General features: G+C 38.4%; 14 protein-coding genes, 3 long non-coding RNA genes and 16 pseudogenes across 19 annotated transcripts in view; 15 read left to right on the top strand and 18 right to left on the bottom strand.

The window, feature by feature from the left end:
* Window positions 1-1,141: 1,141 nt before the first annotated feature.
* Window positions 1,142-3,210, top strand: LOC129376755 (tripartite motif-containing protein 16-like; annotated as a pseudogene).
* A 3,589-nt stretch (window positions 3,211-6,799) lies between these two features.
* LOC129376751 (tripartite motif-containing protein 16-like) lies at window positions 6,800-8,970 on the top strand (annotated as a pseudogene).
* A 733-nt stretch (window positions 8,971-9,703) lies between these two features.
* Window positions 9,704-11,165, top strand: LOC129376759 (zyxin-like). The gene is given in 2 exon segments (XM_055056332.1): window positions 9,704-10,414; window positions 10,417-11,165. Coding segments are annotated over 2 exon segments (900 nt in total). The 5' UTR covers window positions 9,704-9,855; the 3' UTR covers window positions 10,758-11,165.
* Window positions 11,166-11,616: 451 nt separating this feature from the next.
* On the top strand, window positions 11,617-14,199 carry LOC129376465 (tripartite motif-containing protein 16-like; annotated as a pseudogene).
* Window positions 14,200-15,041: 842 nt separating this feature from the next.
* LOC129376752 (tripartite motif-containing protein 16-like) lies at window positions 15,042-20,218 on the top strand (annotated as a pseudogene).
* An 831-nt stretch (window positions 20,219-21,049) lies between these two features.
* On the top strand, window positions 21,050-22,394 carry LOC129376757 (E3 ubiquitin/ISG15 ligase TRIM25-like; annotated as a pseudogene).
* Window positions 22,394-23,768, top strand: LOC129376760 (tripartite motif-containing protein 16-like protein; annotated as a pseudogene).
* A 2,477-nt stretch (window positions 23,769-26,245) lies between these two features.
* LOC129376763 (SH3 domain-containing protein 19-like) lies at window positions 26,246-50,417 on the bottom strand (annotated as a pseudogene).
* A 2,328-nt stretch (window positions 50,418-52,745) lies between these two features.
* On the top strand, window positions 52,746-70,120 carry LOC129376769 (FHF complex subunit HOOK interacting protein 1A-like; annotated as a pseudogene).
* Window positions 70,121-78,632: 8,512 nt separating this feature from the next.
* Window positions 78,633-80,814, top strand: LOC129376655 (uncharacterized). 2 transcript variants are annotated; one of them, XR_008607790.1, is made up of 4 exons: window positions 78,633-78,724; window positions 78,843-78,928; window positions 79,805-79,927; window positions 80,475-80,814. It is a non-coding gene; the product is annotated as an uncharacterized LOC129376655 (long non-coding RNA). The 2 variants fall into 2 exon arrangements; XR_008607789.1 differs by having other exon boundaries at window positions 78,639-78,928.
* Window positions 80,815-83,435: 2,621 nt separating this feature from the next.
* Window positions 83,436-92,024, top strand: LOC129376635 (uncharacterized). The gene is made up of 11 exons (XM_055056225.1): window positions 83,436-83,621; window positions 84,835-84,885; window positions 85,976-86,035; window positions 86,364-86,497; window positions 87,733-87,793; window positions 88,499-88,522; window positions 88,894-88,973; window positions 89,057-89,147; window positions 89,233-89,337; window positions 90,328-90,516; window positions 91,270-92,024. Exons 1-11 carry the CDS (start codon window positions 83,588-83,590, stop codon window positions 91,401-91,403), a joined length of 963 nt encoding a protein of 320 aa, XP_054912200.1. The 5' UTR covers window positions 83,436-83,587; the 3' UTR covers window positions 91,404-92,024.
* A 4,125-nt stretch (window positions 92,025-96,149) lies between these two features.
* Window positions 96,150-97,115, bottom strand: LOC129376437 (uncharacterized). The gene is made up of 3 exons (XR_008607770.1): window positions 97,036-97,115; window positions 96,883-96,960; window positions 96,150-96,228 (listed from the first exon to the last, which is right to left on the bottom strand). It is a non-coding gene; the product is annotated as an uncharacterized LOC129376437 (long non-coding RNA).
* Window positions 97,116-112,256: 15,141 nt separating this feature from the next.
* LOC129376738 (uncharacterized) lies at window positions 112,257-118,438 on the bottom strand. The gene is made up of 4 exons (XR_008607812.1): window positions 118,351-118,438; window positions 117,820-117,890; window positions 116,575-116,922; window positions 112,257-115,050 (listed from the first exon to the last, which is right to left on the bottom strand). It is a non-coding gene; the product is annotated as an uncharacterized LOC129376738 (long non-coding RNA).
* Window positions 118,439-129,522: 11,084 nt separating this feature from the next.
* Window positions 129,523-132,715, bottom strand: LOC129376427 (zinc finger protein OZF-like; the record flags this gene model as incomplete). The annotated part of the gene is made up of 2 exons (XM_055056065.1): window positions 129,523-130,949; window positions 132,286-132,715. Coding segments are annotated over 2 exons (1,344 nt in total), but the record flags the coding sequence as incomplete, so codon positions are not given.
* A 4,206-nt stretch (window positions 132,716-136,921) lies between these two features.
* On the bottom strand, window positions 136,922-142,285 carry LOC129376423 (gastrula zinc finger protein XlCGF26.1-like). Its single transcript, XM_055056062.1, has 2 exons — window positions 141,831-142,285; window positions 136,922-138,194 (listed from the first exon to the last, which is right to left on the bottom strand). Exons 1-2 carry the CDS (start codon window positions 142,153-142,155, stop codon window positions 137,029-137,031), a joined length of 1,491 nt encoding a protein of 496 aa, XP_054912037.1. The 5' UTR covers window positions 142,156-142,285; the 3' UTR covers window positions 136,922-137,028.
* Window positions 142,286-145,992: 3,707 nt separating this feature from the next.
* On the bottom strand, window positions 145,993-146,845 carry LOC129376430 (gastrula zinc finger protein XlCGF49.1-like). The gene has a single exon (XM_055056067.1). It carries the CDS (start codon window positions 146,739-146,741, stop codon window positions 146,220-146,222), a length of 522 nt encoding a protein of 173 aa, XP_054912042.1. The 5' UTR covers window positions 146,742-146,845; the 3' UTR covers window positions 145,993-146,219.
* An 8,836-nt stretch (window positions 146,846-155,681) lies between these two features.
* Window positions 155,682-160,374, bottom strand: LOC129376422 (gastrula zinc finger protein XlCGF57.1-like; annotated as a pseudogene).
* A 3,038-nt stretch (window positions 160,375-163,412) lies between these two features.
* On the bottom strand, window positions 163,413-167,763 carry LOC129376424 (zinc finger protein OZF-like; annotated as a pseudogene).
* Window positions 167,764-169,536: 1,773 nt separating this feature from the next.
* LOC129376429 (gastrula zinc finger protein XlCGF49.1-like) lies at window positions 169,537-170,216 on the bottom strand. The gene has a single exon (XM_055056066.1). The coding sequence runs from the start codon at window positions 170,210-170,212 to the stop codon at window positions 169,634-169,636; it is 579 nt and encodes a 192-aa protein (XP_054912041.1). The 5' UTR covers window positions 170,213-170,216; the 3' UTR covers window positions 169,537-169,633.
* A 475-nt stretch (window positions 170,217-170,691) lies between these two features.
* LOC129376463 (gastrula zinc finger protein XlCGF8.2DB-like) lies at window positions 170,692-171,699 on the bottom strand (annotated as a pseudogene).
* A 7,645-nt stretch (window positions 171,700-179,344) lies between these two features.
* Window positions 179,345-180,684, bottom strand: LOC129376462 (gastrula zinc finger protein XlCGF8.2DB-like; annotated as a pseudogene).
* A 9,075-nt stretch (window positions 180,685-189,759) lies between these two features.
* On the bottom strand, window positions 189,760-190,834 carry LOC129376426 (gastrula zinc finger protein XlCGF8.2DB-like). The gene is made up of 3 exons (XM_055056064.1): window positions 190,670-190,834; window positions 190,508-190,586; window positions 189,760-190,427 (listed from the first exon to the last, which is right to left on the bottom strand). Exons 1-3 carry the CDS (start codon window positions 190,767-190,769, stop codon window positions 189,779-189,781), a joined length of 828 nt encoding a protein of 275 aa, XP_054912039.1. The 5' UTR covers window positions 190,770-190,834; the 3' UTR covers window positions 189,760-189,778.
* Window positions 190,835-203,693: 12,859 nt separating this feature from the next.
* LOC129376425 (gastrula zinc finger protein XlCGF57.1-like) lies at window positions 203,694-205,971 on the bottom strand (annotated as a pseudogene).
* An 8,720-nt stretch (window positions 205,972-214,691) lies between these two features.
* LOC129376421 (gastrula zinc finger protein XlCGF26.1-like) lies at window positions 214,692-220,812 on the bottom strand (annotated as a pseudogene).
* A 1,973-nt stretch (window positions 220,813-222,785) lies between these two features.
* Window positions 222,786-225,379, bottom strand: LOC129376428 (gastrula zinc finger protein XlCGF8.2DB-like; annotated as a pseudogene).
* Window positions 225,380-226,612: 1,233 nt separating this feature from the next.
* On the bottom strand, window positions 226,613-227,623 carry LOC129376773 (gastrula zinc finger protein XlCGF57.1-like). The gene has a single exon (XM_055056342.1). It carries the CDS (start codon window positions 227,563-227,565, stop codon window positions 226,927-226,929), a length of 639 nt encoding a protein of 212 aa, XP_054912317.1. The 5' UTR covers window positions 227,566-227,623; the 3' UTR covers window positions 226,613-226,926.
* A 10,107-nt stretch (window positions 227,624-237,730) lies between these two features.
* On the bottom strand, window positions 237,731-239,672 carry LOC129376461 (gastrula zinc finger protein XlCGF71.1-like; annotated as a pseudogene).
* Window positions 239,673-243,231: 3,559 nt separating this feature from the next.
* On the bottom strand, window positions 243,232-245,226 carry LOC129376771 (gastrula zinc finger protein XlCGF8.2DB-like). The gene has a single exon (XM_055056340.1). It carries the CDS (start codon window positions 245,162-245,164, stop codon window positions 244,472-244,474), a length of 693 nt encoding a protein of 230 aa, XP_054912315.1. The 5' UTR covers window positions 245,165-245,226; the 3' UTR covers window positions 243,232-244,471.
* A 4,498-nt stretch (window positions 245,227-249,724) lies between these two features.
* On the top strand, window positions 249,725-251,927 carry LOC129376460 (gastrula zinc finger protein XlCGF57.1-like). Its single transcript, XM_055056087.1, has 2 exons — window positions 249,725-249,740; window positions 250,098-251,927. Exons 1-2 carry the CDS (start codon window positions 249,725-249,727, stop codon window positions 251,369-251,371), a joined length of 1,290 nt encoding a protein of 429 aa, XP_054912062.1. The 3' UTR covers window positions 251,372-251,927.
* Window positions 251,928-259,851: 7,924 nt separating this feature from the next.
* On the top strand, window positions 259,852-260,723 carry LOC129376545 (gastrula zinc finger protein XlCGF8.2DB-like). Its single transcript, XM_055056148.1, has one exon. It carries the CDS (start codon window positions 259,944-259,946, stop codon window positions 260,688-260,690), a length of 747 nt encoding a protein of 248 aa, XP_054912123.1. The 5' UTR covers window positions 259,852-259,943; the 3' UTR covers window positions 260,691-260,723.
* Window positions 260,637-262,300, top strand: LOC129376542 (gastrula zinc finger protein XlCGF8.2DB-like). Its single transcript, XM_055056144.1, has one exon. The coding sequence runs from the start codon at window positions 260,699-260,701 to the stop codon at window positions 261,710-261,712; it is 1,014 nt and encodes a 337-aa protein (XP_054912119.1). The 5' UTR covers window positions 260,637-260,698; the 3' UTR covers window positions 261,713-262,300.
* A 2,709-nt stretch (window positions 262,301-265,009) lies between these two features.
* LOC129376543 (gastrula zinc finger protein XlCGF7.1-like) lies at window positions 265,010-270,986 on the top strand. The gene is made up of 2 exons (XM_055056145.1): window positions 265,010-265,269; window positions 270,111-270,986. The coding sequence occupies exons 1-2, from the start codon at window positions 265,194-265,196 to the stop codon at window positions 270,905-270,907; spliced, it is 873 nt and encodes a 290-aa protein (XP_054912120.1). The 5' UTR covers window positions 265,010-265,193; the 3' UTR covers window positions 270,908-270,986.
* A 2,952-nt stretch (window positions 270,987-273,938) lies between these two features.
* Window positions 273,939-275,533, top strand: part of LOC129376546 (uncharacterized) — a 7,963-nt gene continuing 6,368 nt past the window's right edge. For both annotated transcript variants that reach the window (XR_008607779.1, XM_055056149.1), the window contains exon 1: window positions 273,939-274,196. Coding sequence is in view for 1 of the 2 variants with exons in the window: in XM_055056149.1 (XP_054912124.1) it covers window positions 274,121-274,196 (76 nt within the window). In the remaining variant the exon portion in view is untranslated. The remainder of the gene's footprint in view (window positions 274,197-275,533) is intronic.

Here is a 275,533-nt window from a genome sequence, read left to right as displayed (position 1 = left end):
TCTGGGAAATAGAGAACACATTTACATTGTTTTAAATTTGTAACAAGGTTAATAATACAACTTTAGTTTTGAATTTGTTTCATTTTTCATTAAAGACTATTTAAAACCATTTTTAAGTAATAATTTTGTGAACTGTTCAGACTGTAGATACGGTTTCCAAATTAATTATAAAAACTAAGAAAAAGCTATTAGTGGGATAAATATGTACTTTTGGCTTCATTATCTATAGTTTGGATGCTTTCTAACAGTTTGATTTTTTTTCATGTCTGCAGATGACTTTTTGTGAACTGATTTTGTTTTTGATAAAAAAAAATCACTATTGTAATAGGTTTGATTTTATTGTTTTTTTTTGATTAGACACAATCAAAACAATTGTTTCAAAATTATTTCATCTTTGTGATTCATGTTCACTGTATTATTCTAGTGCTGCTTAGAATTTGAGCAAATCATGTTTAAGTATCTATTATCAAATTATTATCAATTATTATCAAATTTACATCCAGTATTTGGAAACAATAAAAGCTCTTTTAGCTTTTACGATCATTTTTTTTCTTTCCATGTCTGATAATACATTGATGGTTTGGGTTTTAAACTGTTAAAAAAGATTAAACTAAATCCAAAGGAAACAAAATCATTTCTGTTCATATTTTCTGGTTGGGTTTATGAACCTGTTTTACTAGAATGAGTCACTGGAACCAGTGGATTATCTCTGTTTGTTAGGAAGCTGCTTGTTGGGATGACAACTCTGGCTCAAACTGAACCGCCGGTGTTTACAAATTCAGTTTTCAAAGTGCTCCAATAGGTCAGTTATGGCGTTAGATAACCCCATAAGAGACCTCGGTTCACTTATGAAGTTATGGTGTAAAACTTTAGGGTGCTTTTCCTTCTGCTCCCAGAGGTGCCAGAGAAACCAAAATTACAGGACGTGAAGCCGGGGCAGCCTACTACCTGCATGAAAAAACCAAAGATTTAAATGATTAGAACACCTGTAAACACTGTCTCATATTCAGGGAAGAAAGATCCAGTATAACCAGTTCAACCACTCAAACATAGAGGCAGGTTCAAACAGCACATTTCCTGGTTCTTCCCCTTAAACAATCTGAAAGACAAAGGATCAGAACATTCAGCGTCAGGAAAAGTTTCAGGAGCACAGCAATTAGAAAAGACGAGGTTTTGGCTTTTTCTGTCGAAGTTTAATTTGATTTAAAAGATCCCAGTGTTACTCAGAACTGAAATGGAGGAGCCAGGAAATCAGATGGATTCCATAACATTCTCTTGTTCCATCTGTTTGGATTTACTGAAGGATCCGGTGACTATTCCATGTGGACACAGCTACTGTATGAACTGTATTAAGGACTTCTGGGATGGAGAAGATCAGAGGGGAATTCACAGCTGCCCACAGTGCAGACAGAAATCCAAACTGAGGCCTGTCTTGGTGAAAAATGTGCTGATGCAGATTTGGTGGAGGATCTGAAGAGAACTGGACTCCAAGCTGCTCCAGCTGATCACTGCTATGCTGGACCTGAAGATGTGGCCTGTGATGTCTGCACTGGGAGGAAGAGGAAAGCTGTCAAGTCCTGCTTGGTCTGTTTGGCTTCTTATTGTGCGACTCATATTAAACATCACTATGAGGTGCCTGCACTGAAAAAACACCAACTTTTCAACCCCTCCAAGAAACTCCATGAGAGCCTCAGTTCTCTTCATGATGAGATGATGAAGATCTTAATGAATGAATTTGAAACGGTCTCGGCTGCCGCAGAAATGACTGAGAAGCAGAAGAAGCTCCAGGAGAGTCGACAACAAATCCATCAGAGAATCCAGGACCAAGAGAAAGATGTGAAGCTGCTTCAACAGGAGGTGGAGGCCATCAATGTCTCTGCTGATAAAGCAGTGGAGGACAGTGAGAAGATCTTCACTGAGCTGATCCGTCTCCTCCAGGAAAGAAGCTCTGATGTGAAGCAGCAGATCAGATCCCAGCAGGAAACTGAAGTGAGTCGAGTCAAAGATGTTCAGGAGAAGCTGCAGCAGGAGATCACTGAGCTGAAGAGGAAAGACGCTGAGCTGGAGCAGCTCTCACACACAGAGGATCACACCCAGTTTCTCCTCAACTACCCCTCACTGCCAGCACTCAGTGAGTCTACAGGATCATCCAGCATCAAGATCCGTCCTCTGAGACACTTTGAGGACGTGACAGCAGCTGTATCAGAGCTCAGAGACAAATTACAGGACATCCTGAGAGACACAGGGACAAACATTCAACTGGCAATAAGTGATGTTGATGTTCTGCTGTCAGAACCAAAACCGAAGACCAGAGCTGAATTCTTGAAATATTCAACAGAAATTACTCTGGATCCAAACACAGCTCATACACAGCTGTTATTAACTGAGAGGAACAAAAAAGTAACAATAATGAAACAACAACAATCTTTTTCTGATCATCCAGACAGATTTACATTTTATGATCAAGTTCTGGGCGTCCAGAGTCTGACTGGACGTTGTTACTGGGAGGTGGAGTGGAGAGCTGAAGCAATCCATGTTGCTGTTTCCTACAAAGACATCAGCAGAGATGGGACTGCAGATGAATGTGTGTTTGGATTCAATGACAAATCTTGGGTGTTAAGTTGTTATGCAAAGGGTTATACATCTTTACACAACAGAGTTAAGACTCCAGTACCAGGTCCAGTTTCCTCCAGAATAGGAGTGTACCTGGATCACAGAGCAGGTATTCTGTGTTTCTACAGCGTCTCTGAATCCATGACTCTCCTCCACAGAGTCCAGACCAGATTCACTCAGCCGCTACATGCTGGGATCCGACTTTTTGATCTGGGAGACTCTGCAGAGTTCAATATAACTGAGTAGAACAGCAAAGAATCGCAACAAAATACTTAGCTATGACAGGTCAGAATGAAAAATACCTTTCATTTTCAGTGATTTTCAAACAATAGAAAAAGAAAAACTTAACAGTATTTCTGCTTTGAAATATTCACATTGAAAACAAAAATCAATGAAGAAAATGTTTTAATCTGCAATCATAAGTTAATGTAGATTTTGAAAAGTGTGTAAAAATGAATTGTTCTTAAATAGGCTACATGATAGGTTATATGAAATAATGTTTTACTAAAATTTAATTTAACAGGTTAGAATTTATGATTTATATTTTCATGTCAAATATTTTTTCTTATTTCCTCCAATGTGCAAGAGAGAAGCACACAAATGATATGAAGACATTTTTCATTTTAGTAAGTTTATACTTTAAATATTTTTTCTTGTTGATTTATATTTTCTGACTGTATGCTAATAAAAGTCTCCACAGAAAGAAATGAGTCTCCATCTTGTTTAAAAGGCATCAACCTGCTAAAGTACAGACACCACTTCAACATTTCCCAATACAACCAGTTGTAAAACTGGCATGTTAGTTATTGCAGATCAAATTTGTCATGTAAAGTCAGATAGCATGTTAGCTGTAGCTAATAAGCAAATATAGCTAGTAACAGAATGTTTGGCTAAAGGAGGCTAATGCAGCCATTAACTTCTTACTTTTCTTTCACATACAAGCCACTCCTAGACCAGTTCTGGTTCTCCTGGAGTTTTATTGCCTTTAAGAGTTTTACTGTTTGCTACATATATCCTCAGAGAGATTTCTGCAAAGCCAGCAGCACAATGCAACAAACAGTCCGGTTGCTACATACACCTTAATGAGGAGTTATTGCTGCAAGGCAATGGCTTGATGTAATCTCTTGGGTTTTCTTAGAAAGAAAAGTTTTTAACCAATTTTACTAGTAAGCTGAAGTTGACTAAATGGATGGACTTTTTATATGTGTTATTTAGTAAGAGCAATGCTGTATATAAAATAAATATACAGAAAATGGTCAACTGGAGTCCAGAGTCTGAAGTAAAATGTTTAAAACACAAGAAATGATGTGAGAAATGCAGCAGCTGAAGTCTTTGCAGATAATTTGCCCCTCCCAACCGCAGCTCTGGGTTAAACTCCTCCTTTGGGTTCAACACCGAGTTTCAGCTGTGCTGCTGCATTTCCTGCTTCCTTCGTCTCACTCCTCTGAAAGCTTCAAGATCAGTAGAATCACGCAGTTGATCACAAACTGCTGCTGATCAGTAAGTAACAAACTGGAGTTTGGCTGCTTATGGGACAAATCAGGAAGAAAAACCTGAGACATTCAGAGTTTTTGAGAAGGGAAAAGACTGAGAGGAATCAGATCTGTTTGGATCTACTGAAGGATCTGATGACTATAACCTGTGAACACAATTACTGCATTAACCTCATTATTATAGTTATTAACAACAACAATAATAATAATTCATTTTATTGATGACACCCTTCGTATTTACTGAAATCTTCAGTAAACATGTTCAACAATCAAATGCAAATAAAAACGCAAGTATGATAAAGTAAAACAGGAACCTTACAGATTAGGTATTAAAACAGGATGTTTTGTTTAAAGGAGAACATGGAAAAACACTTCATTCAAAGAAAAAGCAGCGTATTTCGGTTGAGGTACAAGTTGATTATGTTGAGCATGGTGAGTATTAGTGACTTTTCAGCTTTGTATGTGTGATTAATTTGCAGTGTGGACACAGAGCAGAATGGGTTTCCATTCCTGCATGTCCTGCAGTTGGTTTGCTGCAGGACAGCTGACTGAGACCAACTGCAGTCCTCAGGAAGCAGGAGGGACCACACTGCTCACTCTGAACAACTTTTGAAGAGGAATTGGAGTTTTAAAAGTTGTCATGAAAGTCTCTAATTACAGAAAAAATTAGCTTGACTGTTTTCCTTGTTGCTCTTTTGAAAAAGAGGGTCTGAAAATTTACTAAGTATGACAACAAAGTCTCTAAGTTGTCAACTGTGTCTCTTTGGTCTTGTCCAGAGGTGCACGTACTCCCTCCATTTAGCCGCAAATGATGCATTCCCATGAAGACAGTGAAAAGGAGATTTTGTAGATCTTAGCAGGGACAGCAAATCAGGATGAAGAACAGAAATTATGTGTTTCATGTCAAGGTACTCTCATTAGGGTCCTGGTAGACTGTTCTGCATTATCGTATTTTTTGTATGTCTTTCCTAGGAATCCCAAAGAGAAGTTCATTACAGTAATCAAGTCTGGAGACGACGAAGGCATAAACAAACTTCTCTACATCTTTCCCAGAAGTTAAAGACTTCTGGGAAAATCAAAGGAGAAACCACAACAGGCCCGGTGAAGGAAACAGTTCATACTGAGTCCTGCTGGTGAAAAATCTGAAAAAGACTCCAACTTGAACCAACTGCTTCAGGTTTCTGCTAACCCTAAACCTGCCCTCGTCATGATGAGGTGATGAAGATCCTCCATAGTACTGATCAGGATTGTATCTGTTATTTCTGCACTATGGCTGAACTTAAAGGTCATGAACCAGTCCCAGCTGCAGCAGAACCAGAACAAATATTCTTAAAATATTCACAAGAAATCACTCTGGATCCAAATACTGTGAATGGGTTTCTGATATTGTCTGAGGGGAGCAGAAAAGTGACAAGAGGGGAAGAACAACAGTCTCATCCTGATCACCCAGACAGATTCGCTGGTTTTTGGTTTCAGGTCCTGAGCAGAGAGAGTCTAACTGGTCGTTGTTACTGGGAGGTGGAGTGGAGAGGAAGATTAGTTTATGTTGCAGTTTCATACAAAAACATCAGCAGAGCAGAAAGATGTAAGGAATGTTTTTTTGGACTTAATGATAAATCTTGGTCATTACGTTGTGACAGAAAAAGTTACACATTTTGGCACAATGACATTGACACTCCAGTACCAGGTCCAGTTTCCTCCAGAGTGGGAGTGTACCTGGACCACACAGCAGGTATTCTGTGTTCTACAGCGTCTCTGAAGCCATGACTCTCCTGCACAGAGTCCAGACCAGATTCACTCAGCCGCTACATGCTGGAGTTTATATTTATCATGGCTCCTCTGCTGAGTTCATTAAGATGAAATAGTCAGCAGTGATCTGAGGTGGCTGGGCCCAGATTTAGTGAGACATAGCGGAGTTGATTCTCCCTGAGATTCCTCTATTATTATTAACTATGATCAGAAGTAGAGCAATGGTGATCATTTCACCATCAGTGGCATGACGCCACTGAAGCACATCTGTGCTTTATAGACGCTAACTAATTTCCAGGTCAGCAGAACATTAACTGATGTAACTAACACTACAAAGTTTTGTAGAAAATGTTTTAATGACATTTGTATGCATTAAAATGTTATAAAAATCTGTAGTTTCTGCCTTATTGATGCTGAATGCCAATTATATATCTTTTTCCCCATGCAATAAATTCTCTGTCTCAAATAATGTCAATCTACTCTACAAATAAAAATCTTATAAATTGTTTCTTAGAGACTTAATGAGTCGAAGAACTCATATTTATTTCTTTAATTAAAAGAGAAAAGGGAGAGCATTACAATAAGCAAATCAAAGCTGAAGTTTGTATGTTTGTGTTTCCCTTAGAAAACCAACCAGTTCAGCAGGTTAAAAACATTATGACATAAATTGTTTCCTTCCTCAGGCAACACAGATAAAGGTGTCCAAAACTTATTCAATACTTCATTAGATAACCCCAAGTTACCCAAAGAAATTAGATAAATCTTTTTAACAGTCAAGTGTTAAGATTGGAGATGAAGTTAGCTCCAGTAGGCTGATGGTGCAGATTTAAACTGATTTTTCACATGGATTGAAATATGGCATGACGCCACTCCCATCTTGAAAAAGAAGGCAGTTTAACAGTTTATTTCCTGGTTCTTTCATTTAAACCTCAGACAAAGTCCAAGCCACTGCATTGTGAATTTGAGGAGTCGACAAATCAACCTGCTGAAGCTCGATGAGAAAAAGACAAATTCTGGTTTGGCTTATTCTGAAGCACATCTGTTTGCAAAAAAGGAAAGAAATACTACAGACGTTCAAGGTGAAATGGCACAGAGGCGAAATCAGAAAGAGTCAGCTAAATACTCTTGTTCCATCTGTTTGGATCTACTGAAGGATCCGGTGACTCTTCCCTGTGGACACAGTTACTGTATGAACTGCATTAATGACCACTGGGATGGAGAAGATCAGAGGAGAATCCACAGCTGCCCTCAGTGCAGGAAAGAGTTCATACCGAGGCCCAACCTGGAGAAAAACATCATGTTAGCTGATTGGTGGAAGATTTGAAGAAGACTGGACTCCAAGCTGACCACTGCTATGCTGGACCTAAAGATGTGGCCTGTGATTTTTGCAGTGGAAGGAAGAGGAAAGCTGTCAAGTCCTGTCTAGTTTGTTTGGTGTCTTACTCCCAAAAGCACCTTCAACCTCACTATGAATCACCTACGTTTAAAAAACATCATCTGGTTGAAGCATCTACTGAACTTCAGCAGAGGATCTGCTCTCGTCATGATGAGGTGATGAAGATCTTCTCGTACTGATCAGCTGTGTATCTGTTATCTCTGCACTATGGATGAACATAAAGGCCATGAAACAGTCCCAGCTGCAGCAGAAATGGCTGAGAAGCAGAAGAAGCTCCAGGAGAGTCGACAACAAATCCATCAGAGAATCCAGGACCAAGAGAAGATGTGAAGCTGCTTCAACAGGAGGTGGAGGCCATCAATGTCTCTGCTGATAAAGCAGTGGAGGACAGTGAGAATCTTCACTGAGCTGATCCGTCTAATCCAGGAAAGAAGCTCTAAAGTGAAGCAGCAGATCAGATCCCAGCAGGAAACTGAAGTGAGTCGAGTCAAAGATGTTCAGGAGAAGCTGCAGCAGGAGATCACTGAGCTGAAGAGGAAAGACGCTGAGCTGGAGCAGCTCACACACAGAGGATCACACCAGTTTCTCCTCAACTACCCCTCACTGCCAGCACTCAGTGAGTCTACAGGATCATCCAGCATCAACATCCGTCCTCTGAGACACTTTGAGGACGTGACAGCAGCTGTGTCAGAGCTCAGAGACATCGTACAGGATCCTAAAGACCCATGGACAAACATCTCATTGGCAAAAACTACAGTAAAGGTTTTGCTGTCAGAACCTGAACCAAAGACCAGAGCTGGATTCTTAAAATATTCACAAAAAGTCACTCTGGATCCAAACACAGCACACAGGAAGCTGTTTTTATCAGACGGAAATAGGAAAGTAACATCAAAACTTTCCTCAACTTCTGTATTACGGTATCATTTCAGTGATCCAAGCAGATTCACTGATTATAATCAGGTTCTGAGTAAAGAGGGTCTGACTGGACGTAGTTACTGGGAGGTGGAGTGGAGAGGAGGAAGAGTTGCTGTAGCAGTTTCATACAAGAACATCAGCACAGAAGGAAGGTCAGATAAGTGTTTATTTGGATTCAATAACAAATCTTGGGCATTATATTGCGGCAGAAACAGTTACACTTTTCATCACAACAACATTGAAACTCCTGTACCAGGTCCAGTTTCCTCCAGAGTGGGAGTGTACCTGGATCACAGGGCAGGTATTCTGTGTTTCTACAGCGTTTCTGAATCCATGTCTCTCCTCCAGAGTCCAGACCAGATCACTCAGCCGCTACATGCTGGGGTCCGACTATTTGATGAGGCAGATTTTGTTGAGTTCATTAAAGTCAAATAGAGTCAGAACAGCATAAATGAACCAGTGAGATATTCACACCTAGGGGCAATGGGAAGAAGCCAGAGTACCCAGAGACAACCCATCCATCCACAGGGACAACATCCAAACTCCATGCAGAAAGACCCCGGGACGGGAATTGTACCCAGGGCCTTCTTGCTGTAAGGCAACAATGCTACGAACCATCGCACTGTGCAGCACACGTGATAAGACTAAACACAAAAGAAAATATTCAAAGTTGAACTGGGCGAAGATTTTAGCAAGTCAAGACGCATAACTCTGAGGGAAAGCTCATTGATGCAAGAGTAATAGAGAGAAAAACTGGTTTAACACGTTCTAATTATATAACTTCTTTCTCAATGCAACTTTTAAGAAAATTAGTCATCATATCCCCACATATCAAAGTGGTTCTAAATAATGAAATGCATTTTACTGTATTTGAATATATCTGAGAGGATAGATTATGTAGTTCCAAGTCTGTTTGCCTTTTGAAAAGTGCCTTAAGACATCTGTTGTAAATTTCTCCAATTTTAATGCGATGAATAAAATGAAATTAAATGGATGGATATGTCCTATTGACTTCAAGGCATCAGGTATGTAATTTTTCATCAGTACCTCTTCAGTAACCACTACCTTATCAAGAAGTTCACTCTGCAAAAACAACCTCTGTCCTCTAGAGTACTGATAACAGCAATAAAAGCCACTCCCATTTGTCAGGTAAACAGTAGGGAGTGGCTGGTTGTTCATTTCCCTAAAGGAAGAGTCACACAGTATTACTGAAACTCTGCAGCAGAAACATCAGATGGATTCTGCTAAATTAACTTGTTGTATTTGTTTGGATCTGCTGAAGAGTCCGGCAACTATCCCCTGTGGACACAGCTACTGTATGAACTGCATCAGGTCTTGCTGGGATCGGGAAGATCAAAAAGGAGTCTACAGCTGCCCTCAGTGCAGGAAAAGTTCACAACAAGGCCCGGCCTGGTCAAAAACATTGTGCTTTCAGAGTTGGTGGAAGATCTTAAGAAGACTGGACTACAAGCGGCTCCAGCTGATCATTACTATGCTGGACCTGAAGATGTGGCCTGCGATGTCTGCAGTGGGAGGATGAAAGCTGTAAAGAACTGTCTGGTTTGCTTAGCCTCGTTTTGTGAGAAACACATCCAACCTCATTATGAGTCTTTTACTTTTAGTAAACATAAACTTGTTGAAGTTTCAGTGAAGCCCCAGCAGAACTTCAGCTCTCGTCATGATGAAGTGATGAAGATTTTATTTGATAAATTTAAAAGAGATCCAAATGCAGCAGAAAGGACAGACAAGCCGGAGTTTGAAGTAATGCGACAACAACTCAAGCAGAGACATCAGAACCAAGAGAAAGATGTGAAAGTGGTTCAACAGAAGATGAGGAGCATCAGCGTCTCAGATGATAAAGCAGAGGATACCAAGGTGTCACTTCCCTCCTCTAACAAAAAGAGGGTGAAGAGCAGACCTTTATCAGTGCCGATACCGCCTGGTCCAGACCCAGTCCCAGGTGGTGGTGTCTCTCCAAACATGAAGAAATTGATCAAAAACTTCAACAAAGATAAACCAGCACCTGTTCCCACCTCCATTCCAACAAAGATTTGTGGTAAATGTGGCAAGGATTTGTCCAGCACTCAACCAGCTTTGAAGGCAATGGGCAAAGTTTTCCACTTCAGCTGTTTCTGCTGCATCAGATGTCATCGCCCCCTGCAGGGCTTGCAGTTCTACGACAAGGAAGGCTCACCAGAATGTGAAAGTTGCTACGTGACATCCCTGTCTTCCTGCTCTCAATGCGGAGAGAAATCACTGACCATATCCTGAAGGCCATGGGAAAGTGCTTCCATGTCCGGTGCTTCCTGTGCAGCACCTGCTCCTGCATGCTGGATGGACTCCCATTTATTGCAGGTGAAGTCAACAAGCCCTACTGTGAACAGGATTACCACAAGCATTTCTCTCCTCAGTGTGAAACCTGTAAAGAACCCATTGTTCCGGCTGCGGGCAGTGATGAAATGATAAAACTGGTGGCTCTGGGGAAGAACTACCACATCGAGTGTTACCACTGTGAGGACTGTGATCGACCATTGTCAACAGAAGTAGATAAATATCAAGGTTATTCTCTAAATGGCAGGGTTCTGTATTAAGTGTCACAGCAAGAGAACCAGGAAGTGATTGACTGATGTGGGATCTTTAGGTTGGACCAAATTTAAAAGCATGATTTCTCTTAACATTTTTTTTGATAAGTTCATACAAGTTCTGCACTGAATAAAAACTGGTTTATTGCAGATCTTATATAAGTCTTCCAACCAAGTTTGTTGTTAGAAATACATAATGTTTTAAAGCACTTAGCAGATTTTTTAATACAAATACTTGTTTTCAAATACACGGTCAAATTCAACAATATGTGTTCAGATGAGGCTCATTTGTCGAATTAAAAGTATCATTTTGACAATAATCCTTAATCAGGTGTTAGACATACTTTTCATTAAGTCCATATTTCTGTATTAGAATTTGGTTTTGCCTGATGTAATATTCTAATCTTAAATGTCATGTTTTTTGTTTAGCTGTAAGTATAAAATCATCATGATCAAGAGAAATAAAGGTTTGGAAGAATCATTCTGTGAGTAATTAAAAACAACAGTTAGAGAACTGAAAATTATACTAAAAGTATTGCAGCATATTTTAGTTGGTTGTCAAAAAGACCAACTGGATGAATATATGGTACTTAGAGTGACAAAATAATGAAGTAAACTTGAATATAAAATACATATTTCAACAGAAAAAACTGACATCCAAATATAAGTGTTACGCACCATAAAATCTTTCAAACCAAAACAGCAGCAGGTGGTTTATACAAGCTGAAGCAGTGCAACATACTTCCAGTAGCATTGGCTTTTACTTGATCTGTAACATTAACACACACAAATTACTTTGTGAGACAAATAGAACAAAGCCTGAAAACCGACTGAATACTTCTGGAGATAGCAGGTGAAGGTAAGATAAATGTATATTTCTACTGTAGACTCAAACTTGTCTTTGACTTGTCGTAAAGCAAACAGTCACTCCCCTCTCTGCAACACAAAGTTCAGATCTGACAGTCGACAAGTTATTTCCTGGTTCCTCCCTTTTAAAGGTCAAGGCTTGGTAGAATTTCTGTACTGTAAAGAGCAGGACCTGACAATTGCTGAGTACGCAGAGCAGCGAGGGATAAACATGGATTCATCTAAATACTCCTGTTTCCATCTGTTTGGATCTACTGAAGGATCCGGTGACTATTCCCTGTGGACACAGCTACTGTATGAAATGTATCAAAGACTTCTGGGATGGAGAAGAGCAGAGAAAAATCTACGGCTGCCCTCAGTGCAGGAAAAAGTTCATGCCAAGGCCTAACATGGAGAAAAACATCATGCTATCAGAGTTGGTGGAGGATCTGAAGAAGACTGGACTCCAAGCTGCTCCTGCTGATCACTGCTATGCTGGACCTGAAGATGTGGCTGTGATGTCTGCAGTGGGAGGAAGAGGAAAGCTGTCAAGTCCTGCCTGGTCTGTTTGGCTTCCTATTGCCAAAAACACCTTCAACCTCACTATGAATCACCTGCGTTTAAAAAGCATAATCTGGTTGAAGCATCTACTAAATTTCTGCAGAACATCTGCTCTCGTCATGATGAGGTGATGAAGATCTTCTGTCGTACTGATCAGCAGTGTATCTGTTATCTCTGCACTATGGATGAACATAAAGGCCATGAAACGTCCCAGCTGCAGCAGAAATGGCTGAGAAGCAGAAGAAGCTCCAGGAGAGTCGACAACAAATCCATCAGAGAATCCAGGACCAAGAGAAAGATGTGAAGCTGCTTCAACAGGAGGTGGAGGCCATCAATGTCTCTGCTGATAAAGCAGTGGAAGACAGTGAGAAGATCTTCACTGAGCTGATCCGTCTCCTCCAGGAAAGAAGCTCTGATGTGAAGCAGCAGATCAGATCCCAGCAGGAAACTGAAGTGAGTCGAGTCAAAGATGTTCAGGAGAAAGCTGCAGCAGGAGATCACTGAGCTGAAGAGGAAAGACGCTGAGCTGGAGCAGCTCTCACACACAGAGGATCACACCCAGTTTCTCCTCAACTACCCCTCACTGCCAGCACTCAGTGAGTCTACAGGATCATCCAGCATCAACATCCGTCCTCTGAGACACTTTGAGGACGTGACAGCAGCTGTGTCAGAGCTCAGAGACAAACTACAGGATGTTCTGAGAGACTCATGGAGAAACATTGAACTGGCAATGACTACAGTAGAGGTTTTGCTGTCAGAACAAGAACCAAAGACCAGAGCTGAATTCCTAACTTACTCAAAACAAATAACTTTGGATCCAAATACAGCACATCAAAGTTTGTCATTGCTTCAGAGAAACAGAAAAGTATCGTTAATGAATCAGACATATCCTGATCATCCAGACAGATTCACTGGTTGGTCTCAGGTTCTGAGCAGAGAGAGTCTGACTGGACGTTGTTACTGGGAAGTGGAGTGGAGTCAGGACTGGGAAGTGGAGTGGAGTCAGGGAGAAGGTGTTGAAATAGCAGTTTCATACAAGAATATCAGCAGAACAGGAAGATTAGATGAATCTAAGCTTGGCTTTAATGACAAATCTTGGGCATTACGTTGTGACAGTAACTTTTGCACATTCTGGCACAACAAAGTAAGTACTTCCATTAAACGTCCAGTTTCCTCCAGAGTGGGAGTTTACCTGGACCACAGAGCAGGTATTCTGTCTTTCTACAGCGTCTCTGAATCCATGACTCTCCTGCACAGAGTCCAGACCAGATTCACTGAGCCGCTACATGCTGGACTTTGGCTGTTTAATCATGGAACTGCTGAGTTTATCTTGCTTAAATAGAGTAACTGAACATGCATAATAAGACGTTTCTATTCAAACTAACAGCTCAAAACAGTTCATCACTAAGTATCCACGCATCCAAAGTCACACTGAGAAGCTGGAATTAAATCCACAATTTTTTTTACGTTACCTATAGCTCCAGTCCTGATGACATGATGACAAGACAGTGAAGCTAATCGTAATGAATTTCATATTAAGATCATTACAAAAAGAAAAGAGTTAAATGTAAAAACACTTAGGACATTCAAATTGTCATTTTTAACTGGCTGGACTATGCAGACAGTTAAGGCAAAAAATATAAATAAATTTGGAGACACAGACAATCAGGGCAGGAGTTGTGTAAATGTAAATTTCTGTGTCTTTCATGTCACTGATTCTGAAGTACGCAAATTGAATTCTATCTTTTCCCACAACAAGGACTTTTGTATGTGGGTTAAAACTTCCAGATTCATAAACCACAATGTTTTTTGGCATGCTGTACTTTTGAACCACTAGTCTCACACACAAGAGGTGCAGGTGAATCCACAGCCACTGTTCTGCTGGATATTTACTTAAAGGAGGAAAAGGAGTTTCATCTTTTCACTTTTGCCAAATGCTTGTCAGAATCATGTCAGCTGCCTTATTAACTGAAATGTTTTGTAACTGAAATGTTTGTAAGATTGACTGAACTGAGTATTTCTGAATATGATCGGAATCTGTTTGTAATTTGCCTTCAGGTTTGTTGTGAATCAGTGCTATTTTATTAAACTGAATTAAATTGACTGATGAAGGAAACATAACCTGTATAGGTGCCATCTATTCTGCTGCACTAGGTGATGTCAACACAATATAGCCAAACATTGAGATGATATGAGGGTTTATTAATAAATTTTCTTCAGAAAGTATTTAAAAGTTACAATGAGATATGCTGTTTCCAGGAAATGTTTTTTAAAAACAGTGTGGATCTATCTCTCCTTTTTTATCGATTAAACAAACTTAGAAATACTAACTTATGGATAAAACTACACAGATCCTAATTTAAATACAAACTTTTGATTTTAGAGACAAAATTCAGAGTAGATTGAGATTAGTGTGCGACCAAAATTCAAAGATATTTGATTAAATTTCCTGCAGGTGTTCTGGATTAGCAGGCTTGCTTTTGTTCTCTCCAACATACAAACACAGGTTTATATTGCATCAATGTGGCCTGCCTTTGGTCCTGAATAAAGTCTTGATTTAGTAAATAAGGAGGCTCTTTCCAGACACTTTTTGTAGAATAAATCAGTCCTAGAATATGAAGGCGACCAGGTTATTGTGTTACGTTTGTAGTGCTGCAACAGGACAGGTGGAAACAGAAAAAGACAGATTGACTGTACTGAAACTGGCAGGAAGGACATTCTAAAACGTATATTTGCCAATGCAAACAGTTATTTTTCTCTGTCTGTCTCTTCCCCCTGCTCCGTTCTCAGCACTCTTCTTGTTTGTGACTCACCCTGACTGAGTCTAGTTGGGCAGTTTGTCATGCAACAGCAAGCGAAAGCACAGAGAACGGGGAGGGACTTGGAGTTGTCTGACAGATAAATGTAAAATGCATTGCAAGTAGTTAAGAAGTGTTTTAACTACAGTGGTAACAGCAATAATAATTAATTTAAGCTTCTTTTCAAAGGAAAGAAAGAATATCACAGAGAATTCCCTCAGACAAATCCATGGCACAGACAAGGGGTAAGTCCAGACAAATCTCTGCAAAAGGCGGTTGATGTTTGTTAAAACCTGAATCCAGGGCGACACCAAGATTGCTAAACTTATTGCTTGACATGTGGTTTCAGATCTCTGAGGTTTGGAAGAGGGGTGTGTAATTTTTAAAACCGACTGTGTCGAAAAGCTCTGGCTTAGACGATGAATAAATATACATAATTGCATAAATTATTAACAAGTTTTCTAAAGCCCAACTACATTTGCAGCTAATTTTATTTCAGAAATATTAAATACTTAAATCGAGACTATTAAATTGCTCAAAAGGTGATCTACTTTTCCAAGAACACAGATAAGAATTTAAGACCTGACGCTTCTTCCTGTGACAGTTTATAGCTCCGAGGTTTGACTCTGAGAGGGAAACGTTTGATATGAGGAACCTGAAAGTTGAGCAACCGTGTTGATAGACGTTGACGAGGCAAAGCAAGGAAATCTGATGGATTCTGCAAAACAATCTTCTATTTAAGTGGATCCTTATGCTCCCTTAAATACATTGTCTATGATCCCAGAATCAATAATTCAGTTTCCTTTTGCAAAACTATGAATAAGCCAGGAAAAGCTTATTCTTTTAGCTGGAATGGAGGAACTAGCTGCATTTCCATTACAAATGTATGCAAATCTTGGCCTGTATTTTGCTAATCTTTAAATTTTTTGATTTTATTTTATTCCATTAAATAAGAATACATTAAAATCGAATGGGAATAAACTAGTTCCCACGGTAAGTAATTAAAAATCATGGCAGTGATGGAAGTACACAGTTACATCAACTACATTCATAATTCAGTCATGGTGCTAGTGTTCAGCATCTGTCAGACATTGAGTGTCATTTTTCAGAGGCATTTTGGAGAAATTGAAGACAGCGATTTACAGAAGAGCTGTGGATTCACAATGACAACAGAAAAACAGGAACTGATGACTTCTATGAGACTCAGAAGTGAAGTGTGAAGAAGTAAGAATAAGAAATACAGCAGCAGTCTTATGTGTTTGTAGATCCTCCCAACAATGGCTGTTACGTTATTCCTCCGATTAAACACAGTTCAGCTGTGTTGCTCCATTTCCTGGTTCATTTCATTTCACATCTGACAGCTTTATGACCGGTAGGATCACTGAGCTGAACAACTGCTGCTGATCAGTAAGTAACAAACCTGTTTGTTCCAGCAATGTTGTTTGGCTACAGGAGGAATAGAAACTAGAGATTCTGTGTTTTTGAGAAGCAAAAAGGCTCAGAGGAGATCAGACGTATTCAGGAAAATTGATTGCTCCATCTGTCTAAATCTACTCAGAGATCTGATTCCTATTCCACATGGACGCAGCTACTGTGAATTGTGTTTAAGACTTTTGGGACACAAAGATCAGAGGATCGACGTTGAGCTGCCCTCAATGTAGGAACAGTTTCTATACTGACAGAGTGAAACTTGAACAGAACACACGTTATGTCTGTGAAAGAAAATCCTAAATTATCCCAACACTTATTCAGAGCAGTGATTTCAAAAGGAGGGGCAAGAAAGTTATGCTCTACATGCTGCAGTCTGAGAATTAGCACATGAACACAAAAGTGCAGATGCGGGTTGAGTCTGAAGGAATAAATATTTCTTTCAATGATTCGCATGATTTCAGGCGCAAAATATTTGCTATGCTCACACTAAACATACATCTCATTTGTAATCCTTGTTTTTCTTTTTTTAAACAAGCACAACCTTTGGGAATTACAATAGGTAATTTAATCAAAAGACGTATCCCAGCTAGAATAATATGGTGTTTTACACATTCTGGGGCAGAACTATAGTTCCAGCAATGTTGAACCATTTCTCATTTCTTCAATTTGTGCCCATTCTTCAGAGAAAAGCAGCCTGGTTATTCCAGTCCAAAAGCTGATGCATGTGCTGCTGGCGCTGCTCCTGATCACGCAGCTCTGGGATTGTAGATGTCATGTCTACTGGTACACTGGTGGTTAAGACATTGTTTGGAGTTTGCTAGGTTTGTTCATTGAGTAATCAGTGAGTTCAGTCTGTCATTCATCAAATTGTTTGTGTACAATACACTGCATTGAGAGGCTTGTATGACTTCTTAGGTGGTTGTGAAAGATGGGGAGGAATCACACGGGATACATATGAAGACTGATCCAGCCAGGGCAGACAGGAAGGGAACCTGTTAAAGTCACAATCATAGAGAAGGGATCTTGGGAATCAGCGAGTAAAGAAATAAGAGAGAGCAAATGGATCATTCATACATCTGGGCTATAACTTGGAGTCCAACCTGAACCAGTTTAGCAAGTTAAAGACAAAGTGACTCAAGGTAACATGAAATTTCTTCTTGTTTTGAGTCCTCATACATTACAGATGAAACTGTCCAAGAACTTTAAAATACTTCGTCAAATTACTGCTTAAAAAGTTACTCACAGAGGATTTATAGAGTCAACAAAGAAGTCTGGAGATTAGCGCCAGTTTATAGTGGTACTAATCAGCTCTTTAATGACACATGCAGTTTTAATCACTCCCATCGTTTGAAACATTGACAACCTAAAAGTTTATTTCTTGATTCTTTTATTCTCAGATCAGTTCAAGAACCAACAACTTAACCTGTTGCAAATCAGTGAGTAAAGAAGAAAGAAAAATCTTTATTGGCCTGTTGATAAACCAGGAGGAAGAAGAACTATAGACATTCAACAGTGAAATGGCACAGCAAGAAAATCACATGGAATCAGCAAAATACTCTTGTTCGATCTGTTTGGATTTACTGAAGGACCCAGTGACTATTCCCTGTGGACATAGCTACTGTAAGAACTGTATTGAAGAGCACTGGGATGGAGACGATGAGAGAAGAATCCACAGCTGCCCTCAGTGTAGAGAGACTTTCATACCAAGGCCTGTCTTAAAGAAAAATATCATGTTAGCAGAGTTGGTCGAGGATCTGAAAAACACTGGACTTCAAGATGCTCCAGCTGACCACTGCTATGCTGGACCTGAAGATGTGGCCTGTGATGTCTGCACTGGGAGGAAGAGGAAAGCCGTCAAGTCCTGTCTGATGTTTTGGTGTCTTATTGTCAGAGTCATGTCCAACCTCACTATGAGGTACCTACACTACAGAAACACAAAACTCGGGGACCCCCCAAGAAACTCCAGGACAACATCTGCCCACATCACGAGGAGATAATGAGGATCTTCTGTCGTACTGATCAGCAGAGTATCTGTTATCTCTGCACTATGGAGGAACATAAAGGCCATGAAACAGTCCCAGCTGCAGCAGAAAGAGCTGAGAAGCAGAAGAAGCTCCAGGAGAGTCCATCACAACAAATCCATCAGAGCCAAGAGAAAGATGTGAAGCTGCTTCAACAGGAGGTGGAGGCCATCAATGTCTCTGCTGATAAAGCAGTGGAAGACAGTGAGAAGATCTTCACTGAGCTGATCCGTCTCCTCCAGGAAAGAAGCTCTGATGTGAAGCAGCAGATCAGATCCCAGCAGGAAACTGAAGTGAGTCGAGTCAAAGATGTTCAGGAGAAGCTGCAGCAGGAGATCACTGAGCTGAAGAGGAAAGACGCTGAGCTGGAGCAGTTCTCACACACAGAGGATCACACCCAGTTTCTCCTCAACTACCCCTCACTGCCAGCACTCAGTGAGTCTACAGGATCATCCAGCATCAACATCCGTCCTCTGAGACACTTTGAGGACGTGACAGCAGCTGTGTCAGAGATTACATATTTACTGGAGGACATTCTGAAAGACACATGGACAAACATCTCACTGATGATCACTGAAGTGGATGTTTACTCTCAGAACCAGAACCAAAGAGCAGAGCTGCATTCTTAAAATACGCACAAGAAATCACCCTGGATCCAAATACAGCAAACAGATTTCTGTTGTTATCTGAGGCTAACAGAAAAGTCACAGCAATGAAAGAAGAACAGTCGTATCCTGATCATCCAGACAGATTCACAGATTCTTTTCAGGTTCTGAGCAAAGAGAGTCTGACTGGACGTTGTTACTGGGAGGTGGAGTGGAGAGAAGGAGGAGTTAATGTAGCCGTTTCATACAAGAACATCAGTAGAGGAGCTTCAAATGAATGTTTATTTGGAGCCAATAACAAATCTTGGTCATTTAGTTGTGACACAGACAGTTACACATTTTTACACAACAAAGTTGAAACTCCAGTATCAGGTCCAGTTTCCTCCAGAATAGGAGTGTATCTGGATCACAGAGCAGGTATTCTGTCTTTCTACAGCGTCTCTGAATCCATGACTCTCCTGCACAGAGTCCAGACCAGATTCACTGAGCCGCTACATGCTGGTGTTGGGCCTTTCTTTAATGGGGATTCAACCGAGTTTATCAAACTCAAATAGGGACCCTGGGACATCAATCAATATTTTGTTGGGTAAGGATCAACTTGATTGTAGAAATTAATGAAAAAAAAAAATCTCTATTGGATTTCAGAGGTTGGAAATTCAGCTGCATATGCACAGTGATAAAAGTGGCAGGTTTGTTTTTGTGACCTTGAGTTTTGAAAGGTGCCCTCAAATAAAATATATTATTTTCTGCTCGTCTTCCTAAAGTTTGATTTTGATCAGTAGATATGATCGGAATTGATTTCTCAGAAATTGTCAGGAAAAACAAGCTCACAAAGTAACGAAACAAAAAAATATATTTGCCCACGTGTTTTAGGTGTGGAAACATTACTGTACTTGAAATTGATACCTTCAATATACGCTGGTTCAATATTTTAACAGAATGGTGACTATTATCTTTTTCTATTATTTTGTTCTGCTAACTAGTGATCATTTCATGTCTCATAATTATAGCTACTGACTGCTGCACACGATCAGGCATCAACCATTTTAAAAGACTTTAAACCACTGTTTTAATGAATCCATGTGTTCATGATTAAATGTATGCAGAGAATCACTAAGAATATTCTGAGTATTTTATAAAATGTGATCATTCTGATTTCAATAACTGATGGTGAGCTAATCTTGAATAAAGATGGTTGAGACAACTTGTAGGTTTGTTGGGTTGATTTCTTGGTGCAACAAGGACAGTTCACAGCCTCTGCTCTGCTCAGTCACATACGAACTCTCAAACATTCCTACTCATCCTTGCACAACGGACTTCCCCTAATACACACTAATACAAAATGCTGCAACTGAAAGATAAAGAGGCAAAACTGTCTCACAGCAGGTAGCGAAGACAGATCAAGAGTTTTATTTTAACAAATACAACGATTGTACAGCAGCTGCTTCTTTACTTATGTAGTTGAATCACTTACAGTCAAGACCAGATATTTACATATCTGGAAATGGCTCATCCTTTTATCTCACTACGTCTTATATCAGGTCATTGGCAGTACCGAACAATGAACACTAGGTGGAAGCAAAGGACTGGACATAAATTTTTAAGACCCATGATTTGTACATGCAAACATTCATATGTTTACGATAAATACATGCATCTTTGTATGGAGTTGCACTAATAAATGACTGAAAATGTATAAAAACTTGACTTTTTCCAAATGGTTGTCATATATGGTATTTCGCAATAAAACAAAACAGAATATTTATCATGACTGGGGACATATTTTAGTAATTAACAGATTTCTCACAAAAATAATGAAAGGATGGAGCCTATGTAACCCAAAAAACATGGTTATACAATGAAGCTGAATTAGTAAACCACAAAACAGATTTCCCAGAAGAGGAAGTCCCTTTTCTGCCTCTGAGAAAAGGGAGGAGTTTTTGATGCAGGAGGAGGAAACCTTCCATCATCTTTTCTATTGGTGTGGCTAAAAATTGTTTGCTTTTCCTGGTTACTGCCCTTTTACGTACTGACACGTTACAGACCAGCTGCGCAGCAAATTTGCTTCCGGGGAAACGAAACCTAACACACCGTAACTGCTCACCAGAGGAGAAATGGCGCAGCAAGGATATCAGATGGATTCAGTGAAATTCTCCTGTTCCATCTGCTTGGATCTACTGAAAAATCCAGTGACAATTTCTTGTGGACACAACTACTGCATGAACTGTATTGGAAGCTTTTGGGATGATGAAGACAAAAAAGGAATCTACACCTGCCCTCAGTGCAGACAGCCATTCACACCAAGGCCTGTCCTGGTGAAAAACACCATGTTAGCAGAGTTGGTGGAGGATATGAGGAAGACTGTATCACAATCTGCTGCTGATGATGACTGCTGTGTGGGACCTGAAGACGTGGCCTGTGACATCTGCACCGTGAGGAAGATGAAAGCTGTCAAGTCCTGCCTGTTTTGCCTGGTTTCTTACTGTGAGAATCATCTTCAACCTCACTATGATGTCCCTGGACTAAAGAAACACAAGTTGGTGAATCCGTCCAAGAACCTCCAGCAGAACATCTGCTCTCATCATGATGAGGTGATGAAGATCTTCTGTCGTACTGATCAGCAGTGTATCTGTTATCTCTGCACTATGGAGGAACATAAAGGCCATGAAACAGTCCCAGCTGCAGCAGAAATGGATGAGAAGCAGAAGAAGCTCCAGGAGAGTCGACAACAAATCCATCAGAGAATCCAGGACCAAGAGAAAGATGTGAAGCTGCTTCAACAGGAGGTGGAGGCCATCAATGTCTCTGCTGATAAAGCAGTGGAGGACAGTGAGAAGATCTTCACTGAGCTGATCTGTCTCCTCCAGGAAAGAAGCTCTGATGTGAAGCAGCAGATCAGATCCCAGCAGGAAACTGAAGTGAGTCGAGTCAAAGATGTTCAGGAGAAGCTGCAGCAGGAGATCACTGAGCTGAAGAGGAAGACGCTGAGCTGGAGCAGCTCTCACACACAGAGGATCACACCCAGTTTCTCCTCAACTACCCCTCACTGCCAGCACTCAGTGAGTCTACAGGATCATCCTGGATCAACATCCGTCCTCTGAGACACTTTGAGGACGTGACAGCAGCTGTGTCAGAGCTCAGAGACAAACTACAGGACGTCCTAAGAGACCCATCAAAAAAAATCTCGCCGACAGCCTCCAAAGCGGATACTTTACCACAACCCAAACATACATCCACTCATCCTATTTCTAATGAACGTATCCCTGGTGGGGACATGACGGACAGGTCGAGAGACCCACAAACAAAAAACTCACAAAAAGCCTCCAAAGTGCCTTTTTTAACACAACCCCATCCGTCCATCCATGCCTCCATTTTCTAACACGCTTATCCCTCGTAGGTTCCCGATGGTTGCTGGTACCAATCGCCAACGGCCAACAAGTGCAGGGTGGGATACAACCTGGACAGGTCACCGGTCCATTGGAGTTTTACCACAACCATTTCAACCAATGAACACAGCGGCCGTAAATTACCGTGAATGTTTCTTAAAGTATTCAAGGAAACTCACACTGAGTAGAAACACAGCACACAAATTTCTGGAATTATCTGAAGGCAACAGAAAAGTAACAATGATGAATGAAAACCAATATTATGAAGATCATGAAAGACAGATTCACTAGAAGGTGGCAGGTACTGAGTAAACAACGTCTGACTGGACGTTGTTATTGGGAGGTAGAGTGGACAGGGAGATCAGTCGCAATAGCCGTAGCTTATGATGACATAGAAAGAACAGGGGACACAGACGAGAGTTCCTTTGGTTTGAATGAGAACTCTTGGGCATTGTGTTGCCAGCCGCATAATTATACATATTGTGAGGTCAGTTATAATGTGGATATTCCTGTCACATTCCCCTGTTCCTCCAGAGTAGGAGTGTACCTCGATCACAGAGCAGGTATTCTGTCTTTCTACGAAGTCTATGGATCTGAGATGACTCTCCTCCATGAAGCCAGAACCATATTCACTCAGCCTCTATATGCTGGGATTTGGCTTACACGTTCAACAGGAACCAGTGCAGAGTTTATTCAGTTAAATTAAACTGAAGCTGAGCAGCTCAGTTTAAATCTCTGGTTTATTCTAGATCATCTTAAAACTTTATCATTTCAAATGTTGAGAAGTTTATCAAGATGTAAATACATTTTTCATGGTTACTTTTAAAATTTTCAAAAATAATTTCTTGTTAACTGATAAAATACTGATTCTGGAAGATGAAAATTTTGGGGTTGTGAATCAATGGTGTGGCAAGTCCAAATGTAAATGAAGCTAAATATCAAAGATAACATCTTGGTTTTAATTATTTCAAAGTGATTTAGTAATAAATTTTCATCTTGGAGTTGTTCATATTAAACCTATAGATTTTGTGTTTTAAATTTTAACTCATAGAAAGGCATTGTTGTAATGGCACGGTGACATATCTTGAGCTGTTTGTCATTTATCTTTCAACCAGGCAAACCACAGAAATATGAAGAATCATTTTATTTGTGTGTTTTATTTGACATGATCAAATTGTGAATTTTGTACATTAGTTAATTTAAAACTGATTTTTTCTTCTCATTGGTTTAGGTACTTTTTTTAAAACTGATTCACCTCTAGAAATCCAAAGATTAGATTTTATTCTTCAAAATGGTGTTTTAACAAAAATAAGACCTATACTGAATTGTTGTTTTCATAAAGAAATTAGTTGACCTTTTCTGTAAGACTGTATTGCAGACATTTAAAAAATAAAGTCATTTTCTTTCCTTCAGTGTGAAGTTGATTTTAAACTTGATACAAAAATGTATAACCACAAAGAAATAGTTTAGTACTGCAATCATTAATAGTAAAATATCAGACTATTTCAAACATAAGAATTTAAAATGAGTTGTATTGGATATGGTTGGAGGGAGATGGAAATGAGAGGCTGAAGAGTTTATTCAACATAAGACAAATACTACAATATTACACTTTCTGGTGCACACAGAAAGTATTCACCATGCTTCACTTTGTTATATTACAGCCTTATTCTAAACTGTATTAAATTAATTTCTTCCCTTGTAATTCTACAAATACCCCATTTTTGACAGTGGGAAAAATGATTGCTCCTCTGACAAAAGTAAAAAAATAAAAAATTCAAAGATATTTTTTTTTTGTCAGGTTAAAAATCTGCAAACTGAATTTGACTTTGTTTTGATGGAGTGACCAGTAAACAGGAATGCGCACAAACTTTATGTAAACAATACTACTACTAATCATTATATTCATCAAATATAAAAAGTCCAAAGTCCTGAAGGTGTCTCCACAACACCCTGTTCTGTCACGTTCATGTAATAAATTCCAGTTCCAATTCCATGTCCTATTAAAGTAAATGTAGACAATATGACAATTCTACCAACTCAATCACAAAACTGAGAAATAAAAGGTACTTCTGCTCCTGCTGTCCAACCCACAGCTATAATTAAGAATATGTGCCTGTCGTTGCTTCTGATCCGATACAAATAGTAAATCTCAACCCTGAGATGAGGTGTTTCCCCCGAGGCTTTAAAAACAGAACCACTGATAAAAAAAAGAAAAAAAAAGAACAATTTGGACAAATCATTAATGTAGAACCACATGCTGATCTCCAACCTTCCATTCATCAGCAAAATAACTTAAAAAGTTGTTTTTTCAATAGATAAATGGTTTATCAATGACCAATTGATTTGACGCCTTTCAGTCCGATTTCCGTCCACAGTACTAAGACTGTCCTAGTCAAAGCATTCAACGACATCCATATAAACACAGACTGTGGAAGAACCATTGCTTAGCTGGATTAGACTCTGGTACTTAAACTTAACCGGAGAGGAATTTATTAGTTTCAATAGAGAACAAATAGAAACCACATGCGGGATACTCCCAGGTTCACTCCCAGAACCCCTCCTAGTCAACATATATATATATATATGTTCCCATCAGGTCAGGTTGTAACAAGAGATAAGTTTTGTTACCATAACTACAGAGAAAATACACAGCTCAAATGATGATGTCACCAGGTGACTCTGAACCCATCCAACCATTTAAACAAAACTAATGAAATCATCTTGGGGCCTAAAGAAGAAAACATGAAGCGTAAGATTCAGTTATTACAGTGACCAGACCTCAATCTGTTTGCAGTGATGAACTCTGACCTGAATCTCCAGTCATATAAAGACAGTTACAAAGACGGCCTTCTATCCTCTGAAGAACATTTTTAGGATTAAAGGACAAAGGTCAGTTATCACTGAATGATTTACCACTAAATTACTTTAAAGTCAAGTTGTCATATTTAGCTTTCAGATCTTCTGAGTCAAGTCTGCTCTGCATCCCCAGAATAAGAACACAGAGAAAAAGCATTCAGTTTATTTGCTCCAGAAACTGCAAAAATCTTTAAATCAAGGCTAAAAAAAACTATTTCTTTAGACAGACAAGTAACAACAGGTGGACAAGTCACACTAGTCTGACAAGTCGAGTTTAGGGAAAAACTCTGATTTAAATAAAGAATTGACAAAGCCTGTGGAAGAGGAAGAAAACTGACTTTTATTGGAAACCTTTAAGACACTTCTCAGACACTGAATTGAAATGGCACAACCAGGAAGTCACGTGGATTTTGTTCGATCTCTCGGGATCAACTGAAGGATCCGGTGATTATTCCCTGTGGTCACAGCGACTGTATGAACTGTATTAATGACCACTGGGATGAGACGATGAGAGGAGAATCCATCTGCCCTCAGTGCAGGAAAGAGTTCATGTCAAGGCCTGACCTGGCTAAAAATAATTTAATGAAGTTATGAAAAAAATAAAATAATTAAATCTGATGTTAAATCGTATTTCAGAAAGGGAGCATCACAGTGAAAATAAAACACGGTAGTGGCAGTATGATGGTCTGGGCTGCTGTGGGATCTGGATAATTTGCTGTAATTGATGGAACATGAGTTTCTTTTTGAGAAAATCATGAAAAAGAAAACCCTTACAAGAAAAAAGAAGCACAGCAATATTTTAAGAGGTGATTTTAAGTAATGTAATTGCTTTCAATCATAAAAATATAATTTAAATACTAGAAATAAATGGCTTTAGAGCACGTAGAAAAGTGTTGAAATCTGTTTTTTTAAACTCCAGATACTTACCGTCAGACAACTATTTTCTGAACAGTTCATTCAGCACATTTATGCATCATTTAAACCAGCAAATGGAAACAAAAGGCTTTATTTTGCACAATCAATTAACAGTTCAGTTAAAGTGAATTATTTGCATATTTTGTATTTACTGACATAATTGCAAAATGAGAATAAAGAAAGAAGAAATGAGGAGAAGGATCTTTGAAGCAGTGATCAAATCCCAAGATGGCGTAAAAACTGAAGGTCGATTCAGTCCTGCTACTGGAGGTGAACAGTGAATAAAAAAGAAAAATGATCAAGTCCAGAGGAAATAAAGAAATAAACTATCAACAGTCCATCAATGTGAAATCGTTTCCGTTAATCTCAGATGTCTAAAACATACAGAGTCTCTCCATCTCCAGCTAAGTAACAATAAAAACTATCCAGGCTCATTCAGGTCCTTTAACCACCTGGCAATTAAAATAAAATAAAATAGAAATACTGGAATGGGTTTATTCATGTTTTCATCCAAAAATGCTAGATAAAAAACACAATGCAGGAAACATTCCTGTAGTGTCATCAAAAGTTCAAAAATCTGTTAAACTCATCAGAGGAATGAAATGTAGTTTTTGGGCACAATCCCACTTTCCGCCTACAACTCCCAAATCCACTGCTCATCAACCGGCTCCACCTGCGTCAGGATGTCACCGGCCTGCAGAAACACAAAATAAATCTTTCAAAAATGATTTCAGCAGAGGATTTAATCCAACAATAATTTTAAGTCGCACACCTTCAGTGTGAGCTCATCCTCGTTCTCTGCTGTGAAATCAAACACAGCTTTAGCCGTTCCTTTAGCTGCAGGCTGCTGGCCTGTGATTGGCTGAGCTGGTGAGGAAAAATTAAATAGATAAAAAACAAAAGTAGCTTTTAAAAAGTCTACAAAAACAAAGTTTTTCTCAATAAAATATCAACCTGACACATTAAATTGAGCTTAAAAGTTATCTGTAAACTCAATTTATTATTTTATTTTAATTTTCTTTATTATTTAAAGCTTTAAAAGCTTTATAAATGAGTGTATTCTCGTACCCTGACTGGGTTGTGTGAAAGCAGCAGGAAAAAGTCCCTCCCTCCCATCCAGTCGTCCTCTCCTCCACTCTGCATCGACATGCTCTGTCACTTGAATCAGCGCCCCCTTCTGGAAGGACAAGTCGTCTGCAGTCTGACCCGGAAGTCGAACAGAGCCACAACCCACTCGTCCGTCTGTTTACACAAACAGTTTTAGTTTTAGAGCGTTTATAATTTCATAAACTGACTAAAATCAGTGCTGCTTTGAAGGAGAAACTGTATCAGACTTTATTATTAAAAACATGGTTTTAATGACACATAAAGTGATGTACATAGAAGATATAGCTAAACACACTCACCTTTAAATCTGATGGTTGTTTTAGTGTTGCTGAGGAAAAATATGCACAAAAAAAAATCAGGAAGATTGTTTTTAAGGACAAAACAATGTAGAAAAACATAAAAATTAAAGCAGAGAAAAAAACATGAAGCTCACAACAAAAACATATTTATTTAGTTATACATTTATATAACGTTCAAAAACTAGAAGTTAGAATAGCAGACAGTAAATACAATTAGTAACAATTCTCTGTTATTGTTCTAAAAAATAACATTTAATAACTTCTACAGTTTCTACACTCTGAGGCTTTAATTACACCAAGAATGTTGTAGAGTTTTCTATGTGAACATGTTTCTGTCTGGTGCTGCATTATTCAGATACTGACCTTAGAAGAAAACACGAAGTCCAAATTGATGCTTGCTAGCTGCTCTCTCCCTGTCTCTGCTACGTATCTAATCCTCACCGCTCAATCACAAAAGTACACAAGCATCACAACAGCTTATTTATCCTCCACTTCTACTTACAATCTGAAATGGTTCCATTTTCTTCAAGTCATAGAATTTAAACTATGATTTTTGTGTAGTGATATTTTGTTGCCAGTTTTGAACACATAAACACATTTCCTTCCTTTTACGCCTAAAAAGCAACAGAGAAAAAAACTACAGAAAAACTTTCTACTGTGCCACGAAGGTTGTCTTGTCTTCTTCAATTACAATTAAGGCATTTTTGTTAAGACTATCCTAATAATTGAGGTACCTTAAGGGAAAATTGGGACAAAAATTAGCATAAGAATGTTGCTGTGTGAGCTAGGATTTACCAACTTAACTCAGGTGAGAGTAAACATTCATTCCAGTGATTAAAGTGTTTAACGTTGAGGTAAAACTAAAAGAGTGAAAGCTTTCTTCGTCTCACCAGAGCTTTCCGTTTCTCCAGTCTCTGCTGCCTCCTGTGTAGAAGTTTCTCCTGGCGTCGGCTGTGGAAGGGGCTCCACCACCTCCATGAAGTTGAGTGGGAATATTCCCGTCCGGCCGTGGATCCGGCCCCGCCCCCACTCCTCTCCAACCAGCTCCAGGAGGCCGATGACGTCGCCCTGAGAGAAGGTGAGCTCGTCGTCGCCCTCTCCCTCGTAGTCGAACAGAGCGACGCATCGCGGGCCGCTGCAGAGGCAAACAGCACGTCAGGTTTTTACCGCTTTCAGCTTCAAGTCGTTGAATTGTGAGCAGCGTTTCTCTCCGACCTGACAGCAGGAGGGTCTGGCTCTTTGAGCTCAGCAGGCTGGACAGGCAGAATGGACTGAAGAAAAACAACAAAAAAACATTTAAAACACGAGACAACACCGACTGAACATTCTCATTACAACTTCTGCTTATTACTCTTTAGATTCCATGTTAATGTCAACTTATTTATGTAGCACATTAAAACAACAGCTGTTGACAAAAGTATTGCACAATTCACCAATAAGAACAAGAAAAATACATTTAAAAGTAAAGTTTAAAATGTTTATCATTATAAAAGGAACTTAAACTGAATCAAACAGCAAAGAATAAAAATGGGTTTTAAATGTAAATATGATGGACTCCCTGTTGTTTTGGTAAAAAAAGAAATTCTCATTTAAATTCATTTATTTTTTTAAAATGTAGCGGAATATTTTCTTCATATTAAGAAAGGAGCAAAAATCTTGTCTCCACATGTGGTTTGTCTCATTTGATGTCTGTGTGAATATGCAAATAAAACCCTGGAGAGTATCAGTGAGCAGAAAAGACACAAATAATTTAGATTATCTAGAGGTGGATAGAGAAACCAAAAACTCAATAGCCTGATCTTTACTCAGAAACAAGTAAGAAGAAGCTGTGAAAGTAATTACTCAAGTAAAAAAGTTCATCTGCCACCTAGTGGTGTAATTTATACAACTCTGGCTCTTTAAGGAGTGAATGATGATTTAACTGGGAATACATTTCTTTTTATTTAAACTCATCCTCTTGAGATGATGTTTTCAAGATGTTTTTAAAATATGAACACTGATCCTCAGGTGGCTTTTTGTTAAAGTATAAAAAAAATAAAACCAATATATTTAAATGGATGACCCGAGATCTCTTCCTGCTTCAAGTCAAAGTGTCAATCTGTTATTTTCGGCTCAAAAACTACGTCCAGAAGCTGTGTTGGGTTTTCACCATCTGAGAGACGAAGGTTTGTTGAAATTGTCTAAAAACTTTAAATATTTATTCAGTAAGATTGCAGGAATTACACGTTTTAAAAGGATTAAATAAAATCTGTCTGTTTGGCACCTGGAAGTCGGACTGGTTGAGGTCTTCTATGGCCGTTTTGGACTCGCCGTCCAGATGTTGGACCGTCTCTGGCTGGGTGTCCAAGTCCAGGAGACACTGAGATGGGCTGGTGTCGGCCGTAACGCTGCTCTCATCCGTCCCTTCCCCTGCCTGCTGCGACTCAGCAGGAGCAGGACTTGGATCGTCAAGAACAATCAGGACTTCCTGTTTCTGGAAAACAAGTTTAAGTGACTGCAATACTCTGTGTTTTGTAATGATTTTGTGTGTCTGTGTGAGAATACCATGTAGCTGTTGAACAGAGGGTGTCCAGGTTTGGGGCGAGGCGGCAGAGGCGGTCCTTTCTTCGACATCCTCTGAGTCTGCGTCTGATTGGCCGATGAAAGCTGCTCAGCCGGTGCAGCTTTGGCAGCAGCGATCTGATTGGTTGAGGAGTTTATTGCTGGGGGAGGCGGCCTGCTGGGGGCGGATTTGATTGGTGGAGGACGAGAGGGAGGAGCTTCACACTTGGCGGACTTGGAAAAGACAAGGAAAAAGACAAAAGATGAATGAAACAGTCTGAACTTAAAGGTTACTTTAGAAAATATACAAACAGTTTATACAGTTAATATGACACAGATATTGTAATTTAATGTCTAACAGGGCAGGAATTGTACCAGGTGAAGCTAAATCTTCCACTGGAGGAGATTTAAGCAGAATATAGACACAAAGATAATTTTTCATCTTAAATGCAAAATGTACATAACTTTGGTCGAGTTAATTACTGTGTGTTGTTCTTTTAGCAAATTGTCCTTTTTAGAGATTATATATTCCTGTAAACAATTAATTAATTACTAAATTAGTTAATTCAATAATCAAGTTTTCACAATTAATCGTTTCAACCCTACAGCCATGTTCTCTATTCGTTCACTCAGAAACACCAAACCTGCAGTCTGGGTTATATGTGAAAGTACTGATTAAATGGATGATATAAATAGTATATCAAACACAGATCTGGATGAAATAGAAACTTTCTGCATAAATCATCTTAACAATATGTCATCTCCATCCACAGAATGAGGCCTTTAATCAAAGTGTTTAGGCCTAGTTATCCAGTCTTTTCTTACCGCTGAGGGAGAGTCGGTCCAGAAGACGCTGGGTTAGCAGCGATGCCAGGTTCAGGTTTGGCCTGGGGAACGGAGGCTTTCCTCACGGCGGGGCCGGCGTCGGGGGTTTCGGCGGTCCTGGAGGCTTGGTGGGTGCAGCAGGACTGACTGCTGCAGGTTTCAGAGCGACTGGGTTTGGATCTGGACGCGCCGGTGGTACTGAAGTTGGTTTGGGGGCCAGACTAGGAGCTGGAGAAGGAAAACTGGTAATTAATTATGATTATTCATCATATAAATACTAACCTAAGATGAATAAATCTGGCAAATAAAAAACTTAGATCTGTAGCTACTTTTATTACAGTTAGTGTGGTGATTATCACATCTTCAGTTTTTTAATTTCTGTGTTGCTACAATCATCTCTGATAGGACATTAGCGCCCTCTATTGGCCTTAAATTCTCATGCAACTGTTGCATGCAGTTTATACAGATCCATCAATATTTCAGAATATTATTTACTCTTTATATAGATTATTTAAACAGATTAGATCAGGCTGGTGTTTTCACAGGAATTAAAACTACGGACCAGATTATTAGTTGCTAGTTGTGTGTTGCTGGACGCCATTTTGCTTTCATTCTTTGTGGCAAAGCTTCACAGAATATTCCTGAGATTTTTCTGTGTGACAGAATGACAGTTTCTGCAGATTTGTTGGATGAACTTTCATGATGTGACTCTTTAGTCATCCCACTGAATCCCAGAGGTGTTCCATTATTGGTTTGAGATCTTGGGACTGTGGAGGTCATCGGAGCACAGCGAACACTTTGTTTTGAAACAGCAAAGAGTTTTAAACTTTGTTGTTTGAGTACACTCAGAAGAGTGTACTCCTCTTCTAACAGTGCGCTGACAGAAGAGGAGTCTTCCCTTTCTTCATTAAGGGAAGAAAATGGTCAGCAACTCTGAAAAGCTTTGTTGTTTAAAACGCTATGAGTGTTGGAGCCTATTAAGTATTTGATGAATTAATAATCAGCTAAATAATAAATGTTACTGATCCAAATTGATGCTGATGAAATGACAGCAGCTTTGGTTGCTCTGACTGTTTCCTGTGAAAAAATGAAATGGTTTTTCTATCACTAAATAAAATGTTGTATGAAGAAAAACTGGAGAATATTTATATTATTATAAGTAAAGCTAATCGATCAATCTCCTCTCTTGTTTTCTGAAACTCTGACATGTTTTCAGAAAATGGTTTTGTTTATATTAGATACCAGATGTAAATGTGTTATTCTTTCAGCAGATGGCCGTCTCTGTATCCGTTTCCTCCAATCAATGATTAATCGATTGCTAAGTTAGTTGACTATTTTTCAAATTCAACTAATTGTGATTAATTATTATTAATAATTCAGTCCCATTAATAAAAGTTTATTTGAGCCAAATGTTGACTTTCTGTCATCAAATCAGAGCAGGTTGAAGGCAACTTTTATGTTTAGCTCGACTTTGTTGAATGTCAAACCAAACATAAAGGTTTCCTCTGGTTTGATGATGGAAAGGCAACATTTGGCTCAAATCACTACTTATTAATAGAAAGTCATGATTTCCAGGATGAAACTATAGAGACATAAGAAGTGCTGATTCGGTTTTATTTCTACCACGAGGCATCAACAAAGATCCCCTCAACATGCATCTAACTTCAGCAATAAAACTGCTGAAGACAGCCAGCAACACACACCAACACATCTACACACATCAAGCACACAACAACAGTGGGGGCTTGTTTCTTCTCACACAATCATCCCATTTTTCTCCCACAAAGTTTAGATTGCATCACACAGGCCTCCCTCTTTGAGCCGGACCCAAGCACATCGTCACATACAAACACTTAGCACATGAAACTCTCCACAAGTTTGCATGTTTCTGCCACAAAACAAATGAGCTGCATGTGTGTCTCTAAGCTCTCAAACGCCCCATTGTGTCGCAGCTACATCCAGATCAGTGTCTCAGAAACTCGGACGCACAGCAGGGCCTGTAGTCTTACCGCTGGCTCTGCGAGGGGAAGTCGGTGCTGCCGGTCTGACGGTGGAACGGATACTTCCTCCTTTCACTGAAAAAGGAAATAAACACAACATGGAAAAATCATTCAAAGTGTAACTAATCCCTGAAACAGTTGTTGTTTTTGCTGCTATCTATTAGCTGTTCACTAGGTTCTAGGTTCACCCAGCTAACATCTCTGCAGACCACACACATTCTGGACACAAACTAGTTAAACTGCTAACTGGAAATATTAACGTTTCTTATACAGCTATAGTGACAAGAGAGAAAGAGAAAAAGGCCGAACCAGCGTTTATCAGCAACAATAAGGTACAAAGCTCGCCATAGACTGTCTCCAACCACACCACACTGTGCAACCTCACTCGTAAAGTTTGGTTAAACATAATTGTCCTTGAAGGGTAAGTTGCTGCACACTCAGCAGGTCCACACATAAAACCAACAACAGCCTCATTAACAATCTTTAAGCATAGAAAAGACAAAGTCTGCTTCCAGACTGTGTCTGTCTATCGGTTCGTCATTCTCATCATCTTGACGGTTCAAACTTGACTCATCAAGTTGTGTTGAAGCTTTCGTTAATAATCTGACAAAATAGAGATCAATAAGATTGTCAAGAGGAATGCCAGAGATTTTATTGCATTCTTTAATAATGTCCTGCAAACTATTTATAATTCCTGACTGTTGAGTTTGCCAAAACAAGCCCTCCTTTATCACCCATCGATAAATGAAGGTTCTCCTTGTCTGCACTAAAACCAGGAGAAACAAAAACAACATTGTACCGCATGAAGTCGACAATAAAATTAGTTTCCCTTGAGTTAGGAAAACAGAAGACATTTATACATGTAGCCATTCTTATATAGAATATAGATAAGTATTTTTATGTTGCTAGTTCAGGTTTATCTTGCTGGTCAATAAGGACTTCACTACTGAACAACAGAAGTGCAATAACTGCAGAATCATTAAATAAACATAAGTAAAGCAGAGTAGATTATTATGCAAATACCAGCAGGGACATAAACGCATGTTGTCTTTGTTGGGAGCAGAAATAGTTATTGAGTCTGGGAGGAGGACATACGATAACTGTACACTGAGGATGCAGCCGTCTGTCACTGCGGTACGATGGTAAATAAATGTGGCTTTTTGATACTCGCCGCATCAATCGAAGACTAAAACTTGACCTCAAGTAACGCTGAGGCAGCAGTGCAGAAGAAGCAAGAGATGTGATGCTCATATGTTAGCATCAATAATAATCATTTTAATATCAACAATTTTGTTCTTGTTGTAAAGATCTGTAATAGATTAGCTTCATCATTTAGTTTAAATTGCTCTGCTGATCTCTGATTAAATATCCAGCTTAGAAAGAATACCAGAACTTGGGAGATTGATGCCAATTTTATGATTTTAGTCTCTTTTTTAAACACTATTATCATCAAAAGTAAAAGAAAAAAATTTTTTGCACTGTAACAACTTCAGAGTAAACAGTGGTGATGATAATAATCTCACATGAAGCTCATCTGCAGGCCATTGTGGAGTTGAGTCAATAAACTTAACTTCCTTATCAGCAGCAGTTGCTAATTCAGGCTATCTGGCAGCGTAAACAGGAAGAAGGACACTTCCTTCTAGCAAATATTTGGAAAAGACAATTTAGCAGATGCTAATAGGCATGAAGAGTTTAACAACCACATCAAATTAACCAGGCACGTTTTAGAGCTCATCCTCTATCGCTGCTGGGCAACAGTAATGGAAAAAAGAAATAAAAATCACAAACCTGAAGCGTTAGCTGGAAAACTAAAACTCACCAGTTTGGGTCACAGTGTTCTGCGTAGCTTCATCTATGCTCTGCTGCGGCGCGCCCAGGCTAGCTCTGGGCGACCGGAGGCCTCTTTGGGGGTCCTGTGTTCAGGGGGAAGGAGTCGCTGCTGATGGAGGACGTGAGTTTGGGTGGAGGCGGTCTGGGTGCCGGGACTGGGGCGCTTGATGGCAGCGGTTCTGTAACAGTCTGTGGTTTTGGAGTTATGGCGGGCTTTTCAGGGGTTTGGGTAGATTTGATGTCTGACCCTGGATCAGATTTTGATGCTTCTGCAGAAGACGGAGCTTCAGGGTTTGACTCTGCTGTTTCTACGCTGCCTGATTCCACAGCAACGCCTTCGTCTTCCCAGAATACCTTGCTGGAGGGTTTGGGGGAGGGCGAAAAGCTTTTGGGCTTTGGGGAGCGATGACAGGTGGGGTCGATTTGGCCAGTTGCCCCTGGAGACGAGGCCGCGGTCGAGGCTCTGGTCTTTTTGTGACAACAAAATCATCAACATTCCCAGTACTGAAGTCTCCACAGCTCTCATCAGAGACTTGCTGCTCGAACGCTTGTATCCTCGCTCTCAGAGTCGCCATGTCCTCTTCCTTCGGTCCGTCCTCGCTCTCTGATTGGCTGCGCTCGCTGTCGTCGCTGCAGTGATCAGGGAAGCCCCAGTCGTCGGAGCTGAACGCCTCCAGCAGCTCCTGCAGGTATTTCCCGTTGCTCCCCTCTGAGTTGATGGCGTCGCTGGCTGAACGCGCCGCTAACGTGGCCAAACCGTCCTCACGCAGCTTAACCAATGTCTGAACTTTGACCTCGTCGCTAACTGGCTGGCGAGCTAGCCTAGTGCGTGGGCGTGGCCTGGGGCGCTCCAAGGGCACATCTGGAGATGGGTCAGACAATGCTGATGCTGAAGGCAACTGCTGGTCACTGAGGAAGTCGGAGCATTGCGTGTGTGTGGAGGTGCGTGTTAGAGGTTCAGGATGTGCGTTGGTAGCTACGCTGTTCGTCTCAGAAGAGCTAACAGTTGATTGGCTGGAGGTAATGATGACATCAGCAGCATTCGGAGGTCTGGAAGTGCAGGAGGGGGGAGGCGGCCGGGGGGCCTCGCTGATCTTCTATCTGAGAACAGAAAAAACTCAGTTTAATAATAAATATTCAATCTGGAACTCCTTCCAATCAGCCTCCTGGTTTACCGCGAGTCTCCTGAGGGTCGGCGGCGGGTCCTGGGTCGGTCTGTGTGGCGATGGTGGTTCTACAACCCAAAGGTGAGGAGGAGGGGCAGGAGGAAGGAGAACCTGCTCCTGTGTTTCTCTCTGATCACCTCCTCATACGAAGGCGGCTAAGAAAAACAAGGGTTAAAGGTGACCTATAACCCTTCATAAACAGATTAGGACAGATTTATGATCTACACAAAACACATTTATCACACGTTTACACAAAATCAGCTTAGATAATGAGACTTTATTCTGGTCAGTTTAGCCTATTTTGAGCAGTTTTAGGCCGTCTTGTCACTTTAAGTCCAAATAAGCTGCTGCTGGTCACAACCCCCAACTTAACGTTTACACTCACATGTGAAAATGGCTGCAAACAGATCCAGAGTGATACAATCGGACAGAATTATACAAGCATAACCAACAAAAATGCAGCAAGTGGTTTCTGGATGTTAAGTCAACAACAAAATACTTGTCACTTCCAGCAGCCATTGTACAGCGTTAAAACCAGCCGACCACAAACAGGACAGTTCAGTGGACTCTAAACATCATTACTGTGAATCAACATTCTTATGTTAAGAAATTGATAAAAAAATTAATTCCCACACCTACTTCATATTTAGGTTGCCGAGCAGTTAAAACACAGAACACCAAGAAAGGCTGTAATCGAAACACACCAGTAAACAACAGAAGTGCGTTTGCTGCTAAATCTCCTGCCATGACGTAGAAATGGACTCTAAAGTCGTCGTGTATCATCCGAGCCTCACCTGAATCGTCGGAGCGATCGTGGCCCCCCAGATCTGCGCAGGCGGAGGAGGAGGTGGAGGAATCCCCCCAACGGCTCCAGGAAACCAGATGGAGCGGCTCTGCTGCCAAGATGGTGATCTCTGGTCGCCTAGAAACCGACACACAACAGGAAGTCATAAAGAGAACGACGAGGCAGCGATGCACAAATCAATCAGTTAGTTTATAAAAAGAACAAGGAGTCGGTTTGTAAAGAATGGCTTCAGCTAATTAATTTAATTATGTGTCTTTCTATTCAAGCAGTGGAAATAGTTTCTGTTAATAAAGATCAAGTTATCAATAAGAAAAAAATAGATCCTTTCTCATAATTAATATTTTTCTCATGTGGTTCTGGATAACTACATGTCTAATGTCTCATTTTTTTAGGTTCCACTTAAAACTATTTTACTATAAAATAAAAATAAAACAAACTGAATCATGTTCTTGTATAAATCTTTTAAATATTTTTTATGACAGTATCAGGGATAAACTAAATTATTTAAAATACAAAAATAAAGTCATAATATCAGTAGAATAAAGCCTAGAAGAGGCTCAATTTTCCTCATTTTAATGTATTTTTAAGTAGGAGTTATAAAAAAAATCACTACTTCTTTCTCCTAAAGTTGCAACTTTATTCTGATAATATTATGACTTATTCATACTTTGACCTACTGTTGTATAATATGATTTAATTCTTTTTTTTTCTCTGAATATTTTGACTCTATTCTTGTAATCATTTTTTTCTAACTGGTCCAAATATTTTATCGTAATTTTCGGAAACTAAGACTTTAAACTTCCTCCATGTTTTCTTTCTTTTCAGGCTCTATCAAGTTTGTGATGGGAAGGCGCTTTAGAGACGAGGTTCATCTTGATACGGTTAAATTTATCCTAAATTATACAACTACTAAAATTATATTTAGGAATATGTAAAGACTGAAAAACTATTCATATTTAACAAACAGTAATAAATGACACTAATTAATCATTTATGTCTGTCTGACCTGTAAAAATGTCAGAGATGTCTAATTATTGCTGCTGCACACTGCATTTATTTCAGCTCAAATGAATAATAATTATCCGGGAGTTTTACCTCCTGTCTCTTTCTCTGTCTCTGTCTCTCTGCGTCTCTGAGACAGACGTGGACCTTGAAGCTGATGAGAGATTTGAAACAAAGTTAAAATAAAGCAACAACAAAGCTGAAAGTTTAATATGAATGATTCAAATAGATCAACCCCAGATTGTTATTATGGTGAACCTGAACAATGTTTCAAAGCATGAACCAACGTCTTTCATAACATCACCAGAAATCTAAAGTTCGTAGAAAAATACCTCAAATCCACAGGTTGGATTTAATGGTTTTTATTTTCTACAATATTTCATTTTACTGAACATTAATTAAAAGAAAAGAATTTCAACTCAATCACACTTTACAGAACAATAAGCTCAGCTAATTATTCAAATTAGATTAAAAAGAAACCAATTGCATCAAGTAAAAACTGATAATCTGCTTCTATTCTTCAGCTTTCATTATGTTTTTATGTGTTTTAATCTTTTTATACTTTTTATTCAGTCTTTTTGGCATAAAGTGCCATATAAAACAAAACTGACATACTTGTTTTAAATTGGACCAAGCTTCAAATAGAAAACAGTGTCTGAAATAAATCCAGACCTTTTTTTCCTCCCTTTCTTTCAACTCTTTATGTTTGGATTTATAATGCAGACGGGATCCGTTTTATTCAGGTCCAAACAGCTGCATTAAAACTGTAAGATACCAGAATATGAAACAGATGTCTAAGATATTTATAGCTTTACATGAGATGGTCCAACATCAAAACTTTGACCTGACACACTTGGAAAAGCTTCAGGTTTGCAGAAGCAGGACATGTGATTATTTAGGATAGTAGAGCCCTGTGTGACATTTTTCAGAGAAACGTGAGGAAAGCAAGCGGAAGCAAAAGGTGGGAAGTCGTTACGTTATAAACTCTGAGCCTGGTTTCATTATATCTGAAAAGGTCACACTGGATTTTTTCCATCATTAAAAGCAACATTTTTCCAGATTACCTAAAAGTTACGCAACTCGGTAAACAGTTTAAATGGAAAGTTTGCTTTAGTTTGGATTTCTGGAGTGGAGGTTAAATTTCTTTAGTCAACAGCATGTAACCTGGGACCAGCTCTGATCAGATCAAATACTGATCAATCTCATTGGTTCTGGTCCAGAAAATGAATCACTGTTTATGGCTTTTAGACATCCACCATGCAAATAATTATAGTTTGATTAACTCAGTTATAGCTTCAAAAGTTCAGACAAAAAGTTAGCTAAATCAAGTAAGTCTTCTATTTTATTATCGTTTTTTTGTTATTGACTTGACTTAATTATCTGACAAAAGAAAAACAGAATTGGAAAGTCAGATCTGAAAATAAAAGATCTGTATCGCCCAGAAAAAGCAAACAGTTTCTTTTCTAATCAAAGTTAAACTTTGGCTTCATGGCTGCAAGTGTTCATGTTTCTACTTCACAGGAAATGGTCATAAAGTTTGTCACTTACTTCTCTTGATGACAGCTCTGATGGACGAGAGAGGACCCTGGCTGCAGAGACAGGAAACAAAGTTATTCCACCTCATTCTTTCGCTGTTGAAAATATTTTTATTATTTTTATTGACAAATTATCCTCATATCCAATTCTCCAGGACTTAGACTATAAACAAGTCAATTTCCGAAAACAAATGCTAGAAAAAAACTTGACCTTTGCAAAAAATAGTCATTCTTTAATGTTTAGAAACAAAGCAAACATCAACCAATGAGGACAGATTAAATATTAATTACCTAGCATAACAAGAAATACACAAAATTCATACAGCAACAATTACCAGCCATCATAAAGTTTACGTGATTTTTTTCTGCAATAATTAACATTAACATGAAAACAGAGCTTAAAGTTACCTGGACACTAAAATCAAACTTCAATCATCAAACAGGTTTAAACTGAGCCAAAGTTGTTGGTTTTTAAAGATAAATATTCTGAAGCTGAAGAAAAACAGACAGAAATCATGGAGCCATCACAAGATAACAGATCTTCCTGGACCTTTAACTCTGGTCTCTTTTCAAGAGTTTCCCCGTCAATAAAAACATATTTACACTGATAGAAACAAAACAATTCATTTACTGTTCTTCTTTATATAAAAAAATATGTGTACAGCTTAAGTTATAAAAAGATAAATAAAACAATTATAAATAGGGATGCAAATAATTAATGGACTAACAATGGTTTATAAACGTTCCATTAGATTAACTGATCCTACAAATACAACATTGTTTCAGTGTTGTAGTATTTCTGCCATCCAGCAGGGGGCGTGGCTTCTGGAGCCAGCCATGCAGAATTAAAGATGGCGGCGGGGCCATACCAGAACTGCAAAGAGAAGCGGCCCAGACAGAGTCCAGTTTGGGACGTAGAGTCCATTTTGAGATATAAGTTTCCATAAGTTTCACATTAATAGTGACAACTTCAACCAAAAGTTACTGATTTTATAGGAAGCCGACAGAAAACATGATATAAAAAGACACAATGACAATAATCATGGCTGATTTTGTGGTCTTCAAAAGTTTAATAGTTTGAGAAAAACACAATTGTTTGTTTTTTCAGTCAGTATTTGACACAACTGACACAAAAAGTTCAAATATAAGGACGTACAAAATGAATGTCATGGAAAGATGGAGGACCGACCAGTTCTCAAGACCGTTAGTCGATCAATTAACTCATTAATTGATAACTTGCATACCTGATTAGAAATAAGTAATTGCAGTAAATGACGTTGCATTAATTGTTTATTTCTGAGGGTTTTCGTGCTTAATTTCAGTGTAGATACAGTTTTAACAGTTTTAAAGCCTTTCCCTCCATTACGTCATGTTTAGGCATGTCTGTGTGTGAATAACTGACAGCAGAGCAGACCAGAGTTTATTAGCAACTGCTTAACCATATTTTAACAGTGGGGTTACATCAAGATTACTCTCAAATTAAAAACTGTAATATACTCTATTGTTTGGCAGCCGATGTAAAGCAGAATCCAGACTTTCACACCAATTAAACAAACAGAAAACGCTCCATTAAGCATGTTTACCATTTGATGCTTCGCCACTTGTCTATAAATTAAGGCTCTCATTCTGAATGTTCTGAAGGTTTGGTTTTACAGGACAGAAAAGCCATTTCTAATTGCTTTACGATGCAGTTTAAGGCTCTGAGTCATCCTCTGTGGGGTTTTATTTTGCACTGGTTCACTTCTGCACTCAAAGCTGCCTTTGTTTAGCACTTTTAAACACATTAGCTGAAGGCTGAAAGCAATTACTGCAGCCAAAGACTAATAAAACCAAGGTAACTTCATTAACACGTAAAACCAATTAAATTTATAAAAAACCTGATCGATCAGGTTCCCCTGTTTTTTATTGAATAAACAAACACAAGCTCCTTTAACCCAGTGACTTTTACAGGTCGCTATGCCAACCAGGCAACAGACTAAATACTTTGAGGAGTGTGTAAGAAGCAGAGACCAAACGGGAGGGAAGTTAAACGTGGAAGTCTGCAAAGAAACAGGAGAAAAGTCTGAGCTGCAGAAAAACAGCAGGACGACTTCAACTTCTGGACATCGAGGGAAGTTTTATGAGAAGAGATGTGCATAAAACTGACATGATGACACCGTCGTAAACATGAAGGAGTCTTTATGAATGCGTACAAATGTTATGATGAAGTGTCATTGGTAAATGATGACACTGTTAATGCAAAGTTGTCTAAAGTTGCATTAAAAGTCCATTAAAAGTGTCCGCTTTAGATTATTTGGTAAATAATGACAAGTTCCAATAAAACTTTAATTAAAACTGAAATTCGCTAAACAAATAAACTTCATTCTTACAAAGTTGACTGTTTTAACTTTTCATCATAAAAACACAGAAATGCAAAGTCATAGAACACAGTCAACCATTAAGATTTAAAGGAAGTCAGAGTTTTGGCTGTTTTGCAGTTTTCTGGAAGTTTGTTCCAGATTTGTGATGCATAAAAGCTAAATGCTGCTTCTCCATGTTCGGTTCTGGTTCTGAGGATGCAACCAGAAGTGTCTATTTACCAAATGACACTTTATGACAAGAATGTAAACATTCATGAAGACTCCTTCAGTCAGTCTTATGCACACCTTTCAAATGAAGCGTTGAAGTTTTTCTTGAGCCAAACCTTCATTTGGAATGATCAAAAATATTCAGCATCAAACAGAATCTCTGCATGAACCAGGCAGTTCTCTGCATGTGGGAGGAATAAAACACACTTCCTGCTGGCAGACAGTCAACCTGACAGGTAGAGAAACCTCGTACCTGTGGCGATGCTCCGGCTTACGTCTGTCAGGACGACCTGAGGAGGAACACAAAGCAACATTTACTTTTTTAAATCTGGAAACTGCAACAATTAGCAGCTAAATGAGCGTCACAATTTTAGAAAAACATATGCTAATAAAGCAATATCAGATTTTTTTTTTTATCAGATCCAATTTTCAGCACCAATCAAGTTTGGTCTTTGTTGTCCAATTTTCTCAAATATAAAAAAATGGACTGATGATATGCAATATTAATACTACTGCTATGTTATATTCACCAATGTTTTATTTTATCTTTATTTGATTACTGAAATATTTGTTTCAACAGGCCTAGTTTTGAACCATGCGATTCTTGATAGTTTCAACAAAACTAACTTTAACAGAGTCTTCTTGTTGCTTTGCATACCCAACATTTCTTGCTATTTTTCGTTTTTTCTAATCTGAGCTTAAACATCATGTTATCCAGGAATGTTAAATGTGTTGTCATGCAGTCTGGTAGCTTTGCAGCGTAGAGAAAAGTGATGAGCTCATCTAAACTTTGTTTTCCACCAGATGAATTTGCTTTTATCTGCCCACTCATGACTCCGGCTTTAACATGGACGCCACCCTTCTTTCCTGCATAAAACAACACTTTTTCTCATCTGTTTTCGTCATAATTGGCATTTTTCCTCAAACAAGATAACAAATAAAGACATTCATTAAGGTGGAAAATGTTACTCAACTTTCACCTAAAGTTACAACATTAAAATGTATATATGCTAATCAAATGAAGCGGTTTTCTATTTAGTCTTGTAGCAAACTATCACTTTAGATACATGTTAAGCTGTTAACACAAAACAGTCTCACATTTTTTAAATGTAATGATTAAAAAAAACTAGAGAGGAAAAGATTTTCCTTTCTGGATGTGAACGTTTCCATTGCCTACCTCCTTTCCACTGCTTTTCTTCACTGTCCAAAGAGTAAACTAGGTCAGCTTGATTTCTCTAAGAATCTAAAGAAAACTGACTTTAAAGCCTAAAAAGTTGTTTTTTTTACTTCTTAGTTTTCTTCTCGTTTTGCGATTTGAAAAGTTGAAAGTTAATCCCCTCAGGCTTGTGTCTGCTTTTCCTCTAATTTCCCAGCCTCTGAAACTCTAACCGGACCGCCTGTCAGCTCCGGACGGCTCCCCCGATTGGCTGGGAGCTTCCAGGAAGTGGGGCTGTGATTGGCTGCAGCGGGATTCTGCAGGAGTCATCAGGGTTTTAACGCTTCCAGATGTTTGTGTTAGCGATGAGCTGGAGCTGCGTTGCAACACGCAGACGACTAACGCAGCAGATTTTACATCGCTCGTCATCGAGATGCTTTCTGCTCTCTCAGTTGGAGGTCAGAGGTCAAGGTTGAGACATTTCCAGCTGTATTTTGCATTTTACATTTACCAAGGGGGAAATAATTAAAAAGAGTTTTTTAAAAGATTTTATTTTAAAAGAAAATGACACATTTCTGATCACATTTTCACTTTGATCTCTAAATCCAATGCGACTTATTTTCTTAAATTCTTGTTATAAAAAAGTCAAATACTTGGATTTAAGATGCATAACCTTAAAGCTTCTAATTATTTAGTCAGTTAGCAGCTTTCAATAAACCAAAATTCACATTTTTAACTTCTAACACTCAGACAGACATCTGTTGGAAAGGTGAGTTGAATGTTTTAACATTTGGCCAATTATTTTCCAGCATGTTTCTGATAAAATGGCTGGAAAATGAAGCTTAGCTCACAGCGGCTGATCAAACAGTTTTCATAACAAACCGCCCCTAAAGAAAAAACCCAACTCAAATACCAGAACAATTAATGACGCAAGCGCGTTAAAGCTTGAACTCTGCATGCAAACAGAGCAGAGCAGAAAATATCTGTTGTTTTATAGTTCAGTTTTAATCTTTCACTGTGTTGCTAAATACTGGAGTCAGCAGAAATAAAAGTGGAGATATGAGAGCGCTGATTTAAAACAGATTTGCAAAATAGCAATGATGTAAACCGAAGAGCATCTTAATGGAGCTCAGATTCTTGTGATGCGTTAAAATCTCTTGTGGTAATAATGAGCTGGTGCAGAAAACCTTCACATTTTATCTTTATGATGCATTAAAATGTTGCATTCAGTTAAATACTCACTTTACTAAACAGAATAAAGAGTCCTTCTTGTGAGAGAAGAGAAAGAAGAAGTTTTCTTTCAGCCAGGCTTGACCAAGCAACAGGTAGGGGAGGGGAATCAGTGTGTTAATTGATTGAATCTGCAGTTTCTCAAACAAATCGATTTTAACTGATGAAAAGTTTTAAAATCTTTTTTTCTGACCACATCTCTTCAGTAGAATGTTATGTTCAGTATTCGCTGATATTTTTCTGGCACTCCAATAGTGACGCGATACCAGTTGACATTCGAAAAGCAGCCAATCCTGGAGGCCATTTATTTTCCTGGGCTCTGATTGGCTGAAGAGGAGAAATAAGGAAGACTTTGGATGTCAGCTTCTGTGGCAGCACTAAGATGGTTTTCATTGTATAAAGCAAGAAAGTATATTTGATATTAATACACACGCCTCCTCTTTTAGAGGAGGCGTGTGTATTATTTTGTAAACCATTCAGTGTGAAAGGTCACAGTTAAAAGGTTTACTTCAAGGGTATTTTAATGTTTAATTTAATTAGCTATTATTTTTTGAATTCTATTTTCATCTTGTGTTATTGATAATAAAATCATGTCTGCCTCTCCAGCTTGTCTGGTGATTATACTGTGAAAACATCTCCGTTGACGTCAGCAGCTCATGTTTCCTTCCTGTCCTGAAGGTCCGACATCCATCCCGTTCAGCTGCCAACAACAACAGGCTGCCAAAAGCACTTTACGAGAGTTTTACATAAATAATCGCATAATTAACAAACAAAACGGTGAAATAGCTATGAAATGAAGTTTAATAATATATTTCTGACCTGGAAGGATAAAAACAAAAGAAAAGGTTTATGATATAGAAGTATTTGCTGTTTTTTATTTATTTATTAAATGTCTTGTTTTTGTTGACAAACATGTTCGACTCCTAAAATATTACTTATTGTGTAAAGTCAAAACAACAATCAAAACTAGTGTTAAAGTAATTGTAGCTTTTGTAGGATTTTCTTTCCAAAAGCTATGATTGTTAAGCTTAATAATATTTGAATATTTAGTAAAATAGTCAAAATAAGGATATTTTACATTCACGATAGTGTATGATGCCCATCAAGGAATAAAAAAATACAAATAACTAAAAATTAAATAAGTAGCAAAGCCGTCAAACAGTTCAATTACTTGCAAAAAAAATATCAAATCTACTGAAAAAAACAAAGCAAAAACACCAATAAATTTTAAAATAAGACTAAACTAACTTACAGATATGTTTTCAGCAAAATATAGATAAATTTACTTAAGAAAATGTCCCTATGCTGAAAGTGAAATAATCTACCAGTGGAACAAGTATTTTTTCATTTACTTAAATTATTTATTTAAACAAGCTTCTATATCTTTCTGTTAAGTTGCTTTTAAGTTGGTTTATCTAAATTCAACTCTACTAAGATATTTTTTGCTCAAACCTGGATTAAAAATACCAGATTTTGTATTTTGCAGTGAATAAATTGACAGTACAGTGGAAAAAAAACATTAAAACTTAAAACCATCTGGCTTCATATATTATTGAAAGCAGAGATTAGATGCATAATGAATTAAATATATTACAGGCTGTTCAACGGTAGTATTTTTTAATAATGTTTAAAAGATTTAATATGTTGTACAGAACGACTGAAAAGCTGCAGCAGGTTGTGACCTGGTGGTTAAAAAACAAGCAGCAGCTCCAATCAGACCCACTAGTGGGTCTCATTTGCATTTGGTTTTGTCTCTGTGAAGCAGGTGAGACGCTGACCTTCCTTTATTCATGAGCTTTCTAAGCCCCGTTATACAACCCGGTACTCAACACACTTCCACAACATGAATACATTACAGCATCACAGCTGAGGAAAGTGACTGGAGCATTTATGCTTTGTGCTTTTTTCTCTTCAAATTAATGTTTAGGATCAAGAATTTATTCTCCAAATTGCCTTTGCTGTGGATTTTTACATTCACAAAAAAATTCTAATAAATGCTCAGATTTTTGCTGTAATTCAAGTTGTTTCTTTTTAAGCTCATTAAAACTACTAATTAATTGCAACCTCTGTCAGACTTCTGTGTGCACGGTTTACGGGCCCAAAGCAAGATGCGTGTGCAGAAGAAGAACTCTGACGTCACACAGCAGCGCTCTGTTTACGGAAGTGATAATGGACGCCGCCATCTTTAAAACCAAAATACTGGTTCCAGTCAACGAGTTCAAAACTGTATTTTTTAAAAATATTTTTCTTTACCTGTTTCTGCCAGGTTTATGTTTTATTTAATAAATGAAAGTTAAATTGAACCTGATTTTACATTAATTTGATCTTTAACTCAGGTGAAACTGAATGGCTCTCTTCTCTATTGAGACTTTTCACAGTTCTTCACAGTAGAATCCCAAACTTTCTGCATTTTATTAAAATTTTAGGTGACAGACCAACACAAAACAGTGCAACACTTATTTGCTTTTTTATTTTTTAATTAATTAGCAACGTTTACCTTCAGCCACTGTTTAGATCTAGATCTGTCTTCTTCTGGTATGGAATGACATAAAAATGCGACATGACCGTTCAGACTGCAGGCTTTCAAATCGATCTGATTCATATTCACCAGGTCAGCACAACATATTAAAGTGGCACAAATCTGATATTTTAAGGGTGAGTAGATCTGAAATGGGCCTTTGAGACTGCCCTAAAAAAGTCAAATATTGGTTAAATTTTTCCTGCTGCGTGACTGTTGCCTTGGTTACTGTTGTATTTTGGCTGGCAGGAGAAATGTTTGGACTAGACCCACTGAAACTATTTGAGTTCTAGTGTGATTCAAATCAACATTTTCTTCTTTTTTTCCTGTTTTTAACTTAATCTGCTTCAAAGTGAGTTGGTCTAATGTAGTGTATTGGGGTTTTTATATATATTTCTTTTACATATCTTCATTTATATTTTCTGTTTCTTTACAGCTTTGTTAATCATTAAAGTTTACTAAATCACATCTGAAACATCCATATGAACAAGCAATAAATCAATTAATCACATGTTAAATTAAAAAACTCAATATTTTCCATTTGCATGATTTTATGCAATTTTCTACTAAAAGTTGGATGATAAAAATCTTCAGCCTGCTGTTTTGGTCTGTACCAGCCATTTTTAAAAGATTAATTTTATTTGTTATTTTTGTGGTTTGTTTATTTATTTTGGATATTCGGTTCCAGTGTTAAATGTTCACTGAATTGAAAACTTATTGATCTCTGGGAATGTGAATTGTTTATCGTAATAACTTCTGGGACAGTTTATCGGGACAAACCCAGAGATATTCAATATGTTCTGACTTAAAGGCTGATAGAATCTGTAAAACTGATAAAAATCAGTTTTAATATTCAAACAGAGCTATTCTTTTAACTACAAACTTTTCAACATAAAAGTTATTTCTACCTTTCTAAAGAAGAATACTTTGCAGACTTTGAGACTAAACACCAAGGCCATTGAATTCGGGGAAGAAATAAAAGTCTAAAACTGTCACTTTATATCAAGGAATGAACAACCACCATATTTCTTAGTAAGTTATAATTTTATAGTTGAAAATAGCAACATTATGACTCTCAGTGGTTCTTGATGGTTAAAGCCGCCGCCACAACACTTTAAATCCTGCTGACTTCCAAACCAAAGTGCTTTAAAAACAACCTCAAGGAGAAACAAAACAATGACAACGACATAAAAATGGTGTCATGGTGGAACATAGATATTTAAAAACCTGGTTACATGTGTTGTGTGCAATTTTTCTACAGCCACAACCACCTTAACCACAGGTTAGGTTGTCATAGACAATAACAAACAACAGTCTAGAACAGGTAAAAGGTGTAAAATGATGACCTTATGTTTCTATGATTGAGTCCAAAAACATTCTGCCAATCAACAACATATGCATATAATTAAACAGCTGTTAGTGTAGGAGGAGAAAGCGGTTTCTTAGTTTGGTTTGGGCGAGTTTTGACCTGTACAGTGATATGACTGTTGGGTTGAATCAGTCCACACCCACAGTGAAACCGCACGGTTTACCCACTCTCTCTGAGTCACCGAGTGCCGAAAGGAAGCAGCTAATTCAAACATTATCCTCAAACAGATTTATAGTGTGATAATATCAATAATCCTGTCAGATGTTTTCCTTATGCAATACCAGATTAAACATTTGGCTCATGTAATTTCAAACAATAACAAGAAACTTGAAGCTAACTTATTGCAAATGCATATTTGTCCAGCAAGGCCTCCAATATTTACAACTTAAGAGGATAAAAATAAAGAAAAACAAACATTTTTGGTCAATGGACTAAATTACCAACAACTGGGTGATTAAATCACTGAACTATTACAGATCTGAGCAGACATTTTACAGTCGGAATTTCCTGATAAAGTAAACATCAGAGTTTGGTAGAGTATCAATAAGTTGTATTCAAATAAAACGTAGCCACCCAGGATATTCCTCAAGTAAGAGTAAAGAAGCATTTTGTGCGCAAGTACAGAGTAACATTTGATTTCTTTTGATTTTGTCTTTTACAATGATATCAAACGAAACAAAGTCATGAGCAAATTCTGGTCATTGTAAAACTAAAATTACAAATAAGTAACACAATTATAAAAATATCAAATTTTAAGCAGATAAAACACTACATTGAACGCCACAACCAACTGGGAACGAGGGTTGAGAAAGTGTACAGAGTTTAAAGAACTTCCAATAAATGGTGCTTATCTATATTCATTTGACCTCCAATGGCAACAACAGCCTCAATATCATTACAACAAAGCTGGTGTAGAGACAAGAGGTCTCACTCTGTGATAAACTGTAGGGCTCAATCTAAATTTCATAGATGTTTTTCTAAAATGTGTTTGTTTATTGACATATAAGTGAAGTAAAAAAACACAGTAAAGTCAAACTACCAAAAGTACACCATTTTAAATAAATGTAGGCAGTTCCTACATATCGCTAGTAAACATATGCATGAAATTATTCATCTACTTGTTTTTATTCTCATTGAGAATGACCTCTCTATTCTAGTTAGATGTGCCTTAAGAAAATGTGAAAATACTAGCTGAGTGTCATTTTGTTTCTCTATTATTGTTTTAATTGTGAAAATACAATTTATAGAAACAAAATTGATCTTTGTCCGAATAAAATGGACAACAGTCTACAAAATTACATTTACTGCAGCAACTAAATAGAGTAAATGTTTCATTTTCTTTTCATAAATTTTACATGTGAATTGTGGACTATAATTAGATTATTAGAAAGTCCTGAAGCATTGCTAACAATGTTCGACTAGTTAGCAACATAAACTTCAAAGTGGCTCAAAAATAATTTTTAAAAAGTGGTTAAATACTTTCTTTGTTAAGCCTATTAACCGTGGGAGGTTTTAATGCTTCTGTTTCCTGATGGTGACGCATTAAAATGCCGACATGTCAGCTAGAGATGAGAGGAAGATCAGTTTTTGTCAGCAAGGTTCAATATTTCACAGTCATACTTCAAATTTCACAGCTGAAACTACAAAGGAGCCGCTCATTTAAAGAGACAGCGCACTTTAATTCAGTTTTCACCCAACATGTATTGTTATGGTCACTAGTTATAGAGAAAAATTATTTGTTCAAAAGAAGCTTACTCGGTTGATTTTATACAAGCTGTATTGAAACAACGAAGCGTGAGCAGGTGCAAACAGGGCAGTAATCTGAGCATTTCTGCCCTTATTTACCTCCGGAGCTGTTCGGCTGTCGTCGGACCACTTGATCCCGGGTGTCTCTCCGCAGGTTTTCCTCCTCTTCTTCTGACCGAGCTTCTGCCATCTTTAAACCCCCTTTCTACGTCTCCGAGACTTAAAATTTTTTCTCCTTCCTGTGTGAAAAATGAGCCCCGGTTCAGCGCAGCGACGTTTCCATCTCCCCTCCGCGGTTCCTCGTCGCTAACATCCACCACAACACGGCGTCGACCCGGGACAAGTTCACCCACGCTCCGACAACTTTCCAGCCCCAAACGACTTCCAGGGTTGGGTAGAAACTCTGCCTCGGTGCTCGGACGTCATTCACGGAGGAAGAAACTGCATAAAATAAAAACCTGCGGTTGTTGTCCGGTGGGGACCGGATCCGTTCCGCTTGAAGACTTTCCTCAAGCTTCCCTGTTTCCCCGCGAGCTCCTGATACGGAGCCGCACGAGCTCCCACGTCATGACGTCACCAACTGACAAAAAAAAAAAAGAAAAATGGAAGTGACAAAAGGTAATTCAACTGCAGAGGCGGTGCCAGCTTTAATGGGGCCCAAACCGAAACGTCATTTTAATTAGGGGCCTCCTAAATTAAAATATCAAAGAGTTTTACCATTTTTAATTTTTCTTAATTTTAGCGTTTTAAAGAAATGGAAATAATTCATAAAATGATTTAGTAATTTTTTTTTTTTTCAAATCATCTTCTTTCAGTATGAAACTTCATGTATGTGTCTGTGCCTTTTTGGTTCAAACAAGCTTCCTTTCCATTAGTGAAGTCATTCACGATGGGTAGAGTATCCAGAAAGTTTATTAAGTAACAGTAGTGATACTTCGTAATAAAAATGCTCAAGTAAAAGTAAAATGTGAAGCATAGTAAAAAATATTCCAGCTTTCAAAACTGAATAGCCACAGGAATAAAAAGTGACAGTTGTAAATAAAGAGAGAGAGGCTAATATTCCGACCGATTCTGCAGCTACAGTCTGTACAGCTTGGAAGGAGTAGACATGTTTCATTTGTTTTGCTTTCAAGCGATTAAAAAAAAAAATTCCTTTTTTGCAGAGATTTTTTTTTAACAGTAAGTTGCATGAAATACGAGCAGCAGAAATTGTTCAGCTTCAAAAGTGGTGTGGAATTATGATTAGGATTTCCATCTCTACACGTTCTATAAATTGTTTCTAATTTCTAGATGATTTAAACGGACATTGGCTTAATTTTACCATCCAGAAAGAAATAGAGCAATTTTAATGTGGGTTTATTATGCAAGTGTCTTGGGCGCCCCCTGCTGGCCACAGATCTCATAGCAGCACCTAATGTTTTGCACCTTACCTGGAAAGTAATGACTTTTATCATTTTTCAAAATGTCAAACTTATTTTATCATGTGGTATATTAGTCCACACTAATCAGTTTTTCTCAAAATACTTTAATATCAATCATATTTTAACATTATGTTAATTTTTGGACATTTCTAACAATAAACCATTTAGAAAAGCTTTAGTGACAAAAACGTGGATTGTTTTCTTAATATTAGTCTAGAAAAAATGTTTTTTGATTTTAATTATGCTTTGTAAATGTAAACAAGCTTTCACTAAATTGTTTATTATTCTTTTTAAAAAGTGCTTCAAACGTTACTTTTAATAATAGGCCTTCAAATGTAGACAGTGAAGACCTTACTGGGGGAACAACCAGCAAATAAAATAAAAAACAACTTTGAAAAGCGACACAAGCAGCATTTCAGTGAAAAAAACTTCAGATGTTTAAACTTTACTGACACACAGTAGTTGCAGTTTTAGGTTCTTGCCAGAAGATGGTGCTGTTGCACACAAAACAAAGCGCTGAATCACGTTGCAGTTTAAATTCTCAGGAAAACTACATCTGGCAGTTGTTAAAAAATTAAAAAAATAAAAGGGTTTCAGATTATTTTTGGCAAAAGAAAAACGTAAATAGCCAAAATAAAGACAATTGATCAATGATATTATTGGTAGAGGACAGTTTATAGAGCCAAATGCAGAACAAAATGAGATGACAAAACAGATTGAGAGCAAATGAGGGACAAGAATGAACACAATAATCACAAACCAAATGTTAAACTAAGTAAATAAACAATCAAACGGATTAAAAGTGAAAATTAATAACAAATTTTTTAATGTGTTTGCAACTTTCAACCATAAAACAAAAAATAAAATAATCTTGAATGTACATTTAATTTATGATGAAAACACAAACAATAGTAAAAGTGTAACCAAAAAATGATACAAATAGAAATCTAACAAAGCATATAATTATACAAGTACGTAAAATTAATTAAATCTAGAAGTATATTATGGGCGATGGCAACCTAAGAATATAATATTATAAAATAATAAGACATTATTGTAATAAAAACATGTCTCAGAATAACTGTCAGTTCTAATTTTAATCATCTGCATCAAAAACACAAAAATGTTTATTCTTATTAAGGTGGCGATATTGTGACCAAAGTTGGATCATGTCATTAAAAAAACTATTTTAATTGGGTATAAGGACAATTTTGCATGAAACTGTCTGAAAACCTGTCTGATATACTCAATATATTTATATAAACAGTTTTACATTCCAACTGAAGTCATAATTTCTCTCAAATCAAAGCAAACAGTCTGTTTATGATTACAGTACTACCCGAGTGGGCGGGGCTTCAATTCGAAGTGGGCGTGACCTGTTCGGCCAGTGGGCGTGGCTAACGCGAGCCTCTCTGCAGCAGCAGAATGAGTGACTGTTGAGCCGCTTAAAGCCTCAGAAATGACACAGCGCCCAGAAACGGCGGAACCGCAACAAACCTCTGGAATTATGAGCGTTTCTGGATTTTAAACGGCCTGTGGGAACTTTTAAAAAAAACATTTTTATTTAATACTTTTAGCAACTTGGAGCAACAGACATCCGACCGCAGAGGTAAGAAACATCGAGCAGCTGTTACTAAATCACTCCGACAGACTCCTTTCTGAAAACGACAGGCAATTAAATGTACACAGCAATAAACACGCTTTACGCCATTTAAATAAGCCTATAAAGAGGTAAATAAGAATAAAACAGCAACAAGTATCAATAATCGATAGATGGATCCAGAAGGGTCACATCTCTTCAGTTTGACGTGTTTAATGTAATAATATCCAGGTTTGTTTTGTTTTAGACAAAGCAATGCTGATCCACCTGTTTCTGTACCTGTGTGACGTAGGAGGATTCACTGACCTGAACAAACATTAAACAAATAAGTTCTGCTCTGAATGCTGCTGCCTGCAACTCAACCAGAATCAGGAAGAGGAGATGCTTCTCAAAAGATTAAGAAACTTTTTATTATCTTTTGACATCAGAATTTCAAATTATAGAATCAGTACGTTTTGATGTTGTTCTATCTTTAAAATTAGTAATTTTCTGTCAATTTCACCAGCTTTACATGCTTTGACTTTTTTTCTCATGTAAACACAAACTATCTGATCTGCTGGATCTATAAATAAATATTTAATTTCAAATCAAAAATGACACAATACTTTATTGTCGTCTTCTTAGTTCTGATTGTGGGCTGAATTGGAGTTTTATATTAGGTGAGTGTAGCTAATTATTATTACAAATATGGGTTTAAAAGTTCCTCAACACTTTTAATCACAAATAACCCAACAAATATGTTTATTTTTATTTTATAGGAACTGCTAAGGATGCCAATAAGTTTTATAAACAACTGATTAATATTTTTGTAACATGGAGTTTGTTTCCTCTACAAATAAATATTATAAGTTGTACAGATTTTCATTTAACTGAGTGAGAGCAGGCCGCTGTGATAAAATGAGGAGCATTTAAGACTTTTTAAACATTTTTACAAGGGCTGCAATTCATTTTTTAGAACATTATTTAAGTACTATTAATAATATTTGAAACTCCAAATGCTTAAATCATGAAGGGCGTAATTCATACATTTAAATGGGGTTTAGTTAAAACAGAGTGCATTTTAATCCATTTAAATAATATTTAAATTTATCTGATTCAGGTCTGTTATTAAAAACATTTAGCACTTCCATCCAGAGCAAAAGCAAGAGGATAGTGGAGACAAAAAACTGATTTAACATGAAAGATCCTCTAACAGAAACCAGTGATTGTTACTTTAAATTCAAAATATGAAACATAAACAAAATGAGCCTCTAAGTTAAAGTAAACTTCAAATATAAAAAATGTACCATAAAACACAACTTATTGGAGCTCAGTGCAAAACACAATACAAGAAAGTAAATGAATTAATGTGAAGAAAACTGAGCTGCAAATAGATAATACTGTAAAATAAAATATAACAAATAAGCAACATTAAAAAACTTGGTAAAAAATGATAAAGTAATCGTTGGACTTTAAGGGAAAGTTGCAGTAAACATTCACATTTCCAGCTCTGATTTAATGGATCAAATAGTTTTCTGCACATCTCAGCAGTTTGTTTAGAGCTGAAGATTATAGAAACTAAATATTTCCTCCTGTTGATTATTCCTCCTGGGAACCCAGAGTGAGCTGACTTTGACTCCAGTTTCTATCTGTTTTAATTAGAAACACTTTATTATGACAGTTTTCACATTTATTGATCTTTGATTGGGTGAAAATGGCTTCCAAACATCAATATTATCATTTATCACAATAATTTTTAGGACAGTTTATCATCAAGCAAAATTTGTTATCCTGAGAGGTCTAAATATGGGTATTAATGAAAAGCATTCTGAGAACAGAACCCTGAGGAACCCCAGATATGATCCTAGTTAGCTCAGATTCATAATGTAAGTAAATGACACGTTTTCACACATAAAGACCTTAAATTCAGACGGTTAGGGTCCATAATGTTGCTAGAACTCTTCATATAATCAACTAAAGCTCCACTTTTTGAATCACTGCAGTTTAATTAGATTATTATCAGCACAAGCCATAAAACATTGTATTAAACAGGTCAGAGGAGAGTCCAGGTTTCTGTGTTTGGCCGTTAGTTTAATCTCTGAAGGCATGTGACCGTCTGACTGATTCGGACTCAAACACAGAGCGGGTTTGGGATTAAACATCATCGTCTCATCTCAGATTACTCCCATCTCTGTCTGCAACAGAAACACACACACCGCTTCTTCCATCTTTGTGAGGACGGCCGCTGACCTGATGCATTCCTCAGCCCTTATCTCAAATCAGACTCAAACCTTAAAGGGATGATCAAGTTTCAGTTTGGTTCTGCCCTGCAAAAACTCACCAAATATTTTGAAATCGGTTTGTTGGTTTGCAGAGGGAAACAAAGTATGAATCCTTTCATAATTGTATGAATAACAGATGATCACTTCATTTGTTTTCGTGATATTATCTGGATTATTTGCACGTTGCGTGTGCAGTTAGGATTTCAATCAGCGAGTTTTTGTCCTCAGACACACCACCCATTATATTAGAGGTAATGTGAGACTTGAACGTCTGCAGCCCTGTTGGCTCGCAGGAATGCAGTCCAGTCGGTTTGCGAGGTTTCTGAGTCCGACCAAACAATTTTCTGCATATTTTTTAAAATACTTTTATTTTTTTATGTGATCCAGCAACAAGGGAAGCTGATTATATGCTCTTTAAGGCAAATTTTTAACAGCAGACTTCACACAAAACATGCTCAGACAGAAACACACACACTAACACACACAACCTGGGATGACCAAACAGGAAATGTGAACAAAATCCAACTGTTTATCCCGTCCACACAGATTAGAGCCCAGATGGTTCAGGATGAATTAGTCTGACTTTTCTTTTGGGACATTTTGTATTCAAATAGAATGTGTCGACAAAAGGCTTCATTTTAAATGTTATTGCTCCTTCCTTTAAGCTTTCTTGGATCATTCCTTTCCTGCAGGATAAAAGGCGTCATGTTGGCTCCTCGGCGTCTTCCCGGCAGCTGAACAGAGGTAGGATCGCTGCGATATCTTCGAATCCTCTCTGGGTATTCCTGGAATTTCCCGGAACGCCCAGGGTGGGATGCAGACACGTTGTCCCTTTTTCCTGTTTGTATGTTACTGCTGATGGCCGGCCTGTTCCTGTTTCAAACATAAAGAAAGTCACTTTAAAAGATGCAAAGTTGAGTAAAATAGACGATATTATTAAGCTGCTTATCAGTAGATCATAAATTGTTGAAATCCTTGAGTCGTCTCAGCAGAGCTAAAAATATATTTCATTGTGATGGATTTTGAGAGTTGATTTTAGAAACATGGTGGATTGAATTAAACCAGAAGCTGCCTGATGGGAAGGAAATCCATGTAAACAAACTGCAACATGTGGACAATACATGGACGCTCTCACAGTGTGAGTCGACTTCATGCAAACAAAGATAAAACTAACTTTTAATGTCTTAGTTACTGCTAAGGATGGCCGCTGATTTTGGAGGACTTTATTTAAAAAGGGACAATCTATGACTCAAACATTAATGTCCCCGTTTGACGCGCTGCAATGACCTCATATCTTCAGTCCATTTTATATTTTATCTTTGTGTGAATCTGTTTGATGTTCATCCAACCATCCATTACACAGAAATGCCTCGATTGTGGAACAATAAAGGACATTTGTGATCTATTATTAGACGTATTTGCATGTTTCACCAAATGGAGATAATAGAGACATCGTCATAGTAAAACTACATGCATGGATGGTAGAGAGAAAGATTTCTGATTTGCTTTTCTGATGGAGAATTATTCTGGTTCAGCATTTGCAGTCGGCCTTTACAGTGAAACATGTTTATTGTCCGTGTTGTTGGTGACCCGGCGGGTCGTTTGCGTTTTTCCAGGAGTTTCCTCTGCAGCTCGTTGAACACAGAGGCCGACCGACCCGGTGATGCCTCCAGGTTCTCCTGTCAGAACCAAACGTCCTCCTCACTTTCAGCTGGAAGATGGGTAGCCGCCTGACGGCGCGTCACAATGATGGCCTCGGTGGTTATCGGGGGCAACCGGAGGAAGTCCGTCTCGCTCAGAGGGGTGGACCCGGAGACCTGCATGATTGTGTTCAAGAACCACTGGATGCAGGTAGCAAAACTGATCAGCTTTTAGTCTTTGACTCCGGTTTGTCTCACCGTGGCTGGCGGACGGTGTGTGAATCAGTGTCGTTTCCTGGGTCGTTTGTTTCCGGGTCGTTCTGACCCAAACTCTGGCCCGGAAACACAGAATCCTTTTACAGCAACAGCAGCCAACGTCTCTGGCTGCTGTTGCCAAGAAAACCCCACATGCACTCAGTATGTGTGTGTCTGGAGATCCAAAAGTCACAACACAGAGAAAAAATTTTTGCTATGCTTATTTATTTGCTCTATTTTGCTAATTTATTTTTGTTCCATTTTAATTAGGGCATTAAAAACTAGTTTTCTAGTTTCTAATGAACAATCAGTACATTTTTAATAATGAAAACTACCTTAAAAGTAATTTTTAAGCAAGATATACCAACTTGTTTTAACTCAATGATACCTTAATATTGATGAAAATCTATTTATTAATAAAATCTGCTGGTGTAACTGGTACTTTTTCATCAATATTAACAAATTATTTACATAAAACAAGCTTCTATATCTTGCTGAAAAGTTACTTCAGTTGGTTTTTTCTTCTTTTTTGTGTGCCAAGATATTTGCTCTAGAAACTAAAGAAAATACTTGCAAAATGTAGATTTTTGCAGTGAAGGCCACATGGAAATGCAAAACTGCTTTAATCAGACTTTGCAGATTTGAATTAGACTCCAATGAAATGAACTGAATGAGATTTTATTGTATAATGAATGCAGTGACATCACTTTTTACCTGTTGAATAAATAAAGTTTGATAAACTTTTTTTTCTCTGGAAAAACAAACATTTGTTTAAATTATTCTCCATTTCAGTGCAAAAACACAAAATCCTACCAAGTATTTTTTGTGTAATTTCTTGTGCAAATATCTTAAATAATCAAATTAATGTTCATTTAACTTTTCAGCTTGAAATAATAGCTGGTTTTAAGTAAGTAATTCCTTAATATTGATGAAAAAGTACTAATACAGAGAGTACTAAATGATGGGAAAATAAATGAAATAGTCTGGGAGTGAAAGTAATGTCAATATTGAGGAATTATTTACTTAAAAAAAACTCATACTTGTTGCTGAAAAGTTAGTTTTATTTTATTTTAAGGGCACTGAGACATTTGTGTTGAAAAGTAAACCAAAGATTTGTGTTTTTGCAGTTTTCCTATTTATTTTGTATCAGATTTCTTATTTTTAAATTTAGAAATTTTATGTTGATGTCCTGCTGCTCTCTGTGAAGGTGGTGAAGATTCTGGAGAAACACGAACCGAGTCGCAGCTCCTCCAGAGCGCTTGGCTTTCTGTCCGGTCACCAGGGCAGCAGCAGCAGCAGAACCATGCAGCTGGGTCCGATCCCCGCCGACGAGGCCAGCGCCGTGCAGAACTACGTGGAACACATGCTGTTTCTGCTGATGGAGGAAGAGGCGGGGCAAGGTGAGGAGGCGTCACAGTAAAACAGTAAACATACTTTGTTACTGAGCGTAAGGAGATTTTTTGTTCAACTTTCTGCTTTCACTCCCTTCATCTTTTTACTATTGCTCGAAACTTCCATGATGAAAAAAAACAATGATATGGAGTCGTATCAAATCGAAAAAATCCACTTCTCGCACAAAAGGTGTATTAAAGTGTAACTGTCCAGCAAAGCAGATTTCTCATGTTGTCTAAATGGCAATTAGAGAACAACATGGATGGAGACTTTAACCAGAGTAACAGAGGAAAACACTGAGAGACGCAAAACATTCCTGATCTGAAGCCTGATCTAAAAAAATCCTTCCAAGTTTTTCTCTCGAAGAGCGATTAGTGATGAATGTGCCGCGTTTTGTGCAATTTAAATTATCCTGACTGAGATTTGATTTGAAGAAAAACAACTTTTTACTTTTTGCACTATTCAAAACTTGAGCTTTTTACTCATACTTGAAAAAAACAGTGCAACCTGTACTTTTACTACAGCATATTTTCATACAAGTATCTCTATTGAAGTGTTGAATGTGAGTACTTTTGACCGCTGTGGTGCCAGGAGGAGCCATGGGTCCCATCCTGGAGTTCGTGGTCCTGGAGGGCGTGATGGAGCGGCTGTTCCTGTGGAGCCTGAGGAGGCAGTTCACTGAGGACATGAAGCTGGAGCAGCTCAGGATGTACCAGATGCTGCTTTCTCAGGCCAAGCAGCCCCTGCTGCACCACAAACCGGTTCTGCGGCCGCTCATGATGCTGCTCACCTCCTGCGCTGGAGCCGCAACTGGTCAGTTTATAGTCAAAGTATTAATCTGACAGAAAATGAACATTAAATTCTGCTTTACTTCACTTGTATCTCCAGCTGATAAACTATCCTTTTAGATCAGCGTTTCTCAAACTAGAGGCAGCTTTAGATGAAATATGAAATCCACTTTCAGAGATGGTTTAGCAGCAGCAGTTTAAACAGCTGGATGTGTTGCTAGATGCTAACTCTGTTCCCTGCAGACACCGGCGGGTGGTGGAGGCCGAGTGGTCCAGCTGCTGAACCAGCTCTGTGTGGCTCTGGTCAAAAACCCGTCGGTGCTGGAACTGTTTTCCACACCAGTCAGGACCAGGGAGCGGCCAACTTCCTGCTCTTCTCCCTGCTCATACCTTACACACACAGGTAGGAGCTAACGACGTCCCAATCAGAACTCTGTTTGTCATCAAAACGATCCAAGTCATTTTAGATGATTCATTTACTGATTCTGAGTCTCAATAAAAGATTCTGAGAGTGGATGTTCAAATCTAACATGGATGGATGGATGTTTGTCTTTTGTCTCTAAACAAAGTTTTGAACCAACAAATTACTCCTTCTGACATTTTTTTTTCTTGCATAGCAGTTAGCTTAAGCGCTAAGCTAATGTTAGCATATGAACTTTCGGTTTTTATATAACTTGTTGATGATTTGGCCCATAACACATTTTAATGCAAAACAAAACGTTATAAAGTTGCTCTACTTGGTGAATATGGATGGATGAACGGTTGGATGATAAATAATTGCCGTTTTCAGTAAACAGGTTCACTGAAAGATGTAGCACAGTTTTAATGCAGAGCAGTTAGCTGAAATACTATGCTAATCTTATTTTATCACATGCTGCTTTTAATGTGACTAGCATGTTTTCTTTACAAAATATTGTCAAAATTCCACTATTGTTGAAAAAAACACAATTTTGCAATTGTGTTGTTTCCACTAAATCAGAAACAATTAAAATTGCACTTGAATAAGTTTGTTCATCTCATCAATAATTCAAAAAACGTCATGCTCCTCCCACTTCCTGTCGTCTTCTTCGTCTTTTCCGTAACGTCAGATGATAGATGTTCAGTTGTTTAGGAAAACATGTTAGTAAAATTGGTTATTGGACAGAAATTCAGCAAAAACTCAGTGAGAGTCCAAAAGAAACCGTTGAAAATTGTGAAAAAATTAATCTAAGAACTACTTACAAGTGGTGACAGAAATGTGTGAATGAAGACACATTGTTGGTGTAAAGTGATTTCAGGCCGTGTTTGTGTTTCAGGCAGGGTCTGGTCGGCCAGCAGGCGCGAGACGCTCTGCTGCTCATCATGTCTGTCGGCCTCGGAGCCTCGAGTCGCTCAGCACATCGCAGAAAAACACATACTTCTGTCCTGTAAGAGTTCACACAAACAACAACGTCATTATATAAAAATCCTTCAGCACCGATACTGTAAGTCCTTGATGGTTCATGTCAAGGCAACAGCAAAATGTTTCATGGCCATTTCTGCTAAAATAATCTCAGGCATTCCCTTCAAATTGTTTCAGACTGAAGATACTAATTCATCCTTCACACCTGTTAGAAAAAAGCTAAACTAAAATAAAAGTGAACTCAAAGCTTAAGATTCAGTCCCATTTTCTTGCTCTTTAGATCAAAACTCTCACTAACAGAATGTTATTGGTGATTATTCAACAGATTTCCATGAATCAAACGGCTGTTCATATGAATGAAGAGCTTTCCCACATTCATCTCCCCTCTGCATTGTAATCTCATTATCACGAGTTATATAATAAAACTAATGAGCTCGTAATGCCTCCTCAGAGACTGAATGTGTACAGAGAGGGAGAAGAAAACCCGAGGCAACTAATGAGGGAAATCCAAGGAGTGACAGCAAAATAAGAAAATAATAGGCTGAAGCAAGTGCACATTAAAAGTTATCATGGTCTGTGGTCTACACAAAACATGTTCATTTCTTTTTTTCTTGCAGAAATCATTCTTAGGTAATGAGATTTGTTTCAGAACTAGCTCTTTCATGGTCACTTTAAATTCAACGTTTACACTCGCACATGAAAACAGCTGCAAACAGATGCGCAATTATACAACCATACATCTTTGAAAAGCAGAAGTAGAGCCTCCTGCACAATCAACAAGAATGCAGCATGTGGTTTCTGGATGGTATGTCGTCAACAAAGTTCTTGTTTTTCCAGCAGCCATTGCGCAGCACAGATAGAGGTAAAACCAGCTGACCAAATGTGCTGGAGTTCCATTTGGGTTGCTAGTGCAGTGCTGAAAGGTTGAGTAAGAATATGAACATTTAAGATGAATTCATTTAACGTTGTGAATATAAGAGAAGTTTCATAAAAGTGAACAAACTAAAATAAATGAGTCAGGAGTTAACTGTGTCGGCCATGTTGGCTCCTTGGTCACCAGTTTGTTCCTTTAGTTTCAGGAGGAAACAGAGGCTGAGGGTTTATACATGACAGCCAGCGGCGGTTCAAGCTGCTCTGCACGTGCCACCTGTGAGCGTGTCGCAGTTTTCCAGCTTTAAGCCCATGTGACCAAACTCTGACCTCAATCTGTTTGAAGAGAGCAGATTAGTAAATCAGCCAGGGATTGGGCCGGCGGGGATTAACAAGGCTGCGCAGGATTGGACGGCTGCCTGATTTTTAACAAGACTCCAGATTGCAGCTGTTTACCACTGATGATGATGATGATGATGATGACGTTTAGACTCATGTGGATGATGAATCTGTCTTTTCTCTCTTTTTTTTAGTGATCCTTGATCTGTGTTAGTAAAATATAAAATCCTTGAAAAATGTTTTGGCTGGTTTATAAAACGTATAGGAGCAGAAGTCCAGGCATTATTTTGACTTTTAAAAAGTTAACCAAGAATTAAAATTAGCCAATCAAAATAATCCTGATTAAGAAAAAGAAAAGTGTTAAAACATGTTTAATTTATCAGTATAATGGGTTCAATAAAATGAAAGAACTTTTCATTTATATTCTAATTTTTGAATGGGTTTATTTAAAATATATTCATTAAATTTAGTGTGAATTATTCCCAGCCTTTATTTGTTGTAAATTTGTTTCATGGATAATAAAAACCTGAAGCCGCTTCAGAAAGCTAAGAGAGATTTTTCCCGCTTCTCAGGATAATTTATATTAAAAGTTGAAGGATAATTTGAGTGTTTATTTATAATTTTCCCTAAAAAGTTGAATATATTCCCTTAAGCATCTTTTCCAGCCATCAGTTTTTCCTTCAATCTGCCCTAAATCTCTGCTAATCTGCTCAGGAATTTAATCTGCATGAAAGCCTCTGTGTGTTTTTCTGATTCTGTGGGTTTCACCTGAAAATACTGACAGGCCACAAATAAACAGAAACACCAGCATCCAGTAAAGACTCTTCAGGATTTTATTTGTTGACTACATGTTGATGTTTCTGAAGCTGATTGAGAGTCTGGAGGAGAAGAAACGCCGTTTTATTTAAGCTTCAGACCTGAGAATCGAGGTTTAATCGTAAAATGCTGAAGGTTTCAGGCTCTTCATTCAGTTTGTGACTTTTCTGCATGTCTGAATTTTTTTGTTTTTGTGTTTCTGCAGGTTCTGGCCACTGGTCTGTCTGGTCTGTACTCATCTCTCCCAGCCAGGCTGCAGGTTTACAGTGAGGACTGGCACTGCCTGGAGTCTGCAGACTGGCAGCAGGTGAGAATCTGTTACTAAAGACATTCAGCGGCCTCTGCGTTGTAAAGAATAAACTAATACACAAGGACAGCTGCAACTAACCGCTGTGTAGTACTTTATGATGCAGAATAATTTAATTTGTAGTAATGGAGTAAGTTCAATGGCAGTAAAAGCAGATTAATTGACAGAAATTTCTCAAAATACCTTATGTTGTGTAATATATTGAGATTATTTAGCGACAACAAAATGTGTGAATAATTGAATATTATTTTGTGTGAGCAGGTTCCAGCTCTAGTTCATTTCCTGCATTCACTGGACTTCTGCAGTGCCGTCACCAAGGTGAAAACCAGAACTAAAACACTCAAATATTCAGATATGCACAACACATTTAGCCTCATGACGAGGCTCATCATGCACATAAATCGCTTCATATTCAAGAGGGCCACAGTTGGAGCTCATATCTTCAGTTTGTCCCAGACGTTTGGGTTTTATAAGCTGCGTTATGATGTGACACCAGGTCACACTTCGTCTGTCCATCTTCCTCAGGTGGCTCATCCCTCCATCCGCTCCCAGCTGCTGAGTTACATCTACAACGGATTCCTCGTTCCTGTTCTCGCTCCTGCTCTGCACAAGGTAACAACATCTAGGCAAGGAAATTACAACAAAAAAGTACTAATTCATCTCACAACCAAAGGGCTGATTACTACGGAAGAGGATTAGGGACACTTATTGGAATTATGAGATTAAAGCCAGACCTCTGAGAAAAAGGCACAAATACTAAGGAAAGAATTTGACATAAAAATGTCATAATTCTGGAAAAAAAATCAGAATTTTATAATTTTTTTGTTGGCCCCAAAGTTCTTCCATAGATTACTGATTCTGCACACTTTGCACATTTACTGTGCAAATGGTGGGGACGTCTTTGCTTGGCCCAAAAGACGTTTAGAAAACACAAGAAGTATGAATATTTCATTCTGTCTTTCATTTGCACCTTGGCAGAAAGAAATGTCTTCTTGCGTCAAAATCAATGTCTTCTTGTTTGATAGCTGACTTTTCTTTTTATTGCACTTGGATTCAAACTTTGAGGATTTAGACAAATGGCAGCAAAGATGTTTTCACCACTAGAGGGCGCACAGCAGAGGAGTAATGAAACAGCATCTTATTTGTCTAAAACATTTTGTGATTTCTGAAGTTTATTTTATGTTTTTGTTTTACTGTTGTGTCATGAACATTGTTCCCTTTACTAATCCAGAGAAATGTAAAGTCTCTAACGTGTCTCCAGGTTATCAAGTATATTTAGATTAAATTTAAATCAAAACCAGCTTTGTTTGTCCCTGTGGTCAGCTGACCCTGGAGGAAGTGATGACCACCACTGCGTACCTGGACCTGTTCCTGCGCTCCATCTCTGAGCCCGCCCTGCTGCAGAACTTCCTGTCCTTCATCCTGCTGCATCGTCATGACAATGTCCACATCCTGGACACGCTGGTCAGCAGGGTCAACACGCCGTTCCAGGTAACACACTCACAGTTACCGCTTCACATCACCTGTTGCTTCTCTAGAGCTGCAACTAATGACTAGTTAAAACTTTTCCTCTAAAATGCAACATTTATGGGATTTCTTTGTGTAATTTTTCATTTAATCCTCTTTGTGTCATTATTGTGTCATTATTTTAGCCTTTCTAAAGAGTCTGTATAGTTTAGTTAATAATAAATCATTTACTAAATCAGTTGAGGATTATTTCAGTTACTCAAGATTAACAGTTTGAGACCCGTTTCTGTTTACTTTCAGTTAGGAACTGTGTCTCTGGCCCTGTTCAGGACTCTGATTGGTCTCTTCTGCGAAGACGTTATGCTGCAGCTGGTGTTCAGGTCAGTCAGGCGGCCATTAATGTCTTTGTTCATGTAAACATGTTAAAAAGAGAAGCTTTCAACTAGTTGTAGAGCAGACGTTCTCCTAATTGGCCACAGGGGGCAGTAAAGAGCAGGCTGGCTGTTCCACTATGCATCCTTTAAAAGTCTTAAATTTATGTCTAAAATCAAGGCCTTAAATGTCTCACATTTATTGAAAAATTAAGTTGGTCTTAAATACTGAGAAGGTTAGCTACTGTTACACCCAGCTAGCTACCTTTACACCCAGCTAGCTACCTTTACACCCATCTAGCTACCTTTACGCCCAGCTAGCTTCCTTTACGCCCAGCTAGCTACCTTTACGCCCAGCTAGCTACCTTTTACGCCCAGCTAGCTACCTTTACGCCCAGCTATCTATCTTTACGCCCAGCTAGCTACCTTTACGCCCAGCTAGCTACCTTTACGCCCAGCTAGCTACCTTTACACCCAGCTAGCTACCTTTACACCCAGCTAGCTACCTTAATGCCCAGCTGGCTACCTTTATGCCCAGCTAGCTACCTTTACGCCCAGCTAGCTACCTTTACACCCAGTTAGCTACCTTTACACCCAGCTAGCTACCTTTACACCCAGCTAGCTACCTTTACGCCCAGCTAGCTACCTTTACGCCCAGTTAGCTACCTTTACACCCAGCTAGCTACCTTTATGCCCAGCTAGCTACCTGTGCCCAGCTAGCTACCTTTACACCCAGTTAGCTACCTTTACACCCAGCTAGCTACCTTTACACCCAGCTAGCTACCTGTATGCCCAGCTAGCTACCTTTACACCCAGTTAGCTACCTTTACACCCAGCTAGCTACCTGTATGCCCAGCTAGCTACCTGTATGCCCAGCTAGCTACCTGTATGCCCAGCTAGCTACCTTTATGTCCACTAGATACTTGGTTTGCCTCACATGCTATCTTTTTTGCCTCCCTAGCTCCCATTTTCATTTGTTAACTAGCTTTTTTGTGTCAATCATGAGCAGAAAGCTGGGTTCACAGTTTTTTCTATGCTTGATTGTAATGCAAGTTCCCCCAAAAACATCCCTTATAGTTTAAATTGCATTGAGGGTTCCATAAAGGATTTGCTCACTGAAACCAGATATGTTTTTTGTCCTCAGGTATCTGATCCCCTGCAGCCACCTGAGCAGGAAGCAGCGCTGCTCCCTGAAGCAGAGAGACTGCTACTCCTCCAGCGCCGCCTCCTTCCTGCTCCTCCTGCCCTCCTGGTGCCCCATGTACCTCAACAACAGACACTCCGGCTCAGAGCACATCCACTGGCCTAAAGCAGCAGGTTGGTGTGGATTTAAAACATGAAACATGAAGAAAAACCGATATGTTGACTGTGATTCTGTGTTTGTGTCAGATCTGTCAGTTTCAGACAGCGTTGGCTACAGCAGAGGGTCAGACTTCCTGATGGATGTCAACTACGTTCATTACCTGTGGGACGCCCGCCAGGCGATCTCCACTTCCTGCAGGTGAGTTGGTCTGACCTGCTTCTGAATGTGACTGAGAATAGAAAACTGAAGAGGAGTCATTTGGATTTGTCATAAAAATAAAACCAAAAATACAAAACATTTAAATTTTCTTTGTTGGCTCCTCAATCTGTACTTCATCAGGAAAAAAAAAAAAGCAGTAAAATAACATTTAAAGAGATTTTTAAAGCAGAAAATTGAACTTTCTTTCATTTTTAATAGAAGGAAAATATAGATTATTCATAAAAATGTGACAAAATAGTAAATTAGCTTCACTTTGCAACTTTTTAGTTGACCAGTTAAGGTCAAGCTGAGTCTTGTGCAAAAACTGAAAAATATTTTTTTAGTGCCATCTGGTGGACAGGTGTTGCTATTACATCCATTACAATGTAAAGATGAAGCAGTGAAAAAAATCTAAGGAGTGTTTTTTATAATCTATACATATAAACAAATTCACTGCTGTGTTAGAGTAGCTAATCTGCCACAGCGATCACTTATCAATAATCCCAAGATAAACACCAAGCCTGAAACTGTAACAGTCTGAATGTTGTGTTTTCCTAGTGGAAAATGTTTGAGTGCATGTAGAAGAATCATTTTTTGCCGTCCAGGATTGTGTAAAAAATAACATGAAACCTGTTTATATTGTAAAAGCAACTGCTGAATGCAGAAGCAACATGATTTCCAGAGCTGACTGAGGGAAACGTCGGCGTGTTTTATGCATCCTGGGTGTGTTTTGTCCCCAGAGCCTGCAGGTTTTGGTCGGCGGCGTACGACGGCTTCGACCCGCCGCATCAGGAGTATCGCTCCGACACGCCGGGAGACGACCTGGAGGACGAGGACGAATTCATTCAGCGGACAAAGAGCGACTCCATCTGCTCTCTGGTCGTCCTTCGCCCTCCGTCTGCCCTCTCCCCTACGCCGTCAGATACCGTCTCCACCAGCAACCAGGCGGGCAGGGCCAGCTCAGCCATGGAGTTGGAGTGGGACGACATCTTCGCAGAGGAGGAACTCTCTTCCTCGTCAGCCATCTTTAACGTATCGAATGGCTTTGTGGAGTCAGACGGATGCAGTTTTTCAGCCGCTCCTCCACCGCCGCTTCCCCCTCGCCACATCCAGGAAATGAGGCTCACCGCCACCAAGCTGGTGCGCGGCGCTTACGTAGAGGAGTCCGAGTTTCAGGACGACGTCATCGTCTACGATCTGGTCGCTCAGAAGGACACAAAGACGGCTCTGCTTGAGCGGATCAAGGCGGCGAACCGACAGCCGCGTGAAAGCTTCTCGAAATCAGGCAGGACGGTGATGGAGACGGTGAACAGCATCATGTCGACAAGGAGGAGGAGCGAGGATGGAGGGAAGGAGGAGAGAAGAAGGAGTGAAGAATGTGACAGGTCAGTGAGGAGGAAAAGCGACGGATTTGGAACAAGGAAGATGGAGAGCTGCATGTTGTTCTGAACGGCTTTGATGTAAAGAATCACATCATCAGCGAATTTGATGACTCTGATCAAGAAACTGAGTCTTTTGAACAAAACTGCGTCCAGAATGACATCCCGGCTTTTAACGGTCACAACCAGCCGGCGCGTGAAACCGGCGTCACTCCGTCTCCAGAGACAAACAATCTCACAAACGGACATTTAGAACCAGAGCAGCTTCGAATTTCAGCAACAAAAACCCAAAACTCAATCCCTCCCAGCAAACCGAATCTCCAAGAACGACTTCCTGTCCCAGTACTATGAGCTCATGCTCTCTCTAGGGGTGGAGCCTGATGGCGATGACATCACAGACGACATCAGTGCGTTCAGGAGGCGCGTCCGAGCGCTGAGGCAGAAACTGTCAGAGGAGGAGGAGGAGCAGCTCGTCTCTGAGTTTGGGTTCAGCTCCTCGCAGGAGGAAGCAGAGCAGGAAGGAGACGTGGACGCCATGGAGGAGGAAGAGGAGAAGAGCGGCAGGCGAGGAGGTCCATTCACAGGTTTGTTCTTGCAAGATGGGAATTGAAGGCGAAGAAGTTATTGAGTTAAAACAAGCTCTTATACATGACTGAAAAGTTATTTAAAAATGAGTTTGAACGTATTGCAGGTGAATCTGGACTAAAAATACTTGGTCAGTGTTGCGATTGTGATGCAATGCGATTCAGTGGAACTGAAGTTCTTTATTATTTCATAATTATGATTTATTTTCAGCCATTGTTTCGTCCAGATTTCCTCACTTTTCTCTTTACCTGTGATCTCCAACCATTCCAGGTCCCCCGTTCACCGTCTTGTTGTCCCGCCTGGAGAACCTTCTGGAAAACTCCATCGCCGTCAACCTGCTGGTGACGGGGATCCTGGCCCAGCTGGCGTCGTACCGCAACCCCTGCTGAGGTCCTTCCTGCTCACCACGGAACCACACGACCAGCACAGCGTTCGGACCTTGTACCAGGTAGCAGCGGCGCACCGGGCCCAAGTTTCTGAAGCGGTTCCAGACTCCAGCGCTGTGTCAACCGTGTCTGCAGGTGTTGGCGTCGGTGCACGCTCAGATCGAGCGCTACGTGGAGAACAGACCCGAATATCCTGCTCTGGTCACCCAGGCCTGGAGGTTCCTGCTGGCGAAAGACCAGGATGGAAAATTTAGAGGTTAATAAACACAACATCAGAACATAAACACATTCAGTGACGCTGCGTTTTATTGGTCCATTTGCCTTGACAAGCAGATCAATTTAAACTTACAATCTGGAACAGATTTAGAAAGTATCACCTGCTCAACAACCCAGAACAAGAATCAAATATGGAGAACCAACATTTAATTTTATCAGAACAAGAATCCAGAGAAACTCACATTAATTCATAAATCATGAACAGTTAATTCTAATTAAACGTGGAGGGTCAGTAATTAGTTTTATAGTTTTCTATCTTATGTTTGTTGTTTTCTTTGCATTTCCTTCCATTTTATGTTTCTGAAAATGTGATGTATAAATAAAATTACCTTTAAAATGACCAGAAATGTGATTTTAAGAATTTATTGAAAGTATTTAACCAAATACATTTTGAACCAGTCCCCATTTATTTCTAATTTTTCTTTCAAGTTGTTTTTCAGTCTGAAACTGTTTTTGTTCTGACATTAAATTTATCTCATTTTCGGTCCATAACTAGGAATGTTTTAGTTTAATAATTTTTATTCTGACCTATAAATAGTTGAATCATAAAACAAATGCTAAGCTAATTATTTTTTATTACAGATATTTTAGCACACTTTTAAGGTATAATTAGTTAAATCTGAAAAAGAAACTATAATAAATTTGAGTGACGGGAATTTAAGCAGTGATGATGCAAAATCCTGGTAAAAACCTTCATTCTTGTGAAGTTAGTAATTCTTGCATACTAAATAAAAAGTACTAATTTCACTTAAAATATAAGAAAATGTATAATTAGTGAAATAACCTGCCAGTGGAACGAGGATTGATATAGTCTCATATTTTCTCGAACCTTTCCTCCCAGAGGCGCTCCAGTCTCCGGGCGGAGACATCATCCTGGATCCGTCTCGACCCAACGGCTCGGTGAGGAACGCCCTGCCGTTGCCCCCCCTCAGCGTCTCGCCCCCCTGCCCCACCATCCCCCCTCCGGCCCAGAGCCGAGTGTTCGCCATCGTCCTGTTCGCCGAGTTCCTGAAGGAGCTGGCGGCCATCGCTCAGGAGCACAGCGTGGCGCTGGACTGCTGCGCAGAGGAATGATGCAGATCGAAGGATCTGATCAGCTTCATCAGCAGAGAGCTTCATCACAAATCAACCTGCTGGTTTATGCAACTTATCTGGACAATTTCAAAAGATTTTACAGTCATTTTTCTGCCTGACTGCACTTGAAAATGTTTCCCCATGTGAAGATAGATTATATTTTAAATATTTGGATTTTATTTTGAAGATGATTGACATTAAATTTTGTATCAATTTGTGGAATATTTGAAAATCAGTGTCTGTGCTTCCTTGAATCTTTTTGCATGAGGTGAGATTCAGTCTCACCTCACTATTTATTTTTATTAAATTACAGCAAATAGCGACACAGTGTGGCATCACCTAAAATTACACCAAATGCGTTATGATAAACAACTGAGGTAAAGTTAACCTCAATGTTCTAGTTAATAGGAGAATTACAACATCTTTAGGTGAGGAGTACGTGATGTTTGTTCACAGAGAAGCTTATCATTAATGCTGCATGTTGCAGCAGAAAAGTGTTGTTTCCTAATAGCATGATAAACAGGCAGGAGGTCAGGCTGTTATTGCTTAACACAAAAAGTTTATCTAACATTTCACATTGTGATATCTGAGTGTAAAATTTCTTCCAGTTCTTGCAGAAGTTTAACTGAGGGAATCAATTATGAAAATGCTGCTCGGCTCAAAGGAAATAAGCAAAACCGCTTTTGCCTGATTGAGTTGCAAGGTGTGAAAAACAATTTCAGGAGAAGAAAAGTCTCAGAAAAAAATTACAGACACAGCGATAAAAGCAGAACAAGTCTTTTGACTTTGTGAAACTGTAAATTCATAGTGTAAATGTGTCGGTTGCACAACCATATGGGGCTCAGCGCCTCGCTAAAGTCACACCTGTTGAACTCCGGGTTCAATAGGTGTGAACCTTTGTGACAGAAAAAAACCACAAGATTTTAGACTGTATCAAACTGTGATGTTGAAACAGAGGGAAAGTGCAACAACTTACTTTTGTCTGTTCAAACCTCTGAAACAAACAAACCTTATTATTTGCTGAAATGTATTTGTGGTCTAATTGAGCTCAAACGTCGAGAAAAGCGGCGAACCGTAACTATTGCAACACAACAAACAGTGAAGATTAGTCGTTGCACTTTCAAAAAGTAAAATTACAAAGTGGAAATTTTTCATTGACAAAATCATAATTGTCCTTATAAACTTCACTAAATCTCTTACCAGCTAAATGAGGATGTTTTCACAGGATGCTGTTGCTATAAACATCGTCATGTGCGTCACTGGGCCCGAGTTCGTGTGAGAGATTGTGTGGGTAGATATGAAATGGCAACTGGAGTGACAACATCCTAGACACTGGATTTTCCAACCAACTCAACTTGGTCAATATGATCTCATAACAAGATGGTTGCTATGAGAATGAGACCATGTTCGCCTGTCGGTGTGTGATTTCTCCAGAGGAGAATCAAGAACAGAATGTTTCAGTCTGATCTATCATACTTCCTTGAACGGGTTAGGGTAGATCTATGGTCTAAGTGAAGCATAGTTACAAAATCCTTCTTAGATAATCAGATTGTAGTCTTCATCTCCTTTCAGGGTGAGATGTTTTAGAGCCTCTTGTCACGTTAAATTCCTATAAGTTTCTGCTGGCCACGCCGCCAACTCAACGTTTACATTCACATGTGAAAATATCTGCAAACAGATGCGCAATTATACAACCATACATCTTTGAAAAGCAGAAGTAGTGCCTCCTTCACAACCAAAAGAAATGCAGCAGATGGTTTCTGGATAGCAAGGAAACAACAAAGCACTTGTCTTTTCCAGCAGCCATTGTACAGGGCATGCAGCAGCAGAACCAGCTGACCAAACATGCAGGAACTCTTTGCAGGGGTTGTGATGTTACAAATCAACGCCACGTTAAGATAAAAGTCAAAGTCGCTCATTCTGGGTTGCAGTGAGGGGATTTTTGCCCAGACATTTTCCACTAGAATCAGTAGACGAACCGTCTTTTTCACTCAAAGTATATTTATATTTAAATATGAGATTTCTTTTCACTGTTCCTGTTTCCTCCACTTGAGCAGAAAGCAGAACATCACAGAGGAGATAATGCTGATTAAAAGCCACAAACATCTAGGAAGGAAGACGAAGTTCGGTGCTGAAAACAGGTTCCTGTTTCTCTCCGGCTCTCTGTGCCTCTAACATATTTGTTGACATATTTGTTTGATGCAACTTTCAGTTCTTCAAAGTAAAAAGTTGGTGAGATGTTGAATTTCTGAAGAAACAAAGTTTTATTAATGCCAAAACAACAGATATTAATCAAACCTGTTTATAAACAATACTGTGCTTAGATTAAAAGAAACATAACAACACAAATCCCTTAATCCACCGCAGATTATTTCACTTATAACAAGACATTTTTCCCACAACATAAGTTAATATTAAGGAATTACTGACTTAAAACAAACTGCTGAGTCTTACTGAAAAGTCAATTTGTCCTTTCAAGTGTACTAAGATATTTGCAGTAGGAACTAGACCAAAACCACAGCTTCGTCTGATTCATGGTGAAATGCTACAAGTAGGGATGTTGTGATTATCATAACAGAACCGACGTTTTGAGGATTATTTCGTTATTTCAAATGATTCACCGCCTTGGAGCTTCAGTCCTCAGTCGAGTTTTCGCCCCACAGAGCGCACGGCTCCTCCAGACTAGTGGCAGCAGCAATTCACTCTGCACGTCTCAGCTCCTAAAAACACTTTTAAACGATTGCATCATGGAGAAGCATTGCTGCAATGGTGGAAAGTGTAGGAGCTTCTTAAAGAGACAGAGACCTCAGATACGGCACTAAATTGAAGTCAAATTTCTTTTAAGTTATTTTTGACACATACAGAATTATTACTACAACTGAAGGTAAAATGTAATTATTTGATTGTGCTATAAAATGTCTGGAAAATATGTAATAACCTTGTTTAAAGTCGTGGCACCCAGATGAAGTCAGAGTCGACACAAATGGATAAAACCTTAAAATTATGCAACTGCTTTGTGTTCAACACAGTAAAGTATCAGATTGAACAGTTTAAAAATTCAGGAAGTATAAACTTTTCCAACATGTTCTGCAGTAAATCAGTCACATACTTGCAGTACTTTTCATGGCAGTCGGCTCAAGATGATGCACATCTGATGAGGTCCTCACGCTGCGGTTAGCCAGTTCCTGTATTGACGTTTGACTTCGTCGGCTGACTGTGAAATGTTTGATCACTCCTCATAAAGCCACGCAGCCGAGCGCTGCACCCGCCGCTGCACCCGCCGCTGCACCCGCCGCTGCACCCGCCGCTGCACCCGCCGCCAGCTGGAGACGACCAGCAGAGGAAGACCAGACCATGAAGGCGATGCAGGTTTTCCTGCTGATCTCGGCTCTCGGTGAGTTTCTTTCAGGTGTTTGAAAGTCTTTACTCCGTCTTTAGTGGCACGTGTTTCATTCTTGTGGTTCTGGAGGGCGGGGAGCTGAAAAGTGGCTGCTGCTGCTGCTACTCTGGCAGAGCTTCATCAGTTGTAAACGACACGGTGGAGTTACAAATTGGAGGAAAATTAATGACATGATTCAAATAAACCTCTAGTTTATGGAAAACAAGAAGGAAAATTGAGAACAATTGTTTTTTCTAACAGAAAATATATAAAAGATGCTTTTTTTAATCATTATTTTGGACAGTGATGTCCAAAATCACCAAATTAAAATCACTTCTTCTTTATTTGTTTTTTTACTTAAAAATGCAAAAATGGTTTTCTTGTTAATTATTTTCTTTTTTCCTGCTCAGCAACAAATTAACATGTAATATTTTGAATGAAATGGTCAAAAAAAAGGATCTTAAAGCTGCACAGTTTCTAAAGTTGTTTGTCAAATTATCAATTTTAGTTTATTGCCATCAACAAAAGAAAGAACCGTCTCATTAACTGTCGGAGTCTGTTTTGGTCTTAAATGTTGCTGGAGATTTGTGGCCCCACTTACTATGACATTAAAATAAAAGCAAAAATAAATCAAAATAATAAAAAAAGAACACTCATTTTCTATTAAATATATAAATATGTCATTAAAAATCTCATAAATTGCGTCCAGCAGCCACTAAAAACGACTGAAAGGGCCTCAAATGGCCCTCTGACCACACTTTGGACACCCCTGATTTAGAATAACTTGGTTTTTTTCATGTTAATGAGCTGATAATTCACATAAAGTGTCGTGAAAAAGTATTTTCCACTCAGAGATTTGCTTTAATATTTAAAGCAAAACTCTAAAAACTGTTTTTAAATTCTGATCAGTTAAAGAAAAGAAGCTAATCTGACTGGTTGCTGTCAAGATTTTGAGTGTTTTGACAGATATCTGGAGAAATTTAGGTACGAATCACCTGCCTTTGTCCAGACTTTGACTAGGCCACTCGAAAACTTCTGATTGTTTGAGTCATTTGGACGTGTACCAACTGGATCTTTGTGCCAAAACAATGTTTTGGTTTTGTTCCAGCCGTTACTGGAAGTCGTTCAGGTCCTGAAGTAGCAAAGCAGCCCAGAGCATGACACCACCACCACCGTGTTTCATTCTTGGCATAATGCTCTCTTCCTTAAATGCAGTTAGTTTTATGTCAGATGTAACGCGACACAAACCACAATATTTTCTTCATCTTGATAAAAGAGTCCCACTTCCTCTTACATTTTATTTCTCTGTTGTTAGAATCTTATTTCTAATCGATATTATTAAGGAATCATTTGCTTAAAACAAGCTCAGATACGTTGCTAAAAGTTACTATAAGTTAGTTTTGTCTTATTTCAAGACATTTGCCCTGGAAAGTAGATCACAAATGCTTGATAATCGAGAGCTTGCAGTGTGGAGATCATCAAGATGTTTGCTGATAAATGTGAGTCGGAGCGTTGTGTTTGTTTTTGGGTCAGCAGAGGATCTGGCCTTGAAACTCTCCTGTAGATGGTGCTTTTGTTGGTTACTGTTCATGAGCGCTGCCAAAGGCCTGACGTGATCTGGATGTTTTTTTGGGTTACTCTTTGACATGTCAGGGGATTTCCGTTTTAGAAAACCATGAAATTCTGACAGATTAACTCCAGACCTCTTGGTACACATGAACAGAGTTCCTGACTTATAATCACTGCAACTGGAAATCCAAGCGCATCAGGAGGAAGTTGGACATTTTTCCGCCCACTGACAAATTTGTCCGTTGGAGGAGTTGTTTAATTTCACTGTTTATATTACCGGGGCAACAGTCAGTGGTTTCTGTCACTGTGGAGAAAAAGCTTCATGAATTAATCTGTCTGCAACGAGACGATGTGGATTCTCTTCATCTTGTTGAATATTAACTAAGCTGAATAAACATGAAATGCACGGCGCTGGTGGAGTTCCCAAAAGCTGTTTTCAAGTAAAAGTAGCTCTATTTCAACAAATTTTACTCAAGTAAAAGCAAACAGTAGCTGCTGAAGAAATGACTCAAGAGTGAAAAAGTATTTGGTAAAAAGTATTGAGAAACTGATGACTTTGTCAACCATTTAATATTTAAACGTTGCATCATCAGATGGACCAAAATACAAAGTTAAGTGGAAACTTTAGTATTTTAAGGACAAAATTATTAATAATTTATGTAACTGACAAAAAATAACAAAATCAGGGAAAAGTAAATTTTTCCAAATAATTTTTTTTTCAATAAAAATCTTATGAAACTTTGACAAAACTGCAGGTGTGTGTCTGTTTCTGGTGAAATTTTGTTTGTTCTTCGTTCAGAAACTTTATTCAAGTAAGAGCAGAAATACTTCACAATAAAAGTCGTCAAAGTACAGTGTGGTAAAAATACTCCTAGAAACACATTTCCTCAAAAAAGCTCCTCAAGGAAATGTAACAAATTACTACTTAATTCTGAACATGTTATAGTTTTTAAAAAATAGATTCTGATGGAAAACATCACCAGCAGATAGTTTGTGGGTTGTGGGTTCAGAAGAGTGAAAGCTGATTGACTGATATGTGGCTCATTAAACCACCTTCTGCTCAGAATAATAATAAAAAATGATCTAGCTTCAATTCATTTACAGTAAAAGTTAAACTGAGTGCAAATAACAAAAATGTGATTTCAGCATTTAAGAGCACAACATATTAGCTCTGTATATAAAACTACAAGATATTGTTTGTTGTTTTATCAGATTCTGTAATAAATATTCACACCTTTTCTATGCTTTATGTCTGACTTTGTGTGTTTATTCATAAACAAGCTGCTAGATTTAGGATTTAATGAGATGTTAAAATAAGAGCGAGATGAGTTTATCTGGCAGTGGATCAGAAACATCAGCAGCTGTAGTTTTGGTAATAACCACTCAGATGTGTCTGGTTGCTTCCTGCAGGAAGCTGGAGGTGAAGAAGTGGTGCTGAAAACCACAAATACTAGAGAAACAAACATGAAATAAACCAACATTCTGCTGCAATGTTTCCTTTAATCTCCTGACATTTCAACAAGAGTTCTTGAGTTTCTTTAAAAGTAAATCTGGTAACATTTGTATGGTTTGTTTTGGCCGTTTTATCCGTAGGTGTCGCCGTCTTTTCACAAGACTACAGTTCTGTAGATGATGAAGATGATGGAGATGTTGGAGACGAGATTTTTGGAAGCGGTGAAGCAACATTAGAACCACCAGCTGGAAACGACTCCAGCATCCTTCCCTCCTCAGGTAACCTTGACCTGCTCTGCTGAAACTCACAGAACCTCCTGCTGTGGTTATTTTGATGCATCAGCGCTTCATTAGTCAAATGCACAGTAGTGGAGGGTTGATGATGTGGGCCTGTTTTCCAGCCACAGTGTCCTAAAGAATCCCAAACAAAGTAACAAATAGTTGAAGAATCAAGATTTAAGATTTTTACTGCAAAAAGTCAAGAGCTAATCATGAGGAGTTTCTACACACATTATCCAGTTTCACTTGCACTTAAAATCAAATGAGATTAAAGCAGAAAATGTAATTTCCTGACAACCAGATTCCTCATTAAAACTGTGATTTTAATGACACTTTGGATTCCAGCTGACTGGTTTTCTTCTTCTCCTTTCAGCTGCTCAACACTCACCACAGAGAGGAGATTGTCACCAAATACAGCCTCTGCCTGCTTCCTATAATTTTAAATTTGTGCATGAAAGCCTGAAAATTTTAATTTTCAGAGTTAAAGAATATTTTACCCTCATTGTTTTGTCCTTTGTTGAAAAGGGTTTTGATGACTAAAGTGTATTAAAATAATCCAAGTAATGACAGTATTTCCTCTACCATGCAATGTTGTCCATTTACTAAGGTTGATTCTGTTGGGAAAATAAACTGTAAAAAATGTTCCTCTACACTTTGGGATTCCATTTCCTTTCATTTGTACAAATAAAGATCTAAAAACTGTGTTAAGCATTTTAACTCTGTATTGAAATCCAAAACAATGTTTCTGTCAGTTTCCACCAAATTCGTCGACTGAGTAGTTTAATCTCAGTTACCTAGCAACCCCACCGGAGTTCCACCAGTTACCTAGCAACCAAAGCTGAGTTCCAGCTGTGTACAATGGCTGCTGGAAAAGACAAGTGTTTTGTTGCTGCCTTTGCCATCCAGAAACCACTTGCTGCATTCTTGCTGATTGTGCAGCAGGCTTCACTTCTGCTTTTCAAAGATGTACAGATGTATGATTGTACATCTGTTTGCAGCCATTTTCACGTGCGAGTGCAGTTTAAGTTGAGCTTATTTGGATTTAAAGTGACAATGATTTTGTGCAAAATAGGTAATGAGCTTGTTTTGAATAGACCATAGAGCAAAAATAACCTTTTCAAGGAGGCGTAAGAGAAAACCTTGAGGTTAATACTTTGTAAACCAGAAATAACTTCCTGTTTTCAAGGCTAACATGAGTCTCAAGTGTCTCTTGATCTCAGATACGCCTCAACCTGGTATGAGGCCCTATAGGTAGATGGAATTTGGGCCCACCTTCTGGTTTAGAGCGTCACCACGAACAGGGTTTGAGTAAAGATTTGGTGGAAAGTTAAGGACAAATTATAAGAAGAAATAGACATTAGCCACTCTGAAACGGGAATCTGTTATCGAAAGAGGAAGGTGACAATATGCAGAGCGTGCCAGACACACACAGCAGACAGAGAAGTGTGTTTCAACAAAAACAAGATCTCGGAGCCAAGGCACCATTTCCTTTCAGTCAAGCTGCTTGGAGGTGTGGATAATTATATGAGGACTGGCTGAATAAATGAGATCCTTCCAGAATTTTTCTTCTACATCAGATCCAACCCGTGGAACAAAATCACCAACCATATTCAACAACAGACCTTCTGCTTCTGCCTTCAGACAAATCGCCAACACAGCGAGTCGTGGTTGTCTGGAAATCCTCAGAAATACAATTCAGCTACATAAACCGGAAAGAAAATATGAATAAATCAGAATCTGGATCAGCAGCACTTCGCTGGTGAGACAACCTGAGACTTTTAGTGTCACTTAGAAAGAAAGCATAAAGAAAGGTGGCGAATCTCACTTAAAGAGATTTAGCCAATAGTAGCCACACATGTGACATCAGCCACATGTGTACAGAATGTTCTCTTTGCTTCAGAGCAATAATTTCTGTTTCCTGTCAGCTGTTTGGTAGCTCAGTGCACAAGCCAACAAGCCAACGCCCCCAAGACAGACATTGTTCTGATGGGATTCTGGATCTTTCAGATCAGTTTGAGAAACGTCTTTCATCGTGTCAGCTGGGTGCTGCTCTTTGTCTTTTACACTTTGGTATGTATAGACTCTGAAACTGTTGCATCTATAGACTTTGAAACTCTAGAGGAAACCAATGACTAGAGTCTTGAACTAGTTCCCTGTTTCGTTTTCACATGTTTGGTGACCATTAAAGTCGGTCAGGAGAGCGTTTGAGGAGACGCGGAGAGCCGGACGAGACGATGGAAACGTTTTATGTTTTTCTGCTGATCTCGGCTCTTGGTGAGTTTTTTTCAGGCGTCTGAATGTTTTTATTCCGACTTGTAGCTTCATTGTTTTGATACGAGGAGGTTGATGGAAGAGCTGCTGCTGCTGATTTACTGTTCCAGTGTTTCTTTGTTAGGATTTGAGCTCAGCTGACACAAAATGGGTCGAATTTGAGTTTGAGAGGCAGAAGTTAAGAATCAATGGATTATTAGTGACTCAAACCAGCCAAGTTAGTTTGTAACAAACAGGGAAAACAGCTTCTGAGTTTGGAAAAATAGTTCAGATTATTTTATACGGGTGAAAAAAAAGAAATCTTTTTGCTAAATTATTTTCACAGATTTTTATTTGCATTTAAAGTTTAAGTGATTTTTTTTCCACATGCAGTTTTGTATTGAAGTATCTTCCCTTCGCCGAGTTCTGCTTTTATGCCTTAAGCCTTTCACAATTCTCAGAGAGCCAGAGAAAACACAAAACGCCTTTTTCAAATTCTGCTTTAGGTCAAGCCACAGCATTTTCATTTTCCAGACTTTGAGTAGGCCACTCTGAAACATTCTGATGTCATCAAAGAAAAGGAACGAAGGAACACAGAAACTAACAAAACCAACTCAAACAACCTGAGAAATAGGAAAAGGATCATTTAAGAAGAAAGAATGTTACAATGAAAACTAGAAGCACATCAGCCACTGCATCAGCTCAGGTTCCTTTTCTGATTAAAGTCCTGCATGTTTTAGTTTTGGTCCCTGCTACAGTTATTACTTTCTGTTAATGTCAATGTTAATTGATCCAGGGTGAGAACTAAAACATGCAGGTTTACAGACATGCATGTTTAGTTTAGTCTGCAGTTGTGCAGAACTGAATGATTTTAACTTGTAACTTTTACAACGTCTGCAGGTGTTGCTGTTTCATCCCAGCCAGACGATGAATTCTATGATGATTATGATTTTACCCATTTTTATCACTTCAATTACACATACTTTGGGAACATATTTGACAGTGACTCTGTTCCCTCTACAGGTAAACTCTTTTTGATCTGCTAACAGAAATATATACAAATTATTTTAATTAGATTTTAAATTAATTTATTCTTTATTCTGTTTCTATGTGTTTCATATTCTTATCTTACTGGCCATGCATGTCCTGATCTAATCTTCATAAAGTTTTCCCAACTTCCTGATTTAAAAATGATGCATTGATTCACATGTGAATGAAAGTCCTTCATTGGCTAAATGTGGGATTTTCAAAGATGGAAAATCTGCACAACAGTAACTGAAATATTAATATAGATATTCGAGTTTCTACTTTACTCTGAACATACTTACACAAAATCTTCAAACTGTGATTTTTACTGAGTTTTATAGTGCAATAAACACTGAGTTATAAATATTTGCGGAGAAAACTGAAAGATGAAACTGTGTTGCTGTGAAACAGGAAGTAGTTCCCTCCAGTTCTCTCCAGTTTCCTCCAGTTCCCTCCAGTTTCCTCCAGTTTCCTCCAGTTCCCTCCAGTTTCCTCCAGTTCCCAGCTGAATTTTGATGGTTTTCTTCTCCTTCTCTCCATTCAGCTACCGAACCTTCTCCTTCTCTCCATTCAGCTACCGAACCTTCTCCTTCTCTCCATTCAGCTACCGAACCTTCTCCTTCTCTCCATTCAGCTGCCCAACCTTCACCACAGAGAGGAGCTGTTGTCACTAAATTCAGCCTCTGTCTGTTTCCTGCCATCTTAAATTTGTGCCTGAAAGACTGAAAATAATGATGATAAAGAAGAAAAACTTTGTTTGTTCAGGTTTTGTTTGTTAACTGTAACCCTGATGAAGACGTGTTAAATAAGACAAACAAATAGTGTTAAAATAAACCAAATAATGTTTATTATGCAACTATGTAATAAACTTTAAATAAACAAAATATTCTGGGTCCTTTGACATTTATTATGTATTTGTTTTTCTTTGTGTATTTTTGAGGACATTTTAGATGTTTTAGATTTTTCTCGATGTCTTTAGACTATAAACATATTTTTTATGCAAAAAAAAAAACACATTTTTGGTGCCAAAACTGCATGTTTTTTGAAAACACCAATAGTGAACATTTTTATTTGTTACTATTTCAAAAAGTCATATTTTGGTTTTTGAGACGTTTAATTAGTGAACCATTTTTTGCAACTTTTTCAAAAACTAACATTTGAAATAAAACCGTGGAAAATCATTTAATTGTGAAAACTGCAGACATCAGCGATATTATTTTGTCACATTTTGCTGATTCTTCTATAATGCTAACTGTGATTCATTAAACTGTGCAGCTCAGCTTTGAACGACCTTTATGACGTTCAGAGAGCAACTGAAGGAGAAGACATGAAGGAGAAGTTGAGGGTATTGAATAATTAAAGCTTAAAACTTCTTTCCTTTTGCATTTAAAACCTCTTAGTGGAAGTTTGAGAGGCAGAAGTGAATATTCCTCATGCACACCAGTCTGGGCGTTATAACTGGATGAAGTTCAGGATTCAGCCGCTTAAATCCTCTTCGTTTCGGCTGTTTTTCAGTTTTCTGAAAATTTGTTCTAGATTAGAGGTCAGAAAAAAAAAACTTCAGTTTGTTTCTGTTCAGCTGGAGGAAGTTATGGCGCCTCTATGCATTTATTTTTTCTAAGTTTCTACTAGTTCATCGTTACCTGGTGACACTGTGATGTAGAGCTGCATCATCTGCATAACGACGGCACAAACACAAAATCTCACCAAGTGTTTTTAATTTGAGTTCAGGTGAAACATTCTTGAAATGCTTGAAATGAGGAAAACTAACTTACAAGTAACTTCTTGGTAATACATAGGAGCTTGTTCTGGTTCTGCTATGCATCCCCAGAACCAGAACCAAAGCATTCAGCTTCTATGCAACATAAATCTGGAACAAACTTCCAGAAAACTGCAAAACTGCTGAAACACCGAGTTTCTTTGAACCTAGACTGGTTAGAGCTGCTTTTGAGCCCTAAGAAATGAAACCAACATTAACTTGATTGACTGCTTTAAGCTAATTATTCTATAATATTGATGAAAAAGTACCAGATAATTGAAAAGTTTAATTAATGGTGAATAAAATGTCAGCAGAACCAGCTCCTAAATCTTGATTAAAATTTGTTTTGTCCTATTTCAAGTGATAGAAACTTGACTGAAATACTTGCTAAGTATTTATACTTATCCTGTTATTTGTTGTAATCTGAGCCACGATGTAGATATTAAATATGAAGGGCCCGAAGGTGAAACCTTGCGGTACACCGGATGTGAATTTCGGCCGCTCCATCCCTCTTCTTTAGGCAATACGCTGTTTTGCAACACATTCCAAGTTATTTCTAAATTAAATTTCTTGTAATTACACTTCTGCCGTATGAAAAATGTTTGTTTTATGGTTAAACATTCCAGTGTTTCACATTTCTATACCTGCAGCTCTGCATATATCACAGGATGGATCTGGATTTCCAGCCTCTTCTACCAGGTGACGCGGTTTCACTCATTGATCGTCTGATTTTAGTGAACATATTATGACCTCAGAGAAAGTTTTCTGCAATTCTTGGTTGTCTGGGCATTTTTTTCTCATATCTCATTTAATTCCCCTGTGACATCAGCAATACCTTTCAATCCACAAACTGTGCCTTGCTTGACTCTTTCTCTATTTCAGGCGTGGAGAGATGGCACGGATGGTGAAAACCCAAAACCCAAAAGCAGTTTCTGTTTTAGTCAGACCAGCCTGGCCGCCAAAATGCCTCAAACCCCCACTTATCCCCTGTTCTGATGCTCAATTTAACCTTCAGACGTATTGACCTTTTCACTACGTCTAAATGCCAAAATGCATTGAATTTGTTCCATGCTGACATGTATTGAGGAGGTGAAAGTGGCTGGAGAGCTGCAGAAACCTGCAGAGTTAACGTTCATCTGCGAGTTGCAGGTCGGAAGCAGCTTGAAAAGGGTCGACGCAGAAGCAGCGAGAACGCAGAGCTACTGCTGCATCCTGTGTGAATGTGGCGCTCGCTCTGCGGCGGGTGACTCAGTTCCTGAAAACCGAGCAATACCAAGAGTGATTTACAGAAAGACGCTCAACGAGTGTGGCACACAGAAGAAGATTCAGAGTGATGTTTGTTTTTCCTTAAGAAACACAGGTGGGAGAAAGAGGGGAGGAAGAAAAGGTTAAGATGGAAGAAAAAATACAAAGAGTGACAGATTTAAGGCACATAAAGTTGTGTTTTTATTAGATTTTTTCTCTTTTCTGCAGATATTGGCTAAATTCTCAATGAAAAATAATAAAAAGGTCCAAAAATAATCCACATTTTATCCACAGTTCCTCGTCAGAGCAAAGAGACTTTGTGAAGTCAGGCCTCAGAGCCCGCCGGCCAAATTTAAATTCTTCAAACCGCAAAGTTTAACACATGCGACAAAAACACTCTGCGAGGTGAAACAGGGCGACGGCGAGTAAAACGGGTGAGAAGAGAGGATGGGGGAGGGCGGGAGAAACAGACAGAGAAAGGAAGACTTTTAGAGCTTCAGGTCTAAAAGTCGAGGACTGAGGAAGGAGCTTAAAAGAAAAAGGAACAAAATAACTCCAATAAAAAAGGGAAACTACTGCTGCTTCGCTGATGATTACAGCTTTTTGTTGTCAAAAGAAGAACCAATCAAGTGAGGGAGACGGTTTGAATCAAGATGATGAAGCTGTTGGTGCAGCTCTGCTTCCTGAGTGAGTTCACTTCAACTACTAACAGACTTTTCCTCCCAGCTCCGGTTTTAAATCTTTACTGATGAAAACACAGAGATGCTCTCTGAGGCGACTACTTTAAAACTTTTGCTTCTTCAGTTCAGTTTAATCAAATGATTAAACAAGTTTTTATCAAATGCTACAAGAATGTTTGTTCAAAATCAGCTTCTGGACATAAATTAGCCATCATAGCTGTTTATTTACTCACCAGAAAAACCTTAACTTAGTCATAAATCTGCATTTGCATAATTTCCACAAGCTAATTTAGTGGATGCCTCCCATGCAGGAAGTAATGCAAAGCCAGCAAACGCCGCAGTGAGCTCAGGTTTCCGCCAAATGAACTTTTATTTTTTTTCAAATGCAAAGTGATGTCAGTGCAAAAGTGTAATATTTGCATATTTTCTGCTTAGGAATTAATAACTCAGGTTTATGATGAGGTGTGTCCAAATTTACTGAAAGTTCATTTTAATCAGAGCTAAAATGATCAAATAAAGAACATGCAGCGTTATTGTGGTCCTGCTGATTAGGCTGCAGCTTTAAACTGAGATTTAATTATAGTTTAGGATTCTTATAATAAAAAATCTTCATTTGATGATTAGAATGAAAAGATGCAGAAATTTACTTTAATAAGATCCTATATCTTGCTGAAAAGTCATTTTAAGTTATTTTTGTCTTATTTCAAAACTAATGGGATTGTTGCACTAAAATTAGACCAAAAGACACTGAACCTAATGCTAGGTTGTAGTTTAGCAACGTTATGCTTAGATAAGTGATGCTAACATGTTTTCAGTTCTAAAAGTTTAAACAAAATGCAGAGAATCAGCAGTGATCTCACATCTCAGTGTGACGACAGCTGCAGCTGCTTCTTGTTGCTTTGGTTTAAAAGTTTTCATGCTAAATGTTAGCAACTGTGCAGCTGAAGGTTTTATGAGCTCTGATCATCCCGTGTTGCAGCAGATGGAGCAGAATCAAGATGTGATCAGAGAAGCTGAATGTTTTCTTTATTCTCAGACTTTTATCACCTCTTTGCTCTCGTTTGTTTTCTCACACATCTGAAAGCAGCTGCAGCTTAAAGAAAACTCAGTCATCTGTTATCAGTGAACTGCATGCTGCTCACATTATGTTACTTTATGATTTAAAGGACAAATTCAGTGTTAAGATGTTTCTTTTTATAATATTTATCTTTGTTTTGCAGCTCTAGCAGCTTCTGCTGTTTCACTAATGACGACACCTCCTGCAACTCCAGGTAAAAACTGACTTGATTTATCATGAAACATATTATTATCCACATCATGTGAGCTCTATATACATAATACACCAAATAATAGAAGTAAAAACTACAGATGCTGAAGAATTATATTTGGTTTGTGACTTTTCTTTCTTAAAACATAAACTCTGTAAGGTGGGATTTGTTCTGAAAAATTCACTGTATAATTTTGCTAATTTATTAAAAGGCCTTTTAAAAAATTACATAAGTTTTATGAATGCTTCATAAAGGCCTGATTGACATTTAAACGATTTAGAAAAGTCTATATTTGTTTCTTTCTGGGTCACAGCCCCTGTTGGTCAAAACTGAACTCATTTTCAAATTTAAAGGTTATTTTTTTAGCACACAGTGAACAAGCTACTGTCAAAAATAAGAGTAAAAAGTATTTTGTAAAAGTTGACTCAAGTATTGAGCAACTGATCAAATGATCAGTCATTTAATATTTAAAAATTAAACCATCAGACGGACCAAAATATAAACTTAAGTGGAATTTTTGGCATTTATGGATCAAAATGATGATAAATCAAATAAATAACAAAAAAAACGGAAGAAACTTTTTCCAAATCAGTTTCTGTCAATGAAAACAGAAACTGCAGGTCTGCTGTTTTCATTCAGTGGGTAGAAAATCCAGACATTTTACTCAAGTAAGAGAAGAAATGTAATATGTGATAAAGTTACTAACGTTAAATTAAAAATACTCCTAAAACTAAATGTAGCTGAGGTTCTACCTGTTAAACTGCTTCCAAAGAGACGCAATCGTTGCTGCAAGCATCAATTTTTTTTACCTTATTCTGCTTCGTTTAATGAATTTCAGATAAAGTATGCATTTTGTATTTATTTTAACATTTAACTTCTTGTCTCATAAACTCTTACATCCTGGTACTTACAGACTCCTGTCCCAAAGGCTTTTCCTGTTAAACATTAGAATAAAATCTCCAAACTTAAATTCTGTTTTTAATGTTTTATAAATCTGACCATTTCTACACCATCACTGATCTTAATTTAGAATGTTCTAGTTTTATTATCTGTTTATTTATATTTATTTTATTGTTTTCTGCATCGTATTTAGTTCCAGGAACTCCCTCACAACGAAATGACACAAACACGACCCTGGATGTCAAGACAAATGGTAAAAATAAATCAGATTCTTATTCAACTTTTTCCTCTTTCCTTTTCTTCTTCTATGTTTTTTGGTGGTTGGCAAACAACGAAATTGGTGCTTTACCGCCACCTACTGGTGTGGAGTTTGGAGCGGAGCGTCACTGCAGATCACATTTGTGTTGTTTTTCCTAAATAAAGTTAAAAAAATATTCTTTTCAATTAAAGATCAAACTAATTCCAATACAGAACCTGAACTAAAGTATTTATGTTATTGACTTAAAGTGCAGGAATGTTTTGTTTCTCTGGATTATTAGAGATTTGAGATTATTCTTCACTTTTTGTCTCCTTTATATTAGCCACAGATTATTTATTTAATCCGACATCTGAGATGGAGATTAACGGAACCATGAAGGAGATGAACAACGCCTCATCAGCATCGACTTCATCGCCCGCGGTGCATCAGGGCCCAACCTCACCATCAGTAACCACGGTAACAGTCCCCAGTAATCCCAGTGGTTTTATCCAGCGGCTGCAGCTCAAACCAAAACATTCATCAAAGTCAGAAACAGAAGACCAGTGGATTATTGCTGGGGATTAGGAACCCCAGTCACCTGTTAATCTGCATGTTTCAATAGTTCATTATTAATGTGATTTAACCGTGTTGGTGCTGCTGCAGATATCTGCACTGTAAAAACACAAAATCTTACCAAGGATTTTCAGTCTAGTTTCTACTGCAAATATCTTGGTACAATTCAAATTAGAGAAAATTAACTTATTAGAGACTTTTCAGTTTAAGTCGGTATTTGCTTATTGTTGATGAAAAAGTACCAAGTCTCTCTGGCAGATTATTTCACTTATAACAAGACATTTTCCCATATTATAAGAGAAATAATCTGCCAGAGGTTAATGGAATAATTTGGTTCTAGAGCAGAACCAAATACTTTTTCTAAAAAATAAAACATGTTTTCTATTAGATTTTAAAAAGCTCTGATGATTTGAATCATTTCAACTGGAAATTTTTTCCAATTTTCTGCACAAATCTGTTTAATTTGCCTTAAAGTTAAACATAGACATGAATTTACATGATTTATTTTCCTCCTTCATTGCTTTGTTTTTACTAAAAGTGCAAAATTGCTGTGTTAGAAATTCTCCATCTTGTGCTACATTGAGGACAACGTTCTTCAGTCAGAGGCTTCTACAAACATGCTGGAAGACAGACTGCTGCAGGAGCCGCATCTATGACTCTATGACAAAACAAATATTCTATTCAGGATTAATAAATGAATCCAATCTGTAATGTTTTACACACTTTTTCAGTTTTTTTAACTTTCTGTAAATAAAAAAGATCAAACTCTGACCTCCATCTGATCCATTATTGATGTATCAACTCATCATTGACAACATGAACAGCATCAATGAACAAAGTTTGGCCAAACCTTCACATGAAATGCGGATGTGGTCATTTGGATGCTGCTTGTTGTGTAAAGTTACATAAAACGTTTTTTATAAACAGTTTTAGCTGTGAGCTTCATCAAGCCGCTCCAGACAAACAGCAGACAGGAAGTGATTTTGGGTTGGAGTGCAAAGCTCAGAACAAGAAAAGCTTCAGAAACACAAAGCCGGTTCTCAGAAATCCAGGAGAAGAAACATTTCAAACCACCACATGCTTCCAAATATAATGTTAGAAGGAGTTAACTGATGGAGTTTTTGTTTCCTCTTTGGCAGGAAACAAAAGCAGAAGCCAGCGAAAGGTCGACCTCCTCAGCGACGGCAGCATCAGCAGCAGGTAGCTTCATGCAGGCTGCAGGTTCACGCTCTGCCTCGTTTTGTCTTCCTGCATCAAACCACAGCGTCTCACACGCCTGATTTCTGTCTAACTGCTCACCAGCAGCCACAGCAACACGTTCAGATGCGCCATGTTTAATCCACCAAACCAGAACGCTAACGGCCACAGGACAAAAACAAACACATCTTCACCACTGAGCTGCCATTTTCAGGAGGGAGATTCATGATGACCGGCTCCAATTTGTTCCTGAATAAAGACACGTCTTTTTTTTTGTTCAGTTTCACTGTGTGAATATCCACAGAAGTAAATTGTTAATGTAAGATACATTTATTTACTGTTTTTCTGTAATGCTTTCTGCCGTTTCGGAAACATAAGGAGCTAAAACAACACAAGCTAAAACAAACCACAGCAGAGAAGCAGAATGCTGCTTCTCCGTGTTTGGTTCTGGTTCTGAGGATGCAGAGCTGGTTCTGGGAGGTTGCTGTGACGACAGCAGCAGATCTTTAAGCCGTTCAGTGATTTATAAACTAATAGTTTTTTAAAGTGTGTTCTCTGAGCTGCAGGGATCCAGAACTGGGTCCCTGGCTCCCTGAGCCAGATCCAGAACGCTGCTGCTGCGTTCTGGATCTGGGCACAAATAAAGGAAACCAACATTAAATCAATTTTCTCCTGAGAGAAAAACTGAATCTAATGTGTTTCTTTCAGGGTCTCCAGGCAGTTCATCTTGGGGTAAGTTCACTTTTTTTTCCTCCAGTTCATCTTGTTGAGTTCATCTTCACTCTTATTCTTTTTAAACTCAGTTTTTCACTATGAGGTGAATAATCATGATTCCTGCAGGGAGATTCATCATCATTCTGTTTTTAAAAACAAGCCAAACTAAAATAGATGCTATTAAAACTGTTCTTCTTGACTGCAGATGTTTTGTTTCTATCATGTTGCTAAGTTTCTAGCTCCCCCTAGTGGTCACTAGAATACAAGGCAAATTGACTCAGCATAATGTGAATACTTCCAACCATCCAAATAAGATATTTGTTTATTATTTGTTCTGTGTTTTAATGTAAAATGAGGCCAGTCAGGACGTAACGTTTTGTTCTCGGCAGCTTACATCCTGCTGGTGTTGATAATCATCGTGATCGTCGTTCTGTGTGTCATCCTCTACATGCTGCGCAGGGCGTCCAGGGTGAGAAACAACAAATAAATCCATGTTTCCCTAAAGAAAAACGATCAACATTTAAATGTTTTCATTGCTATTTTCTTTTCCAGACGTACTCGTTTGACCTCCAGCGACCTGCGGCCTCCAGCAACGTCTACGAACCAACTGGCACCTTCGGCCAGGTTTACCTGGACGACCTGGGTAACAAACTAACGCCATCTAAATGTCTTTAAAAGTCTAACAACCTGAGAAACAATGTTTTTGTTTGTTTTTGTTTGTTTCTCAGACCAACCGGTTAACAAAGACGTGATCTCTGATGACCTGTCCACCACACCGGTACCCAACGGCACCGGCCCACAGCCGGAGGAAACCGCAGACGGGGAAGAGAACGGTACCAATGTTTGGAAGTCTAAAGTATTTAAATAGCAGGATTTTCAGCAAATACCTGCATGTTTAAAGGCGCAGATTATTCAAAATGAAAATTTTTTCATCTGGGTTTCCATTGCTTCTAAAAACATCCCAAACAGAAACCCAGATGATTTTTGGTGTTTGGAAAATGAACGGTTCCAAAAATCTCCCAATTGTTCAGTCACACTGCGCCCCACATGGAGCTCCAGCATATTCTGTCAGCTGGTTTTGCTGCCGTGCAATGACTGCTACAAAACACAAGAGCTTTGTCTTGCTGTATTCTTGTTGGTTGCACATCAGGCTCCACTTCTGCTTTTCAAAGATATATGGTCTATTTGCAGCTATTTTGACGTGTCAGTGTAAACGTGACCAACAGCAGCTTATTTGGATTTAAAGCCACATGAGCCTCTGAAGCAGCTCATCCTGAAAGGAGATCAAACTATGCAGAACTAACCAGACTAAAATCTCATTACTTAAAAATTATTTTGTGCAAACAATTTAATAAACATGTTTCGTATCATCAATCGATCAACCCTAACCTCATCAAGGATGCATAATTAGATTCTGCCTATTTTAGCTCCTTTCAGAATCAGAATAAACTGAAAATGGCTGCAAACAGATACACATTTGCACAACCGCACATCTGTGAGCCTGAGGAAGAAGAAATGGATGGTGAGTCAACAACAAATCACTTGTCCTTTCCAGCAGCCATTGTACAGCGCAAACGTTGGTAAATCCAGCTCAGTAACGGCACAGAGTGACCTAACAACCAGGGGTTTTTGAAAGAACTTGTTTTCCAGACACCAAAATCCATTAATTTCTTGCGTGAAAAGAGTTCAGACTGATTTTGGAAGCAGTAGAAACTAAATGGAAACGTGAAAAGTGAGTTTTGCACAATTTTTCCCCTTCAAGGTAACATTTGATGATCCAGATCCAGGTTTGGTGAATTCAGACATTTACTCCTTTCCTGCAGCTCTTCAGGATCCACCAGAAGCAAACGACCCGCAGAGACCTTCGTCCTCCTCCTCTTCCTCCAGCCGCAGCTCGTTATCGGGAGGCGACCAGGAAGAGAAGAAATCCAACCAGATGAGCAGCAACAACTTGTTCTTCGACGCAGTCGAGGAGACGCAGCAACAGAACGGAAACAACAACAACAATCCATGTAAGCTCATTTAAATAATACACAAATACAATCAACAGGTGCTATAAAAACTATTTCGGTGGAAAAAACATGTTGACTCTTTTCTAAAGTATCAAAGTTTCCCGGTAGCTTCAGTATTAGAACAACTTTAAAGGATTTAAAACTTTTGTTTTAATCTGGAAAAAAAGGAGCAGAAGCTCCACTAAAAATGGAAAATAAAAACTTTAAGGTTAGTTCCACATCAATTCAACATATTGTTATAAATTAGGCTTAAATATCATATTTATCTATAATATTTGAAAATTAAAATAACTAATTAAAGTGCAGTTTTAAATATTAAGTTTGATATCATTTTATCTGCAAGCAAAAGGAAAATGTGACATAAATGAAAAACTTTGTGTGTGAAAGTTTATATGTTCAAGTATTTTTGGCTCCATTTGAATTTCAGACACTTTATTTCATAATGAGGAAGTAACACGTTGCACTGCTGAGTGGGTTTCAGTTGATGAAACTTCGGCCAGTAGGTGGCGCTCATCCACACTCTGCAACCCCAAAAAACCCAACAATCATCTTTTCTGGACTTTAGCTGCTTTTTTGTATTTTTTAAGTAAAATTTTGACCTTTTACTTTGAAAAATTAGTTTTTATGTTTGACTTATGAATCACTTGTAAAAATAAATTTTTTTGCTTGTTTTTTCTGGAAGATTTTTGAGTTTAAATAATTTTGTTTAGAAACATATTTATCTCTCTTTTGTTGCATTTTCTCCTTTTGTAGCCGTTTGCTCCAGCGACCCGTTTGTGGAAATAAACCTTGACGATCCGGCCTGGTCCGATCAGCTCCTCACTTCTCCACCGGCCTCCTCGGTTCTCCCTTTCTCTTCCTTCTGCTCTTCCTCCTCTTCCTCATAGCACCAGAACATTCACACTGAGTGAGACTGGATGTCCTTCCACCACAATCAGCAGAAGGTCTTTCAAGGTTTCTCTCTCTTCCCTGCTTACTTGAAACAAGCTGAACTCAAAGCTAAACCAAAGTTAGCTTGAACTGTTTTGACGATGAAATGTTAGTTTTTTATTAATTGAAATTTTTTTTTTTACAGATGATTAAAAAAATCTAGAAAACCTGCAACTTGCGGCATCTGATCAAATCAAACTGTTTTAGTTTATGACAGTTTTTATGGCTTCCTGTTTACACGTTATCGTTTCTCAAACTAAATAAACTGTAAAGACTAGAAGCTAATTACCGTCAATATGTACAATTTTGTAAAAACTTCTTATTAAATCTATATTTTGTGCCTCACATGATAACAGAAACCCAACAGCTTTGAATTTCAAATCTAATTCTGCAGAATTGTTTTTGGTTATTATGAATAATTTCTTTATTGTACAGAAGTAAAAATATGCAGCTACTGCTTTAATTAATGCTCTGATCCAAACTGATAAGAAACGTTTTCTTAGTCCTAACTTTATTACGTTCATGGAAATGATGTCATTTTATCATTAACTCTAACATGAGTGAATCAAACTTCCTGTCAGTGAAGCACATTTTGTGTTGGTTTTAAAATAAAAACATTTTGTGTTGGTTTTAAAATAAAAACATTTTGTGTTGGTTTTAAAATAAAAACATTTTTTGTTGGTTTTAAAATAAAAACATTTTTTGTTGGTTTTAAAATAAAATTGTTTTGTTTTAATAAAACATCTTTCTGCTTTAATTTAAATCCTGTTATATCACGTTATGATTAAGTCTGTCGAAAAGTGACATAAAAACAGTTTTGGTTTAACTTTGGCTAACAGTAAATAAAAAAATAAAACAGCTCATATCTTTTACTTCGTATATAGCAAACCAGTGGGTTTTTTTGTTTATTCCTGTAATATTTGCATTTAGTTTCCACAAAAAATGTCAACAAAAGTAAGTAATAGTAATGTACTTTTAGATCAGATGTTTTTTTGTCATTGGGTTGGAATATTTCAGTTTTTTTATTTTTTACATAATTTTCCATCTCCTTTTTGTTTTATCTTTATTTCTATTTTGAATCCTAACAAAATGGTGATTATTTAAAACATTTTGTCTATTTTTAGCTGACATGATAATTATCTTTTCAACAAGTCGTGCGATATCAAAAACCTTCCCAACGCCTGGAAGTTTCATGTTCTGTGTGCTCCAACATTACAGAAGGGAAATTTACTGATGTCCCTGAACACATCTTGTATCAAATGAGGTTAAAGCTAACCTCATTAACCTCGTTTAGATCAAGAACTTCCTGCTTTTATGGTAATTATTTATTTGGACGTTTACCACATTGAAATCTCTCATCTCTGAAAGACGCGCTGCTGGTGAGATACTGATTACTCATAACTACCCCACACAGCCACACTTCAAACAAACTGAATAGTAACTTTATACTTATCCTGTAGAAACTTGAAAATAACTCGGCGCTGTAGAGTCACAGTGAAACTCCAGGTGCCTCGAAGAATCACGAGGTTGTCACAAACTTGTCTCTCATGCAGAGATCATTGTTTCCTCCTCTTCAGCTCAGATTTGGCTCGTACTGTCCAGCAGGTGTGACGACTTTCACTTTCTAAATACGTAAACTCTGTTTAAATTTGGCTGGAGTTGATTAATGCCTGAACTGGTTTATTCCGTCCAAACAGTTTCCGTAAAAACTAAGAATCAGACAGGAAGAGATGCATCACGATAAACTATTTCTGTTCCACTGTAACTCCAAACGAACCAGATAATTAGACTTTCATCTAGTGTCACAGTCATCGTGTGTAAAAGAGAGATAGAAACAAATCATTAAAAGAGTCTGGATTTTCCTAAAACTTTTATAATAGGAAACGTTTTTACATTTAACTAAAGTTTATTCAGCATTTGAATAAACCTTCTGGTTTTTCATTCAGAGTGAATAAAGACAGACTGATAAGAACTGACATCCCAAGATGCTCTGCAACTGGAGTTACTGAGAACCTTTATATTTCCGCCTCAGTTCGCCTTTTATTTTGCTTAATGTTTCCACAGAGGCCTTATTTTTCTTCTTTTTGTTACTTGACATACAGTTAAAATTTTGCTGACCTCCAAACTGAACGGAGACCACAGAAAATAAAAACACATGGCAGCATCACTGCAACCTGAGCCGTCCTCCTCACACCCACCGAGGCTTTATCAGCTTTCAGATGACAAACGGCTTGTAGTGCCCATAAAAAGGGGAAAGTCCCCCACTCCCTCCTGCACATTCTGCAAGTCATCTTCACACTCCCACATAAACTGACACCTTCTACTTTCGCTTAAATTTGAAGTTTCAAAGATTAAAATTAACTATATTTTTCTTGAGTGATACTTTTAGTCTCCACATGACAGAAACATAACATTTTATCAAACATATTTATTTAGTTTCAAGTGTAAATATTTTCCTTTTGTCAACAACAAATCAAAATACAGGAAATAATCTAAATTCTCAGGCAGAAGAATTTAAATTATTTTTGTTTGACAAGACAAAAAGGTGACAGAAAGGTCATACTTCTTAATTTGATGCTTTTTGATTACAAAGGCTTTATTTTATTCGATATTACATTACAAAAACACAACATTGTAGTATTCTAGCCATTTTATTTCAAATTAACCTTTTTTTAACTCATAAAACACGGTACAATTACCCTGTTATCTTTAACAGGGTAATTTTTGCACCGGATGCAAAAATTACATCCGGTGTACCCCAAGGTTTTGTCTTTGGACACCTACTATTTACTATCTGCATGCTCTGAAGAGCTCAGATTATAACAAACAAATCACATCTGGCCCAAAAATTCTTGGTAAGATTTTGTGTTTTTGCAGTGCAGCAAGCTTTACACACAATGTGACTTTATGGTTTAATGAAATTATGAGGTTTATTACAAGCCTGGCTCAAAAATACTGAACATCTTCTTTGAAAAACATCAAGTAATTTACGTTTTCTAAAAACATGGATGGTACAAAATTAATAAAGAAGTTACAATAATTTCACACAGAACAAAATCAACAACTATACAGAAAATGTCTGTTTTTGTCATAGTGGATGCAATAAATACGACTTTGTGTTCTTAATCAAGTATAAGAACGTAAACCTGTAATGTGATTTATGACTTTCCAGAGTCATGAAGTGGTAAATCACTCATGCATGTATGGAGTTACTCATCATCCATCATCTGCACTGAGCAAAGGTCCAACTGGACTTTCAAAATAAATGTTTCCAGCAGCCCAGCAGTGTATTAAATATCAGTCTGAGCTTGAAATGTGTTCTTTGCTCTTCAGACTTTCACTTCAGTGCATAAGTTTGTGTTTCACAGAAACATTTTGTAATGTCCCACAGAGCCTGATCTCTGCTTCACTGCAGATGGAAAACTAGAGCACAAAAAAATGACAAATTAACTTTACTCAATAGTTTCATGACGTCAGTGACACGTTTAACCCAAACATCGAGGAACCAGGTCAGTTTGCATAGATGCATGGATAAATTGACACAAACTGATTCACTCAGCGTAATCATTCAAACCATCTGCTAAAATAAGAATAAAAAATATTTTCAAATATCCTCCTGCACTAATGTAGCTCTTTATATGGTGGCATAAAAGGGCTCAAGAGAATAAAGTCAAGAAATTACACCAATAAAGTTGTAACATGATGAGAATAAAGTCAAAATATCACTTAACACTTTTTGTGTTGTTTTGACTTTGTCATTTTATTATTTTTATTTTCTTAACACTTGATTTTTATTGACATGCATTTAGCTGCAACATGCTAACTTAGCAGCCCTAAAAGCTAATTGCTAGCTTACCAATTGGTAACTGGAGCTTAAAATTAAAACAAATAAATGAGCAAATATACAAAACAGTACATTTATATTATTTTACCTAAACAGCTTGACCACAACAACAAAAAACGAAACTAATTCAGCACCAAAAATCCACCAATGGCTAAATCCACAATTAGTAAAAATGAACAAAAATAGTAATAGATATATTCAGATTCAAAATGGAAATATTTTTTTAATTTGACCAGCAGATTCAATCAGAATCAAACTTCCTGGATCAATACAACAATATTTAAAACCTGACAGGATTCTGAATCGTTTTGCACTCGGCTCCAACAGAAACTTGTGTTCTGGAGAACAACAGGTACATAAAGTTAAACACCTGTGGATCACGATGTTTCCGTGACAAGCAATTAATTTAAAGCTGTTTTCTGTGGATTTTCCTTATTGCGGAGAGAATCAGCAGAGGATTCAGTTCATTATTAATGTTTCTTCCACTGCAGGCAGAATATTATTTAGTGTAACAGTTTCCATTACAGCCGCTGTGGTTGGTCTCTGTAAACGCAGGCTCTGTAGCACTCAGCACAAAAACCACTACAAAGAAGCTTGTGGTGGCAGAGGGAGTACTTTTCCAGGAACAGCCACTCCTCTGAAACTGGGATGATGAAAAAATGTCACCATGAGGCCGAAGGCGGAGAGAGCAACCTGAAAAATTTCCCTCGACATTCAGAGGAGCGACAGACAATTTTCTATAACTAAACTCAATATTTTTAATGTTTCTGGTGCAAAACTCTTACTGGTTTTGAATTAGAGTCACATTGAAAATTACCTTCGAGATTGAACAAAACGGTAAAGAATGTAAAGTATTAGAGCCACAAATACAGCAGCGACTGAAAGTGTCACAGCCAATCTAATGGTTTGGTCCGGTCCGGTTGGAGCGAGTTCAGCATCTGCATGGAGAAAAAGCATCAGAATAAAAACTAAAAGAACAAATATTTATGCTGTTTTGTCAGGTTTCCAAAAAGATTAGGAAAAACAACACAAACATTGGTGTGACTTTATGAACGCTTCCTTAAATTGGAGAAGTGGATGAAACAACAGAGCAAACTGGTTATCCTGTCACTTTAAATCCATATAAGCTGTTGCTGGCCACGCCCCCAATTCAACTTTACACTCACATGAAAATGGATGCTAACAGTTTAAAACAAAAAACCGGCTGACCAAATCTGCTGGAGTTAGGATTGGGTTGCTAGGTATCAGCCGCCGTCGTTTGTTCAGTAGAAACTCAACACAAAATGTTCAGAAAATAAATCTGAGCCTCCGTTATGAACAAGCTTTCACTGCATAATAGTTTGGTGGCAACCTCTCAGTTTCATCCGCCGTTGTACAAAGAAAGAAACGAAAAACAACGACTCATCCCAACGAGTCTGGAGCAAAATGTCCAGCGTCCAACTCAGAGTTTTGGACGCGTTTTTCAGACTGAACGCAGGACAACGTATCACCAAACATGGTTGGGTTGTTTAGTTTGAGCTCTTGGGATGTTTTTAGGAGCAGCAGAAACAGAAGTGGAAGCATGAAAACTGTATCAAAGTTCACAGACTCACATGGAGGCGTCGCGACAAAAAGTATGTTTCCTGACGGATTGTCATTTCCTCCAATCGTAACGTTCAGAACAAATTGTTCTGCAGGGGAAAAAACAGTTCAGTGACATTTCTTTTCTTGTTTGACAAAAACGTCTTGTGTTTTTTTTTTTTCACCTTTCATTTGAAGTCTCCATTTCTCTGTGACGTCATCGAAGTCGGCGTTCAGGTAGCAGGTGTAAATCCCAGAGTCTCGGTTTGGACTCTGGACAGATGGAGTCGGATCTTTGCCTCCTGGGGAGCGTCTTTGTCCAAATGGACCCGTCCTGCAAACTGCTCATCAGCCGGAACCAGGGAACCTCCGACTGTGTCGAAAACTATCTTTACCGAGTCCGAGACAAATTCACAGATCATGTTGATGAGAGTCCAGTTAGTTTTCATGTTAGTGCTCCAATCGACGGTGATGTTGTCGTTTTCTTTGGCTCTGTAGACCATCGAGCAGTTCGTGACGCTTCTCTTTTCAAAGGTAAGATAATAAAGAATAATTGAGTATAAAAACTGACTGCAGAGATCACAGATGTAGAGGAGGAACTTTATCGCCTGCATCATGTTTCCTGCAAGAGAATGTAAATAAAGGTTTGTTTTACAAGTTTAAGATAAAAAATTTTTATTTTATAAATCCTGTATAATAGGCCGGCTGTTTCTGGAAGCACGTGGCCATAAAGTTACAAAATATAACTGAGGAATGTCTTAAAATCAACACAAAATGTAAATAAATATATCCTTGAACATAATTTGTAATACTTTATGCGATAACATACATGCAATTATTAAAAATACAAAAGTTGCTCTTTTTAAAAGTGAAAATGTAATAATATGGCTCAGTGTTTGTGTTCATCTTAATCAATATGCTTCTAATAATAATCATAAATTATATTATATATTTTACACTTTGATCAATTAATACCAAATATTTGGTCACTTAGTTGACTAAACAGTTCCTCTCCTCACCAGTGGGGGCGCTACAACAAGAACCAGAGGAAGGAAATAACATGAAAACCTCTGAAGAATAGACTCAGTGCAACAGTAGGATTTCTCTTTGGGACTGGCTAGCGCTAGGCTAGCGCTAGGCTAGCACGCTTCTTTTGGCTGCATTTACCCAGAATGCCCTGCGCAGTCCACTTCCTGCTTTTGGAGCCATTTCTGGTCTGTTTGGCATTCACACATTCACTCAAACAGCACCGGAGTTCACTTATCCTCCTCTGACTAACTCCACTTTCTAGCAGGATTGAAACGGTTAATCAGATCACAATTAACTGATTGTTGAAATAACCGTTAACTAATTTAGAAATCAATTAATCGTTAACTGGAGTATATAGACCCTAACAAAAGATAATTAGCTAAAATAAAACAACACAGTCAGAGCAGAAATTATGACAGAACTGTACAATAAATACAAACATTTTGCATTTAAGATAAAATAACGTTTTTGTCTGTAAATGCTTTACCCTAAACTCCTTATGTGGCTGTTTTAGCTTCACCTGATATTTCTGTAAAAATCTCAGATTTAATCCAAACAGTAGTCAGATTACAGATTAGCCCAAAGCTCTATTGATGTTTATTCAAGCAGGACAGGCTGAGCTTTTCACATGTTGATGTTTGAAGGATTTTTTAGCAAACCCCCCCTTCTTGTTTTCTAAGCTCATTAAAGCCTCTTGTTGCAACAAACATATTTGTCCTTAAAAGTAATAGATTACTTTAATACTTACATGTATGAACGGTTTCTGCAGCTCTGTGGTCGCAGGTGTCTCATTCATCCGTCTGTTCAGTTCCCTCAGGATTTATCGCCGGCCGTTTGCACTTCCTGTGCTCAATCTGAGCATGAACAGATAATTTATGGACCTGCAGAATAAAAGAACAGAGAATCAAAATTTCAAAACGAGAATCGAGATTTGGTTGGCTGCAGTTTCTAAAATGATAAAACTGATCAAATGTTGGAGTTTCAACGTTAAACATCCAGGAAGTTTAAACGACATAAAATAGTTTTTTTTTAGAACGAACTGAAAAATGATCCAACAATTAACAGAAAAAAGTCACTGGAACAAATATTTTATTCATAGTTTTAAGTGAAGTTAATTTGGAAACATTTTCTTTTTGCCTAAGTTTGTTATTTTTGTTACTTATATGAATTATTGCCATTTTGGTTCTTAAAACACCTAAATTTCCACTTAACTTTCTGTTTTTCTCTGCATGATGACGTAATTTTTTAATTTTAAATGACTTTATCAGAACTTTTTTACCAAACACATTTTACCCTTTTAACTTTTACTACTTTAGTAAAAATACTTTGAAGTAAAGCTACTTTTATTAAAGTACAACTTTTGGCTGCTCCATCCACCAGTGTCTAAATTAAGACTTGATCATCATTTGTTCTTGTTTCAACATGTTTAAAAATCCCAGAGTTTTATGACTTAAACGTCTATTTTAGAAGAAGCAAAGAAAAGAGGAGGATCAACGCCTGCAGTAAAAATCGATCAAAAAGCTCGTCGCCACATAAAGGTCAGTAAAGGTTAAAGCTGCCGCCACGTTTCCAGTTTTAAAACCCGTCACTGATGATGAGTCAACACTTAAAATCTCAACACTTATAAAACAAAATTTACAAAGCAGGTCAGAAACTCTGGATGTAAAATAGTTCAGAGCAACAAGACAACAGATTATCACCAGAAAAATGTTGCTTCAATCCAACGTTTGCTCTTTTACCCAGAAACAAATATCAATGTTTTAATGATTCGCTAATTTGCTGAATCTACAGAAATCAAGACAACCAGAGAAATTTAGATCTGCTGTTTACTAAATAACCTGAAACAGAACTTTATCTTTGCATCCCAGCTGCATTTTCTTTTTAATACTTCAGATTTGCTCTACAAAAGAGAAATTATTATTTTCTGCACAGAAAAACTTAAAGTGGTACAAATAAAGCACCAATAGAAGCATAACGCTAACGTGTTAACGTTGGTAAAATCAAATCGCTGCAGCTGTAAATGACAGAATGGATTTTTTAAAATCAAAATGATCAATTTTTATTGCGATGATCAATGATCATGATTTGTGGTTCTAATTTAAAAGTATCTAAGAAATTTGTATGATTTTTGTGCTCATGTATGATGTTAAACATTTTTATTAATCATGGGTCATAACTTAAGCGGCAGTCACTTAAACCAAAATCTTTTGAGAAAAATTTGCAGGAAAAATCTGAAAAAATGTGGGAGTTTGTAGATTGTGTGAATTTTGTTTGAGTTTTGCAGATTTGTTGAAAATCTAGAGGGACTTAAAGATGTAATATGGAGTCTGGAGGGCCACATAAAAAGCTATAACGGGCCACGTTTGGCCCCCGGACCCTGAGTTTGACACGTGTTGCAAGTAGATGCAGCAGAAAGTCCTGAAAGATTAGTTTTATTTTAAAGTTCCTTTAAATAAATCTCCTTGTGTCGCAAATATTACTGGGAAAATAATTAAATGCAGCTTTAAGTCCACATGGAAAAGGTTTGTCACGTGTTACAGACGCCCTGCAGTCACGATTCACTCTGGGAAGAAAGGATGGAGCATCTATACAGGCACAAATTTTAAAAACATCAAATCAAATCTAAATATTTTCTGTATTAATTTTGAACCAATTTTTAGTGTTTAGAGTTACAGCAAAAGGAAAAACTGGACAAAATTCAGACCTGATGTCAAGCAGATGATCAACAGGTTTGATTTAAGCGACGTTCAGGGATTTAATGTGTGTATTAGTTATTAGTTATTGATTAAATAGTTGCAGTTTAGGGAATAAAGAGTCAGATTTAGTAGTAGGGTTAGGTCGATATCTCTGTTCTGTTTCTAATTTCTGAGTAAATCTGTCTGAAAACACGTCAGTCTGCCTGCTAAATATTGGATTTATGTGAGTTAAAACTAAATAAAAACAGAGAAAACAGATGGAATAACTTTAATTTGGAGGACGGTCTCAAACCTGAGTGAAGTTGCCGCTCAGTAAATGACTTCATTTGCCATTAATATCAAATAATATACAAGTTAAAACTGATGTTTAAAAATAAACAGTGATAGTTTGCAAATTATTGATAAAATAATGAAGAAGTTTCTACTTTTCTGTTTTTTAATCCCACTTTCCTTTATTAAAACTATTTAGCTGCAAGAAAACCTCAGTTGATGCTTATTTACTCTTTATTAATAACTGACAAGGAACAGAGTTTAAGTTTTGGGCAAAGATCTTCATCTGTGAGTTAATAAAGGAACAGATGATGTTTCTGCATGTGTTTCCTATTAGAGGAGAAAATCCTTGCAGTTTTTCTTCATGTTTCATCTTAAACTTGAGGAAAATTATCTTCTGTCTTCATATTCATGCACACAAACAGCAGGGAGAACTTTTCAACACTTTTATCGATGAATGACGCGACGTTCCATGCACACTCGGATGAATTACTTCCCATTTTTTGTTCTAATCACGTCGCATCAACGGCGCCTTTCAAAACTCCCACAGACGCTTTAAATGTACCAGAACCATAATAATGCGTTCAATCTGCAGCTGAGGCGCAAACTGCGTCTAACATCTGCATTTAAAGTGTTTCCTGTTCATTTAGCAGGGTGTTAAGATGAGGAAGTGGATATTTCCAGTCTTACCAGAGCGAGCAAGACGCAGTCAGGAGGGAGATGATGGAGATGATTCTGCAGCAGAGACAGAAACTAAAACAAAAAAACAAGTAAAGCATCGTCTGATGCCAACTTTGCCTTCAACCAACACGCCTTCACTTCTGGAGACGCTGGTACGGCGCGCCAGCCAATCAGAGCCGAGCATTTAGCGCGCGCTGAAATGTGGAAGTCAGTCAGGGAAAGGCCGACTGAGTCACTTCAGTGTATTTCTCAGAAAACTTCACCGCAACATGAATAGTCTGACAGATTAATGCGCCAAACTGAACAGCTTTTTCTTTTTTCGGAAATATTGTCAGAAATATGAGACGTGGCAGAATCCCACGGTCCCACGGTGCGTGGAGAAAACTGACCTGCTTCTGGTTCCTGCTGAATCAGAAGACTTTGAAACGAGACGCCTGAACGTGCAGAACCTTTAACGGGATTCGGACACTTCGGACTTTCTCCACATGTTAAATGGGGAAGACTTTAAGTGATGCACCAACTCAAATCCATCAAGTTATATTGTAAGTCCCCAAAACCACAACCTGGTTCAACCAAATGGCTTTAATGAGTCAAGGGGTCGTTATTGTGTAATTAAAGCTCATGAAGGCCTCAACCAGCAGCCATTGGTCATTAGACTCATTTAGACTCATTTAGAGTCTATTCTGCAGAAAACAGGAAGAAAAAACAACTTTAGGCTCCAGAGCAGAAGAGTTCAAAGTTCATTTTGGGGCAACTTAATCTGAGTTTTAGAATAAAGCAAATATGGTTTGTTTCATAGGTGGTGAAAGTCAGAAAGACACTTTTTCATCTCTTAGAGCAAAAGTTTTAAAGACGAATAAAACTTTTTAAAAATGTTCCCGAATGAAGATTTTGCATTTATCTTAATTTTGGATGAACTAGGCGAACAAACATTTTAATAAAAAAGCTAATTTTACAGCAGAATCAACCCCACAAATTTAGAAAATAATGCAACCTTCGTTTTTTATCTACATGATTTACTGGTTTGTTTTCTACAGAAATTAGACTATTTTGTTGATTTTCCTTGTTTGTCTGTTATTGAGTAGATAAAGTAAGAAAATGTGCGCAATAATCATATATATATATATATATATATATATATATATATATATATATATATATATATATATATATATATATATATATATATATATATATATATATATATATATAAAAAAAAAATTCCCTTCTCACCCACCGCGGGTGGTTCTTATCCTCTGAGCTCGGGTCCTCTACCAGAGGCCTGGGAGCTTGAGGGTTCTGCGCAGTATCTTGGCTGTGCCAAGGACTGCACATTTCTGGACTGAGATGTCTGATGTTGTTCCTGGGATCTGTTGTAGCCACTGCTCCAGTTTGGGGGTTACTGCCCCGAGGGCCCCGATGACCACAGGCACCACTGTGGTCTTCACCTTCCAGGCCCTCTCCAGTTCTTCCCTGAGGCCCTGGTATTTCTCTAGTTTCTCGTGCTCCTTTTTTCTGATGTTGCAATCACTTGGTATTGCTACATCTACCACAACGGCTTTCCTCTGATGTTTATCCACTATGACAATGTCTGGTTGGTTCGCCATTACCATTTTGTCTGTCTGGATCTGGAAGTCCCACAGGATCTTAGCTCTGGCGTTCTCCACCACCTTTGGGGGTGTTTCCCACTTTGATCTCTGGGTTTCCAGTCCATATTCTGCACAGATGTTTCTGTACACTATGCCTGCCACTTGGTTATGTCGCTCCATGTACGCTTTCCCTGCCAGTATCTTGCACCCTGCTGTGATGTGCTGGACTGTCTCAGGGGCCTCCTTGCACAACCTACACCTTGGGTCTTGTCTGGTGTGGTAGATCTGGGCCTCTATTGCTCTGGTGTTTAGGGCCTGTTCCTGGGCTGCCAGGATGAGGGCCTCTGTGCTGTCCTTGAGTCCAGCTTTTTCCAGCCATTGGTAGGATTTACTGATATCAGCCACTTGGGTTATTTGCTGGTGGTACATCCCATGTAGGGGTTTGTCCTCCCATGATGGTATCTCTGGCACCTCAACCTCCGTTCCCTGTTGTCTGAGACATTCACTGAGCACATTGTCTGTTGAGGCTTTGTCCCTGATGTATTTATGGATCTTAGTTGTTTCGTCCTGGACAGTGGTTCTCACACTCACTAGTCCTCTGCCTCCTTCCTTGCGGCTCGTGTACAGTCTCAGGGTGCTGGATTTGGGATGGAACCCTCCATGCATTGTTAGTAGCTTTCTGGTCTTAATATCTGTGGCTTTTATCTCCTCCTTTGGCCAGCTAATTATTCCAGCAGGGTATCTGATTACTGGCAAGGCATAGCTGTTTATCGCACGGATTTTGTTCTTGCCATTGAGCTGGCTTCTCAGGACTTGCCTTATTCGTTGGAGGTATTTAGCTGTGGCTCCTTTCCTTGTGACCTCATCGAGGTTGCCATTTGCTTGTGGTATACCTAGGTACTTGTAACTGTCCTCTATGTCTGCTATTGTTCCTTCTGGGAGTGAGACCCCTTCTGTGTGGATGACCTTCCCCCTCTTTGTGACCAGCCGACCACATTTCTCTTATCCGAATGACATCCCAATGTCAGTGCTGTAGATCCTAGTGGTGTGGATCAGTGAGTCGATGTCTCGCTCACACTTGGCGTACAGCTTGATGTCATCCATGTAGAGTAGGTGACTGATATTGGCCCCATTTTTGAGTCTGTATCCGTAGCCAGTCTTGTTGATAACTTGGCTGAGGGGGTTCAGGCCTATGCAGAACAGTAGCGGGGACAGAGCATCTCCTTGGTATATGCCACATTTGATGGACACTTGTGCAAGTGGTTTGCAGTTGGCTTCAAGGGTGGTTTTCCACAGCCTCATCGAGTTTGCAATGAAGGCTCTCAGAGTCCTGTTGATGTTATACATCTCTAAGCATTCAATGATCCAAGTATGCGGCATTGAGTCATAGGCTTTCTTGTAATCAATCCAAGCCATGCACAGGTTGGTGTGTCGGGTTTTGCAGTCTCGGGCAACTGTGCGGTCTACGAGGAGTTGGTGTTTGGCTCCTCTGCTATTTACACCGATACCCTTCTGTGCCGTGCTCATGTGTTTATCCATGTGTTTGCTTATCTTGGCCGCTATGATGCCTGACATGAGCTTCCAGGTTGTGGAGAGGCAGGTTATTGGTCGGTAGTTGGGTGGGACTGGACCCTTTGATGGATCCTTCTGGATTAGGATTGTCCGCCCTTCAGTTAACCATTCAGGGTGAGTCCCACTTTGTAGCAGCTGGTTCATTTGGGCTGCCATTCGCTCATGGAGAGCAGTGAGTTTCTTTAGCCAGTAGGCATGGATCATGTCAGGCCCTGGTGCTGTCCAGTTTTTCATACCTGAGACTCTTTCTTGGACATCTGTCACAGTGATGGTTACCGGGGCTTGCTCAGGGAGGTTGCTGTGGTCCTCTCGTAGAGAGATCAGCCACTGTGCATTGCTGTTGTGGGACGCCTCCCTTTCCCATATGCCTTTCCAGTATTGTTCCGTCTCCAGCCTTGGTGGGTCTGCTCTGTTGTTATTGTTACCCTGCCATTGAGAGTACACCTTAGCTGGTTGAGTGGAGAAGAGCCGGTTAATCCTTCTGGATTCATTCTCCCTTGTGTATCTCTTTAGGCGGCTGGACAAGGCTTGGAGCCTCTGTTTGGCAGTCTCGAGTGCTTCAGGTATGGGCATCTGCCTGTACTTTCTGGGTACTGGTCTTTTCATTGCACCCTTGTGGAGCTCTGACAGTTGGCTCACTTCCCTCCTTGTTACCTTGATTTTAGCCTCTAACCGTCTTTTCCATGGTGGGTATTGGGTCTCATGGTTGCTCTTATAGCCAAGTATCTCAAGGATCACTGATGCTGAGTTGTAGATCAGCTCATTGGTTTCTGTTATATATATATATATATATATATATATATATATATATATATATATATATATAATATATATATATATATATATATATATATATATATATATATAAGCAGCGATAAACAGCTATGCCTTGCCAGTAATCAGATACCCTGCTGGAATAATTAGCTGGCCAAAGGAGGAGATAAAAGCCACAGATATTAAGACTAGAAAGCTACTAACAATGCATGGAGGGTTCCATCCCAAATCCAGCACCCTGAGACTGTACACGAGCCGCAAGGAAGGAGGCAGAGGACTAGTGAGTGTGAGAACCACTGTCCAGGACGAAACAACTAAGATCCATAAATACATCAGGGACAAAGCCTCAACAGACAATGTGCTCAGTGAATGTCTCAGACAACAGGGAACGGAGGTTGAGGTGCCAGAGATACCATCATGGGAGGACAAGCCCCTACATGGGATGTACCACCAGCAAATAACCCAAGTGGCTGATATCAGTAAATCCTACCAATGGCTGGAAAAAGCTGGACTCAAGGACAGCACAGAGGCCCTCATCCTGGCCGCCCAGGAACAGGCCCTAAACACCAGAGCAATAGAGGCCCAGATCTACCACACCAGACAAGACCCAAGGTGTAGGTTGTGCAAGGAGGCCCCTGAGACAGTCCAGCACATCACAGCAGGGTGCAAGATACTGGCAGGGAAAGCGTACATGGAGCGACATAACCAAGTGGCAGGCATAGTGTACAGAAACATCTGTGCAGAATATGGACTGGAAACCCAGAGATCAAAGTGGGAAACACCCCCAAAGGTGGTGGAGAACACCAGAGCTAAGATCCTGTGGGACTTCCAGATCCAGACAGACAAAATGGTAATGGCAAACCAACCAGACATTGTCGTAGTGGATAAACATCAGAGGAAAGCCGTTGTGGTAGATGTAGCAATACCAAGTGATTGCAACATCAGGAAAAAGGAGCACGAGAAACTGGAGAAATACCAGGGCCTCAGGGAGGAACTGGAGAGGGCCTGGAAGGTGAAGACCACAGTGGTGCCTGTGGTCATCGGGGCCCTCGGGGCAGTAACCCCCAAACTGGAGCAGTGGCTACAACAGATCCCAGGAACAACATCAGACATCTCAGTCCAGAAATGTGCAGCAGTCCTTGGCACAGCCAAGATACTGCAGGACCCTCAAGCTCCCAGGCCTCTGGTAGAGGACCCGAGCTCAGAGGATAAGAACCACCCGCGGTGGGTGAGAAGGGAATTTTTTATATATATATATATATATATATATATATATATATATATATATATATATATATATATATATATATATATATATATATACATGTGAACGTGCTGCACATGTGAAATGTCACTGGTGTTTGTGACTCTTTGCCCTCACACCGCTGCCTTCCTGTTTGCTGATTTTATCTCCAAATTCTCAGAATAATCTGATCCCATTGCAAAAACATTTTTTAAATGTTCCCAGCAGCAGAAATAATCACATTTTGTAGGTTACATAGCTGTAGGAAAGTCAAATCAAGTTGGATATTTAAATTTGGCTTAATGAGTGTTTTATCTGTTAAGCTTTGCTTTGTTGTGTTTTTACTGGAGCTTTTCTAGTTTTTACTGTGTTTACTTTGACTGCAAACTGACACAACTGCCTGAACAAACTTCCAGACAAAAGCCTGTTGTTAGTCAGAAGCCAACAGCAGGATTCAGATCTGCTGCTTACAGATTTCTGGATTTAAACAACCATAAAAACGCTGTAAAAATGACTCGAGTCACAGCTATTATTGAAAAACCTAAATTCACCCAGAATTCATAGTTTAAAATAGATTCATGTTAAGAAATGCCCACAATGATTCACTCCACTCATTCTGTCTTACAGACAAACTGTCTCTGTATGTATGTGTGCATAAAAATACCCAGATTTTACTTTTATATATAAATCCGTTTGCAAAGCCAGTTTTCTTCATATAATAAACTACAAATAACTCAACAGAAACCAAAGCGCAACATCAAAACGAGATGCGAGAGGAAAAACAGACGGAGATGAAACAACAAAGATCTGAAACTTGCAAAATGAAAACTGTCCTGTGGTTATTACTCAGTAATGACCTGATGTGGAGCCAAATCTCTTCTGCTCGTTAAATCAATCAGCAGGTGAATTAAGGATGTGAGCTGAGCAGGTGCCTCCATCTTGAATTTCCTCTCCATTGTTTTAATGCTGATTTTAACGGCACAGCTGAGTTTATGTGGAGTGAAACATAAAATCGTCCTTTTTGCACAGTGACTGTGGGGCAAGTTGTTAAAATGTTCCTTCTGCTGACTCATTTCCACATCGTCATTCAGCTAATTGAAGGTGAGCGAGTGAAACCCAGACTGAAGGACCCAGACGGCCTCAGCTAGAGCGACGCGGCGCCACAGATCTGAGGTCAGAGGTCAGAGACCAGAGCAGCTTCAACTGACGGTTTATCTTTTTAAAACACAACAGTTTTATGGATGAGGGCCATGAAAAATCACAACATTTTAACTAACATGATAAGAATAAGATTGAATTATTCACATTTTAACAAGGTTTTTTGTGTGTCTAATTTCTTGTGCAAATATCTTAGTAAACTTGAAATAAAACAAAAATAACTTTTCAGTAAAATAAATTATCTTGCTTTAAGTAAATAATTCCTTGATGTTGATGAAAAAGTTCCAACACTGGCAGATTATCTCACTATTGTGAAAAAGAAATGAAATTGTTCTGGATGATTTATGAAACTTTAGGGGTTTTTACTCAGCACAGAAAAACCATGTCGGCCAGAATGTTTCTGGTTGACCTCTGACTTCTCCGTGTTCCAGATGCAGGTGCAACACCGACTGCTTCATTTACAGAAATGAACTCAAACAGAAGATGATTAAATATCATCAGATGAAGATTCAGTCTGAAAACTGTTTTGAGTCTCAGTCAGATTAAAATCCGCCGAACCCGTCAGAACTCTGCAGGATTTATTGGACTAATGAAGTTAAATGATTAGAAACTTCATATAGTTTCTTTAAAACAGAGAATTTAAATGGTGAAAATGTTTCAGATGTTCCTAAATGTTCACTCAGTAAATGTTTAACAGAACTCAAAGAACCTGAACTAGAAAAAGAAAATTTAAAATAACACAAGACAAGATTAAATTGTTTCAATAATATTAATTGAGTCCCGTTTTGATCGGTTTAAATGTTTAAATCATGAACCTGACTGGATCTGGACGCTCTGGGCGTCCTGCCGTGGATCTGGACGCTCCGCGCGTCCTGCCGTGGATCTGACGCTCCGGGCGTCCTGCCGTGGATCTGACGCTCCGCGCGTCCTGCCGTGGATCTGACGCTTCGCGCGTCCTGCCGTGGATCTGGACGCTCCGCGCGTCCTGCCGTGGATCTGACGCTCCGCGCGTCCTGCCGTGGGTCTGTGGGTGTCAGTTTTCCTGTTTCAGCTGCAGAAGTGATGAAATGATCCGCTTGTTCAACAGGAATAATAAAAGCGGAGGAATCACAGAGGATCCGTTTGACGGATTGGATTTTTATGTTGAGAAGATTAAATGAAAAAAACTTCCCTGATTTAATTTCTGAGCTTAAAACTTTCTGATGACGTTCCAGTTTTATCTTATTCATATCAGTTTATTATCAGGAGATGATCGATATCTTACGTGAAGTAGATTTTTCTTCAAGGAGAAAATGTTTTATTTGCATCATACAGTGTATCATAGTGAAGAAGCTGCAGAACAAACTAACTGTGTCTGCAGGAACTCGCTGTTTCTCCTTCCCTGCATGGAGACAGAGTGTTTAGTTTTTACTAGACATGATGGTGAATGAGCGTAAAATGCTGAACTGTTCTGTCTGTTTGTTTTCCTTCATTTGGTCCTTTAAGATTAAAACTCCACCTCTGTTCGCAGAGAGAGGTGAATAATGTAACTGAGTTTTAGAGCAGATTTTGATTTTCGCCTCATGCTGTGTATTTTTTGCTCTCCGTCTGCAGATGTATTAAAGATTGTTTTTGCTCCCTGAATTTGGACTCGATCTCAGTCTCTGCATTAAAGTTTCTCCAGAACAGAACCTGAGATTTCTCTTACAGCTGACCAGTTTTTACATGTCAACTTTTCAGCTAATTGTTTCCTGGTTTTTACAATATTATGATCTGAATGAGGATATTTATAAAGAAATGCGATTATTAATGGTAATCTTCATGTTTAGCAGCTTCTTCAAGCCTGTGGTTTAAATTACAGCTGAAATGAATAAAAACGGTGAAGAAAATCAGCCAAAGTTGTTAAGATCTTCAGAAAACTCCAGAAATCTGGGAAACAATTGAAGAAAACCGTTTTAAAAGAGAGTCTGGCCTTTAGTGGAGGTTTAGATGATATCTGAACTATAACGATAATAAAACTGAAGAGACATTTAGGAAGGAAAATGAGGTTTAAAGTGCAAAGGGATTTACTGGCCGTGTTTGTTCCTGGCCAGCAGAGGGCGCTGAAGATCACAACATGCTTTATGAAATAACTCGATGCTTTCATTCATCTGATGTTTATTCACGCGTTCATTATTTTAGCACATTTTCTGTTTCAAAAGGAAAACATGTAGCTTTCCAGTGACCTTGGGTTCGATTGAGTTCAAATATATTCTCAGTTTATTTTATTTGGCTAAACAAATAAAAGCTGATTTGGTGCAGAAAAGTTTGGCTTTTTAGCAAAAAGTCAACTTTTAGTATAAGTAGACATGATTCTACCTGTTATATAAGCTCAGTTATAAAAAAGACTAAAAATGTTCTTATGATTTTACAATGTAGGAAATTATGTTGGCAAAAATTTCACCCTTATTAAAAATAAAAAGTTTATTTCTGCATTAACCGTCTGTGCTGGTCAGAGATTTATCTTTCTTTGGTCGCCTTGTTTATACAGTCATGGTGTTTTACTGCCATTTAGTGAACATTTAAAATAATAAACATCACAATAAATCTGCACTTTGTACAGAAATATACAGAAGAGGATTAAGAAAAGCAAAAAAATTATAATTACAATTCAGATTCTAATCTCAGAATTCAGTTTTTTCTTTTAAAAATTAAAAACTGGTTAATAAAATGAAAGCAGCATATATAAACACACTGAGCTTCTGGATGCAGAGAAGAGGTGGAGCTATACTGGTCTGATCACTGGTCTGATCACTGGTCTGATCACTGTGGGAACGAATGAGAATCTGACACGTTCTCTTCTCATCCAATCACAGGACGAGCTGCTAATGCAGGAAGAGGAACTGATGGTCCAGTTGGACCAGTTCAGCTTCATCCTGGTCCAGTTCAGCTTCATCCTGGTCCAGTTCAGCTTCATCCTGGTCCAGTTCAGCTTCATCCTGGTCCAGTTCCAGCTCAGAACTGGTGTCTCTCAACACCATTTATAAATAACTAATAAAACATGTCAGATTATCTGTTTATGGGCCGAAAAGATGAAAAATAAACGTCGGTGTGATAAAAACAAACCATGAAGGTTCATTCCTGCTGTCAGAGAGACAAAGGAAAGAACAGCAGAACCAGTCGGATCACTTCACTCTGATCCCTCCGTAAAACCCAAACTGATCTGAGGTCAGATTTAAAACTGCTGCTGCTTTAGGCTGATCCAGATACAGAGGAACAAACAGAACAAGTGAACTAAACGGGATTAAAACATTTTTAATGAGAAAAATCTGTGATTTCTCTACGTTTGACACATTTCGGGATCACAATGAGATTTTCTTGGTCTGATAAAGTATATAAATGATGATGCAAATGGCCTTTATTCATTAGTAGCTGGCAGGAAGCAAAGTTTAGAGAAAAAGGGGAGTTATGCAGTTAATGGAGAATCTGATCGCAGTGGATCAGGTGGCTTTAGGAAAAGTTAAGATTTTAACAAATAGAAAGACGATCGTCTCAAATCAAGTTTCATTTCAGGAGAAACACCAACGCAGACGATGATGTTTCATCATGTTTTGTGTTTCCACTCCTCTGTTCTTGGCTGCAGCAGCAGCAGAATGCAGCTGAACGGATAACTGGGCGTCAGGAGCAAATTAAAAACCTGCTGGACCAGATTCAGCTCAGAACGAGGAACAGAGACGTCGATGTTTCACTCGCCATCAGAATTTATTTTCATCTGGACTTTCTGATGACAACGTTTGGTTTGTCTGAAGCTCAGCAAACTGCAGGATTTATTTATTTAACTTATTAAATAAATGAAAATGAGCCTTAAATATAAATTTGTTTCTATGATTTTTGCTTTTTATTGCAATGAAGCTAAATCATTTGAGTCTGAGAGATTTTGGTGAAAATCACAACAACTTATTTGACCTACTATATTGAAACTAAATGTCCTTAAACTATCCAGCTTTAAAAAATAGCATAAAATTATTTAGATTTTCTGCACAAAAAAGATTATATTTGCATTTTTAAAAATATAAACTTTGGGATGAACTGGAGACCAGACTGTTAGAAATAAACAAAGTTAAAATAAGTTGCCTGCAGAAAAAATCATGGCTTTATTTAGTTCATTGGTCTCTTAATTTCACACACAAGCAGCGCGAAGGCTGCTGGGTTTAGATTCATATTTACTTTTAGTTGTGGAAACTTTATGCAAATTTTACATAAAAACAGGAAAAACATGAAACCAGCTTGTTTCATTTTCAGTAGAAAATTGGATTTTATGTTAGCTTAAATTCAGAGACAGTGCAGGGCAGCACTCTTTAAGAAATGTGTTAAAATTTTAATTACAAAAACTTCTTCCAATAAAAACTTAATTTAACTTAATTTGTTCAAGGAGTTTTATTTTAACAGCACAAATCAAATATTTACATGAATTTATTGCAGTACAGCAGATTCAGACTGAAACAAAAAGTTAAAAGAACGAAGTTTAACAAAGTCAAACAGTAAACAAAGAGAAAAAAAAATCAACCAAAGGAACATTTAGTTGGATTAAATGAGAAACAGATATAAAGTAATGATTATACTTTTTTTTTACCCAAAACCATAAAGTAACATGTGATTCTTTAAAGCCCTAAAAATAAAAGAACCCAGAGAGAAGCTCAGAAACAGAAACATCATCCCGGAGTAAATCTTAGATAAACTAAGATTTAGTTTATCCAAGATAAACTCACCTTCATTATTAAGGTGAACGAACTTATGAAGCATTTTGCAGGTCGCGACGACCAATCAAAACGCTTTGTGCTGCAGCCTCACTCACCTGCTGCACCAGTGTGAGAGTGAGTGTGAGAGTGAAGGACTGAAAGCAGTATGAAGTGCTTTGGAGTCCTCTGAACTTGATAGTGGAGAATACCACAACAGGGATTTACCAGTATCACTTTCCATACTGGCAGCAACCTGCTCTTAGAGCCTTGCTCAGGGGTACTAAGAGTTTTTTTCCTGAAACTTTTCAGAAAAGTTTAACATTTAACCAACTTATTCTGAAAGTCTTTTCAGAATAAAAGTTGGTTGGCCCATCTGGCCTGCAGTCATAGTAAAAAGAACTGTACGTTTGTGGAGAGATGTGGGTTTTTCCTCTTTCCTGTGTCGCTTCTTTCCATTGAGGACGATGAAGGTTTATTTCATAGACACTTTTCATGTCTGACATTATCCTGGAGTTAAATTACCAGCCAAACCTACCATGACTTTGTCTGTGAGATCTTTAAGATCACTGTTTTTTTCTTTTTTGCATTTTTGCCGAACTACTGTTGTATACTTTAGTAGAACATCTCAATGTGTGGCTCAGTTAACACTTTCTTAGTGTTCTTGACATTTAACATGCGTATTAGAGTCTGTAGCGTCTGAGATGAAGCTCTTGGGTATTTTGCCGTTTCTCTAAGGGCGCCGACACGTTTCACCCAAAGCCAATCAGTCGAGGTGCAGTCACGTTGTTTCAACGCGTTTGTACTCATGCACATCTTCCATACAACGGCGCAGATTCTCTTCAGTTTTTACAAAACGATCACAGAAAGTGCCACAGTTTCTGCAGACGGCCTCCTCCGTGAATAACGATACGTTTTATTAAAGAATTGTAAAAATGCACATAATTCTTCATCACGACAGATAAATATTCCTCAAAAGTAACCGTGTCACCTGCAGATACAAAAATCAGATGGTGGAAGCGAACTGGTTGAAGAGAAATATAAATATTGCTGTCTGAATAAATTTGAGGATCATAATCATCTTCAAACAACCTGATGTGGCAGAACGTATTTGTAAAACTACCCATTACTATGTAAATAAAAAGCTGTCTCTTCATTCAAAGTGTACTTCTTAAAATCCTTTGACATTGATGTAATTTGACGCTATGCATATAAAAACTACTTTGATTTGATTGATAATATTTAAGCACACACCTGTTATCTTTAAGTTTTGTCTTGAATTTGACATAAGTTGGTTAAATGTTTCATGTTGTTAATATTTGTTTCCAACTGTGGAACAATGGGATTTAAACTGCTTGGAAGTGGAAATTTTTGTCTAGATTGCAGAACAGCAATGTTTTCTTTTCTGAGGTCACTGCTAATATTTTTCCATGTTTGCAATATGTTTGTTTACTGAATATTGATATATGAACCCTGTTGTGTTTGCGCACAGTTGCAGTTAGATATATACATTTATATAAAAGATCGTTCTTGATACTTGATCAAGAACGATACTTGATGTACATCAAGTACATCAAGCCCTAAAACTGAAAGCAGGTGTACTTTCTTTTTACCATGACTGCATCTCTTTTTGACCAACATTATGCATTCATGCATCATTTGTAGGTCTGACTTTTTTTTTTCTTTCACATTCACTGGAAATGTCGCAGTTAAGAAATCACGAAAATGTGTATTTCCATCACTACTTAGGCATAATAACGTGAACACTGTTTTTTCCCAAGAACAGAGTGCAAAACGACCACAGTTTGGAGGTCGATAGTGTTTTCTTGGTTGAGTGTGTAAAACATTGTGAAAGTACTTTCTGAGTGTCAGTAGAACTGTAGCTCCATGAAATACTGTCGTTGGACATCACATGAATGTTTGTGCAGGTTGCATTTTTTTATCTCATGGAATAAATAATGCGTTCTCTGTAATGCTATTAGAAGCCAGAGATTGAGCTTATTTTTTGACTAAGTCTCTTTAGCGTTATGCTATTTGTAGGTGCTGGGAATCAGTCAAACTACTGACACAGAGTGCTTTAAACCCCATGAAAATGGGGGAGGAAAAACGGTTTATAAATAAAACCATAGAGAGAAACACGGTCCGTAAACCAAAAATACATCAAACAGAGCTTCCACCACTACAGCTGTTTGAACATTGAGTGAGGTAGGTGCAGCTGAAGTGGTTAGGTGGTGTGAAGCTACATTGGGTGCTGAGCTTCCAGGAAGCTCACTGCTTGAATGCTTAGCTTTTCTTTTTTTGTTTTAGAAATGTTCTCCTAGTTCAGAGGAGACATTGTGAGATAAGTTGTCTCTCAGACAACTGATCAACCGGGTAAAGTTGCAAAATGTAATGATGATGCCTATTACCACAAGTAAACCAAGTGACATACACATCCCAATCCATCCCCGTTCTGTTGGCTTTGGAGGTCCTTCTTGAGTTTGATGCATGACAGCTGCAAAAAATGAAACAAGAAGGAATACATTGTTGCTGTTTTTACAAAACACACAGATTGTTTGTATCAGGAGACACAAAAATAAAAAGATACTGACACTATATTGACCTCCAGCAGCTCCAAAAATGACTCAACCCCAGCAGCAAATTTGACTTGTTGACAAAATGTAAAATCATTCAGCAAGAACTCGAACATTAAACTGATTTGATCTGAATTAGTGAATTATTTCTGCTTACAATAGCAGCTGCAGCTTTGAACTAATTTAACCTCCTGAACATCAGAGCAACATGTCACCCAGGGCAACCAGCCATCATGTGACTGAGAAACAAATCCTGTCACACCTTTGTGTGGTAAGAGGAACTGTTTTACCATGGACTGACTGCAGTAAGGCAAATAAACGCTGAAGGGATCAAAGTCCAAAAATCAAGATTAACACCAGTAAAGGCACAGCTTATTTTATAATTTTGCTCAAACTATAAAATAAGTCAAAGAGGGTCAAAGGTTGGGTTCTGTGAAGACTCTGGATGCTCAGGCATTGGAAAGCAAGATGGAGGCATTTAAGTAGAAAATCCAATCAGAAACTGGACCTTAACCTGGACAAGCTTCTCTCAAAGTCAACAAAGGCTTGGTTTCAGAAAATAAAACATGGCTTAAAAAAATCTGACTTTGCAATGCAGTGGCTTGAAATTGGGCCTCTGTCTCTTTAAGAAGCTCCTGCTCTTTCGGACACTTTGCCTTCAGAAAGTCATCATAACATGGCTCCTTTATAAAGTATGTCAGTCAGCCTCACGTATGCGATGCTAATTGTGCTAATGGAGGAGAAACAACTCTTTGTTACAGGTAAAGCATTCATCTGCCGTCATTGGTAGCTATGCTAACTAGCCTTAGCATTCACAACAGCCTATGCTAGCTGTAGCATAGCAGAGAGCAAGGCAGGGGATGAACAGCACCACCCAGGTGATTGACAGCAGTAAGACACGCCTCCTGGCTCTGATTGGCTGTTTCCAGTTGGGACTGAGAGCACTGGGAGGAAGTAATTGTCTTCCATCTCACACCATACTGTCACAAAATGGTGGCAGTTGCAACAAATGTGAAAAAAAAATATTCATAAAAGTTAGATACCTCAGCTTTAACCCTTTAACAACATTTTTACCAGTAATGCACTGAGATGTAACTCATATAATGAGCCCAGATACACAATTCCACTGGGTGTTTGGTAACAGCTGCTGGCTAATCTGAAGGAGCTGCTTTGCTTTGATCAGTTTTGTTTAATTCATTTTTTGTAGACAGCTGATAGTGGTTTTTCTCTGGCAAACAAAGCTCGAGTATTTGTTCATTAATTCAGGTTTCACCTGAATATTGTGACATTATCTGTTACATGCATCAGCTTGTTTCCATAAAGAAGAATTAAAACGAGATTAAAGATTTCTAAATGTATCTTTTGTTTGCAGGTGAATATGATACTGGTTTACCTTGGATTATATTGGTCACGCTTTGATTTGCATGTGTCAGTTTTTAGCTTACCTCCAACTACAAGCTCCATTTTTGTGAGGTTACTTCTTCCTTTACTGACAACAATCAACTGATACCATCCTGCGTCGCTCAGCCTCAGGTCAGACAGGAAACACTCAATCCACCCATTCCTGTCCAGCTGGAGGTCGCACTGGAGTCGACCTTTGAACTGATCATTTATATACGGATCAGGCAGATTTTTGCTGTCATACAGATAAATGCTCCTCTGTGACTCTATGACCATCAGATCGATGTACAGTGAGTCAGAGGTAGAGTTAACTGGAAACGAAAGTGTGACGTTTGAGTGTTCCTCTGCCTGGTATTGTTGCTGAGTGTTGTTCACAGACAGCAGAGGCCTTCCTGCAGGAGTCAGAATGATAAAGTCAGCTCTCATCATTATATTTGGAAAAACTCTAAAGTCTCTAAAGACGAGGAGAAACTGACTTTAAAACCTAAACAACAAACCCAAAGTGGCCACCATGCTCTCTGGCTTCATACTGAACATTTTATGTCCAAGAAAACGTTCAACACAATTTATGTGGTGCTTAATAGTGAAGTGCGCTGGCAGAAAAACTCCAAAAGAAGCATTTCAGGTTTTCAGTAAAATCTGAAATCTTTACTCTGATTCCCATTAATAAAATCAGTAGACTCCAACTGGCACAATGCAAAAACACAAAATCTTACCAAATATTTTTGGTCTTAGTGCATTTGAAACATGACAAAATTAACTTACTAAAAACTTTCCAGCAATGTAGGAACTTATTTTCAGTAAATAAATCCTTAATACTGATTATAAGATAATTACTAGTTCCACTGCCAAATTATTTCATTTACAGCAAGACAATTCTTCCATAAATGAAATAATGTCCCTTTGCAACTAGAATCTTTTTCATCCATATTTGGGAAGCACTGATTTAAACAAGCTTCAATATCTTACTGAAAAGTTACTTTTAAGTTAGTTTTGTCTTGTTTTAAGTGTATTAAAACATTTGCACAAACATGTAAAACGATCAGATGAGACTCATCCAAAGTGGTGAAATAGTCTCTCACTGTCACAGATACGTGACAAAAATTGCGTCATTTTGTTCGCAGAGTGTCATTTGTGTGTCTACTTCTCAACGCCAGTTCCAGGTCGAACTATTTCATTAATTTATAAACATATTTGAAGCATTTTGCGATGCTGATAAGGGTGCTTTATAAATAAAAGTAATTGATTGATTGAGGTTAAAAACAAATCAGAAGAAATCAGTTCCTCACCATCGGCAGCAGGACACAAAGCCCCGATCAGCACCGATAACAACAAGACAATCCTCCACATTTTTATTAACCTGCAAACAAGAAATTAGATGTTAATTTTATTCACTTTGAATCGTGTTTTAAAACCTGCTTCCATTTTATCTGTCATTAAAACGACTAAATGTTCAGTTTCACTTTTGTTTTCGCTCAGATCAGGTCGAGAAATGACGGATATATTATGAGCTGCACATTAAATAAATAGAAAAATAAACACTAAACCAAAATGAAAAGAATTTTTCCTTTGAAAAGTTGAATTACCAAAAATACAAACAATAAAACAACATTACACAACTAGCGATTTAAAGACATTACAAACATTTTAGCATCAGTTATGATGAACATTAAAACATACACAAGTCCAGGAGAGCAAATTTAACCTTTCCACAAAGCAGATTGTTTACATAAAGATCAATTTATGAGAAAGGTGAGCAACAACTCACATAAAATTACTCAGAGAAAAATTTCCAAATTTTACTACATGACTCTGCTCACCTTCGACGATTAGTTAGTTTAGTTACTTAATTTTTAGGAGTTTCCTCTGTAAGAATTAAACCGAACTCCTCGGTCCGTCGATGCTGATCTGCAGTAGGGAAATGTTTAGATTGCTTCCTACTTTGACTGAGCCAAAGCCACACCTCCAGGAAGCTGCCTTTATTCCTGATAAAGACAGGAATAAACGTCTTTATCAGGAATAAAGGCTGATAAACGTCTTTATCAGCCTGATAAAGATAAAGACTGATAAAGACAGTTATTAAAGTGAACAGATTTTTATTTGTTCACCTTAAGAACAAATAAAAATCTACTTTATTAAGCAGATTTTAGATTCTGCAGCAATGAAGGTTATGCTTTAGGCTAGAAAAGTCTGAGGTTTTAATGCAGCAAACATTTAAATAAGTTTATACATTTTGATCTTTTTAAAAGAAAACAAAATGCTCATAGAAGTAGTTCAAGCAGAACTACTGCTTTATAATCTCAGAGCGCCACCATCTGGTCAAATTAAGCAAAATGTTACTGAAGAAACAAAAATAATATATCATGACATAAAAAAAGATACATTTCCTGAGATTATTTGTTAATAAATATAGATTGGTTGAAACTGATCACATCTTCACCAGCTGGTGCAGCGTTAAGGTCAAAGGTCATCCTTCTTGACCTGATATGACAGGTCCAATAATTCAATGCATCTCAAGAACGACAAGGTTTGCTTGACTGGTTCTGGAATCGAAATAAAGTAATGAAAACTGCAGTAATCTAAAAATCTACGCACTTTTCAGAGACAGCAAATAAAAATAACAGAGAAAAATGTAATATATATAAATGCAACAATGTTGTAAATGTGAAGTTTGTCAAAATTTGTTCTTTGACTTTATTTTTTATGCTTCTTTAGTCTTTTATTGGTGCTTCGGGTTTTGTGATGTTGCTCCCCATATTAACCGTCTCCTTCCTCTGTTGTCTGTTACTGTGGAATCTATCAGAATAAGCTGTGTTTTCTAACTAGACTCACCACTACAAGAAGAAGAAATTTGTTGACAGAAAGGGGAACAGATTCTGTTAAGGAAGCCTGAATCAGAAGATATGATTCAAGCACTTATAAAATATAGACAAAGAGGTTAAAAGTAGAACAAAAGTAAATCCAGTAGTGCAATAAATTACCTTTCTAAAGCATGATAATGATGGTGTATTCAAAAACACTTATTTTTCTTAAATCAAAATACGATGAGGCTTTTTTGTCAGCTCAAATTTTGTAACATTGAGGAAAAAAATTTTTTAAGTTACAGGAGAAATGTTTTTATGAATTATTCTGATGTAATACTGTCCTGGTTGTTTGTCCTGTTTGTCTATGTGTTGTATGAAAATTGAATGTTTTCATACAGCTGTTGGTAATTACAAGGCTTATTTTTGTTTATTTAAATCAGTTTGATGAGTCAGAAACAGCAAAACCACAAGAAACCTGAAAGAAAATGTTGCTAATCTGAAGGATTATCATTTTCTTGGATTGCTGCCAGTGTGTAACTGGTGTCAAGACTGTCTAATCTTTCTCAGTGTTAGGAGCCCACCTACCAGTAGTGGGATCACCAGAAGGGTTGCCAGGCCTATTGCAGGAAACGGCATCACAGACCTCCCAACGACAGATGCAGAAAATTCATCAACTCTGTGATAAACTCTTCTTAACGTTTTCTTAAAAGACCCAATAAAAGTGGAAGAATGTTCTGAAGTCTCCATAAAATCATGGGGAACTTCTTGAGTTTCTGTCACCTCAGCCAAGGCTCGATTAGTGATTTGAGAGATTAGTTCCCTCATCTCGTCAGAAAAAATATCCAACCTCACGATGATTGAAGGATTTGTTTCTGGTATTTCAATCAAAACAGGATCTGCTAAAGTTAATGGGGTGCTTTCATACAACTTTCTGAGTCCTACAAATGTTTTACCAGTGCTGATAACGTCCTCCCTGGTCAGTGACTTATCTTCTCGTATCGTTTCAGTATAAGAACTCGTACTAGGAATCGGTAGGATTTCTTCAATACTTGGTTCTGGTTCTGTCAGGGTTCTGCGGTCCTTTGGTTGGTCTACCGTACGGTCCTCTGCTTGGTCCAACCTATGGTCCTTTGGTTGGTCCAACCTGTGGTCCTCTGCTTGGCCCACCCTACGGTCCTTTGGTTGGCCCACCCTGCGGTCCTCTGCTTGGCCCACCCTACGGTCCTTTGGTTGGTCCACCCTACGGTCCTTTGGTTGGTCCAACCTGTGGTCCTCTGCTTGGCCCACCCTACGGTCCTTTGGTTGGTCCACCCTACGGTCCTCTGGTTGGTCCACCCTACGGTCCTTTGGTTGGTCCAACCTGCGGTCCTCTGCTTGGTTCAAACAGAGGACCGCAGGGCTGACCAACCAGAGGAGTTCTGGTTGGTCAACCATGAGGTCCTGTGGTTGGTCCAACCTGTGGTGCTGTTGCTGCCAGTGAAAAAGGCAGAATATACATCTTCCACAGTAGAAACAGTCAGCTGGACCACGGGGAACATATATTCCCATATCTCGAAGAGTTTCGCGAAGGAAGCGATCCATCGGTCTGCTGCGTCTCACTGTGAGGTCCTGTTCTGCCCAGTGGAAGAAGCAGAACCAACCATCTCCACAGTATGAACAATCACCTTCTTTGGGAAAATAAATGCCCATGTCTCGAAGACTATCGGTAACAAAGCGATTCATTTTGAGAGGATTTCTACCAGATTTCTGTTTGTGCTTCTCTGATAAACAGATTCCACAAAAATGGAAGAGTTGGAACACTGACTGCCTGTTATCTCACAGCTAATCAAAGCAGTTTGACGTTACCTAGCAACGTCAAACTCTTGGTGTAATTTCAAAATAAGAGCATTTTAAACTGAACGTATTTGATCTGACACAATCAACTGATTCAGCTCAGGAAAAATGATCTGCAGTGTGTCGGAATAATTGCTGACCTTCCTAAATAGCTAAGTTACAGTTGAACTAAATGAAATTAGCAGGCAGGTTAAGTCCATGATGTATGCTGACAGATCTGGTTCACTGTTAGTGTTTTCCACCTGAGACTCCTGAGGAAATGATGTTAGAACAGTTTTCTAAAAGATACACCATTATTTTAGGAAGCTTTTTGAATATAATCTGGTGTTATAATAATCCAGTCACAGAGATTATAGAACATCTTCTTCAAGAGATCAAAAACTTTCCAATTGAAGTAAAAAGTAAAACAACAAAAATGATTTAAGAAAAAGCAGCACAAGCTGCTCTTCATCCTGACTGATGCAGAGTTGCTTCTCTTTCTCTTTGAAACTGTTGATGTTCTGGTTCCTCTTTATCTAAACTGGAGTTCTCTTCCTGGTTGCTGAGGTCATTGAGAACCTCTTCCTCTTTACACACACAGTTTTGTAGAAAATATGGACAAAAAGATGAAACAAAAGCAATAAGATATGGCCTGGCATAAGGAAGATTTACTTATATATTTTTAAAAATTAAAAAATTCCCTTCTCACTGTTGGAATAAGAATTTTAAAGTAGCACAATAGTACATAAGTTAACTTTTAGGTTAAGATAAACTTAGATACAGATCCAAACTGGGACAGCTGGTGACTCTCTGAACGCAGAGGAGTAGACAGAAAACAGGCCTAGACTCCTTGGATCTCTTTACATAGGGAGCCTGTCTGCCAGGCAATTAACAAATTCCTGAGCATGGTTCAAAAGTTCACTAGGATCTTAAAACTTTTTATAAATAATTTTATCTATATTAGAATTAACTATATTTCTTTAAGCATGTTTTGAATTAGTTACTTATTAGATCCAAACTTATAGTCATTATTTAGCATTACATTTTGTGCAAGCTTGGTTAAAAATACAAACTACTTTCTTGTGGAAACATTTTGAGGCAGAGATAGCGCTGCAGCTGCAACTCATATATCAAACTGGACAGCGGCTGGTACGAGAAGACTGGGCCATATATCTGCTTTTGGGGCTCCTTAGCAGGAGGTAATAAAATTAACATTAAGACAGCCCACACAAAGGAAAAGAACACACCTCCTAATACATATATTTAAATGAGGAGAATACGCAGTCTATAAAAAATGGTTTGTTTCACAGCAGAAGTTGAAATCTCTTTGTGCTGAGTGAGAGTTTCCCGGAGGATGCATCTTCTGTTAATCTTTTGTCTTTTTACTCAGTTCTTTGTCTCTGTTTTGTCATGTCTTGGACTTTTGGATAATCTAGGGTGAGATGCTTGTTGTAACATTCTGAATTGCATTGAATTTCTCTGGATAAAACTCTGAATATCTGAAGTCTGACGTCGTATGATTGCTCTTTTCTCTCTGCACACTTACACAGACACATGAATTCGGGACAAAGAATTAATTAACGAGCTAAATCAAGTTATTCCTCTGTTTAATTCTTAACATCACCCACCGCGGGTGGTTCTTATCCTCTGAGCTCGGGTCCTCTACCAGAGGCCTGGGAGCTTGAGGGTCCTGCAGTATCTTGGCTGTGCCAAGGACTGCTGCACATTTCTGGACTGAGATGTCTGATGTTGTTCCTGGGATCTGTTGTAGCCACTGCTCCAGTTTGGGGGTTACTGCCCCGAGGGCCCCGATGACCACAGGCACCACTGTGGTCTTCACCTTCCAGGCCCTCTCCAGTTCTTCCCTGAGGCCCTGGTATTTCTCCAGTTTCTCGTGCTCCTTTTTCCTGATGTTGCAATCACTTGGTATTGCTACATCTACCACAACGGCTTTCCTCTGATGTTTATCCACTACGACAATGTCTGGTTGGTTCGCCATTACCATTCTGTCTGTCTGGATCTGGAAGTCCCACAGGATCTTAGCTCTGGCGTTCTCCACCACCTTTGGGGGTGTTTCCCACTTTGATCTCTGGGTTTCCAGTCCATATTCTGCACAGATGTTTCTGTACACTATGCCTGCCACTTGGTTATGTCGCTCCATGTACGCTTTCCTGCCAGTATCTTGCACCCTGCTGTGATGTGCTGGACTGTCTCAGGGGCCTCCTTGCACAACCTACACCTTGGGTCTTGTCTGGTGTGGTAGATCTGGGCCTCTATTGTTCTGGTGTTTAGGGCCTGTTCCTGGGCGGCCAGGATGAGGGCCTCTGTGCTGTCCTTGAGTCCAGCTTTTTCCAGCCATTGGTAGGATTTACTGATATCAGCCACTTGGGTTATTTGCTGGTGGTACATCCCATGTAGGGGCTTGTCCTCCCATGATGGTATCTCTGGCACCTCAACCTCCGTTCCCTGTTGTCTGAGACATTCACTGAGCACATTGTCTGTTGAGGCTTTGTCCCTGATGTATTTATGGATCTTAGTTGTTTTCGTCCTGGACAGTGGTTCTCACACTCACTAGTCCTCTGCCTCCTTCCTTGCGGCTCGTGTACAGTCTCAGGGTGCTGGATTTGAGATGGAACCCTCCATGCATGGTTAGTAGCTTTCTAGTCTTAATATCTGTGGCTTTTATCTCCTCCTTTGGCCAGCTAATTATTCCAGCAGGGTATCTGATTACTGGCAGGGCATAGCTGTTTATCGCACGGATTTTGTTCTTGCCATTGAGCTGGCTTCTCAGGACTTGCCTTATTCGTTGGAGGTATTTAGCTGTGGCTCCTTTCCTTGTGGCCTCATCGAGGTTGCCATTTGCTTGTGGTATACCTAGGTACTTGTAGCTGTCCTCTATGTCTGCTATTGTTCCTTGTGGGAGTGAGACTCCTTCTGTGCGGATCACCTTCCCCCTCTTTGTGACCAGCCTACCACACTTCTCTAGTCCGAATGACATCCCAATGTCAGTGCTGTAGATCCTGGTGGTGTGGATCAGTGAGTCGATGTCTCGCTCACTCTTGGCATACAGCTTGATGTCATCCATGTAGAGAAGATGACTGATATTTTCAGTCGGTATCCATAGCCAGTCTTGTTGATAATTTGGCTGAGGGGGTTCAGGCCTATGCAGAACAGTAGCGGGGACAGAGCATCTCCTTGGTATATGCCACATTTGATGGACACTTGTGCAAGTGGTTTGCAGTTGGCTTCAAGGGTGGTTTTCCACAGCCTCATCGAGTTTGCAATGAAGGCTCTGAGAGTCCTGTTGATGTTATACTAAGCATTCAATGATCCAAGTATGTGGTATTGAGTCATAGGCTTTCTTGTAATCAATCCAGGCCATGCACAGGTTGGTGTGTTGAGTGGTTGAGTGGAGAAGAGCTGGTTAATCCTTCTGGATTCATTCTCCCTTGTGTATCTCTTTAGGCGGCTGGCCAAGGCTTGGAGCCTCTGTTTGGCAGTTTCAAGTGCTTCAGGTATGGGCATCTGCCTGTACTTTCTGGGTACTGGTCTTTTCATTGCACCCTTGTGGAGCTCTGACAGTTGGCTCACTTCCCTCCTTGTTACCTTGATTTTAGCCTCTAACCGTCTTTTCCATGGTGGGTATTGGGTCTCATGGTTGCCCTTATAGCCAAGCATCTCAAGGATCACTGATGCCGAGTTGTAGATCAGCTCATTGGTTTCTGTTATGGTGTTGGTAGGGATCGTTCTCAATGCTGCATTCACATTCTCAATGAGACTTTCTGATGGTATTTCACTCAGCCGTTGTAATTGGCACCGAGGACATATAAATATATACATACACACATACAGATATACACACATATACATATATATATATGTATATAAATACATACACACACACACATATACATATACATATACATATATATGTATATAAATACATACACACACATTCACACACACACACACACACACACACACACACACATATATATATATATATATATATATATATATATATATATATATATATATATATATATATATATATATATATATATATATACACACACATATATGTATATGTATATATATATATATATATACATATACATATACATATATGTATATGTATATATGTATATATACCCGCAGTACCTAACACCATAAATAGTTCATATTGAATGGAATGTTGGTTAAGGCTTGCATTAACAACCCAAAGCTGTACAATAAAAATATAAATGTACAATTGAATTTATGTATATATATATACATATATACATATACATATACATATATGTATATGTATATGTATATATGTATATATATACATATTTTACTATACATACATGTTTAGTAAAATATATATGTGTATATATATGTACGTAAAATATGTATGAAAAATGTAATGTTTTCATACAGTTGTTGGTAATTACAAGGCTTATTTTTGTTTTTATTTAAATCAGTTTTATGAGTCAGAAACAGCAAAACCACAAGAAACCTGAAAGAAAATGTTGCTAATCTCAAGGATTAGCAACATTTTCAGTCTAGAAACAAAACTGAACCAGTCATTGACAGCATTTTCTTGGGTTGCTGCCAGTCTGTCCCTCGTGTCAAGACTGACTAATCTTTCTCTGGTTGGTCCAACCTGTTGTCCTCTGGTTGGTCCAACCTGCGGTCCTCTGGTTGGTCCAACCTGCGGTCCTCTGGTTGGTCCAACCTGTGGTCCTCTGATTGGTCCAACCTGCGGTCCTCTGGTTGGTCCAACCTGTGGTCCTCTGGTTGGTCCAACCTGCGGTCCTCTGGTTGGTCCAACCTGCGGTCCTCTGGTTGGTCCAACCTGTGGTCCTCTGGTTGGTCCAACCTGTGGTCCTCTGGTTGGTCCAACCTGTGGTCCTCTGGTTGGTCCAACCTGCGGTGCTGTTGCTGCCAGTGAAAAAAGCAGAGCTTACCTCTACCACAGTAGAAACAGTCAGCTGGATTACGGGGAACATATATTCCCATATCTCGAAGAGTTTCGCGAAGGAAGCGATCCATCGGTCTGCTGCGTCTCACTGTGAGGTCCTGTTCTGCCCAGTGGAAGAAGCAGAACCAACCATCTCCACAGTATGAACAATCAGCTTGTTTGGGAATATAAATGCCCATGTCTCGAAGACTATCGGTCACAAAGCGATTCATTTTTCAGAGGATTTCTACCAGATTTCTGTTTGTGCTTCTCTGATAAACAGATTCCACAAAAATGGAAGAGTTGGAACACTGACTGCCTGTTATCTCACAGCTAATCAAAGCAGTTTGACGTTACCTAGCAACATCAAACTCTTGGTGTAATTTCAAAATAAGAGCATTTTAAACTGAACGTATTTGATCTGACACAATCAACTGATTCAGCTCAGGAAGAAAATGATTTGCAGTGTGTCGGAATAATTGCTGACCTTCCTAAATAGCTAAGTTACAGTTGAACTAAATGAAATTAGCAGGCAGGTTAAGTCCATGATGTATGCTGACAGATCTGGTTCACTGTTAGTGTTTTCCACCTGAGACTCCTGAGGAAATGATGTTAGAACAGTTTTCTAAAAGATACACCATTATTTTAGGAAGCCTTTTGAATATAATCTTCAGGTTTACGAATTAGACATACCATTCATTAAACTCATTATTTGGTGTTATAATAATCCAGTCACAGAGATTATAGAACATCTTCTTCAAGAGATCAAAAACTTTCCAATTGTTGTTTAGTAAAACAACATTTTTGTTTTACTAAAACAGAGAGATTAGAAATTCATAGAAGTTAAAGACTCGAGCAGCAGGTACTTGTATATATCTTGTATACAAGTACAAATGTATTTGTATACAATCCACAACTTGAGATCTACTGTACTACACCTCCATTAGTTCTCCACCAGATGGCGTTGGGGATCTCGGTTGGGGGATCATTATCACTCCAACAGTAAAGTGTTAACCTTGTGGTAACCCCCAGCCTCCTAGAGTGTCTTGCTTTCCTTTTAGTGATCACTAGTTTTTTTGTGATTACCTGCTGAAGTCTCCCAGATGGAAGCCTGGACCCCGGCTCTTGTCATTTTCCAGAACCACATCAGATCAGTTGCTGTAGACGAAACGTCTGGACAAGTTCCTTTCTGGCTGGGAAGCCTGGATCGTCTCAATCCTGTTGTTACTGAACACCTTGCAGCTTGAAGTTTATATTACGCAAAGAAAATAAAGAATCCTGCATGACACTGGAGTGTCATCAGCCTTTATGTTGTGATAAATTAAACTGCCTTTCTGACTGAAACCTTCCACAGGTCACACGTGACAAAGGCTTCTAACGTGTGTGAGTCCTCATGTGATAACGTAAATTAGATTTGCCTCTGAAACTTTTTCCACAAGTGGCACAAGAGAAGGGTCTCTCACCTGTGTGAATTCTTATGTGATAAGTTAAATTCCTTTTTTTACTGTAACTCTTTCCACAGGTCACACATGAGAAGTGTTTCTCAGCCGTGTGTGTTGTCATGTGAGTAGTTAGGATAGTCATGTTAGTAGTTACAGGATAAAACATTTCCCACAAGTATTACAGCTGAAAGGCCTCTCACCCATGTGACCTTTGACATGTATGGCTAAACCACCTTTTTGAGCAAAACCTTTCCCACAGATTACACATAAGTAAGGCTTCTTCTCTGTGTGAATTCTCAAGTGAATGGCTAAAGTATGTTTATAGGCAAACCTTTTTTCACAGGTTGTGCATGAGAAAGGCTTCTCACCTGTGTGAATTCTCATATGAATGTTTAAACAAGACTTGGTAAGGAATCGTTTTCCGCAAGCAGTGCATGACAGAGGCTCCTCTCCGGTATGACCTTTCATGTGAAAGAAAACACAATTATACACTGTCATAACTTAATTTATTGTGGAAAACAGAGTGCTATTAAAGTGATCGGTCAGAGGAAAAGATAATTTAAACTATTAATACATTTAAATGAAGACTTGCAAATAAAAGTAATTCTTCATTTACACATAAATGTGAAATCCCACATTCAAGCAAACATCAAACCAACAAAAAACAACAAATGTAACAGAAATGTAGGTGAGATGTCAGATTAATGGTCGTTACCATTTGACTTGTGCGCCACATCATATAGTACAGTATCGTTATGCTTTTAGTCCAGTGTATATCATACAGCATTCTGAGATACCTGTGCAGCAACGGTACATAAAGTAGATTCAGAAAACATTTTCTCAAAGTACAAATCATTTCTGACTCTACCAGTGCAAAAAGTAACAGCTAACATGTATCCACTAACCAAAATCATGAAAATAAAACAAAGTATAAGGTCAACAAAGTTTGAACACAAGTCCAAAAGTTTAAATCTAAAAATGTTTAAATGGATTTTTCATGTAAGCCACTACAAATATCACTTGTAAAAAAAAATTCATATAAAAGAACTAATTTAATGTAGTTGTTACAAAGATCTTTAGATGCTTTACTTAAAAATCACTTTTAATAATATGGTTACAGTTAGTGACTATGGCAATCACTGAAAAATCCATCAATATTTTTAGCAAATCAACATTTATTGATAAGAATATTCTGCGGGGTTAAGAGGGGCCCACGTTTGGAGGCCTGAGGCCGTCACAGGTTCGACACCCGGACCCGCGACATTTACTGCACGTCTTTCTCTTTCCTGTCAGCCTCCTTTTCACAATAAAACAAAAAAAGGTAGAAAAAGAAATATTTAAAAAAAAAATAAGCAGGGTTTCCCCCAGTATGTTTTAAGGCTGGTGGCCTGCCATGCTTTACTTGACCCCTCCCCCAACTCGACCACCTCAGTGACCCAGACGACTGGGCAGAGCAAATTTTCTGGGTCAAACCCGGATTCTGCAAAAAGAAAAATACTGGTACAAAGTTTAAGATCTGTTGAACATGTGCAAACCTTTATTTGTACAAACACTTACTCATAGCAAATTATAACAATGACTTGTGTGAAAAACATTTGGGAAAATAAAAACCTCTCTGTGGTTTGACCTAAATAAAAATCTGACCAGATCTCAATTATATTATCATTTTTAAATAAACATGACAGTTCTATTTACAGGAAAAAAATAACATTTCAATGGTTTAATATGTAAAGAATTTCACATGAAGTCACAGACGGAAATGCCAAAAATGTAAAAGCTGAACTCAGTTATTCTACATTGTACAGAACTCCATGAAAACTAAAATGCACAGAAATGAATACTGTCGGAATGTGTTCCCCTCTTTAACTTCAGCATCTAAGGGATACTGATGTGGATCTTCAGTACAAATATGACAGACGTAAAAAAAAAACAAAACAATTACAGAAAAAAGCTGGTCCACAAAAGTAGACCTTAGCTTACATGTGTCTTGGTTTGGAAGTGAAAGACACAGATACAATGAAACAAAAGTAAACGGCAAGGCCCTGCTGACATTAATGTTTTTTAGTTTTTTAAATTTTTGCCCTTGCTGACTTTTTAAATCCCACTAGATTTTCCATTGGATCAGATGCAAAAGGATAGGCTCTGTTTCGAGCCAAAGTGTTCTACTCTGTGTGAATCTTCATGTGATAAGTTAAACTACTTCTACGTCTGAAACTCTTTCCACAAGTCCCACAAGAGAAAGGCTTCTCACCTGTGTGAATTCTGATGTGACAAATTAAACTCTGTCTTTGAATGTAACTCTTTCCACAGGTCCCACAAGAGAAAGGCTTCTCACCTGTGTGAATTCTCATGTGAGTAGTTAAATACTTTCTTATACTGTAACTCTTTCCACAGATTCCACAAGAGAAAGGAGTCACACCTGTGTGAATGCTCATATGATGAGTTAAACTTTGTCTATGATTGTAACTTTTTCCACAGGTCCCACAAGAGAAAGGCTTCTCACCTGTGTGAATTTTGATATGAGCAATTAAAGTGTCTTTTCGAGTAAAACTTTTTCCAGGTACCACAAGAGAAAGGCTTCTCACCTTTGTGAATTCTCATGTGAACAGTTAAAGTGTATTTTCGAGGAAAACTTTTTCCACAGGTCCAACATGAAAAAGGCTTCTCGCCTGTGTGAATTCTCACGTGACAAGTTAAAAGCTTTCTTACACTGTAACTCTTTCCACAGATCAAACAAGAGAAAGGTTTCTCACCAGTGTGAATTTTTACATGAGTATTTAAATTGCTTCTGTTGGTGAAATGTTTTTCACAAGTCCCACACGAGAAACGTTTCTCACCTGTGTGAATTCTCATGTGCTGAATTAAAGTCCCTCTTTCACTGAAACTCTTTCCACATGTCATACAGGAGAAAGGCTTCTCACTTGTGTGAATTCTCATGTGTCTCTTTAAATAGTTGGTGTCATGGAAACCTTTTCCACAGGTTACACATATGGCCAGATTTTCTCCTGTGTGAATCTTCATGTGACGGATTAAACCATGTTTTTGTCTGTAACTTTTCCCACAGGTTGAACAAGTGAAAGGTTTTACTCCTGTGTGAGTTCTCATGTGTCTCTTCAAGTTACCGTTTAGAGAAAAGGTTTTATCACAAATTTTACAGGAATATAATTTTTGCCCTTGCTGAGCTTTCTTTTGCTTTTTTTGTTTTTCAGTGTCAGTTCTGTCTTTCTGCTGTTTGGTTTTCTCATATCTCTCCTTTTGTTTCTGTTCTTCCTTTCTCTTTTTTCCTGGGTCTTCAGAATTGCTTCCTTCCTGATCCTGGTTCTCAGTTTCTGCAGAGCCATGAGGGATGAGTTGGTTCCTCTGTGGTTCTGTTTCATTGAGAACCTCCTCCTCTTCACTGCATTGTGAGAGATCTGGACAAAAAGAACAAACAATATTAATCAAACAATAAATTCTTCACTTTAACCTCAAAGTATCAAAACATGATTTTCTTCGGTTAATCTATCATTACAGTCTTACAAAAATGAACAATATTTCAATCAATGAGGTTCTTCTGACCAGAATAGAACTAGATGCGAGTCAAAATATAATATTATGGATCTCCAGGTGAGCAAACAAGATGGCGGTAACTTAATCCAGAGGCTTCCTGACTAATGTTAGAAAAGGTTTTCTTCCTCCAAGTAGCTACAGAATATATATCACGTTAAAGAATGACAAAATGCCTGACGTGAAACACTTAATGGTATTGTCATCTCACCCACTGATATTGTCAGACATTGCTCCACTCACACACTCAACACAAACTTTCAAAAGAACAACTAAATCTCAGCCTTTACTTTCCTGTGATTCACAGCAGAACTGATAACAGTGGGTGATTGTTGTTAATCGCACACATGCAGAAAATAATGGCAAAATGAACCAATGGAAAATATTTGACATGAATATTGGACAATTTGGAAGATTAAATATAAAAGGTGAAAATGATATAATTACATAAAGAGTTTATTTAATACACAATTATTAAATATGTCATTACATTATTAAAATAGAAACTTAGCAGCCAGTCAAGACAATTATTAAATATGCTTTTGATTGCTCTGTTCATTATTATCATCGCCTGGTTCCAGTTCCTGCAGTGTCACCATAAAATAATTCCCCAATCAAAGTGGAGGGCGGGGCTGTGGGCGGGGCTAACACTGACCTTTAACATAAATTTGAGCCGTTATTCTGTCAGAATATCTGACATGCATTGAGTACAAATGCGCATTAAGAGGTGCTGTCAGTTCAGCATCTGTGACAAGATACAAGAGAAAGTCAATAAATAGATTTATTGATGATGGATTGATATAAATGCATTGTCATGGTTTCACAGTGTAATTGACTGCAGTCCACTATGAAACCTGCCTCCTGTTCCTTGATGATGGTCTGACTGGTTAACCGCCAAGTCAGGATGTCATACAGCTGTTGACTAATTTTATGACTATCTCTCTTCTATGTCATGATGTTATGTTGCTGATTTAATACAAGCAGGTTTTCACCAGAGAAATCCTTTTCACCTGTGAGAATCTTCATGTGATAAATCAACTATTCTTTTCACTGAAACTTTTTCCACGTTAAAAATGTGAAAGACTTCTTGTGTGATCAAGCAACCGTTTAGAGAGAAGGTTTAATCATAAACTTTACAAGAATATAACTTTTGGACTCTGTGAATTTTCAAGAGCCTTTTTTGGTTTGAACAATCAGTTTTACCTTTCTGGCATCTTTTGTTGTGTTTTTGTTTTTCGTCTTTCTGTTCTCCTGGATCTTCAGAATTGCTTCCTTCCTGATCCTGGTTCTCATCCTCAGCAGAGCCATGAGAGATGAGTTGGTTCCTCTGTGGTTCTGTTTCATTGTAGATTATTTGCACATTTAGAGGATTCACCAAAATGTCATCAGTCTCCAGTTTCAACACCAGATGCTCTTCATCCTGACTGATGCAGAGTTGCTTCTCTTCCTCTTTCAACTCTTGATGTTCCGGTTCCTCTTGTTCCTGTTTTATCTGCAGAGGTTCTGGTTCCTCTTGCTCCTGTTTTATCTGCAGAGGTTCTGGTTCCTCTTGTTCCTGTTTTATCTGCAGAGGTTCTGGTTCCTCTTGTTCCTGTTTTATCTGCAGAGGTTCTGGTTCCTCTTGCTCCTGTTTTATCTGCAGAGGTTCTGGTTCCTCTTGTTCCAGTTTCATCTGCAGAGGTTCTGGTTCCTCTTGCTCCTGTTTTATCTGCAGAGGTTCTGGTTCTTCTTTATCTGAAGTGGACTTCCTCTCCTGGATGCTGAATTTATTTAGATCCTCCTCCTCTTTACACACCCAGCACTGTGGCAGATCTGCACAAAAACACAAAATAAGGAAGTCTTCATTTTAATCACTTAAAGCCTTCTCAAAAAATTCAAAGACTAAAATTACAAATTAATCAATTAACTTGAAAGGATCAATAAATCAGTCAAAACATACTATGGATCTCCAGGCGAGAAAGCAAGATGGCGTTAATTAAACCAAGTGGCTCCACGACAAAAAAAGTTTAAACAGCAGCTTGATTTAGTGCTGTTCTTATACATAATTCGAAGATGAAAACATTTAATGCATAGAGCAGCTTGTTTTCTAATGCGCATCACAAAAGAAAATGAACATTTAAACCCTGTAAGTTAGGATCGCCACCATCGCTGTATATATTAGGAATTCTAAATTGACATTAGTATCCAAAAAAGACCAGTGACATCTAACCATTTACTAACAACCTTGACCCTAGTGGGGTCAGGAGGTGCTGGGGTCACCCTGGACAGGTCGCCAGTCTGTCGCAGGGCGACTCAGAGACAGTGCAATAATATTAGCCTGCATGATCTTTTCCTCTCAGGTTAGGGCTCTGCTTTGCTGCACAAGCATCAGCCTTTTCCCTCCAATAAGCTTCTAGCTATTTTTATTACTTATTAGCCATGTTTAGGACCCTGAATGCAGGAAGTCAATGTAAGACAACATTGTAATGTTGCCCCACATGCTACTAGCAGCATTTAGGCTAACATTAGCATTTTGGCTCATTTTAGATTATACACTAATTTTAACAAACTGAATGGAGGAAGTCCATGTTAGTCAACATGCTTGTGACTTTCCACAAGCTATTGACTACAATTTAGCTTAGCTTAGCATTGATGCTAATTGTTAGCATCAGAGCGCTGATGGGCCACACTTTAGCAGGCCCGGTTACATTTATCCAGGGATTTTCTGTTTCTATTTAATTTAAGCGGATTCTTAAAATAGGTTTCCGAACACAACGATTATTTATCTGTAAAAACTCTCTTTAACCTCACTAATCAGTAAACCGTGAAGCTGTTTCGTACCTATCCGGTGCAAGATGATCTTGGGTATCCGGGTAAAATCCATCAGTCTGCGCTGATCGTCCATCTCTTCCTCCATCTTAACGTTGATTTCTTTCCACTCTGTGAATGTTTCTTCAGCAGGAGTTTCCTGCTGCTTGATAAACTCTCTGAGTCTGAACTGAAGACATTTTCACTGAAAACACCAAACCTGTTTTCAAACCGTCCTCTAACAAAGGAACAGCTAATGCTCCCTCGTGCGCTCTGAGATGGTTCCTGTGTTTCACTTTTATTGCACTGAAGAAACTGTAAACAATTTTTTGTTCCTCTTTGAGTTTCCTCTAATTATATTGAATATTTATATTAATAAAAGGATAATATTTCAGTGAGTGAAACACAGTATTAAAGTAATTCCACAAACACATGGAGGTTTCCAAGCCTTTCATTTCTGTTAATTATGAGCATTTTCTCCAGATCATTGAAGAAGAGCATTTATTTTTAGAACATTACATCATTCGGACTAATGGAAAGAAAATTAAGAAATGTGAGCTGGAGACAGTTAACAAAAGATATTTATTCTTAAATCAGATTCATATTGGAACATCGAATGAAATATTATGAGTATGATCTTTTAAGTTTATAAAACAATCTAATGTTATATCAGATTGTAGGTTATGATTCAGTTTTAAAGTTTAACACTGAATGACTACATATATTTGAGAGGAATATGGTTACATTTTTTTGACTTGAAAATATTAATAACTGAGTCTTGTGAAAAAAGATACATATAATGTTATGTACCTACATAAAGAAGTGAAAACATAAAACTCACTTTAGAGACGAGATAGAAGAAGACACATAACTTTAATTAAAACCACAAAGTCATTATTTTGCTTGTATCATCATACATGTACCTGAACAAAGAGATGTTATTAATCATTCATTTAAAAACATACAAAGAAAATATGTTAGAAATTTAAAATAACAGAGGAAAACATTGTGATGCCTCCCAAAGGAGCAAAAAGTGTTTCACTGAATCTGATCCCTGCTAAGAATCAAGTCACTTTGCAGCTGTATAAAAATACCAACGTACTGTAATAATCCTGGTTTCCTGTTGCAGAACCTAAACATCTTTTACAACTAATCTGGTTCTGGTCTGCCTGGGTGCTTCACTTTATGCACCTGTACCATGAAAGGGATTGGATCACCTGAGTCTGATCATTACAATGGGTGAGAAAATATTTTGATAATGTAGAGCATGTACATACAAACACATTTTAACAATGACTTCTGTGAAACAAATATTTGGTAAAAGGAAAATCTCTCTGCTGTTAGCTCTAAATCAAATCTGAACAGATCTCAATAATATTTGAGTTTTTTTCTTTCAAACATCACAGAGTTGACCTGGATGCTGCATGTGACCTGCAGCATCCAGGTCACATGCTTCAGACATGTGACCTGGATGCTGCAAGAAATTCAGATGGGGGTCAGGAAAAGACTGAACGGCTGGATAGATTATAATTGTTAGCATGAAGGTCCCACTGAATAAACACATTATCTGTCCAGGACTCAGCACTAAGTTAGATGCTAACAACATTAGCACTCTGGGGATTACCAAGCTAGGATGTAAAAACAATACGCGTTGCCTTACATATGAACAGGGCCGTACAGAGACAGTTGAAGGGGTAGGGGCTTAACGTTAAAAAGGGGAACATTGAACAACATCTTAAAACAGCAACATAACAACAACCCATAATACCTACATTTCTAAGTTTCAATGAGTTAACACAGCCAGGAATGACATGTAAAAGAATGGTCTTTTTGCCCTCCAGCGTTGCATGAATGCGCAAAATTTCTCTTCGTAAACAATAACATGCATGGTGTCTAAATTTATACGTCATGAGGCATTGCCTCACCAGCTATGAACCTCACCGCATGTCACTGTTTAGCACTCATATGAATCTTTATGTGTTTAAGTAATTGTTTTTTCATTCTGAAACTTTTTCCACAGGTCCCACATGAGAAAGGCTTCTCACCTGTGTGAATTCTCATGTGAACATTGAAACTGCATTTAGTGGTGAAACGTTTTCCACAGGTCCCACATGAAAATGTTTTTTCACCTGTGTGAATTCTCATGTGAACATTTAAACTTCCTTTATTGGTGAAACTTTTTCCACAGGTCCCACATGAGAAAGGCTTCTCACCTGTGTGAATTGTCATGTGAACATTTAAATTATTTTTTGACAAAAGCTTTTTCCACAGGTCCCACATGAGAAAGGCTTCTCACCTATGTGAATTCTCATGTGAACATTTAAAGTTTCTTTATGGCTGAAACTTTTTCCACAAGTCCCACAAAGTAAAGGCTTCTCACCTGAGTGAATTCTCATATGACAATTTAATTTATATTTTTCAGAGAAACTTTTTCCACAGGTTCCACATGAGAAAGGCTTCTCACCTGTGTGAATTCTCATGTGATTACTTAAAGTCGCTTTGTAACTGAAACTCTTTCCACAAGTCCCACAGGTGAAAGGCTCCTCACCTGTGTGAATTCTCATATGAACATTTAATTGACATTTTATGAAGAAACTTTTTCCACAGGTTCCACATGAGAAAGGCTTCTCACCTTTGTGAATTCTCATATGAACATTTAAAGAATCTTTTTTGAAGAAACTTTTTCCACAAGTTCCACATGAGAAAGGCTTCTCACCAGTGTGAATTCTCATGTGATTACATAAAGTCCCTTTGTAACTGTAACTCTTTCCACAAGTCCCACAGGTGAAAGGTTTCTCACCTGTGTGTATTCTCATATGACAATTTAATTTATATTTTTCAGAAAACATTTTCCACAGGTTCCACATGAGAAAGGCTTCTCACCTGTGTGAATTCTCATGTGATTACTTAAAGTCGCTTTGTAACTGAAACTCTTTCCACAAGTCCCACAGGTGAAAGGCTCCTCACCTGTGTGAATTCTCATGTGATTACTTAAAGTCGCTTTGTAACTGAAACTCTTTCCACAAGTCCCACAGGTGAAAGGCTCCTCACCTGTGTGAATTCTCATATGAACATTTAATTGACATTTTATGAAGAAACTTTTTCCACAGGTTCCACATGAGAAAGGCTTCTCACCTTTGTGAATTCTCATATGAACATTTAAAGAATCTTTTTGAAGAAACTTTTTCCACAAGTTCCACATGAGAAAGGCTTCTCACCTGTGTGTATTCTCATATGAACATTTAAATCCCTGTTTATGGAGAAACTTTTTCCACAAGTTCCACATGAGAAAGGCTTCTCACCTTTGTGAATTCTCATATGAACATTTAAATCACTTTTTATGAAGAAACGTTTTCCACAGGTTCCACATGAAAAAGGCTTCTCATCTGTGTGAATTCTCATGTGAACGTTTAAATGAATTTTTTGACAGAAGCTTTTTCCACAGGTTCCACAAGAGAAAGGCTTCTCACCAGTGTGAATTCTCATATGAACATTTAAATCACTTTTTATGAAGAAACTTTTTCCACAGGTTCCACAAGAGAAAGGCTTCTCACCTGTGTGAATTCTCATGTGAACATTTAATTGATTTTTTTGACAGAAACTTTTTCCACAGGTTCCACATGAGAAAGGCTTCTCATCTGTGTGAATTCTCATGTGAACGTTTAAATGATTTTTTTGACAGAAGCTTTTTCCACAAGTTCCACATGAGAAAGGCTTCTCTCCTGTGTGAATTGTCATGTGATTAGACAAAGTCCGTTTGTAACGGTAACTCTTTCCACAAGTCCCACAGGTGAAAGGCTTCTCACCTGTGTGAATTCTCATATGAACATTTAAAGAACTTTTTATGAAGAAACTTTTTCCACAGGTTCCACAAGAGAAAGGCTTCTCACCTGTGTGAATTCTCATATGAACATTTAAATCACTTTTTATGAAGAAACTTTTTCCACAGGTTCCACAAGAGAAAGGCTTCTCACCTGTGTGAATTCTCATGTGATACATTAAACCATCCTTTTGTCTGTAACTTTTCCCACAGGTTGAACAAGTGAAAGGTTTTACTCCTGTGTGAGTTATCATGTGTCTGTTCAAGTTACCGTTTAGAGAAAAAGTTTTATCACAAACTTTACAAGTATATGATTTTTGCACTCTGTGAGCTGTCTTGTGCTTTTTTTGTTTCTGTTCTTCCTTTCTCTTTTTTCCTGGGTCTTCAGAATTGCTTCCTTCCTGATCCTGGTTCTCAGTTTCTGCAGAGCCATGAGGGATGAGTTGCTTCCTCTGTGCTTCTGTTTCATTGAGAACCTCCTCCTCTTCACTGCATTGTGAGAGATCTGGACAAAAAGAAAAAACAAAAGCTTTTAAATGTCAATCAAACAAGAAATTCTTCACTTTAACCTCACTGTATCAAAACAGGATTTTCTTGGGTTCTTCTAAACTTACAGTCTTACAAAAATGAACAATATTTCAATCAATGAGGTTCTTCTGACCAGAATAGAACTAGATGCAAGTCAAAATATAATATTATGGATCTCCAGGTGAGCAAACAAGATGGCGATAGCTTAATCCAAAGGCTTCCTGACTAATGTTAGAAAAAGTTTTCTTCCTCCAAGTAGCTACAGAATATATATCACGTTAAAGAATGACAAAATGCCTGACGCGAAACACTTAATGGGTTTTTAATCTCACCCACTGATATTGTCAGACATTGCTCCACTCACACACTCAACACAAACTTTCAAAAGAACAACTAAATCTCAGCCTTTACTTTCCTGTGATTCACAGCAGAACTGATAACAGTGGGTGATTGTTGTTAATCGCACACATGCAGAAAATAATGGCAAAATGGTCCTATTGAAAATATTTGACATGAATATTGGACAATTTGGAAGATTAACTGCAATACCCCGGAGCCTACAAGGCTGTAGCAGGTCCACATCTGGGCATGTCTGACCATATCTCAGTGGAGCTGATTCCTGTCTACAAGCCTCTGGCCTGCAGAACTAAGCCGACCACCAGAACAGTTCAGGTCTGGACTGAGGAGGCCTCCTCTGCACTTCAGGACTGCTTTGAGCACACAGACTGGAGTGTGTTCAGGGACGGAGCAGACTTGGAGGAATACTCATCGTCCGTTCTGTCCTATGTTCAGTTCTGCACCGACGCTGTCCTCCCTGTTAAGACCATAAAAGTGTTTCCAAACCAGAAACCATGGCTGGACAGCACAGTACGGGCCCTGCTGAAAGCCCGGGATGCTGCCTACAGATCTGGAGACAGGTTGGCTTATAGCAGGGCCCGGTCGGAACTGAAAAAAGAAATTAAGCAGGCCAAGCTCCAGTACAAACAGCGGATTGAGGAACACTTCACCAACAACGACCCCAGTAGCATGTGGAGAGGCATCAGGACCATGACGGACTACAAACACAGCACTCAGCTGACCAGCCGCGACCCCACCCTGCCTGACATCTTAAACAGCTTCTTTGCCCGCTTTGACACAGTGGGCAGCAGAGAAGCTGTACATCTACCCCGACTGGAAGAGCAGTACCAGCCTCTCGTCCTGCAGCAGCACCAGGTGACGTCCACCCTGAGGAGGATCAACACCCGCAAAGCTACAGGACCGGACAAGGTGTCAGGCCAGACGCTGAAAACGTGCGCCGACCAGCTGGCAGGAGTGTTTCTGGACATTTTCAATCTGTCCCTACAGTTCACCATGGTTCCTGAGTGTCTCAAGTCTTCCACCATCATCCCTGTACCGAAGAAGACGACCATCACCAGCCTGAACGATTACCGGCCCATCGCTCTGACCCCGGTGATCATGAAGTGCTTTGAGAGGATTCTTCTGAGGTACATCAGACACTTCATCCCTGCAGACCTGGACAGCCTTCAGTTCGCCTACAGAGCGAACCGGTCAACAGAGGATGCTGTCTCCATCACTCTGCACACAGCCCTGACCAATCTGCAGCATCCCAACGCTTACATCAGGATGCTATTTGTAGACTTCAGCTCAGCATTTAACACCGTCATCCCAGACAAGCTGGTGCTGAAGCTACTCCAGGTGGGGCTGCCTGCTTCACTGTGCCACTGGATCAGAGACTTCCTCACCAACAGGCCTCAGGTGGTGAGAATAGGTGGCTCAACATCGTCCCCACTGGTCCTCAACACAGGCACGCCACAGGGCTGTGTTCTCAGCCCAGCTCTCTTCACCCTGTTTACACACGACTGCGTTGCCATCCACCCCACCAACACAGTCGTCAAGTTCGCGGACGACACAACAGTAGTGGGTCTCATTTCAGACAACAACGAGACCCACTACAGAGAGGAGATTCTGCAGCTCACGCAGTGGTGTTCAGCCAATAACTTGGTACTGAACACAGGGAAGACCAAGGAGGTCATTGTGGACTACAGAAGGTCCAGGAGGACGGGTCACACTCCCCTTCTCATAGATGGAGAAGAGGTAGAGCGTGTGGACAACATCAAGTTCCTGGGCCTCCACATCACGTCTGACCTCTCCTGGAATACCAACACCTCCCACCTGGTGAAGAAAGCACAACAAAGGCTCTTCTTCCTCAGGAAACTGAGACGGGCTGGACTTTCCTCACGGCTGCTCCTGAACTTTTACAGGGCGACGATCGAGAGCGTCCTCTGCCTCAACGTGACTGTGTGGTATGGTGGCTGCACAGCACTGGAGAGGAAACAACTGACACGGGTGGTGAGAACAGCACAAGGCATTGTGGGATGCCCCCTCCCGGACCTGGACTCTATTTACATAGGCCGGCTCAAGAAGAGAGCTGGATCCATAGCCATGGATTCCAGCCACCCGGGCCACAGACTGTTTGTGCCGCTGCCATCAGGCAAGCGGTACAGGAATATACGGACTACAACAAACAGACTGAGAAAAAGTTTCTTTCCCACAGCCGTCAGAGCCATTACTCCCTGCCGCCTCCTCCCACACATATCATAACCCCCACCCCCACTGTCACATCATCTACACTTTACCATAATTGGACCTGCTGCTTCTTCTTTGGCATGGTTGAGTGCCTTTAGTTAATTTTAGATGTATATATTGTTATTATTATTGTGTGTTTGTTTATTTTATTTATGGTATATATTTGACTTTTTGCACAGGAGTTGCAATAGAAATTTTGTTGAATCCTGTTCAATGACAATAAATTATATCTATCTATCTAAATATCAAAGGTGAAAATGATATAATTATTTAAAGGGTTTATTTAATACACAATTATTAAATATGTCATTACATTATTAAAATAGAAACTTATTAGCCAGTCAAGACAATTATTAAATATGCTTTTGATTGCTCTGTTCATTATTATCATCGCCTGGTTCCAGTTCCTGCAGTGTCACCATAAAATAATTCCCAATCAAAGTGGAGGGCGGGGCTGTGGGCGGGGCTAACACTGACCTTTAACATAAATTTGAGCCGTTATTCTGTCAGAATAGCTGACATGCATTGAGTACAAATGCGCATTAAGAGGTGCTGTCAGTTCAGCATCTGTGACAAGATACAAGAGAAAGTCAATAAATAGATTTATTGATGATGGATTGATATAAATGCATTGTCATGGTTTCACAGTGTAATTGACTGCAGTCCACTATGAAACCTGCCTCCTGTTCCTTGATGATGGTCTGACTGGTTAACCGCCAAGTCAGGATGTCATACAGCTGTTGACTAATTTTATGACTATCTCTCTTCTATGTCATGATGTTATGTTGCTGATTTAATACAAGCAGGTTTTCACCAGAGAAATCCTTTTCACCTGTGAGAATCTTCATGTGATAAATCAACTATTCTTTTCACTGAAACTTTTTCCACATGTTGAAAATGTGAAAGACTTCTTGTGTGATCAAGCAACCATTTAGAGAGAAGGTTTTATCATAAACTTTACAAGAATATAACTTTTGGACTCTGTGAATTTTCAAGAGCCTTTTTTGGTTTGAACAATCAGTTTTACCTTTCTGGCATCTTTTGTTGTGTTTTTGTTTTTCGTCTTTCTGTTTTCCTGGATCTTCAGAATTGCTTCCTTCCTGATCCTGGTTCTCATCCTCAGCAGAGCCATGAGAGATGAGTTGGTTCCTCTGTGGTTCTGTTTCATTGTAGATTCTTTGCACATTTAGAGGATTCACCAAAATGTCGTCAGTCTCCAGTTTCAGCACCAGATGCTCTTCATCCTGACTGATGCAGAGTTGCTTCTCTTCCTCTTTCAACTCTTGATGTTCTGGTTCCTCTTGTTCCTGTTTTATCTGCAGAGGTTCTGGTTCCTCTTGATCCAGTTTCATCTGCAGAGGTTCTGGTTCCTCTTGCTCCTGTTTTATCTGCAGAGGTTCTGGTTCTTCTTTATCTGAAGTGGACTTCCTCTCCTGGATGCTGAATTTATTTAGATCCTCCTCCTCTTGACACACCCAGCACTGTGGCAGATCTGGACAAAAACACAAAACAAAAACTTTTAAATGTGAGTGAAAGAATGATAGGACAGCACGACAGCCTTTACCGCTGTGGACTTTGCAGCCCTCGGACGGCGGAGCGAGTTGCCCTTTTGGAGCTTTATTTGGTGTTTGTAATATATTCATGTTTTATGTGTTTTTTCTTTAGTTTTCACGGTGACTCAAAACTGGTTTGAACCAAGTAAAAGTGAACATACTGCATCCGTCGAGGCTCTCCGTGTTTTTCTTTGGTCTGAGGGACTGCTACACTATGGATCTCCAGGCGAGAAAACAAGATGGCGATAATTAAACCAAGTGGCTCCACGACAAAAAAAGTTTAAACAGCAGTTTGCTTTAGTCCTGTTCTTATACATAATTCTAAGATGAAAACATTTAATGCGTAGAGCAGCTTGTTTTCTAATGCACATCAAAAAAGAAAATGAACATTTAAACCCTATAAGTTGGGATCGCCACCATCGCTGTATTTATTAGGAATTCTAAATTGACATTAGTATCCAAAAAAGACCAGCGGCATCCATCTAACCCATTTACTAACAACCTTGACCCTAGTGGGGTCAGGAGGTGCTGGGGTCACCCTGGACAGGTCGCCAGTCTGTCGCAGGGCGACTCAGAGACAGTGCAATAATATTAGCCTGCATGATCTTTTCCTCTCAGGTTAGGGCTCTGCTTTGCTGCACAAGCATCAGCCTTTTCCCTCCAATAAGCTTCTAGCTATTTTTATTACTTATTAGCCATGTTTAGGACCCTGAATGCAGGAAGTCAATGTAAGACAACATTGTAATGATGCCCCACATGCTACTAGCAGCATTTAGGCTAACATTAGCATTTTGGCTCATTTTAGATTATACACTAATTTTAACAAACTGAATGGAGGAAGTCCATATTAGTCAACATGCTTGTGACTTTCCACAGGCTATTGACTACAATTTAGCTTAGCTTAGCATTGATGCTAATTGTTAGCATCAGAGCGCTGGGTCCAAACTGAAACCACACTTTAGCAGACCCCGGTTACATTTCTCCAGGGATTTTCTATTTTTACTTAATTTGAGCGGATTCTTTAAATATGTTTCCGAAAACAACGATTATTTATCTGTAAAAACTCTCTTTAACCTGACTAATCAGTAAACCGTGAAGCTGTTTCGTACCTATCCGCTGCAAGATGATCTTGGGTATCCGGGTAAAATCCATCAGTCTGCGCTGATCGTCCATCTCTTCCTCCATCTTAACGTTGATTTCTTTCCACTCTGTGAATGTTTCTTCAGCAGGAGTTTCCTGCTGCTTGATAAACTCTCTGAGGCTGAACTGAAGACATTTTCACTGAAAACACGGAAATATTTACCGAAAACACCAAACCTGTTTTCAAACCGTCTAACAAAAGAACAGCTAATGCTCCCTCGTGCGCTCTGAGATGGTTCCTGTGTTTCACTTTTATTGCACTGAAGAAACTGTAAACAATTTTTAGTTCCGCTTTGCATTTTTCACTTTGAGTTTCCTCTCAACTGTTATATTACACATTTTACAACATTAACAAAGGTTCTTATATTTCAGTGAGTGAATCATTATTTTAAAGTAATTACACACAAACGGGACTTTTACAAGCCTTTAATCTCTGTTTATTTTGAAAAATTTTCTCAGCTAATGGAAACAGCATTGGATTAAAATAATAATTTTCAAGAATCCCAAAAAAGTGGGCTTGGAGCCAGTTATCATAAGGTACTTTTGATTGTACAAACGGGCCATATTTGAAGGTATTTTCTTATTTCTTGTGTGTAATTTTTAGCTTGTCACACAGTCTATTGTTATATCAGCAATTTAAATAGCCAAATAATAATAAACTGCCTTTACCTTCTCTACAGTAAAACAGCTGATGGAGTTCTGTACATCCTCTCTAAGAGCAAGTTTCCTGCAACAATAAAGTGGAGGCATCAGAAATAATTGTAAACCCAGCGCACGCTGCATGTTGAACAAACCTCTAGATGAATCAGACTGAGCTCTGATCCCCTCCACGATCATCCTGCTTTTAAATGTAAATGCTGATTACCAGTCTCCCTAATAAACCAACGTCTCCCCTACATGGGCAAGCGGAAGAGTGCGCAGCACCATACTTCATGGACAAGATGCCCCGGCTACACAATATATGTACAACCTGAGCAGGCAATGTTATTAATCATTCATTTAAAATCAGACAAAAGGGAAAATGGAACCAGACACATAAAATAAGCAAGGAAAACACTGAGACACTTGATCTGGCAGGACTCATGTCTTTATCATCTATGTTACAACATGTACCACACTAATCTGGTTCTGTCCAGATTCTTTGATTTTCCAGACTCGATATGTCAGGAACCTTTCAGGCGATCAGAACTTGACTGGTTCAGAAAAACTGGTGATGAGTTTCTGTTGAATGATTCACCTCCAGCAGCATCAACCACACATCATGTCTCCACCTGCAGGCCTGACAGATACGCAACTTTATGCTGCCACCTACTGACAAGAGCCTGATACTACAACTACATTGTTTCAGCTCAAACAGCTGTTGTAGAAATCACTGACTCAGCCATTTTTATAACTGTGAGAAATAAGAATCAAATTTGAGTTTATTAATTTGGATGGCAAAACCAGAAAAATCCTGTATTTAATGTTCTTAAACTTGAAGATGTTTTTCCTTCAGTGGTTCTTGATCTACATCAGATCAGAAAGAGGGAAACTCATTTGACTGAGGTCAACAAAACTAAAAGATCAGAAATCCAAAGCTCTTAACTGCAGAAGACATTATGTGAGTTGACTAACTTATGAATATTTGACATTTTTTAAAATATCCTTGTAATGCAAAAGAGATTTCTGGTTTGCTTTTGTGTCACATTACAGTGTTGCAGATCGTCTGCAGTGTTTTCTCTGGTTACAGTAACTGAAAGGTGTAAAAAAGGTCCATGTAGTTTCTGACAATGCAGAATTAATAACTAATGAAAACATTACATTTGAGATTAGAATAATAAATCAGTTATGAAAAATACTTTAATTTTGGAATATTTAATGAATGTGACCTTTTTTAAAATGTCTTGAATTTTAATATTTAAGAAAAAATCTCAATTTGTGTAAAAGAACTCATGTTTTACCGTTATTGCAAGCATCTTTAAATGCTTTACTTAAAGCTGACATTTAAAAATAATAACGATGACAAACACTGAATAATCCATCAATATTTATTCAAATCAACATTTATTAAAAAGCATATTCTGCTCAAAATACTGGTACACTTTTTAACATTCATTTTTAATGATATACTTTGCTTCTCATACCAAAGTAAAACAATGACAAAAAAAGTAAAATTATAAATCTGTTTGTGGTTAACTCTAAATCAAAACCTGACCAGATCAAAATTTTTTTTGAGATTTTATTCAAACATCAGTTTTATTCATAAAAAAACAAGATTTCACTGCTTTCATTTCTAAAGTATTTTAAAATCAGTCAGACACAAAAATGTAAAAGCTAAACTAAATTATTCTACATGCTACAGAACAAAACAAAAACCCGCAGAAATGAATCCTGTCTGAATGTGATCCCTCTTTAACTTCACTATCTAATGGGGATCTTAAGCACAAATACGACTGAGAACTAAAACAAAAAACTGGAAGAAAAACAAGCTGATAGCAGAAATCAGACCTCAGGTTTATCATGGCTGGACAATGAAAGTCACAGTGAATCACTAGCAGCCTGCAAGAATTTGTTTTCTACTTGCTGTTTACATTATCCAACCAGATTTTCCATTGGATTGGACACAAAAAACGGATCGGATCTGTTTCCTTCCAAAAGTTTCCAGTATGAGAGTCTTTATGTGACAAGTTAAATTTCTTCTGTCATTGTAAGTCTTTCCACGGATTCCAGAGGAAAAAAGCTTCTCACCTGTGTGACCTCATGTGAACTTTTAAATTACATTTTTGAGAGAAACTCTTTCCACATGTCCCACAAAAGAAAGGCTTCTCACCCGTATGAAATCTCATGTGAACATTTAAACAACCTTTATGAGAGAAACTCTTTCCACAGGTCCCACAAGAGAAAGGCTTCTCACCAGTGTGAATTCTCATGTGATAACTTAACCCGGCTTTATGGGTGAAACTCTTTCCACAAGTCCCACAAGAGAAAGGCTTCTCACCAGTGTGAATTCTCATGTGATAACTTAACCCGTCTCTATGGATGAAACTCTTTCCACAAGTCCCACAAGAGAAAGGCTTCTCACCAGTGTGAATTCTCATGTGATAACTTAACCCGGCTTTATGGGTGTAACTCTTTCCACAAGTCCCACAAGAAAAAGGCTTCTCACCAGTGTGAATTCTCATGTGAACTTTTAAATGACCTTTTTGAGAGAAACTTTTTCCACAAGTCCCACAAGAGAAAGGCTTCTCACCAGTGTGAATTCTCATGTGAACATTTAAATGACATTTTTCAGAAACTCTTTCCACAGCTCCCACAAGAGAAAGGCTTCTCGCCTGTGTGAATTCTCATGTGAACATTTAAATGACATTTTTCAGAGAAATTCTTTCCACAGCTCCCACAAGAGAAAGGCTTCTCGCCTGTGTGAATTTTCATGTGAGCATTTAAATGACCCTTTTGAGAGAAACTCTTTCCACAAAACCCACAACAGAAAGGCCTCTCACCTGTGTGAATTCTCATGTGCGTCTTCATACTATCCTTTCGAGAAAAAGTTTTATCACAAAGTTTACAAGAATATAATTTTTGCCCTGGATGAGCTTTCTTGTGCGTGATTTTTTCTTCAGTGTCAGTTCTGTCTTTCTGCTGTTTGGTTTTCTCATATTTCTTCTTTTGTTTCTGTTCTTCCTTTCTTTTTTTCCTGGGTCTTCAGAATTGCTTCCTTCCTGATTCCGGTTCTCAGTTTCTGGAGAGCCATGAGAGATGAGTTGGTTCCTCTGTGGTTCTGTTTCATTGAGAACCTCCTCCTCTTTACACACACAACATTGTGGGAGATCTGGACAAAAAGACAAAACAAAAGCTTTTAAATTTCAATCAAACAAATTATCCTTCACTTTTATTATCTTCACCCATCCATCCATCCATCCATTTTCTTCCACTTATCCGGGGTCAGGTCACGGGGATAGCAGCTTCAGAAGGGAGGCCCAGACTTCCCTCTCCCCATCCACTTCTTCCAGCTCCTCCAGGGGAACCCCGGGGCGTTTCCAGGCCAGTCGGGAGACATAGTCCCTCCAGCGTGTCCTGGGTCTTCCCCGGGGCCTCCTCCCAGTGGGACGTGCCCGGAACACCTCACCAGGGAGGCGTCCAGGAAGCATCCTGACCAGATACCCGAGCCACTTCAGCTGGCTCCTCTCGTTGTGGAGGAGCAGCGACTCTACTCTGAGACCCTCCCAGATGAACGAGCTTCTCTCTCTAAGGGAGAGCCCAGCCAAGACCATGGCCTCGGATTTGGAGGCGCTGATCCTCATCCCGGCTGCTTCACACTCGGCTGTGAACCGCTCCAGCGAGAGCTGCAGATCACGTCCTGATGAAGCCAACAGCACTACATCACGAAGGGCATCCCTGGCAGAGTCCAACCCTCACCGGAAACGACCCCGACTTACTGCTGGAAATGCGGACGAGACACTCACCTGTGTCTCAGCCTGTATCAAAGGGCCCGGTGTCCCATACTGCCGGAGAACACCCCTCAAAGCTTGTCTGCAGAGTTTGGAGAGCCTGACCCAGGCTCATCTTCCTCAATGGAAGGCATGTTGGTGGGATTGAGGAGGTCTTTGAAGTATTCTCCCCACCCGCCCACAATGTCCTGAGTCGAGGTCAGCAACACACCATCCCACTATAAACAGTATTGGTGCTGCACTGCTTCCCTCTCCTGAGACACCGGATGGTGGAACAGAATCGCCTCAAAGCAATGTGGAAGTCTTTCTCCTTGGCCTTTCCAAACTTCTCCACGCCCAAGTTTTCTCCTCGGCAACCACCGAGCCGTATGCCGTTTCGCCCACCAGTACCCATCAGCTGCTTCTGTAATCCCACAAGTCAAAAAGGCCCAATAGGACTCCTTGAACTTGACAGCATCCCTCACCGAAGGGTTGCCACCGTGAGAGGCAAAAAACTTTACGGCCACAGCTCCGATCGGCTGCCTTGGCACAAGAGGCACGGAACATTGTCCACTCACACTCAATGTCCCCCTCTTCCCTCGAAACGTGTTTGAAGTTCTGCCGGAGATGGCAGTTAAAGCTCCGTCTCACAAGGGATTCTACCAGACGTTCCAGCTCACCCTCATAACACGTTTTCCTCGTGTTCCTCCCAACCACACACCTCCAGGTCTCAAAGTCGTTGTCCATGTGAGCGTTGAAGTCCCCCAGCAGAACAAGGGAGTCCGCAGGAGGGTCACTCTCCAGTACCCCTTATAAGGACTCCAAGAAGGGTGGGTAATCTGAATTGTTTATGGCCCGTAAGCACAAACAGTCAGGACCCGGCCCCACACCCATAGACGGAGGGAGGCTACCCTCTCATTCACAGGGGTAAGTCCTGTGAATGAGACCCAATGTACAGGCACTGAGATGGGGAGCAACAAGTATGTCCACTACTGCCCAATGCCTCTCACCGTGGGCAACTCCAGAGTGGAAGTATGTCCAGCCCCTCTCAAGGAGACTGGTTCCAGAACCAGAGCCATGCGTCGAGGTAAGGCCAACTATTTCTAGCCGGAAGCTCTCAACCTCGCACACTAGCTGTGGCTCCTCCCCCACCAGAGAGGTGACATTCCACGTCCCAAGAGCCAGCTTCTGCAACTGAGGATCGGACCGCCAGGGCCCCCTCCCTTGGCCGCCACCCATAACACATTGACACCTTTGGCCCCTCCTACGGGTGGTGGGCCCATGGGAGGGGGGGACCCATGTTTCATCTTCGGACTGAGCCTAGCTGGGCTCCATGGGTAAAAGCCCGGCCACCAGGCGCTCACCTTTGTGACCCCCCCTCCTGGCCTGGCTCCAGAGTGGGCCCTGGTGACTCACGTCAGGGAGAGGGAACAAATTCCAAAGTTGTTATCCATCATCGGGGTCTTCGGGCTGCACTTTGTCTGGTCCCTCACTTAGGACCTGTCTTCCTTGGGGGACCCTACTTGGGGTATAAAGCTGCAGACAGCATAGCTCCGAGGATCATTAGGGCACTCAAACCTCTTCACCGCAATAAGGTGGCAGCCCAAAGAGAGGCTGCCACCTTATCGCTGCCACCTGCATTTAATATCTTGATACATCAAAACAGGATTTCTTCAGTTTTTCTAAAATTACATTCTTACAAGAATGAAAATTAATTCAACCAATGAGGTTCTTCTCACGAGGAAGGAACTAGATGCGAGTCAAAATATGATATCATGGACCTCCAAGTGAGCAAAACAAGATGGCGATAGTTTCACCTGGTGGCTTCCTGACAAATATTACAAAAAGTTTGAAGAGTCGCATAAAATGCCTAACGCAGAACCCCAAATGGCCTTTTAATCTCACCCATTGATATTGTCAGACATTGCTCCGCTCACACACTCAACACAAACCTTCAAAGGCACGACTAAATTTCAGCTTTTACTTTCCTGAGAGATGCAGCAGAATTGGTAACAGTGGGGTGATTGTCGTTAACATGCAGAAGATAATGGCAAAATGATCCTATTGAAAATATTTGACATGAATATTGAACAACGTGGAAGATTAAATATGATAGGTGAAAATAGACAATGATATAAATTTAAGCATTTTATTTAATACTCAATTCATTAAATATGTCACTACATCATTAAAATGGAAACACTCAATCATGATAATTAATAATTAACCATTTAATTGTCTGTTCTTCTTATTATTAATATCACTATTATTTCCTGGTGTCAGTTCCTGCAGTATAACCATGAAATCACCTTTTGATCCTTTATCCAGGAGTCGCAACTTTGTTCACTGAACTTGTTAGTTCAGTAAAGACAAGCAGTGGTTACTGCATTCTAGTGAATTAATAAAAGACACCTGATCTCAGTCTCCTTGTACCATTTCACCACAGTGACTCTTTTACATGTCTATCGCTGTTACTGATGTATAAAAAAATTCTATAATTAATAAACAAATAATGCTCAACCTGCTGGTTTTCCAGACTTATAACACTGGGAAAAACCCTGGGATTCTTTAAAAAAGCAGCATAAATCTTTTCATTTTGAATTAAAAAACATCTATGTTTGCCAACTATAAGCAGTATTTTTCTAATATGTCTCTTAAACTGATTTATATAATCAGTCATTTATTTATTGTTTAATTTGACATAGAAAGCAGCTAAGCAATAGCAAACAGATGGTACACAAAACAATAAAAACTAATTATTTTTAAAATAATCTTTAACCAGTACGAGTAAAGATCAGACTGTCACGGATCACAACTGTAACTTAGACATTATATGATGAATAGTAAACAGTCCAGGTCAAAGTTGATCATTCTAAGTGTTTAGAATGACATGAGATGCGTTTAAGGCACTTTTTAAAGTAAAATTCAACCTCAATAACACCAATAAGCAACTAATTTGAAGAATAAAAGTTAAATTATAGATACAATTTAATATAAAATAGACTTTTACAATTTTTATTCTTTAGGACTAGCAGAGAAGAACCTGCTGGCCCTGGCAGCCTCCACTGAGTATTTAATGTTTATAATGTTTGCGGATTCTTTAAACAGGTTTCAGATGCAGCGATGTTTAACCAGTCTATCAGTAAACAGTGAAGCTGTTTCCTAAGTATTCAGTGTCCAGGTATTTCCTGAAACTGGTCGATAAACAGAAAGGCGGCACGGAAACTGTACTTGTCCTATTATATGATGAATAAATCATAATAGAATAATATTATATGATGACTAATAGATCGCTGTTGATCATTTTTAAGTATTTAATGTTTGCAGCTGCGGAGGATTTATTAGTCTTTTAGTTTGGAGTAAAAGCTCTTTGAGTTCAGCGCTTCTTAACCTCTTTAAAACATCTCCAACTTTATTCAACCTGACTAATCAGTAAACCGTGAAGCTGTTTCGTACCTATCCGCTGCAAGATGATCTTCGGTATTGTGGTGTTACTCATTAATCTGGTTCTGCTCCCATGCGGTGTTTTCGAAGCGCACTGAACTCTGAATAATTGAATATTGAACAATAATGTGACCTTGGGCAGAGCTTTTGTTATGTGTGGAGAAACATAAATCCTCTTTTTACCAGATCACACAGATAAGTTTGTGAAAAATTACCAAAGACACTGTTGCAAAATAAACACAGTTTATAAAGTTCAAAAAGCCTACAGTTCACTCAGAATAAATGACTAAATAATGAATAAATGACTCTGTTGAAACTTGAAACTAATTTTCCAAATGCAACATTAAACATTTTTGCTTCAAATGGGATTTATTATAATGTTTTGCAAACGGTTTTGTCACACAAGAGGCATTTTTCAACAGGCATCCACACAGCCACCTACAATTCAGAAACATCTGCGGCGCGCAAATGTTTCAACCAGTGAATCTGAAACATCGGACCAGAAAGTTTCCTACATTGTTTCGAGCTGTCTTTAACCTGTTTTTAATTCTCCAGAGTAAAATTTAAAGCTGTTTCGTACCTATCCGGTGCAAGATGATCTTGGGTATCCGGGTAAAATCCATCAGTCTGCGCTGATCGTCCATCTCTTCCTCCATCTTAACGTTGATTTCTTTCCACTCTGTGAATGTTTCTTCAGCAGGAGTTTCCTGCTGCTTGATAAACTCTCTGGTGCTGAACTGAAGACATTTTCACTGAAAACAAGAAAATATTTACCGAAAACTCCAAACCTGTTTTCAAACCGTCTAACAAAAGAACAGCTAATGCTCCCTCGTGCGCTCTGAGATGATTCCCGTGTTTCACTTTGACTGCACGGAAGAAACTGTAAACGATTTTAGTTCCGCTTTGAATTTTCCACTTTGAGTTTAATCTCAACTGTTATATTAAATATTTTACAACATTAACAAAAGGTTCATATATTTCAGTGAGTGAATCACAGTATTAAAGTAATTACACACATCGGGAGTTTTACAAGCTTTTAATCTTTGTTTATTTAGAAAATTTTCCTCGGCTAATTGAAACACAGCATTTATGATTAAAATAATAATTTTAAAGAATTCTAAAAATGTGGGCTTAGAGCCAGTTATCACAAGATACATTTGATTGTACAAAAGGACCGTATTTGAATGTATTTTCTTATTTCTTGTGTGATTTTTAGCTTGTCACACAGACTCATGTTATATCAGGTATGTATTTGTATTTTGTAAATCAGTCTTGAAGTTAAACTGTAAATGACTACATATATTTTAGAGGAACACAGATTTGTTGTTTTGTCTTGAGAAAATTGAGAATAACTGACTTGTCTTGTGAAAGAAGCCGTGTTGCCAAGAAAGTGAAAACATGAAAGATCACTGAAGAGATAAAATGTGAGACATGAGATCACTTTCATAAAAACCAGAAAATCAGAATTGCGTTGATAGCACAATATGTATGTGACCTTGGGCAGAGCTTTTGTTATGTGTGGAGAAACATAAATCCTCTTTTTACCAGATCACACAGATAAGTTTGTGAAAAATTACCAAAGACACTGTTGCAAAATAAACACAGTTTATAAAGTTCAAAAAGCCTACAGGCATAAATAGTCAGTTTATTTTATTTTACAAAAATGACCACACTAAATGTAGGAGACGATGTTGGCCCTGGAAACCTTAGAGCTGAAAGCCAGTTAAAACCCAATTAAATAAAGTTAGACTGCTTGGGGGAGGAATAATAAGAAAAACCCAAATATAACTAAATGGACCTGAGTGCTCCCAAACAAAAACACACACACAAAAAAATCCCTTGTGAGTAAAAAAGCAAAGAAAAGACAAACTCTCCTTCCACTGCTCTCCTGAATCTGGATGAAACAGCTTGGAACCCGGGGACAGCATCGATCCTTTTGCTTTACAAACAAGCCTGGAGGGCTGGACAATAAAAACTCCACTTCCCCTCGACGACAAAACCCCAAAAGAAATAAAGAATTTAATCACTAACTATTCAGAAAATAAATACTAAACTAATGCAACCCTGAAATCAAAACTAAACTAAAACTGAAACAGTAGCAGGCCAACCTGCACACAACAGAAATACAATTAGACAAATACCTTAAATAGCCAAATAATAATAAACTGCCTTTACCTTCTCTACAGTAAAACAGCTGATGGAGTTCTGTACATCCTCTCTAAGAGCAAGTTTCCTGCAACAATAAAGTGGAGGCATCAGAAATAATTGTAAACCCAGCGCACGCTGCATGTTGAACAAACCTCTAGATGAATCAGACTGAGCTCTGATCCCCTCCGCGATCATCCTGCTTTTAAATGTAAATGCTGATTACCCGTCTCCCTAATAAACCAACGTCTCCCCTACATGGGCAAGCGGAAGAGTGCGCAGCACCATACTTCATGGACAAGATGCCCCGGCTACACAATATATGTACAACCTGAGCAGGCAATGTTATTAATCATTCATTTAAAATCAGACAAAAGGGAAAATGGAACCAGACACATAAAATAACCAAGGAAAACACTGAGACACTTGATCTGGCAGGACTCATGTCTTTATCATCTATGTTACAACATGTACCACACTAATCTGGTTCTGTCCAGATTCTTTGATTTTCCAGACTCGATATGTCAGGAACCTTTCAGGCGATCAGAACTTGACTGGTTCAGAAAAACTGGTGATGAGTTTCTGTTGAATGATTCACCTCCAGCAGCAACAACCACACATCATGTCTCCACCTGCAGGCCTGACAGAGAAGCACCTTCATGCTGCCACCTACTGACAAGAGCCTGATACTACAACTACATTGTTTCAGCTCAAACAGCTGTTGTAGAAATCACTGACTCAGCCATTTTTACAACTGTGAGAAATAAGAATCAAATTTGAGTTGATTAATTTGGATGGTAATACGAACAAAATCCTGTATTTAATGTTTTTAAACTCTTGAAGATGTTTTTCCTTCAGTGGTTCTTGATCTACATCAGATCAGAAAGAGGGAAACTCATTTGACTGAGGTCAACAAAACTAAAAGATCAGAAATCCAAAGCTCTTAACTGCAGAAGACATTGTGTGACTAACTTATGAATATTTGACATTTTTTAAAATATCCTTAGAATGCAAAAGAGATTTCTGGTTTGCTTTTGTGTCACATTACAGTGTTGCAGATCGTCTGCAGTGTTTTCTCTGGTTACAGTAACTGAAAGGTGTAAAAAAGGTCCATGTAGTTTCTGACAATGCAGAATTAATAACTAATGAAAACATTACATTTGAGATTAGAATAATAAATCAGTTATGAAAAATACTTTAATTTTGTAAAATTTAATGAATGTGACCTTTTTTAAAATGTCTTGAATTTTAATATTTAAGAAAAAATCTCAATTTGTGTAAAACTCAAGTTTTACTGTTATTGCAAGGATCTTTAGATGCTTTACTTAAAGCTGACATTTAAAAATATTGCAACAGTTAATGACGACAATCATTGAATATCCATCAATATTTATTAAAATCAATGTTTATTAAAAAGCACATTCTGCTCAAAACACTGGTACATTTTCAACATTCCTTCTTAATCATAAACTTTGCTTCTCATACCAAAGTAAAACAATGACAAAAAAAAAAAAAATTATAAATCTGTTTGTGGTTAACTCTAAATCAAAACCTGACCAGATCAAAATTATTTTTGAGATTTTATTCAAACATCAGTTTTATTCATAAAAAAACAAGATTTCACTGCTTTCATTCCTAAAGTATTTTAAATTCAGTCAGACACAAAAATGTAAAAGCTAAACTAAATTATTCTACATGCTACAGAACAAAACAAAAACCCAGAAATGAATCCTGTCTGAATGTGATCCCCTCTTTAACTTCACTATCTAATGGGGATCTTAAGCACAAAATTAGTTCTGGGTCTTCAGAACTAAAACAAAAAACTGGATTAAGAAAAACAAGCTGATAGCAGAAATCAGACCTCAGGTTTATCATGGCTGGACAATGAAACAGTCACAGTCACAGTGAATCACTAGCAGCCTGCAAGAATTTGTTTTCTACTTGCTGTTTACATTATCCAACCAGATTTTCCATTGGATTGGACACAAAACGGATCGGATCTGTTTCCTTCCAAAAGTTTCTAGTATAAGAAAGTCTTTATGTGACGAGTTAAATTTCTTCTGTCATTGTAAGTCTTTCCACGGATTCCACAAGAGAAAAGCTTCTCACCAGTGTGACATCATGTGAACTTTTAAATTACCTTTTTGAGAGAAACTCTTTCCACATGTCCCACAAGAGAAAGGCTTCTCACCTGTGTGAATTCTCATGTGAACATTTAAATGATCTTTCTTAGAGAAAATCTTTCCACAGCTCCCACAAGAGAAAAGCTTCTCACCTGTGTGAATTCTCATGTGACAACTTAACCCGGCTTTATGGGTGAAACTCTTTCCACAAGTCCCACAAGAAAAGGCTTCTCGCCTGTGTGAATTCTCATGTGAACATTTAACCAACCTTTTTGAGAGAAACTCTTTCCACAGCTCCCACAAGTGAAAGGCTTCTCTCCTGTGTGAATTCTCATGTGAACATTTAAATGACCTTTTTGAGAGAAACTCTCTCCACAGGTCCCACAAGTGAAAGGCTTCTCGCCTGTGTGAATTCTCATGTGAACACTTAAAAGTTGTTTTTCAGAGAAACTCTTTCCACAGCTTCCACAAGAGAAAGGCTTCTCATCTGTGTGAATTCTCATGTGAACATTTAAATGATATTTCTTAGAGAAATTCTTTCCACAGGTCCCACAAGAGAAAGGCTTCTCGCCCGTGTGAATTATCATATGATAACTTAACCCGGCTTTATGGGTGAAACTCTTTCCACAAGTCCCACAAGAGAAAGGCTTCTCGCCTGTGTGAATTCTCATGTGAACATTTAAACAATCTTTTCGAGAGAAACTCTTTCCACAGCTCCACAAGAGAAAGGCTTCTCACCTGTGTGAATTCTCATGTGAACATTTAAAAGACGTTTTTCAGAGAAACTCTTTCCACAGCTTCCACAAGAGAAAGGCTTCTCACCTGTGTGAATTCTCATGTGAACATTTAAAAGACGTTTGTCAGAGAAACTCTTTCCACAGCTTCCACAACAGAAAGGCTTCTCACCTGTGTGAATTCTCATATGATAACTTAACCCGGCTTTATGGGTGAAACTCTTTCCACAAGTCCCACAAGAGAAAGGCTTCTCGCCCGTGTGAATTCTCATGTGAACATTTAAAATACATTTTTCAGAGAAACTCTTTCCACAGCTCCCACAAGAGAAAGGCTTCTCACCTGTGTGAATTCTCATGTGAACATTTAAATTATCTTTCTTAGAGAAACTCTTTCCACAGGTCCCACAAGAGAAAGGCTTCTCACCTGTGTGAATTCTCATGTGAACATTTAAATTATCTTTCTTAGAGAAACTCTTTCCACAGCTCCCACAAGAGAAAGGCTTCTCACCCGTGTGAATTCTCATGTGCTTAGTTAAAGTGCTTCTGTCACCGTAACTTTTCCCACAGGCTGAACAAGTGAAAGGTTTTACTCCTGTGTGAATTCTCATGTGTCTCAAAAATTTACAGTTATAAGAAAAGTTTTTATCACAAATTTTACAGGAATATAATTTTTGCCCTCGATGAGCATTTTCATTGTCAGTTCTTTCTTTCTGCTGTTTGGTTTTCTCATATCTCTCCTTTTGTTTCTGTTCTTCCTTTTTCTTTTTTCCTGGGTCTTCAGAATTGCTTCTTTCCTGATCCTGGTTCTCATCCTCAGCAGAGCCATGAGAGATGAGTTGGTTCCTCTGTGGTTCTGTTTCATTGAGAACCTCTTCCTCTTCACACACACAACATTGTGGGAGATCTGGACAACAAGACAAAACAAAGCTTTTAAATGTCAATCAAACAAGAAATTCTTCACTTTAACCTCACTGTATCAAAACAGGATTTTCTTGGGTTATTTTATAATTATAGTCTTACAAAAATGAATATTATCTCAACCAATGAGGTTCTTCTGACCAGAATGGAACTGGATGTGAGTGAAAATATGACATTAAGGACCTCCAGGTGAGCAAAATAGATGGCGATAACTTAATCTAGTGGTTTCCAGACCAATGTCAGAAAAAGTTTTCTTCCTCCATGTAGCTACAAGATATATTACAACATGAAAGAGTGACATAAAATACCTAAAGCAAAACACTACAGTGTTTTTAATCTCACCCACTGATAGTCAGACATTGCTCCATTCACACACTCAACACAAACTTTGAGAAGCACAAATAAATCTGAGCCTTTACTTTCCTGTGATTCACAGCAGAACTGATAACAGTGGGTGATTGTTGTTAATCGCGCACATGCAGAAAATAATGGCAAAATGGTCCTATTGAAAATATTTGACATGAATATTGGACAATTTGGAAGATTAAATATGAAAGGTGAAAATGGACAATAATATAAATTAAGTCTTATTTACTGCAAACCTTATGAAATATGCAATTACATTATTAAAATGCAAACTTACTGTTGACATTATGAATGTTTTTGTTCTCTCATTTGTTGTTTTTCATCATTATTGGATCATTGTGTGTCACATCACGTGACCCGTCTGATTTAACACACTTGTGTACAAAGGGTGTGTCCTCCAAACAAAGGAGCAACACGAAAGCCAAAACCGTGTGAGTCTCTTGATGTCACGTTCAACGCTGTGCCGAAAACTGATTCTGTTAACAGGTTATGGGCCCAGAATCAATGAAGAAACACGTGAATGCATCGACAGACCGTGAACACCTGCTGTGTAAGTAAACAAGGAAACTGAACAGAAGAGAAAAAGACATGGCACACAGCCGCTGGTCAAGACTTCTTTTGATGGAGACGAGAAAAATGACAAACTATGGGAAACCAAGTTTTGAGGACATCTTCGACTGCAAGAGTTGAAACAGACAATCTTGACAAGCTCCTCCGATGATGAGAATGAAGAGGAAGACGCGAAGAAAAATACTGAGTTTTATGCCGAGCTCATTCAGTTTTTTGGATGACAAGAGTCTATCACTTATCATGCATGATACGGCAGAAGACGGACGTGCAGCTCTTGGAATCCTGCGGGCCCATTACGCCGGCAAAGGAAAGCCCAGAGTGATTAATTTGCACACTGAACTGACTTCACTGCAGAAATTACTCAGTGAGTCGGTGACCGAGTTCATCATCAGAGCTGATCCGCGATCACCGCTTTAAGGAATGCAGGTGAGGAGCTGAGCGATGGACTTCTGATCGCCATGGTCCTGAAAGGACTTCCAGGGACATTGAAGTCATTTGCTGTTTATATTACGCAAAGCGAAGATGGTGATAAGTTGACTTTTGAAGAGTTTAAGACTAAACTCAGAAGTTTTGAAGACATTGAAAATATGCGTGCCACAGTATCTGAGGACAATGTGATGAAGGCTAAACACATTCTGGCACGAAATGCTCACCAAGAGGTGCAAATGATCCTGGAGCAGGAAGTTCTGAGATCATATGCTTTAAATGTGGGATGAAAGGCATCAGCAGAACCTGCCAGCGGAAGCAGTTACTGTAAGAATAACAGTCACATCAACGCAACCTGCAGACGGAGAAAACAACAGGACAACACACGGAAAGTAGTCCAAGAGACGGGCGGCGACAAAGAGTTTGCTGTCCGGGTGAGCGACGCTGACACGCGAGTGGTCGACATCAGGAGGAGAGGTTTGATGGTGGGCGCTGGTGCGACGTCGCATATAATCACCGACATCAGGAAGTTTCGGAAGCTTGATGAAAGTTTTAAACAGGTTTCAGATGCAGCGATGTTTAACCAGTCTATCAGTAAACCGTGAAGCTGTTTCGTACCTATCCGCTGCAACATGATCTTCGGTATTGTGGTGTTACTCATTAATCTGGTTCTGCTCCCATGCGGTGTTTTCGAAGCGCACTGAACGCTGCTCTGTTGAAACTTGCTTTGAAACTAATTTTCCAAATGCAACATTAAACATTTTTGCTTCAAATGGGATTTATTATAATGTTTTGCAAACGGTTTTGTCACACAAAGGCATTTTTCAACAGGCATCCACACAGCCACCTACAATTCAGAAACATCTGCAGAGCGCAAATGTATAGCACTTCTTGCTTTGTACATGTGACAGTACAATGACAATAAAGTTGAATTCTATTCTATTCAGTCTGTCGCAGGGCGACTCAGAGACAGTGCAATAATATTAGCCTGCATGATCTTTTCCTCTCAGGTTAGGGCTCTGCTTTGCTGCACAAGCATCAGCCTTTTCCCTCCAATAAGCTTCTAGCTATTTTTAATTATTTATTAGCCATGTTTAGGACCCTGAATGCAGGAAGTCAATGTAAGACAACATTGTAATGATGCCCCACATGCTACTAGCAGCATTTAGGCTAACATTAGCATTTTGGCTCATTTTTAGATTATACACTAATTTTAACAAACTGAATGGAGGAAGTCCATGTTAGTCAACATGCTTGTGACTTTCCACAGGCTATTGACTATAATTCAGCTTAGCTTAGTATTGATGCTAATTGTTAGCATCAGAGCGCTGGGTCCAAACTGGGGCCACACTTTAGCAGGCCCCGGTTACATTTCTCCAGGAATTTTCTATTTTACTTAATTTACTTTAAATACGTTTACAAACACAACGATTATTTATCTGTAAAAACTCTCTTTAACCTCACTAATCAGTAAACCGTGAAGCTGTTTCGTACCTATCCGGTGCAAGATGATCTTGGGTATCCGGGTAAAATCCATCAGTCTGCGCTGATCGTCCATCTCTTCCTCCATCTTAACGTTGATTTCTTTCCACTCTGTGAATGTTTCTTCAGCAGGAGTTTCCTGCTGCTTGACAAACTCTCTCTGAGGCTGAACTGAAGACATTTTCACTGAAAACACGGAAATGTTTTCTGAAAACACCAAACCTGTTTTCAAACCGTCTAACAAAAAAACAGCTAATGCTCCCTCGTGCGCTCTGAGATGGTTCCTGTGTTTCACTTTGACTGCACTGAAGAAACTGTAAACAATTTTTTGTTCCGCTTTGAGTTTCCTCTCAACTTACAACTAAATTAAATATTTTTACAACATGAACGAACGTTAATCACTCGCTGTGAACAATTACACACAAACTAATATTTCCAAGACTTTTATTTCTGTTAATTAATGAGATTTTCCTCACCTAATGGAAACACAGAATCTATGCTTAGAATATATGCTTCTGGTCATTTATAGGTACCTTCTGTTTCTTTTGCCCCTTTTTTAATCCACAAATTCCTTTCTATTTGTGGAGCTTGTTGTTGCATGTCTTGTAAAATTTTGTCATCAATTTCTGTAGTTGCATTTAGTAACACTGTGATTTCTTTCATTGCTGCTGGTTTTGCAGTTTTATCTGCAAATGCATTTCCTAAAGAGATGTCCTCTTTATTGCTGGTATGTGCTGCACATTTACAGATTGCTATTTGTTTGGGTAGCTGTACAGCTGTTAACAAGTCTTTTAACAGTGCAGCGTGAGCTACTGGTTTTCCAGTTGAATTTACCATGCCTCTGTTTTTCCAATACTGTGCAAAAGAATGTGTTGTTTCAAATGCATACTGACTGTCTGTGTAATAGTGACTGTTTTCCCTTTCATCAACTTGCAGGCTTCTGTGAACGCTATTAGTTCAGCTGCCTGTGCAGAATATTGTTGTGGTAATGCTGCAGCTTTTAACACAACACCTGATGGGCCCTTTGACCACAAATCTTCAGGTATGTCTTTCAACATCTGTTCCTCCAACTCTGTTAGGTAAATCTGTTGTCATTTTGAGGTTGGGGGGTCAAGATGGACACCGCTTTGCACTGTTGATGTCCAGAACAACGCTTTTTTGGTCAAATCTGTTGATTGGCTGCACCATGTGTTGCCAGATGTGGCCACCCAGTCTCTTGCTTGTTCCCCTTTAGTCACTAATCTGCATAGTGCTTTCCAGTCCTCTTTTTCACTCTTACAAAGTGAAATATGTGGGGAAGAGTACATTTTGTACAGTGATGTCAACTTGTCAGGTAAAATCACTGTGGCTGCTGAGCTACATCTAATAAACCAACGTCTCCCCTACATGGGGCAAGCGGAAGAGTGCGCAGCACCATACTTCATGGACAAGATGCCCCGGCTACACAATATATGTACAACCTGAGCAGGCAATGTTATTAATCATTCATTTAAAATCAGACAAAAGGGAAAATGGAACCAGACACATAAAATAACCAAGGAAAACACTGAGACACTTGATCTAGCAAGACTCTCATGTCTTTATCATCTATGTTACAACATGTGCCACACTAATCTGGTTCTGTCCAGATTCTTTGTTTTTCCAGACTCGATATGTCAGGAACCTTTCAGGCGATCAGAACTTGACTGGTTCAGAAAAACTGGTGATGAGTTTCTGTTGAATGATTCACCTCCAGCAACAACCACACATCATGTCTCCACCTGCAGGCCTGACAGAGACGCAACTTCATGCTGCCACCTACTGACAAGAGCCTGATACTACAATTACATTGTTTCAGCTCAAACAGCTGTTGTAGAAATCACTGACTCAGCCATTTTTACAAGTGTAAGAAATAAGAATCAAATTTGAGTTGATTAATTTGGATGGTAATACGAACAAAATCCTGTATTTAATGTTTTTAAACTTGAAGATGTTTTTCCTTCAGTGGTTCTTGATCTACATCAGATCAGAAAGAGGGAAACTCATTTGACTGAGGTCAACAAAACTAAAAGATCAGAAATCCAAAGCTCTTAACTACAGAAGACATTGTGCGAGTTGACTAACTTATGAATTTTTGACATTTTTTAAAATATTCTTGTAATGCAAAAGAGATTTCTGGTTTGCTTTTGTGTCACATTACAGTGTTGCAGATCGTCTGCAGTGTTTTCTCTGGTTACAGTAACTGAAAGGTGTAAAAAAGGTCCATGTAGTTTCTGACAATGCAGAATTAATAACTAATGAAAACATTACATTTGAGATTAGAATAATAAATCAGTTTATGAAAAATACTTTAATTTTGTAATATTTAATGAATGTGACCTTTTTTAAAATGTCTTGAATTTTAATATTTAAGAAAAAATCTAAATTTGTGTAAAACTCAAGTTTTACTGTTATTGCAAGGATCGTTAGATGCTTTACTTAAAGCTGACATTTAAAAATATTGCAACAGTTAATGACGACAATCATTGGATAATCCATCAATATTTATTAAAAAGCACATTCTGCTCAAAATACTGGTACATTTTCAACATTCCTTCTTAATCATAAACTTTGCTTCTCATACCAAAGTAAAACAATGACAAAAAAAAGGAAAATTATAAATCTGTTTGTGGTTAACTCTAAATCAAAACCTGACCAGATCAAAATTATTTTTGAGATTTATTCAAACAAACATTTGTTTTATTAATAAAAGAACAAGATTTCACTGCTTTCATTTCTAAAGTATTTTAAAATCAGTCAGACACAAAAATGTAAAAGCTAAACTAAATTATTCTACATGCTACAGAACAAAATGAAAACCCACAGAAATGAATCCTGTCTGAATGTGGTCCCCTCTTTAACTTCACTATCTAATGGGGATCTTAAGCACAAATACGACTGAGAACTAAAACAAAACTGGATTAAGAAAAACAAGCTGATAGCAGAAATCAGACCTCAGGTTTATCATGGCTGGACAATGAAACAGTCACAGTCACAGTGAATCACTAGCAGCCTGCAAGAATTTGTTTTCTACTTGCTGTTTACATTATCCAACCAGATTTTCCATTGGACACAAAAAACGAATCAGATCTGTTTCCTTCCAAAAGTTTCTAGTATAAGAAAGTCTTTATGTGACGAGTTAAATTACTTCTGTCATTGTAAGTCTTTCCACGGATTCCACAAGAGAAAAGCTTCTCACCTGTGTGACCTCATGTGAACTTTTAAATTACCTTTTTGAGAGAAACTCTTTCCACATGTCCCACAAGAGAAAGGCTTCTCACCTGTGTGAATTCTCATGTGATCATTTAAAAGACGTTTTTCAGAGAAACTCTTTCCACATGTCCCACAAGAGAAAGGCTTCTCGCCTGTGTGACTTCGCATGTGAACATTTAAACACTTTTTTGAGAGAAACTCTTTCCACAAGTCCCACAAGAGAAAGGCTTCTCACCCGTATGAAATCTCATGTGAACATTTAAAAAACGTTTTTCAGAGAAACTCTTTCCACAGCTCCCACAAGAGAAAGGCTTCTCGCCTGTGTGAATTCTCATGTGAACTTTTAAATAACCTTTTTGAGAGAAACTCTTTCCACAGGTCCCACAACAGAACGGCTTCTCACCAGTGTGACTTCGCATGTGCTTAGTTAAAGTCTGTCTTTCATGGAAACTCTTTCCACAAGTCCCACAAGAAAAAGGTTTCTCACCAGTGTGAATTGTCATGTGAACTTTTAAATGACCTTTTTGAGAGAAACTCTTTCCACAGGTCCCACAACAGAAAGGCTTCTCTCCTGTGTGAATTCTCATGTGAACATTTAACTGACCTTTTTGAGAGAAACTCTTTCCACAGGTGCCACAAGAAAGGCTTCTCGCCCGTGTGAATTCTCATGTGTAACTTAACCCGGTTTTATGGGTGAAACTCTTTCCACAAGTCCCACAAGAAAAAGGCTTCTCACCTGTGTGAATTCTCATGTGAACATTTAAAATACATTTTTCAGAGAAACTCTTTCCACAGCTCCCACAAGAGAAAGGCTTCTCGCCTGTGTGAATTCTCATGTGAAAATTTAAGTTCCGTTTTTTTGAGAGAAACTCTTTCCACAGGTCCCACAAGAGAAAGGCTTCTCACCTGTGAATTCTCATATGACTGATTAAACCATGTTTTTGTCTGTAACTTTTCCCACAGGCTGAACAAGTGAAAGGTTTTACTCCTGTGTGAGTTCTCATGTGTCTCTTCAAGTATCTTTTTAGAGAAAAGGTTTTATCACAAATTTTACAGGAATATAATTTTTGCCCTCGATGAGCATTTTCATTGTCAGTTCTGTCTTTCTGCTGTTTGGTTTTTTCATATCTCTCGTTTTGTTTCTGTTCTTCCTTTTTCTTCTTTCCTGGGTCTTCAGAATTGCTTCCTTCCTGATCCTGGTTCTCATCCTCTGCAGAGACATGAGAAATGAGTTGGTTCCTCTGTGGCTTTGTTTCATTGAGAATCTCTTCCTCTTCACACACACAACATTGTGGGAGATCTGGACAAAAAGACAAAACAAAAGCTTTTAAATGTCAATCATGCAAGAAATTCTTCACTTTAACCTCAAAGTATCAAAACAGGATTTTCTTGGGTTATTCTAAAATTATAATCTGACAAGAATGAATATTATCTCAACCAATGAGGTTCTTCTGACCAGAATAGAACTGGATGTGAGTGAAAATATGACATTAAGGACCTCCAGGTGAGCAAAATAGATGGCGATAACTTAATCTAGTGGTTTCCAGACCAATGTCAGAAAAAGTTTTCTTCCTCCATGTAGCTACAAGATATATATCAACATGAAAGAGTGACATAAAATACCTAAAGCAAAACACAGTGTTTTTAATCTCAACCACTGATATTGTCAGACATTGCTCCATTCACACACTCAACACAAACGTTCAAAAGCACAAATAAATCTGAGCCTTTACTTTCCTGTGATTCACAGCAGAACTGATAACAGTGGGTGATTGTTGTTAATCGCGCACATGCATAAAATAATGGCAAAATGGTCCTATTGAAAATATTTGACATGAATATTGGACAATTTGGAAGATTAAATATGAAAGGTGAAAATGGACAATAATATAAATTAAGTCTTATTTACTGCAAACCTTATGAAATATGCAATTACATTATTAAAATGCAAACTTACTGTTGACATTATGAATGTTTTTGTTTTCTCATTTGTTGTTTTTCATCATTATTGGATCATTGTGTGTCACATCACGTGACCCGTCTAATTTAACACACTTGTGTACAAAGGGTGTGTCCTCCAAACAAAGGAGCAACACGAAAGCCAAAACCGTGTGAGTCTCTTGATGTCACGTTCAACGCTGTGCCGAAAACTGATTCTGTTAACAGGTTATGGGCCCAAAATCAATGAAGAAACACGTGAATGCATCGACAGACCGTGAACATCTGCTGTGTAAGTAAACAAGGAAACTGAACAGAAGAGAAAAAGACATGGCACACAGCCGCTGGTCAAGACTTCTTTTTGATGGAGACGAGAAAAATGACAAACTATGGGAAACCAAGTTTTGAGGACATCTTCGACTGCAAGAGTTGAAACAGACAATCTTGACAAGCTCCTCCGATGATGAGAATGAAGAGGAAGACGCAAAGAAAAATGCTGAGTTTTATGCCGAGCTCATTCAGTTTTTGGACGACAAGAGTCTATCACTTATCATGCATGATGCGGCAGAAGACGGACGTGCAGCTCTTGGAATCCTGCGGGCCCATTACGCCGGCAAAGGAAAGCCCAGAGTGATTAATTTGCACACTGAACTGACTTCACTGCAGAAATTACTCAGTGAGTCGGTGACCGAGTTCATCATCAGAGCTGATCCGCGATCACCGCTTTAAGGAATGCAGGTGAGGAGCTGAGCGATGGACTTCTGATCGCCATGGTCCTGAAAGGACTTCCAGGGACATTGAAGCCATTTGCTGTTTATATTACGCAAAGCGAAGATGGTGATAAGTTGACTTTTGAAGAGTTTAAGACTAAACTCAGAAGTTTTGAAGACATTGAAAATATGCGTGCCACAGTATCTGAGGACAATGTGATGAAGGCTAAACACATTCTGGCACGAAATGCTCACCAAGAGGTGCAAATGATCCTGGAGCAGGAAGTTCTGAGATCATATGCTTTAAATGTGGGATGAAAGGCCACATCAGCAGAACCTGCCAGCGGAAGCAGTTACTGTAAGAATAACAGTCACAGCAACGCAACCTGCAGACGGAGAAAACAACGGGACAACACACGGAAAGTAGTCCAAGAGACGGGCGGCGACAAAGAGTTTGCTGTCCGGGTGAGCGACGCTGACACGCGAGTGGTCGACATCAGGAGGAGAGGTTTGATGGTGGGCGCTGGTGCGACGTCGCATATAATCACCGACATCAGGAAGTTTCGGAAGCTTGATGAAAGTTTAAACAGGTTTCAGATGCAGCGATGTTTAACCAGTCTATCAGTAAACAGTGAAGCTGTTTCGTACCTATCCGCTGCAACATGATCTTCGGTATTGTGGTGTTACTCATTAATCTGGTTCTGTTCCCATGCAGTGTTTTCGAAGCGCACTGAACGCTGCTCTGTTGAAACTTGCTTTGAAACTAATTTTCCAAATGCAACATTAAACATTTTTGCTTCAAATGGGATTTATAATAATGTTTTGCAAACGGTTTTGTCACACAAGAGGCATTTTTCAACAGGCATCCACACAGCCACCTACAATTCAGAAACATCTGCGGCGCGCAAATGTATAGCACTTCTTGCTTTGTACATGTGACAGTACAATGACAATAAAGTTGAATTCTATTCTATTCAGTCTGTCGCAGGGCGACTCAGAGACAGTGCAATAATATTAGCCTGCATGATCTTTTCCTCTCAGGTTAGGGCTCTGCTTTGCTGCACAAGCATCAGACTTTTCCCTGCAATAAGCTTCTAGCTATTTTAATTATTTATTAGCCATGTTTAGGACCCTGAATGCAGGAAGTCAATGTAAGACAACATTGTAATGATGCCCACATGCTACTAGCAGCATTTAGGCTAACATTAGCATTTTGGCTCATTTTAGATTATACACTAATTTTAACAAACTGAATGGAGGAAGTCCATGTTAGTCAACATGCTTGTGACTTTCCACAGGCTATTGACTAAAATTTAGCTTAGCTTAGCATTGATGCTAATTGTTAGCATCAGAGCGCTGGGTCCAAACTGGGGCCACACTTTAGCATGCCCCGGTTACATTTCTCCAGGGATTTTCTGTTTCTATTTAATTTAAGCGGATTCTAAAAATAGGTTTCCGAACACAACGATTATTCATCTGTAAAAACTCTCTTTAACCTGATTAATCAGTAAACCGTGAAGCTGTTTCGTACCTATCCGGTGCAAGATGATCTTGGGTATCCGGGTAAAATCCATCAGTCTGCGCTGATCGTCCATCTCTTCCTCCATCTTAACGTTGATTTCTTTCCACTCTGTGAATGTTTCTTCAGCAGGAGTTTCCTGCTGCTTGATAAACTCTCTCTGAGGCTGAACTGAAGACATTTTCACTGAAAACACCAAACCTGTTTTCAAACCGTCCTCTAACAAAGGAACAGCTAATGCTCCCTCGTCCGCTCTGAGATGGTTCCTGTGTTTCACTTTGACTGCACGGAAGAAACTGTAAACGATTTATAGTTCCGCTTCGAGTTTCCTCTGAACATACAACTAAATTAAATATTTTACAGCATTAATAAAAGGTTCATATATATTTCAGTGAAACACAGTATTAACTTAATTACCAAACACATGGAGGTTTCCAAGCCTTTCATTTCTGTTTATGAGCCTTTTCTGCAGATAATTGAAGAGGCGCATTTATTTTTAGAACATTACATCATTCTGACTAATGGAAAACCTTTAGAAATGTGAGCTTGGAGTCAGTTTATCAAAAGATATTTATAATTACAAAAGATCCATATTGGAACATCGAATGAAAATTTACGAGTATGATCTTTTTAGTTTATAAAACAATCTAATGTATCAGATTGTAGGTTATGATTAAGTTTTAAAATTTAACACTGAATGACTTTAGAGGAATATGGTGATTTTTTTTACTTGAAAATATTAATAACTGAGTCTTGTTAAAAAAAGATTCATGTTTCCATGGAAAGAAGTGAAAATATACAAAGTCACTCTATAGGCGATGGAAGAAGACACATAACTTTAATTAAAACCACAAAGTCATTATTTTGCTTGTATCATCATACATGTACCTGAACAAAGAGATGTTATTAATCATTCATTTAAAAACATACAAAGAAAATATGTTAGAAATTTAAAACAACAGAGGAAAACATTGTGATGCCTCCCAAAGGAGCAAAAAGTGTTTCACTGAATCTGATCCCTGCTAAGAATCAAGTCACTTTGCAGCTGTATAAAAATACCAACGTACTGTAATAATCCTGGTTTCCTGTTGCAGAACCTAAACATCTTTTACAACTAATCTGGTTCTGGTCTGCCTGGTGCTTCACTTTATGCACCTGTACCATGAAAGGGATTGGGTCACCTGAGTCTGATCATTACAATAGGTGAGAAATATTTTGATAATGTAGAGCATGTACATACAAACACATTTTAACAATGACTTCTGTGAAACAAATATTTGGTAAAAAGGAAAATCTCTCTGCTGTTAGCTCTAAATCAAATCTCAACAGATCTCAATAATATTTGAGTTTTTTTCCTTTCAAACAAACATCACAGAGTTGACCTGGATGCTGCATGTGACCTGCAGCATCCAGGTCACATGCTTCAGACATGTGACCTGGATGCTGCAAGAAATTCAGATGGGGGTCAGGAAAAGACTGAACAGCTGGGTAGATTATAATTGTTAGCATGAAGGTCCCACTGAATAAACACATTATCTGTCCAGGACTCAGCACTAAGTTAGATGCTAACAACATTAGCACTCTGGGGATTACCAAGCTAGGATGTAAAAACAATACGCGTTGCCTTACATATGAACAGGGCCGTACAGAGACAGTTGAAGGGGTAGGGGCTTAACGTTAAAAAGGGGAACATTGAACAACATCTTAAAACAACAGCAACATAACAACAACCCATAATACCTACATTTCTAAGTTTCAATGAGTTAACACAGCCAGGAATGACATGTAAAAGAATGGTCTTTTTGCCCTCCAGCGTTGCATGAATGCGCAAAATTTCTCTTCGTAAACAATAACATGCATGGTGTCTAAATTTATACGTCATGAGGCATTGCCTCACCAGCTATGAACCTCACCGCATGTCACTGTTTAGCACTCATATGAATCTTTATGTGTTTAAGTAATTGTTTTTTCATTCTGAAACTTTTTCCACAGGTCCCACATGAGAAAGGCTTCTCACCTGTGTGAATTCTCATGTGAACATTGAAACTGCATTTAGTGGTGAAACGTTTTCCACAGGTCCCACATGAAAATGTTTTTTCACCTGTGTGAATTCTCATGTGAACATTTAAACTTCCTTTATTGGTGAAACTTTTCCACAGGTCCCACATGAGAAAGGCTTCTCACCTGTGTGAATTGTCATGTGAACATTTAAATTATTTTTTTGACAAAAGCTTTTTCCACAGGTCCCACATGAGAAAGGCTTCTCACCTATGTGAATTCTCATGTGAACATTTAAAGTTTCTTTATGGCTGAAACTTTTTCCACAAGTCCCACAAAGTAAAGGCTTCTCACCTGAGTGAATTCTCATATGACAATTTAATTTATATTTTTCAGAGAAACTTTTTCCACATGTTCCACATGAGAAAGGCTTCTCACCTGTGTGAATTCTCATGTGATTACTTAAAGTCGCTTTGTAACTGAAACTCTTTCCACAAGTCCCACAGGTAAAAGGCTCCTCACCTGTGTGAATTCTCATATGAACATTTAATTGACATTTTATGAAGAAACTTTTTCCACAGGTTCCACATGAGAAAGGCTTCTCACCTTTGTGAATTCTCATATGAACATTTAAAGAATCTTTTTTGAAGAAACTTTTTCCACAAGTTCCACATGAGAAAGGCTTCTCACCAGTGTGAATTCTCATGTGATTACATAAAGTCCCTTTGTAACTGTAACTCTTTCCACAAGTCCCACAGGTGAAAGGTTTCTCACCTGTGTGTATTCTCATATGACAATTTAATTTATTTTTCAGAGAAACTTTTTCCACAGGTTCCACATGAGAAAGGCTTCTCACCTGTGTGAATTCTCATGTGATTACTTAAAGTCGCTTTGTAACTGAAACTCTTTCCAAGTCCCACAGGTGAAAGGTTCCTCACCTGTGTGAATTCTCATGTGATTACTTAAAGTCGCTTTGTAACTGAAACTCTTTCCACAAGTCCCACAGGTGAAAGGCTCCTCACCTGTGTGAATTCTCATATGAACATTTAATTGACATTTTATGAAGAAACTTTTTCCACAGTTCCACATGAGAAAGGCTTCTCACCTTTGTGAATTCTCTATATGAACATTTAAAGAATCTTTTTTGAAGAAACTTTTTCCACAAGTTCCACATGAGAAAGGCTCTCACCTGTGTGTATTCTCATATGAACATTTAAATCCCTGTTTATGGAGAAACTTTTTCCACAGGTTCCACATGAGAAAGGCTTCTCACCTTTGTGAATTCTCATATGAACATTTAAATCACTTTTATGAGAAACTTTTTCCACAGGTTCCACATGAAAAGGCTTCTCATCTGTGTGAATTCTCATGTGAACGTTTAAATGAATTTTTTGACAGAAGCTTTTCCACAGTTCCACATGAGAAAGGCTTCTCACCTGTGTGAATTCTCATGTGAACTTTTAAATAATTTTTTGACAGAAGCTTTTTCCACAGGTTCCACAAGAGAAAGGCTTCTCACCTGTGTGAATTCTCATATGAACATTTAAATCACTTTTATGAAGAAACTTTTCCACAGGTTCCACAAGAGAAAGGCTTCTCACCTGTGTGAATTCTCATGTGAACATTTAATTGATTTTTTGACAGAAACTTTTTCCACAGGTTCCACATGAGAAAGGCTTCTCATCTGTGTGAATTCTCATGTGAACGTTTAAATGATTTTTTGACAGAAGCTTTTTCCACAAGTTCCACATGAGAAAGGCTTCTCTCCTGTGTGAATTGTCATGTGATTAGACAAAGTCCGTTTGTAACGGTAACTCTTTCCACAAGTCCCACAGGTGAAAGGCTTCTCACCTGTGTGAATTCTCATATGAACATTTAAAGAACTTTTTATGAAGAAACTTTTTCCACAGGTTCCACAAGAGAAAGGCTTCTCACCTGTGTGAATTCTCATATGAACATTTAAATCACTTTTTATGAAGAAACTTTTTCCACAGGTTCCACATGAGAAAGGCTTCTCACCTGTGTGAATTCTCATGTGATACATTAAACCATCCTTTTGTCTGTAACTTTTCCCACAGGTTGAACAAGTGAAAGGTTTTACTCCTGTGTGAGTTATCATGTGTCTGTTCAAGTTACCGTTTAGAGAAAAAGTTTTATCACAAACTTTACAAGTATATGATTTTTGCACTCTGTGAGCCGTCTTGTGCTTTTTTTGTTTCTGTTCTTCCTTTCTCTTTTTTCCTGGGTCTTCAGAATTGCTTCCTTCCTGATCCTGGTTCTCAGTTCTGCAGAGCCATGAGGGATGAGTTGCTTCCTCTGTGCTTCTGTTTCATTGAGAATCTCCCCCTCTTCACTGCATTGTGAGAGATCTGGACAAAAAGAAAAAACAAAAGCTTTTAAATGTCAATCAAACAAGAAATTCTTCACTTTAACCTCACTGTATCAAAACAGGATTTTCTTGGGTTCTTCTAAACTTACAGTCTTACAAAAATGAACAATATTTCAATCAATGAGGTTCTTCTGACCAGAATAGAACTAGATGCGAGTCAAAATATAATATTATGGATCTCCAGGTGAGCAAACAAGATGGCGATAGCTTAATCCAAAGGCTTCCTGACTAATGTTAGAAAAAGTTTTCTTCCTCCAAGTAGCTACAGAATATATATCACGTTAAAGAATGACAAAATGCCTGACGCGAAACACTTAATGGGTTTTTAATCTCACCCACTGATATTGTCAGACATTGCTCCACTCACACACTCAACACAAACGTTCAAAAGAACAAATAAATCTCAGCCTTTACTTTCCTGTGATTCACAGCAGAACTGATAACAGTGGGTGATTGTTGTTAATCGCACACATGCAGAAAATAATGGCAAAATGGTCCTATTGAAAATATTTGACATCAATATTGGACAATTTGGAAGATTAACTGCAATACCCCCCGAGCTGTAGCAGGTCCACATCTGGGCATGTCTGACCACATCTCAGTGGAGCTGATTCCTGTCTACAAGCCTCTGGCCTGCAGAACTAAGCCGACCACCAGAACAGTTCAGGTCTGGACTGAGGAGGCCTCCTCTGCACTTCAGGACTGCTTTGAGCACACAGACTGGAGTGTTAAGGTCGGAGCAGACTTGGAGGAAATACTCATCGTCCGTTCTGTCCTATGTTCAGTTCTGCACCGACGCTGTCCTCCCTGTTAAGACCATAAAAGTGTTTCCAAACCAGAAACCATGGCTGGACAGCACAGTACGGGCCCTGCTGAAAGCCCGGGATGCTGCCTACAGATCTGGAGACAGGTTGGCTTATAGCAGGGCCCGGTCGGAACTGAAAAAAGGAATTAAGCAGGCCAAGCTCCAGTACAAACAGCGGATTGAGGAACACTTCACCAACAACGACCCCAGTAGCATGTGGAGAGGCATCAGGACCATGACGGACTACAAACACAGCACTCAGCTGACCAGCCGCGACCCCACCCTGCCTGACATCTTAAACAGCTTCTTTGCCCGCTTGACACAGTGGGCAGCAGAGAGAAGCTGTACATCTACCCCGACTGGAAGAGCAGTACCAGCCTCTCGTCCTGCAGCAGCACCAGGTGACGTCCACCCTGAGGAGGATCAACACCCGCAAAGCTACAGGACCGGACAAGGTGTCAGGCCAGACGCTGAAAACGTGCGCCGACCAGCTGGCAGGAGTGTTTCTGGACATTTTCAATCTGTCCCTGCAGTTCACCATGGTTCCTGAGTGTCTCAAGTCTTCCCACCATCATCCCTGTACCGAAGAAGACGACCATCACCAGCCTGAACGATTACCGGCCCGTCGCTCTGACCCCGGTGATCATGAAGTGCTTTGAGAGGATTCTTCTGAGGTACATCAGACACTTGATCCCTGCAGACCTGGACAGCCTTCAGTTCGCCTACAGAGCGAACCGGTCAACAGAGGATGCTGTCTCCATCACTCTGCACACAGCCCTGTCCCATCTGCAGCATCCCAACACTTACGTCAGGATGCTATTTGTAGACTTCAGCTCAGCATTTAACACCGTCATCCCAGACAAGCTGGTGCTGAAGCTACTCCAGGTGGGGCTGCCTGCTTCACTGTGCCACTGGATCAGAGACTTCCTCACCAACAGGCCTCAGGTGGTGAGAATAGGTGGCTCAACATCGTCCCCACTGGTCCTCAACACAGGCACGCCACAGGGCTGTGTGCTCAGCCCAGCTCTTCACCCTGTTTACACACGACTGCGTTGCCATCCACCCCACCAACACAGTCGTCAAGTTCACGGACGACACAACAGTAGTGGGTCTCATTTCAGACAACAACGAGACCCCCTACAGAGAGGAGATTCTGCAGCTCACGCAGTGATGTTCAGCCAATAACTTGGTACTGAACACAGGGAAGACCAAGGAGGTCATTGTGGACTACAGAAGGTCCAGGAGGACGGGTCACACTCCCCTTATCATAGATGGAGAAGAGGTGGAGCGTGTGGACAACATCAAGTTCCTGGGCCTCCACATCACGTCTGACCTCTCCTGGAATACAAACACCTCCCACCTGGTGAAGAAAGCACAACAAAGGCTCTTCTTCCTAAGGAAACTGAGACGGGCTGGACTTTCCTCACGGCTGCTCCTGAACTTTTACAGGGCGACGATCGAGAGCGTCCTCTGCCTCAACGTGACTGTGTGGTATGGTGGCTGCACAGCACTGGAGAGGAAACAACTGACACGGGTGGTGAGAACAGCAGAAGGCATTGTGGGATGCCCCCTCCCGGACCTGGACTCTATTTACAAAGGCCGGCTCAAGAAGGGAGCTGGATCCATAGCCATGGATTCCAGCCACCCGGGCCACAGTCTGTTTGTGCCGCTGCCATCAGGCAAGCGGTACAGGAATATACGGACTACAACAAACAGACTGAGAAAAAGTTTCTTCCCCACAGCCGTCAGAGCCATTACTCCCTGCCGCCTCCTCCCACACATATCATAACCCCCACCCCCACTGTCACATCATCTACACTTTACCATAATTGGACCTGCTGCTTCTTCTTTGGCATGGTTGAGTGCCTTTAGTTAATTTTAGTTGTATATATTGTTATTATTATTATTGTGTGTATTGTTATTATTATTGTGTGTTTGTTTATTTTATTTATGGTATATATTTGACTTTTTGCACAGGAGTTGCAATAGAAATTTTGTTGAATCCTGTTCAATGACAATAAATTATATCTATCTATCTAAATATCAAAGGTGAAAATGATATAATTATTTAAAGGGTTTATTTAATACACAATTATTAAATATGTCATTACATTATTAAAATAGAAACTTATTAGCCAGTCAAGACAATTATTAAATATGCTTTTGATTGCTCTGTTCATTATTATCATCGCCTGGTTCCAGTTCCTGCAGTGTCACCATAAAATAATTCCCCAATCAAAGTGGAGGGCGGGGCTGGGCGGGGCTAACACTGACCTTTAACATAAATTTGAGCCGTTATTCTGTCAGAATATCTGACATGCATTGAGTACAAATGCGCATTAAGAGGTGCTGTCAGTTCAGCATCTGTGACAAGATACAAGAGAAAGTCAATAAATAGATTTATTGATGATGGATTGATATAAATGCATTGTCATGGTTTCACAGTGTAATTGACTGCAGTCCACTATGAAACCTGCCTCCTGTTCCTTGATGATGGTCTGACTGGTTAACCGCCAAGTCAGGATGTCATACAGCTGTTGACTAATTTTATGACTATCTCTCTTCTATGTCATGATGTTATGTTGCTGATTTAATACAAGCAGGTTTTCACCAGAGAAATCCTTTTCACCTGTGAGAATCTTCATGTGATAAATCAACTATTCTTTTCACTGAAACTTTTTCCACATGTTAAAAATGTGAAAGACTTCTTGTGTGATCAAGCAACCGATTAGAGAGAAGGTTTTATCATAAACTTTACAAGAATATAACTTTTGGACTCTGTGAATTTTCAAGAGCCTTTTTTGGTTTGAACAATCAGTTTTACCTTTCTGGCATCTTTTGTTGTGTTTTTGTTTTTCGTCTCTCTGTTCTCCTGGATCTTCAGAATTGCTTCCTTCCTGATCCTGGTTCTCATCCTCAGCAGAGCCATGAGAGATGAGTTGGTTCCTCTGAGGTTCTGTTTCATTGTAGATTCTTTGCACATTTAGAGGATTCACCAAAATGTCATCAGTCTCCAGTTTCAGCACCAGATGCTCTTCATCCTGACTGATGCAGAGTTGCTTCTCTTCCTCTTTCAACTCTTGATGTTCTGGTTCCTCTTGCTCCTGTTTTATCTGCAGAGGTTCTGGTTCCTCTTGTTCCTGTTTCATCTGCAGAGGTTCTGGTTCCTCTTGCTCCTGTTTTATCTGCAAAGGTTCTGGTTCTTCTTTATCTGAAGTGGACTTCCTCTCCTGGATGCTGAATTTATTTAGATCCTCCTCCTCTTGACACACCAGCACTGTGGCAGATCTGGACAAAAACACAAAACAAAAACTTTTAAATGTGAGTGAAAGAATGATAGGACAGCACGACAGCCTTTACCGCTGTGGACTTTGCAGCCCTCGGACGGCGGAGCGAGTTGCCCTTTTGGAGCTTTATTTGGTGTTTGTAATATATTCATGTTTTATGTGTTTTTTTTAGTTTTCACGGTGACTCAAAACTGGTTTGAACCGAGTAAAAGTGAACATACTGCATCCGTCGAGGCTCTCCGTGTTTTTCTTTGGTCTGAGGGACTGCTATACTATGGATCTCCAGGCGAGAAAACAAGATGGCGATAATTAAACCAAGTGGCTCCACGACAAAAAAAGTTTAAACAGCAGTTTGCTTTAGTCCTGTTCTTATACATAATTCTAAGATGAAAACATTTAATGCGTAGAGCAGCTTGTTTTCTAATGAACATTAAAAAAGAAAATGAACATTTAAACCCTATAAGTTGGGATCGCCACCATCGCTGTATTTATTAGAAATTTTAAATTGAAATTAGTATCCAAAAAAGACCAGCGGCATCCATCTAACCCATTTACTAACAACCTTGACCCTAGTGGGGTCAGGAGGTGCTGGGGTCACCCTGGACAGGTCGCCAGTCTGTCGAAGGGCGACTCAGAGACAGTGCAATAATATTAGCCTGCATGATCTTTTCCTCTCAGGTTAGGGCTCTGCTTTGCTGCACAAGCATCAGCCTTTTCCCTCCAATAAGCTTCTAGCTATTTTTATTACTTATTAGCCAAGTTTAGGACCCTGAATGCAGGAAGTCAATGTAAGACAACATTGTAATGATGCCCCACATGCTACTAGCAGCATTTAGGCTAACATTAGCATTTTGGCTCATTTTAGATTATACACTAATTTTAACAAACTGAATGGAGGAAGTCCATGTTAGTCAACATGCTTGTGACTTTCCACAGGCTATTGACTACAATTTAGCTTAGCTTAGCATTGATGCTAATTGTTAGCATCAGAGCGCTGGGTCCAAACTGAAACCACACTTTAGCAGGCCCGGTTACATTTCTCCAGGGATTTTCTATTTTTACTTAATTTGAGCGGATTCTTTAAATATGTTTCCGAAAACAACGATTATTTATCTGTAAAAACTCTCTTTAACCTCACTAATCAGTAAACCGTGAAGCTGTTTCGTACCTATCCGGTGCAAGATGATCTTGGGTATCCGGGTAAAATCCATCAGTCTGCGCTGATCGTCCATCTCTTCCTCCATCTTAACGTTGATTTCTTTCCACTCTGTGAATGTTTCTTCAGCAGGAGTTTCCTGCTGCTTGATAAACTCTCTGAGGCTGAACTGAAGACATTTTCACTGAAAACACGGAAATATTTACCGAAAACACCTAACCTGTTTTCAAAACGTCTAACAAAAGAACAGCTAATGCTCCCTCGTGCGCTCTGAGATGGTTCCTGTGTTTCACTTTTATTGCACTGAAGAAACTGTAAACAATTTTTAGTTCCGCTTTGCATTTTTCACTTTGAGTTTCCTCTCAACTGTTATATTACACATTTTACAACATTAACAAAGGTTCTTATATTTCAGTGAGTGAATCATTATTTTAAAGTAATTACACACAAACGGGACTTTTACAAGCCTTTAATCTCTGTTTATTTTGAAAAATTTTCTCAGCTAATGGAAACAGCATTGGATTAAAATAATAATTTTCAAGAATCCCAAAAAAGTGGGCTTGGAGCCAGTTATCACAAGATACTTTTGATTGTACAAACGGGCCATATTTGAAGGTATTTACTTATTTCTTGTGTGTAATTTTTAGCTTGTAACAGTCTATTGTTATATCAGCAATTTAAATAGCCAAATAATAATAAACTGCCTTTACCTTCTCTACAGTAAAACAGCTGATGGAGTTCTGTACATCCTCTCTAAGGGCAAGTTTCCTGCAACAATAAAGTGGAGGCATCAGAAATAATTGTAAACCCAGCGCACGCTGCATGTTGAACAAACCTCTAGATGAATCAGACTGAGCTCTGATCCCCTCCGCGATCATCCTGCTTTTAAATGTAAATGCTGATTACCCGTCTCCCTAATAAACCAACGTCTCCCCTACATGGGCAAGCGGAAGAGTGCGCAGCACCATACTTCATGGACAAGATGCCCCGGCTACACAATATATGTACAACCTGAGCAGGCAATGTTATTAATCATTCATTTAAAATCAGACAAAAGGGAAAATGGAACCAGACACATAAAATAACCAAGGAAAACACTGAGACACTTGATCTGGCAGGACTCATGTCTTTATCATCTATGTTACAACATGTGCCACACTAATCTGGTTCTGTCCAGTTCTTTGTTTTTCCAGACTCGATATGTCAGGAACCTTTCAGGCGATCAGAACTTGACTGGTTCAGAAAAACTGGTGATGAGTTTCTGTTGAATGATTCACCTCCAGCAGCAACAACCACACATCATGTCTCCACCTGCAGGCCTGACAGAGACGCAACTTTATGCTGCCACCTACTGACAAGAGCCTGATACTACAACTACATTGTTTCAGCTCAAACAGCTGTTATAAAAATCACTGACTCAGCCATTTTGACAAGTGTGAGAAATAAGAATCAAATTTGAGTTGATTAATTTGGATGGCAAAACCAGCAAAATCCTGTATTTAATGTTTTTAAACTTGAAGGTTCTTGATCTACATCAGATCAGAAAGAGGGAAACTCATTTGACTGAGGTCAACAAAACTAAAAGATCAGAAATCCAAAGCTTTAACTGCAGAAGACATTGTGTGAGTTGACTAACTTATGAATATTTGACATTTTTTAAAATATCCTTAGAATGCAAAAGAGATTTCTGGTTTGCTTTTGTGTCACATTACAGTGTTGCAGATCGTCTGCAGTGTTTTCTCTGGTTACAGTAACTGAAAGGTGTAAAAAAGGTCCATGTAGTTTCTGACAATGCAGAATTAATAACTAATGAAAACATTACATTTGAGATTAGAATAATAAATCAGTTATGAAAAATACTTTAATTTTGGAATATTTAATGAATGTGACCTTTTTTAAAATGTCTTGAATTTTAATATTTAAGAAAAAATCTAAATTTGTGTAAAACTCAAGTTTTACTGTTATTGCAAGGATCTTTAGATGCTTTACTTAAAGCTGACATTTAAAAATATTGCAACAGTTAATGACGACAATCATTGAATAATCCATCAACATTTATTAAAATCAATGTTTATTAAAAAGCACATTCTGCTCAAAACACTGGTACATTTTCAACACTCCTTCTTAATCATAAACTTTGCTCATACCAAAGTAAAACAATGACAAAAAAAAGTAAAATTATAAATCTGTTTGTGGTTAACTCTAAATCAAAACCTGACCAGATCAAAATTTTTTTTGAAATTTTATTCAAACATCAGTTTTATTCATAAAAAAACAAGATTTCACTGCTTTCATTTCTAAAGTATTTTAAAATCAGTCAGACACAAAAATGTAAAAGCTAAACTAAATTATTCTACATGCCACAGAACAAAACAAAAACCCACAGAAATGAATCCTGTCTGAATGTGATCCCCTCTTTAACTTCACTATCTAATGGGGATCTTAAGCACAAATACGACTGAGAACTAAAACAAAAAACTGGATTAAGAAAAACAAGCTGATAGCAGAAATCAGACCTCAGGTTTATCATGGCTGGACAATGAAACAAACAGTCACAGTGAATCACTAGCAGCCTGCAAGAATTTGTTTTCTACTTGCTGTTTACATTATCCAACCAGATTTTCCATTGGATTGGACACAAAAAACGGATCAGATCTGTTTCCTTCCAAAAGTTTCCAGTATGAGAGTCTTTATGTGACAAGTTAAATTTCTTCTGTCATTGTAAGTCTTTCCACGGATTCCAGAGGAAAAAAGCTTCTCACCTGTGTGACCTCATGTGAACTTTTAAATTACATTTTTGAGAGAAACTCTTTCCACATGTCCCACAAAAGAAAGGCTTCTCACCCGTATGAAATCTCATGTGAACATTTAAACAACCTTTATGAGAGAAACTCTTTCCACAGGTCCCACAAGAGAAAGGCTTCTCACCAGTGTGAATTCTCATGTGATAACTTAACCCGGCTTTATGGGTGAAACTCTTTCCACAAGTCCCACAAGAGAAAGGCTTCTCACCAGTGTGAATTCTCATGTGAACTTAACCCGTCTCTATGGGTGAAACTCTTTCCACAGAACCCACAACAGAAAGGCTTCTCGCCCGTGTGAATTCTCATGTGATAACTTAACCCGGCTTTATGGGTGAAACTCTTTCCACAAGTCCCACAAGAAAAAGGCTTCTCACCAGTGTGATTTCTCATGTGAACTTTTAAATAACCTTTTTGAGAGAAACTCTTTCCACAGGTCCCACAAGAGAAAGGCTTCTCACCAGTGTGAATTCTCATGTGAACATTTAAATGACATTTTTCAGAGAAACTCTTTCCACAGCTCCCACAAGAGAAAGGCTTCTCGCCTGTGTGAATTCTCATGTGAACATTTAAATGACATTTTTCAGAGAAATTCTTTCCACAGCTCCCACAAGAGAAAGGCTTCTCGCCTGTGTGATTTTCATGTGAGCATTTAAATGACCCTTTTGAGAGAAACTCTTTCCACAAAACCCACAACAGAAAGGCCTCTCACCTGTGTGAATTCTCATGTGCGTCTTCATACTATCCTTTCGAGAAAATGTTTTATCACAAAGTTTACAAGAATATAATTTTTGCCTGGATGAGCTTTCTTGTGCGTGATTTTTTTCTTCATTGTCAGTTCTGTCTTTCTGCTGTTTGGTTTTCTCATATTCTTCTTTTGTTTCTGTTCTTCCTTTCTTTTTTGTCCTGGGTCTTCAGAATTGCTTCTTTCCTGATTCCGGTTCTCAGTTTCTGCAGAGCCGTGAGAGATGAGTTGGTTCCTCTGTGGTTCTGTTTCATTGAGAACCTCCTCTTTACACACACAACATTGTGGGAGATCTGGACAAAAAGAAAACAAAAGCTTTTAAATTTCAATCAAACAAATTATCCTTCACTTTATTATCTTCACACATCCATCCATCCATCCATTTTCTTCCACTTATCCGGGGTCGGGTCACGGGGATAGCAGCTTCAGAAGGGAGGCCAGACTTCCCTCTCCCCATCCACTTCTTCCAGCTCCTCCAGGGGAACCCCGGGGCGTTTCCAGGCCAGTCGGGAGACATAGTCCCTCCAGCATGTCCTGGATCTTCCCGGGGCCTCCTCCCAGTGGGACGTGCCCGGAACACCTCACCAGGGAGGCGTCCAGGAAGCATCCTGACCAGATACCCGAGCCACTTCAGCTGGCTCCTCTCGTTGTGGAGGAGCAGCGACTCTACTCTGAGACCCTCCCAGATGAACGAGCTTCTCTCTCTAAGGGAGAGCCCAGCCAAGACCATGGCCTCGGATTTGGAGGCGCTGATCCTCATCCCGGCTGCTTCACACTCGGCTGTGAACCGCTCCAGCGAGAGCTGCAGATCACGTCCTGATGAAGCCAACAGCACTACATCACGAAGGGCAGCCCTGGCAGAGTCCAACCCTCACCGGAAACGACCCCGACTTACTGCTGGAAATGCGGACGAGACACTTCTCACCTGTGTCTCAGCCTGTATCAAAGGGCCCGGTGTCCCATACTGCCGGAGAACACCCCTCAAAGCTTGTCTGCAGAGATTGGAGAGCCTGACCCAGAGTCCTAGGCTCATCTTCCTCAATGGAAGGCATGTTGGTGGGATTGAGGAGGTCTTTGAAGTATTCTCCCCACCCGCCCACAATGTCCTGAGTCGAGGTCAGCAACACACCATCCCCACTATAAACAGTATTGGTGCTGCACTGCTTCCCTCTCCTGAGACACCGGATGGTGGAACAGAATCGCCTCAAAGCCATGTGGAAGTCTTTCTCCTTGGCCTTTCCAAACTCCTCCCATGCCCAAGTTTTCTCCTCGGCAACCACCGAGCCGTATGCCGTTTCGCCCACCAGTACCCATCAGCTGCTTCTGTAATCCCACAAGTCAAAAAGGCCCAATAGGACTCCTTGAACTTGACAGCATCCCTCACCGAAGGGTTGCCACCGTGAGGCAACAACTTTACGGCCACAGCTCCGATCGGCTGCCTTGGCACAAGAGGCACGGAACATTGTCCACTCAGACTCAATGACCCCCACTTCCCTCGAAACGTGTTTGAAGTTCCGGAGATGGCAGTTAAAGCTCCGTCTCACAAGGGATTCTACCAGACGTTCCCAGCTCACCCTCATAACACGTTTTCCTCGTGTTCCTCCCAACCACACCTCCAGGTCTCAAAGTCGTTGTCCATGTGAGCGTTGAAGTCCCCCAGCAGAACAAGGGAGTCCGCAGGAGGGTCACTCTCCAGTACCCCTTATAAGGACTCCAAGAAGGGGGTAATCTGAATTGTTTATGGCCCGTAAGCACAAACAGTCAGGACCCGGCCCCACACCCATAGACGGAGGGAGGCTACCCTCTCATTCACAGGGGTAAGTCCTGTGAATGAGACCCAATGTACAGGCACTGAGATGGGGAGCAACAAGTATGTCCACTACTGCCCAATGCCTCTCACCGTGGGCAACTCCAGAGTGGAAGTATGTCCAGCCCCTCTCAAGGAGACTGGTTCCAGAACCAGAGCCATGCGTCGAGGTAAGGCCAACTATTTCTAGCCGGAAGCTCTCAACCTCGCACACTAGCTGTGGCTCCCCCCCACCAGAGAGGTGACATTCCACGTCCCAAGAGCCAGCTTCTGCAACTGAGGATCGGACCGCCAGGGCCCCCTCCCTTGGCCGCCACCCATAACACATTGACACCTTTGGCCCCTCCTACGGGTGGTGGGCCCATGGGAGGGGGGGACCCATGTTTCATCTTCGGACTGAGCCTAGCTGGGCTCCATGGGTAAAAGCCGGCCACCAGGCGCTCACCTTTGTGACCCCCCCTCCTGGCCTGGCTCCAGAGTGGGCCCTGGTGACTCACGTCAGGGAGAGGGAACACAAATTCCAAAGTTGTTATCCATCATCGGGTCTTCGGGCTGCACTTTGTCTGGTCCCTCACTTAGGACCTGTCTTCCTTGGGGGACCCTACTTGGGGTATAAAGCTGCAGACAGCATAGCTCCGAGGATCACTAGGGCACTCAAACCTCTTCACCGCAATAAGGTGGCAGCCCAAAGAGAGGCTGCCACCTTATCGCTGCCACCTGCATTTAATATCTTGATACATCAAAACAGGATTTCTTCAGTTTTTCTAAAATTACATTCTTACAAGAATGAACATTAATTCAACCAATGAGGTTCTTCTCACCAGGAAGGAACTAGATGCGAGTCAAAATATGATATCATGGACCTCCAAGTGAGCAAACAAGATGGCGATAGTTTCACCTGGTGGCTTCCTGACAAATATTACAAAAAGTTTGAAGAGTCGCATAAAATGCCTAACACAGAACCCCAAATGGCCTTTTAATCTCACCCATTGATATTGTCAGACATTGCTCCGCTCACACACTCAACACAAACCTTCAAAGGCACGACTAAATTTCAGCTTTTACTTTCCTGAGAGATGCAGCAGAATTGGTAACAGTGGGGTGATTGTCGTTAACATGCAGAAGATAATGGCAAAATGATCCTATTGAAAATATTTGACATGAATATTGAACAACGTGGAAGATTAAATATGGTAGGTGAAAATAGACAATGATATAAATTTAAGCATTTTATTTAATACTCAATTCATTAAATATGTCACTACATCATTAAAATGGAAACACTCAATCATGATAATTAATAATTAACCATTTAATTGTCTGTTCTTCTTATTATTAATATCACTATTATTTCCTGGTGTCAGTTCCTGCAGTATAACAATGAAATCACCTTTTGATCCTTTATCCAGGAGTCGCAACTTTGTTCACTGAACTTGTTAGTTCAGTAAAGACAAGCAGTGGTTACTGCATTCTAGTGAATTAATAAAAGACACCTGATCTCAGTCTCCTTGTACCATTTCACCACAGTGACTCTTTTACATGTCTATCGCTGTTACTGATGTATAAAAAAATTCTATAATTAATAAACAAATAATGCTCAACCTGCTGGTTTTCCAGACTTGTAGTACACTGGGAAAAACCCTGAGATTCTTTAAAAAAGCAGCATAAATCTTTTCATTTTGAATTAAAAAACATCTATGTTTGCCAACTATAAGCAGTATTTTTCTAATATGTCTCTTAAACTGATTTATATAATCAGTCATTTATTTATTGTTTAATTTGACATAGAAAGCAGCTAAGCAATAGCAAACAGATGGTACACAAAGCAATAAAAACTAATTATTTTTAAAATAATCTTTAACCAGTACGAGTAAAGATCAGACTGTCACGGATCACAAACTGTAACTTAGACATTATATGATGAATAGTAAACAGTCCAGGTCAAAGTTGATCATTCTAAGTGTTTAGAATGACATGAGATGCGTTTAAGGCACTTTTTAAAGTAGGAAATTAAACCTCAATAACACCAATAAGCAACTAATTTGTAGAATAAAAGATAAATTATAGATACAATTTATTATAAAATAGACTTTTACTTTTTATTTTTTAGGACTAGCAGAGAAGAACCTGCTGGCCCTGACAGCCTCCACTGAGTATTTAATGTTTATAATGTTTGCGGATTCTTTAAACAGGTTTCAGATGCAGCGATGTTTAACCAGTCTATCAGTAAACAGTGAAGCTGTTTCCTAAGTATTCAGTGTCCAGGTATTTCCTGAAACTGGTCGGTAAACAGAAAGGCGGCACGGAAACTGTACTTGTCCTATTATATGATTAATAAATCATAATAGAATAATATTATATGATGACTAATAGATCGCTGTTGATCATTTTTAAGTATTTAATGTTTGCAGCTGCGGAGGATTTATTAGTCTTTTAGTTTGGAGTAAAAGCTCTTTGAGTTCAGCGCTTAACCTCTTTAAAACATCTCCAACTTTATTCAACCTGACTAATCAGTAAACCGTGAAGCTGTTTCGTACCTATCCGCTGCAACATGAGCTTCGGTATTGTGGTGTTACTCATTAATCTGGTTCTGCTCCCATGCGGTGTTTTCGAAGCGCACTGAACTCTGAATAATTGAATATTGAACAATAATGTGACCTTGGGCAGAGCTTTTGTTATGTGTGGAGAAACATAAATCCTCCTTTACCAGATCACACAGATAAGTTTGTGAAAAATTACCAAAGACACTGTTGCAAAATAAACACAGTTTATAAAGTTCAAAAAGCCTACAGTTCACTCAGAATAAATGACTAAATAATGAATAAATGACTCTGTTGAAACTTGCTTTGAAACTAATTTTCCAAATGCAACATTAAACATTTTTGCTTCAAATGGGATCTATAATAATGTTTTGCAAACGGTTTTGTCACACAAGAGGCATTTTTCAACAGGCATCCACACAGCCACCTACAATTCAGAAACATCTGCGGCGCGCAAATGTTTCAACCAGTGAATCTGAAACATCGGCCCAGAAAGTTTCCTACATTGTTTCGAGCTGTCTTTAACCTGTTTTTAATTCTGCTGAGTAAAATTTAAAGCTGTTTCGTACCTATCCGGTGCAAGATGATCTTGGGTATCCGGGTAAAATCCATCAGTCTGCGCTGATCGTCCATCTCTTCCTCCATCTTAACGTTGATTTCTTTCCACTCTGTGAATGTTTCTTCAGCAGGAGTTTCCTGCTGCTTGATAAACTCTCTGAGCTGAACTGAAGACATTTTCACTGAAAACAAGAAAATATTTACCGAAAACTCCAAACCTGTTTTCAAACCGTCTAACAAAAGAACAGCTAATGCTCCCTCGTGCGCTCTGAGATGATTCCCGTGTTTCACTTTGACTGCACGGAAGAAACTGTAAAGGATTTTTAGTTCCGCTTTGAATTTTCCACTTTGAGTTTAATCTCAACTGTTATATTAAATATTTTACAACATTAACAAAAGGTTCATATATTTCAGTGAGTGAATCACAGTATTAAAGTAATTACACACATCGGGAGTTTTACAAGCTTTTAATCTTTGTTTATTTAGAAAATTTTCCTCGGCTAATTGAAACACAGCATTTATGATTAAAATAATAATTTTAAAGAATTCTAAAAATGTGGGCTTAGAGCCAGTTATCACAAGATACATTTGATTGTACAAAAGGACCGTATTTGAATGTATTTTCTTATTTCTTGTGTGATTTTTAGCTTGTCACACAGACTCATGTTATATCAGGTTGTATTTGTATTTTGTAAATCAGTCTTGACGTTAAACTGTAAATGACTACATATATTTTAGAGGAACACAGATTTGTTGTTTTGTCTTGAGAAAATTGAGAATAACTGACTTGTCTTGTGAAAGAAGCCGTGTTGCCAAGAAAGTGAAAACATGAAAGATCACTGAAGAGATAAAATGTGAGACATGAGATCACTTTCATAAAAAAACAGAAAATCAGAATTGCGTTGATAGCACAATATGTATGTGACCTTGGGCAGAGCTTTTGTTATGTGTGGAGAAACATAAATTCTCTTTTTACCAGATCACACAGATAAGTTTGTAAAAATTACCAAAGACACTGTTGCAAAATAAACACAGTTTATAAAGTTCAAAAAGCCTACAGGCATAAATAGTCAGTTTATTTTATTTTACAAAAATGACCACACTAAATGTAGGAGACGATGTTGGCCCTGGAAACCTTAGAGCTGAAAGCCAGTTAAAACCCAATTAAATAAAGTTAGACTGCTTGGGGAGGAATAATAAGAAAAACCCAAATATAACTAAATGGACCTGAGTGCTCCCAAACAAAAACATACACAAAAAAAATCCCTTGTGAGTAAAAAAGCAAAGAAAAGACAAACTCTCCTTCCACTGCTCTCCTGAATCTGGATGAAACAGCTTGGAACCCGGGGACAGCATCGATCCTTTTGCTTTACAAACAAGCCTGGAGGGCTGGACAATAAAAACTCCACTTCCCCTCGACGACAAAACCCCAAAAGAAATAAAGAATTTAATCACTAACTATTCAGAAAATAAATTCTAAACTAATGCAACCCTGAAATCAAAACTAAACTAAAACTGAAACAGTAGCAGGCCAACCTGCACACAACAGAAATACAATTAGACAAATACCTTAAATAGCCAAATAATAATAAACTGCCTTTACCTTCTCTACAGTAAAACAGCTGATGGAGTTCTGTACATCCTCTCTAAGAGCAAGTTTCCTGCAACAATAAAGTGGAGGCATCAGAAATAATTGTAAACCCAGCGCACGCTGCATGTTGAACAAACCTCTAGATGAATCAGACTGAGCTCTGATCTCCTCCGCGATCATCCTGCTTTTAAATGTAAATGCTGATTACCCGTCTCCCTAATAAACCAACGTCTCCCCTACATGGGCAAGCGGAAGAGTGCGCAGCACCATACTTCATGGACAAGATGCCCCAGCTACACAATATATGTACAACCTGAGCAGGCAATGTTATTAATCATTCATTTAAAATCAGACAAAAGGGAAAATGGAACCAGACACATAAAATAACCAAGGAAAACACTGAGACACTTGATCTGGCAGGACTCATGTCTTTATCATCTATGTTACAAACATGTGCCACACTAATCTGGTTCTGTCCAGATTCTTTGATTTTCCAGACTCGATATGTCAGGAACCTTTCAGGCGATCAGAACTTGACTGGTTCAGAAAAACTGGTGATGAGTTTCTGTTGAATGATTCACCTCCAGCAGCAACAACCACATCATGTCTCCACCTGCAGGCCTGACAGAGAAGCAACTTTATGCTGCCACCTACTGACAAGAGCCTGATACTACAACTACATTGTTTCAGCTCAAACAGCTGTTATAAAAATCACTGACTCAGCCATTTTTACAACTGTGAGAAATAAGAATCAAATTTGAGTTGATTAATTTGGATGGTAATACGAACAAAATCCTGTATTTAATGTTTTTAAACTTGAAGATGTTTTTCCTTCAGTGGTTCTTGATCTACATCAGATCAGAAAGAGGGAAACTCATTTGACTGAGGTCAACAAAACTAAAAGATCAGAAATCCAAAGCTCTTAACTGCAGAAGACATTGTGTGAGTTGACTAACTTATGAATATTTGACATTTTTTAAATATTCTTGAATGCAAAAGAGATTTCTGGTTTGCTTTTGTGTCACATTACAGTGTTGCAGATCGTCTGCAGTGTTTTCTCTGGTTACAGTAACTGAAAGGTGTAAAAAATGTCCATGTAGTTTCTGACAGGGGAGAATTAATAACTAATGAAAACATTACATTTGAGATTAGAATAATAAATCAGTTATGAAAAATACTTTAATTTTGGAATATTTAATGAATGTGACCTTTTTTAAAATGTCTTGAATTTTAATATTTAAGAAAAAATCTAAATTTGTGTAAAACTGAAGTTTTACTGTTATTGCAAGGATCTTTAGATGCTTTACTTAAAGCTGACATTTAAAAATATTGCAACAGTTAATGACGACAATCATTGGATAATCCATGAACATTTATTAAAATCAATGTTTATTAAAAAGCACATTCTGCTCAAAACACTGGTACATTTTCAACACTCCTTCTTAATCATAAACTTTGCTTCTCATACCAAAGTAAAACAATGACAAAAAAAAGTAAAATTATAAATCTGTTTGTGGTTAACTCTAAATCAAAACCTGACCAGATCAAAATTATTTTGAGATTTTATTCAAACATCAGTTTTATTCATAAAAAAACAAGATTTCACTGCTTTCATTTCTAAAGTATTTTAAATTCAGTCAGACACAAAAATGTAAAAGCTAAACTAAATTATTCTACATGCTACAGAACAAAACAAAAACCCACAGAAATGAATCCTGTCTGAATGTGATCCCCTCTTTAACTTCACTATCTAATGGGGATCTTAAGCACAAATACGACTGAGAACTAAAACAAAAAACTGGATTAAGAAAAACAAGCTGATAGCAGAAATCAGACCTCAGGTTTATCATGGCTGGACAATGAAACAGTCACAGTGAATCACTAGCAGCCTGCAAGAATTTGTTTTCTACTTGCTGTTTACATTATCCAACCAGATTTTCCATTGGATTGGACACAAAACGGATCGGATCTGTTTTCCTTCCAAAAGTTTCTAGTATAAGAAAGTCTTTATGTGACGAGTTAAATTTCTTCTGTCATTGTAAGTCTTTCCACGGATTCCACAAGAGAAAAGCTTCTCACCTGTGTGACCTCATGTGAACTTTTAAATTACCTTTTTGAGAGAAACTCTTTCCACAGGTCCCACAAGAGAAAGGCTTCTCACCTGTGTGAATTCTCATGTGAACATTTAAATGATCTTTCTTAGAGAAACTCTTTCCACAGCTCCCACAAGAGAAAAGCTTCTCACCTGTGTGAATTCTCATGTGAACATTTAACTGACCTTTTTGAGAGAAACTCTTTCCACAGGTCCCACAAGAGAAAGGCTTCTCGCCCGTGTGAATTCTTAACCCGGCTTTATGGGTGAAACTCTTTCCACAAGTCCCACAAGAAAAAGGCTTCTCACCTGTGTGAATTCTCATGTGAACTTTTAAATAACCTTTTTGAGAGAAACTCTTTCCACAAGTCCCACAAGAGAAAGGCTTCTCACCAGTGTGAATTCGCATGTGAACATTTAAACAACCTTTTTGAGAGAAACTCTTTCCACAAGTCCCACAAGAGAAAGGCTTCTCGCCTGTGTGAATTCTCATGTGAACATTTAACCAACCTTTTGAGAGAAACTCTTTCCACAGCTCCCACAAGTGAAAGGCTTCTCTCCTGTGTGAATTCTCATGTGAACATTTAAATGACCTTTTTGAGAGAAACTCTCTCCACAGGTCCCACAAGTGAAAGGCTTCTCGCCTGTGTGAATTCTCATGTGAACACTTAAAAGTTGTTTTTCAGAGAAACTCTTTCCACAGCTTCCACAAGAGAAAGGCTTCTCATCTGTGTGAATTCTCATGTGAACATTTAAATGATATTTCTTAGAGAAATTCTTTCCACAGGTCCCACAAGAGAAAGGCTTCTCGCCCGTGTGAATTATCATATGATAACTTAACCCGGCTTTATGGGTGAAACTCTTTCCACAAGTCCCACAAGAGAAAGGCTTCTCACCAGTGTGAATTCTCATGTGAACATTTAAACAACCTTTTTGAGAGAAACTCTTTCCACAAGTCCCACAAGAGAAAGGCTTCTCACCTGTGTGAATTCTCATGTGAACATTTAAAAGACGTTTTTCAGAGAAACTCTTTCCACAGCTTCCACAAGAGAAAGGCTCACCTGTGTGAATTCTCATGTGAACATTTAAAAGACGTTTTTCAGAGAAACTCTTTCCACAGCTTCCACAAGAGAAAGGCTTCTCACCTGTGAATTATCATATGATAACTTAACCCGGCTTTATGGGTGAAACTCTTTCCACAAGTCCCACAAGAGAAAGGCTTCTCGCCCGTGAATTCTCATGTGAACATTTAAAATACATTTTTCAGAGAAACTCTTTCCACAGCTCCCACAAGAGAAAGGCTTCTCACCTGTGTGAATTCTCATGTGAACATTTAAATTATCTTTCTTAGAGAAACTCTTTCCACAGGTCCACAAGAGAAAGGCTTCTCACCTGTGTGAATTCTCATGTGAACATTTAAATTATCTTTCTTAGAGAAACTCTTTCCACAGGTCCCACAAGAGAAAGGCTTCTCACCTGTGTGAATTCTCATGTGCTTAGTTAAAGTGCTTCTGTCACCGTAACTTTTCCCACAGGCTGAACAAGTGAAAGGTTTTACTCCTGTGTGAATTCTCATGTGTCTCAAAAATTTACAGTTATAAGAAAAGTTTTTATCACAAATTTTACAGGAATATAATTTTTGCCCTCGATGAGCATTTTCATTGTCAGTTCTTTCTTCTGCTGTTTGGTTTTCTCATATCTCTCCTTTTGTTTCTGTTCTTCCTTTTTCTTTTTTCCTGGGTCTTCAGAATTGCTTCTTTCCTGATCCTGGTTCTCATCCTCAGCAGAGCCATGAGAGATGAGTTGGTTCCTCTGTGGTTCTGTTTCATTGAGAACCCTTCCTCTTCACACACACAACATTGTGGGAGATCTGGACAAAAAGACAAAACAAAAGCTTTTAAATGTCAATCAAACAAGAAATTCTTCACTTTAACCTCACTGTATCAAAACAGGATTTTCTTGGGTTATTTTATAATTATAGTCTTACAAAAATGAATATTATCTCAACCAATGAGGTTTCTGACCAGAATAGAACTGGATGTGAGTGAAAATATGACATTAAGGACCTCCAGGTGAGCAAAATAGATGGCGATAACTTAATCTAGTGGTTTCCAGACCAATGTCAGAAAAAGTTTTCTTCCTCCATGTAGCTACAAGATATATATCAACATGAAAGAGTGACATAAAATACCTAAAGCAAAACACTACAGTGTTTTTAATCAACCACTGATATTGTCAGACATTGCTCCATTCACACACTCAACACAAACTTTCAAAAGCACAAATAAATCTGAGCCTTTACTTTCCTGTGATTCACAGCAGAACTGATAACAGTGGGTGATTGTTAATCGCGCACATGCAGAAAATAATGGCAAAATGGTCCTATTGAAAATATTTGACATGAATATTGGACAATTTGGAAGATTAAATCTGAAAGGTGAAAATGGACAATAATATAAATTAAGTCTTATTTACTGCAAACCTTATGAAATATGCAATTACATTAAAATGCAAACTTACTGTTGACATTATGAATGTTTTTGTTTTCTCATGTTGTTTTCATCATTATTGGATCATTGTGTGTCACATCACGTGACCCGTCTGATTTAACACACTTGTGTACAAAGGGTGTGTCCTCCAAACAAAGGAGCAACACGAAAGCCAAAACCGTGTGAGTCTCTTGATGTCACGTTCAACGCTGTGCCGAAAAACTGATTCTGTTAACAGGTTATGGGCCCAGAATCAATGAAGAAAACGTGAATGCATCGACAGACCGTGAACACCTGCTGTGTAAGTAAACAAGGAAACTGAACAGAAGAGAAAAAGACATGGCACACAGCCGCTGGTCAAGACTTCTTTTTGATGGAGACAAGAAAAATTACAAACTATGGGAAACCAAGTTTTGAGGACATCTTCGACTGCAAGGGTTGAAACAGACAATCTTGACAAGCTCCTCCGATGATGAGAATGAAGAGGAAGACGCAAAGAAAAATGCTGAGTTTTATGCCGAGCTCATTCAGTTTTTGGACGACAAGAGTCTATCACTTATCATGCATGATGCGGCAGAAGACGGACGTGCAGCTCTTGGAATCCTGCGGGCCCATTACGCCGGCAAAGGAAAGCCCAGAGTGATTAATTTGCACACTGAACTGACTTCACTGCAGAAATCACTCAGTGAGTCGGTGACCGAGTTCATCATCAGAGCTGATCCGCGATCACCGCTTTAAGGAATGCAGGTGAGGAGCTGAGCGATGGACTTCTGATCGCCATGGTCCTGAAAGGACTTCCAGGGACATTGAAGCCATTTGCTGTTTATATTACGCAAAGCGAAGATGGTGATAAATTGACTTTTGAAGAGTTTAAGACTAAACTCAGAAGTTTTGAAGACATTGAAAATATGCGTGCCACAGTATCTGAGGACAATGTGATGAAGGCTAAACACATTCTGGCACGAAATGCTCACCAAGAGGTGCAAATGATCCTGGATCAGGAAGTTCTGAGATCATATGCTTTAAATGTCGATGAAAGGCCACATCAGCAGAACCTGCCAGCGGAAGCAGTTACTGTAAGAATAACAGTCACATCAACGCAACCTGCAGACGGAGAAAACAACGGGACAACACACGGAAAGTAGTCCAAGAGACGGGCGGCGACAAAGAGTTTGCTGTCCGGGTGAGCGACGCTGACACGCGAGTGGTCGACATCAGGAGGAGAGGTTAGATGGTGGGCGCTGGTGCGACGTCGCATATAATCACCGACATCAGGAAGTTTCGGAAGCTTGATGAAAGGTTAAACAGTTTCAGATGCAGCGATGTTTAACCAGTCTATCAGTAAACCGTGAAGCTGTTTCGTACCTATCCGCTGCAAGATGAGCTTCGGTATTGTGGTGTTACTCATTAATCTGGTTCTGCTCCCATGCGGTGTTTTCGAAGCGCACTGAACGCTGCTCTGTTGAAACTTGCTTTGAAACTAATTTTCCAAATGCAACATTAAACATTTTTGCTTCAAATGGGATCTATAATAATGTTTTGCAAACGGTTTTGTCACACAAGAGGCATTTTTCAACAGGCATCCACACAGCCACCTACAATTCAGAAACATCTGCAGCGCGCAAATGTATAGCACTTCTTGCTTTGTACATGTGACAGTACAATGACAATAAAGTTGAATTCTATTCTATTCAGTCTGTCGCAGGGCGACTCAGAGACAGTGCAATAATATTAGCCTGCATGATCTTTTCCTCTCAGGTTAGGGCTCTGCTTTGCTGCACAAGCATCAGCCTTTTCCCTGCAATAAGCTTCTAGCTATTTTAATTATTTATTAGCCATGTTTAGGACCCTGAATGCAGGAAGTCAATGTAAGACAACATTGTAATGTTGCCCCACATGCTACTAGCAGCATTTAGGCTAACATTAGCATTTTGGCTCATTTTAGATTATACACTAATTTTAACAAACTGAATGGAGGAAGTCCATATTAGTCAACATGCTTGTGACTTTCCACAGGCTATTGACTATAATTCAGTTTAGCTTAGCATTGATGCTAATTGTTAGCATCAGAGCGCTGGGTTCAAACTGGGGCCACACTTTAGCAGGCCCCGGTTACATTTCTCCAGGGATTTTCTATTTCTATTTAATTTGAGCGGATTCTTTAAATATGTTTCCGAACACAACGATTATTCATCTGTAAAAACTCTCTTTAACCTGATTAATCAGTAAACCGTGAAGCTGTTTCGTACCTATCCGGTGCAAGATGATCTTGGGTATCCGGGTAAAATCCATCAGTCTGCGCTGATCGTCCATCTCTTCCTCCATCTTAACGTTGATTCTTTCCACTCTGTGAAGGTTTCTTCAGCAGGAGTTTCCTGCTGCTTGACAAACTCTCTCTGAGGCTGAACTGAAGACATTTTCACTGAAAAACACGGAAATGTTTTCTGAAAACACCAAACCTGTTTTCAAACCGTCTAACAAAAGAACAGCTAATGCTCCCTCGTGCGCTCTGAGATGGTTCCTGTGTTTCACTTTGACTGCACTGAAGAAACTGTAAACAATTTTTGTTCCGCCTTCAATTTTCCGCTTTGAGTTTCCTCTCAACTTACAACTAAATTAAATATTTTTACAACATGAACGAACGTTAACCACTCGCTGTGAACAATTACACACAAACTAATATTTCCAAGACTTTTATTTCTGTTAATTAATTAGATTTTCCTCACCTAATGGAAACACAGAATCTATGCTTAGAATATATGCTTCTGGTCATTTATAGGTACCTTCTGTTTCTTTTGCCCCTTTTTTAATCACAAATTCCTTTCTATTTGTGGAGCTTGTTGTTGCATGTCTTGTAAAATTTTGTCATCAATTTCTGTAGTTGCATTTAGTAACACTGTGATTTCTTTCATTGCTGCTGGTTTTGCAGTTTTATCTGCAAATGCATTTCCTAAAGAGATGTCCTCTTTATTGCTGGTATGTGCTGCACATTTACAGATTGCTATTTGTTTGGGTAGCTGTACAGCTGTTAACAAGTCTTTTAACAGTGCAGCGTGAGCTACTGGTTTTCCAGTTGAATTTACCATGCCTCTGTTTTTCCAATACTGTGCAAAAGAATGTGTTGTTTCAAATGCATACTGACTGTCTGTGTAAATAGTGACTGTTTTCCCTTTCATCAACTTGCAGGCTTCTGTGAACGCTATTAGTTCAGCTGCCTGTGCAGAATATTGTTGTGGTAATGCTGCAGCTTTTAACACAACACCTGATGGGCCCTTTGACCACAAATCTTCAGGTATGTCTTTCAACATCTGTTCCTCCAACTCTGTTAGGTAAATCTGTTGTCATTTTGAGGTTGGGGGGTCAAGATGGACACCGCTTTGCACTGTTGTCCAGAACAACGCTTTTGGTCAAATCTGTTGATTGGCTGCACCATGTGTTGTCAGATGTGGCCACCCAGTCTCTTGCTTGTTAGTCACCAATCTGCATAGTGCTTTCCAGTTCTCTTTTTCACTCTTACAAAGTGAAATATGTGGGGAAGAGTACATTTTGTACAGTGATGTTAACTTGTCAGGTAAAATCACTGTGGCTGCTGAGCTACATCTAATAAACCAACGTCTCCCCTACATGGGCAAGCGGAAGAGTGAGTGCGCACCATACTTCATGGACAAGATGCCCCGGCTACACAATATATGTACAACCTGAGCAGGCAATGTTATTAATCATTCATTTAAAATCAGACAAAAGGGAAAATGGAACCAGACACATAAAATAACCAAGGAAAACACTGAGACACTTGATCTGGCAGGACTCTCATGTCTTTATCATCTATGTTACAACATGTACCACACTAATCTGGTTCTGTCCAGGTTCTTTGTTTTTCCAGACTCGATATGTCAGGAACCTTTCAGGCGATCAGAACTTGACTGGTTCAGAAAAACTGGTGATGAGTTTCTGTTGAATGATTCACCTCCAGCAGCAACACCACACATCATGTCTCCACCTGCAGGCCTGACAGAGAAGCACCTTCATGCTGCCACCTACTGACAAGAGCTGATACTACAATTACATTGTTTCAGCTCAAACAGCTGTTGTAGAAATCACTGACTCAGCCATTTTACAAGTGTAAGAAATAAGAATCAATTTGAGTTGATTAATTTGAATGGCAAAACCAGAAAATCCTGTATTTAATGTTTTTAAACTCTTGAAGATGTTTTTCCTTCAGTGGTTCTTGATCTACATCAGATCAGAAAGAGGGAAACTCATTTGACTGAGGTCAACAAAACTAAAAGATCAGAAATCCAAAGCTCTTAACTGCAGAGACATTGTGTGAGTTGACTACTTATGAATATTTGACATTTTTTAAAATATTCTTGAATTGCAAAAGAGATTTCTGGTTTGCTTTTGTGTCACATTACAGTGTTGCAGATCGTCTGCAGTGTTTTTCTCTGGTTACAGTAACTGAAAGGTGTAAAAAAGGTCCATGTAGTTTCTGACAATGCAGAATTAATAACTAATGAAAACATTACATTTGAGATTAGAATAATAAAATCATTTATGAAAATACTTTAATTTTGGAAAATTTAATGAATGTGACCTTTTTTAAAATGTCTTGAATTTTAATATTTAAGAAAAAATCTAAATTTGTGTAAACTCAAGTTTTACTGTTATTGCAAGGATCGTTAGATGCTTTACTTAAAGCTGACATTTAAAAAATATTGCACAGTTAATGACGACAATCATTGAATAATCCATCAATATTTATTAAAAAGCACATTCTGCTCAAATAACTGGTACATTTTCAACATTCCTTCTTAATCATAACTTTGCTTCTCATACCAAAGTAAAACAATGACAAAAAAAGGGAAAATTATAAATCTGTTTTGTGGTTAACTCTAAATCAAAACCTGACCAGATCAAAATTATTTTTGAGATTTTATTCAAACAAACATTTGTTTTATTAATAAAAGAACAAGATTTCACTGCTTTCATTTCTAAAGTATTTTAAAATCAGTCAGACACAAAAATGTAAAAGCTAACTAAATTATTCTACATGCTACAGAACAAAACAAAACCCACAGAAATGAATCCTGTCTGAATGTGATCCCCTCTTTAACTTCACTATCTAATGGGGATCTTAAGCACAAATACGACTGAGAACTAAAACAAAAAACTGGATTAAGAAAAACAAGCTGATAGCAGAAATCAGACCTCAGGTTTATCATGCCTGGACAATGAAACAGTCACAGTGAATCACTAGCAGCCTGCAAGAATTTGTTTTCTACTTGCTGTTTACATTATCCAACCAGATTTTCCATTGGACACAAAAAACGAATCAGATCTGTTTCCTTCCAAAAGTTTCTAGTATAAGAAAGTCTTTATGTGACGAGTTAAATTACTTCTGTCATTGTAAGTCTTTCCACGGATTCCACAAGAGAAAGCTTCTCACCTGTGTGACCTCATGTGAACTTTTAAATTACCTTTTTGAGAGAAACTCTTTCCACATGTCCCACAAGAGAAAGGCTTCTCACCTGTGTGAATTCTCATGTGATCATTTAAAAGACGTTTTTCAGAGAAACTCTTTCCACAGCTCCCACAAAGAAAGGCTTCTCGCCTGTGTGACTTCGCATGTGAACATTTAAACAACTTTTTCGAGAGAAACTCTTTCCACAGGTCCCACAAGAGAAAGGCTTCTCACCCGTATGAATCTCATGTGAACATTTAAAAAACGTTTTTCAGAGAAACTCTTTCCACAGCTCCCACAAGAGAAAGGCTTCTCGCCTGTGTGAATTCTCATGTGAACTTTTAACCTTTTTGAGAGAAACTCTTTCCACAGGTCCCACAACAGAAACGGCTTCTCACCAGTGTGACTTCGCATGTGCTTAGTTAAAGTCTGTCTTTCATGGAAACTCTTTCCACAAGTCCCACAAGAAAAAGGCTTCTCACCAGTGTGAATTGTCATGTGAACTTTTAAATGACCTTTTTGAGAGAAACTCTTTCCACAGGTCCCACAACAGAAAGGCTTCTCGCCTGTGTGAACTCTCATGTGAACATTTAACTGACCTTTTTGAGAGAAACTCTTTCCACAGGTGCCACAAGAGAAAGGCTTCTCGCCCGTGTGAATTCTCATGTGATAACTTAACCCGGTTTATGGGTGAAACTCTTTCCACAAGTCCCACAAGAAAAAGGCTTCTCACCTGTGTGAATTCTCATGTGAACATTTAAATACATTTTTCAGAGAAACTCTTTCCACAGCTCCCACAAAGAAAGGCTTCTCGCCTGTGTGAATTCTCATGTGAAATTTAAGTTCCGTTTTTGAGAGAAACTCTTTCCACAGGTCCCACAAGAGAAAGGCTTCTCACCTGTGTGAATTCTCATATGACTGATTAAACCATGTTTTTGTCTGTAACTTTTCCACAGGCTGAACAAGTGAAAGGTTTTACTCCTGTGTGAGTTCTCATGTGTCTCTTCAGTAACTTTTTAGAGAAAAGGTTTTATCACAAATTTTACAGGAATATAATTTTTGCCCTCGATGAGCATTTTCATTGTCAGTTCTGTCTTTCTGCTGTTTGGTTTTCTCATATCTCTCGTTTTGTTTCTGTTCTTCCTTTTCTTCTTTCCTGGGTCTTCAGAATTGCTTCCTTCCTGATCCTGGTTCTCATCCTCAGCAGAGCCATGAGAGATGAGTTGGTTCCTCTGTGTTTTGTTTCATTGAGAATCTCTTCCTCTTCACACACACAACATTGTGGAGATCTGGACAAAAAGACAAAACAAAAGCTTTTAAATGTCAATCATGCAAGAAATTCTTCACTTAACCTCAAAGTATCAAAACAGGATTTTCTTGGGTTATTCTAAAATTATAATCTGACAAGAATGAATATTATCTCACCAATGAGGTTCTTCTGACCAGAATAGAACTGGATGTGAGTGAAAATATGACATTAAGGACCTCCAGGTGAGCAAAATAGATGGCGATAACTTAATCTAGTGGTTTCCAGACCAATGTCAGAAAAAGTTTTCTTCCTCCATGTAGCTACAAGATATATTACAACATGAAAGAGTGACATAAAATACCTAAAGCAAAACACTACAGTGTTTTTAATCTCATCCACTGATATTGTCAGACATTGCTCCACACAAACACACTCAACACAAACTTTCAAAAGCACAACTAAATCTCAGCCTTTACTTTCCTGTGATTCACAGCAGAACTGATAACAGTGGGTGATTGTTGTTAATCGCGCACATGCAGAAAATAATGGCAAAATGGTCCTATTGAAAATATTTGACATGAATATTGGACAATTTGGAAGATTAAATCTGAAAGGTGAAAATGTAAAATAATATAAATTAAGTCTTATTTACTGCAAACCTTATGAAATATGCAATTACATTATTAAAATGCAAACTTACTGTTGACATTATGAATGTTTTGTTTTCTCATTTGTTGTTTTCATCATTATTGGATCATTGTGTGTCACATCACGTGACCGTCTAATTTAACACACTTGTGTACAAAGGGTGTGTCCTCCAAACAAAGGAGCAACACGAAAGCCAAAACCGTGTGAGTCTCTTGATGTCACGTTCAACGCTGTGCCGAAAACTGATTCTGTTAACAGGTTATGGGCCCAGAATCAATGAAGAAACACGTGAATGCATCGACAGACCGTGAACATCTGCTGTGTAAGTAAACAAGGAAAATGAACAGAAGAGAAAAAGACATGGCACACAGCCGCTGGTCAAGACTTCTTTTTGATGGAGACAAGAAAAATTACAAACTATGGGAAACCAAGTTTTGAGGACATCTTCGACTGCAAGAGTTGAAACAGACAATCTTGACAAGCTCCTCCGATGATGAGAATGAAGAGAAGACGCAAAGAAAAATGCTGAGTTTTATGCCGAGCTCATTCAGTTTTTGGACGACAAGAGTCTATCACTTATCATGCATGATGCGGCAGAAGACGGACGTGCAGCTCTTGGAATCCTGCGGGCCCATTACGCTGGCAAAGGAAAGCCCAGAGTGATTAATTTGCACACTGAACTGACTTCACTGCAGAAATCACTCAGTGAGTCGGTGACCGAGTTCATCATCAGAGCTGATCCGCGATCACCGCTTTAAGGAATGCAGGTGAGGAGCTGAGCGATGGACTTCTGATCGCCATGGTCCTGAAAGGACTTCCAGGGACATTGAAGCCATTTGCTGTTTATATTACGCAAAGCGAAGATGGTGATAAGTTGACTTCTGAAGAGTTTAAGACTAAACTCAGAAGTTTTGAAGACATTGAAAATATGCGTGCCACAGTATCTGAGGACAATGTGATGAAGGCTAAACAAATTCTGGCACGAAATGCTCACCAAGAGGTGCAAATGATCCTGGATCAGGAAGTTCTGAGATCATATGCTTTAAATGTGGGATGAAAGGCCACATCAGCAGAACCTGCCAGCGGAAGCAGTTACTGTAAGAATAACAGTCACATCAACGCAACCTGCAGACGGCGAAAGCAACGGGACAACACACGGAAAGTAGTCCAAGAGACGGGCGGCGACAAAGAGTTTGCTGTCCGGGTGAGCGACGCTGACACGCGAGTGGACGACATCAGGAGGAGAGGTTAGATGGTGGGCGCTGGTGCGACGTCGCATATAATCACCGACATCGGGAAGTTTCGGAAGCTTGATGAAAGTTTCCAGGACGAGACGCACTGCGTGGAATTGGCTGATGGATCCAGGTGTTTTGGGGTTGCAAAGCAACGAGAAGACGCGGAAGTGTGTTTGCGAATTCTTTAAACAGGTTTCAGATGCAGCGATGTTTAACCAGTCTATCAGTAAACAGTGAAGCTGTTTCGTACCTATCCGCTGCAACATGATCTTCGGTATTGTGGTGTTACTCATTAATCTGGTTCTGCTCCCATGCGGTGGTTTCGAAGCGCACTGAACGCTGCTCTGTTGAAACTTGCTTTGAAACTAATTTTCCAAATGCAACATTAAACATTTTTGCTTCAAATGGGATTATAATAATGTTTGCAAACGGTTTTGTCACACAAGAGGCATTTTTCAACAGGCATTCACACAGCCACCTACAATTCAGAAACATCTGCGGCGCGCAAATGTATAGCACTTCTTGCTTTGTACATGTGACAGTACAATGACAATAAAGTTGAATTCTATTCTATTCAGTCTGTCGCAGGGCGACTCAGAGACAGTGCAATAATATTAGCCTGCATGATCTTTTCCTCTCAGGTTAGGGCTCTGCTTTGCTGCACAAGCATCAGCCTTTTCCCTGCAATAAGCTTCTAGCTATTTTTATTACTTATTAGCCATGTTTAGGACCCTGAATGCAGGAAGTCAATGTAAGACACATTGTAATGTTGCCCCACATGCTACTAGCAGCATTTAGGCTAACATTAGCATTTTGGCTCATTTTAGATTATACACTAATTTTAACAAACTGAATGGAGGAAGTCCATGTTAGTCAACATGCTTGTGACTTTCCACAGGCTATTGACTATAATTCAGTTTAGCTTAGTATTGACGCTAATTGTTAGCAACAGAGCGCTGGGTCCAAACTGGGGCCACACTTTAGCAGGCCCCGGTTACATTTCTCCAGGGATTTTCTATTTTTACTTAATTTGAGCGGATTCTTTAAATAGGTATCCGAACACAACGATTATTTATCTGTAAAAACTCTCTTTAACCTGATTAATCAGTAAACCGTGAAGCTGTTTCGTACCTATCCGGTGCAAGATGATCTTGGGTATCCGGGTAAAATCCATCAGTCTGCGCTGATCGTCCATCTCTTCCTCCATCTTAACGTTGATTTCTTTCCACTCTGTGAATGTTTCTTCAGCAGGAGTTTCCTGCTGCTTGATAAACTCTCTGAGGCTGAACTGAAGACATTTTCACTGAAAACACCAAACCTGTTTTCAAACCGTCCTCTAACAAAGGAACAGCTAATGCTCCCTCGTGCGCTCTGAGATGGTTCCTGTGTTTCACGTTGACTGCACGGAAGAAACTGTAAAGGATTTTTAGTTCCGCTTTGAGTTTCCTCTGAACATACAACTAAATTAAATATTTTACAGCATTAATAAAAGGTTCATATATATTTCAGTGAAACACAGTATTAAATTAATTACACAAACACATGGAGGTTTCCAAGCCTTTCATTTCTGTTTATGAGCATTTTCTGCAGATAATTGAAGAAGAGCATTTATTTTTAGAACATTACATCATTCTGACTAATGGAAAAAACTTTAGAAATGTGAGTCCGTTATCAAAAGAAATTTATTCTTACAAAAGATCCATATTGGAACATCGAATGAAATATTATGAGTATGATCTTTTTAGTTTGTAAAACAATCTAATGTTATATCAGATTGTAGGTTATGATTCAGTTTTAAAGTTTTACACTAAATGACTACATATATATAGAGCAGTGGTTCTCAAATGGGGGTACGCGTACCCCTTGGGGTACGTGGAGGTACTGCAGGGGTTACGTGAATCTTTTCAAAATATCTTTAAAAAAATCAGTCGGCTCCTCATAATAAGTCTTGAGAAAAAATATTTGTAAGAAGTTCGATAAAATATAAAGGTGTGTTCATGCACTGAATGTTATATTCAGCATTTAGTTTCAATATCCTTTAAAATAAATGGACTGGTGCACTGTTACCATGACTACACTGTAACTATGGAGACTGGCTAAAGCGTAGCAGCAATGCTGCTGAAAGTTCAGATAAAGTGAAAAAGAAGACAAAACCAGAGCCGAAGAAGTACAGAACGTACATGAAAAAGTATGTTTTAATGGGATTTACGTCCACGAAATTAGCCAACGCTAGCATGCAGCCGGCTAGCATGCAGCCGGTTAGCATGCAGCCGGCTAGCATGCAGCCGGCTAGCATGCAGCCGGCTAGCATGCAGCCGGCTAGCATGCAGCCGGCTAGCATGCAGCCGGTTAGCATGCAGCCGGCTAGCATGCAGCCGGCTAGCATGCAGCCGGCGGCATCTCACCACAAAACATGGACGCCATGTTGGTAAGACACCGGAGTTCTTCAGGAGAAAACTTTCTGAGTTCAAGTCATTCAAAGCCACGATGCGAAAAGCCTCCACTGCATCAGCCAAAGCAACGACTAAAGACACGCGGTGTCTTTGCTCGTTGCTAAAGCCAATAAATCGTTCACCATAGCGGAAGACCTGCTGCTCCCCGCTGCTGTTGAAACTATGCTGGACAAAAAAATCAGCGGATACATTAAAAACTCTGTCTAATGACACCGTTACTTACTGTTCAAACCGAATCAAATGTTCAATGCAAAGTGATTAAAGTGCAATCTTCTTTTTTATATCCTAAAAGAGGTAACGTTTATTGTTTTTTGTCAGCAAATCTTTATTTATAAAGTTAATTTATTTTGTAAACAAAATATAATTTATTTATAATTAAGTTATAGATTTATTTCTGTGAACACTTTTTAGTTATTTATGTATATATTTAATTTTGTACCATTACAGAGACCAATATAAATTAGCAGTGTTTTGCATATTTCAGTTTTGACTGGTTTTACGCCTTCCTGGTGCTCACTATGTTCTGTTTCTCGATGCAATGTTTGCAATATGGATGTATTTGTCAGGTTCACTGATATAAGGTGTTTGGCTTTAATTAATCAGACAGTGATTTTACAGCACTGTTTTTTTTTCTTCCAAAAATGTTTTGCCCGTGTCAGGGGGTACTTGACTAAAAATATATTTTTAAGGGGTACATCACTGAAAAATGTTTGAGAATCACTGTTTTAAAGGAATATGGTGAATATATTTTACTTGAAAATATTAATAACTGAGTCTTGTGAAAAAAGATTCATGTTTCCATGGAAAGAAGTGAAAATATACAAAGTCACTCTAGAGACGAGATGGAAGAAGACACATAACTTTAATTAAAACCACAAAGTCATTATTTTTGCTTGTATCATCATACACCTGAACAAAGATGTTATTAATCACTCACTTAAAAACATATAGAGAAAATATGTTAGAAATTTAAAATAAGAGAGGAAAACATTGTGATGCCTCCCAAAGGAGCAAATGTGTTTCACTGAATCTGATCCCTGCTAAGAATCAAGTCACTTTGCAGCTGTATAAAAATACCAACGTACTGTAATAATCCTGGTTTCCTGTTGCAGAACCTAAACATCTTTTACAACTAATCTGGTTCTGGTCTGCCTGGGTGCTTCACTTTATGCACCTGTACCATGAAAGGGATTGGATCACCTGAGTCTGATCATTACAATGGGTGAGAAAATATTTTGATAATGTAGAGCATGTACATACAAACACATTTTAACAATGACTTCTGTGAAACAAATATTTGGTAAAAAGGAAAATCTCTCTGCTGTTAGCTCTAAATCAAATCTCAACAGATCTCAATAATATTTGAGTTTTTTTCCTTTCAAACAACATCACAGAGTTGACCTGGATGCTGCATGTGACCTGCAGCATCCAGGTCACATGCTTCATTCATGTGACCTGGATGCTGCAAGAAATTCAGATGGGGGTCAGGAAAAGACTGAACGGCTGGATAGATTATAATTGTTAGCATGAAGGTCCCACTGAATAAACACATTATCTGTCCAGGACTCAGCACTAAGTTAGATGCTAACAACATTAGCACTCTGGGGATTACCAAGCTAGGATGTAAAAACAATATGCGTTGCCTTACATATGAACAGGGCCGTACAGAGACAGTTGAAGGTGTAGGGGCTTAACGTTAAAAAGGGGAACATTGAACAACATCTTAAAACATTGTACAGCAACATAACAACAACCCATAATACCTACATTTCTAAGTTTCAATGAGTTAACACAGCCAGGAATGACATGTAAAAGAATGGTCTTTTTGCCCTCCAGCGTTGCATGAATGCACAAAATTTCTCTTTGTAAACAATAACATGCATGGTGTCTAAATTTATACGTCATGAGGCATTGCCTCACCAGCTATGAACCTAACCACATGTCACTGTTTGGCACTCATATGAATCTTTATGTGTTGAAGTAATTGTTTTTTCATTCTGAAACTTTTTCCACAGGTCCCACATGAGAAAGTTGTTTCACCTGTGTGAATTCTCATATGAACATTTAAACTGCCTTTAGTGGTGAAACGTTTTCCACAGGTCCCACAAAGTAAAGGCTTCTCACCTGAGTGAATTTTCATATGAGAATTTAATTTACGTTTTTCAGAGAAACTTTTTCCACAGTTCACACATGAGAAAGGCTTCTCACCTGTGTGAATTCTAATGTGAACATTTAAATGACCTTTGCAAGAGAAACTTTTTCCACAGGTTCCACATGAGAAAGGCTTCTCACCTGTGTGAATTCTCATGTGATTACATAAAGTCGCTTTGTAATTGAAACACTTTCCACAAGTTCCACAGGAAAAGGCTTGTCACCTGTGTGAATTCTCATGTGAACATTTAAATGACCTTTGCAAGAGAAACTTTTTCCACAGGATCCACATGAGAAGGCTTCTCACCTGTGTGAATTCTCATGTGATTACATAAAGTCGCTTTGTAACTGTAACACTTTCCACAAGTCCCACAGGTGAAAGGCTTCTCACCTGTGTGAATTCTCATGTGATTATATAAAGTCCCTTTGTAACTGTAACACTTTCCACAAGTTCCACAGGAGAAAGGCTTCTCACCTGTGTGAATTCTCATGTGATTATATAAAGTCCCTTTGTAACTGAAACACTTTCCACAGGTTCCACAGGAGAAAGGCTTCTCACCTGTGTGAATTGTCATGTGAACATTTAATTGATTTTTTTGACAGAAGCTTTTTCCACAGGTTCCACATGAGAAAGGCTTCTCACCTGTGTGAATTCTCATGTGATTATATAAACTCCGTCTGTAACGATAACTTTTCCACAAGTCCCACAGGTGAAAGGCTTCTCACCTGTGTGAATTTTCATATGAGCATTTAAAGAACCTTTTATGAAGAAAATTTTTCCACAGGTTCCACAAGAGAAAGGTTTCTGACCTGTGTGTGTTCTCATGTGATACATTAAACCGTCCTTTTGTCTGTAACTTTTTCCACAGGTTGAACAAGTGAAAGGTTTTACTCCTGTGTGAGTTCTCATGTGGCTCATCAAGTTACCGTTTAGAGAAAAGGTTTTATCACAAATTTTACAAGAATATAATTTTTGCCCTTGCTGAGCTTTCTTTTGCTTTTTTTGTTTTTTATTGTCAGTTCTGTCTTTCTGCTGTTTGGTTTTCTCATATCTCTTGTTTTGTTTCTGTTTTTCCTTTCTCTTTTTTCCTGGATTTTCAGAATTGCTTCCTTCCTGGTCCTGGTTCTCAGTTATTTCAGAGCCATGAGAGATGAGTTGGTTCCTCTGTGGTTCTGTTTCATTGAGAATCTCCTCCTCTTCACTGCATTGTGAGAGATCTGGACAAAAGGAAAAAACAAACAATATCAATCAAACAAGAAATTCTTCACTTTAACCTCACTGTATCAAAACAGGATGTTCTTGGGTTATTCTATAATTATAGTCTTACAAAAATGAACATTATTTCAACCAATGAGGTTCTTCTGACCAGAATAGAACTAGATGCGAGTCAAAATATGATTTTCTGGATCTCCAGGTCAGCAAACAAGATGGCGATAGCTTAATCCAGAGGCTTCCTGACTAGTTAGAAATAGGCCTGTCGCGATCAACGATAAGTCAATTAATCGAACGATAAGTTAAAACTATCGACCTCATTTCAATTATTGTTTATATCGTTTCTTCCTGCCTTTTTCTCTTCCTGTTGATGACACTGAATGAAAAAAGGCTAAACTCCGGTGCTCTCCACTGACCCTCCCTTCCTTATTTCCTTAGTGTAATGCTCAGCTTGCGCTTCACGATCTGATGTCGCGGATTGTCAAAACCTGAGAGACACATTAGCGACAGAAATTCTCGCTATAACGGTTCGGTTGAAACCGTTGTGTCCAACAATGGACACAAAATAACAAGTCCAGTTCACTAATTTTGAAACCAGGCATTAATCAATTCCTTACTACAATCTACCTGCAATGCATGTAGCTAGTGTCAGTCCTGACTGAATGAAAATCATTAGAACCTTTTTATGTCACGTTAACGAAGAACAGCTGAAAAGTTACCGGGTTTTCTGGTAGAAATTTCACTCCAACTCCTCCCCGAGTTATTTATATTTCTTTGCTCGAACTGTTGAACAAACATTCATGTTGTTTCCGATGTCCGCTGGACTTCGGGTTGCGCCGTGTCAGCTGTTCGGGATTCCCTCCGTGTTTCCCCTCAGAAAGCACGAGGAGAATCCGCGCTTTCTGATTGGCTGCCGGTCACATTCAACAGGCTGCGTCACGCTCCCAGTCTGGGCAAATCCTTGATTTAGATCAGAGAGGCCACGACGATCTACCGTAACACACAAGGGACAATCTCAGAACGAAGAACGTTCTAAGATTGTCGTTCGGGATAAAAAAAAAAAAATTATGTAGTTTGAACTATTGCATCAGGCTGTCGGATTCTTCTCTATTTAAATCTAAGGATTTAAATAGTTTTAGTTTTTATTCAAGTACATTTATTGTTAATGGAGACTAATAATCTATTTTATTTTTGGTTTTGGTTGTTTTATTTATTTTGTTATTTTGAAAGTAAAGTGTATCTATCTTTGGCAGGAAATTGCATGTATTATTACGTAATTTCCATTAAATCAATGTAAAAAGGTCTTCAAACAATATTCTCATTTATCGCAATAATTTTTGAGACAATATATCGCCAGCAAAATCTGTTATTGTGACAGGCCTAGTTAGAAAAAGTTTTCTTCCTCCAAGTAGCTACAGAATATATATCACGTTAAAGAATGACAAAATGCCTGACGTGAAACACTTAATGGTATTTTAATCTCACCCACTGATATTGTCAGACATTGCTCCACTCACACACTCAACACAAACGTTCAAAAGCACAACTAAATCTCAGCCTTTACTTTCCTGTGATTCACAGCAGAACTGATAGCAGTGGGTGATTGTTGTTAATCGCACACATGCAGAAAATAATGGCAAAATGGTCCTATTGAAAATATTTGACATGAATATTGGACAATTTGGAAGATCAAATATAAAAGGTGAAAATGATATAATTATTTAAAGGGTTTATTTAATACACAATTATTAAATATGTCATTACATTATTAAATAGAAACTTAGCAGCCAGTCAAGACAATTATTAAATATGCTTTTGATTGCTCTGTTCATTATTATCATCGCCTGGTTCCAGTTCCTGCAGTGTCACCATAAAATAATTCCCCAATCAAAGTGGAGGGCGGGGCTGTGGGCGGGGCTAACACTGACCTTTAACATAAATTTGAGCCGTTATTCTGTCAGAATAGCTGACATGCATTGAGTACAAATGCGCATTAAGAGGTGCTGTCAGTTCAGCATCTGTGACAAGATACAAGAGAAAGTCAATAAATAGATTTATTGATGATGGATTGATATAAATGCATTGTCATGGTTTCACAGTGTAATTGACTGCAGTCCACTATGAAACCTGCCTCCTGTTCCTTGATGATGGTCTGACTGGTTAACCGCCAAGTCAGGATGTCATACAGCTGTTGACTAATTTTATGACTATCTCTCTTCTATGTCATGATGTTATGTTGCTGATTTAATACAAGCAGGTTTTCACCAGAGAAATCCTTTTCACCTGTGAGAATCTTCATGTGATAAATCAAACTATTCTTTTCACTGAAACTTTTTCCACATGTTAAAAATGTGAAAGACTTCTTGTGTGATCAAGCAACCGATTAGAGAGAAGGTTTTATCATAAACTTTACAAGAATATAACTTTTGGACTCTGTGATTTTTCAAGAGCCTTTTTTGGTTTGAACAATCAGTTTTACCTTCTGGCATCTTTTGTTGTGTTTTTGTTTGTCTTTCTGTTCTCCTGGATCTTCAGAATTGCTTCCTTCCTGATCCTGGTTCTCATCCTCAGCAGAGCCATGAGAGAGAGTTGGTTCCTCTGTGGTTCTGTTTCATTGTAGATTCTTTGCACATTTAGAGGATTCATCAAAATGTCATCAGTCTCCTGTTTCAGCACCAGATGCTCTTCATCCTGACTGATGCAGAGTTGCTTCTCTTCCTCTTTCAACTCTTGATGTTCCGGTTCCTCTTGCTCCTGTTTTATCTGCAGAGGTTCTGGTTCCTCTTGCTCCTGTTTTATCTGCAAAGGTTCTGGTTCCTCTTGTTCCTGTTTTATCTGCAGAGGTTCTGGTTCCTCTTGCTCCTGTTTTATCTGTAGAGGTTCTGGGTTCCTCTTTATCTGAAGTGGACTTCCTCTCCTGGATGCTGAATTTATTTAGATCCTCCTCCTCTTTACATACCCAGCACTGTGGCAGATCTGCACAAAAACACAAAACAAAAACTTTTAAATGTAAGTAAAAGAATGAGTCCTTCATTTTCATCACTTCAAGACTTTTCAAGAGATCCAAAAACTAAAATTACAAATTTATAAATTGTAATTAACTTAAACTTTAGACTTTCTGACTGGAAGGGATCAACAAATCAGTCAAAACATACTATATGTAAATGCCCATGTTCTGGTTGGGGATTGTTACCCATAGTACCCAGTAGGGGCACTGTAGTTCAGATATTTGTTGAGTTGGTGTGAGTCTCCTGTCAGTCAGCACTTTGGGCCGAAATGCCCATGGACAGGAGGAAGAAAGGAGCATCTTCATTTTGTGCTTGAACAGGTGCTCATATTTTCAGTAGCATAGCACGACAGCCTTTACCGCTGTGGACTTTGCAGCCCTCGGACGGCGGAGCGAGTTGCTCTTTTGGAGCTTTATTTGGTTTATGTAATATATCATGTTTTATGTGTTTTTTCTTTAGTTTTCACGGTGACTCAAAACTGGTTTGAACCAAGTAAAAGTGAACATACTGCATCCGTCGAGGCTCTCTGTGTTTTTCTTTGGTCTGAGGGACTGCTACACTATGGATCTCCAGGCGAGAAAACAAGATGGCGATAATTAAACCAAGTGGCTCCACGACAAAAAAAGTTTAAACTGCAGTTTGCTTTAGTCCTGTTCTTATACATAATTCTAAGATGAAAACATTTAATGCGTAGAGCAGCTTGTTTTCTAATGAACATTAAAAAAGAAAATGAACATTTAAACCCTGTAAGTTTGGATCGCCACCATCGCTGTATTTATTAGAAATTTTAATTGAAATTAGTATCCAAAAAAGACCAGGGACATCCATCCATCTAACCCATTTACTAACAACATTGACCCTAATGGGGTCAGGAGGTGCTGGGGTCACCCTGCACTCTGTCCTTTCTCACCTGGACAACAAGAACACTTATGCCAGAATGCTGTTCTTGGACTTTAGTTCAGCATTTAACACTGTCATGCCATCACAACTCATTGCCAAACTCACAGACCTCGGCATCAGTTCACTCATCTGCAACTGGTTGCTCAACTTCCTGACCAGTCGACCCCAACACGTCCGGCTGGACAATCACTTCTATCCACCATCATCATAAACACCGGAGTGCCACAAGGCTGTGTGATGAGTCCCTTCCTCTATTCTCTCTTCACTCACGATTACAGACCTGTCCATGGCTCTAATGCCATCATCAAGTTTGCAGATGATCACGGTGATCAGCCTCATCACAGACAACGATGAGGCCGCCTACAGGGAGGAGGTGGACCGTCTGGCTGAGTGGTGCGACAAGAACTACCTGCAGCTGAACAACGAGAAGACCCAGGAGCTCATCGTGGACTTCAGGAGGAACGCTGACCTGCACCCACCCATCCACATCAAGGGAATAGCGGTGGAGTGTGTGAACAGCTTTAAGTTCCTGGGAGTCCATCGCTCCCTGCCATCAATGACATCTACAGGAAGCGGTGTCTAAAAAGGGCCTGGAAAATCACCAAGGACTTCACTCACCCTGCACACACACTCTTCTCTCTCCTGCCCTCTGGGAGGCGATACAGACGCCTACGGACCAGAACCACCAGGCACCGGAACAGCTTCGTCCCCACAGCTGTCACGCTCCTGAACGCCTCCTGACACAAACTATAAGGACTGTACCCCCCCATCCCCAGACTGGTCCCCTCACATACACAATCTGTATACAGTCTTTATATAATCTGTAAATCTAATTTTCCATTATTTATCCTGTATTATAAGACAACTAATATATATATACACAATCCATTTTTCATATTCCTGTATATTCTGTATAATCCTGGGTAATCTGTATTATATGTACATAGCTGTCATATTTATATTTGTATAAAACATTTATAGCACGCCAATATTCTCTGTTTATATCTTTGTACACCTGTTTATAAATATTCATATCCTGTATAGCACTTCTGGATAGATGCAAACTACATTTCGTTGCTTTGTACATGTGACAGTACAATGACAATAAAGTTGAATTCTATTCTATTCAGTCTGTCGCAGGGCGACTCAGAGACAGTGCAATAATATTAGCCTGCATGATCTTTTCCTCTCAGGTTAGGGCTCTGCTTTGCTGCACAAGCATCAGACTTTTCCCTGCAATAAGCTTCTAGCTATTTTTATTACTTATTAGCCATGTTTAGGACCCTGAATGCAGGAAGTCAATGTAAGACCACATTGTAATGATGCCCCACATGCTACTAGCAGCATTTAGGCTAACATTAGCATTTTGGCTCATTTTAGATTATACACTAATTTTAACAAACTGAATGGAGGAAGTCCATGTTAGTCAACATGCTTGTGACTTTCCACAGGCTATTGACTATAATTCAGTTTAGCTTAGCACTGATGCTAATTGTTAGCATCAGAGCGCTGGGTCCAAACTTGGGCCACACTTTAGCAGGCCCCGGTTACATTTCTCCAGGGATTTTCTATTTCAATTTAATTTAAGCGGATTCTAAAAATAGGTTTCCGAACACAACGATTATTTATCTGTAAAAACTCTCTTTAACCTGATTAATCAGTAAACCGTGAAGCTGTTTCGTACCTATCCGGTGCAAGATGATCTTGGGTATCCGGGTAAAATCCATCAGTCTGCGCTGATCGTCCATCTCTTCCTCCATCTTAACGTTGATTTCTTTCCACTCTGTGAATGTTTCTTCAGCAGGAGTTTCCTGCTGCTTGATAAACTTTCTGAGGCTGAACTGAAGACATTTTCACTGAAAACACGGAAATATTTTCTGAAAACACCAAACCTGTTTTCAAACCGTCTAACAAAGGAACAGCTAATGCTCCCTCGTGCGCTCTGAGATGGTTCCTGTGTTTCACTTTGACTGCACGGAAGAAACTGTAAACAATTTTTAGTTCCGCTTTGCATCTTTCATTTTGAGTTTCCTCTCAACTGTTATATTAAATATTTTACAACATTAACAAAAGGTGTTAATGTTGTGAATCGTTGTATTAAAGTAATTGCACACAAACGGGAGTTTTACAGGCCTTTAATCTCTGTTTCTTTTGAAAATTATCCTCCGCTAATAGAAACAGCATTTATAATTAAAATAAAAGTGGGCTTGGAGCCAGTTATCACAAGATACTTTTGATTGTACAAACGGGCCATATTTGAAGGTATTTTCTTATTTCTTGTGTGTAATTTTTAGCTTGTCACACAGTCTATTGTTATATCAGCAATTTAAATAGCCAAATAATAATAAACTGCCTTTACCTTCTCTACAGTAAAACAGCTGATGGAGTTCTGTACATCCTCTCTAAGAGCAAGTTTCCTGCAACAATAAAGTGGAGGCATCAGAAATAATTGTAAACCCAGCGCACGCTGCATGTTGAACAAACCTCTAGATGAATCAGACTGAGCTCTGATCCCCTCCGCGATCATCCTGCTTTTAAATGTAAATGCTGATTACCCGTCTCCCTAATAAACCAACGTCTCCCCTACATGGGCAAGCGGAAGAGTGCGCAGCACCATACTTCATGGACAAGATGCCCGGCTACACAATATATGTACAACCTGAGCAGGCAATGTTATTAATCATTCATTTAAAATCAGACAAAAGGGAAAATGGAACCAGACACATAAAATAACCAAGGAAAACACTGAGACACTTGATCTGGCAGGACTCATGTCTTTATCATCTATGTTACAACATGTGCCACACTAATCTGGTTCTGTCCAGATTCTTTGTTTTTCCAGACTCGATATGTCAGGAACCTTTCAGGCGATCAGAACTTGACTGGTTCAGAAAAACTGGTGATGAGTTTCTGTTGAATGATTCACCTCCAGCAGCAACAACCACACATCATGTCTCCACCTGCAGGCCTGACAGAGACGCAATTTTATGCTGCCACCTACTGACAAGAGCCTGATACTACAATTACATTGTTTCAGCTCAAACAGCTGTTATAAAAATCACTGACTCAGCCATTTTTACAAGTGTAAGAAATAAGAATCAAATTTGAGTTTATTATTTTGGATGGCAAAACCAGAAAAATCCTGTATTTAATGTTTTTAAACTTGAAGATGTTTTCCTTCAGTGGTTCTTGATCTACATCAGATCAGAAAGAGGGAAACTCATTTGACTGAGGTCAACAAAACTAAAAGATCAGAAATCCAAAGCTCTTAACTGCAGAAGACATTGTGCGAGTTGACTAACTTATGAATTTTTGACATTTTTTAAAATATTCTTGATTGCAAAAGAGATTTCTGGTTTGCTTTTGTGTCACATTACAGTATTGCAGATCGTCTGCAGTGTTTTCTCTGGTTACAGTAACTGAAAGGTGTAAAAAAGGTCCATGTAGTTTCTGACAATGCAGAATTAATAACTAATGAAAACATTACATTTGAGATTAGAATAATAAATCAGTTATGAAAAATACTTTAATTTTGTAAAATTTAATAAACGTGACCTTTTTTAAAAATTCTTAAATATTAATATTGATGGAAAAATCTCAATTTGTGTAAAACTCAAGTTTTACTGTTATTGCAAGGATCTTTAGATGCTTTACTTAAAGCTGACATTTAAAAATATTGCAACAGTTAATGACGACAATCATTGAATAATCCATCAACATTTATTAAAAAGCACATTCTGCTCAAAATACTGGTACATTTTCAACATTCCTTCTTAATCATAAACTTTGCTTCACATACCAAAGTAAAACAATGACAAAAAAATAAAAAATAAAAATAAAAAAAATGGAAAAATATAAATCTGTTTGTGGTTAACTCTAAATCAAAACCTGACCAGATCAAAGTTATTTTTGAGATTATATTCCAACAAACATCAGTTTTATTCATAAAAAAACAAGATTTCACTGCTTTCATTTCTAAAGTATTTTAAAATCAGTCAGACACAAAAATGTAAAAGCTAAACTAAATTATTCTACATGCCACAGAACAAAACAAAAACCCACAGAAATGAATCCTGTCTGAATGTGATCCCCTCTTTAACTTCACTATCTAATGGGGATCTTAAGCACAAATACACTGAGAACTAAAACAAAAACTGGATTAAGAAAAACAAGCTGATAGCAGAAATCAGACCTCAGGTTTATCATGGCTGGACAATGAAACAAACAGTCACAGTGAATCACTAGCAGCCTGCAAGAATTGTTTTCTACTTGCTGTTTTTCCATTGGATTGGACACAAAAAAACGGATCAGATCTGTTTCCTTCCAAAAGTTTCCAGTATGAGAAAGTCTTTATGTGATTAGTTAAATTACTTCTGTCATTGTAAGTCTTTCCACAGGTTCCACAGGAAAGGCTTCTCACCTGTGTGACCTCATGTGAACTTTTAAATGACCTTTTCAGAGAAACTCCTTCCACAGGTCTCACAAGAGAAGGCTTCTCACCTGTGTGAATTCTCATGTGAACATTTAAACTACGTTTTTGAGAGAAACTCCTTCCACATGTCCCCACAAGAGAAAGGCTTCTCACCCGTGAATTCTCATGTGAACATTTAAACTACATTTTTGAGAGAAACTCCTTCCACAGTCCCACAAGAGAAAGGCTTCTCACCTGTGTGAATTCTCATGTGAACATTTAAATTACGTTTTTCAGAGAAACTCCTTCCACAGGTCCCACAAGAGAAAGGCTTCTCACCTGTGTGAATTCTCATGTGAACATTTAAATGATCTTTCTTAGAGAAACTCCTTCCACAGGTCCCACAGGAGAAAGGCTTATCACCTGTGTGAATTCTCATGTGAACATTTAAACTAAGTTTTTTATAGAAACTCTTTCCACAGGTCCCACAAGAGAACGGCTTCTCACCCGTGTGAATTCTCATGTGAACATTTAAATGATCTTTCTGAGAGAAACTCTTTCCACAGGTCCCACAAGGGAAAGGCTTCTCGCCTGTGTGAATTCTCATGTGAACATTTAAATGATCTTTCTTAGAGAAACTCCTTCCACAGGTCCCACAGGAGAAAGGCTTATCACCTGTGTGAATTCTCATGTGATGAATTAAATTCTGTTTTTGACTGTGACTCTTTCCACAGGTCCCACAGTAGAAAGGCTTCTCACCTGTGTGAATTCTCATGTGTTGAATCAAAGTCTGTTTTTGACTGTAACTCTTTCCACAGGTCCCACAGGAGAAAGGCTTCTCACCTGTGTGAATTCTCATGTGTTGAATTAAAGTCTGTTTTTGACTGTAACTCTTTCCACAGCTCCCACAAGGGAAAGGCTTCTCGCCTGTGTGAATTCTCATGTGAACATTTAAATGATCTTTCTTAGAGAAACTCCTTCCACAGGTCCCACAGGAGAAAGGCTTATCACCTGTGTGAATTCTCATGTGACGAATTAAAGTCTGTTTTTGACTGTAACTCTTTCCACAGGTCCCACAGTAGAAAGGCTTCTCACCTGTGTGAATTCTCATGTGTTGAATTAAAGTCTGTTTTTGACTGTAACTCTTTCCACAGGTCCCACAGGAGAAAGGCTTCTCACCTGTGTGAATTCTCATGTGATGAATTAAAGTCTGTTTTTGACTGTAACTCTTTCCACAGCTCCCACAGGAGAAAGGCTTCTCACCTGTGTGAATTCTCATGTGAAGATTTAAATTACGTTTTCTAGAGAAACTCTTTCCACAGGTCCCACAGGAGAAAGGCTTCTCACCTGTGTGAATTCTCATGTGAAGATTTAAACTGGCTCTACTGCTGAAACTTTTTCCACAAGTCCCACAAGAAAAGGCTTCTCACCTGTGTGAATCCTCATGTGAACTTTTAAATGTTCTTTTTGAGAGAAACTTTTTCCACAGGTCCCACAGGAGAAAGGCTTCTCACCTGTGTGAATTCTCATGTGATAAGAGAAACTCTTTCTATGATTATAACTCTTTCCACAGATCCCACAGGGGAAAAGCTTCTCATCTGCACAATTTCTCATGTGAGAATTTAAAATATATTTTTGGGAGAAACTTTTTCCACAAGACCCACAAGAGAACGGCTTCTCACCTGTGTGAATTCTCATGTGCCTCTTCATGCCATCCTTTCGAGAAAAAGTTTTATCACAAATTCTACAAGAGTATAATTTTTGCCCTGGATGAGCTTTCTTGTGCATGATTTTTTCTTCAGTGTCAGTTCTGTCTTTCTGCTGTTTGGTTTTCTCATATTTCTTCTTTTGTTTCTGACCTTCCTTTCTTCTTTTTCCTGGGTCTTCAGAATTGCTTCCTTCCTGATTCCGGTTCTCAGTTTCTGGAGAGCCGTGAGAGATGAGTTGGTTCCTCTGTGGTTCTGTTTCATTGAGAACCTCCTCATTTTCACACACACGACATTGTGGGAGATCTGGACAAAAAGACAAAACAAAAGCTTTTAAATTTCAATCAAACAAATTATCCTTCACTTTTATTATCTTCACCCATCCATCCATTTTCTTCCACTTATCCGGGGTCGGGTCACGGGGGTAGCAGCTTCAGAAGGGAGGCCCAGACTTCCCTCTCCCCAGCCACTTCCTCCAGCTCCTCCAGGGGAACCCCGGGGCGTTTCCAGGCCAGTCGGAGACATAGTCCCTCCAGCATGTCCTGGATCTTCCCCGGGGCCTCCTCCCGGTGGGATGTGCCCGGAACACCTCACCAGGGAGGCGTCCAGGAAGCATCCTGACCAGATACCCGAACCACCTCAGCTGGCTCCTCTTGATGTGGAGGAACAGCGGCTCTACTCTGAGACCCTCCCAGATGACCGAGCTTCTCTCTCTAAGGGAGAGCCCAGCCACCCTACGGAGAAAACCCCTTTCGGCCGCTTGTATCCATGATCTCGTTCTTTCAGTCATAACCCAAAACTCATGACCATAGATGAGGGTTGGAATGTAGATAAACCGGTAAATCGAGAGCTTTGCTTTTTTTACTCAGCTCTCGCTTCACCATGACAGAGCGGTAAAGTGCCTACTTCATGGCAGACACTGTGCCGATCTGCCCGTCGATCTCCTGTTCCCATCTTCCTGCATTCGTGAACAAGATCCCGAGATACTTGAACTACACCACCTCGGGCACGACACCCTCCTCGACCCGGAGAAGGCACTCTACCTGGCTCAAGACCATGGCCTCGAATTTGGAGGCGCTGATCTTCATCCCAGCTGCTTCACACTCGGCTGTGAACCGCTCCAGCGAGAGCTGCAGATCACGTCCTGATGAAGCCAACAGCACTACATCACGAAGGGCAGCCCTGGCAGAGTCCAACCCTCACCGGAAACGACCCCGACTTACTGCTGGAAATGCGGACGAGACACTAGTCATACAGGGACCTGACAGCCTGTATCAAAGGGCCAGGTGCCCCATACTGCCGGAGAACACCCCTCAAACCTTGTCTGCAGAGATTGGAGAGCCCGACCCAGAGTCCCTAGGCTCATCTTCCTCAATGGAAGGCATGTTGGTGGGATTGAGGAGGTCTTTGAAGTATTCTCCCCACCCGCCCACAATGTCCTGAGTCGAGGTCAGCAACACACCATCCCCACTATAAACAGTATTGGTGTTGCACTGCTTCCCTCTACTGAGACACCGGATGGTGGAACAGAATCGCCTCAAAGCCATGTGGAAGTCTTTCTCCTTGGCCTTTCCAAACTCCTCCCATGCCCACGTTTTTGCCTCGGCAACCACCAGAGCCGTATGCCATTTCGCCCACCGGTACCCATCAACTGCTTCTGGAATCCCACAAGCCAAAAAGGCCCAATAGGACTCCTTCAACCTGACAGCATTCCTCACCGAAGGTGTCCACCAACGAGTTTGGGGGTTGCCACCACGACAGGCACCGACCTTACGGCCACAATTCCGATGAGCCGCCTCGGCAATAGAGGCACGGAACATTGTCCACTCAGACTCAATGACCCCCACTGCCCCCGGAACGTGTTCGAAGTTCTGCCGGAGATGGAGTTAAAGCTCCGTCTCACAGGGGATTCTACCAGACGTTCCCAGCTCACCCTCATAACACGTTTTCCTCGTGTTCCTCCCAACCACACCCCTCCAGGTCTCAATGTCATTGTCCATGTGAGCGTTGAAGTCCCCCAGCAAACAAGGGAGTCCGCAGGAGGGTCACTCTCCAGTACCCCCATAAGGACTCCAAGAAGGGTGGGTAATCTGAATTTTAGACGGAGGGAGGCTACCCTCTCATTCACAGGGGTAAGCCCTGTGAATGAGACCCAACGTACAGGCACTGAGATGGGGAGCAACAAGTATGTCCACTACTGCCCAATGCCTCTCACCGTGGGCAACTCCAGAGTGGAAGTATGTCCAGCCCCTCTCAAGGAGACTGGTTCCAGAACCAGAGCCATGCGTCGAGGTAAGGCCAACTATTTCTAGCCGGAAGCTCTCAACCTCGCACACTAGCTGTGGCTCCTCCCCCAGCAGAGAGACGACATTCCACGTCCCAAAAGCCAGCTTCTGCAACTGAGGATCGGACCTCCAGGGCCCCCTCCCTTGCCCATCTCACAATGTACTCGACACCTTTGGCCCCTCCTACGGGTGGTGGGCCAATGCGAGGGGGGACCCATATATTCATCTTCGGACTGAGCCCAGCCGGGCTCCATGGGTAAAAGCCCGGCCACCAGGCGCTCACCTTTGTGACCCCCCCTCCTGGCCTGGCTCCAGAGTGGGCCCTGGTGACTCTCGTCAGGGAGAGGAACACAAATTCCAAAGTTGTTATCCATCATCGGGTCTTCGGGCTGCATTTTCTCTGTCCCTCACTTAGGACCTGTCTGCTTTGGGGGACCCTACTTGGGGTATAAAGCTGCAGACAGCATAGCTCCGAGGATCATTAGGGCACTCAAACCTCTTCACTGCAATAAGGTGGCAGCCCAAAGAGAGGCTGCCACCTTATCGCTGCCACCTGCATTTAATATCTTGATACATCAAAACAGGATTTCTTCAGTTTTTCTAAAATTACATTCTTACAAGAATGAACATTAATTCAACCAATGAGTTCTTCTCACCAGGAAGGAACTAGATGCGAGTCAAAATATGATATCATGGACCTCCAAGTGAGCAAACAAGATGGCGATAGTTTCACCTGGTGGCTTCCTGACAAATATTACAAAAAGTTTGAAGAGTCGCATAAAATGCCTAACACAGAACCCCAAATGGCCTTTTAATCTCACCCATTGATATTGTCAGACATTGCTCCGCTCACACACTCAACACAAACCTTCAAAGGCACGACTAAATTTCAGCTTTTACTTTCCTGAGAGATGCAGCAGAATTGGTAACAGTGGGGTGATTGTCGTTAACATGCAGAAGATAATGGCAAAATGATCCTATTGAAAATATTTGACATGAATATTGAACAACGTGGAAGATTAAATATGATAGGTGAAAATAGACAATGATATAATTTAAGCATTTTATTTAATACTCAATTCATTAAATATGTCACTACATCATTAAAATGGAAACACTCAATCATGATAATTAATAATTAACCATTTAATTGTCTGTTCTTCTTATTATTAATATCACTATTATTTCCTGGTGTCAGTTCCTGCAGTATAACCATGAAATCACCTTTTGATCCTTTATCCAGGAGTCGCAACTTTGTTCACTGAACTTGTTAGTTCAGTAAAGACAAGCAGTGGTTACTGCATTCTAGTGAATTAATAAAAGACACCTGATCTCAGTCTCCTTGTACCATTTCACCACAGTGACTCTTTTACATGTCTATCGCTGTTACTGATGTATAAAAAACTACAACTAATAAACAAATAATGCTCAACCTGCTGGATTTCCAGACTTATAACACTGGGAAAAACCCTGAGATTCTTTAAAAAGCAGCATAAATCTTTTCATTTTGAATTAAAAAACATCTATGTTTGCCAACTATAAGTATTTTTCTAATCTGTCTCTTAAACTTATTTATCTAATCAGTCATTTATTTATTGTTTAATTTGACATAGAAAGCAGCTAAGCAATAGCAAACAGATGGTACACAAAGCAATAAAAACTAATTATTTTAAACATAATCTTTAACCAGTACGAGTAAAGATCAGACCGTCACGGATCACAAACTGTAACTTAGACATTATATGATGAATATAAACAGTCCAGGTCAAAGTTGATCATTCTAAGTGTTTAGAATGACATGAGATGCGTTTAAGGCACTTTTTAAAGTAGTCACGGAAACTGTACTTCTATTATATGATGAATGAATCATAATAGAATAATATTATATGGTGAATAGTAGGTCGCTGTTGATCATTTTTAAGTATTTAATGTTTGCAGCTGGAGGGGATTTATTAGTCTTTTAGTTTGGAGTAAAAGCTCTTTGAGTTCAGCGCTTCTTAACCTCTTTAAAACATCTCCAACTTTATTCAACCTGACTAATCAGTAAACCGTGAAGCTGTTTCGTACCTATCCGGTGCAAGATGATCTTGGGTATCCGGGTAAAATCCATCAGTCTGCGCTGATCGTCCATCTCTTCCTCCATCTTAACGTTGATTTCTTTCCACTCTGTGAATGTTTCTTCAGCAGGAGTTTCCTGCTGCTTGATAAACTCTCTCTGAGGCTGAACTGAAGACATTTTCACTGAAAACACGGAAATATTTACCGAAAACACCAAACCTGTTTTCAAACCGTCTAACAAAAGAACAGCTAATGTTCCCTCGTGCGCTCTGAGATGTTTCCTGTGTTTCACTTTGATTGTCCTGAAGAAACTGTGAACGACCTTTAGTCCGCTTTGAATTTTCCACTTTGAGTTTCCTCTGAACATACAACTAAATTAAATATTTTAGAGTAATGAAAGGTTTATTTATTTCTGCGAGTGAAACACAATGATTATAGACAAACTAAAAGCTAAAGATACACTGTTTTTCTAAGTACCTTTTCATGTGTTTCACTCTGGTTCTCCTGAAGTAACTGTAAACGAGTTTTAGTTCCCGCTTGCATTTTCCTCTTTTTCTTCGATGCTTATTGGCAATGAATGAAATGCTGCATTACCAACTCAATGTGACATACTGGTCCACTGGTTTGGAGTGTGGATCAGAATGTCACTCTAGTGTTAAATTATATTAAATAACTGCGTTCATTTAAGACAACAAAATATTATCTGGTAAATGTTATTTTTGCATTTATCTAAACCTTCTGAATATGTTGTGTCCATGTAATCCTCTTATCAAACCAAACCCCAGGAAATTTAAATTGTTTCACTTTTTCTATTTCTTGATTATATAATTTAATTGAAATGTATGTTGCAATTTTTTGAATATGATCTTTTTAGTTTGTAAAACAGACTAATGTTTTATATCAAGTTGTAATTGTTTAAATTGAGATTCAGTTGTGAACTAACAATGAATTATTACATATAATTTAGAGGGACGCATAGATTTGTTGTTTTGACTTGATAATAATTGATTGTATTGTGATAAAAGGCCCATGCTGCCTTACAATGAAGAGACAAGAAGTGAGAACAGGAGAGCAAATCACTTTAAAATTCCATTTATCTCATAATCTGTATAATCTCATAAATCTAACACAGTACATGCATTAATTACACATATATGGATGTTTGAAAGCCTGTATTTTTATTGAAAGATGATTTTCCATTTACAGAAAATGAAAACATGACATTTAAAATCACAACATAACATCAAACCAAGAGAAAAACATGTATTGTGGGGAAAAAAATCTAATCTCTGTGAACAGACCAGGCTTGAGACTGGCAAATAGCAAAGAGAGAAATTATTTATTTCTGTTGTTTGTAAACGGAGAACACACAGCAACCACAGCACAGCAGCTGTACCTGCTGCTCTCACAATATATAGGATTCTTTACACAATATGGTCACTGCCTTGGCTCAGAGTCAATTCCAGTTGAACAGGTTTACTGCACAGTCATGTAGCCTCAGAGACTTCTTCCTTACTGAAAGATGTTTAGTTAATAAACATCTTCTTGTTCAAAATATGGGAGTTTCTAAAAATCAGGATGCTAATGGAACAATTTTGCAAACCAAAATCATTGTCAGACCTCGTACGTACTCTGAGCCTCTGACATTCAATGGAGAAATTTGTTAGACCTTAGGGCTTATTCCATCTTACTATATTTACCTAAACTATCTGTTGTTATCTGTTAAACTCTGGCGCCTTGCTTTGGTATTTGTGGTGAGACATTTAGTCCACTTATCAGTCTGTTGCAACTGCTGCAGAGAGAGGTCAGCATGAAACCCATCTGACTGGTTCTTGATCTACATACTTTATCAGACCGAACAATAAATAAATAATAACTATAGTAATTAAATAAAATAGTTAAAAGAAATAACACAATTTTCACTACACATTATAATACAGAAATGTGGCTGTTGTGTATACTTAACGGCTGGTATTTTTGTCTGATATTGTCCGTTTGACGTTTGTACCACAATGTATAGTACCGTATCTTCATGCTTATACTCTAGTGTAGGTTGTACAGATTACTAAGACACCTCTGCATCCAATGTATATAATCTTGTATATTTAGATTAAAATACAGAAAACATCATTGCTGAAGCAAAATTTGTCTGTGGCTACAACAGTGCATACAGTAAGCATGAAAATAAAACAAAGTATAAGTACAATAAAAATATCCGACCTAGTTTTCCAATGGATCTGATGGCAAAAAGTATCCGAGGTGTTTTGGGCTTAAGGCTTCTAGTCTGAGTGAGTCTTCATGTGTTGAGTTAAACTACTTCTATGATTATAACTTTTTCCACAGGTCCCACATGAGAAAGGCTTCTCACCTGTATGAGTCCTCATGTGATTAAGTAAAGTCGTTTTCCTCCCGAAACTCTTTCCACAGGTCCCACATGAAAAAGGCCTCTCACCTGTGTGAATTTTAATATGACGATCCAAAGTTTGTTTCAGGATGAAACTCTTTCCACAGGTGCCACATGAAAAAGGCCTCTCACCTGTATGAACCATCATGTGATCAAGCAATTGCCTTTCCCTCAAGAAACTTTTTCCACAAGTCACACATGAAAAAGGCCTCTCACCCATATGAATAGTCATGTGTTTAAGTAATTGCTTTTCCTTCAAGAAACTTCTTCCACAGGTCCCACATGAGAAAGGCTTCTCACACGTATGAATTCTCATATGACCAAGTAAATGCATTTTCCTCCGGAAACTCTTTCCACAGGTCCCACATGAGAAAGGCTTCTCACCTGTGTGAATTTTCATATGAATACTTAAATTGCCTTTTAGGGTGAAACTCTTTCCACAGGTCCCACACGAGAAAAGCTTCTCTCCTGTGTGAATTTTCATATGATCAAGTATCTTATTTTCTTTTGGAAACTCTTTCCACAGGTCCCACAAGAAAAAAGCTTCTCTCCTGTGTGAATTTTCATATGATCATTTAAAGTTCCTTTTAGGGTGAACTTTTTTCCACACATCACACATGAAAAAGGCTTCTCACCTGAGTAAGTTTTGACATGATAAATTGAACCAGTCTTTTCTTTTTCAGCATCATTCTGTCTTTCTGCCGTTTGGTTTTCTCAGACTTTTCCTTTTGTTTCTGTTCTTCATTTCTCTTTTTTTCTGGGTCTTCAGGATCGCTTCCTTCCTGATCCTGGTTCTCAGTTTCTGCAGAGCCATGAGAGATGAGTTGGTTCCTCTGTGGTTCTGTTTCATCAAGAACCTCCTCTGTTTTACACACACAACATTGTGGGAGATCTGGACAAAAAGACAAAACAAAAGCATTTAAATTTCAATCAAAAAAGATATCCTTCACTTTAACCTCTTGATGAATAAAACAGGATTTTCTTGGGTTATTCTAAAATTATAATCTTACAAGAATGAACATTAACTCAACCAATGAGTTTCTTCTAACCAGACTGGAACCAAATGTGAGGCAAAATATGATATTAGGTACCTTATAATAGGAAACAAGATGGCGATAACTTAGTGGCTTCCTGACATACATATCTTACTCCGAGATCAATAGCCTTGAACTTAAAGCTGCATAATATGAACAACTTTGTGTGGTTTTCATGATCAGGTTTATGAATTTGAAAACATTTTTCTCGTGTCTGCTGCTAGCACGCGCTTATTCTGAGTGAAAATCAGCATTTTCTTCTTTGACTTCCAATGATTCGCTTCCTGCTAAAGAGCCCCCTGGTGGTTGAGGAATAATCCGCCTTATTCCTATCCCCCATGAGGCTTTGCGTGATTTTTGGACACGTCTTCCGCTGCAAACCGGAACCGCCATTTGTTTACATGTTAGCAACTCACTAACCGGCTTTCCACCGAGGATTTAGGCTCCAGTTACCACAGCTTAAATGTGGCCATATTGGTTTACCACTACCTGTAGGGGCTGCGATGGCGACTTGAAGAAATGGCCACAAATAACCCACACTAGCATATGTACCTACTTCACTGACTCAGTTGCTGCAGATGCAGATGTACGTTTTCTTTTGTTGCTTTTTGTCCACATAAGAAAATGATCACACATAAAGCATTTTGATGCATCAAAATCTCTGTTCAAATAGAGAGTTAGGAAGGATTTAACTTCTCTACATAATCATTCTTGTTCTCTTAGCTGCTGGTCTGAGTTTTATATCAATAGGATAAGATTTGAGGAAAACAGAGGGCATGCAGATATCGGCAGGGTAATAATTTGCTTTGCCTTAAAATGCATGTTCTCATCTGCTCTGCATCCAGAACCAAACATGGAGAAGCAGCAATCAGGGCTCTTTGAGTTCAGAGCTCCTTAATCTGCCTCCAGTTCCCTATAACCTCGATCAACAGTAAAAGAAAAATAAGCTGTTTCATACCTATCCGGTGTAAGATGATCTTCGGTATCCGGGTAAAATCCAGCAATATGCGCTGATCCTCCATCTCTTCCTCTGATTTAATGGTGACTTCTCTCTGATCCTCCATCTCTTCCTCTGATTTAATGAGGATTTCTCTCTGATCCTCCCTCTCTTCCTCTGATTTAATGAGGATTTCTCTCTGATCCTCCATCTCTTCCTCTGATTTAATGAGGATTTCTCTCTGATCCTCCCTCTCTTCCTCTGATTTAATGAGGATTTCTCTCTGATCCTCCATCTCTTCCTCCATCTTAACTTTGATTACTTTAAACTCTGTGAATGTTTCCTCAGCAGGACTTTCCTGCTCCTTCTTAAGGGGTTGCATTGAAGACATTTTTACAGCAAATACTCCCGTTTTTACCCGTATTTAACCTAACAAAGGAAAAGCTAACGCTACCGCTGCTCGGTGCTTTTCCGCGTGTTTCACTTTGACTGTACTGAAGAAACGGTACGCGAGCTTTTTGTTCCGCTTTTAATGTTCCTCTGCATCTTTCCTCTTATAGTTATACAATTATAGTAAGTAAATCAGAATATTATTGAAAGGTTAATTTATTTTTACTTAATTCACCCAAGTGAATAATTACATAAATAAATGCAGGTTTCCAAACCTTTTATTTCTGTTAATTATGGGAAAACGCAGCATTTATGATTTGAACGTTACACTATACTGATTAATAAAAAATGAGTTTGGAGCCCTCACTTCAACAAATGTGAGCTTTTTAGTTAGTTATCCAAGGGTACTTCTAATCTTACGAAATCACCATATTGGAACATATATTGTAATTTTTGCGTATGATCTTTCTAGTTTGTAAAACAGAGTCTGTTATTATATCTAGTTGCAGTTTTGCAAGTTATGATTCAGTATTAAAGTTAAACCGTGAATAACAACATATATTTCAGAGGAACATAGAGATTTGTTCATTTGACTTGAAAAGATCGAGAACAACTGAGTGTCTTGTGAAAAAAGGTTCATGTTGTCATAGGAAGAAGTGAAAACATGAAAGGTAATTAATTATATTCTTCAAAACAGGAAAAGCATTCTGGTTATTTTGAAAAATTCTTGGCCTGTTTTTTCATGTCTAATATATTTTCATTCATATATTCAGCTCTGTAGATACCAAACACACAACGTACTAGTTTATAAACTGTTCATTTAATAATAATGATATTTTATGAGTGATTAGCGAATCATAATGCAGTTATTGGTCCAACTAAAATTAAACACAGTCATAATTTTATTGATTGTGATGTGGAAAATGTGTGACTTTGAAATGTCTCATAAGGGGTTCGGTCAGAGGAAACCATAATTTAAGACGGTTAAGACATTTAACTATATAAATGTATATATGTTACAGTTATAAATGTAACATTTAAATGTTACATCTACATGTAAATGTGAATTTCCACATTCAAGCAAACAAACAAAAAAACAAAACAGCAAATATCTGATGGGCATCCATCAGGAATCTATTAACATTATACACCAAAGATGTAGCAAGTACACAGCAATTTACTCATTCAATACATTAGAATATTACCTAAAAGCCCATTTAGTTCATAATCTTTATCACCAAGTCTAACACGTTATATGCATTAAAAACACCAGATGGATGTTTGAAAGCCTTTATTTCTCAAATGCTGAAAACATTGTAATCAAAGCACAATTCATTTGTGATGCTACCAGTACATACAGTAACAGCCAACATGTATCCACTAACCAAAATCATGAAAAAAATACATACAACAAATAATAAAATACGGAGGCCCACAGGGAAATGGCTAAAGGGCAATTCCACCTATTTATTTGCTACCTTCAGTAGCGCCTATCACTTGTGTGACTTTGCATATGACCATTGAACTGAGATTTGGATTGGAAGTCCCACAAGCCAAATACTTTTCATCACTGTGAGTCTTTCTGTGGTAAATTAGGCCAATTTTATTAGAAAAGCTTTAATCACAGCTTGTACATGAGAAAGGCTTCTCACCTGTGTGAGTCCTCATGTGACGAAGTAAATAAGATTTTCTTGGGAATTTTTTTCTACAGGTCACACACGAGAAAGGTTTCTCATTTGTATGAATCATATTGTGACGCGTTAAACTGGATTTGTGTCCAAAATACTTCCCACAGTTCACACAGCAGAAAGGCTTCTCTCCTGTGTGAGTCCTCATGTGATAAGTTAAAGAAGTTCTACAGGCAAAACTTTTTCCACAGGTCACACATGAGAAAGGCTTCTCTCCAGTGTGAGTCCTCATGTGATAAATTAAAGTTGCGTTACTGACAAAACCTTTTCCACAGGTCGCACATAAGAAAGGCTTCTCATCTCCGTGAACCATCATGTGACGAGTTAAATATATTTTGCGTCGGAAACTTTTTCCACAGTTACCACATGAGAATGGCTTCTCTCCTGTGTGAATCATCATGTGAAGACGTAACTCAAATTTTGTTCTGACACTTTTTCCGCAGGCCACACACGTGAAAGGCTTCTCACCTCTGTGAATCATCATGTGACGAGTTAAATGTGTTTTGCATCGGAAACTTCTTCCACAGCTTCCACATGAGAAAGGTTTCTCGTCTGTGTGAATTCTCATATGAAGATTTAATGATTTCTCAATGAAACGTCTCCCACAATGAATGCATGATATCCGTTTACTTGTGTGAGTTCTAATGTGAACATTAAAAGAATTTTTTAGATAAAATTTTTTTCCACAGGTTGTACATGAGTAAGGCTTCTCACCTGAATGAAGTCTCATGTGAATTTTCAAACTGCTTTTTTGACGGAAATCTTTTCCGCAAGTAACACATGTGAACGGTTTTTCACCTGTGTGAGTTCTCATGTGATAAATTAAACTAACCTTGGATCTTAAACTTTTTCCACAGGTAGAACATGTGAAAGGCTTCTCGCCCGTATGAGTTCTCATGTGACTAGTTAAGTAACTGTTTCGAGGAAATGTTTGGTCACAAACTTTACAAGAATATAATTTTTGGTCTGGTTGAGTTTTCTTGTGGTTTTTTTGTTTTTCTTCCTTTCTCTTTTTTCCTAGATCTTCAGAATTGCTTCTTTCCTGATCCTGGTTCTCATCCTCAGCAGAGTCATCAGAGATGAGTTGGTTCCTCTGTGGTTCTGTTTCATTGTGAATTTCTTGCACATTATAAGGATTCACAAAAATGTCATCAGTCTCCTGTTTTAGCGCCAACTGCTCTTCATCCTGACCGATGTGGAGTTTATTCTCTTCTTTGAACTGTTGATGTCCTACTTCATCTGCAAATAAAAAAAACAAAAGATTTTAAAGGTGAACAGAGTATTAAAGCCTTCATTTTAATCACTTTAAGCCTTTTCTCGGATTATTCTCCAATTACAAACTTATAAATAGACAAATGAACTTAACCAGTGAAGTTCTTCCGATGGTGACGTATCTTGAAATTAGTCAAGACATACTTTAGATCTCCAGCTGAGAAAGCAAGACAGCGACAGCTTAAATCTTTCTGACCTAAGTTTCAAATGTCCGACTGGATAGTTTGGTTTATTTTCATTGTAAGTAATTCTTTAAAAGTCCTGTGAGTAAATATATTTTCCCATCTATCCTTAATAACTGGAACTTCCAGTTTTCAGCAAGTTATTTTCACGCACACACACACACACACACACACACACACACACACACACACACACACACACACACACACACACACACACACACACACACACACACACACACACACACACTTCTCCAAATATGATGTCCTTTGCCTTTAACTGTCTGGAAACCTCAACTTCCTCAATGTCCCGTTCCTATGGAGACTCACTAGTCTGAGGAACCTGAAGTTCCCGTTTTTGTGATTTTCCAATGTTCTGTCCATTTTACTTCTCATTGATCGTATTCAGTCACTAAGTCAGTCTACATTTTTAAGATAGTTGAGGTTAAAATCTTCTGAGCTCATAAACAACATTAAATGATCAACAATTTAACAGAAAAACTAGATACACAAATAGAAAAGAAAAACTAAACTATAACTTCAAATAGACTCTATTTAAATAATAAATGTACATCCTGTAAATCTCATGTATGAGTTTATGTATCATTTCCATGAACCTCAGAGTAAATTGATCATGGCCTTGATAAGCCCACAGTTGATCGTCACATGGAAACATTCACAGATTTCTGTATAATTCCTGTAATTTTTAGGGCTGCAAGTTAAATATTATGGGTTTGAAAACAAGAAATTGTGACTCCATTCTTATTGGTCCAATAAGACAAATTGATATTTTTCCTTAGAAGCAGCGTTCGAAGACTGTTACTCAATTAGTCAGAGAATATCACACACACACACACGCGCACACACACACACACACACACACGCACCCCCCCCCCCCCCCCCCACACACACACACACATTAGTGTGAGATGAAGAACTAAAGGAGGAACTCGGCCTCCGTCAGAGAAGCAGGAAAGAAACACATCCTCAGGGTGAATCTGTTTCCTGCAGCCACAGTTCAAATTTTAATGTTCAGATAAAAAATGTCACTGATTTTACGACTCAGATACATTTTTTAAAATGTGTATTTATTTAGAATGCCTAAAAAGAATACCAAATAGATTTTTATTTGATATTGTTGATATATTCTGCAAATGTTGGCTTTATAGTTTTTCATTTCAAAATTGTATATATTTAAAGTTCGCTGTTTGTGCTCTTATTTTGAATATTTTACATTTTTGCTCACCAGCCGTGTTATGTCTTTGGCTTTCGGCCTTTTGACTGAGAAAACTATAGATTATCAATAAAATAGTTTATAAAAAGACAATTAAATATATAATTAAATACACATAGGTAAACTCAAACTTTAAGCAGTACTTTCTTAATCTGGTTGGTAAACATGAGGGTGTCACAGAAACTGTAAATGTCATTTTATGTGATGAATAATAGTCCAGATCTCTGCTGATCATTTTTAAGTATTTAATGTTTACAGTTGCAGCAGATTTATTAGAGTCTTTTAGTTTGGAGTAAAAACTCTTTGAGTTCAGCGTTTCTTAACCAACTTTCAGTGAACCGTGAAGCTGTTTCGTACCTATCCGGTGCAAGATGATCTTGGGTATCCGGGTAAAATCCATCAGTCTGCGCTGATCGTCCATCTCTTCCTCCATCTTAACGTTGATTTCTTTCCACTCTGTGAATGTTTCTTCAGCAGGAGTTTCCTGTTGCTTGATAAACTCTCTGAGGCTGAACTGAAGACATTTTCACTGAAAATATTCACATATTTACCTCAAACAGTGAATCTGCATGCAGCTTTCCAACATGCCGTGTCTCCCTGTGTCTCACTTTGGCTGAACTGAAGAAACTGAAAACAGGTTTCAGTTCTGCTTTTCATTTTCCGCTCCAAGACACATTTTTACATCACAACTATATAAATAAATTAGAGTATTATTGAAACGTTAATTTATTTCAGTAACTCAATTCTCCTGATAGAATATATAGAGTCATTACATACAGATGGATGTTTACAAAGTTTTATTTCTGTTAATTGTGAGGAAACACGACATTTAGGATTATAATATTACATCAGAATGATTCATTTAAAATCACTCTGAATGATTTTAAATCATGATTTTCAAAATCTTCTTTTATAAGATTTTCCTAATCTTATGAAAGGACCATAACATATATTCCAATGTTTTAAATATTCATCATCTATGTATGAATAAACTGTATAGACTATGTATGTGTAGACTCTTTTTTACAAACTATTTAGTTTGTAAAACAGAGTCTTTCAGGTTTTTTAGGTTGTGATTCAGTGTTAAAGTTCAACAGCGAGCGACTTCATATGTTTTAGGGGAACACAAAGATTTGTTGTTTTGACCTGAATAGTTGGGAATAATTTACTGTCTTGTGGGAAAGGTTCATGTTGTCACAGGAAGAAGTGAAAACAATTGTGAGAAATGAGAAATCACTTTAATTAAAGCCATTAAAACAATAAAAGTATTCCCTCATCTTGTCTGAAGAGGAAGCGGCTGATATGATTTCAGATGTAAGAGAGACAGAAATACAGGAGGCAATTAAGAAACTGGAAAGCAATAAATCCCCAGGAATACCTGGCGAATTTTATAAATGTTTCAAAAACATCACTAATATTAACCAAAGTCTTTAATTAAGCACTTAAGAGGGTGAAATATCAAGTTCCTGCTCGGAGGCCATCATTTCAGTTATTAGTTATTAGAGGCAAAAATACTACAGAACACAAGATTTCACTTTTCACTGATGATATTTTGACTTGTACAGCCGGTGATGTCTGTTCCCTCACTCATGGGGGAACATGGTGAACCTTCGGGTTCCCAAATCAACCGATCCAAATCTGAAGCGATAGTAATACACTGACCTGTAAATGTAACAGATTGATTCAAATTAAATTAAATATCCAACCAGGGATTCAGATACCTAAGAATTTCCAAAACTCCTCAAGCACCACAACTTTGGTGGAAAAGTTTATTTACTTCAGTAACTCAATTCAACTTTAGGAAACAGGTTATCTATAATAATTACACACAGACTGATGTTTTCAAGCCTTTTAATTTCTGTTAATTGTGATGTTCTGCTTGAATTTATAATTACAAAGATCCGTTAGGATCTCGATGTCGTGAATTCAAACAGTTTCTTGTAAATGAGGTAAACTGATGATCATTATTTTCTGATTTTCTATTCTTCTTATTGGTGGGCTACTCGTTTTCATTGGCATTCTTTTCTGTTGGAAATTTAGCAAGAAAACGCTGAAAAGAAGAAGTGAGGAATCCTTACTGCTCTTTCTCATTCTGTTTTCTTAATTGACTGGGAATATGAATAACCTGCTGGTTGTAGACAACCAGAGAATCGCATGCTCTCTGATGTACATGTAGTTCAGAGACTCTCAAAACCTTTAATGCAAAAGTTAGAAGTTTGACTAGATTTTATCTTAATTAGTTTATATTTATTATCTCTGCTGACTCCCAGAAAACAGGAAGAACAAATATAGAGAAAAAGAAGTTGCCCAGCCAGATTCGTGAGTCTGTACTAATTTGGTTTTATAGTTGCTTACATTTCAGTTTAATGAATATTTATCATTTTTGTACATTTGCCTAACCCTAACCATTTTCAGGTCAGTACAACAAGGTATAAAAGTTATTTTAAATTGTTGTTGTGTTATAAAACTTTTTGGCTATAAAGATGTTTGGACTTAAAAACTCAAATGATCAGACGAATCTGTTTTATTTAATTGTTGATGAGCGACTGACCTGTTTTCTCTAGTCTGAAGTTTACAGTTTAAATTGATCTTCCACAGTTGGTCCATCCAGTTTAATATGAACATTAAACTGGATGAGGTTTTTGCTCTAATAGACTAAAGGATTTGAACCTCTTACTTTTTCCCAGGGAATTCAAATTTCACAGAATTTCTTTTGTTTTAAAATTTGAGAAACTAAGAGTCCACACACACACATGCGTGAATATTTTAAATGTTTATTTTACAGAGTAAAGTTTTGAATAATGAAATTAAGCTGCAGAAATGCCAGTTATCTTTGGGAAGGAGCTGTAGTTCTTCTAGTTGTCCAGCAGGTGGAGGCATTTCTTAGCTGAAAATACATTCAGTGTTTATAAATGATGTTTCCTCCATGAACAAACAATTTCATCCAATGAAAATAAGCAGCTTTGAGTCAAACTGGTGAAAATCTTTGCAGTAATGAAAACATCCTGAAATCTTTTTGTTTGTTTTACTTTAGTATCTAGATAGAAACAAATATTTTTCTGTCCAAAAACAACAATGTATTCTGTCTGGCTATTTTTAAAAAACAAACCCAAGTCAGTATAATTAGGTAAGCTTTTTTCTTTGTTAATCTGAAGGAAAAAAATGCATTTGCTTTTTCTCCGTGACTAAATGATGCTAAAAATTCACCATGAGACCAGAGGCCTGGTTTTCATAGAGGAAACTTTGATGAAAGTGTTTTAATTTTCCTTCAATATAATTTTTTTCCCTCTTTGTTCTGGGAAAATAAATTGGGAATTATTTACTCAAATCTGCATCAAATATCCACCATCAGATATCTAGAAAACCTCTTGAGCTGATTGTGTTTTGAAGATTTAGCAGCTAAAACAAAAATGTCTTCAGTAAAACTGGGGACCATAAAGGCTGATTTCTGCTCCAGATAATTGATTCTTCCACGTTCAAACATGATGTAAAAACAGGTGAACTTCACTGTCTCCATCAGTGACGTTATAAAATGATCCTCTGTCTCCTCTCAGAGGATGAAGATGATCTCCAGGATCCTGCTGCTCCTCATCCTCAGCTCATGTCGCTGTGGTCAGTCTCCGGTCCAGAGCGACAAAGACGTCCTCGGAGAAGGACGAATCAGACGCCACGATTCCAGACTGAGGACTGAAGACTCTGGTCTGTATCCTTGTGACGTGAAAACTGAAGATCTTCAACTGTTCTCTTTATGGAAACAAAAGTCTTTCTGAATCTCTGCTCTGTGTTTATAATCAATATCTATAATTTCCTATTTAATCTCTTCCCAGCAGCAAAGAATCAACCTGAGACTTCAAACTGGATCATGAACCAGGGAGGAAGAGATGGACTCTACTGTGTTCTGCTGCTGTTTATATTTGTGAAGGTTTTCGTAATTTACTATGTGCTTCGTGCAGAAGGTTTTATTCCAGTCTCTTGATTCCAGCCAAATCATCTTCAGTTTACGTCGTCTGGAGCAGAATGTCGTGACGTTTTCAATAAACTCAAAATGTTGTAGTTCAGCAGGACGTTGTGCTGAACTACAACTCTCTGAGTGTTCCTCAGAGATCTGTGAGAATAGATCTGGTTACAAAGATGAAGTGAAACTATGAGAAATACAGATTTATTTTAGAAATTACTGATCTGACAGATTTTACACTGTTGAATATGACAAGGAGCAGAAAATATGTTGATGAGGCAAGTTTTTAAAATATTTGTCAGGTTTTATGCTTCTTATATAAAAGCCTTTAATTCTTTGTTTATTTGTTTTTGGCAAATTTATACCAACAAATACAGCTGAACATGTTTAAACATGTTTTTACCTGTAAAAATGTTTGAATCATGCTTTACTTTCTTTACACTTCACAATTGTAAATCACTCAAATTTCAATAAAATATATTTTTGTTTGTGGTTGTAAGGCAACAAAATCTGGAAAAGTTCAAGGAGAATAAATACTTTTACACCCCAATATGTGTCCAAGTGTGCATATGTGTTTGTTTCAGGATTTCTTACCTTTTAAGCCTCATTTTTCAAAAATATATGGCATTGTGAGGACTCAGGTCTGTTTCTGAGTGAGGGGTCAGATGTGAGACTCAGGTTTGAGTTTAGGCTACAGATTACTGTTTTTATGCTCTTTCTAATGATTTACGTAACAGTCTTCTCTTATAAATGAGACAATGAGTCTCATAAGATTTTTTCAGATAAATTATTATACAAGGAATAAAAAATTGATTGGAAATCAATGCACGTTCCTTGTGAAGACAGAAAGACATGCTATATGTGTGTATGAACTGAAGTTAAAGTGTTTGAAGGTTTCTGATGAGGATGACTCTTCAGCAACACTTTGTCATTACACTAAAGGAAGCTGCAGATTTCACAACAAGATTTGCATATAAAACCTGTTAGCTCTGCTTCAAGGTCGACCTCATTCTAAACATGTTAAACTTGTTATTTTGACGTCAGACTGAAGATCGAACAGCAGTGCTGCTATCTCTTCTGATGGAATCCTTCAACTCAATACTCCTTCATTGAAAAGAAAATGTGAGTTTTATTTTTATTTTGATTCTGAATTGATTTTTTTTCTGTCAAAATGACAACTGAAGAAGCTCCTGCTGCTCTGTTTGAACCAACTTCATAATTGAATCTATGGGTTTAGTGTTTTCATGGTAAATGCTCTCAGTGTTAATGTGTGCTGATAGTTTCTGTTTGTGTATCACAGCTGGAGCTCTGATTGTTTGTTTTCAGGGCCATTTACAGCCTTTTGTTTGTGGAACTCCCTTTAAATATAAATTATAAATGATTTTTTTTTGTAATGTTCTTTTCAGTACAGAGATAGGGCTTTTTTTAGCTGGCTTCACTGGCCTGTTGTCTTTAATAATGATTTCAGAATGTTTTTTTCAGACTTGATGTTGCTTCTCAAACTGGCTTTTCTTTATTGTTGGATCACCTAAAGAAATCAAATGTATTTTACTGCAGATCTGGTCTGACGTGCAGATCTTCATACTCTGCTCTAACAATAATTCAAACTCTTTGGAGTTTGAATCACTTTCTCCATTTGAAACTGTTATGAACCCAAATGCTTACTCTGTGTTAGAAGCTCTGGGCTGTTGCAGATTAGATTACTTTATTCAACAGAGACTCATGGTCCACAAGATGCGCAACAACACGACATACAAAACAAAAACAGGGAAAAATAAAATATAATAAGTACACATAAAATATAAATCCTATATAAGACTTGTATAGCAATGTTTCCACAGAGCCGATTGGTATCTTAGTGCACTGACAGAGGGATGTGAAAACATGTTTTGGCAAAGTAGATTTCTTTTAAGCCAGCATATGATCTACTTCCTTCTCTGTGAGTTTGAGAAAATCTAACCAAACGAGTTGGACCAGGAAAGTTTGGAAAAACCCTTTGTTGTTTGGTATGTCTTGAAGTTACTACTGATAACTTTGAAACACCAGGTCCAAAAGTTTTTCTACTTTGGAGAAATCTAAGCTACAAAACATTTAATTGAAATAGTTTCAAAAACATTCAGTACATTTCAATATTTTACAGGAGTAGTAGAGATTATATATTAATATGATCAGACAAAGATGATGTCCAGCATCCTGCTGCTCCTCATCCTCAGCTCATGTCTCTGTGGTCAGTCTCCATCTTGTCTTTGTGACAGAAAGCTCTCTAGATGGAGCTGAAAGACTCCCATGTTCCAGTTCTCAGTGTGTCTGCTCCTCTCTTTCCCTCTCTGTCTCCTCAGCAGCAACATTTGTAGTGAATGTGACACAGAGCAGCTATCAGGCAGAGGAGAAGCAGAGCATCACTCTGGAGTGGACCTTCACCACCAAGACTCACACATCGACTGATTCCTTCTTCATAAGCTGTGATCTGATCACTAATCATGGAGTTCTTGCCCTCTATCATGTATATAAAGGTGTTGAGCTGTCAGAGTCTCAGGATGATCAGTTTTCAGGACGAGTCCAGAGCAACAAAGACGTCCTCAGAGAAGGACGAATCAGACTCCATGTGTCCAGACTGAGGACTGAAGACTCTGGTCTGTATCTGTGTGACGTGATGACAGATTATGGAGTTGGGTCTGCAAAATGTCAAGTTAAAGTTCACCTTCAATCTCGGATGGAAAAGAAACAGGGACATCTCTTGTCAGTTTTGTCAACCAAACATAACGTCAAACTCAGGGAACGACTGTGAATCCACAATCAAAGGTTTGGGGACGGATTCCAATCTATATCTTAGTAGGACTGACAGCAGCATTCCCTGTAGCTCTATTGGTCAAAGAGCTGCTTCGCATTTGTTAATCTACAGCAGGGGTGTTAAACTCCAGTTCTCAAGGGCCACTGACCTGCAGTTTTTTGATGTGCCACAGGTACAAAACACAGAAATGAAATGGCTTAATTACCTCCTCCTTGTGTAGATCAGTTCTCCAGAGTCTTGCTAATGACCCAATTATTCTGTTCAGGTGGTGCAGCAGAGGCTCATCTAAAAGTTGCAGGACAGTGACCCTCGAGGACTGGATGTCGACACCCCTGATCTACAGTATCGATTTTAACAAAGCTACCATAACAACTGTAGGCCTTGCTGCATGTTTCAGCAGCTACATTTGTAGTGAATGCGACTGTTGGAGTTCATTCATCTTGTCTCTGAGCTCCAGCAGGTTCGTTAACCAGTTTCAGGACCCGACCAGAACCCCTGAGTGTAAATGACCTTGAGAAATAATAAGATCTGGTGAAATATAAAAGAAATATAAAAACAGGCTTGAATGCTGAAAAATGATCAAATGTTACAAGCCATACATGTCCTACAAATGGAGCAGATACAGAGTTTCATTCACCGTCCAGAACTGTGCCACACTTGGCTCATCTAAGGGGTGACACCAATATTGTAGCGAGTTTAGTTTTTATTCTTCTCTGCGGTCTGTTTCCCCCCTGAAGGAGTCTAACCAGTTTCAGTCTGTTTATGTAGGACTGATAGCAGACACACATAAACATGGTTATGTAATGGCAACGTGTGCATGTAAGCAGATAAGAAAGGATGAAAGCGACAGAGGAAAAGATAGAACCGACAGCATAACACAGAGCAGCTATCAGGCAGAGGAGAATCACATCATCACTTCAACTGTCCTCTTTATGGAAACTTATGTTTAAACAGGTTTGAGTCTCATGTTTAAACTATAATTTAAATAGAGGGATTATCAGTGGACATCATGCTGAGTCAACACCCACTGCACATCTCTGCTTTTACATGAGCAGCACAAAATCCCTGCAGTCAAAATGACCATTAATTGTGACCATCAGTAGAAATTATCATATTTTATTTGTCATTTAAATGCTAAATATAAATTACATTTTTAATGAAAATGTACAGTTCGGGGAAACTCATTCCAACTCATTATGAATGTTTATCTTATTTAGAGGGATTCTCATTAACAGCCGATGATCCTGCTGTCAAGTCAAAGTTCATTTATGGACACAATTTCAACAACCTCACCTGATCAAAGGGCTTCACAAAAATCTAATCCTAGGTAGATTAATGAAACAAAAAAATCAGACTACGTTTGATAAAATAATAAAAACATTTATAAAATTAGCAAAAAAATATCAAAAACTGAATAAAAAACCTAGACATACAGGGTAGATTTATTTATCTCTTTTTTTCTACCTCAGGCAGTCTGACTTACTTGAACAGATTTTAACTACACATCACCTAAGCGGTTCCCAGAACCAGCAGTCCTCTGGGGTTTCTCTTTTATAATAAAATATTTATGATCTCATTGTTATTACACTACCAGACATTACTGTACTATTGTGAACTAAATAAAACGTATCCAACCTGCAACACCTTTGTTAAGTCATTCAAACTTATCTGTGTAAAGTTCTTGTAAAAGGAGAATTTGAGATTTTCCTACAGCTCATGGTTAGATTGTATATTAGGTCACCATAAGCTCCCATCTGATGGAAACTAACAACATTTAGCCACTACACACTCAGGGATAGAGAGACTTCTCGCATACACACATTGTTACTAATGTGTCACTAATTTATATTCACCTCTTAGACATGAGAGCAAGTAAGTGTTTCAATTGGTCAACGTTGTTACAGTGCTGAATTACTCGTGTTCAGTATGTCCTCTGGTGGTGAACTGCTGACACTACATGTTGCTAATCACAATATTCTATTAAGCAGAAACAAGAAAAAGACCATAATTACGGCAAATAATCTTTATCTGAGAATTATGAAGAAAGTTTTTTCTGCAAGTAATTTTTCTATCTGTAATTCAAAACACATCATCAATACAGTTTCTATCCAAAACATAAAAACCATGTCACAGACAAAAAAAGACATGGGCAAAAAACGTTACAGTTTAAGAAACTAACACGAATAAGGTCATTGCAGACATTTAAACAATCTAAAAGGGAAAACATATCTGATCATTATTTAGCACAATTTAATTTCCCACCCAGCAGCTTTGAAGGTCCTGAGAAGTGTGACTTAAGCCATATCTCACTCAAAATATCCCTTTCAAATGGAAAGATAAAACTGTGAGAACAAAGTGAATGTTTAGTATTTCAGTTAAATCTCCTATTTGAAACAACGCAGTTACATTTAATAATGTGATCCAGCTGCAGTTACTCTTCTTCTGAACAGCAAGTTACTGAGAATCCTGGTACATGAAGTTCACATTATTCCATAAAACTTGTGTGTGTGTTCTCAGGTGGACAGTTAAATTTGTTTTTCGAGAGAAATTTTTTCCACACGTCTCACAAGAAAAAGGTTTCTCATCTGTGTGAATGCTCATGTGATAAGTTAGATTACATTTTTGATTGAAACTTTTTCCACAGGTCCCACAGGAGAAAGGTTTCTCACCTGTATGGATTCTCATGTGATAAGTTAGATTACATTTCTGACTGAAACTTTTCCACAGGTTCCACAGGAGAAAGGTTTCTCAATTAAGTGGGACTTCATGTGATAAAGCAAACTAGAATTAAACATAAAACATTTTCCACAGGTTTGACAAGAGAAAGGTTTCTCACCTGTGTGAATTCTCATGTGAGCAATTAAACTTTTTTTGTGTGTCAAAAACTCTTTCCACAAGTCTCACATGAGAAAAGCTTCTCACCTGTGTGAATTCTCATGTGAAGAGTTAAACTCTTTCTTTCACTGTAACTTTTTCCACAGGTACCACAGGGGAAAGGCTTCTCACTTGTGTGAATTTTGATATGATCCTTTAAATTGCCTTTTCGAATGAAACATTTTCCGCAGGTCCCACATGAGAAAGACTTCTCACTTGTATGGATTCTCATGTGAGCAGTTAAACTTTTTTTATGACTTAAACGTTTTCCACAGATCTCACATGAGAACAGCTTCTCACTTGTGTGAATTCTCGTGTGAAAATTTAAACTTTTTTTATCTGTAAACTTTTTCCACAGGACCCACATGAGAAAACCTTCTCAGTTCTATGAGTCTTCATGTGATAAGTTAAACTGTATTTTTGAGAGAAACTTTTTCCACAAGTCGCACATGAGAAAACCTTTTCACTTCTATGAGTCTTCATGTGATAAGTTAAACTATATTTTTGAGAAACTTTTTCCACAGGTCCTACATGAGAAAGGTTTCTCACCTGTGTGAATTCTCATGTGATTAACTAAATCAGATTCACACACAAAAGATTTTTCACAGGTCGCACATGAAAACGGCTTCTCAGCAATGTGAATCCTCATATGACGAAGTGAGTTATATTTACTCTGGAAACCTTTTCCACAGGTCCCACATGAGTAAGGCTTCTCACCTGTGTGAAGTCTCATGTGAATCCTTAACGTGCTTTTGTAATTGAAACTTTTTCCACAAGCCACACATGTGAATGGTTTTTCACCTGTGTGAATTCTCATGTGATTAATTAAACAAGCCTCTTGACTGTATCTTTTTCCACAAGTTGAACATGTAAAAGATTTCTTGTTTCTGTGATTTCTCATGTGTTTAGTCAAGTATCTGGTTCGAGAAAAGGTTTTATCACAAATTTTACAAGAATATAGTCTTTGATCTGGGTGTAATTTCCTGTGTTTCTTTTGGGTTGAACGGTCAATTTTGCTTTCCTGTTGTTTGGTTTTATGACATCCTCATTTTGTTCCTGTTCTTCTCTCTTTGTTGAGTTTTCAGAATAGTTTCCTTCCTGGTCTGGAGTCTCAACTTCAGAGAGATGAGTTGGTTCCTCTGTGGTTCTGTTTCATTGTGGATTATTTGCACATTAGAAGGAATTGTCAGAGTGTCATCAGTCTCCTGTTTCAGTACAAGATGCTCTTCTTCCTGACTGATGTAGAGTTGATTCTCTTCCTCTTTGAACTGTTGATGTTCTGGTTCCTCATACTCTTGTTTTATGTGCAGAGGTTCTGGTTCTTGATTTATCTGCAGAGGTTCTGGATCCTCTTCATCTAAACTGGAGTTTTCCTCCTGGTTGCTAGGCTCATTGAGAACCTCCTCCTCTTTACACACCCGGCACTGTGTGTGTGTATCTGGACAAAAAGAAGAAAAAAACATCTTTTAAATTTGAGTAAGAGAAAGATTCCTTCACTTTAATGTCTTTGTGTATCCAAAGGGAATTTTTTGGAGTTATTCTAACAAAGGCAGTTTGTCTGACCAGAAGGGAACATGTGAGATTTTCAGGTGAATAAACAAGCATATCTGTCAAGTTTTAGTTTTAAAAATAAAGGAAAATTTTTGGTAACACTTTATTTATTTCACGGGGGTGTATAAGACTGACATGAAAGTCCATTAAGACTGCCAACATTGGATTAAAAAAGTCATTATGTATCGAATGACGCTGCATGACAATGGTCACAGACATTCATAAAGACTTGTTCATGTTTATGAGGGTGTCATATCAGTCTTATGCACACACCATCAAATAAAGTGTTACCAAATTTCTACCGGGTTCTGAAAGCCGTTCCACCAGTCCAACCACGACTGGTTTTACAAGACATTTAAATAACTACCTGTCAATAACTTATAAACTACAATCAGGTGCTCAGAATCTGATGTTGATACTGAAATGCTGTGGACATCCATGAGGATTAAATCCCTGCAACAAAGTCATTTCAGGCAGAAATTACAATTCATTGTACGGAAAATGACTTAACCATTTTTTTTTTGGCAGAAAAAAGATTTTAGCTTTTTCTCAGAATTTTTTGTTGTGACACAAAATGCATTCAAACATACAGAGCATGTACTGTGTATAAGACTCCCAAACCTAATTTTCTAATTTCTGAAATTAGAAAATTAAATAAAATACCACAGTAGAAAAGTGGCATTTTACTATTTATTATTGTTATTTTATTTAGCTACATGTATCACAGAACAGTGATCATGAAGTGATTCTAAGTCTAAGCAGCCTTAGTGCAGATAACCCATGAAAAGATACTTTTACTGCTATAAGCACATTAGATATTTAAATGGGCACATATTGAAAATGACTCTCATAGAGAGAACATCCTACATTTTAGGGAGAGTAGAAACAAAGATAAATCTTTATTGTCATCAAAACTTACAGTTTTATGTCCAAGTTGTAATATTCCCGTTGCTTCTGGAGAATATGCTAAAGTCCTTGGTGCTATTTTCTGCAGAAACTTGCATGATATTCAGACAGAGGCCAAGAAGCAGTTTAGCGTTAAAATCCCACCATAAACGAAGAACCATATTTCTTTGTTGTACTTATTTAATAGAGTTTAGAAAAACAGTGACTAAGTGCAAAGCCTATAATAAACTCTTTCCAAGATGCATATAGTTCAAAATAAAATAAATTTGTTTTAAAAACTAAAGGTCGAGACAAATATTAAAAACAATTGTACTTCAGTTAGAGGAGTTCAGATGTGCAGTAATTGTTGTGAAGAGTAAAAACCATATAAATAATTTGCTAAACAAATACTACTTTGATGATTTAGATGGATTTTTGTTATACGTTTAGAAAATACACAGAGAAGATTCTGCTGCTTTAGAGATTAATGTGTCCTGGATTAGAAACTAGAATCTATTGATGTGATGAAGAGCAGATTGTCCAAATCACAGCTGATTACAATAGACTTATAGTTTCATACAAAAGCCGTTTAAATACCTGATTAATCAGTAAACCGTGAAGCTGTTTCGTACCTATCCGGTGCAAGATGATCTTGGGTATCCGGGTAAAATCCATCAGTCTGCGCTGATCGTCCATCTCTTCCTCCATCTTAACGTTGATTTCTTTCCACTCTGTGAATGTTTCTTCAGCAGGAGTTTCCTGCTGCTTGATAAACTCTCTGAGGCTGAACTGAAGACATTTTTACATTAAACACTCACAATATTTACCGAAAACACCAAATCCGAGTTCGCACAACCTTCTAACAAAGGAGAAGCTAATGCTAATCTCTCTGTGCTCCTCCGAGTGTTTCTGTTTCTGCACTGAAGAAACTGTGAACGACTTTTAGTTCCGCTTTGGATTTTCGGCGTTGTCTCCTCTTTTAATGTAGCGTCAGACTAAATAAACTAGAATATTGTAGAAACTATTTCATTTCAATACTATATATAGAATAGTTATACAGACTAATGTTTACAAGCCTTGTTTACGTTCATTATGATGGTGTTCTGCTTACAGGTTAGAACTCTTGCATTTATAAATACAAACTATTTTAGGATCTATTTAGAAATCACATTAATTATGAGATCCTGAAACATCTTCTATTGATTTTTACTTTAGTTTTTATAAGATGTGTTAGACTCTCTGGTGGCAAAATGTTGCAACTACATGTACAGTCACCATAAGTGACAATAAGAGAATAATTCACATATTGAAACATAACAGTATTCTCTTTAAATAAAATAAATTAATAGACGATGGAGTGTGATTATGTACACCGATTTTGACAACAATCTTCTACTAAACGAAATAAAGAAAAAGATCATAAATATGGTAAATACACTTTATTATCAAGAATTCAACAGACATTTCCTTTGAAAGTAATTTTTCTGTCTTTAATTTCATATCATGAAATTTCTACTATCCAAAAGAAAAAGACCATGTCAAAGAAAAACTGACAAAAAAAAGACATGGGTAAAAAAAACTACACTTTTACAAGAGAAGATGAAAAAAGGTAATGCAAAGTCAAACAAAAGGGGACAGAATTTCAGACCATTATTTAGCACCATTTCTTTCCTTAATCAAAACTTGAGAAAACAGAAAAAAAGACTTGATTCATAAAACATTACTCTCATTAATATGTGACACTAACTGTACATGCAGTAGCAGCTAACATGCATCCATTTCCCAGAACTATTGAAATAAAAGAAATAAGTACAAAGGAAAAGGATAAACACACAAAGTCCCAAAAACTTTACAAATCTGAAAGCATTCAAACCATTAAACCTCAAAGAGACTATTACTATATTCCTTACTCTCATAAGAAAATATAAATGTCAACATAAGGTTGCAAGAACAAAGTAAATGTTAAAGTGTTTCAGCTAAATCTCTGATTTGAAAAGCTTTTTAAGCAAAGCTGCTACATTTAAAAAAAGCAATCCAGCTTTATATAAAGCACTTCCAAACAGCAAGTTGCTGAGAATCTTGCTACTTGAAGTTCACATTATGCCATAAAACTTGCATGAGTTCTCATGTGAACAACTAAATTTTATTTGAGCAAAACTTTTTCTATAGTACGCTCAAGAGAAATGCTTCTAACTCGTGTTAATCACCATTGTAACCATATCTGGTAACCATATTATCTCTAGATGTGACCAGTCTGCTACTGATGGTCCTGGCTTCTGTTTTTCTACTGACTGTTATACACATACCTGGTTAATTTCAGTTCGGACTACATACATGGAACAAATATACATAACAGTACCCGTTCAGTGAACTTTAATAAACTTAGACTTTCAGAAAAACATTATCTACCACCCACAATTAATGTTAACAGTTCACCTGAAACCCTTAATATGGCTCTTTTAAATGTCCACTCACACAAATATATATATATATATATATATATATATTATAAATGAACACACTTATGGTTAGGTTTCTTTCCAGTGTAATGGCTCCTGCTTGTGGAAAATCTGCCAGAGAACCTGAGGGCAGCAGAAAATGTTGCTGTCTTAAGACAGAGCTGGCTCAACACCCGACGCTTTAACCATTCCCTGGATTATTTCTGTGCAGGGCGGGTAATTGTCTTTTATGAGTTTGTTTTTATTCATCTGCACAGCACTCTGACTGCCTTTAATATGAAGGGTCCTTCATAAATAACATTGACTGACTGATTGATTGATTGATGTGATGAAGTAAACTCGATTTACACACAGAACATTTGCCACAGGTTCCACAAGAGAAAGGCTTCTCACCTGTGTGAACTCTCATGTGGGCAGTTAAATTGATCTTATGAGCGAAACTTTTTCCACAGGTCTCACAAGAGAAAGGCTTCTCACCTGTGTGAATTCTCATGTGATTAACTAAGTGTGAATTGTACACAAAACATTTTCCACAGGTTGTACATGCCAAACTCTTTGCATCTGTGTGCAATGTCATGTGAGAAGTTAGACTTTTTTTATGAGTGAAACCTTTTCCACATGTTCCACAGGACAAAGGCTTCTCACCTGTGTGAATTCTCATGTGACTAACCAAGTTTGATTCATACACAAAGTCTTTTCCACAGGTCCCACAAGAGAAAGGCTTCTCACCAGTGTGAAATCTCATGTGATCAGTCAACTTTTCTTTGTCAGTGAAACTTTTTCTACAGGTCCTACACGAGAAAGAATTCTCACTTGTATGAGTTTTCATGTGAGACTTTAAGGAGTTTTTTCGAGCAAAATTTTTTCCGCATGTCCCACATGAGAAAGGTTTCTCACCTGTGTGAATTCTTATGTGATTGTCTAAGTCGAGTTTCCTTCGGAAGCCTTTCTGACAGGTCCACATGAGAAAGGCTTCTCATTTGTGTGAACTCCCATGTGATTAGCTAAGTGAGATTTAGACACAAAATTTCTTCCACATGTCCCACATGGGAAAATCTTCTCACCCGTGTGAAATCTCATGTGAACAGTTAAATTTCTTTTATGATTGAAACCTTTTCCACACGTTCCACAAGAGAAAGGCTTCTTAGCTATATGACTCAACATGTGCTCAAGTAACAGAGATTTACACAGAAAACCTTTTCCACAGGTTGTGCATGTGTGAGGCTTCTCACCTAAGTGAAGTCTCATGTGAACTTTTAAAGTGTCTTTGTGATAGAAACTTTTTCCACAAGCTGCACATGTGAACGGTCTTTCCCCTGTGTGAATTCTCATGTGATAAATTAAACGACTCTTGCAAGGATAACTTTTTCCACAGGTTGAACATGTGAAAGGTTTCTTGTGATTTCTCATGTGTGACGTCAAGAAAATATTTTGAGAAAAGGTTTTATCACAAAATTTACAAGAATATAGTTTTTGGTTTGGTTGAACTTTCTTGTGTGTTTTCTGTTTTGAAGTCTCAGTTTTACCTTTCTGCCGTTTATTCACCAACATGCCATCAGTTTTCTGTTTCAGCACAAGCTGCTCTTCATCCTGACTGATGGAGAGCTGCTTCTCTTCCTCTTTGAACTGCAGAGGTTCTGGTTCCTCTTGCTCCTGTTTTATCTGCAGAGGTTCTGGTTCCTCTTGCTCCTGTTTTATCTGCAGAGGTTCTGGTTCCTCTTGATCCTGTTTTATCTGCAGAGGTTCTGGTTCCTCGTCATCTAAAGTGGAGTTTTTTTCCCGGTTGATGGGCTCATTCAGAATCTCTTCCTGTTTACAGCACTGTGGGAAATCTGGACAAAAAGACAAAACAAAAGCTTTTAAATCTGAGTCAAACAACAAACCCTTACCTGCTCTTAGATTATTCTAATATTACAAACTAAACAAATGAAATAAAACTAGATGTTAGTCTAGTCATTATGGACTTCTGGGTAAACAAGCAAGATAGCAATGAATTAAGCTCGTGTCACCTTAACTAAAAAGTCTCCTTCCTCTATGTACAAACAGAATATGCATCAAATTGAGCTTTTGGAAGAAATGTCTATAAAAATCTCAAAACGGCTTTTCCATTTTTATTCTTTCTATTGGCAGACTGAGAAATTATATTCCCTGATTGTCCTGAAGCAGTAACATGACTACACTGGAGGAAGGTGGGTTTTCAAAGAAAAGAAAAGAAAGTTCTTAACTCTATACTTGGCGAATTTCAGGGAATCTTATGAGGATGACACTTATCTAAAACTCTGCAGAAGAAATTTTCAATGATACGGTGACTCAAAGACTTGCAGTCTGTAATCAACACTTTTATGATTTAAAGCACTTTGATCTGCCTTGTTGCTGAAATATGCAGTAGAAATGAACTTTGACCATGTGTGGCATTAGCTATTCCAACAAATGTGTGCGAAGCAAAATAAGGAGGTTTCTAACAATACATGCTCATGCAGGATCATCCTGGTTTACTGAGGCTGCACAACTAAATTATTCAATGAAGGTCTCATTTTTTTAAACTACTTGTTTAAAATCATCTGAGTGTTTAACTCAATATCAATCTATCAACAAATTATAGAATTAGCGCTATAGTTACAAGATAGAAAAGAAAATGCAACCTAAACCAACTTGAACCAGGATCTTTTTAAATGGTGGACAAAAATTACAAACTATGATTTAGATATTGTATAATGAACAGTAAACAGGTCGCAGTTGTTCATTTTAAGTGTTTAATTAATTTCCAGGTGGAGCGGATTCGTTAATCCAAAAACTTTTCAGTTTAGTTCAGCATCGCTCCAAACATTTAACCTGATTAATCAGTAAACCGTGAAGCTGTTTCGTACCTATCCGGTGCAAGATGATCTTGGGTATCCGGGTAAAATCCATCAGTCTGCGCTGATCGTCCTTCTCTTCCTCCATCTTAACGTTGATTTCTTTCCACTCTGTGAATGTTTCTTCAGCAGGAGTTTCCTGCTGCTTGATAAACTCTCTGAGGCTGAACTGAAGACATTTTCACTGAAAACACGGAAATATTTACCGAAAACACCAAACCTGTTTTCAAACCGTCTAACAAAAGAACACTAAGCCACCGTGTGCGTCGTGTTATTCAGTGTGTTTCACTTTGACTGTGCCGAAGAAACAATTCTTTTGTTCCGCTTTCAATTTTCGTTGAGGCTCCTCTTTTTTATAGAAGTTATATTAAATAAATTACACTATTTTGGAATTGGGTTACAAAAATAAATTAATATTTGAATAATATATTAATTTACTAACTAGAAATGTATATCAAGAAGTGACTAACAGCGGATCTTATAAATACTTCATAGTTTCTGTGGGACAGCCACAGTGAAACACGGGGAAGATGAAAACAGAGCACACGGGCTAACATTAGCTGTTCTTTTGTTAGACGGTTTGAAAACAGGTTTGGTGTTTTCGAAAATATTTCCGTGTTTTCAGTGAAAATGTCTTCAGTTCAGCCTCAGAGAGTTTATCAAGCAGCAGGAAACTCCTGCTGAAGAAACATTCACAGAGTGGAAAGAAATCAACGTTAAGATGGAGGAAGAGATGGACGATCAGCGCAGACTGATGGATTTTACCCGGATACCCAAGATCATCTTGCACCGGATAGGTACGAAACAGCTTCACGGTTTACTGATTATCAGGTTATTTAAACGGCTTTTATGAAACTATAAGTCTATTATAATCAGCGGTGATTTGGACAATCTGCTCTTCATCACATCAATAGATTATAGTTTCTAATTCAGGGCACATTAATCTCTAATCCAAAGAGGTTAAGAGGTTTGTTTGTTTTTGAAAAATTATTTTTATTTCTAGGCTATTCCACCCCGCATCTGAAAATATTTTTGTATCATTAATAGCAACGAACACTTTGGCGCAAACATGTTTGGTGCGTCGTGGAGCCACTTGGTTAATTATCAGCATCTGACTGACTTGTTGATCCCTTCCAGTCAGAAAGACGAAAGTTTAAGTTAATTTATACATTTGTAATTTTAGTGTTGGATCTCTTGAAAAGGCTTGAAGTGATTAAAATGAAGGACTCATTCTTTTACTTACATTTAAAAGCTTTTGTTTTGTGTTTTTGTGCAGATCTGCCACAGTGCTGGGTGTGTAAAGAGGAGGAGGATCTAAATAAATTCAGCATCCAGGAGAGGAAGTCCACTTCAGATAAAGAGGAACCAGAACCTCTGCAGATAAAACAGGAACAAGAGAACCAGAACCTCTGCAGATAAAACAGGAGCAAGAGGAACCAGAACATCAACAGTTGAAAGAGGAAGAGAAGCAACTCTGTATCAGTCAGGATGAAGAGCATCTGGTGCTGAAACAGGAGACTGATGACATTTTGGTGAATCCTCTAAATGTGCAAAGAATCTACAATGAAACAGAACCTCAGAGGAACCAACTCATCTCTCATGGCTCCGGCTGAGGATGAGAACCAGGATCAGGAAGGAAGCAATTCTGAAGATCCAGGAGAACAGAAAGACGAAAAACAAAACACAACAAAAAATGCCAGAAAGGTAAAACTGATTGTTCAAACCAAAAAAGGCTCTTGAAAAATCACAGAGTCCAAAAGTTATATTCTTGTAAAGTTTATGATTAAACCTTCTCTCTAAACGGTTGCTTGATCACACAAGAAGTCTTTCACATTTTAAATGTGGAAAAAGTTTCAGTGAAAAGAATAGTTTGATTTATCACATGAAGATTCTCACAGGTGAAAAGGATTTCTCTGGTGAAAACCTGCTTGTATTAAATCAGCAACATAACATCATGACATAGAAGAGAGATAGTCATAAATTAGTCAACAGCTGTATGACATCCTGACTTGGCGGTTAACCAGTCAGACCATCATCAAGGAACAGGAGGCAGGTTTCATAGTGGACTGCAGTCAATTACACTGTGAAACCATGACAATGCATTTATATCAATCCATCATCAATAAATCTATTTATTGACTTTCTCTTGTATCTTGTCACAGATGCTGAACTGACAGCACCTCTTAATGCTCATTTGTACTCAATGCATGTCAGATATTCTGACAGAATAACGGCTCAAATTTATGTTAAAGGTCAGTGTTAGCCCCGCCCACAGCCCGCCCTCCACTTTGATTGGGGAATTATTTTATGGTGACACTGCAGGAACTGGAACCAGGCGATGATAATAATGAACAGAGCAATCAAAAGCATATTTAATAATTGTCTTGACTGGCTGCTAAGTTTCTATTTTAATAATGTAATGACATATTTAATAATTGTGTATTAAATAAACCTTTATGTAATTATATCATTTTCACCTTTTATATTTAATCTTCCAAATTGTCCAATATTCATGTCAAATATTTTCAATAGGACCATTTTGCCATTATTTTCTGCATGTGCGATTAACAACAATCACCCACTGTTATCAGTTCTGCTGTGAATCCAGGAAAGTAAAGGCTGAGATTTATTTGCTTTTGAAAGTTTGTGTTGAGTGTGTGAGTGGAGCAATGTCTGACAATATCAGTGGGTGAGATTAAATACCATTAAGTGTTTCGCGTCAGGCATTTTGTCATTTTAACGAGATATATATTCTGTAGCTACTTGGAGGAAGAAATCTTTTTCTAACATTAGTCAGGAAGCCTTTGGATTAAGCTATCGCCATCTTGTTTGCTCACCTGGAGATCCATAATATTATATTTTGACTCGCATCTAGTTCTATTCTGGTCAGAAGAACCTCATTGATTGAGTTAATTTTCATTCTTGTAAGTTTGTAATTTTAGAATAATCCCAAAAAAATTCTGTTTTGACAAGTTGAGGTTAAAGTGAAGAATTTCTTGTTTGATTGACGTTTAAAGGCTTTTGTTTTTTCTGTTTGTCCAGATCTCTCACAATGCAGTAAAGAGGAGGAGATTCTCAATAAAACAGAACTGCAGAGGAACCAACTCATCTCTCATGGTTCTTCAGAAACTGAGAACCAGGATCAGGAAGGAAGCAATTCTGAAAATCCAGGAAAAAAAAGAAAGAAACAAAATAAGTACAAGAAAGCTCACCAAGGTCAAAAATTATATTCTTGTAAAATTTGTGATGAAACATTTTCTCAAAACAGTTACTTGACGAAACACATAAAAACTCACACGGGAGTAAAACTTTACACTTGTTCAACCTGTGGGAAGAATTACATACGAAAGAATGGTTTAATTTCTCACATGAGAATTCACACAGGTGAGAAGCCTTTCCCTTGTGGGAGCTGTGGTAAACGTTTCAGTCATAAATGCAGCTTAAAAATTCATGCGAGACTTCACACAGGTGAGAAGTCTTTCTCTTGTGGGACCTGTGGAAAAAGATTCACTCAAAAAGGACATTTAACTTATCACATTAGAATTCACACAGGTGAGAAGCCTTTCTCTTGTGGGACCTGTGGAAAAAGTTTCACCCATAAATGCAGTTTCAGTGTTCATATTAGAAATCACACAGGTGAGAAGCCTTTCTCTTGTGGGACCTGTGGAAAAAGTTTCACACTTAAAGGACATTTAACTCGTCACATGATAATTCACACAGCTGAGAAGTCTTTCTTTTGTGGGACCTGTGGAAAGAGTTACAATCATCGAAGTAGTTTAACTCAGCACATGAGAATTCACAAAAGTGAGAAGCCTTTCTCTTGTGGGACCTGTGGAAAGAGTTACTATCAAAGAACGACTTTAACTCGGCACATGAGAATTCACAGAAGTGAGAAACCTTTCTCTTGTGGGACCTGTGGAAAGAGTTACATTCACAGACACAATTTAACTTATCACATGAGAATTCACACAAGTGAGAAACTTTTCTCTTGTGGGATCTGTGGAAAAAGTTTCACAAATAAAGCCGGTATAAGTGATCATATAAGAATTCACACAGGTGAGAAGCCTTACTCTTGTGTGACCTGTGGAAAAAGTTTCACTCAAAAAGGACATTTAACTCAGCACATGAAAATTCACACAGGTGAGAAGCCTTTTTCTTGTGAGACTTGTGGAAAAAGTTTCACCCATAAAGCCGGTTTAACTGATCATATGAGAATTCACACAGATGAGAAGCCTTTCTCATGTGGGACCTGTGGTAAAAGTTTTAGGATGAAAAAACATTTACTTAAACACTTAAACATTCATATGCGTGCTTAACAGTGACGTGCGGTGAGGCTTTACGATGTATAACAGACACCATGTATGTTATTGTTTACATACAGAAAGTTTGCTCATTCATACAATGCTGGAGGGCAGAAAGACCGTTCTTTTACATGTCATCCATAGCTGCATTAACTAGATGAATCTTAGAAATGTAGGTATTAATTTTGTGGGATTATCCGCAGCAAAGGGAGAAACCTAAACCCTTTGCTGTGTATCACCCAAGCTATATGCAGACTCTTTGCCATAGCAATTGACAACAATGCCACTTTATGTTTTAGGATTTAATACCAAAAATAAAATATTCAAGAATTTTGCTCACAGAACAGAACATTGAGTTTGTTGCAGTAGTCTGTTTTTGTCTTAGTGTTTTATTAAATAATTATTTCTGTGGTAGATTAGCTACTGCTTCTACTTTACTGAATTCTTTACACATACAGACTGTGGCCCACAAAATGCACATTTTGTTAGAAAACTAAACAAAAACATTTTATTGCCATCTTAACCTTTACTTATAAATGAAAGCCATGCACCACCAATTCTGCACAATAAAGAACATCCAAAACCAAGCCTGTGCTCTGAGTGTCATGTATATTATTCTGTTTGAGAATCATCAGACTGTCTCGAAGCAAACCTTTCAGGTCCGGTGTTGGTCGCTTGCTGTCACTCTGGAGTTATGGAGTCACAATGTCTGGAATCTTGAGCGCCCCCTGCCATGAGGCAAGAGAACTGCCTGCCTCACGGTCATGATCGCTCCTCAGCACATGAAACGTGTTACACACAGTTGGTGACAAAAAACACTAAACATTATATACCTAAGCTAAATTATGGAAAATTGGTTCATATATTAAATGTGTTATTTTAATCGTTTCATTGGTGACATAGAGTCAGGAGGAGCATGCTCTCATTGAATGGCAGCCAGTGCAGGTAGTGAGGTGATCTATCCCAGGTGAAGTCAACTCGCTGCTGCCTCACCAGCTGCGCTTCCAAGAATGGGAAAACTCCAATAAATCAGCGAATTTGAGGAAATAAAAAAGCAAAATTGGTCAAGATAAATAAATACTTTATAGTACAAAGCACAGAATGAAAATAGCAAGCCAAATAAAAAAATAAGCTAAATTATGGAAAATCAGTGTAAAGTGAAAATTGTGTTATTTCCTTTAACATTTTATTAATTATTTTAGTTATTTACAATAGTATTGTTCAGTCTGATAAAGTATGTAGGCCAAGAACCAGTCAGATGGGTTTCCTGCTGACCTCTCTCTGCAGCAGTTGCAACAGACTGATAAGTGGACTAAATGTCTCACCACAAATACCAAAGCAAGGCGCCAGAGTTTAACAGATAACAACAGATAGTTTAGGTAAATATAGTAAGAGCCCTAAGGTCTAACAAATTTCTCCATTGAATGTCAGAGGCTCAGAGTACGTACAGGTCTGACAATGTTTTTGGTTTGCAAAATTGTTCCTTTAGCATCCTGATTTTTGGAAACTCCCATATTTTGAACAAGAAGATGTTTATTAACTAAACATCTTTCAGTAAGGAAGAAGTTGCGTCTCTGTGGCTACATGACTGCAGTAAACCTGTTCAACTGGAATTGACTCTGAGCCAAAGGAGTGACCATGTTGTGTAAAGAATCCTATATATTGTGAGAGCTTGCAGCTCCAAGTCCGAGCTTATTGCAGGTACAGCTGCTGTGCTGTGGTTGCTGTGTGTTCTCCGTTTGCAAACGACAGAAATAAACAAATTTTCCTCTTTGCTATTTGCCAGAGTCTCAACCTGATCTGTTTCACACAGATTAGAATTATTTTTTTCCATGTCAGTTCATATGTTAAATGATTTTCAACCATTTCATTTGGCGACTGTTACTAGTATTATGTTTTGTTGTCACTCTTACATTAGTAGTTTATATTAGCAGTTTTTAATTTAAATTTAAAGGTTAGTTTAGCTTCTTAAGCTGCTACCCCCGCGACCCAACCTCGGATAAGCGATGGATGGATGGATGGATGGATGGATGGATGGATGGATGGATGGGATGGATGGATGGATGGATGGATGGATGGATGGATGGATGGATGGATGGATGGATGGATGGATGTCAGTTTAGTGTTCTCACCCCAGAGAGGAGGAATTTGTTAAAGTGTGTGTAAAACATAACTAACATTTCTTTACCCTTGAGCATGTTTTTGCAGGTGGTCTTATCACCTTTAGGAGAACTTTCTGAGATACTCCTCAGTTGTAAAACTGTCTATGTATAGAATTTAGTTTCTGTGTTCCCCTTCATAATAGCCCCTTCTCTTAAGCTATAAAAAAGACAAGCTCTGAAGCAGAGTGTCAGTACTTCAAATCTCAAGTAAAAACGCACCTGTTTAGAATTGTATTTGAAATGTAATATGTATGGATTTGATTTTGTGGATATGTATGTAATCTTTTTTTTTTTTTCCTGTTGTGGACAACGGGGCCCGGCGAATACCCGTGGTTAAACGGACGGCGGAGTCCGGCGGTAACAGGCGCTTAAATTCCGTGACAAAGGGAAGGGGGAAGAAAGGGAAGGAAAAGGGAAAAGAAAAAAAACAAAAAACCTTGGTATTTTATTCTATGTTGCATGCCTTTGTGTTTTGTGTTTATGATGTAAAGCACTTTGAAATGCCTTGTAGCTGAAATGTGCTATACAAATAAAATTTGATTGATTGATTGATACACACTGTGAGCGGCTTGGAGACACATTTTACTGTGTCTTCCCTTTTGCAACAGCTTGGTTGTGGTTCTTTTGGTTCCTGTATTGAGGGGGAAGCAATACGGGATATAACATTAGACTGTTAAATCACACACAAGAAATAAGAAAAAACCTTCAAATATGGCCCGTTTGCACAAGACCACATTTTTAGGATTTTGTTTTATTATTATTTTAATCATAAATACTGTTGCCATTAGCTGAACATTTTCAAAATAAACAAAGATTAAAGGCTCGTAAAACTCCCGTTTGTGTGCAATTACTTTAATATAATGATTCACTCACTGAAATATAAGAACATTTTGTTAATGTTGTAAAATATTTAACATAACAGTTGAGCGGAAACTCAAAGTGGAAAATTCAAAGCGGAACTAAAAGTCGTTTACAGTTTCTTCCGTGCAGTCAAAGTGAAACACAGGAGCCATCTCAGAGCGCACGAGGGAGCATTAGCTGTTCTTTTGTTAGACGGTTTGAAAACAGGTTTCGGTCGTGTTTTCAGTGAAAATGTCTTCAGTTCAGCCTCAGAGAGTTTATCAAGCAGCAGGAAACTCCTGCTGAAGAAACATTCACAGAGTGGAAAGAAATCAACGTTAAGATGGAGGAAGAGATGGACGATCAGCGCAGACTGATGGATTTTACCCGGATACCCAAGATCATCTTGCACCGGATAGGTACGAAACAGCTTTAAATTTTACTCTGGAGAATTAAAAACAGGTTAAAGACAGCTCGAGACAATGTAGGAAACTTTCTGGGCCGATGTTTCAGATTAACTAGTTGAAACATTTGCGCGCCGCAGATGTTTCTGAATTGTAGGTGGCTGTGTGGATGCCTGTTGAAAAATGCCTCTTGTGTGACAAAACCGTTTGCAAAACATTATTATAGATCCCATTTGAAGCAAAAATGTTTAATGTTGCATTTGGAAAATTAGTTTCAAAGCAAGTTTCAACAGAGCAGCGTTCAGTGCGCTTCGAAAACACCGCATGGGAGCAGAACCAGATTAATGAGTAACACCACAATACCGAAGATCATCTTGCAGCGGATAGGTACGAAACAGCTTCACGGTTTACTGATTAGTCAGGTTGAATAAAGTTGGAGATGTTTTAAAGAGGTTAAGAAGCGCTGAACTCAAAGAGCTTTTACTCCAAACTAAAAGACTAATAAATCCTCCGCAGCTGCAAACATTAAATACTTAAAAATGATCAACAGCGACCTACTATTCATCATATAATATTATTCTATTATGATTTATTGATCATATAATAGGACAAGTACAGTTTCCGTGCCGCCTTTCTGTTTACCGACCAGTTTCAGGAAATACCTGGACACTGAATACTTAGGAAACAGCTTCACTGTTTACTGATAGACTGGTTAAACATCGCTGCATCTGAAACCTGTTTAAAGAATCCGCAAACATTATAAACATTAAATACTCAGTGGAGGCTGTCAGGGCCAGCAGGTTCTTCTCTGCTAGTCCTAAAAAATAAAAATAGTAAAAGTCTATTTTATAATAAATTGTATCTATAATTTATCTTTTATTCTACAAATTAGTTGCTTAGACTTAGACTTAGACTTAGACTTGACTTTATTGATCCCTTGGGAAGACTCCCTCAGGAAATTATAGTTACCAGCAGCTCACAGGCAAAAATGTGGCACACAGTAAGCATACACAAAAGAATACAAAAAAATACAAATTAAATACAAAACAAAGAATATAAATACAACACAAAAGGAAATTATAGCAATTTGGTGGATAGATTGACCAGTGATATGGTATTGCACTGTATGGTTTGGCCTGATAAATATGGAGTTCACATTTGTAGAAAAACTACTCCTTCTTCCCTCTGTCCTGTGTCACCTCCGACCCCCAGTGAGGAGTTGTACAGTCTGAAGGCGTGGGGGACAAAGGAGTTCTTGAATCTATTGGTCTGGCACTTGGGAAGCAGCAGTCTGTCACTGAACAGGCTTCTCTGGCTGCTGATGACGGCATGTAGAGGGTGGCTGCTATCGTCTTATTGGTGTTATTGAGGTTGAATTTTACTTCAAAAAGTGCCTTAAACGCATCTCATGTCATTCTAAACACTTAGGCTTGTCGCGATCAACGATAAGTCAATTAATCGAACGATAAGTTAAAACTATCGACCTCATTTCAATTATTGTTTATATCGTTTCTTCCTGCCTTTTTCTCTTCCTGTTGATGACACTGAATGAAAAAAGGCTAAACTCCGGTGCTCTCCACTGACCCTCCCTTCCTTATTTCCTTAGTGTAATGCTCAGCTTGCGCTTCACGATCTGATGTCGCGGATTGTCCAAACCTGAGAGACACATTAGCGACAGAAATCCTCGCTATAACGGTTCGGTTGAAACCGTGTTGTGTCCAACAATGGACACAAAATAACAAGTCCAGTTCACTAACTTTGAAATCAGGCATTAATCAATTCCTTACTACAATCTACCTGCAATGCATGTAGCCAGTGTCAGTCTGACTGAATGAAAATCATTATAACTATTTATGTCACGTTAACGAAGAACAGCTGAAAAGTTACCGGGTTTTCTGGTAGAAATTTCGCTCCAACTCCTAAAAGTGGTTCTGATGCAGCGACAGAACCAAACGCTGATTCTGATTCATTTGGTCCCGTAATGCTTGGTTGAAGATTGGCCGTACAAGCCAATCTTCAACCTAGTTATTTATATTTTCTTTGCACGAACTGTTGAATAAACATTCATGTTGTTTCCGATGTTTACTGGACTTCGGGTTGCATCGTGTCAGCTGTTCGGGATTCCCTCCGTGTTTCCCCTCAGAAAGCACGAGGAGAATCCGCGCTTTCTGATTGGCTGCCGGTCACATTCAACAGGCTGCGTCACTCTCCCAGTCTGGATAAATCCTTGATTTAGATCGGAGCGGCACAACGATCTACCGTAACACACAAGGGACAATCTCAGAACGAAGAACGTTCTAAGATTGTCGTTCGGGATAAAAAAAAAATGTAGTTTGAACTATTGCATCAGGCAGTCGGATTCTTCTCTATTTAAATCTAATTATTACTGAAGGCCAATATACTATACAGGCTTCATAATCTGCACTCATTTGGCTGAATGCAGTGTTTATTTCCACTTTGGCTTTATGTTGTTGAGTTTTTAATTAAGTACATTTATTGTTAATGGAGACTAAGAATCTATTTTATTTTTGGTTTTGGTTGTTTTATTTATTTTGTGTATCAGTCCCAGTGTTAAGTGTCTTTTGAAAGTAAAGTGTATCTATCTTTGGCAGGAAATTGCATGTATTATTACGTAATTTCCATTAAATCAATGTAAAAAGGTCTTCAAACAATATTCTCATTTATCGCAATAATTTTTGAGACAATTTATCGCCCAGCAAAATCTGTTATCGTGACAGGCCACACTTAGAATGATCAACTTTGACCTGGACTGTTTACTATTCATCATATAATGTCTAAGTTACAGTTTATGATCCGTGACGGTCTGATCTTTACTCGTACTGGTTAAAGATTATTTTAAAAATAATTAGTTTTTATTGCTTTGTGTACCATCTGTTTGCTATTGCTTAGCTGCTTTCTATGTCAAATTAGACAATAAATAAATGACTGATTATATAAATCAGTTTAAGAGACAGATTAGAAAAATACTGCTTATAGTTGGCAAACATAGATGTTTTTTAATTCAAAATGAAAAGATTTATGCTGCTTTTTTAAGAATCTCAGGGTTTTTCCCAGTGTTATAAGTCTGGAAATCCAGCAGGTTGAGCATTATTTGTTTATTAGTTGTAGTTTTTTATACATCAGTAACAGCGATAGACATGTAAAGAGTCACTGTGGTGAAATGGTACAAGGAGACTGAGATCAGGTGTCTTTTATTAATTCACTAGAATGCAGTAACCACTGCTTGTCTTAACAAACTGCATACTGACAATAGGGCTGTTTATAATCAAATATTTTAGTAATGAGTAATATATTGATTATTCTTGTGATTAATCGAGTAATCGGTTAAAAGATCAAATAAAATATTGGTAAATCTGGCATTAAACTAGTGTTACTATCAGATATCAATATGAGTCCAATCTTTCATATTTGAGCATCCCGAACACTAACAATTACAAAAACTAACCTGTAACAATAATATCTCACTTTCTAAGTTAATCTGAAGAAAAGTTCTACAACAATCTGAAATTATATTCAATTTAATAACAAAGAGGCAGGCTCACAAATACGCTAATAAAGAATGTCTGTGCTCCAGCCTTTGGTTTCTGTATTCATCTTCAGTGAGTTTAATGGATGAACTCTCACCTTGCACCATACCTGTCAAGCTTTATACAGGTAGAGTTTAAACTCTACCTGTATAAATTCTCCTGCAGCTCTTCCCACCGTTCGCTCTGAACCAGCAGCTCCTGGAGGAGAAAGGCTGCCGTACTCCAGGCATCGCGCCGGTCATTTTAAAGATCCTTATTGGTCCCCCAAAAACGATGAAAACCCGAATGTTTTCATCAATTAATAAAATCCCCTTGGCCCAACTTGAAAATTGGACGTTATGCTGCTAACATTTAGCTTTTGTCAACAACTCAGAGGTGGAAGTCAGAGCAACACGTAATGCAAATAATATCCCGGCTGGAACAAGGTGCGCTAAATAATGAAACATAAACTAACGAAGATTCGAGGCAGCTACATTTTCCTAGAGAATTTTAATAATCGAGGTTCTGGAACCATTCCAGGAATCGTTTCAGCCCGACTAACAACTTCAGTGAACAAAGTTGCAAGTTATGGATAAAGGTCAAAAGGTCATTTCATGGTGATCCTGCAGTAACTGCAAAAAATAATACTACTACTAATAATAAGAACATATAATTAAATGATTATTTTTTTATGATTTTGATTGTGTAAGTTTACATTTTAATAATGTAATTGCATATTTCATAAGGTTTGCAGTAAATAAATGAATTTATATTATTGTCCATTTTCACCTTTCATATTTAATCTTCTAAATTGTCCAATATTCATGTCAAATATTTTCAATTGGTTCATTTTGCCATTATTTTCTGCATGTGCGCGATTAACAACAATCACTCACTGCTACCAATTCTGCTGTGAATCCCAGGAAAGTAAAGGCTGAGATTTATTTGTTCTTTTGAAAGTTTGTGTTGAGTGTGTGAGCGGAGCAATGTCTGACAATATCAGCGGGTGAGATTAAAAACACTGTAGTGTTTTGCTTTAGGTATTTTATGTCACTCTTTCATGTTGATATATATCTTGTAGCTACATGGAGGAAGAAAACTTTTTCTGACATTGGTCTAGAAACCACTAAATTAAGTTATCGCCATCTATTTTACTCACCTGGAGGTCCTTAATGTCATATTTTCACTCACATCTAGTTCCATTCTGGTCAGAAGAACCTCATTGGTTGAAATAATTTTCATTCTTGTCAGATTATAATTTTAGAATAACCCAAGAAAATCCTGTTTTGATACTTTGAGGTTAAAGTGAAGAATTTCTTGCATGATTGACATTTAAAAGCTTTTGTTTTTCTTTTTGTTCAGATCTCTCACAATGTTGTGTGTGTGAAGAGGAGGTTCTCAATGAAACAGAACCACAGAGGAACCAACTCATCTCTCATGGCTCTGCTGAGGATGAGAACCAGGATCAGGAAGGAATCAATTCTGAAGACCCAGAAAAAAAAAAAAGGAAGAACAGAAACAAAAGGAGAGATATGAGAAAACCAAACAGCAGAAAGAAAGAACTGACAATGAAAATGCTCATCGAGGGCAAAAATTATACTCTTGTAAAATTTGTGATAAAAACTTATCTTATAACTGTAACTTTTTGAGACACATGAAAACTCACACAGGAATAAAACGTTTCACTTGTTCAGCCTGTGGGAAAAGTTGCAGTTACAGAAGGACTTTAACTAAGCACATGAGAATTCACACAGGTGAGAAGCCTTTCTCTTGTGGCATTTGTGGAAAAAGTTTCAGCCGAAAAGACACTTTAAATGGTCATAAGACAATTCACACAGGAGAGAAGCCTTTCTCTTGTGGGACTTGTGGTAAAAGTTTCACCCTTAAAACAACTTTAAATCAGCATTTGAGAATTCACACAGGTGAGAAGCCTTTCTCATGTGGGACCTGTGGAAAGAGTTTCTCTCAAAAAGTTCAATTAAATGTTCACATGAGAATTCACACAGGTGAGAAGCCTTTCTCTTGTGGGAGCTGTGGAAAGAGTTACAGTGACAGAAGGACTTTAACTGAGCACATTGGAATTCACACAGGAGAGAAGCCTTTCTCTTGTGGGACTTGTGGTAAAAGTTTCACCCTTAAAAGAACTTTAAATGATCATTTGAGAATTCACACAAGTGAGAAGCCTTTTTCTTGTGGGACCTGTGGAAGGAGTTTCTCTGAAAAAGGTAATTTAAATGTTCATGTGAGAATTCACACAGGTGAGAAGCCTTTCTCTTGTGGCATTTGTGGAAAAAGTTTCAGCCGAAAAGACACTTTAAATGTTCATAAGAGAATTCACACAGAAGAGAAGCCTTTTTCTTGTGGGAGCTGTGGAAAGAGTTTTCTCAAAAAGTTAAATTAAATGTTCACATGAGAATTCACACAGGTGAGAAGCCTTTCTCTTGTGGGAGCTGTGGAAGGAGTTTCTCTGAAAAAGGTAATTTAAATGTTCATGTGAGAATTCACACAGGTGAGAAGCCTTTCTCTTGTGGCATTTGTGGAAAAAGTTTCAGCCGAAAAAACACTTTAAATGTTCATAAGAGAATTCACACAGAAGAGAAGCCTTTCTCTTGTGGGACTTGTGGTAAAGGTTTCACCCTTAAAACAACTTTAAACGATCATTTGAGAATTCACACAGGTGAGAAGCCGTTCTCTTGTGGGATCTGTGGAAAGAGTTTCTCTAAAAAAGTTCAATTAAATGTTCACATGAGAATTCACACAGGTGAGAAGCCTTTCTCTTGTGGGAGCTGTGGAAAGAGTTTCTCTGAAAAACGTTTTTTAAATGTTCACATGAGAATTCACACAGGTGAGAAGCCTTTCTCTTGTGGGAGCTGTGGAAAGAGTTTCTCTCAAAAAGGTCAGTTAAATGTTCACATGAGAATTCACACAGGTGAGAAGCCTTTCTCTTGTGGGAGCTGTGGAAAGAGTTACAGTGACAGAAGGACTTTAACTGAGCACATTGGAATTCACACAGGAGAGAAGCCTTTCTCTTGTGGGACCTGTGGAAAGAGTTTCTCTCAAAAAGGTTATTTAAATGTTCACATGAGTATTCACACAGGTGAGAAGCCTTTCTCTTGTGGCATTTGTGGAAAAAGTTTCAGCCGAAAAGACACTTTAAATGTTCATAAGAGAATTCACACAGGAGAGAAGCCTTTCTCTTGTGGGACTTGTGGTAAAAGTTTCACCCTTAAAACAACTTTAAATGATCATTTGAGAATTCACACAGGTGAGAAGCCGTTCTCTTGTGGGATCTGTGGAAAGAGTTTCTCTAAAAAAGGTCATTTAAATGGTCACATGAAAATTCACAACATTTCTCTGTGGAATCCGTGGAGTTACAATGACAGAAGTAATTTAACTCGTCACATAAAGACTTTCTCATACTAGAAACTTTTGGAACAAAACAGAACTGATCCGTTTTTTGTGTCCGATCCAATGGAAAATCTGGTTGGATAATGTAAACAGCAAGTAGAAAACAAATTCTTGCAGGCTGCTAGTGATTCACTGTGACTGTTTCATTGTCCAGCCATGATAAACTTGAGGTCTGATTTCTGCTATCGGCTTGTTTTTTCTTAATCCAGCTTTTTGTTTTAGTTCTCAGTCGTATTTGTGCTTAAGATCCCCATTAGATAGTGAAGTTAAAGAGGGGATCACATTCAGACAGGATTCATTTCTGCAGGTTTTCATTTTGTTCTGTAGCATGTAGAATAATTTAGTTTAGCTTTTACATTTTTGTGTCTGACTGAATGTAAAATACTTTAGAAATGGAAGCAGTGAAATCTTGTTTTTTTATTAATAAAACAAATGTTTGTTTGAATAAAATCTCAAAAATACTTTTGATCTGGTCAGGTTTTGATTTAGAGTTAACCACAAACAGATTTATAATTTTCAAATTGTTTTGTCATTGTTTTACTTTGGTATGAGAAGTAAAGTTTATGATTAAGAAGGAGTGTTGAAAATGTACCAGTGTTTTGAGCAGAATGTGCTTTTTAATAAACATTGATTTTAATAAATATTGGATTGTTCAATGATTGTCATCATGAGAAACTTTTGCAATATTTTTAAATGTCAGCTTTAAGTAAAGCATCTAAAGATCCTTGCAATAACAGTGAAACTTGAGTTTCACAGAAATTTCTATATTAAAATTCAAGACATTTTAAAAAAGGTCACATTCATTAAATTTTCCAAAATTAAAGTATTTTTCATAAATGATTTATTATTCTAATCTCAAATGTAATGTTTTCATTAGTTATTAATTCTCCACTGTCAGAAACTACATGGACCTTTTTTACACCTTTCAGTTACTGTAACCAGAGAAAACACTGCAGACGATCTGCAACACTGTAATGTGACACAAAAGCAAACCAGAAATCTCTTTTGCATTCTAAGGATATTTAAGAAAATGTCACAAATTCATAAGTTAGTCAACTCACACAATGTCTTCTGCAGTTAAGAGCTTTGGATTTCTGATCTTTTAGTTTTGTTGACCTCAGTCAAATGAGTTTCCCTCTTTCTGATCTGATGTAGATCAAGAAGCACTGAAGGAAAAACATCTTCAAGTTTAAGAACATTAAATACAGGATTTTGTTCGTATTGCCATCCAAATTAATCAACTCAAATTTGATTCTTATTTCTCACAGTTATAAAAATGGCTGAGTCAGTGATTTCTACAACAGCTGTTTGAGCTGAAACAATGTAATTGTAGTATCAGGCTCTTGTCAGTAGGTGGCAGCATGAAGTTGCGTCTCTGTCAGGCCTGCAGGTGGACATGATGTGGTTGTTGCTGCTGGAGGTGAATCATTCACAGAAACTCATCACCAGTTTTTCTGAACCAGTCAAGTTCTGATCGCCTGAAAGGTTCCTGACATATCGAGTCTGGAAAAACAAAGAATCTGGACAGAACCAGATTAGTGTGGTACATGTTGTAACATAGATGATAAAGACATGAGTCCTGCCAGATCAAGTGTCTCAGTGTTTTCCTTGGTTATTTTATGTGTCTGGTTCCATTTTCCCTTTTGTCTGATTTTAAATGAATGATTAATAACATTGCCTGCTCAGGTTGTACATATATTGTGTAGCCGGGGCATCTTGTCCATGAAGTATGGTGCTGCGCACTCTTCCGCTTGCCCATGTAGGGGAGACGTTGGTTTATTAGGGAGACGGGTAATCAGCATTTACATTTAAAAGCAGGATGATCGCGGAGGGGATCAGAGCTCAGTCTGATTCATCTAGAGGTTTGTTCAACATGCAGCGTGCGCTGGGTTTACAATTATTTCTGATGCCTCCACTTTATTGTTGCAGGAAACTTGCTCTTAGAGAGGATGTACAGAACTCCATCAGCTGTTTTACTGTAGAGAAGGTAAAGGCAGTTTATTATTATTTGGCTATTTAAGGTATTTGTCTAATTGTATTTCTGTTGTGTGCAGGTTGGCCTGCTACTGTTTCAGTTTTAGTTTAGTTTTGATTTCAGGGTTGCATTAGTTTAGAATTTATTTTCTGAATAGTTAGTGATTAAATTCTTTATTTCCTTTGGGGTTTTGTCGTCGAGGGGAAGTGGAGTTTTTATTGTCCAGCCCTCCAGGCTTGTTTGTAAAGCAAAAGGATCGATGCTGTCCCCGGGTTCCAAGCTGTTTCATCCAGATTCAGGAGAGCAGTGGAAGGAGAGTTTGTCTTTTCTTTGCTTTTTTACTCACAAGGGATTTTTTTGTGTGTGTGTTTTTGTTTGGGAGCACTCAGGTCCATTTAGTTATATTTGGGTTTTTCTTATTATTCCTCCCCCAAGCAGTCTAACTTTATTTAATTGGGTTTTAACTGGCTTTCAGCTCTAAGGTTTCCAGGGCCAACATCGTCTCCTACATTTAGTGTGGTCATTTTTGTAAAATAAATAAACTGACTATTTATGCCTGTAGGCTTTTTGAACTTTATAAACTGTGTTTATTTTGCAACAGTGTCTTTGGTAATTTTTCACAAACTTATCTGTGTGATCTGGTAAAAAGAGGATTTATGTTTCTCCACACATAACAAAGCTCTGCCCAAGGTCACATACATATTGTGCTATCAACGCAATTCTGATTTTCTGTTTTTTATGAAAGTGATCTCATGTCTCACATTTTATCTCTTCAGTGATCTTTCATGTTTTCACTTTCTTGGCAACACGGCTTTTTTCACAAGACAAGTCAGTTATTCGCAATCTTCTCAAGACAAAACAACAAATCTGTGTTCCTCTAAAATATGTAGTCATTTACAGTTTAACTTCAAGACTGATTTACAAAATACAAATACAACCTGATATAACATGAGTCTGTGTGACAAGCTAAAAATCACACAAGAAATAAAAAATACATTCAAATACGGTCCTTTTGTACAATCAAAGTATCTTATGATAATTGGCTCCAATCCCACACTTTTAGTATTTTTTATTCTTTTAATCATAAATGCTGTGTTTCAATTAGCTGAGGAAAATTTTCTAAATAAACAGATTAAAAGCTTGTAAAACTCCCGTTTGTATGTAATTACTTTAATACTGTTTTTCACTCATTGAAATATATATGAACCTTTTATTAATGTAAAATATTTAATTTAGTTGTATGTTCAGAGAAAACTCAAAGCGGAACATTAAAAGCGGAATTAAAAGTCGTTTACAGTTTCTTCCGTGCAGTCAAAGTGAAACACAGGAACCATCTCAGAGCGCACGAGGGAGCATTAGCTGTTCTTTTGTTAGACGGTTTGAAAACAGGTTTGGTGTTTTCGGTAAATATTTCCGTGTTTTCAGTAAAAATGTCTTCAGTTCAGCCTCAGAGAGTTTATCAAGCAGCAGGAAACTCCTGCTGAAGAAACATTCACAGAGTGGAAAGAAATCAACGTTAAGATGGAGGAAGAGATGGACGATCAGCGCAGACTGATGGATTTTACCCGGATACCCAAGATCATCTTGCACCGGATAGGTATGAAACAGCTTTAAATTTTACTCTGGAGAATTAAAAACAGGTTAAAGACAGCTCGAGACAATGTAGGAAACTTTCTGGGCCGATGTTTCAGATTCACTGGTTGAAACATTTGCGCGCCGCAGATGTTTCTGAATTGTAGGTGGCTGTGTGGATGCCTGTTGAAAAATGCCTCTTGTGTGACAAAACCGTTTGCAAAACATTATTATAGATCCCATTTGAAGCAAAAATGTTTAATGTTAGATTTGGAAAATTAGTTTCAAAGCAAGTTTCAACAGAGCAGCGTTCAGTGCGCTTCGAAGACACCGCATGGGAGCAGAACCAGATTAATGAGTAACACCACAATACCGAAGATCATCTTGCAGCGGATAGGTACGAAACAGCTTCACGGTTTACTGATTAGTCAGGTTGAATAAAGTTGGAGATGTTTTAAAGAGGTTAAGAAGCGCTGAACTCAAAGAGCTTTTACTCCAAACTAAAAGACTAATAAATCCTCCGCAGCTGCAAACATTAAATACTTAAAAATGATCAACAGCGACCTACTATTCACCATATAATATTATTCTATTATGATTTATTAATCATATAATAGGACAAGTACAGTTTCCGTGCCGCCTTTCTGTTTACCGACCAGTTTCAGGAAATACCTGGACACTGAATACTTAGGAAACAGCTTCACTGTTTACTGATAGACTGGTTAAACATCGCTGCATCTGAAACCTGTTTTAAAGAATCCGCAAACATTATAAACATTAAATACTCAGTGGAGGCTGCCAGGGCCAGCAGGTTCTTCTCTGCTAGTCCTAAAAATAAAAATAGTAAAAGTCTATTTTATAATAAATTGTATCTATAATTTATCTTTTATTCTACAAATTAGTTGCTTAGACTTAGACTTAGACTTGACTTTATTGATCCCTTGGGAAGACTCCCTCAGGAAATTATAGTTACCAGCAGCTCACAGGCAAAAATGTGGCACACAGTAAGCATACACAAAAGAATACAAAAAATACAAAATAAATACAAAACAAAGAATATAAATACAACACAAAAGGAAATTATAGCAATTTGGTGGATAGATTGACCAGTGATATGGTATTGCACTGTATGGTTTGGCCTGATAAATATGGAGTTCACATTTGTAGAAAAACTACTCCTTCTTCCCTCTGTCCTGTGTCACCTCCGACCCCCCAGTGAGGAGTTGTACAGTCTGAAGGCGTGGGGGACAAAGGAGTTCTTGAATCTATTGGTCCAGCACTTGGGAAGCAGCAGTCTGTCACTGAACAGGCTCCTCTGGCTGCTGATGACGGCATGTAGAGGGTGGCTGCTATCGTCTTATTGGTGTTATTGAGGTTGAATTTTACTTTAAAAAGTGCCTTAAACGCATCTCATGTCATTCTAAACACTTAGGCCTGTCGCGATCAACGATAAGTCAATTAATCGAACGATAAGTTAAAACTATCGACCTCATTTCAATTATTGTTTATATCGTTTCTTCCTGCCTTTTTCTCTTCCTGTTGATGACACTGAATGAAAAAAGGCTAAACTCCGGTGCTCTCCACTGACCCTCCCTTCCTTATTTCCTTAGTGTAATGCTCAGCTTGCGCTTCACGATCTGATGTCGCGGATTGTCCAAACCTGAGAGACACATTAGCGACAGAAATCCTCGCTATAACGGTTCGGTTGAAACCGTGTTGTGTCCAACAATGGACACAAAATAACAAGTCCAGTTCACTAACTTTGAAATCAGGCATTAATCAATTCCTTACTACAATCTACCTGCAATGCATGTAGCCAGTGTCAGTCTGACTGAATGAAAATCATTATAACTATTTATGTCACGTTAACGAAGAACAGCTGAAAAGTTACCGGTTTTCTGGTAGAAATTTCGCTCCAACTCCTAAAAGTGGTTCTGATGCAGCGACAGAACCAACGCTGATTCTGATTCATTTGGTCCCGTAATGCTTGGTTGATTTGGCCGTACAAGCCAATCTTCAACCTAGTTATTTATATTTTCTTTGCACGAACTGTTGAATAAACATTCATGTTGTTTCCGATGTTTACTGGACTTCGGGTTGCATCGTGTCAGCTGTTCGGGATTCCCTCCGTGTTTCCCCTCAGAAAGCACGAGGAGAATCCGCGCTTTCTGATTGGCTGCCGGTCACATTCAACAGGCTGCGTCACGCTCCCAGTCTGGATAAATCCTTGATTTAGATCGGAGCGGCACAACGATCTACCGTAACACACAAGGGACAATCTCAGAACGAAGAACGTTCTAAGATTGTCGTTCGGGATAAAAAAAAAAATTATGTAGTTTGAACTATTGCATCAGGCTGTCGGATTCTTCTCTATTTAAATCTAATTATTACTGAAGGCCAATATACTATACAGGCTTCATAATCTGCACTCATTTGGCTGAATGCAGTGTTTATTTCCACTTTGGCTTTATGTTGTTGAGTTTTAATTAAGTACATTTATTGTTAATGGAGACTAAGAATCTATTTTATTTTTGGTTTTGGTTGTTTTTTTATTTTGTGTATCAGTCCCAGTGTTAAGTGTCTTTTGAAAGTAAAGTGTATCTATCTTTGGCAGGAAATTGCATGTATTATTACGTAATTTCCATTAAATCAATGTAAAAAGGTCTTCAAACAATATTCTCATTTATCGCAATAATTTTTGAGACAATTTATCGCCCAGCAAAATCTGTTATCGTGACAGGCCACACTTAGAATGATCAACTTTGACCTGGACTGTTTACTATTCATCATATAATGTCTAAGTTACAGTTTGTGATCCGTGACAGTCTGATCTTTACTCATACTGGTTAAAGATTATTTTAAAAATAATTAGTTTTTATTGCTTTGTGTACCATCTGTTTGCTATTGCTTAGCTGCTTTCTATGTCAAATTAGACAATAAATAAATGACTGATTAGATAAATCAGTTTAAGAGACAGATTAGAAAAAATACTGCTTATAGTTGGCAAACATAGATTTTTTTAATTCAAAATGAAAAGATTTATGCTGCTTTTTTAAGAATCTCAGGGTTTTTCCCAGTGTTATAAGTCTGGAAATCCAGCAGGTTGAGCATTATTTGTTTATTAGTTGTAGTTTTTTATACATCAGTAACAGCGATAGACATGTTAAAGAGTCACTGTGGTGAAATGGTACAAGGAGACTGAGATCAGGTGTCTTTTATTAATTCACTAGAATGCAGTAACCACTGCTTGTCTTAACAAACTGCATACTGACAACTAGGGCTGTTTATAATCAAATATTTTAGTAATTGAGTAATATATTGATTATTCTTGTGATTAATCGAGTAATCGGTTAAAAGATCAAATAAAATATTGGTAAATCTGGCATTAAACTAGTGTTACTATCAGATATCAATATGAGTCCAATCTTTCATATTTGAGCATCCCGAACACTAACAGTTACAAAAAACTAACCTGTAACAATAATATCTCACTTTCTAAGTTAATCTGAAGAAAAGTTCTACAACAATCTGAAATTATATTCAATTTAATAACAAAGAGGCAGGCTCACAAATACGCTAATAAAGAATGTCTGTGCTCCAGCCTTTGGTTTCTGTATTCATCTTCAGTGAGTTTAATGGATGAACTCTCACCTTGCACCATACCTGTCAAGCTTTATACAGGTAGAGTCTATACTCTACCTGTATAAATTCTCCTGCAGCTCCTGTTATCAGCTCTGAACCAGCAGCTCCTGGAGGAGAAAGGCTGCCGTCCAGGCATCGCGCCGGTCATTTTAAAGATCCTTATTGGTTCCCCAAAAACGATGAAAACCCGAATGTTTTCATCAATTAATAAAATCCCCTTGGGCCCAACTTGAAAATTGGACGTTATGCTGCTAACATTTAGCTTTTGTCAACAACTCAGAGGTGGAAGTCAGAGCAACACGTAATGCAAATAATATCCCGGCTGGAACAAGGTGCGCTAAATAATGAAACATAAACTAACGAAGATTCGAGGCAGCTACATTTTCCTAGAGGAATTTTAATAATCGAGATTCTGGAACCATTCCAGGAATCGTTTCAGCCCGACTAACAACTTCAGTGAACAAAGTTGCAAGTTATGGATAAAGGTCAAAAGGTCATTTCATGGTGATCCTGCAGTAACTGCAAAAAATAATACTACTAATAATAAGAAGAACATATAATTAAATGATTCTTTTTTTATGATTTTGATTGTGTAAGTTTACATTTTAATAATGTAATTGCATATTTCATAAGGTTTGCAGTAAATAAATGAATTTATATTATTGTCCATTTTCACCTTTCATATTTAATCTTCCAAATTGTCCAATATTCATGTCAAATATTTTCAATTGGTTCATTTTGCCATTATTTTCTGCATGTGCGCGATTAACAACAATCACCCACACTTTCCTGCTGTCACAGGAAAGTAAAGGCTGAAATTTATTTGTTCTTTTGAAAGTTTGTGTTGAGTGTGTGAGTGGAGCAATGTCTGACAATATCAGTGGGTGTAGTGTTTTGCTTTAGGTATTTTATGTCACTCTTTCATGTTGATATATATCTTGTAGCTACATGGAGGAAGAAAACTTTTTCTGACATTGGTCTGGAAACCACTAGATTAAGTTATCGCCATCTATTTTGCTCACCTGGAGGTCCTTAATGTCATATTTTCACTCACATCTAGTTCCATTCTGGTCAGAAGAACCTCATTGGTTGAGATAATATTCATTCTTGTCAGATTATAATTTTAGAATAACCCAAGAAAATCCTGTTTTGATACTTTGAGGTTAAAGTGAAGAATTTCTTGTTGATTGACATTTAAAAGCTTTTTTTTTTCTTTTTGTCCAGATCTCTCACAATGCAGTGAAGAGGAGGAGATTCTCAATGAAACAAAACCACAGAGGAACCAACTCATCTCTCATGGCTCTGCAGAAACTGAGAACCAGGATCAGGAAGGAATCAATTCTGAAGACCCAGAAAAAAAGAAAAAGGAAGAACAGAAACAAAAGGAGAGATATGAGAAAACCAAACAGCAGAAAGAAAGAACTGACAATGAAAATGCTCATCGAGGGCAAAAATTATACTCTTGTAAAATTTGTGATAAAAACTTATCTTATAACTGTAACTTTTTGAGACACATGAGAACTCACACAGGGGTAAAACGTTTCACTTGTTCAGCCTGTGGGAAAAGTTACAGTGACAGAAGGACTTTAACTAAGCACATGAGAATTCACACAGGTGAGAAGCCTTTCTCTTGTGGCATTTGTGGAAAAAGTTTCAGCCGAAAAGACACTTTAAATGTTCATAAGAGAATCCACACGGGAGAGAAGCCTTTCTCTTGTGGGACTTGTGGTAAAAGTTTCACCCTTAAAACAACTTTAAATTGTCATTTGAGAATTCACACAAGTGAGAAGCCTTTTTCTTGTGGGAACTGTGGAAAGAGTTTCTCTCAAAAAGGTACTTTAAATGTTCACATGAGAATTCACACAGGTGAGAAGCCTTTCTCTTGTGGGAGCTGTGGAAAGAGTTACAGTGACAGAAGGACTTTAACTGAGCACATTGGAATTCACACAGGAGAGAAGCCTTTCTCTTGTGGGACTTGTGGTAAAAGTTTCACCCTTAAAAGAACTTTAATAAGCATTTGAGAATTCACACAAGTGAGAAGCCTTTCTCTTGTGGGAGCTGTGGAAAGAGTTACAGTGACAGAAGGACTTTAACTGAGCACATTGGAATTCACACAGGAGAGAAGCCTTTCTCTTGTGGGACTTGTGGTAAAAGTTTCACCCTTAAAAGAACTTTAAATAAGCATTTGAGAATTCACACAAGTGAGAAGCCTTTTTCTTGTGGGAGCTGTGGAAAGAGTTACAGTGACAGAAGGACTTTAACTAAGCACATTGGAATTCACACAGGAGAGAAGCCTTTCTTTTGTGGGAGCTGTGGAAAGAGTTTCTCTCAAAAAGGTAATTTAAATGTTCACATGAGAATTCACACAGGTGAGAAGCCTTTCTCTTGTGGGAGCTGTGGAAAGAGTTTCTCTCAAAAAGTTAAATTAAATGTTCACATGAGAATTCACACAGGTGAGAAGCCTTTCTCTTGTGGGAGCTGTGGAAAGAGTTACAGTGACAGAAGGACTTTAACTGAGCACATTGGAATTCACACAGGAGAGAAGCCTTTCTCTTGTGGGACTTGTGGTAAAAGTTTCACCCTTAAAAGAACTTTAAATAAGCATTTGAGAATTCACACAAGTGAGAAGCCTTTTTCTTGTGGGAGCTGTGGAAAGAGTTACAGTGACAGAAGGACTTTAACTAAGCACATTGGAATTCACACAGGAGAGAAGCCTTTCTTTTGTGGGAGCTGTGGAAAGAGTTTCTCTCAAAAAGGTAATTTAAATGTTCACATGAGAATTCACACAGGTGAGAAGCCTTTCTCTTGTGGCATTTGTGGAAAAAGTTTCAGCCGAAAAGACACTTTAAATGTTCATAAGAGAATTCACACAGGAGAGAAGCCTTTCTCTTGTGGGACTTGTGGTAAAAGTTTCACCCATAAAACAACTTTAAATGATCATTTGAGAATTCACACAGGTGAGAAGCCTTTCTCTTGTGGGATCTGTGGAAAGAGTTTCTCTAAAAAAGGTCATTTAAATGGTCACATGAAAATTCACAACATTTCTCTTGTGGAATCCGTGGAGTTACAATGACAGAAGTAATTTAACTCGTCACATAAAGACTTTCTCATACTAGAAACTTTTGGAACAAAACAGAACTGATCCGTTTTTTGTGTCCGATCCAATGGAAAATCTGGTTGGATAATGTAAACAGGAAGTAGAAAACAAATTCTTGCAGGCTGCTAGTGATTCACTGACTGTTTGTTTCATTGTCCCAGCCATGATAAACCTGAGGTCTGATTTCTGCTATCAGCTTGTTTTTTTTAGTCCAGTTTTTTGTTTTAGTTCTCAGTCGTATTTGTGCTTAAGATCCCCATTAGATAGTGAAGTTAAAGAGGGGATCACATTCAGACAGGATTCATTTCTGCGGGTTTTCGTTTCATTCTGTAGCATGTAGAATAATTTAGTTTAGCTTTTACATTTTTGTGTCTGACTGAATTTAAAATACTTTAGAAATGAAAGCAGTGAAATCTTGTTTTTTTATTAATAAAACAATTTGTTTGAATAAAATCTCAAAAATACTTTTGATCTGGTCAGGTTTTGATGTAGAGTTAACCACAAACAGATTTATAATTTTCAAATTGTTTTGTCATTGTTTTACTTTGGTATGAGAAGCAAAGTTTATTATAAAGAAGTAATGTTAAAAATGTACCAGTCGTTTGAGGAGAATGTGCTTTTTAATAAACATTGATTTTAATAAATATTGATGGATTATTCAATGATTGTCATCATGATTAACTTTTGCAATATTTTTAAATGTCAGCTTTAAGTAAAGCATCTAAAGATCCTTGCAATAACAGTGAAACTTGAGTTTCACACAAAATTCTATATTAAAATTCAAGACATTTTAAAAAAGGTCACGTTCATTAAATTTTTAAAAAATAAATTTTTCATAACTTATTCTAATCTCAAATGTAATGTTTTCATTAGTTATTAATTCTGCATTGTCAGAAACTACATGGACCTTTTTTACACCTTTCAGTTACTGTAACCAGAGAAAACACTGCAGACGATCTGCAACACTGTAATGTGACACAAAAGCAAACCAGAAATCTTTTGCAATTCAAGAATATTTTAAAAAATGTCAAAACAACAAATCTTTATTTCTCTAAATATATATTTAGTAATTCACTATTCAACTTCAAAAATGAATGACTACTTACAAAAGTAAAACCTGATACAATAATATTAGACTTTTTTTTACAAGCTAAAGAGATCGCACTCAAGATTTTAAAATACTCCAGAATGATTCTTTCGTAAGATTAAAAGTACCTTTTGATAACTGACTCCAACCCACATTTCTTAAGTATTTTATTCACCAGTCAGTATGATATATAGTCTAACCATAAATGCTAATCTTCAATTATCTGCAGAAATAAGAGGCCTAAAAACATCCATCTGTGTGTAATTCCTCTATTCACTATTTCAGCGACTGATAAAAATGAACCTTTTATTGATATTGTAAAATATTTAATGTAGTTGTATGTTAAGAGGAGACTCAAAGAAAAGACAATATTCTTCAAAAAGAAAATAATTGGTGATATATTTAAATTTCCTGTGGTTTGGTTGATGAGAGGACATATTCAGAAAGGTTTAGACAAATGCAATAATAACATTTACCAGATAATATTTTGTTGTCTTAAATGAATGCAGTTATTTAATATAATTTAACACTCCAAACCAGTGGACCAGTATGTCACATTGAGTTGGTAATGCAGCATTACCAAAAAAAAGGAAAATTTAAAGGGAACTAAAACTCGTTTACAGTTTCTTCAGGACAACCAAAGTGAAACACAGGAAAGGGTACAGGGAAAATGAGGTAGCTTTAGCTTTTAGTTTGTTTATAATCATTTAATGCACTGTCGCAGAAATAAATAAACCTTTCATTGCTAAAAAATATTTAATTTAGTTGTAAGTTCAGAGGAAACTCAAAGCGGAAAATTGAAGGCGGAACAAAAAATTGTTTACAGTTTCTTCAGTGCAGTCAAAGTGAAACACAGGAACCATCTCAGAGCGCACGAGGGAGCATTAGCTGTTCTTTTGTTAGAAGGTTTGAAAACAGGTTTGGTGTTTTCGGTAAATATTTCCGTGTTTTCAGTGAAAATGTCTTCAGTTCCGCCTCAGAGAGTTTATCAAGCAGCAGGAAACTCCTGCTGAAGAAACATTCACAGAGTGGAAAGAAATCAACGTTAAGATGGAGGAAGAGATGGACGATCAGCGCAGACTGATGGATTTTACCCGGATACCCAAGATCATCTTGCACCGGATAGGTACGAAACAGCTTCACGGTTTACTGATTAGTGAGGTTAAAGAGAGTTTTTACAGATAAATAATCGTTGTGTTCGTAGACATATTTAAAGAATCCGCTCAAATTAAATAGAAATAGAAAATCCTTGGAGAAATGTAACCGGGGCCTGCTAAAGTGTGGCCCCAGTTTGGACCCAGCGCTCTGATGCTAACAATTAGCATCAATGCTAAGCTAAACTGAATTATAGTCAATAGCCTGTGGAAAGTCACATATATGCATGTTGACTAACATGGATTTCCTCCATTCAGTTTGTTAAAATTAGTGTATAATCTAAAATGAGCCAAAATGCTAATGTTAGCCTAAATGCTGCTAGTAGCATGTGGGGCATCATTACAATGTTGTCTTACATTGACTTCCTGCATTCAGGGTCCTAAACTGGCTAATAAATAATAAAAATAGCTAGAAGCTTATTGGAGGGAAAAGGCTGATGCTTGTGCAGCAAAGCAGAGCCCTAACCTGAGAGGAAAAGATCATGCAGGCTAATATTATTGCACTGTCTCTGAGTCGCCCTGCGACAGACTGGCGACCTGTCCAGGGTGACCCCAGCACCTCCTGACCCACTAGGGTCAAGGTTGTTAGTAAATGGTTAGATGTCACTGGTCTTTTTTGGATACAGTCACAAATGTCAATTTAAAATTTCTAATATTTTTACAGTAGAGAGCAAAAGTTTGGACACAACCTTCTCATTCAATGGGTTTCCTTTATTTTCATATTTATTTATAAGGTAAGAAAGCTCACTTATTAACCTGACAGGGCACACCTGTGAAGTGGAAACCATTTCAGGTGATGATCTTGAAGCTCTTCAAGAGAATGCAGTTTGTGTGCAGAGCAGTAATCACAGCAAAAGGTTGCTACTTTGAAGAAACTACAATATAAGGCGTATTTTCAGTTGTTTTACACTTTTTTGTTTAGTACATATTTCCACATGTATTAATTCGTAGTTTGATGCCTTCAGTGTGAATCTACAATGTCAACAATCATGAAAATAAAGGAAACTCATTGAATGAAAAGGTGTGCCAAACCTTTGGTCTGTACTGTACATTTAAAGAGACGTGTTTATATATTCTTAACTCTTTGGCTCAACAAATGTACTTACTACAAAAGGGTATTGCTGTCATGCTGATAGTAATATTGTAGAAACATAATAATCTATTGTAAAAATGTAATAGTCATATTACATGAACATAACTATATTTTATAAACATGATAAGGTGTCTATAATATGCTTGTAGTGCAGGCATAATGAAGGTTAGTACAGAGATACTGATGCTGCTGTGCATTGTGGTTGAAATCAGCAAT

Source organism: Poeciliopsis prolifica, unplaced genomic scaffold, assembly GCF_027474105.1.
Source record: "Poeciliopsis prolifica strain line A6 unplaced genomic scaffold, Auburn_PproV2 SCAFFOLD044, whole genome shotgun sequence".
NCBI classification, from domain to species: Eukaryota; Metazoa; Chordata; class Actinopteri; order Cyprinodontiformes; family Poeciliidae; genus Poeciliopsis; species Poeciliopsis prolifica.
This window is presented reverse-complemented; position numbering and strand designations above follow the sequence as displayed.

What these genes read in the sequence shown, in the direction of transcription:
- LOC129376773 (XM_055056342.1), bottom strand. Translation starts at nt 227,565, where the DNA reads ATGAGAATTCACACAGACGAGAAACCTTTCTCATGTGGAAGCTGTGGA.
- LOC129376545 (XM_055056148.1), top strand. Translation starts at nt 259,944, where the DNA reads ATGAAAACTCACACAGGAATAAAACGTTTCACTTGTTCAGCCTGTGGG.
- LOC129376543 (XM_055056145.1), top strand. Translation starts at nt 265,194, where the DNA reads ATGGAGGAAGAGATGGACGATCAGCGCAGACTGATGGATTTTACCCGG. An exon ending in GATCATCTTGCACCGGATAG is followed by an intron (nt 265,270 to 270,110) that starts GTATGAAACAGC and finishes CTTTTTGTCCAG; the next exon opens with ATCTCTCACAATGCAGTGAA.
- LOC129376635 (XM_055056225.1), top strand. Translation starts at nt 83,588, where the DNA reads ATGATGAAGCTGTTGGTGCAGCTCTGCTTCCTGA. An exon ending in CCTGGATGTCAAGACAAATG is followed by an intron (nt 86,036 to 86,363) that starts GTAAAAATAAAT and finishes CCTTTATATTAG; the next exon opens with CCACAGATTATTTATTTAAT. An exon ending in GACGGCAGCATCAGCAGCAG is followed by an intron (nt 87,794 to 88,498) that starts GTAGCTTCATGC and finishes TGTTTCTTTCAG; the next exon opens with GGTCTCCAGGCAGTTCATCT.
- LOC129376429 (XM_055056066.1), bottom strand. Translation starts at nt 170,212, where the DNA reads ATGAGAATTCACACTGGTGAGAAGCCTTTCTCATGTGGAACTTGTGGA.
- LOC129376423 (XM_055056062.1), bottom strand. Translation starts at nt 142,155, where the DNA reads ATGAAACTGGATCAAGAGGAACCAGAACCTCTGCAGATAAAACAGGAA. An exon ending in CAACAAAAGATGCCAGAAAG is followed by an intron (nt 138,195 to 141,830) that starts GTAAAACTGATT and finishes CTTTTTGTCCAG; the next exon opens with ATCTCTCACAATGCAGTGAA.
- LOC129376542 (XM_055056144.1), top strand. Translation starts at nt 260,699, where the DNA reads ATGAGAATTCACACAGGTGAGAAGCCTTTCTCTTGTGGGAGCTGTGGA.
- LOC129376771 (XM_055056340.1), bottom strand. Translation starts at nt 245,164, where the DNA reads ATGTGGACCTGTCAGAAAGGCTTCCGAAGGAAACTCGACTTAGACAAT.
- LOC129376430 (XM_055056067.1), bottom strand. Translation starts at nt 146,741, where the DNA reads ATGAGAATTCACACTGGTGAGAAGCCTTTCTCTTGTGGGACTTGTGGA.
- LOC129376426 (XM_055056064.1), bottom strand. Translation starts at nt 190,769, where the DNA reads ATGAGAATTCACACAGGTGAGAAGCCTTTCTCTTGTGGGACCTGTGGA. An exon ending in TCACATGAGAATTCACACAG is followed by an intron (nt 190,587 to 190,669) that starts GTGAGAAGCCTT and finishes GAATTCACACAG; the next exon opens with GTGAGAAGCCTTTCTCTTGT. An exon ending in AATGTTCACATGAGAATTCA is followed by an intron (nt 190,428 to 190,507) that starts CGGGCGAGAAGC and finishes CATATGATAATT; the next exon opens with CACAGGTGAGAAGCCTTTCT.